The 230,260-nt window shown below is 41.8% G+C and overlaps 2 protein-coding genes, 1 long non-coding RNA gene and 1 pseudogene across 13 annotated transcripts; 1 reads left to right on the plus strand and 3 right to left on the minus strand.

Moving 5' to 3' along the window:
• On the plus strand, positions 19,236-188,652 carry NUMB (NUMB, endocytic adaptor protein). Of its 10 annotated transcripts, none has more exons than XM_018053999.1 (12): positions 19,236-19,330; positions 64,935-65,066; positions 128,137-128,277; positions 149,308-149,382; positions 153,749-153,781; positions 173,843-173,917; positions 175,807-175,947; positions 178,642-178,846; positions 180,773-181,066; positions 182,627-182,776; positions 185,618-185,764; positions 186,564-188,652. In XM_018053999.1, exons 3-12 carry the CDS (start codon positions 128,152-128,154, stop codon positions 187,277-187,279), a joined length of 1,962 nt encoding a protein of 653 aa, XP_017909488.1. In that variant the 5' UTR covers positions 19,236-19,330; positions 64,935-65,066; positions 128,137-128,151; the 3' UTR covers positions 187,280-188,652. The 10 variants fall into 10 exon arrangements, with proteins under 10 accessions (XP_017909488.1, XP_017909490.1, XP_017909493.1 ...); XM_018054001.1 differs by having other exon boundaries at positions 180,782-181,066; XM_018054000.1 differs by lacking the exon at positions 19,236-19,330 and adding an exon at positions 19,479-19,561.
• On the minus strand, positions 101,951-104,044 carry LOC102181691 (annotated as a pseudogene).
• On the minus strand, positions 184,238-186,569 carry LOC106502569. The gene is made up of 2 exons (XR_001296211.2): positions 186,200-186,569; positions 184,238-185,179 (listed from the first exon to the last, which is right to left on the minus strand). It is a non-coding gene; the product is annotated as an uncharacterized LOC106502569 (long non-coding RNA).
• On the minus strand, positions 187,855-223,804 carry PAPLN (papilin, proteoglycan like sulfated glycoprotein). 2 transcript variants are annotated; one of them, XM_018053997.1, is made up of 28 exons: positions 223,752-223,804; positions 221,942-222,006; positions 216,102-216,217; positions 215,129-215,189; positions 214,729-214,831; positions 212,703-212,833; positions 211,780-211,903; positions 211,247-211,327; positions 210,981-211,153; positions 210,758-210,881; positions 210,163-210,289; positions 209,735-209,800; positions 208,983-209,190; positions 208,304-208,486; positions 207,921-208,062; positions 200,710-200,790; positions 200,276-200,534; positions 199,190-199,310; positions 198,716-198,854; positions 197,297-197,759; positions 196,169-196,306; positions 195,899-196,023; positions 195,496-195,631; positions 194,777-194,914; positions 193,983-194,110; positions 193,767-193,875; positions 192,843-193,009; positions 187,855-190,414 (listed from the first exon to the last, which is right to left on the minus strand). In XM_018053997.1, the coding sequence occupies exons 2-28, from the start codon at positions 221,993-221,995 to the stop codon at positions 190,230-190,232; spliced, it is 3,882 nt and encodes a 1,293-aa protein (XP_017909486.1). In that variant the 5' UTR covers positions 221,996-222,006; positions 223,752-223,804; the 3' UTR covers positions 187,855-190,229. The 2 variants fall into 2 exon arrangements, with proteins under 2 accessions (XP_017909486.1, XP_017909487.1); XM_018053998.1 differs by lacking the exon at positions 209,735-209,800.

The raw sequence follows: 230,260 nt of genomic DNA on the forward strand, positions 1-230,260 counted from the left end.
GTTCACTTGTTACTTCACAGTTAAGAAGCTGGACATCCATCTCCTTACCCTTGTACTTTGTGTGTGTGTGTGTTAGTTGCTCAGTCGTGTCTGACTCTTTGCGACCCCTTGAGGACTGTAGCCCACCAGGCTCCTCTATCCATGGAATTCTCCAGGCAAGAATACTGGAGTGGGTTGCCATGCCCTTCTCCAGAGGATGTTTCTGACCCAGGGATCAAACCTGGGTCTCCTGTGTTGCAGGCAGATTCCTTACTGTCTGAGCCACCAGGGAAACTGAATCTATTCATATTAATAAAATGTTATAATGACAAAATAATCCAGAGGTCCCACAAATCCTTGCCTGTCCTTCCAGACTGAGGCTTTTGTAAGAGACTCTCTTCCCACCCAGAATGTCTTGGCTGTCTCCTTTACATTTCTCCTATTTTCATCTTTCCTCTCCTTTCATCTGCCACAGACATTCACTAACTCCACAGGTTGAATTAGACAAAGGACTGCTGCCGATCCTACTGTAAAAGGAAGCTTCTGCTTGGTCCAGCTTGTTCAAGAAACACCATGCTGACCTTCTCTTGGCCAAGATCTAGAGAAATTTTCCATTTTTCCATCAAAATTCATGTCTTTACTAGTTTACACATTCCATCTGTTAGCATGCCTAGAGAACTACATCAACAGAAATTTCCTGACCAGCGAAAAGGAGTTGGTGACTCAGAAAGAAAACACCTGTGTTAGACTTTATTCTCTCCCCTCCCACAGCCTCCCACTGGTTATCACTTAATCCTCCCACTCCACCCCATCATTTCTAGAAGAACTATACTGTCAGCAAATGGTTACCAAATGCATGTATTATTGAGGCATCATGGATATTCCAAGAAGTACAAGACAGTTTTTCTGACTCTGAGAAATTTGTTGTCTTGGTTGATAAAATGGCTCATTTGTTGGAGGCAGCATCAGAGCCTCTCAAAAGTCAAGAGTGAGCTGGATACTCCCACTTTTTTGAGACTTCAGCTATATTTTTAAAAATTAAGTACCAGAATGATATTTTTTAAAATATGGTAGGTTTTTTAAATGTACACTTAAATTATTAATTGATGCTTTTGAACTGTGGTGTTGGAGAAGACTCTTGAGAGTCCCTTGGACTGCAAGGAGATCCAAGCAGTCCATTCTGAAGGAGATCAACCCTGGGATTTCTTTGGAAGGAATGATGCTGAAGCTGAAACTCCAGTACTTTGGCCACCTCATGCGAAGAGCTGACTCATTGGAAAAGACTCTGATGCTGAGAGGGATTGAGGGCAAGAGGAGAAGGGGACGACAGAGGATGAGATGGCTGGATGGTATCACCGACTCAATGGACGTGAGTCTGAGTGAACTCTGGGAGTTGGTGCTGGACAGGGAGGCCTGGCGTGCTGTGATTCATGGGGTGGCAAAGAGTCGGACACGACTGAGCAACTGAACTGAACTGAACACAAAAATTTACAGTGACTAACTTTTGAAACAATGTCAAAAATCCAAATTGACATGAATGTTTTAGCAATACTATTCATAATAGCCAAGAAGTGGAAACAACCCAAATGTCCATCAGCTGACAGATGGATAAATAAACTTTGATTTATCCATACAATAAAATGTTACTTGTCAATAAAATGTAATAAAGTACTAGTGTGATGACAGATGAATGGATAAAGAAGATTGAGATATATATGTGTATGCACATACATATACATACAATGGAATATTACTCAGCCGTAGAAAGAATGAAGTGATCCATTTGCAGCAGTATGGATGGACCTAGAGATTATCACACTAAATGAAGTTAGGAAGACAAAGAAAACAAATATCGTGATATCACTTATATGTGGAACCTAAAAAAAGTTATACAAATGAACTTATTTATAAAACAGAAATAGACTCACCAGACATTGAAAACAAATTTATGGTAACCAAAGGGGAAAGGATGTGGAGAGGAATTAGTTAGGAATCTGGCATTAGCAGATATACACTACTATATATGTAATGATTCCCTGATAACTTGGTAAAGAATCTGCCTGCAATGCAGGAGTTCCTGGTTCAATTCTTGGGTCAGGAAGATCCTCTGGAGAAGGGATAGGCTACCCACTCCAGTATTCTGGCCTAGACTATTCATGGGCTATACAGTTGAAGGGGTCGCAAAGAGTCGGACACATCTGAGCAACTTTCACTCACTCATTCACATATATAAAATAGATAAACAATAAAAACTTATATAGCACAGGGAACTATATTCAATATCATTAATAAGAACTGAAAAAGAATATATGTATATATAATTGATTCACTTAGCTGTACACTTGAAACAAACGCAATATTATAAATCAATATACTTCAATTTTAAAAAAATGACTAAGCACTGATAAATACTATAACCTGGCTGAACCTTATGCTAAGTGAAAGAAGCCAGTTACAAAAGACCATATATTGTATGATTTCATTTATATGAAATTTTCAAAACAGACAAATTTGTGTGTGTGTGTGTATTCCTTCTTAAACCAGTTATCTGCTGAAGGGCACTTGGGTTATTTCCAAGTCCTGGCTATTGTAAATTGTGTTGCTATGGACATTGGGGTGCATGTATCTTTTTGAATCAGAGTTTTCAACTTTTCAGTTGCATGCCCAGAAGTGAAATTGCTGGATCATGTGGCTGCTTTATTTTGATCTTTTTGAGGAAACTCCATACTGTTTTCTCTTGCAGCTACACCAATTTACATTCCCACCAGTAGTGCAGGGGGGGTTCCCAGGTGGCGCTAGTGGCACTAATGGTAAATAACCTGGCTGCCAATGCTGGACGTGTAAGAGACTAAGGTTCTTAAGCCACAGGTTGGGAAGTCCCTGGGTTGGGAAGACCCCCTGGAGGAGGGCATGGCAACCCACTCCAGTATTCTTGCCTGGAGAATCCCACGGACAGAGGAGCCTGGTGAGTTACAGTCCGCAGGTTCCCACAGAGTCGGACATGACTGAAGTGACTTAGCACACACGCATGTACAATAGTGTAGGGAGAAATCCCCCTTCTCCAACTCTCTCCAGCATTTGTTTTTTTACAGACTTTTTGATGATAGCCATGCTGGCATATGCGGTTTTGATTTGTATTTCTCTCCATGGGGTAGCAAAGAGTCGGACACGACTGAGAGACTTTCAATAATTATCAGTGTTGAGCATCTTTTCATGTGCCTGTTGGCTATCTGTATTTCTTCTTTGGAGTAGTGTTTCTTTAGGTCTTCTGCCCATTTTTTGATTGGGTTGTGTGGGGTTTTTTTAATGCGTTATATAAGCTGTTTGTACATTTTGGATGTTAACCTCTTGTCAATTGCATCATTTGCAAATATTTTTTCCCAGTCCATAGGTTGCCTTGTCATTTCATTGACGGTTTCCTTTGCTATGCAAAAGCTTATAAGTTTGATTAGGAACCATTTGTTTATTTTTGCTTTTGTTTCCTTTGTCTTAGGAGACAGGTCCAAAAAATATTGCTATGATTTAAGTCAGAGAATGTTTTGCCTGTGTTCTCTTCTAGAAGTTTTATGGTATCATGTTTTATATTTAGGTATTTTAACCATTTGAGTTTATTTTTGTGTATGGTGAGGATGTATTCTAATTTCATTCTTTTACATGTAGCTGTCCAGCTTTCCTAGGACCACTTGCTAAGGAAACTATCTTTTCTCCATTGTATATTCTCCTCTCCTTTGTGGTAGATTACAGAATAAGCAGTTTATAGAATCAGAAAGTAGATTACAGATTATTTAGGGCTGAGAGCAGTGGAAATTAGGGAGGGAGAGTTGGAGAGGGGAACAGGAATTGACTGTTAATGGGTGTTTTTTAGGGAGAACAAATACTTTCTAAAAATACATTGGGGTGATGATTGTGCAACCTTCTGAATATATCAAAAAACATTGCATCATACTTTTTTTTTTTTTGACCACACCTCAAGGTCTGTGGGATCTTAGTTCCCTGACTACGGATCAAATCTGTGCCCCTTGCAGGGGAATCACATAGAGCCTTACCCACTGGACCACATCATACACTTTAAATGGGTAAATTGTAGTGTGTTAGTCGTATCTCAGTTAAGCTGTTTTTAAGAGCGTAAACTGAAATGGCTTCATGTGAAAGGCCCACCAATGTAGGATGCTGGGCAGTGTGGAGCAGTGACCAGAACATTGGTTTGAAAGTCGACATGCTTGAGTCCAAATATTTTGCTGCTTATCAACTATGTGACCTTAGGTGAATTACTTAATTCTCTGAGGTTTATTTTATTCCTTGTAAAATGGTTGACAATAACATTTTTAAAAATATTAAAGAGTCGTTCTGTTCCAGGCACTGTTCTAGATTCTGGGATAACAGTTGTGACCAGGGCAGTCAAGGCATGAAACTCCTCCAGCGTAAAATGTTGACAATTAACTTAAAAATATTAGAAACCCTGAAAGCTAATGCTGTGCCAAACACATTTATGAGCTAAATTTTGCCCTTGGGCTGGCAGTTTGTGATCCCTGGTATAGGCTTTTCAGATGGTGAGTTTCTAGACTATTGCCCACTTGGCTGAACCTCAGCACCCTTAGCCTGCTCCCATATGCTTCCAACACCAACCTTAGAAAATAATCCTCATGAAGTCCAGGGAAATCGTCCTAGCAAGTCATTGAGCCAGCTCTATAAGATGCTGCAGGCTTCCTCAATGAGCCCATTCATTTTCCAGGCTTGGACTGAGCTGGCACTTTCTGCAGGGTAGGTTTGGAAGGGATGTGTCCTTCCCATGCCTTTCAAAACCATCTGTCCTCTGAGAACCTCTTTGGGAGGCTAGTTCAGAACACCATCTCAGATGTTTGGATTTAACCCTCTCATTCTTCTTTACCTGCTGATGCCTAACACCTCGGCTGTTTTTGGCCAGACATGCTAGTGTGCGGTGGCTGCATAGGAGGCTGTTTCCTGGAACTCAGTAACAGATGATTAAACTGTTTCAGTTCTCTAACATATCCCAGACCTCAGAAAAGAAAGAAAGCATTAAATGTATCTTGTAGTTTTTCAATTAAGAATCAAGCAACCTCACATTGTTCATTTATCCATCAACAGAGAAGTAGAATTTAAAGCTCTTGGGAAGAGGAATTCTATAGAGAGTATTTGGGAAGTCAGGGGCTTCAGTGGGGTCATATTACCCCTTTAACACCAAATTGCTTTTTGGAGTGCTTCACCCCCATAGGGTCATGGAATTCCACAGGAACTCTATGTTTGAGTCTTTCATGGGCGGAAGCTAAGTGGAGCACACCAGACTTCCAAAAGCCTCTGCCAAGTTGATGTGGTGTAGAGAAAAATGGTAGACTCGTGTTCAAATTCCCTTCTGCTACACTAGTAACTATGTGACTCTGTGAAAATTACTTTATCATTTTGAATTTTACTTTCACATTTGTAAAATGGGAAGAATAATACGATCTCATGGGTCTTCTGCAGTGGTTCTCAACCCAGTTACATATTAACATTGCTTTTTAAAAATGTGACAGCCTGTCCTACAAATCAAGTCAGAATCTCTGAGGGTGAAATCAATAGCAATATATTATAAAAGGTCCACGGATTATTCTAGCATACAGTCAGGGTTGAAAAATCACTGGTGAGGATTAAATGTTACTTGTGTGTAAAAAAAAAAAAAAGTGACTTGTAAAGCAGTTCTTCGTTCCTGCTGCTGCTGCTGCTGCTGCTGCTGCTGCTGCTGCTGCGTCGCTTCAGTCATGTCCGACTCTGTGTGACCCCATAGATGGCAGCCCGCCAGGCTCCCCCGTCCCTGGGATTCTCCAGGCAAGAACACTGGAGTGGGTTGCCATTCCTTCTCCAATATTCGTTCCTAGTTACTTCTTAATTTAAGTGTCAAACAAGCAATTGACTATACTTTTGGTATAGGTTCTAAAACTGTACCACCAGGTGTCAGTCTGACCATACAAGTTGGTCCCTAGAAATTTTTATTTCCCTGTATTCTCAGTAATAGCCGTACCGTCCCCATGAGCATTTGTTGAGTACCTGCCTGTCTTCTGCCAGCTACACTGATAGTGACCATGTGATTTCGAATCATATGACAAGTAGTCAGGGCAGTTATTGCCTCAATTATGAGGAATCAGAGAGTCAGAAAGATTCCTTGCACAGGATGTACAATAAGCAGAACTGAGATTCAAGCTTCATTCACTCATTCACTCATTCACTCATTCAAAAACACTGAACCTTACTAGGCACAAGGTACTGTATGTAGTAATTCAGATCCAAAGGTGAACAAAACATAATTGTTATCTTCTGGAGGTTCATTTTATCCTTTCCTTGTAAGTACATTTGGAAAAAAGGGGGGCATTTTATTTTATAGTTGTTTTTAATCTCAGGTGAGCTATATCTAGAACTGAAATTCTCTATTCCTAACAGGGTAAAATTGCCCTCATAGAATTTCCTGGGATGGCTGTTTCACTGTGCTGCTGCTGCTGCTGCTAAAGTCGCTTCAGTCGTATCCAACTCTGTGTGACCCCATAGACGGCCTCCTACCAGGCTCCTCTCTCCCTGGGATTCCCCAGGCAAGAACAATGGAGTGGGTTGCCATTTCCTTCTCCAATGCATGAAAGTGAAAAGTGAAAGTGAAGTTGCTCAGTCGTGTCCGACTCTCAGCGACCTCATAGACTGCAGCCTACCAGGCTCCTCTGTCCATGGGATTTTCCAGGCAAGAGTACTGGAGTGGGGTGCCATTGCCTTCTCTGTGTTCCACTGTACCCAGCCAATATAATAAAATTTAAAAAGTTGAGAGCTTCTTAGTTACTAATGAAGCTAGAGACCACATTTGTTTTACTACTGTCTTGTTAGTTTATTTATATCCTCAGCTTCCCTGGTGGCTCAGATGGTAAAGAATCTGCCTGCAATGTGAGAGACCTGGGTTCTATCCCTGGGTTGGAAAGATCCCCTGGAAGAGGGTATGGCAACCCACTCCAGTATTCATGCCTGGAGAATCCCTACAGACAGAGGAGCCTGGCTGGCTACAGTCCATGGGGTTGCAAAGAGTCGGACACAACTGAGCTACTAAACACACATTAGCTTACTTATTACCCTCAGCAGCAAACTATTGGCATAGATTATATGTCTTAAGTTTTAGTAAATGGATATTTAGTGAATGAATGAATGCCTAGTATTCTAAGCACTGTGCATAAAAAACCACAAGGGAAATGTTTAAAGAAGTCTGCATTGTATAGTGGTAAGCAGATTTGAATATTTCCTTCCAAAGTTTGTTCTAAAAGTCTCCAGTTAATTCATTCCTGAGGTGGGAAATTCTTGAAAATCTTGGAAAAGTTTCTAAATGAGCCAGGGACTAGAGGACTATTATAAAACTACATTTGATCTGTGGCTCAAGTCTAACGGCTACTCTGAAGCTTGCTCCGTGTCACAAAGACACCAGCTGTTATCCGCCTCAGAGTTGTCATTCACTAACCCAGCAGTTTGACAGTTAGGACCATAAGGATTACCAGGTTGGGTCAGACCTTTAGTCCATTTAATAGTCTCTAACCTTGGATGAAAGCTTTCAAGTAGTGGTTCTTAACCTGGTTAGGAATCAGAAGCACTTGGTGGAGCTTTGCAGAAATAAAGCACACCTACTCCAGTCCAATGAGGTAGAGTCCCTGGCACTAGGAGGGGAACCTGGGGCATTGACACAGGACCCCCTGGTTCACTCACGCATGCTTCTGCACTTCATCAGTTTGCTCTAGTTGTTTCTGCATTCTGACTACATTCCTTCCTTGGATATTGAGTTCTATGCGCTTATGTCCTACACCTTGAAATGTTCTTTTTCTTATTATCAGTCCTCATCTTAACAGTACTGAAAGTTTGTCAGTTACATTGTAATCCTAGGATTTGGGGATTTGAGAGCAGAGTTCCTGTTGGTCTTACCCATGCTTCTTGTGATACTATAGACTTAGCTTACCCCCTAAAGCATGCCTAGCAGTCACATGCCCATTCTTGAGATTTTTTTGGTTTACAAGCAGCTCTAGCTTTATTAAGTAATCTTTCTGCATGAGTAAGACAACCTTTGTCCACATAGTGCAATAGCAGAAAAATAATATCTGTTTCTGTGATGATTGTGACCTGGGATTGTTGCTGCTTAGGTCATTCAGGGCAAGGAAAGCACTTGTTGAAGGTTTTGGGTTATGGGTTAAAGTCCTGTTATGAGTCTAGTCAGCCTGTTAGCGTTGGAGATGCCAGGAAGGAGAATATGCTTTCATTTAAGAACTCAATGACTAACATAACCCTTTGGAATGGAGGTAGGGGGGCAGGAGTATTTACAGTAAAGTATACAAGGGAATGAATAGAGAAGTAGAATACCAGGGTCACAGACCAGCCAAATAGAATGAAAAAGGGTCTGGTTTGACCACTTCCTTTAAAAAGTGTGTGGGGGGGTGCTAAATGGTAGGTGGAGAACCACAGTTGGTGTGTTCATTTTGGAATCTCTATAAATATTCTTTGATAAGTCAAAGTTTCCAAGTAGCCTTATGTACCTGTAAAAAAGAACAGGAGGAGAAAGAAACTTAGGAGAGTGACAGGGAGGGCAAAGAGTTACCACGTCATAGCCTATGCATGCCTCCAGGCAAGTTAGGTCTCGCCAGGATCTGTTTGCCCAGAAAACTTACTCCGGCTTGGCTGGAAATTTGTAACACTTCAATGATGAGATTTTTGGTTGGATTCCCTGTGGACCTCAGCAATGAACTTGCTCTCAATTGAAGTTCTTAGAAAACAGATCTCCAGGGACTGCTCCACTCAAGATGAAAATACTGTGGCCTCTGAGTCCAATACAGGAGCTCAAAGAGGAGCTGGCTCCTCTATGAATCGACACTCAAAATAATAATAGCTTTTCCTGCCATTTCTTTTCATCTAGAGGTTTCAAAGCATGTCATAAATAAGTGCCCCTTCCATGGTTAACTGATTAAGCCACATCTCTGACACTCATCTTTTGCGTGGGCTCCTTCCATCAGCTGATGGAGTGTGGGCCTCCTGATCCAAGGTCTCACACTCAGCACTCACTCCCTGTCTTCACTACCCAGGCTGCAGCTGTCTGTGGTGCTCCCTTGGGGCACAGTTCTTCGTAGGGGCTGGGGTGTTGGATCTGCTCGCTTCTTTGCTGTCATCACCACCTGCTGACTGCATTTCTGGTTCCCTGTGTCCGGGCAACTGGGCTGTGCCTCGGTTATTTGGAATGTGAGAATTGTTGAAGAATCTCTAGGGATTCTTCATGTCTTATAATCCTGCATCCCAATTCACAGCTCCCTGACAACCTCAGGCCCATCAGGGTGCTATGTCCTGTGGTATTCTTCTCTCTCTGTCTTCATCCTCACTTCCCCTCTGCAGAACAAGAGGAAGCCACAGACCAAGAGCTTTTGAGGTAGGAAGGAATGAGAAGGAAAAGTCTTGTCTTTCCTTTCAGCTTGTCCTCTTTGTTCCCAAGGAGGGGGCCAAGGCCATGAACCTTGACCCACAATGGCAAGATTAGCAGGATGTGTCCATGTTCCCATCACTCACCCTGAGGGAGCTGACTTTTTAATTTTTTTTTTATCTGGAGCAGGGATGACTCAGTGCAGACCTTTGATGGGGAAATCCATCTCAGAACCTGAGAGGGAAGTAGCAGAAGGCTACTACTGGCCCAGCATTTTCATTTAATTTTCATACCAGAATGGTTTCGCTCAATCAGAGGAAACTGAGTTCTCCCTCTCCCCACTGTTGGCAACTGAAGGAATGACCCTGTCTCTCTGTGGGGGTCCAACGGAGACAGGAAATGAGATTTCAGATTCATAATGCAGGGAAGGCCCTGTACACACTGGTGGAATGTTTTATTTAGTCATATACCACCACTGTGCTTTTACCTACGAATTACTACTAACGACTAGTGATCATTACATGATAATTAGCACATGCTTTTTCTTTTTTACAACTCCCATAGCACCACCCGAAAATAAATGATGGTGTAGGGAAGGAAGGCAGCTCCTAGAGACAACTCCTGACTCATTCATTCACTGAACATTTAGTGAACTACTTTGGCCCCGTGCTAGGAACTGTGAGCAGGATGGATGGGTTCCTGATATCACAGTGCTATAGGAGGATGTGCTCCATGCAAATTTACTCATGGGATGTGTGTATCCAAAACGGAAGTGCAATATATATAAGAACCCAACCCAGTGGTGCCTGGGAGAGGAGAGGTCAGCAGGCCCCGCTTCAGAAATCACTTCGAAAGCGACATCTGTAGAATGAGTAGGAGCCAGTAAAGGGAACCTAACTCAGGGTGCGTGCACGCTCAGTGTGCGTGCTCAGTCACACCCGACTCTTCATGACCCCATGGACTGCAGCACACCAGGCTTCCCTGTACATCATCATCTCCTGGAGCTTGCTCAAACTGATGTCCATCAAGCTGGTGATGCCATCCAGCCATCTCATCCTACTTAGAGTAAACCTATACGATTGGTATAATTTCCCCTCTACATAGTATTAACCCTCCAAAGTAAATCCCAGTTTCCCTCAAATACAGTGCCTCCGATTCTGCTTCTGTGATGCTTACCTTGGGAAAGTGTGAAATTCTACACAAGTGGAAGATGTAATTATTGTTACACTAGAGAGTATTTCAGGGAGGAGGATGGTATGAGGGAAACGGGTGTGAAAATCAGGTTCTTCTATTTCCACAGCCCAGGCTGCACTCTCTGGGCCCTGGGGATGATCTGGCTCTGACTCGGGAAATAGGCTTGTCTGCCTTCCCTTGAGCAATAACATCCTTTCCTATCAGCTGCTGCTCTAAGAAGACACTGATGTCCTTTTGCAGGAAACTAACAGGAAAAGAAAGAAAGCCTACTACTAAATACACTTCCTGAGGGCAAAATGAAATGGCTGCTGCTCTGGCTGCCTGAAGGAAAAGGCTGAATAAATAAACACACCATCCCTATTGTGTAGGCAGGTTTCCTGGGGGCCAGTCTTCATCTTCTCAGCCCTTCTTTCCTTTCTAAAATTGGCCATCCTGCAAAACAGCAGACAGAGATCTCTGGCTACTGAGAAGTGTTGAAACGTACAATTCTCCTCTTTCTCAAACCCAGAGGAAACACAGAGTTAGAAGAAGAGGAGACAAGTGACAGGAAGAGGAACTTGATGTTGCTACATACCTCTCCTTTAACCTCACAGATCTTTCCCCACAACTTCTGCTTTGAGCTCTTCTGTGCACAAATCTGGAAACACCTAGGAACATGCCCAGAGAAGCAGAGGCCAGGGTTGTGGCATCTCAGAAAACCAAGCTGCTACTGCTAAGTCGCTTCAGTCATGTCCGACTCTATGTGACCCCATAGACGGCAGCCCATCAGGCTCCCCCGTCCCTGGGGGGCCTGTTTAAATTCCAGCTGCACAGGTGTCTTGATTTGGAGGCAGAAGTGTAACTGTTATTATCTGTGAGTATTTATTGAGTGCTAAGAGATATTACATTGCCGACTAAGGTCCGTCTAGTCAAGGCTATGGTTTTTCCAGTAGTCATGTATGGATGTGAGAGTTGGATTGTGAAGAAGGCTGAGCGCTGAAGAATTGATGCTTTTGAACTGTGGTGTTGGAGAAGACTCTTGAGAGTCCCTTGGACTGCAAGGAGATCCAACCAGTCCATTCTGAAGGAGATCAACCCTGGGATTTCTTTGGAAGGAATGATGCTAAAGCTGAAACTCCAGTATGTTGGGCCACCTCATGCGAAGAGTTGACTCATTGGAAAATACTTTGATGCTGGGACGGATTGGGGGCAGGAGAAGAAGGGGACGACTGAGGATAAGATGGCTGGATGGCATCACTGACTTGATGGACGTGAGTCTGAGTGAACTCTGGGAGTTGGTGATGGAGAGAGAGGCCTGGCGTGCTGCGATTCATGGGGTCGCAAAGAGTCAGACACGACTGAGCGACTGAAACGAACTGAACCGAATGGTCTAGCACCACAGAAGAAATTGCTTAAGATGGTGACTTTGGATCAGAAAACAGCTCCAGCTGAAAAGATCCTAAGGCATTTCCTTGTGAGGATAGTTTTTTCTTCTGCCTGGAACACTGACAAAAGGAAAGAACCTGTACAAGTGTAAAGAGAGTGGAGGGAGGCAGGGGGAGAGAATATTTGAGTAGATACTCTGGGCCTGAAAAGAGGAGATGAGGTGAGCTATGCATTTGGACCTTTGTGTTTCTACAATGTTTTTGGTTTAAAGATCATTTATGCTTTAGGAGTTCTTACCCCGCCCCCACCCCTACCCCCTTCGCCACCACCACATTTTTCTTATAATATAATCATGTGTGAGCCCTGAGGAATGACTCAAAGCCAAAATAATGGGGTTTCCTTGATAATAGTTCCTCATTTTCTCTGGCTACAGGCCAGTCCTCAATATCCTCCTTCTTTATAAGGAAACCACTCAACCCAGCCCTGCTGGTCTCTCTAACCTCATAGTGATCATTCGTTCATGTTGTAAACTGGGCTTTCTACTTCCAGCTTTCTATTTGCAAACTTGCTCTCTTCAGCCTCTTGCTTCTGACTGCTCCCAGTCCAGGGATGCAGTCTGCCCTTGGGTGCCCTCATGCCATCCACAGAGCCTGGTAGGATCCCTCTTTCTCTCATCCTGTTAAGGATTGACAGCAGACTGCAAAGTGACCAGTGAAAGGGGCAAAGGTCACACAGCCATGTCCTTGCTCATCCTGGGTACACTCCCCCTCTTTGGAACTTTAATGGAGCCAGGTTCAGATTTCTGAAAATTGGAGGTGCTGCCATAATTACCCGATCTTGCTGGTTTTGAGCATGCCTTGCTTAATATAAGGCAGGCAGGAAATTAGACTGGATCATGGCTTTGTTGCTCATATTTTCTGAGCCCCAAATCTGAAATTGTGGTCTGGCAAGTATAGAGTACACGTGGATAAATGAGACAAAATATTTGAAAATAAGGCCATTCTGGACATTGCATATCTCTCTAGTAGCTTGGCAAGGGAACCAGATATCACACACTCATATAATGTTGATAAAAATTAACATTAATAATAATTAATGAGAATTTACCATGGATCAGGTCCTTCCTGAACTATGTAGATTATCTCATTTATTGCTCATAAAAGTTTCCTCCAAGTAGCTAGAAGGGAGAGAAAACCAATCATTATATACTCAATAATAAAATTAAAAGAATAGTATTGTATACACTAGGTACATAATATATGCCAGGCTCTGAATTGAACACATTCTCTGCTTTAATCTTTAAACAAAACCTGTAAGTAGGTATTATTATTATTATGATTATCATATGGTAGGCTGCTTCTAGAGAAGGCCATGGCAACCCACTCCAGTACTCTTGCCTGGAAAATCCCATGGATGGAGGAGCCTTATAGGCTGCAGTCCATGGGGTCATGAAGAGTCGGACACGACTGAGCAACTTCACTTTCACTTTTCACTTTCATGCACTGGAGAAGGCAATGGCAACCCACTCTAGTGTTCTTACCTGGAGAATCCCAGGGACAGAGGAGCCTGGTGGGCTGCCATCTATGGGGTTGCACAGAGTCAGAAACGACTGAAGCGAGTTAGCAGTAGCAGCAGCAGGCTGCTATTTGCACCCTTGTGCAATCCCCTTTCCTTGAATGTGGGTGGATCCAATGACTTGCTTTTGACTAACAGAATGTGGCAAGAATACTGGGATGTCACTTCTGTGATTAGATTGCAAAAGACTGACTTCTGTGTTTCTATCAGTCTCTCTCTCATTGGCCCTCTCTTTTTCCCTTGTGCTGGCTTGCTGTAATGAGGGAAACTGCTGTTTTGAGATGTTCTATGGACAGATTCACAAGTAAGGCACAGAGAGGTCCGGAGCCAATAGCTCATGAGGATCTAAGGCTTTAGGCTAAAGCTTGTGAGCTAAGGAATCCTGCCAACAATGATATGACTGAGCTAGGATGCAGGTTCATCCTAATTGAGCCTTGAGGTGACTACACCCTTGTGAGACACCCAGAGCCAGAGGACCCAGTTAAGTTATACCAGGAATTCTGACCCACAGAGATAGAGGTAATAAATGTTGTTTTACGCTACTAAATTTTGGGATAATTTGTTACCCAGCAAGAGATAGCTAATATATATTCCACTTTGTAGATGAAGAAACTGAAGTTTAGATAAATGAATCAACTTTCCCAGAGTCACACGGCTAGAAATAGCAGAGCCAGGATCTGAACACATTTAGTTCAGGGTCTGAGCTCAAATCTTTCTTATGACATTCCAAGTGATTAGGAAACTGGAGTTCTAAAAGGCATTCTACTCTCTGAAACCCTTGGAGTGTAGCCAGGCTTCCAGGAAACTCTTTGTGTGTGTGTGTAAAACTGGAATGGACAAAAGTTTAAATGATGCTAAGTGCTTTGAGTGGTCCACTCCCTGTTGCAGAAGAATGTCTGGTCCACCCATAGATCTGGTGATAGTAACCAGGGGCTCCATTCAACAGCACAATGGCAGAGCTAAGAGCTGCAACCTGTCCATTTTACAAGCATTCAAGACATCTTACCTATGCTATGCAGGGCGGGTAGAGGGGTATATACACTTTTCTTTAGGATGAAAATGCCTGCATTGAGTAATGAGACAGCATGGTGTGCTACTTAAAAATCACATGAGCCCTAGAATTGGAAATCAAATGGTTCTGCCTGAGAGGACACCCTTTTCCACTGCCTTTTTAAATTTGTTTGCTTCTTCCCATCCAAGGAACAGAGTCTTGAATTTTGAAACCACAGTGCTTTGTTCCAGCATGGAAAGCAACTTGGCACATCCCTTTGTTGGAAGCTCCCCAGTTTGGGATGGCAAAAACATCTTCTTCCAGAAAATTTCCCTTTGTTTACCCAGAGCTTCATGCCAGTGGTCACCTTTATGAAATCAAAAGAAGATTCGTTCACTGGTTGGCTGTAGGAATCTATCCTTCCTTGTCGGCTTTGCCCTGGTGCCAAAGCAGCAGGCTTTGAGCTCAGGGGTGTTTCCAGGTGGCAACAGAGCAATGATGCCATAGGGTAGAGTTCTGGCCCCATTCTCCTTTCAGCCAGTGGCAGAGGCTGCACTTTGTTGGTTCGATTGTGCAACCTGGTGTAAAGTCCATATCTGGGATGGTTGGGGGTAGGACTCTAAGCTATCTCAGCACTCTGATTATGGCCTCTTGACTCTCTCATGTTCATTACCCTCTTCTCCAAGGGCTTTCTTTCTGTCTCTCAGTTCTCATTCTCTCTGCCTCTGTCTCACTTTTTGTCTCTTTCCTCCCTTCTCTCTAATCTCTATATCCCTGTCAACCTCCACTTTCAGGAATCCTAAACTCAGGGAACCATCTCTTATCAAATGTTATGACTTTGCCCCTAACTGCTAGTAGCAAGCAGCTCTGGCCCTTGTCTGCTTATCTGACTGATTTTCTTTTCCACCGACTGTTTGCTTTACTAATCCTTTTGGATTGTGTGCAGAAACCAGGGAGGAAAAAAAAAAATCCCCAAAAAAACAAACAACAAAAAAACGCCAAATGGAGTTTTCATAGTGAGTGTGTCCTCCTGGACTGAAATAGAAATGTAAAGACATTCGGGCTGCTCCCTTGAAAAGTGGTATGATCAAAGAGAGGAGCAGCAAAGAAAAGAGAGCAAAACGCACCAGCACACGAGAGCCCAAGGCAAACCATACCACTCAGATATTGGGCCATCACTCTGAGTCCATCATTTCCCACTTAATCAGGATTTATAAAGGCTATTTTTGCCTTTAATACACCTGCCATGCTGGTTTTGCTCAAGTGGTTCCGCAGAGATACCATCTGCACCACCTCCACAACCAGCCACGCAACAGAGAGTTGCAGACTCCCTGACTCCAGTGTCCTTGCTTTTTAAGAGCGGGCCTTGACAGCGATGGAGAAGCACCTAACACAGGAAAGAAAAAAGAAGCTGGATGGAATAATTGCATTATAAGATTACTTTGTGGATACAAAATCAAAATGTAGGGTACAAGCAATAACTTTTCCAGTTACTGCATGGGCTTCAATAACAGAATAGCCTTCTGTTGCATCAACGAATGTTCCTTAAAACCTTCCTTCTTTAAGGTTTTCTCTCTTACTGGGTTGTATGTGTTTATATTACATTTTTCCTCTTAACTGATTTTCACAAGGAATGGGAGTGATAGAAGTGTATATGTATGTATGAGCAAAAACATTTATGAATGCCTTTTTTTTTTCAGTTCAGTTGCTCAGTCGTGTCCGACTCTCTGCAACCCCGGACTGCAGCATGCCAGACTTCCCTGTCCATCACCAACTCTTGGAGCTTACTCAAACTCATGTCCATCATGTTGGTGATGCCATCCAGCCATCTTATCCTCTGTCACCCGCTTCTCCTCCTGCCTTCAATCTTTCCCAGCATCAGGGTCTTTTCAAATGAGTCAGTTCTTCACATCAGGTGGCCAAAGTATTTGAGTTTCAGCTTCAGCTTCAGTCCTTCCAAAGAACATTCAGGACTGATTTCCTTTAGGATTGACTGGTTGGATCTCCTTGCAGTCCAATGGACTCTCAAGAGTCTTCTCTAACACCACAGATCAAAAGTGTCAATTCTTTGGTACTCAGCTTTCTTTATAGTCCAACTGTTACATCCACACATGACTACTAGAAAAACCATAGCTTTGACTAGACGGACGTTTGTTGGCAAAGTAATGTCTCTGCTTTTTAATATGCTGTCTAGGTTGGTCATAGCTTTTCTTTCAAGGAGCACGGGTCTTTCAATTTCAAGGTTGAATTCACCATTTGTAATTATTTTGGAGCCCAAGGAAATAAAGTCTGTCACTGTTTCCATTGTTTCCCCATCTATTTGCCATGAAGTGATGGGACCGGATGCCATGATCTTAATTTTCTGAATGCTGAGTTTTAAGCCAACTTTTTCACTCTAGTATATGAAATAGAAGAGTGACTTCCCTAGTGGTCCAGTGGTTAAGACCTCATGCCTCCACTGTAGTGGGTGCAGGTTCCATCCCTGGTGGAAGAATTAAAATCCCACATGCTGTATTGTGTGGTGAAAATAAATAAATAGATATAATGAAATAAAAGGAATAGCTGAACTTTGTGGCAAAATTCCTAGTTTTGTGATAGTAATTTTGTTGAGTTCCTGAACTTCCATGACAAGTCCTCTTAGTGAGGCTGGCCTAATTCTATGTTCTCGATGGCACATAGTAACTAAGACATACTATAACTATGACTGTGAAAGAGCCATTATTACCCAAAGTATCATAATAATGGTCATGGCCTCCTATGACGTTATTGTTTTCTATCTGCCAGGACATTAATTGCCTTCTAACTTGCTCTAAAATTGGTAGGTAGGACACCGCCAAGACTAGAGAGAAGAAAGCTGTTGGTAATATATTCAAAAGCTTCGGACATACTGCTGCCTCCTTCTCGCTGGAGCATCTTCACATTTACATGTTACTTCTTTTGTTATGGGATGTTAGTTAAGGCTTGCCTTATGTCTTGAATGCCATCTTATCATGGTCAATGTTTGATCTTTCCTTCAACTGAATGATTCAGACATTTCTGCGGTTATTTTGGCTTTTCCGCTTTCCTTTCACAGGCTTTTTATGAGTCATTGAATTGAAGGGGAGGTTATTTCTAAATTGGAAGGTGAGGATGAGAGAAGGGGGAGGAAAGTTCTGGGAAAAAGCGAGGAAAAGACACCTTACTGTTATGTAGAGTTACTGGAGGAATAATTTCCACTTAGTTTGATGATAGAGGTATATAGTTTATTTAAATGACTAAAAATATATGTTAGAAAATTGACATTGTTTTCTTTGGGGGGTGGATAATGAACCACACAGTTTTACACTCCTTGTAGCTTGCTGAAATAGGACAGAAGGGTAAATAGAAGAGATATGGAACAAAGAGTTAGCAGGAATAAGAAAGGGGCAAAGTCTAGTGTCGGTGCCACAGGAAGTCCCCAATCATAAAGAGGTGCTTAAGGGGGACTTTCCCAATCCATTCCTGAGTCGTATGTTTCATGACCCATGCCTTTATGTATGCTGGGTGGAGTTGTGAGGAAGGTACATTTATTTAAATCTGATTTAGAAATTGAAAGAGTAATTAGGCCAGCATTTTGCCATTCAGGGACAGGAACAGTGGGTGGAAATGAAAAAGAAAAGCAAAAAGCTGAAATGAAAAGAAAATGGATATACATTTCTAGGAGCACAGGTTTTTATAGCAACATCAAATTTCTCAAGAGTGCCTACTGTGATTTGTACCCAAGTGAATAAAAACGCAATCATTTATTCTTGTGCATTGCGCCAATATGAGAAAAGAACTGCAGTTCATTCAACGGTCCCAATTTAGACTGCTAGGAAGAGAGGTTTAGAAAAAAAGATAAATTGTTAAGTATCTGACACACATCTAGTTGGGTTATTTAAGAACTAACGAGCATAAAAATCAAGTTGCAGGGAGCCGAATTTTCTTTTCCAGAGCATCACAAGGGTAAACTGTGGCCCATTTAGTCCAAACTTGCTGTTGGCTGCCTGGTCACATCGCAGAAGCCAGCCATGAGTGAGTCTGAAAGGGGGAGGCCTCGCAACACGCCACTTCAATTTATTAACTGCAACCAAAGTGGATTGCCTACTGCTAAATAAACGGTTGTGCTTTCCTCTTTAGCATGGAGACTTCTGGAAAGAACGTCAAGGAAATTGGGCACCTTAGGACCTCAAGGGGAAATTTTAATTTATATAGAGCGTTTCTCTCACCGAGTTGTAATCGATTTATACACAACTTCTAATGTTGCTGTTTTGTGTAAGAGGGTAGGGTGTCCCTAACCTCTGGGTAAGCTGGCAGTGATAAGCTTCTGTTTATTGGGAGAAAGTTGGAGAAAGGCACGAGTTTACAGTCACCTCTAACCACAAAGAGTTAATCCTTCCCGTCGGATTTGAGCGTCAGTCCCTTCCTTGCTTTCTACTGCGCAACCAAACTGTGCCTAAGCTCGAACCAACCGGAGCCGACCGTCTTTTGCCAATTGACTTAACAGACACTTGCGGTAGCCTATCAGAACTTTGAGCTGTCTAACCATCAACCAATTACAACTAAAGCTTGGTAGGTCGCTCCAGGTCCGGGAAGGGGCAAATACCGGGTCAGGAAAAGGGGCGGTAAGGAAGCTTTGACGGACGGGTAAACTAAACCAATAAGAGCAGAGAGCTGCCGCCCCACTATCCAATCGCGAGGTAGGAAGTGTGAAATGGGGTGGGACTGTTGTCATGGGGGAGGTGGAGGCGCTAGGTGGCTACTGGCGCCCGAGGTAGAGAGGCAGGGGCGCTGGAGTTGGTTGGCGGCAGCTGCAGGTGAGTTCCGATAATGCGGGCCTGAGGTCTGGGAGCCGTCGCGGGGGGTGGGGGTGGAAACGCCATTTCGGCGCTCCCGAGGCGGAAGCCAGCGGGAGGGGGCCTTCGACTGCGGGTCCAGCCCGGCCCGAGCCGGGGCCAGGGCGGGGGCGGCGACGGCGGCGAGTTCGCACTGACTGGGCTGGTGGGAGAGCCGCCCGGCTCCTGCGGCGGAGTTCGTAGTGTGGCAAGGTAGGCTGCGGGGCCGGACCCAAGCGAGTCAGACCAGCAGGTCCCTCGGGACGCCTAGCTGGTCGGATCTGGGACACTGACCGGCGACCGGTGCGTGTGAGGGGTAGGTTCCTGGGGAGACGGGAGCGTCTGGGGTCCCGGAGAAGGGAGTGACCGGTTACGACCTGGTCTGAGGGACGAGGTGACGCCGGTATACTCCGGACACCTTTAGGTGTGAGGAAGAAGGTGGGAACCCGGGAAGTCCGGGAGCGGCCCGAGCGGAGAAAGCTGGGGGGCGGGGGGTGGCGGTGGTGTGGGGGACCGGGAGACTGGGAGTGGCCCAGGTCCGAGGGAGAAGGGAGGCCAAGGGCGGCAGGGGTCCCAGTGAGGATGTGGAGGAAAGAGGCAGGGAGGGAGCGGGGGATTCTCCTGAGAAAGGAGGCCATCCGCGAGAGCAGCGCCGTGGGAGCTCTGGCGGGGCTTCGGTTGCTCGGACCGCTGGAGACCTTGAACAGCTTGGGGAGGGACGGCAGCGCCCTGCCCCCCACCGCTGGTCTGAGATGGGAGATCCAAGACTGGACTGGGAACTGAGTGTGAGGATCCCCGGGAGAGCAGAGTTTTGAAGAAAAACAAACAAACAAACAAACAAACAAACCCCAACAAAACCTCGAGGGAGTAGCTCGGGTTTGAGAAGTGGTGAGAGGTTTAGCCGAGGAGTGAAGTCCTCTCTGTTGGGGATTAGTCAAGCAAAATGACTCGGGGGGTAGGCGGGAGAAGTAGTTTCCTTGTAGGAAGGGAGTAGGAGATAGAGCGTCGTAGGAGGGAGCGAGAAAGTTGCTCAGGAAGAGACTAGTGGTCTTGTGGAAACTGACCAGGACAGTAAGTAACGAGGAATAACATGGGGGCCTTTAGTAGGTTCTAATAGCTTCAGAAATAGAAGAAACTTCAGCTGCATAATAATACTGACATGCCATCTAGGGCCAGAGAAAGGGTTCTCAAAGCAAGGTTGTGACGTGCATTCCAGTGCTAGGAAAGAAATGTTTAGGACGAGAGCAATCATGTTAGAAAATAAGGACATGGACAAGATGGGGAATTTGAATGGGAAAAAGGGAGGAGTAGCTGAACTGAAGGAGAGGAGAGGCATGAAGAGGGGTAGGCTTACTTTCTCCAAATTAGAAATAAGTTTGAATTCTGGTTCCACCACCTAGCTTCCATAGCTTAACCTCTCTGTGAAGAAGTTTCATCTGTATAATAGGGATACGGATACTTCCTACTTCTTAGGTTTTTTTTTTTTTTTTCCCACGTGAATTAATATCTGTGGAATTTTGAGAATAGTAACTGGCACAGAATAAGTCCTATATACTGGATTTTTAAAAAATGTGTAGAGGATGAAGAAAGGCTTAGAATTTTCTTTAATGCGTCGTTCTGGAACTTTAACTTGAACCGGAATCACCTGGAGGGCTTGCTAAAATACAGACTGCTGGTTCTGTCTAGAATTTCTGATACTGTAGGTCTGGGGTGGGGCCTGGAGTTTGAGTTTCTCTCAGGTGATGCTTATGTTGGTCAGGGGAACATTTTAAGAACCACTTGCTTTATTGAAAGTAGTAGTAATGTAGCAGGGGATTCCTTGGTGGCTGAGTGATAAAGAATCCACCTGCCAGTTGACGAGATGCACGTTGGATCCCTGGGTCGGGAAGATCTCCTGGAGAAGGAAATGGCAACCCGTTCCGGTATTCTTTTCCTGGGAAATCCCATGGACAGAGGAGCCTGGCTGGCTACAGCCCTTGGGGTGGGAAAAGAATCAGACACGACTCAGTGAATAAAACAACAAAATAATGTAGCAGCCTTAAAATACTTGTCTACCTGCTAGACAGGTAGAAGCAAATTGCAAAAGAAACCAAAACAACCCTAATACTCTGTAAGGGATACCCCTTTTTTGTTGTTGTTTAGTTGCTAAGCCGAGTCCAACTCTTTTTGACCCCATGGACTGCATGCAGCAAGCCATACTCTTCTGTCCTCCACTATCTCCTAGAGTTTGCTCAAATTCATGTCCATTGAGTTGATGATGCTTGCTATCTAACCATCTCATCCTTTGCTCCCCCCTTCTCCTTTTGCTTACTCTATTTTAAGTCTGTGTTTTTCTAACAGGATGGTACTTTATTAGTAACTATAAAATCAATTTAGTGGGTTACCACCAGCATTACAAATAAATGAAATAGAACAGAATTGACTACTATGCACATGGCAAGGAAAAATATTGATTTGGGAAGTTTTGCTCATATGTGTGTGTTAGTCACTCAGTCGTGTCCGACTCTTTGTGGCCTCATGGACAGTAGCCCGCCAGGCTCCCCTGTCCATGAAATTCTCCAGGCACGAATACTGGAGTGGGTTGCCATTTCCTTCTCCAGGGTAGCTTCCCAACCCAGGGATCAAACCCCGGTCTCCTGCATTGCAGGTGGATTCTTTACCATCTTGAGCCACCAGGATGACGTACATGTGTGTACTAGGTTACAGTGTAAAATGTATTTCTTACATTAAAAAGAGTTTGTAAAACTGTTTTGAGCTATGGAGTGCAGTAAAAGTGATGTTTCAGTAGGGACGTCCAGGAACTGGGTTTATTATTTGTTTTTCTTTTTGTGGTATTTCTTTCTCAGGTGGTGATACATTCTGTTAAATTTCTTCAGTTGATGATTTGGTTTCTCCTGTGTTTGCCTTATCATACTGTGTTGTGCTTCTTTTTAGAAATTGAGACTGTTTGGCATGAGTACTGAAGGGTATTTGAGGCAGAGAGTTGAAATTGAATGGTGTTTCTCAGATGTGGTCCACTTTTGTTTCACTCATGCCCTCGTCTTTAGCTTTTCTTACCAGTATACTGTAAAGCACAGTCTGTAAAAAAAACCTAAGTATACACAGAGATATTGACAGTAAACAACTAATACTGAAAGAGACTGGTTTGAGAAAAGTTCATGTGTAGAAAGTAAGTAAAAACCAAATAAGACACATTTCAAAAGAGAAAAGCAAAAGGATGTTTCCTTTTTAGAGAGTAAAAGAATTTAAAATTTTTTCATGGACTTTCATACAAAATATATACTATAAAAGCATTTTTAAGAGAACCAAATATACTTGTATATTTTAGATTTCTAGGTTTTTGAAGAAAAATGGTGATAATACTGGACAATTAAATGCACCTGGGATAGGGTTTGAACTACAAAGTAGTTTATTAAGCAGGAGCTTTGTTCTGATGGTTTTCTCCCTTGAGAATGATCTTGATGTGGCATATGTTTTAAGTTTAACTTGTTCGAGGGACCTAAATGTAATCTACATACTTATTTAAAGCTATATTGAGAATATATATGTATATTTTTTGCTGTTCTTGATTTGATTTTTTTTCTATAAGACTAGATGGTTTATATTTAGAAAGAGTTAATTTATATCTGTTTTAATGGATGTAAGAACAGAGAAAGCAGTATTGAAAACAAAGAGATTCTTACAGCTCCCTTTAAGATCTTTACTCCAGGAGATTTATGTAACCCTTTCATTAATGTTTTATGAAATTGTGAATAAATTTTTGGAGTAGCTTTGCATCAGGAATTTTAGATTTTTCTCTCTCTGAAAAATAATTTTTATTTGTATTTCATTTGTCTTATATTTTATTAAAATTTCAATCTTTGAAAAAAATTTCAATCTTTGGAAGGCCACAAAATCGTTGCATATTTGAGTTGAAACACATAGGCAGTCTTTTCATGAAACAAATTTACTAAATTTTGTGACAAAGGTTGCAAGGATGAAAGCTTTTAAATTCCTTGCATAGAGTTAAATGAAGTATTCCTACCACCAGAATGGTTGTTCTTTAAGTTGTACAGTTGATAGGCACTTTTGTATAGATCATTTGGTTCTTTACTAACTGATGGAAGAATGTAAAATCTTTAATAGAGTGTGGGAAAAATATAAAATTCGTTCTTCATAATTGTGGACATTAGTTTGATTACTTGCTTTTTGATAAATGGACTTTATTCAGTTGACTTATTATTTACATTTAATCATACTTATCTACAAATAGCTCTCATTGCTCCACCCTTTTTACAGTGAGATTTGTTAATCTGTTGTTGAAAAAAATGGTGGTTTTTAAATCCCAACGAAACTGCTTTTGACTGTACAATTTAGTGAGGCTTTTTCCCATTTCAAAGAATATTCATGTAAATTATTTTTACAAGTGGAAGTTCAATTAAAACTAGTTAATTGAACTAGTTAGTTAACCTGATTTTCTATTTCAGTAAAGTTTTGTCTTTTATATGTAGCTTCTGATCTCTTTTCTCTGCTTTTTGCTCTCCAAATACTCATACAATAAATCCTAATGGAAATGTGCTACCTGAAAATCTGGAGTTCTGTGAAAGTGTAAAAGTCCCAGTGTCTGGTTTTTGGTTCGCTGGGAGAATTCCTTTTATCAGAAAAGTTCTCTAGGCAAACTTACTACCTTAAAAAGAGGTCTTTTAATAGAGTATTTGGAAAGCTACATTTTATTTTGGACTTGTCAAAATACATATGTTGTGTTTAATAAATTTTGATTTGTACGGAATGGATCTTAAATTCTGCCAATTTCTGAATTCTGATATATGTTTCCTTGTGGGGCTGCGGAGAAAGGATATAGTTGTACTCCTTAAATTAAAAAACACTTTTTTTTGCTATCATATTTCTTTATTTGATATAATGGTAAATCTCTTATTTACAAAGAAATATTATTTTTTGAAAATAAAGACTAATTTGCAAAGAAAATTTATCTTCAGTAATTTAACATATTAGAAATCTGATTAAAGGCAAATTGTGTATAAGGCATTTTAGGCTGTTCAACTATGAAATACAAGTACTGATAAATAGGTTGTCTTTATCTTATTGCCATATATTTTTGAGAATATAAAATATGCACTTGGAAATCTTAGGGCAAAAGGAGGTTTGAGACTAAGGGAGAATGAGGAGAATACTGACGTGTTTGAGGAGGAGTCTGGCGGATCTGCAGGAAGTATGTCTAGAGGAGTGAGCCATTCTTGGCAGTTTTCCTAGCGTGACATATGTAAAGGAGGTTGATCCTATTTGCAACATTCTCGAATGGACATATTTTTCGTCCTGCTTGTTAGAACTCTTCCTTTGTTGTGTTCCACTCAGGAAAGCATGTCAGAATACAAATGAACACCGTGAGAATTGCTAGTCCTAGGATGGGAACCTGGGCAGAACCATGTGGATTTAGAAGGCAGGATACATGACTCTGCTCTCTAGCTCTTGGGAATAGGTGCCCAACACTTGTTACTAGGCCATGCCTTCCCATTTGTCCTTTCTGATGGAGTCTGGGACTAGGTAGGAGGAAGACTCCAGTCACCTTAAATGTATGAACCGAGGAGTTGGTTAATAATTGACTTCATTGGCTTCCCTTTCTCTGCCTACCCAGACTTTCTCCTTACTTGCTTGTTGCTACCTTACATTCACAAGCAAAGTCTTGAGTTCTCTGATTAGGTAGCAAAATATTAATTATGGTAACCTGTTTATATTATATAGTTAATTAGAAAAATGATTATCATCAGATTTTTCCAGTTTAGTTAGGAAGGAAAAGGGATTTAAAGCTGTAGAACACTTGCTTGGCTCCTGAATAAAGACGAAGTCAGGGAAGTCAGGAACACAGAAAAAAAGCAAAATTTATATCTTTTAAGATCGACTGCCTTTGACTTTAGAAAAGTAAAAGTGATGCTTCTGACTTTTTAAATCAGGAATTTTAGCTCCCAGTATTAGTTAATAAATTTTTTTCAACCTAAAATCTCACAGACTCATAGAATAGCCTGATGATCACAGAAGTACGTTTGTAACTACCATATGGAGAAATTGAAAAGAGTATCATTTGTGTTCTGAGGAAGAATGATAGGATAGAAAAAACCCAAGTTCTGTGATTGTTTGACCATGCTTTTGAACCCTGGCTCTGTCATTTACTAATTGACTAGGCAGTAAGCAGTTTATGAAATCTTTCATAGCCTTAGTTTTGTCATCTATAAAATGGAGCTTGTAATATCCTCCTTAACTATCCTGATAGTGAGAATTAAACAAAATCATTTTTTGTAGTACCTTGCATATAGTGGGCACTCAATACACGATTATGTTAATAATTAGTAATTATAGCAGTCTTAGCCCTTTCTTGGCACCCCACTCCACTACTTTTGCCTGGAAAAAAAATCCCATGGGTGGAGGAACCTGGTAGGCTGCAGTCCATGGGGTCTCTTAAGAGTAAGACACGACTGAGCGACTTCACTTTGACTTTTCACTTTCATGCATTGGAGAAGGAAATGGCAACCCACTCCAGTATTCTTGCCTAGAGAATCCCAGGGATGGGGGAGCCTGGTGGGCTGCCGTCTGTGGGGTCACACAGAGTCAGACATGACTGAAGCGACTTAGCAGTAGCAACAGCAGCAGCCCTTTCTTAATATCGCAGATACTGGGATTATAAGCAATGTGGTAGTTAGAAAACCAGGAATTGACTTTACAATTTTACATGTATTTTAAGTATTTACAATCTTTGTTTTTGTGGTTGGTTTACATGGAGTAAAAGGTTGGTTTACATTGGTTTACATGGTTTACTAATATTTACATGGGGTAATGAGGCTGATATTTTTTTTATGTGGTCACAGGTTGTATCTCCAAGCATATCATCTGATCCTCTTCTGTCTGAGTTTTGCTAACATTGTTGTTCAGCTGCCCAGTCGGTCTGACTCTTTGCAGCCCCGTGGACTGCAGGATGCCAGGCCTCCCTGTCCCTCACCATCTCCCAGAGTTTGTCCAAGTTTATGTTCATTGCATCGGTTATGCAGTCCAGCCATCTCATCCGCTGATGCCCTCTTCCTCTTCTGCCCTCAGTCTTTCCCAGAATCGGATTTTTCCTAATAGTGGGTGCCATTAACCCTGCTACTGGAAAAAAAAAAATGTTACAGATTTAATGACTTAAAATTTGTTCTAAATGCTAGTTAGAAAGGATCAGTTTATCTTCCCTTATAATTAATACATTACTGTTCATGATTCAAGTTGAAGAAGATTTTCTTTTTCTTTTTTTTTTTCAGATTTTATTTCTTAAGCCCTGTACCTTCCTTAGTTAAGGATTTGGTCAAAGGTGAAAGAAAAATCTTTTTTCACACATAGAAAGCTGTTAAAAGCTATATTATCTCTTAAATTGTCCCTGATGAAAGCAGCTGTGTAATTTCTATAACATTCATGATATTATGGGCTTTATTTTAATTTCATCAGTGAACATAATTTTTAAATAGTTAACTATTTTAAAGAGTAGATTCATTCTTTTTTTCTTTTTTCATTTTTTTGGGAGGAGGGTTGCCTCTCGTGGCTTGTGGGATCTTAATTCCCTGGCTAGGGATTGAATCTAGGCCATGACAGTGAAAGCACTGAGTCCTAGCTCCTGGATAGTCAGGGAATTCCCAGATCCATTCTTATTTTTGAAAATTATTTATTATTCGTAGTATGAAGGGATGTTTTCCTATGATAGCAGAGTCTTTCTTACTCTTGCAGTGATTATAGTACTAAATACTGTATTGGGTATATTGGCAAGAAAATGAACTGTAAATATCTATTTATATGACTGGTGGGGCTTCCCTGGCAGTCCAGTGGTTAAGACTCTGGACTTCCAGTGCTGGGGGTGTGGGTTTGATGCCTGTTGGGGGAACTAACATGCTGCACATGCTGCACAGCATGGCCAAAAAAAATTTTTTTTTATGACTGGTCATCATTTCTAAAAATGTTAACATATTTTATCAAAAGCTGTTGATTTCTTAATGCTCCATTCCTTGATATTCCAGCTTAATTTTAGAAACCATACAGCTTGGTATGTTATCATATTGGTGAGGATTTTTTAAAAAAATTATTTTGTGATATTAGATTTAATCTTCATAAAGCTGTAAAGTTTTTGAAGTCACGACTTTATCATTTTTGGTATTCTCTGGGATACACATGTACTGAGTAAATGATGGGGAGACTGACTGCCAGTTGAATTTATAACATCAACTAAATTAACTTTGATTGGCTGAGTTCAAATCCAACTCTGCTTCCTTAGGCAAGTTAATTTAGTTTTCTCACCTGTAAAATAAATCGCTTTGAGAGTTATGAGATAATTTGTGTAAAGCATTTAATAGTACTTATAGTAATGGAGAAGGCAGTGGCAACCCACTCCAGTACTCTTGCCTGGAAAATCTCATGGGCAGAGGAGCCTGGGAGGCTACAGTCCATGGGGTCGCCAAGAGTTGGATGCGACTGAGTGACTTCACTTTCACTTTTCACTTTCATGCACTGGAGAAGGAAATGGCAACCCACTTCAGTGTTCTTGCCTGGAGAATCCCAGGGACGGCGGAGCCTGGTGGGCTGCTGTCTATGGGGTCGCACAGAGTTGAAGCGACTTAGCAGCGGCCGCAGCTCATAGTAAATACTTAGCAAACCTTGGCTACTGTTGTAAGGATACAGGATTGCAGGTAGGAGGTAAAGTGAACAAAGCAGATAGGAGGCAAAAGATTTTTCTGTTTTTTTTTTTTGCATGAACTATGAAAGAATCATATATTAAATTGAACTATGAAACTTAAACTTCATTTAGACATTAAAAGAAATCTTGAATAATTCTTGACTCTCATCTTATTTTTAGTTCAGTCAACCTGTGGAAAAATTTGAATCTTTATTTTAAATCAGCTGTATTTTTTGCCATTCAGTCATAGTAAATTCTTAATTATCTACACCCAGATTAGCATTGTTATAACTAATCCCTAAATTCCTTTCGATTATGAAGTGAAGCTAAGGAACCAATTAGACACATTTTTCATTAGACTTAAGTTTTATTTAAGATAATATTTAAATACTGTATCTCCTTGGCATTGAATAGCTTCATTAAGCAGTTCTTAATCTGTTGCCTGCATCTCTTTGGATTGAGGGGTAGATGTTTTCTGTAGTTAGTAAAGTGCTCTCAAATCCATTTGCTCATTAAATATTATCTGTAGACAAAAGTAATAAGTTCTAAATACCTATATGCATTATACTTACATGTGCTATGTACTGTGTACTAAGTCACTTCAGTCGTGTCTGACTATTTGCAACCCTATGGACTGTAGCCTACCATACTTCTCTGTCCTTGGGATTATCCCAGGCAGGAATACTGGAGTGGGTTACCACCTCCTCCAGGGGATCTTCGTGATCCAGGGATCGAACCCAAGTCTCTTATGTATCCTGCATTGGCAGGCAGGTTCTTTACCACTAGCGCCACCTGGGAAGCCTTACACTTACATATATGTTTAACATTTATTACTTTGTACATCTATACGTATGCATGCATATACATTTATATTTGAAGAATTGTTCTTCAGTAGCTAAATTGGACTCTTTGTGACCCTATGGACTGCAGCACACCAGGCTTCCCTGTCCTTCACTATCTCCTGGAGTTTGCTTAAACTGATGTCCATTGTGTCAGTGATGCCATCCAACCATCTCATCCTCTGTCGTCCCCTTCTCTTGCCCTCAATCTTTTCCAGCATCAGGGTCTTTTTCAATGAGTTGGCCCTTTGCATCAGGTGGCCAAAGGATTAGAACTTCAGCATCAGTCCTTCCAATGAATATTCAAGGTTGATTTCCTTTACAGTTGACTGATTTGATCTCCTTGCAGTCCAAGGGACTCTCAAGAGTCTTCTCCAGCACCACAATTTGAAAACATCAATTCTTCATCACTCAGCCTTCTTTATGGTTCAGCTCTTATATCCGTACATGACTACTGGAAAAAGCATAGCTTTGACTATATGAACCTTTGTGGGCAAAGTGATGTCTCTCTTTTTAATACACTGACTAGGTTTGTCATAGCTTTTCTTCCAAGGAGCAAGTGTCTTTCAATTTCATGGCTGCAGTCACCGTTAGCAGTGATTTGGGAGCCCAAGAAAATAAAATCTGTCACTCTTTCCACTTTTTCGCCTTCTATTTGCTATGAAGTGATGGAACTGGATGCCATAATGTTCGTATTTTAGATGTTGAGTTTTAAGCCAGCTTTTTCCCTCTTCCTTTATCACTCTCATTTAAGAGGCTCTTTAGTTCTTCTTCGCTGTTTTAGAGTGGTATCATCTGCATATCTGAGGTTGTTGATATTTCTCCTGCAATCTTGATTCCAGCTTGTGATTGATCCAGCCTGGCATTTTGTGTGATGCGGTCTGCATGTAAGTTAAATTAGCATGGTAACAATATACAGCCTTGGCAAACTCCTTTTTCAGTTTTGAAGCAGTCTGTTGTTCCATGTCCACTTCTGACCATTGCTTCTTGACCTTAATACAGGTTTTTCAGGAGATAGGTAAGGTGGTCTAGTGTTTGCGTCTCTTTAAGAATTTTCCACAGTTTGTTGTGATACACGTAGTGAAAGGCTGTAGCATAGTCAATGAAGCAGAAGTAGCTGTTTTTCTGGAAACCCCTTGCTTAATTTGTGATCCAGTGGATGTTGGCAGTTTGATCTGTGGTTCCTCTGCCTTTTCTAAATCCAGCTTGTATATCTGGACATTCTCGGTTCACATACTTTCAAAGCCTAGCTTGAAGGATTTTGAGCATTATCTTGCTAGCATGTGAAAATGAATGCAGTTGTACAATAATTTGAATATTCTTTGGCATTGGAATCAAAACTGACCTTTTCCAGTCTTGTGGCCACTGCTAAGTTTTCCAAATTTGTTTGACATACATATTGAGTGCAGCCCTTTACCAGCGTCATCTTTTAAGATTTTTAAATAGCTTAGCTGGAATTTTGTCACCTCCACTAGCTTTGTTTGTAATAATGCTTCTCAGGCCCGCTTCATTTCACACTCCAGGTTGTTGGCTTTAGGTGAGTGAACACACCATTGTTGTTATCTGGGTCATTAAGACCTTTTTTGTATTTTTTATGTTATTTTATATATTCTTATGTGTATTCTCGCCACCCCTTCTTAATCTCTTCTGCTTCTGTTAGGTTCTTGACATTCTGTCCTTTACTGTGCCAATCCTTGTGTGAAATGTTCCTTTGGTATCTCCAATTTTCTTGAAGAGCTCTCTAGTCGTTCCCATTCTACTGTTTTCCTCTATTTCTTTGCATTATTCACATAAAGAAGGCTTTCTTATCTCTCCTTGCTATTCTCTGTAACTCTGTATCAGTTGGGTATATCTTTCCCATCTTTCCCTTTCTCCTTTGCCTTTCACTTGTCTTCTACGCTATTTGTAATGCCTCCTCAGACAACCACTTAGCCTTCTTTCATTACTTTTTCTTGGTCACTGCCTCCTGTACAGTGGTACAAGCCTCCGTCCATAGTTCTTCAGGCACTTTGTCTACCAGATCTAATCCCTTGAATCTATTTGTCATTTCCACTATATAATCATAAGGGACTTGATTTAGGTCATACCTGAATGATCTAGTGGTTTTCCCTACTTTGTTCAATTTAAGTCTGAATTTTGCAATAAGGAGCTCATGATCCAGTCAGCTCCGGGTCTTGGTTTTGCTGATTGTATAAAGCTTTTCCATCTTTGGCTGCAGAAAATAAATCAGTCTGATTACAGTATTGACCATCTGCTGATGTCCATGTGTAGAGTCAGCTCTTGTGTTGTTGAAAGAAGATGTTTTCTATGACCAGTGGGTTCTCTTGGCAAAACTCTATTAGTCTTTGCCCTGCTTCGTTTTGGGCTTCCCTGGTAGCTCAGCTGGTAAAGAATCCACCTGCAATGTAGGAAAACCTGGTTCGATTCCTGGGTTGTGGGAAGATCCCCTGGAGAAGGGATAGGCTATCCTCTTCAGTATTCTTGGGCTTCCCTCGTGGCTCAGTTGGTAAAGAATCCGCCTGCAATGCGGGAGACCCCGGTTCTGTCCCTGGGTTGTGGGAAGATCCCCTGGAGGAAGGCATGGCAACCCACTCCAGTATTATTGCTTGGAGAATCCCCATGACAGAGGAGCCTGGTGGGCTACAGTCCATGGAGTTGCAAAGAATTGGACGTGACTTCAGTAACTAAGCACAGTGCAGCATTTTATACTCTGAGGCCAAACTTGCCAGTTACTCCAGGTATCTCTTTACTTCCTACTTTTACATTACGATCCCTTATGATGAAAAGGACTTCATTTTTGGTGTTAGTTCTAGAACGTCTTGTAGGTCTTCATAGAATTGGGGCATAGACTTGGATACTATGGTGTTGAATGATTTGCCTTGGAAATGAACCAAGATCATTCAGTCATTTTTGAGATTGCACCCAAGTGGTGTGTTTCAGACTGTTTTGTTGACTATAAGGACTACTCCATTCTATGGGATTCTTGCCCACAGGAGTAGATGTAATGGTCATCTGAATTCAGTTTCCCACTCCCATCCATTTTAGTTTACAGAGTCGTAAAATTACATCCAATTTGAAGAATAGTAGTGAAAGTAGTGTAGTGAAAGTGTTAGTCTCTCAGTCGTGTCTGAGAGTCATGTAACACCACGGACTGTATCCCATCAGGCTCCTCTGTCTGTGGAATTCTCCAGGCAGGAATACTGGAGTGGGTAGCCAGCCATTCCCTTGTCCAAGGGATCTTCCCAACCGAGGGGTTGAACTTGGGTCTCCTGCATTGCAGGCATATTCTTTATCGTCTGAGCCACCAGGGAAGCCCACTTTGAAGGATATGTATATTCAAATAAATGTTGAGATGAATTTTTAAAATTTTCACTTTATAAGGCTAGACTGAATTCATAGGTAGTCTTGGTTATTTTGACTCCTCCATTTTCTGGCTGAAAATTCAGGTATTACCATGTAGGGATTGGTTAATATTTTGACTTTTAAAAAGCTGCATCATACTAAAAGCTCTCGGCCTACTTTTTCTACCCTTTTCTTACCCAAATGTATCATTTCATAAACTTCTCTTCCTCCAAAATGGCATATACCATTTACAAAATTCAGGTGTAACTGACATATAATGAAATTGCATGTATTTAAAGTATACAGTTTCATGAGTTTTTATCTATTTACATACTACAATCAAGATAAGGAATATACGAGTTTAAAAGTTTCCTTATGCCCTTTGGGTAAGGTTTACCCTTCGGTAAACCATCTGTCCCTTTCCACACTCAGAATAACAATCTGCTGTCAGTATAGTTTGCATTTTCTAGAATTTTATGCAAAGAAAATTGCATAGTATATACTCTTTGAGAGGGAGGTCTGGTGTCTTTCACTTTGTCTAGTTAACTTGAGGTTTATCTATGTTATTTTGTGTATCAGTAATGCGTTCCTTTTTATTCCTGAGTAGCCCCACTCCAGTACTCTTGCCTGGAAAATCTCATGGACGGAGGAGCCTGGTGGGCTACAGTCCATGGGGTCTCTAAGAGTCAGACACGACTGAGCAACTTCACTTTCACTTTTCACTTTCATGCATTGGAGAAGGAAATGGCAACCCACTCCAGTGTTCCTGCCTGGAGAATCCCAGGGATGGGGGAGCCTGGTAGGCTGCCGTCTATGGGGTCGCACAGAGTCAGACATGACTGAGACGACTTAGCAGCAGCAGCAGTAGCAGCAGCAGTGTTCCAATATGTGTCACAATTTTTAAAATTATTCTGTTGATAAGACATGGGATTGTTTCCAGTTTTTGGCTATTCAAATTATACTATAAACATTCATGTACAGATTTTTGTTTTAGGAACATGTATTTTTGTTTCTTTTGGGTGTATACCTATTAGTGGAGCTGTTGGGTCATATGTTAAGTCAGTTTCCAAAGCTTCTATAATTTACATTCCCACTGGCAGTGGGAATGAGCATTCTGACTTCTTCACATCCTCACCAGCACTTGTTATTATCTGTCTTTTTTGTAGTCATTCTAGTAGATGTGAAGTAATAATTCATGGTGGTTTTGTTTTGCATTTTCCCGATGGCTATTGATACTGAGAATTTTTTTTGTGGGTTTATTGGACATTTGTATATCTTCTTTGAAATATTACCTATTTGGATCTCCTGCCCATATTAAAAAATGGAATTGTCTTTTGTTATTGTGTTTTTAGTTATGGAAAACTTTTATACATGTTCTGGATACAAGTCCCATGTTAGATACATGATTTGCAAATATTTTCTCCCAATATGGCTAGTATTTTCACTTTCTTAGTGGTGGCTATTGAAGCATAAACCTTTTTCATTTTGATATAGCCCTGTCTTTGTGCTTTTGGTATAATATCTAAGAAACAGTCACCTAATTCAGTTCAGTTCAGGTCATGCATATTTATGCCTGTATTTGCTTCTAAGAGTTGATGTAAATTTTAGCCCTTACATTTAGTTCCATTTTGAGTTAATTTTTGTGTACGGTATGGGGAAGGGGCCCAACTTAATTATTTTACTTATGGTTATCCAGTTGCCTCAGCACCCTTTGTTGAGACCATTACCTTTTGTTTATTGGCTTGTTAGAAAAGTTTAATAAAATTTTCTGCTTTGTTACTAATTCTTCAAAATAGCAATTTGTTGACCTTTTGGTCTAGTGGGGCAGAGGGAAGCAGCTTAGAGTTGTAAGAATGGGTTATAAATGAACCCACTGACTTAAATATATGATTGTCGATTTCATCCTTTCGTTACTTTGTACTTGAGTATTAAATGAAATTCAGCTGCCATTTTTCTGCTTACTGGGCAGTTTTGTGCACAAAGTTCTACAGAAGCTTCAGTGCTGGACCATTTAATGGAAATTGGGGTTAGGTTTCAAACATGTGACATAAAGGAAGAAAAGCTTCTGTTACATCTTTTCCTTCTTTAACTCTCCTATCCTGTTACCTTTTTTATCTTAAGAGGACTCTTTTGGATTATTAACGCATAGCCTTTTTCTGAGGGAAGATCAAGTACTAAGGCTTTTTTTTTTTTTAAGTTGGAGATTGAAGGAAATGTTCTATAATGACTGTTGAAAATATTATAGAGGAATTATAAGTATCTTTATTAGCCTTGGTAAATTTAAAATTCAGAATTAATATCAGAATCAAAGTTTCCATTTCCGCGTAATCCTAGTTGAAGGTTAGAAACAGCATGGGATTTTTCTTTCATTTAAAAAATCATGAAAATATAGTTATTTTACAACTTGTGACATTACTTAGCATTTTGAAAGAAGTTTATTCTTTATTTGTAGAACATTTGACTCTAAATTGGGTTTTTAAGTTTTTCCCTATGTTTTAAGAGGCATTAATTATTCTCTTTTGGAGGTCTTACAAGCAAAGGGAAAAGTATATATCTTTTACAGAGTGTTTAAATATTACGTGTCTCATCTCTATTTGTAGAGTTCTGTTTCTTTAGAATATGAGACCAGTACTTTGCCAAGTAGGAGCTAATTTCCTGGGAAATCTGGTTGCTGGCTTGACTTCTTGCTCTGCCTTTTCCCTTTTGTTGCTTTATAAAAGAGCAGAGCCCAGTCCTGTGGAAAATCACTAAATCATTAAATTATTTTCCCTAGCTCAAATTAAGCATGATTGATATATATTTGCATTGTATTGAATTCTGTAACTTTTTCTTGTTAGAGATTTGTTAGCATACCTTGAAGGACTTTGACTTCATTTAATGAGTTGGCTGCTCATAACTGAAATAACACTTATCAGTGTGTTCCCTTAACGAATGTTCTTATCCTTCTGTTGGTTTTTTTTTTTTCCTCTCTCTCCAGTAGATGTAGTTAGTGAGGGGAAACACTGGTGTTCTTACAATAAAATCCAGACAGTTATGAAATATAATAGTAGTTTCTATGATGTTGGCCTCTAATTATGATTTCTTACATTGTTTCTAATTTTTCCTCATGGCTTATTTTACTGTGTACATACATTTGTAAGCTGCTTTTATTAATATACATTTTATTAAAGTAATTTGAAACAGTTTAAAACAGCTGAAGAATATTTCAATAATGGATGCATTATTATTTATGCAGCCAGTTTCCATAGTGTTCACATTTAGCTTGCTTGTTGATTTCTAATTATTATAAACAAAACTTCAGTGAATATTGCTAAACCTAAATCTTTGTCCACATTTCTATATTTTTAAGATAAATACATTTGAATGGAATTATTAGGTCAAGTTATACATTTCTTAGAGCTTTCAGGAGAGCAGAACATTGCATTGTTGCCCTCCAGAAAGGTCGTGCTGATTTATATTCCCCTTAGCAGTATGAGACTGAGGTATGTGTTAATACCTTTGTCAGCAGTGTTATTATTTTAAAGTATTTAAAATGTTAATATAAGGAGAAAATAGTAACCGGTTTCTTAAATTTGTGTTTATTTGATCTCTAGTAGATTATTTTATTTATTTATTTATTTTTTTGATCTCTAGTAGGCTATTTTAAATGTGATCATTAACCTTTAAGTATCTCCTTCAAGTGAAGTTATATCACTGTTCTTTGTCATTATATTTTTTGTTTTCTGAGTGGGCTCCAGTTTTTACATGGAATCTAGGAATAATATTCAAAGCAGGATAATATTCAAAGCTGTGACTTAATTTATATAAATGATCAGTGAAAGTTGTTTAATGCCCTTTCAATTTAGTTTTACCCTGCAACTACTTTCTGATTTTTACCTGTTTTTGAATTTCATATAAATGGAATAATACCATATGTACTCTTTTTATCTGGCTTCTTTTGTTTAATGTGTTTTTGAGATTCATTTTGTTTGTACACTTTTATTGTTAAGAAAACTGTAACCAATAGAAAATTACAGCAGTGGTATATATACCCTTTTAAATAAAATGTCATTAAAACATTCTCTAAACCACAGTTTGTTAACTATTTAATTTGCCTCAAGTCCAGGTTGTATCTAAGACACCATTTCCATTACAGTAGCCATTTAAAGCCAGTCTTATTTCTCTATGTGGGTAATTTCTGGAGGAGCACTCTACTCAGGATGAACATGCACCAAGAATGCATAAGAAAAAAATTTTTATATGTGCAGCTACATTTAAGAGTTTCCATAGGAGTATCACTTAGTAAAACTCTGGGATTTATTTGCCTTTTAAAAGCAACCAATGAAAAAATTTCTCAAAAAAGTTTATATTGTGGCAAGAAAACTCATGTGAGTTATTAAACAAAAAAGTGAGGTTATTTTCAGAATAAAAATTATCTTCAACTAGGGATTGTTTAAAATGCAGTTTGAAATGAAACAGAATTTGAAGAAAATAAAAATAAGACATTCTCTATGCTATAGCTCCTTCAGTCATGTCTCACTCTTTGCAATCCCATGGACTGTATGTAGCCTGCCTCTGTCCATGGGACTTCCCAGCCAAGAATACTGGGGTGGGTTGCCATTTCCTACTTAAGGGAATCTTTCCAACCCAGGGAGTGAACCCTGGTCTCCTGCATTGGCAGGTGGATTCTTTACCGCTGACCCACCACATGCTTTACATGCACTAATTTAATCCTCATATTAATCCCTGCTAGAGTAGGTACTGTTATTATCCTTACTTTCCAGTTGAGGAATCTGAAGCACAGAAGTTAAGCAACTTGCCACAAATCATAGAGCAAGTGGGGAACTCGTATTCTACCCTCAGTGCTAAAGAAATTAAATCAAATGCAATGAATTTTGCATTATGGAATGTGTGGTAGTGGTGGTCAGAATTTAAACTGGGATTTCTAAGTTTGCAAATACACTCTTCACCAGTCTCTCTTTACTGTCAGTACTCTTGTCATGTATCCCAGGAGGGTGGTTTATGGAAGGAAAGTATTATCTGAATAAACAGATGGTGGACAACCCTAGTAACCTGGGATTGAGTGCTTTCCTAGAAAAGATGCCATTTCTCTCTGTACCTTAAATTGAGTCTTGGAATTGGAGCAGCTATTTTTGGACAGTTCTCAGCAGTGTTTGTTTAACTGGTCTTTGTGAAAATCTCCAAATGTAAATGTTTAACATCCTCTGGAAACAAACCAAGTAAGATATGAGGTTGATAGCACTTGGCTTGAAAAATGTTGGGCCTAATAACAGTACTATTTAAAATACTTGATATTCATAGATATTTATGATATGTTGACACCAGAATCGCAGTTCTTAAAATTGTTTTCTTTCTTTCTGAACCCCTTGCATACTGACCCATGTAACTTTTCTTTGAACTCATCTTTGTCATTTGTTTGGGTTTAGACAAGGTTAATCTTTGACTGGAGGGCTATATTTTTAGCCAGTTTACTTGAAAGGAGGTTTGGAGATAGAAGAAGATGAAAGAAGTATTGGCTTTTTCCTTCACTACATCTTTTGTGGCTTCTTCCACTTCTGACTTGTGTCTGTTGATATCATGGATAACTTGAAGTTGGGTTAGATGGGAAGCGTTTTGTGTGTATTAAATGAGAGAATGTAAATTCTTAAATGAATAAATCATTAGATACAAGTTTTAATTCCTGTGTTATCATACTCTGTGATTTGGCTGCGTTTTAATTTTTTTTAGGTCTTTGTTTTCTTCTTTAATAAAGTGAAGGCATTGAGGAATTCTCTGGTGGTCCAGTGGTTAAGACGCCACACTTCCAATGCAAGATTTAGTCCCTGGTCAGGGAACTAGAATCCCACTAGGATCCGACATACTGTATTCCACCCCCACCCCCCAGAAAAGTGAAGACACTGGACTAGATGCTTTGTAAAGTTTTTTATTGGGGGGGGGTGCCGAAATATTTAAATTATTCTAAAAATTACACCGAAGGACTTACCTGCTGTTCCAGTGGCTAGGACTCTCTGCTCCCAATGCATGGGATGCGGGTTTGATCTTTTATCAGGGGACTAGATCCCATGTGCCCCAACTAACACCTGGTACAGCCAAATAAATAAATAAATAATAAAATTATAGTGAATAATACAAAGAATATAATTCAGTTTTTCCATATAGAAAATAAGTAGTACCAACACCACTTACTGAGTAGCACCCATTCTTCATTGATCTGTAGTGAGGATCTTTTTATTTTTTGGCTGTGCCTGGCAACTTGTGGGATCTTAGTTCCCCAACCTGGGATTGAACCTTGTCCTTGGCAGTGAAAATGCCGAGTTCAAACCACTGGACTGCCAAGGAATTCCCTACAGTGAAGATCTTCGAGTCATATGTAATGTTCTGTATACACACATGGGCCTGTTTTTATACTCTCTCTCTCTGCCTATCCCTGAGCCAGTACTACTCTGTCTTTATTTACTGCAGTTTTGTAATAAATTTAGATATCTGGGATGGTGAGGCACCATAATTCTCCCACTTTATTATTCTTTAAAATTATTGTGATGATTCTTCTCTGTTAGTCTTTAAAATTCTTTGATTTTTTTTGTATAGTACTGTAATAGACTTCCCTGGTGGTAATTGGAAGGACTGATGCTGAGGCTGAAACTCCAATACTTTGGCCACCTCATGTGAAGAGTTGACTCATTGGAAAAGACCCTGATGCTGGGAGGGATTGGGGGCAGGAGGAGAAGAGGACAGCAGAGGATGAGATGGCTGGATGGCATCACTGACTCGATGCACATGAGTTTGGGTGAACTCCGAGAGTTGGTAATGGACAGGGAGGCCTGGCGTGCTGCGTTTCATGGGGTTGCAAAACTGAGCAACTGAACTGAACTGAATCAGTACCTTCATATTGAATGTGTAAAATGAACAACAGCCAGTTATGTGCTATAAAGCTTATGGGTAACGGTGTCACAAGTTAATGTCAGTAAAAATATGACTCTTGACTTTTGAGAATATAAATAAAATACTTGGCATTTCTTTGTAGAAATGTTTAATTAAATTACTTTGAAATTAAGCTGGGTCTAGTATTAAATATCTTGAATACTCCCCTCAACTCCCTGCCCCAGTCCGTGCTCCTTTTGATTACAGTTTGGAAAGAGTAAGCAAGATTTTTGAAAAATTGTTGTTTAGACAAATAGTTTAAAACCACTTTAAAAAAACCTGATAAATTTCACATGAAATTGATGAAATATGCTTTATGAGCACCTTTTACTATAAAACTAATTGTCTGTATAAGTGCCATCATTTTGAATTTAGACCTGGAAAGAACACTAGTTTTCATTTACTTGAAAATGCTTCATATTTTCATTTTATAGTGAACAAAGTTGAGTTTTGTATCACACACTGAAAATTTTGTTTCCGTTTCCTAACTGCCACTGTCAAACATTGCAGTAGAACTCTAGTTCCTCATGCTGTTGATCTCCTCTCTTTATATACTCTTTACTTTGTCCCTTTTTGTCTTTTCATTGAGGATGTTTGATCTGTTTTGAGTGCTTTTTCTCTGTTATCCTTCCAAGCCTAGTAGAGCCATCTCCTCACATGAGGCTTTCTTATGCATCACCTTCTCTACATTACATCTCTTTCTCTTTTGATTCTGTAGTACTTTGTACCAGTGTTGTATGGCATACTGTCTGCTTTGCGTTATAGTTACATATACCGTCCCTTCCTCCTACCCACAGTGATATTCTGTACATACTGGGAACAGGCTCCTGGTTACTTTGACTTGCTCTTTGTAAGCCCCACAGTTTCCTGTCATAGTTTCTTTTGTGTAGTGTGTCCTTAGTAGTGTTGGAATTGAATTAATTTAATAATCTCTGCTTTTATGGAGCTTACGGAGTAGTGGAAGGAGGTGCACAATAAGAAGATAGATAAATACATAGAAAAATTGCCATTTGAAAATAATGAATAGTATGTTATTATGAGAGAATAATAGGGGAACCAGTTTTGATCTTTTTGGTAAAGGCCACACTTAGGATTGACATTTAAGTTGATATGAAGAATTCAGAGGAGCCACCATGAGGAGAGTTGGAGGTAGCGCATTTTGTACATGTGGGAAGACTAAAGCAGGAAGGAACTTGAATTTTTGAGAAACTGAAGTGAGGCTGGAACTTAATGAATGTGAGGAAGAATAGTTTATAAGATGAAGTTAGACATAAAGAAGCCAGATTGCAGAGTGCCTTGTAGGTTGCTATAGGAAGGTTTTACTTTGTTCTAAATGAAATGGCATGCCATTGAAGGATTTTAAACAGAGGATAATATAAATATGCTTTACACATTAAAAAGATCCTTATGGCTACCATCTGATAATTGGATTGTAGAGGAAGGGAGCAAGAGGGAAAGCAGGAAGAGCAATTAGAATGGTGGTGGAGGTATAGATAGAAGTGGATGGATTTAAGATAACATTAGAATTTTTAAGATTTACCAATTGGTTACATGTGAAGAAGAAAAAGGAATACGACTCAGGGTTATTCCAGATTTCTGGCTTGGTATTTGAGATAGAAGAGGACTAGGAAAACAACTTTTTTTTTTTTTCTTAAGAGGATGAGAATCATTGTTATGGACCTGTAAAATTTCAAGAGACACCTAAATGATAACTTTGGGATATTGGAAACTGGAGTTTAAGGAGAGGCGGTAGTGGAAATTGTCATTGTATAGATGAAATTTAGAGCTGTGAGGAAAGGGTGAGATCAACTGTCTGGTTCTTAGCTTGAAGGAACTCCAAATATAGCTATCTGGTGAAGAAAAAGCGATTGTTACATAGGGGGAAACCAGGATTTGTCATGTCATGGAAACCAAGAGAGGAGAGATTTAGTGCTCATTGGAATTACCAGAATGGAAATGATTGGTGATCGTGTGTTTGTTGTTCCCTGTATGTCCCTCCAGATTCGCTCTTGCCCTTTTCTTCCCTGCTTGGTGCCTCAGAAGGCTGCCCTCTGTTAATTGCATTACCAAGGCTTCCTTGCTTTCTGATTGCAGGTTGCATTCAACCAGGAGATGACTGCGTTCAGTTTGGGGGGATGTTACAAATTTGATTGTGGAAAGAACAGGAAGCTTTCATCTGATAGCTTCTATTTTCTTAATAAAAGTGTCAAAAGAGTTGGGAGGAAATGGAGAGAAAGGGAGAAATGTTCAAGAACTGAGGAAAAAGTGTAAAGCAGCAACTCCAGCGAACTTTCAGAGCAAAATTGAAACTGGACAGGACCCTGTGGGGTCCTGTCAGGTGCAGAGGCCTGTCTGTGTCCCTGTTTCTGCTTTGTAGAAAAAAAGCTTTTAGCCTGCTCAACCTTTCCTGTGTTCCAAAGGGCAGATTCAAACAGTTGCTATTTAGGGGATGAAGAAATGGCAGAAAGAAGCCACAGTGCAGCAGTGGACAGGGTCCTGGTTCCTCCTCAGGAGATGTGCGTAGCATTTAGATCCATCTTTTGTCTGAGTTCTGCAGGAACTAAGGTCCTCCACCCAGTGGAGTGTGGTAACTTCAGTCAAAGCATAAGCACGTGGACCCCAGACTGATTGGAGCCAGAGGCTGATGACTGAGATTTGTGGAACACCACCCTGTTATGTCATCACCAACCAATCAGAAGAAGATCACACACGTTATAGCCTTTCCTTGTAAATTTTACTTATAAAAATTCTTCCCTGAAAACCATCAGGGAGTTCAGGCCTCTTGGGCGTGAGCCACCCCATTCTCCTTGTTCAGTCCTTGCAATAAACCTTTCTTCACTCCAGACTCTGATATTTTGGTTTGTTTGACTTTTCTGTTTGTCAGGCACACCAACTTGGTTGAGGTTGTTAAGTGTAAATTTATGACAGTAACCGTTTGGCCTGGATATATGATTTTCTTCAATATTCCATTGCTCTGCTGCAGTCATAGAGAAAGTTAGCTGGAGTTGTGCTAGGAGAGTGTGAAGGGGAGAGAGATCTGATGAACACTGAACTGAATTCGAGGAGTGATTATTATTTGATGGACTGTGAAATCTAAGCTAGATAAAAAAAAAAAAAAAGAGGGACTCCCTGGAGGTCTGGTGGTTAAGCCTCCAAGCTTGCACTCTAGAGGGCACGGCTTTGTTTCATGGTTGAGACGCTAAGACGCTGCATGCTGCACAGTGTGGCCACACAGAAAACAGCATGAAACCAGGAGATTGATAGGGAGGAAGTGGAGGGGGTATGAACAGGTTCTCTTCTTGAGAACTAAGAATTATTTACGATGGCCAGTTGAACAAGTGAATTGGGAAGATCAATTTTTTTGTCTTTCTCATTTACGTTCCAAATGACCAGAATCTGTGCAGACTTTACCACTTGGAACCTTCTATTCTCTTTTAAAATATTTACTTATTTATTTGGCTGCACCAGGTCGTAGTTATGGCACATAGGATCTTTGATCTCCATTGTGGCAGGTGGGATCTTTAGTTGTGGCATGCAAGATCTTTAGTTGTGGTATGCATGATCTAGTTCCCTAACCAGGGGTCGAACCCAGGCCCCCTGCATTGAGAGCGTCAGGTCTTAGTCACTGGACCATCAGGAAAATCCCTGGAACCTTTCGTTCTAAGTAGACAGTTTAAACCTGCGTTCTAACCAGATTGAAGTACGCGCGTGCACACACACGCACACAGAGTTAATGACGTATAGAGCTGAATGTGATTTCAAACATGATGTGTTTTAAAATATCTTTTTTGTCTATTTGTTAAGTACAGATATTTTTCAATATGAATAATACTTATCAAATTAACTTCCTTTGTTTACTTCTACTTTCTATAAATAGGACACAGGAAAACACTTTTCCTCTGGTAAATATCTGGATCTATTTAGAATCTTTCTATGAAGTTTGTGACATAAGATCTAAACTTAACTTTTCCTTAAAATCTTTAAAAAACATTTTCATTATTGGTATTTGTTTAGATGCTAAATTGTGACCAACTCTTTTGCGATCCCATGGACTGTAGCCTTCCAGGCTCCTCTGTCCGTGGAATTTCCCAGGCAAGAATACTGGAGTGGGTTTTCATTTCCTTCTCCAGGGGATCTTCTGACCCAGGGATTGAACCCACGTCTCCTGCATTAGCAGGCAGATTCTTTACCACTAAGCCACCTGGGAAGCCATTATTGACATAGATTTTTGAAAAATAATTTGTCAGGTTCTTGTTGTTCAGGCGCTAGGTCATGTCTGACTCTTTGCCACCTCATGGACTGCAGCACACCAGGCTTCCCTGTCCTTCACTATCTCCTGAAGTTTGCTCAGACTCATGTCCATTGAGTCAGTGATGCCATCTAACCATCTCATCCCCTGGCATCCCCTTTTCCTCCTGCCTTTAATCTTTCCCAGCATCAGGGTCTTTTCCACTGAGTCAGCTCTTCACATCAAGTGGCCAAAGTATTGGAGCTTCAGCTTCAATGTCTGTCCTTCCAATGAATATTTCCTTAAGGATTGACTGGTTTGATCTCCTTGCTGTCCAAGGGATTCTTAAGCATCTTCGCCAACACCACAATTCAAAAGCATCAATTCTTCGTCACTGAGTTTTCTTTATGATCCAGTTCTCGTATCCATACATGATTACTGGAGGTTCTTAATATATAGTTAAACAAACACTTAACATAATGATCCAATAGTTCCATTCCTAGGTATTTATTCAAGTGAAATAAAACCTTATAGTCATGGAAACCTATATGTGAATACCCCAAACTAGAAACAAACCCAAATATACCTCACCTGGTGAATTGATAAACTTTGGTACATTCATAAAATGAAATACAGTTTGGCAGCGCATACATCAGCATGAATGGGTATCAGATACGTTATGACATTATGCTAAATGAAAGAAGCCAGACTCAAAAAAGATACTGTATGATTCCATTTTAATGATATCTTAGAATAAACATAACTAAAGAGACATAAAACTGACTATTGGTTGCCAGTGTGTGGGGGTACAGTTTTACTGCAAAGGACAGGAGGGAGTTTTCTGTGGTGTTCTATATTGTCTATGTATCTTAGTCACTCAGTTTGTGTTTGACTCTTTGTGATCCCATGGACTGTAGCCCACCAGGCTCCTCTGTCCACTGAACTATCCAGGCAAGAATATTGGAGTGTGTTGCCATTTTCTCCTCCAGAGGATCTTTCAGACCCAGGAATCAGACCCAGAGCTCCTGCATTGCAGGTAGGTTCTTTACCATCTGAGCTACCAGGGAAGTCCGCATTGTCTATATCTGTTCTGTATCTTGTTTGTGGTGGTGGTTACATGCCTATGTGTTTTTCAAACTCAGAAGTGCACACTCAAAAGTGAATTTTAGTATATATAAATTCTACCTCAGTTAAACTTTTAGCATGTAAAATGTCACCATATTAAAAGATATTTTGGAAAATATCTCAAGAAAATGTAGTTTGTTTTTAAGAGTTTGCTTATGTAACTTTTTGGGAGTAGAGAGTGCTGGGCAGGCATCATTGGTATTTGTAAACTTACTTGAAGCTCTAAGAAACGTGTACATGCTGAATTTGCATATAGCAAACATTCTTATTGTAAGTGTAAAAGAATGAATGTTATAATTAGTAAAGCCTGAGAGACTTAGAGTGTCTTTGCTTTACAGATAAAGAACCTGAAGCCTTGTTTAGGTAGCTCAAGTCACACAGCTGCTTAGTGGCAGAGGCAGGTCTAGTAATTAAGTGGTGCATTACTAATTTGATGCTTGTTTTACTAAAACACTTTATATTCTGAGTTATTTTTTTCTAGAGACTATTTTAAATTCCCTTTCAGAACCTTTCAATTGTGTCATCTTTGAGCTGGAAACCACTCCCTTCCTAGTGGTAGGAAAATCCTGTCTGGTTGATAATAGGAAGGCTAAGTTTGAGAGATACTACATCACTTGAAAGTTTGTGTAGACATAGCAAACAAATTTAGTTATAAAGACACTTTACTTTAACTGTGGGAAACTGGATGCTAGGTTTTGGGGTTTCAGGGACTACTGTTTAGAAATTGACTTTTGTAACTTCATTACATAAAAAATAATCTTTTAAAATTATTATGATTATTGGTTTGTTGGGAAGTAAGAAAAGGTTTAATAGTGTTAGGCTCCTTCTTGTTACCTTAAGTGATGAAGATTTATAAATACTGAGATGTAGGTGGAAGCCCTGGAGATGGTCTTAATAGTTATACATTCAGGAAATGGATAATGGAATATCCTTCAGAATGTAACAGCAGGTTTAGTTGTTTTTTATTCTTGAGACTCAGCTAACTTTCATTGTCTGTCTTGTGTTTACCTCCCTCCTTGTATAGTAGTTTCACATTTGCCACTGGATCTTAGTTCTAGAACCAGGCTTAGAGTTCCTACCCCTCAGAGATATTGTTGACATTGTGGATATTACAGACTCAGTCACAGACCTAGCAGGTGATTTCTTTCTTGGTTTTGAAGCTGTGTCTGTATCCTGCAACCTTCCTAGGGATAATTTCCTGCCAGCCATAGCCCCAGGTGGAGTTGGCTGTTGTTTTCTTTACACGGGAGCCCTAACCAGCCTTAGCTCTGACCTAGCTCTGCTAAGTCCTCTTTTTGAACTGGAGTGCTTTTAGACCCTGATCTCCAGGGAAGCCAAACTCCCAGCTGCCTCTGCCTGTATAGATCAGGAACCCAGTGGGCCCCTGGCTTCAGCCTCATACCATTTTGCATCTGTGTTTCTTATCACTGCCTGAGACATATTGTTTTTTGAGCCAGCTATGTATTGTTTTTTATATATTTGATACATTCATATGTTATTTGGATGAATTTACTGTACCATTTTGACTAGAAGCCTTTTACTTGTTGTTCAGTGGCTAAGTTGTGTCTATTTGCCACCCCATGGATAGCAGTATATGAGGCTCCTCTGTCCTCCACTGTTTCCTGGAGTTTGCTCATATTCATGTCCATTGATCAATGATGCCATCCAACTATCTCATCCTCTGCTGCCCCTTTCTCCTGTTGCCTTCAATCTTTCCCAGCATCAAGGTCTTTTCCAATGAGTTGGCTCTTTGTATCAGGTGACCAAAGTATTGGAGCTTCAGCTTCAGCAACAGTCCTTCCAGTGAGTATTCAGAATTGATTTCCTTTAGGGTTGACTGGTTTGATCTCCTTGCAGTCCCAGGGACTCTCAAGAGTCTTCTCCATCACCACAGTTTGAAATTATTCATTGTTTGGTGCTCAGGCTTCTTTATGATCCACCTCTCACATCTGTACATAACTACTGGACAGACCATAGCTTTGACTCTATGGATTGTTGTTGACACAGTGATGTCTCTGCTTTTCAACACGCTGTTTAGATTTGTCATAGCTTTCCTTCCAAGGAGCAAGCGTCTTTTAATTTAATGGCTGCAGTCACCATCTGCAGTGATTTTGGAGCCCAAGGAAATAAAATCTGTCACTGATTCCACTTTTTCCCCTTCTGTTTGCCATGAAGTGATGGGACTGGATGCCATAGTCTTAGTTTTTTCAATATTGAGTTTCAAGCCAGCTTTTTCACTCTCCTCTTTCACCCTCATCAAGAGGCTCTTCAGTTCCTATTCATTTTCTGCCATCAGAGTGGTATCGCCTGTATATCTGAGGTTGTTGATATTTCTCCCAGCAGTCTTGATTCCAGCTTGTGATTGATCCAGCCTGGCATTTTGCTTGGTGTACTCTACATATAAATTAAACAAGCAGGGAGACAATATGTAGCCTTTTTGTACTCCTTTCCCAGTTTTGAACTAATCCATTGTTCAGTGGCCTATTCTAACAGTTGATTCTTGACCCATGTATAGGTTTCTATGTTTCTCAGGAGACAGGCAAGGTGGTCTGGTACTCTGATCTCTAAGAATTTTCCATAGTTTGTTGTGATCCACACAATCAAAGGCATGAGTATAGTCAGTGAAGCTGAAGTAGATGTTTTCTGGAACTCACTTGGTTTCTCCATGATCCAATGAATGTTGGCGTTTTGATCTCTGATTCCTCTGCCTTCTTTTTTTTAAGACATACATATTTTATTGAAGCATAGTTGACTTACAATGTTTCAGGTGCACAGCAAGGTGATTCAGTTATACAAATACACATATCATATTTTTGAAAGTATTTTCTAGTATAATAGAAATTTTGTTGCTTGTTGCATATATATTTTTTAATGAGAAATCAAGCATTTTATTCATACTGAGTAACACAAGTAGAATCAAAATGTCATAATATTTTTAGTTAGGCAAAAATTCATAAGTTATCTAACATACATATATTATACATATTTATATGTTGTATAGTTGCTAAGTCATGTTGACTCTTTGCAACCCATGGACTGTAGTCAACCAGGCTCCTCTGTCTGTGGGGTTTCCCAGGCAAGAATGCTAGAGTGGGTTGCCATTTCCTTCTTCAGGGTATCTTTTGTATACATATATATTTGTACTTTTCTACTTCTGTAGTTTTTGTACTACGCTTGATAAAGGCTTGAGAAAGAACATTGAAAAAAAGATGGAGAAATTGTGGAACATAAACTAAATGAATTCTGAGCACTGAATATGAAGTTAAAAAAGTGAAACAAGCTAGGTAAAAGTAAAAGATCATCATATAGCCCAGTTGTTTTTTAACATGAATGCTCATTAAGGAAACTTATTTGGAGCTCTGGAGAAAAAAAGCAATACCTGAGCATTTGTATTTTTCAAAAAGTTTCAAGGTAATTGTGATATGCATCTGAATTTTAAAAAGTGGTTACAGATTTTTCTATTAGATTCTAGTTTTGGTGATACAGAGTTCTCTTATCTTTCTGTTAACCAATCATGATATAGTGGTATTAAGTAATAGTTACGTAATCACAATAGTGAGAGTTGGACCATAAAGAAAGCTGAGTGCGGAAGAAGTGATGCTTTTAAACTGTGGTGTTGGAGAAGACTCTTGAGAGTCCCTTGGACAGCAAGGAGATGAAACTAGTCAGTCCTAAAGGAAATCAGTCCTGAATATTCATTGGAAGGACTGATGCTGAAGCTGAAACTCCAATACTTTGGCCACCTGATGCAAAGAACTGACTTATTTGAAAAGACCCTGATGCTGGGCAAGATTGAAGGCAGGAGAAGGGGATGACTGAGGATGGGATGGTTGGATGGCATCACTGACTCGATGGACATGAGTTTGAGCAAGCTCCGGGAGTTGGAGATGTATAGGGAAGTGTGGCATGCTGCAGTCCATGGGGTTGCCAAGAGTCAGACACGACTGAGCAAGTGAACTGAACTGAATCAAGATTGTGAAAAGATGTTTATCAGTTTTCACAATCAATAGCCAGACAGTGGGGTCAACCAGAATGATGTGGTAAGTGGAAGTGCATACATGCACATGTTTTCATCCACCTAGCCAGTCTGTGTCTTTGGTTGGTGCGTTTAATCCATTTACATTTAAGGTAATGATTGATATGTATGATCCTATTACCGTTTTCTTGTTTTGGGTTTATTTTCTGTAGGTCTTTTCTTTCTCTTCTGTTTACTGCATAGGGACATTTCTGTAGCATTTGTTGTAAAGCTGGTTTGGTGGTGCTGAATTCTCTTAACTTTGGTCTGTCTGGAAAACTTTTGACTTTTCCATCAAATCTAAGAGGGTCTTGCTGGGTAGAGTATTCTTGGTTTTAAGTTCTTCCCTTTCATCACTTTAAATATATCATGCCATTCCCTTCTGGCTTGTAGAGTTTCTGTTGAGAAATCAGCTGATAGCCTGATGGGAATTCCCTTGTATGTTATTTGTCATTTTTTCCTTGTTGCTTTTAATATTTTATCTCTGTCTTTAATTTTTGTCAGTTTGATTACTATGTGTCTCTGTGTGTTCCTCCTTGGGTTTATCCTGCCTGGGACTCTCTGTGCTTCCTGGACTTGGCTGACTATTTACTTTCCCATGTTAAGGAAGTTTTCAGCTGTTACCTCTTCAAATATTTTCTCAGGTCCTTTCTCTCTCTCTTCTCCTTCCAGGACCCCTATACTGCAAATGGTGTGTTTAATGTTGTCCCAGAGGTCTCTTAGGCTGACTTCATTTCTTTTCATTCTTTTTTCTGTATTCTGATCTGTGGCAATGATTTCCACCATTCTTCCAAGTTATTTATCTGTTCTTCTGCCTCAGTTATTCTGCTATTGATTCCTTCTAGTATATTATTCATCTCGTCTGTCTGTTCTTTAGTTCTTGTAGGTCTTTGGTAAACATTTCTTTCATCTCCTCAATCTTTACCTCCATTCTTTCCCCAAGATTCTGATCATTTTCACTATCATTATCCTGAACTCTTTTTCTGGAAGGTTGCCTGTCTCCATTTAGTTTTTTTTCTGAGGTTTTATCATGTCCCTTCATCTGGGACATAACTCTGCTTTTTCATCACGATTAACTTTCTGAAATAGGATTTTTGCGTTAGCCACTGTGAGACTGTTCTTCTGTCTGCCTTCTGATGGCTGAGGCTAAGAGGCTTGTGTAAGCTTCTTGATGGGAGGGACTGGCTATGGGAAAAACTGGGTCTTGCTTTGGTGGGCAGGGCTTTGTTCAGTAAGGCTTTAATCCAATTATCTGCTGATGGCTGGGATTGCACTCTCTCCCTGGTAGTTGTTTGGCCTGAGGGGACCCAGCCCTGGGGTCTAAGGGCTCTTTGTTAGGGTTAATGGTGAACTCCAGGAGGGTTTATGCCAAAGGGGAACTTCCAGTGCCCCTGCCCCTGTGGTGAGCCCCTGCCAACCCACACCTCCACAGGTGACCCTCCAGAACTAGCAGGTAGTTTTGAATCCATCTCCTGTGGGGTCACTGCTCCTCTCCTTTGGGTCTTGGTGCGTGCTAAATTTTGTTTGTGCACTCCAAGCCTGGAGTATCTGTTTCTCCCAGTCCTCTGGAAGTCCCTTAATCAAATCCCACAGGCCCTCAAGGCCAGATTCCCTGGAAATTCTTTGTCCATTTGTCAGATCCCCAGGCTGGGAAGCACAGCAGTGTGGGAACTTCTTTTGTAATACTGTTGTCCAGGCTGTGGGTCACCCACCTGGTGGATATGGGATTTGATTTTACTGTGAATGTGCCCCTCCTACCATCCTGCTGTGGCTTCTTCTTTCTTTGGATATGGATTATCTTTTTTTTTGGTGAGTTCCAGTGTCTTCCTGTCGATGGTTGTACAACAGTTAGGTGCAGTCTTGGTGCTCTCGCAGGATGAGATTCCTCTGCCTTTTCTAAATCCAGCTTGTACATCTGGAAGTTCTCAGTTCACATACTGCTGAAGGCTATCTTGAAGGATTTTGAGCATAACCTTGCTAGCATGTGAAATGAGCACAGTTGTATGGTAGTTTCAGCATTCTTTGGCATTGCCCTTTGGGATTGGAATGAAAACTGACGTGAGTTTTCCAAATTTACTGACATACTGAGTGCAGCACTTTAAAAGCATCATCTTTTAGGATATTAAATATCAACTAGAATTCCATCACCTCCGCTAGTTTTGTTTGTAGTAATCCTTCCTAAGGCCCACTTCAGGTCACACTGCAGGATTTCAGCTCTAGGTTAGTGACCACACTATTGTGGCTAAATTCTTAGAATGATACCTAGCATAAAGTCAGTTCTTTATATATGGCACCTGTTGTATTTTCAGTGAGTCCTAGAATTTCTTGTTGTTTTCTGTGTTTAGATAGTATGGATAGATAAATAGATGTATGTGCTTGTGCATGCTAAGTGACTTCAGTCGTTTCCCACTCTCTATGACTCTGTGGACTGCAGCCTGCCAGGCTGCTCTATCCATGGGATTCTCCATGCAAGAATACTGGAGTGGGTTGCCATGCTTTCCTCAAATAGATGTCTACTTGTGTGTGTGTGTGTGTGTGTGTGTGTGTGTATTTATATACATGTGCCACTCCAGTACTCTTGCCTGGAAAATCCCATGGGTGGAGGAGCCTGGTAGGCAGCAGTCCATGGGGTCGCGAAGAGTCAGACATGACTGAACGCCTTCACTTTCACTTTTCACTTTCATGCTTTGGAGAAGGAAATGGCAACCCACTCCAGTGTTCTGCCTGGAGAATCCCAGGGACGGTGGAGCCCGGTGGGCTGCTGTCTATGGGGTCGCACAGAGTCGAACACGACTGAAGCGACTTAGCAGCAGCAGCAGCACTATATATATCCACACTGTTTAGATAGATGTCTATTTATAGTGTGCATATATGTATTGTGTGTGTGTGTGTGTGTATATTTGTGTATCTATATAGTTATCCCAAAACACTTGTCAGTCATTATTTGAAATTTTAGCAAATGTGTCTGGGGGTTATGGCATATATGGAGGTTTTGAGGTGGGATTTGTTATTGTTGTTGTTTTCATTTTTTCTTTATTATTATTATTTTACAAACCCTTGTGTCGAGTTGGGTGGAGCATTTAAATTGAATTTCAATCTATGTCCTGGCAACCTTGAATTGGAAAATTTTCAGGAGAAATTGGAATTTTTTTTCAATATTGTAAAGTGCTGAGGTGCTGTATTCTTTGTGGTATTCCAGTAATTGATAATTCTTTTAAGCTCTATTGCATGTACTTTATATTAGCTGCTAATAAAAAAATCAGTACAGTTTGTGTGGATATCATAAGAAATTATGGACATTGTAATGGAGTGGACTTTAAGTCAGGAAAATGGAATGTTGAAAGTATACATGAGGGGCTCCCTGGTGTCTCAATGCGGAGGAGTCCACCTGCCAATGCAGGAGACATGGATTGTGGGACGATCTCTCATCCGCAGAGCAGCTGAGCCCACGTGCCGCAACTGTTGAGCCTGTTCTCTAGAGCCCTGGAGCCGCAACTAGTGAACCTGTGTGCCGCAGCTGCTTGAGGCTGGTGTGCCCTGGAACCCATGCCCTGCAACAAGGGCAGCCACCACAATAAGTCCTCGCACCGCAACTACAGAGTAGCCCCCCACTTGCTGCCACTAGAGAAAAGCCTGCACAGCGGCGAAGACCCAGCACAGCCAAAAATTAGTTAAATAAGTAAATATTTTTAAAAAGTGTACATGAGTGGGGAAGAAAGGTGGTTTTGAGGTAGAGGTTTTGGCTTCAACAACCATAGTTATGCTGAGGTAAAAATCTTCTTTGGGAAAGAGGCACGAAAAAGAGGGATAAAGTATTAATTAGACAAACTTCCAGTTTGTATTTTAGTTTTCATATGCTTGTGTATTGTAACCCCTAAAGACTTTAGTCTGTTAAAGTTTACCCATTAATTCAAAAGCGTAAATTAAAATTTTTTTCTTTTAAAATAGAAATGTCAACTATTCTTGGATGTTGGCTTTGAATTAGTGGAGGGGTGAGTCTGATAGCTTATCATCTATTACTGTTTTTAAGGGGATCCTGAATTGATTATTCTACTGTGTAGAGAGATTGTGCTTGGTAATAAGTGATTTTACTTTATTTCTTTGACTGAAATAATAAGACACACTACTTCCTTCTTGCTCTTACCTCAAGCCCTGAGTAAGCCTTTGTTTTTATTTTTATCTTATATTGTAAACTGCTGTGTGTGTCTAGGTGTTTGGAACCATGAAAGTGTATTACCAAGTAAGAAGCATGGCATAATGCCATTTAGAGTTTTAAAGTTAATCTACCAGTCATGAATAATAAGAACTAATTCAATATGTCATCCCATCAGGTTGTCATTTTCAGGTGAACTTTAGATGTTCAGAGAGTACTGATCCATCCATCTAATGACTGCATTTGTGCTACTTTACTTAAGTTGATAAAATCTTAATGGTTATGTATTTCTCCCCAAACTGAAAGGTTTTTTAAAAATACTTTGTTAACTCTTTAATTGTCAGAAGATCAGTCCTGGGTGTTCATTGGAAGGACTGATGCTAAAGCTGAAACTTCAATACTTTGGCCACCTGATGCGAAGAGTTGACTCGTTGGAAAAGACCCTGATGCTGGGAGGGATTGGGGGCAGGAGGAGAAGGGGATGACAGATGATGAGATGGCTGGATGGCATCACCAACTTGATGGACATGAGTTTGGGTGAACTCCGGGAGTTGGTGATGAACAGGGAGGCCTGGCGTGCTGCAGTTCATGGGGTTGCGGAGAGTCGGACACGACTGAGTGACTGAACTGAACTGTGTTGGAATTCTTAATTTAAGCAGAGGTTTCATTAGGATTCTGATCCAGAATCTTTCCGATATAAGGAAATAATTAGACACTATTTATCATGATAATTGCTAAAATTTTACTTTTTAATTATTTTTCTTTTTTCAGTGTGAGATGAGACTTTTAACATTTTAAAATTATTGAGAAATAACTGATATGTGTAGTATAAGTACAACTGTTTGTCATCTATCAAAATAGATGGAAGCTTTATATTGAGCCTTTGCCGTTGACATTTTTGTTGTACTGACTGACAAATTTCCTTTGATCTGTATTGCCCTTTTTTGGGCCTTTGTGAAGCAGATAGAGTTTGAGGGAAAGATCACAGTATTTGAAATCAGAGGATTTAAAGTCCTGTCTCATGTCAATTTACTTGCTCTGTGACTTTTCACCTGTTGAGATTATTCTTTTCAAATTACTTGTAAAGAAAACAATGATATCTGTCTCATAGCATTGTTGTCAATATTAAAATTAAATAAAATGCTTTGTGACCTATATCATAACTCTTAAGAATGTTACAGGGTATTTTTCAGTTGTGATGTTTGTTGTCTTTTAGCAAAATAGGAATGCTCTTTGCTTAGTCACTCAGTCGTGTCCGACTCTTTGCGACCCTATGGACTGTAGCCTGCCAGGCTCCTCTGTCCATGGGGATTCTCCAGGCAAGAAGACTGGAGTGGGTTGCCATGCCCTCCTCTGGGGGATCTTCCAACCCAGGGACTGAACGTACGTTTCCCTCATTACTGTCTGAGCCACCAGGGAAGCCCAGAACAGCAATACTGTCCTTAAAGATTTCCGTTGTATGGATGGCATACCAACTTTCGATTTGATGTATCAGTTTTATTTAGGGTGAATATCCTTTGGTTTTTGTCTGCGTTTATATTTTCCCTGATGGTAAATTTCTTCACTGTGTGAGGATTCTTCCTTTGCCAAAGGTAGAAAATGGTTAGACTTTATCATTACATTTAGCTTCATGATGTCATGAAAAATAAGGCCTGTCTAGAGTCTAAACTGGGAGCCAGCTTTTCTCGAAGTCACTGGTTCTCAGTGGGGTCAGTACCTGCCCATGTTGTGCTTGGATCTTTGAGGGTGCACTTTTGGTTGCCAGTGATTAAGGTGGGGTAGGTACAGCATTGGCATTCAGTGAGCAGGAATCACGAATGCCATACATCCCACAAGATACGAGACAGTTCTGCATGGATTTTGAACATTTCCCCATACCTTCTTATGGGTGAAAAACCTGTTTGTACTCATCTGATTCTAATTTGGTTTTACATTTAAACACAAAGTGTTTTTTTTGCCTGGCTTTAATAGATATTGAATTTTCCAGGAATGTAACTGCTGAGTAAACGGAGGGCAAATTGTACTTTGTTTTGTTCAGAAACAAGAGTTGTTTTTAACTGTTTTGGAAAATCTTATTATCAGTGGCATTGCTGCTTATGGTATTTGATTTCCCAACACAGATCATTTGTGCCAATCTTCATTTGTAACTGTCATGTTCATAGTATTTCTGTGTGTGGGAGCAAGTGTCTATTTCCTTATTAATATAAATTCTAGGATGGTTATATTGGAACATTAATTATTAAAATATTTTTAAAATTACTTTTTCTCCTTTTATTTTACATTAGGCATTATATTAATTTTTCAAAACCAAAGATAGATAAGTTACCTACTTGCATTACATTTCAGATTTATGCTTTCAAAATGAAAAACTTTTGTTTTAGTGGAGTTTCAGAATGGAACCTGTATTTAGTGGAAGGCTATGTGCCCTTTCCAGGGTGAGAGAGGAGGTCCATGTTGGTTTTCATTATTGATGTCTGTTCTTCTCTTTGCTTTTCTTCTTTCTCCCTTCCTTTTCTGTTTTCCTTTCCCCTTATGATCTACTTGATATATAGATAAGAATATGGTGCTGTATATGTAAATAATAAAGCATATAATAAAATTAATACCTGTGAACCCACCACCCAACTTAAGAGAAAGAACATTACCAGTGCCGTTGATATATTTCTCTTTGATTTCCGTCTACCTGTCTTTCTACCAGGGATGAAATCATTCAGGATTTTGTTTTGGATATATTTATTTATCATTCCCTTCCTTTTAATTTTACCACATTTGTATATATTTCACAGATTTTTCATTTAGTTTTATTTAACTCTCAAAATGGAACCATGCTGTATGTATATTCTTGTTTGCTTTGGCTAATCAACATTATGTTTTTAAAGATTCATTCATATAGATATATGTAATTGTGGTTAATTTTCTCAGATGTGTGTATGAATTGTATGACTGTTACCACAGTGTATCTCTTCTTCTCAAGACAGACATTTTTTCCCCCCATTTTGTTGGTATTACAGATCTGTTACTACTTATGTTTTCAGGTACAAGTATTTCTCTACAACAGTGAATTTTAAGCATTTTTGATGGTGATCAACCCCTGCCTACCTCCACCCACTATTCAGTTCAGTTGCTCAGTCGTGTCCGATTCTTTGCGACCCCATGAACCGCAGCATGCCAGGCTTCCCTGTCCGTCACTGACTCCCGGAGTTCACCCAAACTCATGTCCATCGAGTCAGTGATGCCATCCAGCCATCTTATCCTCTGTCGTCCCCTTCTCCTCCTGCCCTCAATCTTTACCAGCGTCAGGGTCTTTTCAAATGAGTCAACTCTTTGCATCAGGTGTTTCAGCTTCAACATCAGTCCTTCCAATAAACACCCAGGACTGATTTCCTTTAGGATGGACTGGTTGGATCTCCTTGCTGTCCAAGGGACTCTCAAGAGTCTTCTCCAACACCATAGTTCAAAAGCATCAATTCTTTGGCCCTTAGCTTTCTTTATAGTCCAACTCTCACATCCATACATGACTACTGGAAAAACCATAGCCTTGAGTAGACAGACCTTTGTTGACAAAGTAATGTCGCTTCTTTTTAATATGCTATCTAGGCTGGTTATAACTTTCCTTCCAAGGAGTAAGCGTCTTTTAATTTCATGGCTTCAGTCACCATCTGCAGTGATTTTGGAGCCCCCCAAAATAAAGTCTGCCACTGTTTCTACTATTTCCCCATCTATTTGCCATGAAGTGATCCACCCACTATTACACAGACAGAAAAATGAGAATCAGTATTCACCCATATTACATGTGATGCATTCTTGTTTTTCTCTTTTCTCTCTGTGCTGGCTGTACCCTAGATGACTTCACAGTTCAGGGTCTTTAACTTGGTTTCCTTTGGAGAACAGGTGTGTTGATCTGGCTTTCCTTTACTTATAGAGTGTTTCAGGGATAGCATTTCATGAAGTGAGAGTGCAGCTGGCTAAGCAGGAGGACTGTTCCACACCTGGAAACATCTGGCTCTTGAGCTCTATAAAGTTTCAGCTAGCACTAAATTTGGATTTAGCCCTTAAGTACCTGCTACTCCTTGATAAAATGAATTCCTTAGGAATGCCTTAACTAAATATTTTGAGTTATCCCAGTGTTACACCGTTCTCTGAGGATGCAAGGAGCCGGGTTGCTTCTGGCTTTCTATTCTTGATATTTACTGTGATGTCAGACTTGGCTTCCCCTATTGCTTATCTTAACCATAAACTGTATATTCTTTAAGGCTCAGATCTTAGTAGTTGATTCTTCAGTTTTCTCGTGGCTTGCTAGTACATATTCAGAAAATTCAGGTATTTCCTCTTTCTTAAAGTCTTCATTCTGTTTGCAGACTCAATAGCTAGAATGTTTTTTGCTGAAGAGGAAAAGAGTTGATTTACATGGGAATTTATTTATTTGACTTTAATCTTAAGTAATTATAAAGTTAAGCAGAGAACTACATGTTTTAACTCTGATTCAGTGTTTATAGTTATTTAGAATTATTAGAATTGTAACTTACAGAGCTATGCTTTGAATCTCAGAGGGAGAATATTTGTACTTGGTACTGTTCTTGATGACTCTTAACAGGAATAACCAAGTTACTGTTGTGTGTGTATATATATATATATAGTTTTAGCTAGCACTAAAACTGTGTGTATATATATAGTTTTAAATCTTGTTTTTATGACTGTAGGACTCAAAAATAATAAATAGGCATTGTATTCATTCCAGTCTAGAAGTTGTGTATGGTTTGCATTGTTGTTTTTTGTAGCAAAATATATGTAACATAAAATTTACTGTTTTAACCATTTTTAAGTATACAGCTCAGTGGCATTCAGTATATTCACATGATTGTGCAACCATCCCCACCATCCATCTCCAGAACTTTAACTTTCCAAAATGAAGCTGTGTACCTATTCAAGGTTAACTTTCTGTGCTGCTCTCCCCACAGCCCATAGCAACCTCCATTCTGCTCTCTGTCTCTAGGAATATGACTACTCTGAGTATCTACTGGCCACCTGGGTTGTTTCCATGTTTTGGCTGTTGTGACTAATGCTACTATGAACATTGGTGTGCAGATATCTGTATGAGTCCTGCTTTCAGTTCCTTTAGGTATACACTCAGTAATGGAATTGCTGGATCGCATGGTAATTCAGTGTTTTTTTGGGGGAGGGGGGGAATGGACATACATTTTACTGGTTTTCTTTTGCATCTGTATTATAGATATATTTTTAATAAATAATTACAGGTCTGTTTCTATAATTTTGCAGTGGCTGGCTGCATAGGGTTCCAGACTATGGATATATCCTAGTTTATTTGTAGATGTTTCTATCGTTAACAGTTCTTGCTGTAAGAAACACTATTATGGTTCACTTATTCATCAGATATTTACTGAACACCTGCATATGCTTGGCATGTGTAATGGCTCTTTTGTACAGACATATTTGCACACATCCATTTTCTTAGGATAAACTTTTTAGAAGTGAGACTGTTGGGTCAAAGGATGGGCATATTTTGAAATGTGATTATTTTCCTGAAAGTTTTTATACTTATAAACTATTTAAAAATATAGTCCCAAATAATGAATAGGAATGTTAGATTCCCCATGCTTTATGAAACACTGGGTATTATCGATCTTTTTAGTATTTGTTAATCTGAATGATAGTAATTTGCATCTCTTTGGTCACTACTAGTGAAGCTGAACATCTTATGCTTACAGTTTTGTTTCTTCTTTTGTCAGTTGTGTATTCATGTATTTCTGCTCCTATCTTTTTCTTACTAACTTGTTACTTATTAACTTTTTCTTATTAACTTATATACTAAGCATATTAAATATTTTAAATATAGTTTTATATTATAGGTACTTCCCCCAATTTGTCATTTTTGTCTCTTATTTTTCCTTCATAATCTCTTTTGCAGTGTAGCTGCTTTACTTTTTATAGCCAGTTTTATTAGTCCTTTACAGTTTCTGTTTGGTTTCTTTTTTCTGGTGGTCGTGGCCCACCCTGATTTAATGGTCTGTGTGTGTGTGTGTGTAAAGGAGTGATTTATAGAAAAACTTTCTTAGAAATGGAAACCTTTGCATGAACTGATCTGTTTTGAATTAAATCTGACATTGGAAGTAGTTTGGGAAAATGAAATGTAAACAGCAGGTGAAGAATAAAAAGTTTAACTTTTTTTTTTTTTAATGAAAATCTTCGTAAAGATTGATGAAAACGTTTCCAAACCAATACTTACTCGCCATAGAAAACAAGTACATATTGAACCTGATTTACTTTTTATTGATCTCTTAAGGATTCGGGAGATGTTTACTTGTTAATTTAGATATGTAGGCTATAGTAGGTTGGAGAAATGGTACATTAACTCCAGGAGATGTTCCACAGTTTTTTACTTGTTCTCAAAATTTCTTTCATTATGTGTCATTAGTTGGTGTTTTTCTTTGTCTTTGTAACTGCTTTTCCCTATATCTCATTCCTTGAAACCTTTGATTACTTTTAATCCTGATCTTTTCTGTATCTTATTGCTGTATCTGGTTCCCGATTCTTTTTAACCTTTTCAATACCTTTATTCTTTTGTTTCTATTCTTGATTTCAACGTGAGCTTTATAAGGATTGAAAGAACTTAATCATACCATGTAGTCTTTAATTTTTATATACAGATTCTTTCCAGCATTGTGTACATTTTAAGCTCCAAGTGCACAACTCTTTTGGACATTTGAGTTTGCTAACTACCTGGATGTTAGTGGAGGATGTATATGTAGAGCAAGTATTACAGTCATTTGATCTGGAATATAATAATTAAGAGTGAAAATATAATAATGGAGAGTGGAAAAGCTGGCTTAAAACTCAGCATTCACAAAACTAAATCATGGCATCCGGTCCCATCACTTCATGGCAAATGGAAGGGGAAAAAGTAGAATCGGTGACAGATTTTTCTCTTCTTGGGCTCCAAAATCACTGTGGATGGTGACTGCAGCCATGAAATGGAAGATGCTTGCTTCTTGGAGGAAAAGCAGTGACAAACCTAGACAGCATATTAAAAAGCAACGACCTCACTTTGCTGACAAAGGTCTGTATAGTCAAAGGTATGGCTTTTCCAGTAGTCATGTATGGATATGAGAGCTGGACCATAAAAAAGCCTGAGTGCTGAAGAATTGATGCTTTCAAATTGGCGCTAAAGAAGACTCTTGAGAGTCCCTTGGACTGCAAGGAGATCAAACCAGTCAGTCCTAAAGGAAATCAACCCTGAATATTCATTGGAAGGACTTAGACTATAGCTGAAGCTCTGATGGGAAGAGCCAGCTCATGGGAAAAGACCCTGATGCTGGGAAATATTGAAGGCCAAAGGAGAAGAGAGCGAAAGAGGATGAGATGGTTAGATAGCATCATCAACTCAATGGACATGAACTTGAGCAAGCTCCTGGTTATAGTGGAGGACAGGGATGTCTAGTTGCTGCAGTCCATGAGGTCACAAAGAGTTGAACACAACTTGGCCACTGAACAACAAACAATAATGATATAAAATCATACTTATAATGATTTGATGAAAGTTGAACCTTATGGGCTTAATCGTAAACCTGGCTTGTGACCTTGATCAAACCCTTTAAAGTGGTATAGTTTTCATTTTGCAAATTTAGATGGCTTCTTATTTTAGCTTTCTTTGCCTTAGAGTTTTGCTTGCATAGCAAATGCAAGAGCCAAAAAGTTAAGAGTTCGAGGACTTTAGGGAACATCTGCTGTCTAATTTGTTCTCGCTACAGATATTTGCCTGGCACTGTCTTGGTTTTGAGGATACAGTGAAGTCCCTGGGTTCATGGAGTTTATAATCTTTTATGAAACGAAGGTTATAAAGAACTCTGTGATCTAATTTAAAGAGTCCTCATTTCATTTTGGTAGGTTTTAATATGCTTAAAAGAAAAAGGATTTGGTCCCTTATATGCCAGATAGGACATGAGGAACTTGTAAAGCAGGAGGAAGAAACCCTAAAAGAGTGAGCAAGGACAGTGCCTCTCAAATTTTTCTGTATGTATGAATCACATGAGGGTCTTTTTAAATTGCAGATTCTGAACCAATAGGTCCAACGTCAGACCTGGGATTTTGCATTTCTGACAAACTTCTGGATGCTGCTTGTGGTACCAGTCTATGAACCACAGTTTGAGTAGCAAGGAATTAGTATTTCATTAAGAAAAAAGAAGAATAGCCTGTTAACCTTTTTGAGAGGAGGGATTTGGGGCCATGCAGCGTAGGCTTGAAGTTCTGAGCAACACATCACTCAGAACTTGACTTTGGTGAAATGGAATTATAAGAGCTATTAATTTCATATATAAAGAGGGAGTATTGAGGAGGTAGTCAACATCTGTTTGTTTTGGATGGCATCTAGAACTAAGGCTGGATGGTCTTAAAGGGTCTAAAACCTTTGAAAAGATACTAGGAGGTGAAAGACATGAGGATCTTCAGGTATGATAAAAATAGCTATCTAGTCAAAATTTATGAGTAAAGTATTAACTAGGAGGACTTAGTTTGTAATTGGGAAGATTTTCTCTCCTCTTTTACTTATTCTAACTGGGATAGTGATTCTAGTTTTTTTAAAAAAGTAAATGCTGGTTGTTGTTTTTTAATATGCATATGTATTTTTTCCTGTAGGCACATTCTGTGTGGAAAGTATGTCAAATTTCTGAATAAAGCTTAAGTGTGCTTAGGTTGCCCTTTTCTGATCTGTTCCTCTAGTATTAGCTCCTTGGAACATAAATAACGTAGGAGTTCATTTATCTTCATAGAGTTAGCAGAAGACTCTTAATCTTGGAGGTGGTGTAAAATGCCCAGTGGATATCAAACATTTACCCATAGGAAAAAATTTGGCAAGCCAAATCTTTGAACCAGCAGCCTTATATTTAGTTCTGTGAATTCACAATGCTAGTGTTTCCAATTATGTTTTTTACATTTCCTCCCCATTCTTTTACTATTTTAGAAGTAATATATATTCATATATCCTCTTTAATAAACACCTAATTTGTTACAGACTGAAGATGTTGGGAAATTACTGCTAACACCCGTAATTTATTATGGCTTCTGTCATATAATATTGTAATATTGGTTTCCTTTGAAAATAGGTATAATGTGGTTATTGTTTGTTATATAGGCAGAAAGATGTGAAATGTAATCATGGATTACATTGAGATAAATCTCAATGTTCCTTTAATTGTATTGGTTCATTATGATCAAATGAACTACATGTAATGTGTTTTTACTAGTTACGCACCCAGTCGATTTCTGGCATATTTAAAAAGCATTTGCTGCACCTATTGTTATTTTGGTATTTAGTTCTTTTTTAACATAATTGTTAAAACTGAAAGTAAAACATCAAAAGTATTATAGTCTGTTCTAGAATCAGGCTAAGGAAAAAATGAAGTAAAACATATTGTATGCTAAAAATATATTATGCAACTTACATCTGAAATTGTTTTGTTAGAGCATCTGTTGAAAATGAATTTCAACTTTCCTTATTCTGTAGGTTTTTTATAATGTAATTATCTGAACGTGGATGTCCATATAAAATAAGTTGCCAATGTCTTCCAGTTTTTAACTCAGTTTAACTTTAGAACCATACACTGCTGCTGCTGCTGCTGCTAAGTCGCTTCAGTCGTGTCCGACTCTGTGCGACCCCATAGACAGCAGCCCACCAGGCTCCCCCGTCCCTGGGATTCTCCAGGCAAGAACACTGGAGTGGGTTGCCATTTCCTTCTCCAGTGCATGAAAGTGAAAAGTGAAAGTGAATTCGCTCAGTCATGTCTGACTCTTTGTGACCCCACGGACTGCAGCCTACCAGGCTCCTCCATCCATGGGATTTTCCAGGCAAGAGTACTGAAGTAGGTTGCCATTGCCTTCTCCGTTAGAACCATATAAGCCTTTCCTATATATTCTGAAAACTCAATGTAGTAATACCTGGAAATGTAATTGAAATATAAAATAAATGAAAAAGTAATGTAAATGTAAAGTAAGTGAGAAAGAAATTACAGATAAGCTTAACATTGAAATAATTAAATTTAAAAGAATAAAAGGACATGTCTTGTTAATTTATACTACTGCACTGGTGTGTGGGGCTTTTGAGGGCAGGGACTGTGTTATATGTGTTCGTGTTTAGCACACATAGTAAAGGACTCTTTAGTGTTTTTTTTTTGTTTCGTTTGTTTTTTTAAGAGTCATTAGAGCAAATGTTCCTAGTTCTGGTAAAATCTGTTTTGTTTTTTCTTTATTTAGTTGAAGAAAAATATAGAAGAGTAGTCTGGGGTCATGCAGCCTGTTTTTTTTTTTTTTCATATCAATCCTGCTTAGTAGTTTTGTGATGTTGAAAGTAACTTCTTTATACCTTAGTTTTTCTAGTTATAAAATTATAATATTAATAGTCCATTTCATAAGCATTGTTATTGGGATTAAGTGAGATAATTCATGGAAAATGTTTTGAAGAGTTTTTGGTAAATAAGTACTTTCAAGAATATTTTTTAAAAAAAGAATATTAATTGCTGCTAGTCTTTTTATTCAGGAACACGACTATTGGCATTGTTGATGGTGAATTTATTTTGCTTTTCAAAACAGGCATACATATCCAGGTTCCAATATCATAGGTTTAGGTGATTAATATATACACTTAAAATTAGTTTAGAATAAAAAAATCTTAAGAATTTTTACTTTCAAGCTACTTTAATTCCTATGTGGAAAAAAGAGAGAATTCATTCATTTAATAAGTCATTTTTTCTTTATAAACTATTTGATACCTGTTCTTTACAAGACATTGTACTATGTGCTAGAAATGTAAAATGGAGCAAACTTGATATGTCCTTCTATTGTCTAGAGGCTGGTAGAGAAAGGTACCACTGAGCGTAAATTGGTGTTGAAATAATTCCTTTTGTGCCAGATCATTTTATTAAGCCAAACTTTTGGGTGGATTGACTCTTTGCCTTTAATATCTTATCTGTTTATCATAACTCAGTGGTAGCTGTATCATTCCTGTTTTGCAAATATGGAAATTGAGGATCACAGAGGTAATTTCTTACACAACTACAAAACTCAGTCCAAAATCCTGCTTATTTAAAAACTCATTCATTCTGCTATTCTACCTCCTATATATTTGTCATAGGTGCAAAACATCTATTTGAAGACTTAATTCATTAAATTGTATCTGAAGTTTATGTGTTGATTTCCCTGTTACATTGGGAGTTTTTTTAGGGCAGAGATTAGTCTAAAATATTTCTAGGGCTCCTCAGCCACTGGTAGAGTACTTGTCACATATTAGGTATATAATATTAGTTGAGTAATGAATGAATATTTAGAATGTTAGAAGTAAAAGGAATTTGATTCATGTAAATAATACTAGACAGTAGAACTTCTAAAAATTTTAGATCATTTATGTAGGGTTATAACTTTTGATTTTGACTCTTTAGGGTATTTAAAACACAACTAGTACTGTCTATCACATCATCTTATAAAAGAAACCATTTTAACACCAAAATAGTAGGAAGGACGGTTTCATAGTAAGCACAGTTTGGTAACTTTAAACCCATATTTTAGTCATGGCTGGCACCTGTTCAAGAAATGCAATCTTCTCCTTTTAGAGTTGATGTATCTTAGAGAAGTATCTTAAGTTCTTACAGCAAGGCAGGATGATCATTGAACTTAAAATCCAGGTCTTCTGACTCTCAGCCCCAAATTTTGATCCCGTCCCCTCAATCTTCATCACATGATGAGATTCAGTTCAGTTCAGTCACTCAGTCGTGTCTGACTCTTTGCGACCCCATGGACTGCAGCGCGCCAGGCTTCCCTGTTAATCACCAACTCCCGGAGCTTGCTCAAACTCACGTCCATTAAGTCAGTGATGCCATCGAACCATCTCAACCTCTGATGCCATTGAACCATTTCATCCTCTGTCACCCCCTTCTCCTCCTGCCTTCAACCTTTCCCAGGATCAGGTCTTTTCCAATGAATCAGTTCTTTGCATCAGGTGGCCAAAGTATTGGATCTTCAGCTTCTACATCAGTCCTTCCAATGGATATTCAGGACTGGCACAGACAATTTGTGCCTTCACTAAAATCCTGTAATTGTTAAGAAGCAGAGCTGGATTAAATCTGTATTACCCAAATCCATTTTAGTGAAACCTGTGGATTCACTTCTGTGTAATCTTACCCTCCTCTAACAGCCCCTATTCAGTTGTAGAGATGGAATTATAAGTGATTTTAAAAAGACATCTATATTTAGCATTTACTTTCTTTGAAAATTTCAGATTTGGGGCTAAAGCAACTTCTTCCAAGGAAGAAGGCCAGTGCAGCTGCTGTTAAAACCCGAGATCTTGATCCGCATCCATAGATTGGAATATTGGTGGGCCAGCAATCCTCAGACACCTCACTCAGGACAGGTAAGTGAAAGAGAGAATCAGGATAAGGAAAGTAGGATGAATGCTAATAGTTTTCCTTCCTGTTTCTTATTAGATGCAAGCAGTTGACTGCCTTTAAGAATTTAACCCTTTAAGCTGATTAAAAACAAAGCATTTGGAATCTTATTTGGTTGGGGCAAAAGATTTTCTTGCTTGTAAAATATGTGTCAAATGTTAACTGTGGTGAAATTTAGGATAATTAAAGTTTTTTTCTTTCTTGTTTTATACATTTTCCAGATTGTATTTATGAACTTGTATTATTTATTTATTGTTGTGTAACAAAACACTCAAGACTTAGTGGTTTTAGACCTATCAGTCATTTATTTTGCTTGTGTATCTGTAATTTGGATAAGGCTCGCTTGGTGGAGACAGCTTGTCTGTTAACAAGTGGAATGAGGTGGGGTTGCTGGAGAAAAGGGGGTAGCTCATTCCCCTGAGCTGTAATCATTTGAAGGCTTGCTCACTCTTGTGTCTGGTGGTTGATGCCAGGCCGTTGGTAGGGGCCTGGGCTGTGGGCCAGAACACCTATATATGACCTGTTTTTTACTTCTTGGTTTCCTCGCAGCATGTTGGCTGGGTTCCAAGAGAGAGCATCCCAAAAGAGCAAGGTGAAGTTGTATGGCATATTTGACTTAGTTTTTGGAAGTCACATACTGTTACTTTGCTCTCTTCTATTGGTTGAGGTAGTCATGAAGGTCTCCCCAGGTTCAGAGGAGTAGCTGGACATCGAACCCTACCACTTGAAGGGAAGAGTATCAACAGAAGATTATAAGAACATATGGCATGGAATCTGCCATTGTAGCCATTTTTGAACTATGTGATTTGCCATGATTTGCATTACTTTTAAGATAAAGAATATAAACATGGGTGTAATAAATGAAAAAGGTGAATATTTGTAGGAAATGATGGTGTATGAGTCCAATAAGAATTTTGTGTGCTCTTATTTACTGAAATATACTGAAAATAAGATGCCTAAACAGGAAGAAGTAAAATCAATTTTGAGTTTTATTTCATATCAACAAAGCATGCTGCTATAATCAAAAGTAGAGACAAAACTTTATAAACAAGATGAAAAATAAGATTTGTAGTTAGGTTTTTTTGTTTCTAGAAAATGCTAATCATTTCTGTTCAAAGTCTGTGTGGGTGTTTTTTTTTCTTGTTTATTTTAATAATTTGAGAATTATTTGGGAAGGTGGTTTCTAATATAGTAGATGTGAAATGTTTAACAAAAGTATTTAGAATTTGTGGCAGGGAAGTGATTGTCATAGCATAGAATTGACCATATTAATCTTTTTTCTTTTTTTGGTTGCATGTAGCATATGGGATCTTAGTTCCTTGACCAAGGCTTGAACCCTTGCCCTTTTCATTGAAAATATGGAGACTTAACCACTGGACTGCCACAGAAGTCCCCATATTAATCATTCTTTAAGTGTACAGTTCAGTGGTACTAAATATGTTCACACTATTTTGCCACCAATCTCCTAAATCTTGCAGAACTCTAAATCTTGCAAAATTGAAATTCTACCCAATAAACACCTCCGTATTCCCCTCTCCCTTTAGCCCCTGGCAACCAACATTCTATATTCTGTGTATAAATTTGATCACTCTAGGTACCTCATGTAAATGGAATTGTATACTCTTTATACTATTGTTGACTGGCTTATTTCACTTAGCATGGTGTCCTTGAGGATCGTACATGCTGTAGCATGTATCAGTTTCTTTCATTTTAAGGCTGAATAACATTCCATTGTTTGTGTATAGTACATTTTATTTATCCATTCATCCTTTGTTGGACCCTTGGATTGCTTTAGGCTATTGTGAATAATGCTGTTATGAGTATTGGTATACAAATCTCTCTTTGTGCCCATGCTTTCAGTTCTTCTGTGTGTATACCCAAAAGTGGAATTGTGGTACTTTGTTTAAATTTTGAGGAGCTGCCATACTGCTTCCATAGCTGCTGCACCATTTTACATTTTCACTAACAATACAGAAAGGTTCCAATTTCTCCACATCCTCACCAACTCTTGTTTGTTTTTTAGTAATGGCCTTTCTGAAGCCATCTGAGCATCTTTTCACGTGCTTGTTGGCTTTTATACAAATAGAGTTTCTTTGGAGAATATCTGTTCAAGTCCTTCACCTTTTTTCTAATCAGATTGTTTGGTTTTTTGTTTTTGTTGAATTGTTGAAGCTCTAGATTTGCATTCTCACTATCACTGTCTTGCATTTAGGTCTTAGTGGTGTCTTTCAACTATCGGATAGGCCCCCAACCAGCCTTTTTTCTTCCAACTTTCTTTCCTGGTCTGTTACAAAGTTACTTTGCATAGATACCTGCATTACTTTTTACATTACAGTAGATGCTTACCTCATTTTACTGTGCTCTGCAGATACTGCATTTTTTACAAATTTAAAGTTTGTGGCAACCCTGCATGGAACAAGTCTGTTTACGCCATTTTTCCAACAGCATTTCCTCACCTCATGTCTCTGTGTCACATTCTGGTAATTCTCACACTATTTTAGACATTTTCATTTTCATTATATTTGTTATGGTGTTCTGTGATCAGTGATCTTTGGTGTTATTGTTGCAAAAGATTATGACTCTGAAGGCTCAGATGGTGATGAACATTATTCCTAAATTAAGGTATGTACATTGTTTTCTTAGACATAATGCTCTAAATATTTAGACTACAGTGAAAGCATAACTTGGCCCCAATCATTTAAGTGCTGTGTTGTGCTTAGTCGCTCAGTCATGTCCGACTCTTTGCGACCCCATGGACTGTAGCCCACTAGGCTCCTCTGTCCATGGGGATTTTCCAGGCAAGAATACTGGAGTGGGTTGCCATGCACTCCTCCAGGGGATCTTCCCAGCCCAGGGATGGAACTCAGGTCTCCTACCTTGCAGGAGGATTCTTTACCATCTGAGCCACCAGGAAGTACAGCAGTGTATAAGTTTAAGGTATACAGCGTAATGATTTGACTCTTATACATCATGAAGTGATTATCACAGTAAATTTGTTGTTGTTCAATCACTAAGTCATATCCGACTCTTTTCCATCCCATGAACTGCAGCACACCAGGCTTCCCTGCCCTTCACTATCTCATAGAGTTGCTCAAACTTATTTCCATTAAGTCAGTGATGCCATCTGACCATTTCATCCTCTGTCTTCCCCTTCTCTTCTCAGTGGATGGTGGCTCAGACGGTAAAGCGTCTGCCTACAATGTGGGAGACCCGGGTTCGATCCCTGGGTCGGAAAGATCTCCTGGAGAAGGAAATGGCAACCCACTTCAGTATTCTTGCCTGGAAAATCCCATGAACAGAGGAACCTGGTAGGCTACAGTCCATGGGGTCACAAAGAGTTGGACATGACTGAGCGACTTCACTTTCTTTCTTCTCTCAGTGAAACTTATCTGTCATCTCATAGTATAACAAGGAAAAGCTGCAGTCCTCCAGGCTCCTCTGTCCATGGGGATTTTCCAGGCAAGAATACTGGAGTGGGTTGCTATGCCCTCCTCCAGGGGATCTTCCCAGCCCAGGGATCAAACCCAGGCCTCCTGCATTGCAGGTGGATTCTTTACCAACTGAACCACCAGGGAAGCCCATAGTAAAATTAAAAGGAAAAAATTTTTCCTTGTGACGAGAACTCTTAGGATTTACTCTCTTAACTTTCATTTATGACATACAGCAGTATTCATTATATTTATCATGTTGTACATTATATCCCTAGTACATACGTATAACTGGAAGTTTGTACCTTTTGATTGCCTTCATGTAATTCTCCCCTTCTCCACTCTCCTCCCTCTGGTAACCACAAATTTTATCTTTTTTTCTGTGTTTTGTTTTTGATATGTAGTTTACCTACAGTCTCCAAAATTCAGTTTTAGAATATCTTCATTTCCATCCCCCTCACCCCCCGCCAAATTCCTTGTATGCATTTGCAATTAATTCTTGTACCTATGTCCAGCCTCAGGTAGTCAGTAATATACTTTGCATTTAAAAAATTTGCTTTTTCTGGAGATTTCACATAGTTGGAATCATACAATATGTGATCTCGTGTCTGGCCTTTTTCACTTGGCTTAATTTTTTTTTTAAACATTTTTTTGGATGTGGACCATTTTTAAAGTCTTTATTGAATTTGTTACAGTTTTGTTTTTGTTGTTTATGTTCTGGTTTTTTGGCTGTGGTGAGGTATATGGACTTTAGCTCCTTAATCAGGGATCGAGCTCATACCCCTTGCGTTGGAGGATGAAGTCTTAAGCACTGGACTGCCAGGGATGTCCCTAGCTTAATGTTTTTGAGGTTCATATTGTAGCGTGTATCAAGCAGCATTGTTCCTTTTTATTATTGAATAGTATTCCATTGTATGGCAGAACCACATTAAAAAAATTCATTCATTGGTTGATAGACTTTTGGATTGTTTCTCCTTTTTGACTGTTATTATATTTGTGTTACTATATTTATCATCTCATGCTTTAAACCTTTTCTACTTATGTGATTAATATGTGACTATAGTATTATCCAGATATGTATAAATGCACACACATTGAAGGATACGCTAAAAATATTTTAGTAATGGGGTACAGAATCAAAAAAATTTGGAGGTCACTGTTCTAGTCCAGAACAGTCAGAAAACAAAGTAACCAGAATTATCCTAAGTCATAGGTCTGATTTACCACTCATAATTATACCCTACTGCTTGTGAAATAAATTTCTAAATGTGGTGTTTAAGGAGCCCTACCTTATGGGCCTAAACTCTTAACTGTTTTCTAGCTACCACTTCAGTTTTATAGCTCACTGCTTCCTTTTAGATTATTTTCACCAAATTCCTCGTAGTTCCTTCAATAGATTCTGCCTTTGAGCTTTAGCCAGCTATTCCCTTTGCCTAGAATGCTGTTTCCTGCCCACCTTAGCCTCTTGGGAGTACTATGATAAATTATTTAAACTCCAGATAAATTGCCTCTTTGAATTGCTCCGTGGCTCACCCAAGCCAGTTAAACCACTTCATCTTCTGGGATACCTCTGTAGGTAGTATCTACCTTTATTATAGCAACTCTCAAACTAAATTGCAATTATGTATTAATATATCTGCATCCTTCACTGGACTGCTATGTCCTTGAGGACAAGGAATAGGCCTGTTCATCCAATATGTGTTGAATAAATGAATAAGTAGTAGCCTCATGGGGGAGTCCCTTGCATGATCCTGAGAGAAAGTACCTTGTTAAATTCTGTGCTAGGGTACCTCACTTGCCTCATCCTAGTTTAGACCCTGTGGTGGTGGTTTAGTCACAACGTTGTGTCTGACTTTTGTGACTTCCATGGACTATAGCCTGCCCCCCCAGGCTCCTCTCTTCATGGGATTTCCCAGGCAAGAAAACTAGAGTGGGTTGTCATTTCCTTCTCCCGGGGATCTCTTCCTGACCAAGGATCAAACCCAGGTCTCCTGAATTGCAGGCAGATTCTTTACCATCTAAGTCACCAGGGAAGACCTGTTAAGTAGGTTAGGTTAAATTTTTTCTTTTTAAAAATGTGTATTTGGGTACTTTCTTCCACCCCCTTGATACAATTGTCCTAAATCCAGAGACTATCAAGATTTGGATAATTACTTGTTAGATGCAGAATTTTTTTCTCTCTCTTTTTTTGGTGGCCCCCTGAGGCTTGTGGAATCTTAGTTCCCTGACCAGGGGTTGAACCTATGCCATGCTGTGTCAGTGCCAAATCCTAACCACTGGACTGCCAGGGAATTCCCAGAATTTTCTAATTTTATCATCTTTGGAATCTTTTAGAAATCCAGCTTGCCCCAAATTTTCTAAATTAAGGCTTGTCTTTTTCAAAAAAGAAAAAAAAAGTAATGCCACACTATCTAGTGGAGATGCAGAGTTTCACGTTTTCAAAGGGGTCATTAATTTAGTTGGAAAGGATAGTAGCAGTTGTTAATGAAAAGGTTTCAGGACAATCAAGGTGATATGTTGAGACTTCTGTCATAAGTACTGTTTATTTCTTCAAAAGGCCTTCAGATAGTTTGATCTCAGGTACAGAGAAAGAAGGCTCTTCTTGATACTGAATCATTTTAGGAATTAGAGACTTTCATTAGTAAGCAGAGTGAATGATATCAGAATTCCTATGTAGAGCAGGACCAACTGTGGTTTGGAGAAGCTGAAAAAGAACTTTTTCTCAGTGGTTGTGCCAATGGTGAAATGATAACAATACCAACTGCTGTTTACCAGATGCTATGTTAAACCATGTATATATTTTCTCCTTTAATCTGGATGAGATAGATGGTTTTACAGTTGAGGAGGCTGAAGCCTAGACTGATAAAATGACTTTGAAAGGCAGAAGTAAAGTCGTTCAGTCGTGTTCAACTCTTTGCGACCCCATGGATTATAGCCTATCAGGCTCCTCCATCCATGGGATTTTCCAGGCAAGAGTGCTGGAGTGGATTGCCATTTCCTTCTCCAGGGGATCTTCCCGACCCAGGAATCGAACCCGGGTCTTCCGCGTTGCAGGCAGATTCTTTACCGTCTGAGCCACCAGGGAAGCCAGAAGGAGAATTTAAATCCAGGATTAATTCCAAAGAGTGGATGCTCTTTCCACTGCACATAGTACTGATTTCTGTGTCTTTCACTTGTAGTGAACTATCTTATTTTTTAGGCCAAAAGATAGACGTTAAATTGGATTCTGGGAAGGTAGAGTGGAAAGTTGATTTTATAATCACCTTCTATTTTTATTTTATAGTATGGCATTGTTGTATATACTTAAGAAATTTGAGGGCCAGCCCACTCCAGTATTCTTGCCTGGAGAATCCCATGGATGGAGGAGCCTGGTGGGCTGCAGTCCATGGGGTCACAAAGAGTCGGACACGACTGAGCGACTTTACTTTCACTTTGGGCTTCCCGTGTAGCTGTCGGTAAAGGATCTGCCTGCAGTACGGGAGACCCGGGTTCGATCCCTGGGTTGGGAAGATCCCCTGGAGAAGGAAATGGCTACCCACTCCAGTATCCTTGCCTGGAAAATCTCATGGACTGAGGAGGCTGGTGGGCTGCAGTCCATGGGGTTGCAAAGAGTTGGGCACTACTGAGCTACTAACACTTACTTACAGTAACTGATAGCATTACAGCTGTTTGTTTGAAGTTGAATGTGGTTATTATAATTTTAAGTTAATCCTATTTTAAAAAAACAGTTTTAATTGTTTTATCCTTACAAGTTATAGCTAAATTCCTTTGTGTTCTATTTGCCTGTCTTTGGGGGAACTAAATTTTAATATTTCTTTTAAAAGAAACTTTTATAAGAAAAGGATTAAGGAAGTGTCTCTTTCCATGTTACATGTTTCTTCGTTTTAAAAAAAATATAAAGGGTAGTTGATTTACAATACTGTGTTAGTATAGGCAAAGTGATTCAGTTATATACATATATATGTATTTTTTCAAATTATCTTCTGTTATAGGTTATTACAAGATACTGAATATAGTTTCCTGTGATATACAGTAAATGCTTATTTCTTCATTTTTTTGCATGCAAAAAATTATTTGTCATTCTGTAGATTTTGATTCATAAACTAAACTAAAACACAGAAGCTGAAAGTTTTGATGTAGCTCAAAGTTCTCTCATACATTTTGTTTGAAAGCTCTTTTAATAATTGAAGTTCAGTTCAACAAATTTGTACTAATCAGTTCATTGAAGATGTTGAGGTAGGTAAGAAATGGGAGCCAAAACTTCATGGTCTTAAAGAATTTTAAATGTATTAGAAGAGATCTATTAGGTTATTTATAATAACCATAAAAAAGAAATTATGTGTAAATAACCATAAAAAAGAAATTATGTAGATGCCAAACTTCAGTGTGCAACTTATAGTAGTTCTTGAGTTTATAGGTGAGAAATATTCTTACTTGCTTTCTTACTTGCTTCATGGATATGGCATTTGATCTGTGCCCTGAAGATAGAGTAGTATTTTACCTAAGTTGGAGTCTGGAAAAAGGTCAGTTTACATTGAGGGGTTACTTAAGGACAAGGAAGAAGAGTGGAGGGAGGTGCCCCCCTGGTTCATTAAGTGAGGTGTATGGTTTCTGAATCTTTTCATTCCAGTTTGTTGTTTTTTTTTTAGACTGGACATATTTCAGTAGTTTGAGATTTTGGAAAACATTAAATTGGGAGAGAAAGAAAAAGTGTATTTTAATTCAAAGGACATTGAACTCTTATTCACAAGTTCTAAAATTTCTATTTGTTCTTTATCTTCTGTTTTTTTTTTTTTTTGCTGGTGATTTCTAATTTAACACTTATTTCAAGAGTGTTTGATATTTATTTGAGCATTTTTACAATAGCTGCTTTAAAGTCCTTCTGGGATAATTCCAATATCTAAGTTCATCTCTTCATCAATGTTGTATTTTCCCATGTGAGCTGAGATTTTTGTGGTTCTCAGGCTGAGTAATTTTGCTTTGTATCTGGACATTCAATCTGAGTTTTATATAATGAGATTCTAGGTTTTGTTTACTTTCTGTGGAAAATGTTGATATTTTTGTTTTAGCATTCTATGGGTTGTGATTCCAATGTCAATTCAGTTTTCACAGCTCTGTCAGTGCTTTTCAGATCTGTCCCATGTGTGTTCCTTTCACTGGTCAGTCAGGGATTCGGTTGGAGGTCTGCTCAATTTCTCTGTTTTCAAAGGTTATATTATGTTAATTGGCATCAGATTCATACCTTCACAGGTTGAGAGGGAGCTCAGAGCTCATAAACAACTTTGTGGAGATATTTTCTCGAGAACAGGGAGAGAAAAGGAAAAAACAATGGAGTGTGGCCTGTCCACTTGGAAGCAGGGTTCTGTTGAACAGAGAGGAATAGTCCCCTCAAGAGTTTTTGCTCCTGGAGGCTTCCACTCCTAATTGATTTTTCTGTTGTTGCTTTGCATCCCCCACAGAAGGCCTAGGGACTGCGACATGGGAGTATGGAGAGAAAGGAGAATGAAAAAATACCCTAGTGATTTCCCTGCTTTCTTTGCACTTGAGGAGTTCCCTTTAGAGGAGCCATGGGCTACAAAGTTGGACATGACCAAATGATTGAACATTCCCATTTTCTGTCCTTGGGCCAGAGCTAGAGGGTTTCTCCGGTATCTCTCTGCCTCCACCATTGTGTTCACTTCTGGGTTTTGGGCTGTGCTGAGTTCAGGCTGGGGGATACTAGAGGAGGAAAAATGCTAAACATACAGCAAGTGCGTTGATAAACAGCAAGTTCTGTTGCTTTTCTCAGATCTACCTGTAATGTTTACATTTCAGAGTCATCACATAGCTGTTCATGCATTCTATCCAGGTTTTATAGTGTTTGTTACTAAACTGTTGGAAATTCTTCCAACATTTTTGTTTTACCATTTTGTTTTTATGTAATTTTAAATTAATGGGACGTTGTGAAAAGATGACAGGAAGGTTCTGTGCTCTTTACCCAGTGGTTACATCTTATATAGCTAAAACGCAATACTCAAATGAGGAAATTAATATTAACACCTACTTTTTATCATGGAACTTTAAAATCCATAAGAATGTTGAAAGAATAGTACCATACCTAATACCATTATCATACCTAGGAATATTAACAGTATGAGTTTTTTTGGACAGTAGTCTTAATGTTCCAGGTGTCTGCTTTGACGCTTGAAGGCCTGAGTTATTGTTCACAGAGATGACTGTCCTAATGAATACTCTCTTATTGATTAATTTGAGTGTCTGGGCTCTTCCAATGTGTGCAGTTCAGAGCTAGAGAACTTCTTGATTCTATATATATATATATATATTTTTTTTTACTTTACAATACTGTATTGGCTTTGCCATACATCAACATGAATCCGCCACGGATGTACATAAGTTCCCATTCCTGAACCCCCCTTCCACCTCCCTCCCCATACCATCCCTCTGGGTCATCCCAGTGCACCAGCCCCAAGCATCCTGTATCCTGCATCGAACCTAGACTGGTGATTCATTTCTTATATGATATTATACGTTTCAATCCCATTTTCCCAAATCATCCCACCCTCTCCCTCTCCACAGAGTCCAAAAGTCTGTTCTGTATATCTGCGTCTCTTTTGCTGTCTCGCATACAGGGTTATCATTACCATCTGTCTAAATTCCATATATATGTGTTAGTATACTGTATTGGTGTTTTTCTTTCTGGCTTACTTCACTCTGTATAATCGGCTCCAGTTTCATTGACCTCATTAGAACTGATTCAAATGTATTCTTTTTAATGGCTGAGTAATACTCCATTGTGTATATGTACCACAGCTTTCTTATCCATTCATCTGCTGATGGACATCTAGGTTGTTTCCATGTCCTGGCTATTATAAACAGTGCTGCGATGAACATTGGGGTACACGTGTCTCTTTCAATTCTAGTTTCCTCGGTGTGTATGCCCAGCAGTGGGATTGCTGGGTCATAAGGCAGTTCTATTTCCAGTTTTTTAATGAATCTCCACACTGTTCTCCATAGTGGCTGTACTAATTTGCATTCCTGCCAACAGTGTAAGAGGGTTCCCTTTTCTCCACACCCTCTCCAGCATTTATTGCTTGTAGACTTTCGGATTGCAGCCATTCTGACTGGTGTGAAATGGTACCTCACTGTGGTCTTGATTTGCATTTCTCTGATAATGAGTGATGTTGAGCATCTTTTCATGTGTTAGCCATCTGTATGTCTTCTTTGGAGAAATGTCTATTTAGTTCTTTGGCCCATTTTTTGATTGGGTCGTTTATTTTTCTGGAATTGAGCTGCATGAGTTGCTTGTATATTTTTGAGATGAGTTGTTTGTCAGTTGCTTCATTTGCTATTATTTTCTCCCATTCCGAAGGCTGTCTTTTCACCTTGCTTATAGTTTCCTTTGTTGTGCAGAAGCTTTTAAGTTTCATTAGATCCCATTTGTTTATTTTTGCTTTTATTTCCAGTATTCTGGGAGGTGGATCATAGAGGATCCTGCTGTGATTTATGTCGGAGAGTGTTTTTGCCTATGTTCTCGTCTAGGAGTTTTATAGTTTCTGGTCTTACGTTTAGATCTTTAATCCATTTTGAGTTTATTTTTGTGTATGATGTTAGAAAGTGTTCTAGTTTCATTCTTTTACAAGTGGTTGACCAGTTTTCCCAGCACCACTTGTTAAAGAGACTGTCTTTAATCCATTGTATATTTTTGCCTCCTTTGTCGAAGATAAGGTGTCCGTAGGTGTGTGGATTTCTCTCTGGGCTTTCTATTTTGTTCCATTGATCTATATTTCTGTCTTTGTGCCAGTACCATACTGTCTTGATGTTGCTTCTATATTCTTATTTTGTCTCATTCCTCCCTCAGCTCAGACTTCTTGCAGTACTCTAAGCGGATACTCATTATGGTAGTCCTACAGAAGGTTAGAACTTTGTCAGGCTGATTTATTACTTATATAGAGTTTCTGATATGGTGAAATAAAAGGATTGTATAAAGTGTAAGTAATTGAAAATCTGTCTACAAGGCTTAAACAAAGAGAAGTTTGTTTTCCTTACATAAGCCTGGAAAGGCGGTTGCTCATGTTGCTTCAGTGACTCAACAGTGTTGGGGCCCATATCTTTGTAATTTGCTTTGCCTTCATGGTCCTAAGATAACTGCCACAGTTCCCCCACCCACAGTTACAGAGGACAGCAAAAGATCCAGGCCAAGAAAAAGCTTTCCTGGACGTGACTTGTTCATAAGTGCTGCTAATGTCTCATGGGCCAAAATGGGTTTTATGGACACCTCTAACTGGCCTCTATAGTGAGAGGCAAGAAGGAAGGAAGGATTGGGAGTGGCTTGTTGGGTAGTCAATAAATAGTATCTGTCCCTGTTGTATAATAACATTCATTTTACTTTAGAAATGCATTCATGTTGTTTCAGTATGATGTTCAACACATAGGTGCTTTATAATTACATAATAACATCTTTCTGGGTACTGTGGGAAACACGGAAACAAAATGAATTTTAAATTTAGTTGTGAGATTTTGGTTATGCAAGGTGAAACTGGCTTGAATTCTGGGACTTGGTATAATGGTTTTGTGCTGGAAATTTCAGTTACTCTTTTTTGCTCAACATTATTTTAAGATTTAAAGAGAATGTGTAAATCTGGTTAATATCTACTGACTGTTGTATAATATTGAATTTTATGTGCATTTCTACATTTTACTTATTTATCTGATAACAGATTTCTAGATGTGGCTTAAAAATTACTAATATAGTAGAATTGCTGTGAACTTCCTTATACATATCCCCTGTTGACTTGTACAAAGGCTTCTCTGTAGTCTACACTGAAGAAAGGAATTCCTGATTTATGATCCATACACATACTTAATTTCACTAAATACTGCCAATTGTTTTCCAGAATGGTTGCCCAGTTTATGCTCCCACCAGCAGTGTATTGGGGTTCCCATTTCCTTAAATTCTCACCAGCGTTTGGTTTTATCCATCTGTTTAGTCTCTTCAGTCTGATTGTAATAAAGTAGTATTTTATTTTAATTTACATTTCTGTGATTGTGAGGTTGAGCATCTCTTTATGTAGACATCGTTTGTCTCCCTTGCGTATTGACTAAAAAAATTACCGAAATAATACTTGTTAGTTGTATTTATTTTTGAAACTACAAATAGGCAAATATAAAAAGGTTATCTCTAATACTCTAATACAGAGGTAATTGCTATTAATATGGCTATATCGTTCTGATCTTTAAATGATGCATACACGTACAAATTCATATATACATACACAAGTGTGTATTTTTATTAATAGGATCATATATACAATTTCATAACTTAAATTTTCACTTGCCAATAATTTATGACCATTATGTTTTTCTAAATTATCGACTCACCAGAACCAGTAATTAAAGAATTATGGAAGCCCATATTATTGGTAACTTGGTGTTAAGTATGGTGGAAGTAGTTAAACTAAAGAAACTGGCAAATGGTACAAATCAGGGCTTCCCCTTCCCTGCTCATTTCCATCCAGAGCCATTTTATCAGCACATTGCTGCTTATATACATTATATCAGTATAGATATACTTCATTTTCAGTGGCTTCATAGAAGTCCATTTCTATGTATCAGTGGTTCTCAGTATGGTTCTTGGGCCAGCGGTATCAGTGTTAACTGGGAATTTGTTAGAAATGCAAAATTCTTGGCCTCTACCCAGGCTTATAAAATCAAAAACTCTTCTGTTGGGTCCCAGCTATGTCTTACAAGCTCTTTAGGTGATTGTGATGCACACTAAAACTTGAGAGGCACTGTGTGTGCAGATGCACCTGATTGAGGTGATGATATCTATATGGTAAATTCCTAGATAAATGTTCATTTAAAAGTCTTAGATGTGTATTGCCAGATTGAATTCTAGAAAGGCTATATTGGTTTCTGTTCCCACCTGAAGTCTACATCAACTTCATTTTCGATTCTATTCCATGTAGAGAAAAGTAGCTGTATTAAAGATCTTACTTCTTTTTTTAGCTGTGTTTGTGTCCTTTTATACATCCTAAAACTCAGCTCGCCTGCATTATTGTCAGCAATAAAATACCTTTTGTTATTTATACTTTTAAAAAGAGAACGATTGAGACAGAAAAAACAAAAACTAGGCCTTTCCTGCTGCAGAACACATCTAGCATCACATATGGCTATGTTGGTGAGTACCTACCTTTAATCCCTGTTGCAAATGGTTAGTTGAGGCTTCTTTCCTTACCTCTGGTACGTTACATCATTCTGAAACACCACTTTAAAATATATGAAGACTTGCTTGATGTGAACGTTGCTACTAATGGTGCTAAGCTGTTAAAATGGGGGAAAGATCCCAGCAAGAACTTGTGACTCTTCTTGGCCCACATAGACAATGAGCTGCAAGTACTTTATTTTGAAGGCTTTTATTAGATTTGGAGCCAGTATTGGGAATTTTTTTCTATATAGCCATTGTATATTTTGAGATTCAAATTCTAAAATTTTACTCATTTACTATAAATTTGATTTTATCTACTTTTAACATCTGAAATTGGGGAAGAGAATGGCTAGCTTCTTGACTGAAACTACTTTAAGAAAATAAAAAGTCTAGCAGTACATTTATTTCAATTCTTAAGATGAATGTGAGTGAATTTCTGGCTTTTTTCTGGAATTTATATCTGGAATGTTGTATATTTCTAAATTTTGTTTCTAACAGTGAGTGAAATATGATAAAGTGAATGTAAATATATTTTATAGCAATGTAAATATATTTTAGAGCAACATGAATGTTGGCCACAATGCATTATTTTTTCATGTAATGTATTCCTAGTGAGCTTAAATGTATTCTGTAGTTATCAATGTGATCTAGCTTGCAGGATTTCCACTTTTTTCTTTTAGAATTTGTCAAAATTCTTGAAACTTTCTGGAAAACAAATTCAGTAAATAGTTTTTTTTGACCTTTCTTTCATTTGAACCACTGTTGTTGTTTTTATTTTTATTTTTTGGCACTGTGGCTTGTGGGATCCCAGTTTCCTGACCAGGGGCTGAACCCAAGCCATAGTTGAGAAAGCCCAAAATCTAACCACTAGGCTACCAGGGAACTCCCTGAACCACTGTCCATAACAGGGAATAGTAATCTTGCTTCTGCAGGAACTTTTAGTCTGATACGAAATAAATCAGTTGACTGAATGTTTATCTGTCAGTTTTCGTCTTTAATATTTGATTTACAGATGATTAAAAATGAGTTTTCAGACCCACAATAGACAATATTGATTTTTAAAAAGAAATAATAACTTAATTATGTATAAATCATTTATTCTAATAAGCTTCTACCAAATTTGCTTTCCTAATAGAATCATTAAAATGTTTTAAGTCATTTCTCGCTTGAAAAAAAGTCCTCACAGGAACTATGTCTTACAAGGGAGAGGTTTTCCATAATTTCCATTTTAGTGATAAGATTTTTTCCGTCCAGTTCACTCAGTCGTGTCCAGCTCTTTGCAGCCCCATGGACTGCAGCATGCCAGGCTTCCCTGTCCATCACCAACTCCTGGAGTTTACTCAAACTCATGTCCATAGGGTCAGTGATGCCATCCAACCATCTCATCCTCTGTCACTCCCTTGTCCTCCTGCCTTCAGTCTTTCCCAGCATCTGGGTCTTTTCCAATGAGTCAGATCTTCGCATCAGGTGGCCAAAATATTGGAGTTTCAGCTTCAACATCAGTCCTTCCAATGAATATTCAGGACTGATTTCCTTTGGGACTGACTGGTTTGATCTCCTTGCTGTCCAGAAGACTCTGAAGAGTCTTCTCAAACACCACAGTTCAAAAGCATCAATTCTTCAGTGCTCAGCTTTCTTTGTAGTCCAACTCTCACATCCATACATGACTACTGGAAAAACTATAGCTTTGACTAGACGGACCTTTGTCAGCAAAGTAATGAATGTCTCTGCTTTTTAATATGCTATCTAGGTTGGTCATAGCTTTTCTTTCAAGGAGCAAGGGTCTTTTGATTTCATGGCTGCAGTCACCATCTGCAGTGATTTTGGAGCCCCCCAAAATAAAGTCTCTCACTGTTTCCATTGTTTTCCCATCTGTTTACCATAAAGTGATGGGACTGGATGCCATGATCTTAGCTTTTTGAATGTTGAGTTTAAGCCGGCTTTTTCACTCTCCTCTTTCACTTTAATCAAGAGGCTCTTTAGTTCTTCTTCACTTTCTGCCATAAGGGTGGTGTCATCTGTGTATCTGAGGTTATTGATATTTCTCCTGGCAATCTTAATTCCAGCTTGTGTTTCTTCCAGCCCAGCGTTTCTCATGATGTACTCTGCATTCAAGTTAAATAAGCAGGGTGACTATACACAGCCTTGACATACTCCTTTCCCAATTTGGAGCTAGTCGATTGTTCCATGTCTAGTTCTAACTGTTGCTTCTTGACCTGCATACAGATTTCTCAAGAGGCAGGTCAGATGCTCTGGTATTCCCGTCTCTTGGAGAATTTTCCACAGTTTGTTGTGATCAACACAGTCAAAGGCTTTGGCACAATCAATAAAGCAGAAATAGATGTTTTTCTGTTAGACTTAACAAAACATCTGCTAGATTATCATTTATTACTTTTCCTTTGATTTATAATCTCAGTAATTAGAATTGGGCTGATAATATATGTTGTTATTCAGTCACTAAGTCGCGTCTGACTCTGCGACCCCATGGACTGCAGCATGCCAGCCTTCCCTGTCCTTCACCATCTCCCGAAACTTGCTCAAACTCAACGTTCAGTGAGTCGGTGATGCCATCTGACCGTCTCGTCCTTTGTTGTCTTCTTTGCCTCATGTCCTCAATCTTGCCCAGCATCAGGGTCTTTTCTAATGAGTCAGCTCTTCTCATGAGGTGGCCAAAGTATTGGAGTTTCAGCTTCTGCATCAGTCCTTCCAGTGAATATTTAGGATTGATTTCCTTTAAAATTGACTGGTTTAATCTTGCAGTCCAAGTGACTCTCAAGAGTCTTCTCCAACACCACAGTTCATATGAGTCTCAGCAGAATCTTTGTGGATTGCTAGATACTAAGGGCTTTTAAAGTATTTAGACTTCATTTTATAGAACAAATTTTGAATTGAGATTTTCTTTACTTCTCTTTTGTTTTGTTGTCAGAATTTCCTGGTAGTATTCAGTTAAGACTCAGGGATTTTCTTCTAGAGATTAGGCAGCTTTTCTTAGGAGAGTTATTCAAAGTCTTTTTTTCTTTGTGGTATGTGCTTACCAGGCAGAGTAGCCACTGTATTCTGGTAAGAAAACCTTTTGCCAAAATACCCAATAGAGCAGAAAACTGACCTACTTAATGCTGACAAGTTTAAAAAAATCTGTGGAATTGTACCAGTGTTGAATCAACTTCTTCCTTCTCTTGTGGTGGATAGGGTGGGGTAGAGAAGAGGGTGAAAAAAGAGACTGAACTGCTTTAGGGGAGTAAATGAATTTTTAATTACCTGAAATGATTTGATGAAAAGCTGTTCATTTTGTACCATTTGAAGCCGTCTAAAATGTAGCAGTTCTTTATAGATCTCTTTAAACCTTAAAAAAAAAAAAAAAAAGAGGCCTAGGAAATTCCTAGGGCATTCATGCTAATAATCTAGAAAAGCCCTGTAGTTAAAGTTGTCAGTCAGCATTTCCTGAATAATTGTTTGTTTGTTTGTTTTGCAGGATATGGTAAATTTATTTTTAAATTTCAGGTATAGTTTTATCAGTGTAATACATTTCAGAATTTATAGATACTGAAGGAACAAAAAAAGAATGTTCAGAGTATTTATTTGTAGCAAGTGACTATGGGCATTAACTTTATCATACTCGTTTCAACTGTTATCCAATCTAATTTTAAGTACTCTCAGTATCACTAGCTTTAAATTTTAGAGCTGTGCTGTTTAGTAGAGAAGCCACTAGCTGATGTAGATATTTAAATGTAAAGTAAATGAATTAAAGCCAAATACAATTTAAAAGTAATTTCTCCATCAAAGTAGCCATATTTCAAGTGCCTACTGGCAAATGTGTCTAGTGGCTACTATATTGGGTAGCACACATTTTCATCATGTAGAAAGTTCTTCTAGATAGGAATTGTTCTAAAGGCTGCCTCATTCCATCATTCTTTACTTTTTTGCTTCCCAGTCTGGGCACTGTTGACTTTTTAGGGAGGATAATTTTTTGTTGTGGAGACCTTATATGATTTTTATCAGCATCCCTGGTCTTACTATTAATAGATGCCAGTAGCACCCACTCAGTTGTGACAGTCAGAAATGTCTGCAGACATTGCCACATGTCCCCTGGGTGCAAAATCAGCCTTGTTTGAGAACCACTGATGTACTTACATGTATTAGCTCTATATCAGTTAGTTATCATTTCATACAAGGCTTAGTAGCTTAAATAGTTTAATAGCTCATGGATTGGCAGTTTGGCTTGGCCTGTGTTGGTCTCTATAGTCTGGTGCTGGTTTGGCTGGAGCCAAATGACATTATAGAATAGCCTCACTTAAGTGTATGTTGGTTGGCAAGCTTTGGGCCAGGGTAGGGTTGGGGAGTTTGTTCTTTCTGTGGTCTTTTTTAGCAGGCACATTCATTCACTTGATGGCTCAAAGTTCTAAGAGAGGCAGAGATTGAAATGTTCAAGCACTTTTCAAGTCTTTGCTGTATCACATTTTTTAATGTCCCATTGGCCAAAGCTCAAATTCAGGAGGCAAAGAAAACAAATTCCTCTTGATGGAAAGAGTGGCATCTTGATAGGAAGAGTAGCAAAGTCACATTGTAAAGGAGTGTGTATAAGGAATGGGAGAAATAACTGGCCATTTTTGTAGACAGTCTACTGCTGTTATTTTCTGGATAATACAGGTACCTTACAGCTCTTTATTTGATTTATCATTCTCCTGTTTTTTGTTTCTTTGAGTTTTTTACTTTTGTTTTTATTTTATTATTGTTTTAAATAATTAAGTTATTTAATTTTACTCACATTTTCTCTTTCTGGTATTCTTGAGTCTTTCCTGTGTTACTGTGCTTTCGTCTGAGATTATTTTCTTTCTTCACAGATAATTCTTTTTTTAATTCTTTAATTGAAGCATAGTTGATTTACAATATTGTATTAGTTTCAGGTAGTGAATATTCACTTTTTGTCTGAAAGCACTTTTTATTTTGTCTTCACTTCTAAAGGACATTTTTGTTGGGCACAGAATTGCAGGTTCGTAGTTATTTTCTTTTGAGCATTTTGAATATATCATCCCATTACCTTTTGACTCCATTGTTTTTGTTAGAGAGGTAATGTCTTTATTAAGGCTTTCAAGTGGTTTTCTTTGTATCTAAGGTGGTTTTCTTTGTATATAAGGTGGTTGAGTTTCATTTGTACTCTTGAGTCTGTCGCTTGATGTCTTTTGTCAGGTTTGGCATATTTCTTCTGATACTGCTTCTGCCCCACTCTTGTACTCACTTTCTTCTGGGGGTCTAAGTATGTATATATTAGATCTTTTATAGTTTTTCTTGCCAAGAGAATTGGTCTAACACAATCTACTCTATAATAATTTGTAATGGATGCTAGATCTTTTTTTGCATCCTAAATATCTGTCATATGCTGTTCAGTATTTTTCATCTTTTTTTTCCCCATCTGTTTTTCATCTATATATTTTCTGTTGACCTGTTTTCTATTTCATTTAGTGTCCAATCTGCTATAAGAATGTGTTTTATTATTAATTTTATATTATGTATTTTTTAGTTCTAGAATTTTAATTAGTTACTTTTATCTTGTTGTAGATTCCATTTCTGTGGTGAAATTCTCATCTACTTTGCTGAACATATTAAACACAGTTATTTTAAAGTCTGTGTCTAATAATTTCTAGATCCCCTTTTGATCTTTTTCTCTTGTCTTCTTTTTCTTGTGGCTTTCAGTCATTTGGTCTTGTCTCCTAGGATTGCTAGTGATTTAAAAAATGAATGTCAAACATTAAGTATGAGAAATGATAGAGGCTCTTAATGGTGATATTGTTCACTGGAGAGGATTTAATTTTCTTCTGGTAATAGTTAAAAGTAGGAGCAGATGACCTTGATTAATACAGGCTTGAGATGACTTGAGGCTCTGTTTTAGGCTTCTTAAGCATTGGTTTAAATCCAGTTTCCCTTTAGTCCTGTCCTTCAGAGGTATCAAATAGAATTCTGCAATGTTTGCCAGGGCCTCTCCATCTTGGCAGGCTCTGAACTATAATTTTTCTTTTCCTTGTATTGTGAGACTACCAAAAGTTCTACTTACCTTTTTTGCTTTAAAATAGGCACTTTGCTTGGTTTTTGGCCTCTTGCCCCCACACAGGTTAGGATTCAGTAAATACCCTGAGGGCAAAAACGGTACCCCATGTTCAGACTCGCTTTTCTGTGATTGCCTTTCCTCTAAATCTTAGCCCCTCAAATCCTGCTTGTCTTGATAAGCCCTGAACTCTGATTTCTGTCTCTGCAGGTCTGTGAGACTGCTAAACATCCTAGCTTGCAGCTAGTTGCCTCAAGAGGAAAAATTAGTGGAGCATGTTAGGCTTAACTCTACGTTTTGTTTTTTTGCCTGTATTTTGTCTTCTCACATCCTAACTGTCTTCCTTGTTTGTTTTTAAATTCAATTTTTAGTTTTTCTTGCCAAGAGAATTGATCTGATACAATCTACTCTATAATTATTTATAATGGATGTCTCTACTTATTAAATCATTTATCAAATAATATTATTAATTTATAATAATAAGGCATTATTATAAACAATTTAAAGCATGTATAAATCATTGCAGTCAACTTGGTGTATGAGTATCCTGCCTTTATGTACCTTATATTCTTTAGGGAGGAGAGCTACCAAAAACACATTTATTTATATTGTGATAAACAGTAGAGGTATAGACAAATAAGGTATTATGAGTTTATTGTAGAGTTTTGGTTCTATAGAGTTTATTATAGAGGTTTAGTTCAGATGATATGGATGATCAAAGATAGCTACTTTGAGAAAGTGATATTTGAGCAGAGCTCTGAAGTGTGAATAATATCTCTGAACCAGAATTTTCTTATGTGTTAAATACCAATAATAGAAGAATTACATGAGCTCAATAAAGGAATGATAAATTCATAAATGAATGATAAATGAGCTCAATAAATGATGAATGTGCTCAATAAATGATGGGCCTTTTTTACTATTATGGGCTTCCCTGATGGCTCAGATGGTGAAGAATCTGCCTGCAATGCAGTTGACCTGGGTTTGAGCCCTGGGTCAGGAAGATACCCTTGAAGGGAATGGCTACCCAGTCAGTGGCTACTCCAGTATTCTTGCCCGGAGAATTCCATGAACAGAGGGGCCTGGCTAGCTACAGTCCATGGAGTTTCAAAGAGTCAGACTGAGCAACTAACGCTTTCACTTTTTATTATTTTACAACTATAAACCATGAACTTTGCTCTCAAGGTATCTGAACTCTATGGGACATGATGTACACCAATAATTACAATACATAAACGGTAATAAAGGCCTTAAGTAGTGAAAAAAAGTGGTGATCAGAGGGAGCAGATGTTACATTCAGTTTTGGAGATTAGGACTGTTTAATGATGAATGTAATATATGTACTAGACTTGAAGCTTGCCATTTTCAAAAGCGAATTTAACATATAGCTATCTCATTTGTAAACTTTTACATTTTATCAGGCATAGCAACCAAATTTCTGATTTGTTCCCTTCAACCTACTCCACCTTGTATCTTTCTGTGTCTCAGTAAACAGCAACTCTGTCCTTGTAGTTGCTCACCCCAGCAACCTTAAGGTCATTTTTCATTCTTCACTTTCTCACAATGTTCAATTCATCAGCAAAATCCTGTCACCTCCATTCTTAAGATAACATGTCCTGGAAAATGACTGTTGTGTATTGTGAATTTATTCATTTGGTGAAAGTGTTGCAATAGCTTCTCCAGGTGCGGTCTCTTCTAGAGCTAGGGGCACAGATACTGGATCACATAGCTCTCTGACCTATCTTATCTCCAGTTCTATCAGTCTGGTCCAAGCCACTATCACCTCTCACCTGGTTTAGTTTCAGTTCAGTTCAGTCGCTCAGTTGTGTCTGACTCTTTGCAATCCCATTAACTGCAGTACACCAGGCTTCCCTGTCAATCACCAATTCCCAGAGTTTACTCAAACTCATGTCCATTGAGTTGGTGATGCCATCCAACCATCTCATCCTCTGTCGTCCCCTTCTTCCGCCTTTAATCTTTGCCAGAATCTTTCCCTTCAGTCTTTTCCCAGGGTCTTCTCAAATGAGTCAGTTCTTCGCATCAGGTGACCAAAGTATTGGAGTTTCAGCTTCAGCTTCAGTCCTTCCAATGAATATTCAGGATTGATATCTTTTAGGATGGACTGGTTGGATCTTCTTGCTGTCCAGGGGACTCTGAAGAGTCTTATCAAACACCACATTTCAAAAGCATCAATTCTTCAGTGCTCATCTTTCTCTAGAGTCCAACTCTCACATCCATACATGGCTACTGGAAAAACCGTAGCTTTTACTAGATGGACCTTTGTTGGTAGAGTAATGTCTCTGCTTTTTAATATGCTATCTATAGTTTTATGAATGTTGAGTTTTAAGCCAACTTTTCCACTCTTCTCTTTCACTTTCATCAAGAGGCTCTTTAGTTCTTCTTCACTTTCTGCCATAAGGGTGGTATCATCTGCATATCTGAGGTGATTGATATTTCTCCTGGCAATCTTGATTCCAGCTTGTGCTTCTTCCAGTCCAGTGTTTCTCATGATGTACTCTGCATATAAGTTAAATAAGCAGGGTGACAATATACAGCCTTTATGTACTCCTTTTCCTATTTGGAACCAGTCTGTTGTTGTGTGTCCAGTTCTAACTGTTGACCTGCATACATATTTCTCAAGAGGCACACCAAGGTGGTCTGGTATTCCCGTCTCTTGAATTTTCCACAGTTTGTTGTGATCCACACAGTCAAAGGCTTTGGTGTAGTCAGTAAAGCAGAAGTAGATATTTTTCTGGAACTCTCTTGCTTTTTCAATGATCCAGCGGATGTTGGCAGTTTGATCTCTGGTTCGTCTGCCTTTTCTAAAACTAGCTTGAACATCTGAAAGTTCACAATTCACGAACTGTTGAAGCCTGGCTTGGAGAATTTTGAGCATTACTTTACTAGTGTGTGAGATGAGTGCAATTGTGTGGTAGTTTGAGCATTCTTTGGCGTTGCCTTTCTTTGGGATTGGAATGGAAACTGACCTTTTCCAGTCCTGTGGCCACTGCTGAGTTTTCCAAATTTGCTGGCATATTGAGTGCAGTACTTTCACAGCATCATCTTTTAGGATATGAAAGAGCTCAACTGGAATTCCATCACCTCTACTTGCTTTGTTCGTAGTGATGCTTCCTAAGGCCCACTTGACTTCACATTCCAGGATGTCTGGTTCTAGGTAAGTGATCATACCATCATGATTATCTGGGTTGTGAAGATCTTTTTTGTATTGTTCTTCTGTGTATTCTTGCCACCTCTTAATATCTTCTGCTTCTGTTGGGTCCACACCATTTCTGTCCTTTTTCAAGCCCATCTTTGCATGAAATGTTGCCTTGGTATCTCTCATTTTCTTGAAGAGATCTCTAGTCTTTCCCATTCTGTTGTCTTCCTCTATTTCTTTGCATTGCTCACTGAAGAAGGCTTTCTTATCTCTCCTTGCTATTATTTGGAACTCTGCATTCAAATGTGTATATCTTTGCTTTCTCCTTTGCCTTCAGTGCCTTTTTGCGTTTCTTTTTCTTGGGGATGGTTTTGATCCCTGTCTCCTGTACAATGTCATGAACCTCCGTCCATAGTTCTTGAGGCAGTCTGAAATTTAATAGACCTAACTAATTTCAACTTTATGATCTGTTTACCTACAGTAGCCAAAATGATCCTTTAAAAATATAAATCCCATTATTCCTTTGGTCAGAAACTTCTAGTGGTGCTGATCTTGTTACGAATAGAAGAATAGATTTACCGTGACCAACTATCCTATGAAACTCTTTGAAGCACTTGACTTCCTTTCTGACTGCAGTTTCTACCCTCCCTTCATTGGGGGAGCTGTAGCCACATCATCTTGCTGTTCCTCCTGCACAGTGAATATAGTCCTGCCTCCATACTTGTGCACTTGTTCTTTTGACCTGGAATGTTCTGTCCCACCTCTCTATTTGGACTTGTCCTTTCACTAAATACCTTGAGATCTTTCTGTTCAAATGTAGCCTAATGAGTAAAGCCTTGCTTTACTACTTAATTTAAAAGAGAGTCCTCCTTTCTACCTACCTTCCAATCTCAACACTTAACTTTCCTCTCATCCTGCATGATTTTTCTTCATTATATATTTGTTTCCTTATTACTTTTATAGTCTCCTCAAATAGAATACACCAGAAGGATAGGGGCTTTGTTTCATTCTCTGCCTTATTCCATAGTCTGGAAAAGTGTGTGTCCTATAATTGGTCCTCAATCCATAATTTGTTGAATGAAAGAAGATAAGTTTTCTGGTTCAAACTACAACAGTTTTTTTCACAAAGTGCATTAAAAAAATTCCAGAATTAAAAAGAAAAGAAGCAACATATAGATGTTTTTGTCTAATATAAGAAGAGGAACTATAACTCTTTTGAGACATGTTTTTGGATAAGATTTAGAAACATGGATTTCTTTTTTTACCAAAATATAGTAGACATACAATATTACATTAGCTTCAGGTGTATTATGTAGCCATTTTATATTTGCATACATTATGAAATGATCATCACAATGAGTCTAGTCCCTATACACAGTTATTATGTTATTGACAAAGTTCCTTATGTCATCCCTGCAACTTATATATTTTCTCACTAGAGGTTTGTACTGCTTCATCCCTTTCACTTTTTTCTTCCCCTCCATGCGTAATGTGGGTCTCCCGATAGTTCAGATAGGTGAGTTAACAACTGGATAAAATTCTGTACACAAAGGGCAAACATGTATGTTTTCGTAACCCACTTGATTCTGGAGAGAAGTCTTTTTGGCCTGTTCCCAATGTCTTTTTATGGCTTGAAAAGCTCACTTCTTTTTAGTGCTGAATATTATTCCATTCTTTCGATGTATCACAGTTTACAGTAATACGAACCTTCAAGTTGCAGACTTGCAAAGATGCAAATGTGTATTTGCATGTCCAGTCACATAAGTTAGCTCACGTGTTTAGTGTACATTGCCACGTGTGTGCATCCTCTATAAGTGGTTGTGCTTTTATGTACCTTACTCTACAGTACTGTTGCTGTGTAACAGGAGGAGCTTACTAATGAAGACCGGATGGAATTGGAGGCATGGAGAAAGGACAGTTTGAAACAAGAGGAAGAAGTAACTGAAGAACCGAAGAGATTGACAGTGCAGGAAATGGCAAGAGGATTTTCTGCGTTTGAGGAGGCATCGTCAGTTTTTAGGCACAGGACCTGAATGTAGAGCAGTCCACAAAGCAGTCCAGTGCTACTGTGTGTGTCATCTGTGATGAGAAAAGATGACACTGGGTTGTTTTTTAAAGAGGGTAGATAGAATTGGTGGCGCTAGTGGTAAAGAACCTGCCTGCCAGTGCAGGAAACATAGAAGATGCCAGTTCAATCCCTGGGTCGGGAAGATCCCCTGGAGGAGGGCATGACAGCCCACACCAGTATTCTTGCCTGGAGAATGCCATGAACAGAGGAGCCTGGTGGGCTACAGACCATAGGGGTGCAAAGAGGTGGACATGACTGAAGCTACTTAGCACGGCACAGATAGAATTGGATCCAGCAAGGAACCAGAACCGGCAAGTTGCCATTATTGTCAAAATTGCGGCTTGCCCTCCATCTCCTATAGCTGAGGATCCTTCAGCTCTGTCATCTCCCACCTCCTCTCCCTCCTCCAGTCAACAACTCTTCTTGCCTGGTCACCCAATGCCAGCCCCTGTATGCCAGTTGTTGTCCTATACTACTATACTTTTTAGGGTGTACTGTACTGTAAGATTTCAAATATTTATTTTCTTGTGTTTATTTTTTATGTATTATTTGTGTGAAAAGTAGTATAAACCTATTATTGCAGTACTGTATAGCTGATTGTGTTAGTTGGGTACTTAGGCTGACTTTGTTGGACTTAATGAACAAATTGGACCTAGGAAAACGCTTTTAGAACTGAACTCATTTGTGTGTGGGGGATTTAACTGTATTTATTCATTGATCTACTGAAGGACATCTTGGTTGTTTCCAAGTTTTGGCAGTTATGTAGTAAGTTTTTATAAATAATCGTGCAGGATTTTGTGTGGAGTTTTTCAGATTCTTTGGGTAAATACCTAGGATTGTAAGGTAATAGTATGTTCAGTTTTGTAAGAAACTGCCAAACTCTTCCAAAATGGCTGTACCATTTTACATTCCCAGTAACAATGAGTGAAAGTTACATATCCTTGCCAGAATGTGGTGTTGTCAGTGTTCTGGATTTTAGTCATTCCAGTAGGTGTGCAGTGGTATTTCATTGTCATTTTAGTTTGTGGTTCCCCAGTAATGTATGATTTTGAACACCTTATCATGATCTTTTTTTGCCATCTCTATATCTTCTTTGTTGAGATTCAGGTCTTTTGCCCATTTTTAAATAGAGCTGTTAGGTTCAAGAGTTCTTTGTGTATTTTGGATAACAGTCCCTTTTCTGATGTGCCTTTTGGAAATATTTTCTCCCATTCTGTGGATTGTAATCTCTTCTCTTGACAGTCTTATGCAGAGCAGAAGTTTTTAATTTTAATAAAGTCTTAACTCATCAGTTATTTCCTTCATGGATCATGCCTTTGGTCTATTTTTAAAGTTTTTACCACACCTAAAGTTATCTAGATTTTTTTTGCCCCATGTTATCTTCTATAAGTTTTATAGTTTAGCATTTTACATCCCATTCTGTGGCCTATTTTGAACTAGTTTTTGTGAAGGGTGTAAAGTCTGTGCCTAAATTAATTTTATTTTGCATGTGGCTGTCCACTTGTTCTAGTGTCATTTATTGAAAAGACTGGCTTTTCTCCATTATAGTGCTTTTATTCTTTTGTGAAAGATCAGTTAACAATATTCACATGAGTCCATTTGGGGCTTTAAATTTTAGAATGAGTTTGTCAGTATCCCCAAATAACTTGCTAGAATTTTGATTGCAATTGTGTTGAATCTGTATATCAAGTAGGGAAGAATTGATACCTTGATAATTTTGAGTCTTCCTATCCATGAACGTAGATTATCTCTCCATTTATTTAGTTCATCTTTGATTTTGTTCATCAGAGTTTTGTAGATTTCAAGACCTTTTATGTATTTTGTTAGATTTGCCATAAATTTTACCCAAGTATTTAATTTTATGGGTGCTAATGTAAAATACGTCGTTTTTAATTTTAAATTCTTCTTTACTGATGATATATTGACTTTTGTACCTTGTATCTTGCAACTTTGCTATAGTTAATTGCTTATTAGTTCCAGGAGTTTTTTGGCTGATTCTTTTTGAATTTTCTACATAGATTATCGTATCATCTGTGAAAAGACACTTTTATTTTGTTTTTATATAAAATACAGTTTTATATAGAATATATTTACTCTCTTTATCTTTTATCTCCTCTTACTCCATTAACTAGCATAATGGATGCTGTTATGATATGTTAACTAAGGGTGGTGTTTTAAAAAGCAGTGGTGAAAGGAGACATCTTTCCTTGTTCTTTTTAAAAAAAAAATATTTATTTTTAATTAGAGGATAATTGCTTTACAATATTGTGTTAGTGTCTGCCATATACGAACATGAACCTCCCTTCTACCTCCCACCGCATCCCACCCCTCTAGGTTGTCACAGAGCATCAGATTTAAGCTCCCTTAAATCTTAATCTTACTAGGAAGTTTTCCAGTTGCTCACAATTAAGTAAAATGTCAGCTATCAGTTTTTATAGATGTTCTTTGTTAAGCTGAGGAAATTCCTCTCTATTCCTAGTTTGCTGAGAGTTGTTATAAGGAATGAGTGTTGGGTTTGTGAAATGCCTTTTCTGTATCTCTTGATATGATCATGTGACTTTTCTTTTTAACCTCTTAATGTGATGGATTGCATGGAATAGTTTTCAAATGTTGAATCAGCCTTAACTAACCTGAGATTAATCCCACTTGGTTGGTGTGTATAATTCTTATTATACATTGTTGGATTTCATTTGCTACTATTCCTGGTCGCATTTTTATTAATAGTTTCATTAGACCCCTTCATGGCATACTGATCAAGTACTCAATTGAAGCTTTGAAAAACAGCCATATATATTAGATGATAGCATTGAGATCAGATTTTTTTTTCCCTCCATAGACTGAATTGGTTAAATTTAACAGGATGGAATTTAGAACACATTATGAAAGGTTTTTTGAGAATCAGTTTAATATGCACAGTTAATGGCACAAACTGTCTGTTTTTTAATTCTGGCTCTGTCACTTAGATGCTGTGAAACCTTGAGCAGGTTATTTCATCTCTCCATTTCTCAGTTTCTTCATCTATAAAAGGAGGGTACTGATGGTACTTATCACGTAGTGTTTGTAATGTTCCTTTGAAATATAAAGTAATATACATTAATTATTTAAGACAATAGCTGGGACATAGTAAGTGCTGATTAACTGTTGCCTGTGGTTATTATAAAGTTCTTCAATTAGGTTCAAACTCAGTTGTTTAGGATTTGAGTGGTATGATTTAACACAACTGAGACAGATTAGATATCTTAGTCTTTTATTGACTGTAAACATAGGGGAGTGATAGTGTATTTGGATATGATAAAAATTAATGTACTTTAAAGTTCTAAAAGAGTGGTTAACAGCCCTGATTTTATCTCAGTCAATTTCCCACTAAAATTGTTTAAAAGAAAAGGAAAAACAAAAAAGCCCTTTGCCAAAATCTAGGAGACATTACTTTGCCAACAAAGGTCCGTCTAGTCAAGGCTGTGGTTTTTCCAATGGTCACGTATGGATGTGAGAGTTGGACTGTGAAGAAAGCTGAGCGCCGAAGAATTGATGCTTTTGAACTGTGGTGTTGGAGAAGACTCTTGAGAGTCCCTTGGACTGCAAGGAGATCCAACCAGTCCATTCTGAAGAAGATCAGTCCTGAGTGTTCATTGAAAGTGAAAGTGGAAAGGACTGATGCTGAAGCTGAAACTCTAGTACTTTGGCCACTTCATGAAAAGAACTGACTCATTGGAAAAGACCCTGATGCTGGGAGGGATCGGGGACAGGAGGAGAAGGGGGCGACTTAGGATGAGATGGCGGGGTGGCATCACCAACTCGATGGACATGAGTTTAAGTGAACTCTGGGAGTTGGTGATGGACAGGGAGGCCTGGCGTGCTGCAGTCCATGGGGTCGCAAAGAGTTGGACACGACTGAGTGAGTAAACTGAACTGAACTGAAGAGAAATATGTAGTTACTTACAAAGTAGAGGATCTAGATTGAAAAAAAAAAACAATCTAAATATTGGCTAAGATTCAATGAAAGAAGGAAGGAAAATGTTTCATGACTTTTTTCTCATGTTCTGATCTGAAGGCATAATTAAGCACCAACTGAAAAATTGATCTGCTCTTCTCTCTTCATGATTTTCAAGCTTAAAAAATTATTCATATAAAAGTAACCTTTCCTTTCTCAGTGAGACCTAAACTGAACATGCTATCTAATATTGCAAAGTATTTTGTTGAATTTTTTTTATAACTTTTATTTTTTAAGTGACTATACAGTTTCCTTAGGTTTATAGTTTATCTCTCCCACAACTAGAATTCTAAGTCTCATGAAGTCTTTTTTTCACTGAAGCACCTAGAACAGTGTGTGGGACAACATAATTACTCAGTAAATGTTTGCTGAATTAGTTAGATGAACAAAATCTCAGACTGATGCTCAGTATATTACTAGTAAAAGCAATAGCAACTTTAATTCAAGTCCGGGCAGGGGCCTGGAGTTCTGCCTCCAGGTCCTGCCCTTTTCTACCCTGTGGCATCTAAGTAGCATGGTTTGAAAACTGTTTTGCAAGCAATGATCTATGAAGTTGCTGGAGTTGCCCATTTCGTTTTATCCTTCTTTCTGTATCTTGAAATAGTAATTCCCAGAAAACATCTGGCCTCAGTGGAATGGTGGTAGATACATGTGATTGGCTACAGAATGGCTCATTTCCTATGGGAAATATACTTTCTAAACTGTAAAGCTCTATTCCAACCACTGGTTGAGAGAACTCCTGGTAACACTGCATATGACATCAATTCAGAATATCAGAGAACATTATCATGCTAACCTTTTAGATACTAAACAAAAGACAAAAAATCAGCAAAGAAAATCAATAAAGTTGGAATAAAACCCTAAAATATAAATAGAAACAAATCTAAAGTGTTTCAGATTATAGCATAAACACACTGAAGGGGGGAAAAATCAGTAACCCAAGTAACTTTTGAGCATCCTGTACTTTGAAACTCAAAAAGAGCTGTAAACAAATAACAAACCCTAATTTGTAGGCTATTTTTTGTAATGGTATGAATTGGCAACTTTGAAACTATTTTCTATCTATATTAGGATTCAACAAATGAATAAATATATTGAGGATAATGGGAGCCAGGTTTTTCAGTAGTTGGAGAAAGTAGTTTTATGTATATAGAAGAAAAGACTCCAGTAAATCTGTAATGTTGGATTTGAATTGGAAATTATGAACTCATGATTTTTAACATTTATTTATATAAAGACAAAATTATACATATATATATATATGTATACACTTTGGAGAAGGAAATGGCAACCCACTCCAGTACTCTTGCCTGGAAAATTCCATGGACAGAGGAGCCTGGTAGGCTACAGTCCATGGGGTTGCAAAGAGTCGGACACAACTGAGCAACTTCATTCGTGTATACGCTTGTATCTTCCTCTTAGGGATGTGTATAATTGTATGTATAGGTATATGTGTATGCATGTATATGCATATGTGTACATGCATACACATATATGTGTGTCTATATTCCAGTTTTGTTTGCTAAGAGGCCTTGAAGCAATTGCACATACCTAACTCTTATATGCTGATTTCTAAACCATTCTCCACTTAAAGGAAACCAGAGCTCTTTGGAGAAATGGCTGATTCCAGGAAGAACTGGGTCAGGGAAAGTACAAGAGGAGTCTGGAACATACTGTTGTTTCAGAAAGAAAGGAGGTAGTCAGAGAATGATGGGGATGTGTCAGAAGGAGCAAGAACCAGTGTGGAGAAGCATCCACAGGCCAAATGAATGAAGATACTGTTATAGATTATAACCTATTGAAAAAATAACCATACACATGTAAGTAAGTGAATGAATAAATGACTTAAGTTGGGGAGAAGGGAAAGTTCTTCATTAAAATGGCTAATAAGTATAGAAATGTTGGAATTAGAAAATGGCCGTTTGGGAACAATTAAAATAGTACTTTCACACAAGAATCCTCTGCAGGTACCGAAACTGTGGAGTAAAGTTTGATGAGGAATATGATATTTACATAGTTCCTAACAAGACAGTTAGGAACAAGACAGTTCCTAACAATGTATTTGCTTATTACAAAGAGAAGAGCAGTAACTTCACAGTGCAGAATCTTGGCAGATACTCATTAACCAAGTGATCAAAGTTAGCATCACTGGTAATAGAACCCGTAACCTCTTGTGGCTTCTGATGTGATGTAGTGAGAAGCACCCAACATTACTCGTGACATTCCTACAAAAAATGCATAGCCTAAATTTAAACATGAGAGACCATCAGACAAACCTAAATTGAGGAACATTATACAAAATAAGTGGTCTGTGTTCTTTAAAAATATCAGTCTTATAAGACACAGACTGAGAAACTGTTCCAGTTGGTAGGATTCTAAAAGAGGCATTACCACTATATGCAGTGCATGATTCTGAATTGAATTCTGGACTGGGGAAATAGGTAGCTTTAAAAGACATTTTTTGAAGCAGTTAATGATATTTGAATATGGGCTGTAATTGTATAGTAGAAATTTTAACATTGACAATACTGATTTGGTTAGGTATACTGTAGTTATCTTAGTAAATGTCTGTGTTCCTGGGAAACTATATGAAAAAAAAATATTGAGGGCTAAAATGCTAAGTGTCTGCAACTCTCACGTGGTTCAGAAAAAAAATGTGTGAGGAAGAAAGAGACTGACAAAGCAAATGGGGTGAAATGTAAATAGTGATATTTGCAAATTTTCTTTATATAAAAAATTTACCTACTTGAGTAGTGATTGAACTGACTTGATCTTATTAATGATTTGTAGAATTCATGAAAAGGACAAAAAGTTATTCTCATCATTTAGAGAAAGTAGCAAAGCAAATGCTGATCAAATAGAAAAACTCCAAATTATTAGGATATAGAACAGAAGGATTATTTTGTTTGGATTTTTGTCATGGCTTAGTAACCTCGGGCATCTCACGTCTTATGTTCATTTCCTTAAACTTTTATGAAATAGGTAGTTTAAGGACTTCTTAAACATTTCCTGTTTAGCTAATTTTTTTAAGTGCTTTGTAAAAATTAAATGACCTTTGTTCCAGACAGATCATTTTATAATTTTATTAAGAAAAATTGAAGGCCATTTTTGCCATTATTTGTTAAAAGGGGGTATTTTGGGGGATAGAAGTTCTTTCTTTATTAAATCTTTGAACTACAATGAATGCAGTCATTTTAATAATTATCTTTATGTAATGTACTGTTTTAATAATATAATTTACATTTTAAACTAATAACATTCCTAAAAATGCACCTTGGTGATAGTATTGATGAACTGTTTTAACAAAATTATCCTATAAGATTTTTGTATAATTTCTATTTTTCCTATTTTAAATTGATTTTTATATTGTATTACTAAAATCACCCCTTCAAAGAAACACCTAACCTTATAACAGATAGATGTATTATTGGCAAATGCAGGTGTTGATAGAAATCTCATTATTCATTGTAAAATTATTTTGTTGAGATTCTAAAGACAGCAGTAGTGACAGTTTCAGTTGTTTTGACTAGTGTAAAATACCAGGTGTAAACAGACACAATTATTCTCCAGTGGTTAATGATAGTTCTGACCTATTTGGATGATGTGTCTGCTTCTGTTTTTCTCTTATAAAAATTCCTTTCTACTATTGGTGGAAATCACTCCTTCTTGACACCCCCCTTCCTGTTTTGGGCCCCTTGAATACTACTGGTCTTAAAAAGTGTATGCCTAGAATGGGATTCATGGGAGTTGTCAACAGACAACAATGTCTTTTCTGTTTGGCTCTTTCTCTGTGTATATATGGTATTTTATATTTCAGAGATTCAGTAGTTTACCTGTAGGCATTTGACTGCTATTCAAATAATGATTTATTATTAATTAGAGGAGGTTATGGTTCTGTTTGTGTGTGGACCTTACAGTTGCTGTGATGACTTGAAGTGGTCATCTTCGTTATATCATCATAATAAAGCTCTGATTCCTGGAGGAAGTTGTGAGTCTTCTCATTTTATTTTGTGTATCTGTGTTTTGTTTTGATTTATCATATCCATGTAATGTAGCAATAATTATGTTACTAATAACAATTTTGTGAGATGTTTATTATTCTCATTTTACAGATGAGGAAACTGAGGCTTGGTGAAGTTACGAAAATTGTCCAAAGTCACACAGCTTGTAAAGGGCACATTCAAGATTCAGAGCCAGGTCTGTCCAATTTCAAAACTCTTAATCATGGCCATGAAACTTTGCAAGAGCTGTGAAATATCAACCTGTGATAAGTTATATTAATATTGCTTAAGTGTCGTTTAACTCTTATTGATAATTTTTGATGGTTTTTTTCATCTGTAATAATGTTGTGTATGTTTTAACTATCGTGAAAAGAAATATGACATAGTAATGTGGGTCTGGGCTCTGGAGACAGCTACCTGGGTATGAATCACTAAGCTGCTCCACTTAACTTGTGTGACACTGAGAAAGTTACTTAACTTTTCTGTACCTCAGTTTTCCTATCTGTAAAATGGTGGTAGTAATATAATCTGCCTGATGTGGGTTGTTGTGAAGATTAAATGATTTAAAGTATGCAAAGCACTTGGGCTTACCTTGTGACTCATCTGGTAAAGAATCCGCCTGCCATGTGGGAGACCTGGGTTCGATCCCTGGGTTGGAAAGATCCCCTGGAGAAGGGAAAGGCTACCCACTTCAGTATTCTGGCCTGGAGAATTCCATGGACTATAGAGTCCATGGGGTCGCAAAGAGTCGGACACTACTGAGTGACTTTCACTTTCACTTTTCATACAAAGCACTTGTAATGGTGCCTGGTACAGTAAGCATTCAGTAAATGTTAACTATAGTATTATCATCTCCTAGCAACCAGTAAAACAGATGATCATTATTTCTAATTCTCTGTTAGGAAATTTGGATAAAGCAAAGTTTAAGAAGCACATGAAACCTACATAAACCAAAATTAAATTGAATAAGTAGACCTAAAGAATACCATTCATTTAATCAAATTCAGATCCATTGTAAAGCCGACTTGGAAACTGCTTCTAGGTCTTACATGTATAAGGACCACATACAGGTCCATAGGAACTCAATATGACCATTGTATCATGAATGTTTTGTCTGTTTTCCTCTTGTAAGTGGAATTTGTATTCAAAATGTTAATGATTTTAGGTGACTTAAGGAGATTGTGTTTTGGCAGTGTTCACAGATAATTATCAAGAATGAAAACTTTACATGTTGTGTAAAATGCTGGCAATGTTTCATCACTTGCAGGAGTGGTTATTAGAACTTACATTGTGGACACTGTGCACACTGATTGAGCTTTGAACCAGTGGGACCACAGCACATTCAACCAGAACTGAGCCATGTACTGATCACGTGCTCTTCACTCTTATTCCTTGTAGCTGTCAGAATTCTGAAGTGTAATATCAACTCTTGCTACAATTTAGTAAAGTAAAATACCTATAATTAGTGCCTAGTAAGTTTATACCAATTCCAAAAATATCTATCAAAGGGAGTAATTTGAGTTAAGTGATGTAAAAGTTCAAAAGCTCTTATTAAAAATAGGACTTGCTTTGTATACGAGCCCAATGCATTTAACTTATTCTTTTTATTATATTGAGCCTTCCTCTCCTCAAACATAGTGTCTCTTTCTAGCTATTTAGATATGTATTATGTATTTATGTCTGTGCTGGTTCTTCATTGCTGCTCACACTTTCTCTAGTTGCAGTGAACGGGAGCTACTCTAGTTGCGGTGCACAGACTTCCCACTGTGATGGCTTCTCTTGTTGCAGAGCATGAGCTCTAGGGTGCAAGGGCTTCAGCAGTTGTGGCGTGTGGGCTCAGTATCTGCAGTCCCCAGGCTCTAGAGCACAGGCTTAATAGTTGTGGAGCACGGGCTTAGTTGCTCCAGGGCATGTGGATCATCTTGGAACAGGGCTAGAACCTGTGTCTCCTGCATTGGCAGGTGGGTTCTTTACCATTGATCCATTAGGAAAGCCCCTTAGATATTTTAAAATATCTCTAAATAGTTTCTTTTTCTCATAAGTCTCTCAAATCTTCTCTTAAATTTAATTATTATTGTTGTTAAAATTTTAAATAGTTTTTTTCTCTTTTTTTTTTTTACATTTTCAATTTACTGATTGAAACTTTTTTGGTATATAGATCTCCGTTCAGCCACCCTAGCTGAAGTATGATGATTGCGATTGTGTCTTTCTTCCCAGTGCTTACATAGTTTCTTTCTCTTGCCTTGCTATGCTAGTTAGGACTTTGAGTACAGTGTTCAATACAAGTGTTAAAGAGTGGGCATTCTTACATTGCACTTAGCTTTTAAAAAGAAGTGGTCCATTAATAATAATGCAACAAAGATCCTGCATACTGCAACTAAGACCTGAGTCAGCCAAATAAGTAAATAAACATCTCTAAAAAATAAAAGTACTTGTATTTTTAAAAAAAGAAAAGGAATAAGTGAAGATATACAAGGCAAATGGAAATGAAACAATCACAAAAGAAAGTGTTGCTGTGTGACCACTCCTTTCAGTGACTGTTTTTTCTCCGTTTCCTGATAGCAAACTTTAGTAAAGAACTGATATTCCATATCATTGAGGTGTTTTGAGGAAGTCTCAAAAAGGGACTTTTGTGTTAATTATAGAATAGTCATTTTCTTTTTTTTTTTCCTTCTCTCTCTCCTTTTTCTTTTCCTTCTTTTCTTCTCCCTTCTCTTTCTTTTTCTTCATTCTTGAATTGGGCTGTATCTGTCATTTTGGGGTGCATGTTACTTTTGATATTTCACAATTCAGTTAAGTCGCTCAGTTGTGTCCGACTCTTTGTGACCCCATGAATTGCAGCACGCCAGGCCTCCCTGTCCATTACCAACTCTCGGAGTTCACTCAGACTCACATCCATCGAGTCGGTGATGCCATCCAGCCATCTCATCCTCTGTCGTCCCCTTTTCCTCCTGCCCCCAATCCCTCCCAGCTAATGAACAATTATTAACAATTTTGGCAGCATTTCTGTTTTGGAACATAAAATAATGATATATCTTGCCATCAGTTGATGGCATCTTAGCTGTGATGAAATATACATTTTTGCATACATACCATGACTCTGTCCTATCCCATCCTCTACCTGAAATGCTTTGAAATGTTTTGTTTTTTGTCTCTCTTATCCTGTGCGTATATTATTCAAGATCTTAATGGAAGAAATAATCCTTGTCATCCTGGCTCCTCTTCCTGCAGCACTTAGCACAATACTTTGTTGGGCACAGGGTTGTATTTAACAATTATGGGAAGTATGTAGATATACTGAATTACAGCACAGACTGTGACACATTTATATTAGTGACCAGTTTTTTAGCTTCTTGGTGAGAAGAGATTAATACCTACATTAGTTAAGATTATTTTAAATATAAAGAACAGAGCCTAGTGCTTCCTACATTAAGCAAGTTAGAGAATTTATTGGGTGGATGTTTAGTCATCTAATGACGTTCAAGAAAATTTAACCGATGAAACCAAAAAAAGTGATTAAAAGAAATTCCCTGGTGGTCCAGTGGTTAGGACTCCACACTTCCACTGTAGGGGCATGGGTTCGATCCTTGTTGAGGAACTAAGATCCTTACAAGCCACACAGGGCACAGCAGGAGAAAGAAAGAAAGAAAGACAGTTTTAACATAGAAAGCACTGTGAAGGAAAATGAAGAGTAGTAACAGTAAAGAATTACAGGGACTTCCCTGGTGGCCCAGTGGCTAAGACTCCAAGCTCCCAATGCAGGGGGTGATCCCTGTTTGGGGAAATAGATTCCACATGCCATGACCAAAGAGTTCATGTGCCACAACTAAAGATCCCCCATGCTTCATCTAAGACCTGACACAGCCAAATAAATAAAAATTAAAAAATAATAAACTATACTGAGATTTTTTTTTTAATGTAGAAAAGCAATTTATTCCATTATAAGCACTTACACAATTAGTCAAGGAGAGTAACAGGCCTGCTGGTGAAACAGGTCACTCAAATAGAGATGGTATCAAACTAGTGGTCAAGGACTAACTCCTTAAAAAAAAAAAAAAGCAACTCTTATCCAGGATTAATTTAATTTTAAAAACAGATACAAGCTATTGATTCACTCTTCTCAACTTAACTGGACAGTCTACCTGTGGTATAACTGTCAGGTAAAAACATACATCTTTATAACTTGGTGGTCCCAAGTTTTTTAAAAAAACCATTTCACGGAAAGGAAAGAAATAATATGAAAACAAGAAATACACTAACAAGCAAAAATATATGGGGAAGGAGGAACACACTGTTTTGACTTAACTGAAGAAACTGAGGAGACTGGTCTATGTAAGGAAATGTGCATCCTGGAAAATTTGGCGAGTAGTAATTTGTATGACTTGAATCGCCCCTATTTCCTGAATAAAACATCTTGTAGTATTTATACTTCATAACTCAGACACCTACCTCACTTAGCTCTATTTCTTACTCACTCTAGCCTTTACTTAAATGAGGCTGAAAAACTTGGGGATATAGCATAAGAAGAAAAATAACCACACACAATATTCCCCCTTTTTGTGGCTACTTTTAGACCTCTGTTACTAGAAAATTCCTAAAGAAAATTTAAATATAAGTCTGTGGCTTTGCTGAATCAAGAAGCCCCCAGTTAATATTTAGAAAATATCTTCTGTTTGGACTAATAACATTGTTGATAGAACTTATTATAGAGGGATAACCAAACAAAGGCTGTGTCTCAACACCAGTGTTAAATCAATCTCAGAGTTCAGAGGAAGAAAAGGGGAGTCGAAAAATCACAAGTGCAGACATGATCTAAGATCCTTGTCCTTCTGGATCCACACTTCCTTCAGGGTCTTCATCATTATAAATGTTCTCAGCCATTTGCCACACTCGTGTGATATAGTCTTCTGATACAGAACAAATCACCCAAGGTTCGTTGGGATTCCAGGAGAAATCAGGTATCTTGGCAGTGTGACCACCATGAATAAACAGCAACTCTGGTGGCCCATCGTCTGCATCTTCTGGGGATTGTTCCTCTCCAATTTTACTTAAATCCCAGACATTCAGTCTACGATCAGTACCCCTGGAAGCCAAAATAGTCTCATTGTGAGGCGACCACTGAACCTGGAATATTTCATCCTTATGTGATTCAAAGGAATGCAACTTAAGTTTCAGATTTCTCAGATCCCACAGGGCAACAGTCTTGTTAGCTGATCCTGTGGCAAGAATGAACTCACTATAAGGACTGAAAGAAAGGCAGTTCACTTCAGCAGTGTGAGCATCAACTGAGTGGCTTGGTTTGGAAGTATTGTTTGAACGAGTATCCCAGATCATGAGTTTCTGGTCATCAGCAACCGTCCCAAAGAGGGACTCATGGAGCAGATGCCAGGAGACATCCTCTACTACTGCCGTGTGCCCTGTGAAGATGATCTTCGCATCCAAAACTTTCCCTTCCTTTGGAACAGCACTTATGTCCCACAGGCAGATGGTGTGGTCATCTGAAGCACTCAGTAAGTGCCCACTGAGATTTGGGTTCCAAGAAAGCCCATAGCCTTCCTTCTGATGTCCAGGAGACACAAGTCTGGGTTGCACTCTCCAGAAGGGTCTGGTTTAGAAGGATGTTTTGTATAGTCAAAAAGGAGAACATCACTGGATGGAGTCTTTGTTGCAATGATGCAAGGGTTCTGGGGCATATAGTGTGCCCTGTTTACCTCTCCTTCATGGTTGATCTTGATTTCTATTTCAATTTTTCCACTAACCGAGCCAAAACCACCAAATTCACCTTTTTCACTGTCGTAGTGTGAAGCATCAAACTGAGCATCATCGTTAGGGAGCTGCACGCTGGCTATCACAAGGTGGTTTTGTTCATCCCACGTGTGTGTCCCCAGGGCAAGTCGATGAATACTGAAATCTTTCCCTTCTGGTCTGGTTACATCTGGAAGCCACTGTGCAGTTAGGCTAGGCCGCTCCAGAGCATGGGTCATCACCAAATCGTAAAGAAAAGGGGTGTTCTTTTTCCATATTTTGTATTCTTCGTTGGTCACGCGTTCTTCTACTGCGTCATCAAAGGCTGCTTCCTTGTTGGCCTTGGCGGGTAGGCAAGCTGGTGGGGATCCCGGGGTTGAGCCTTGCGGGAGGGGCGGGGAGCCTGCGGGCGCTCTCTCTGCGTGCGCGGCCTCTATTGTTTCCTCTGAGATATTTTTTAAAAAGAATTATAGAGGATGGTATTTAGAAAGAGAAGAAAAGAAAGCTTCAGGAATGAGGTAACATTTAGGTTGAGACTTGAAGTGTGAATGGAAGACAGGTGTTCTTGAAGTTTTTGAGAGAAAAGCGTTTTAGACAGAGGGAAACGGCAGGCCCAGAGAGAGAAAGAGCTTGCAGTTAACTGGAAGAGAATGCTGGTTGGTTGAGGGGAGTGTCACTTTGAGGTAGAGGCAGGCGAGGGCTGTACCATAACATGTTAGTGTCTGCTCTGCATTTGTGAAGTGCTGGCCACTGTTCGGAGTTGCGAAGATGCATTGGGAAGCTATGGAACTATTATTCAGTGCCCTGATCCATTTTTAAAGATTACACTGAATGCTTTGTTCACAGTTGATCAGAGGGGGACAGCAGAGGAAATTGAAATAAATACTAGTCGATGGTTTATACTAGTTCAGGTAGGAGATGCAGTAATCTTGGACCATGGTCCTTTATGTTAGAGGTGGAGAGCAGTGGACAGATTTAAGATACATTTACAAGTCTTGTTGATGGCTTGGATAAAGGGAGAGGGTTGTGAGGGGAAGGAAGGAGTCAGATTGGAGAAGGTTAAAGAGTTGAAGAGATGATGTTTGTAGATAATTTGTAGTTATTTGTCAGAAAAGGAGAGCAGAACTGTTTTTAACCTTCTTATTTCCATCATTTTTCCAGTGCCATTTCTGTCTCTCTTTTTTTAATTCTTGGAACCAAATATATTTTTATTCTAGTCTGCCTCTCCAGATTGCAGCACCTTTTTCTCATCCCACACTTGACAGATGCTTAGAGGAGGAAAGTCAGTTAAAAAGTAGGCTAGCATTCTCAGCAGTTCTGCCCTTTTTCATCAAGATGTTCCTTGCTAAATCAGTCCTTGCTATATCAGAGCAAAACCATTTTGTTCTATAAGTAAAGGTTTAATTTTTGAAGGAACAGCATCTTAGGAAGTCAGTCTCTGTATATGTGTGTTATGGGATTAGAGGTGATGGTCATATATATTTTTATCTGTGAAGTCTCAACATACCTTAAAAGATAAAGTTAAGAATAGCTGAATTACCAATTCAGTTCACCAATTGTTTTCTCAATTGAAAGGCAAGTGATAAACTAAAAGATGAAATTGGGTATGTAACTGAAAAAAACTCTCAGAAGAGATAGCCTTTTTTTTTTTTAATGTTTCTTATATATATATAAGTTCAGCTTTTGAAACCACCTTTGACTGCAATTTTAGTAGACGGTCTTTCCTTATTTTTTGAAGCTCTAGTTTTCCATTATTTTTAAGGAGTGAATAAAGAAGCCATGTATCAAAACAAAAGAATTTTGTGGATAAGATGAAAATTAATAAGGCAGAAATCTGAAATTAAAGTCAGGTAATAGATAAGGATCATAGAATACTGTTTAAATAAATGTTTCTTAAGTTTTTAGGATGGATAGTTACAGAATCCTTTGAGATTCCAAAGAAAGTTGAAGAATCTGGCCTCAGAAAATGCACAGAAGCATGAGCATTCATATTTGAACATTATCTTAGGGCATTTCTAAATCTGAAGAGCCTATGGGGATACAGGCTGCCCTGGTCAAGAACATGTGGTCTGAATCAGGGCTGGGGAGTAGTGGCTAGAGAGTGTCAACACTCAAACTGTGACAGTAATCTCTTCTCAAATACCAGCCTTTCACGCAGCCCTGACTCAATTTGTTGTTGTTTTTTTAAACTTTTGGTCTGACAGCTGATGAAATAATTTTTAGTTTTAGCTGTTGAAAATTAATCTGTTCTTAAATTTTTTACTTTGAAAATGCTGTAGAAAAGCAGTTACTGTATATGTGTAATCTAGAAAAATGATATAGATGAACTTGTCTGCAAAGCAGAAATAGATAACACAGACATAGAGAACAAACATGATACCATACGCGGTGGCGGGGGTGGAGGTGGGATGAACTGGAGGATTGGAATTGGCATGTATACACTGCTATGTGTAAATACATAACTAATGAGAACCGATGGTATTGCACAGGGAGCTCTACCCAGGGTTCTGTGGTGACCTAAATGGGAAGGAAATCCAACAAAGAGGGGGTATATCTGTATCTGTATATACTTATATATAGCTGATCCACTTTGCTGTACAGCAGAAGCTAACAAAACATTGTAAAGCAACTATACTTGAATAAAAATTAATTTTAAAAAATGTTATAGATGGCAGGGTTTTCTGAAATAAGGCAATACAGTATTCAGGATACCCTAAGAAATGAGACTTACTAATAAAGTCAAGGTGAAATACAAACAAATTTCAAATGTACTGACACCTAAGATTATACAGAAACTGAATAAATATTTCCTTTTAGAACTAGATTTAAAAAGCAAACAAACCAACTCTTTGTTCTGTCTCCATCTGTTTATAACATTAGTTTCTCACAAAACTGACCATGAACTTTTAAAGTGAACTTTATTAGCCCTATAGGTTAAGTATTGGACCTATTTCCTTCACTGTTGGTGATGAAGCTGTACTTTGTTACTTTTCGTTTGACTCAGGGCCTCAGTGGAACACTAAGCTAGTGATACAACTTAATAAGTTATAAATTATTTCCTGTTAGGCACATTATGCCAGTTAGACCAATATTTCATGAAATCCAAAATTCTTAGGATTCATTGATTGAGTAGGGGATTGACTAGATGACCTACCTCTAAGTCTTTAGGCTGTGCTAAGAGTCTAGGATTCCTTACATTTTTTCACTTGATCAAATAAAAGGGTTTTTTCCATCACTAAATCTTGAAAGCAAGTTCTACATCATAAGAAAAAGTAGAAATCAAGGAAAGAAAATGCAAAACCAAAATACTTTGTCTGGGGTATAGTTGTAGTTGTTTAGTTGCTAAGTTGTGTCTGACTCTTGCGACCCCATGGACTGTAGCCAGCCAGGCTCCCCTGTGCATGGGATTTCCCAGGCAACAATAGTGGAGTGGGGTTACCATTTCCTTCTCCAGGGGATCTTCCCGACTCAAGAATTGAACCTGTATCTCCTGCATTGGCAGGCGAATTCTTTTCCACTGTTCAGTCCAATGACTCAGTCGTGTCCGACTCTTTGCAACCCCATGGACTGCAGCACGCCAGGCTTCCCTGTCCATCACCAACTCCCGGAGCTCACTCAAACTCCTGTCCATCAAGTTGGTGATGCCATCCAACCATCTCATCCTCTGTCGTCCCCTTCTCCTCCTGCTTTCAATCTTTCCGAGCATCAGGGTCTTTTCACATGAGTCAGTTCTTCCCATCAGGTGGCCAAAGTATTGGAGTTTCAGCTTCAGCTTCAGTCCTTCCAATGAATATTCAGGACTGATTTCCTTTAGAAGTGACTGGTTGGATCTCCTTGTAGTCCAAAAGACTCTCAAGAGTCTTCTTCAACACCACAGTTCAAAAGCATCAATTCTTCAGCACTCAGCTTTCTTTATAGTCCAACTCTCACATCCATACATGACTACTAGAAAAACCATAGCTTTGACTGGACAGACTTTTGTTGGCAAAATACTCTCTGCTTTTTAATATGCTGTCTAGGTTGGTCATAGCTTTTCTTCAAGGAGCAAGCATCTTTTAATTTCATGGCTGCAGTCACCATCTGCAGTGATTTTGGAGTCCCCCAAAAAATAAAGTCTCTCACTGTTTCCATCTGTTTGCCATGAAGTGATGGGACATGATGCCATGATCTTAGTTTTCTGAATGTTGAGTTTTTTAAGCCAACTTTACCACTGAGCCATATAATGTTATACTTTAAATGATCACTTGATATATGGCATTTTTAGCTTAGATTTTTAGTGATGGAACAAATTATTATTATGAAGATTATTGTTAGCAGGCGTAAAGTCTGAACATTTTTTTCTTGTCCCTGATAGCTCAGTTGGTAAAGAATCTGCCTGCAATGCAGGAGACCCTGGTTCAATTCCTGGGTTGGGAAGATCTGCTGGAAAAGGGATAAGCTACCCACTACAGTATTCTTGGGCTTCCCTTGTAGCCCAGCTGTTAAAGAATCCACCTGCAATGTGGGAGACCTGGGTTCAGTCCCTGGGTTGGAAAGATCTCTGGAGAAGGGAACAGCTACCCACTCCAGTATTCTGGCCTGAAGAATCCCATGGACTGTATAGGCCATGGGGTTGCAAAGAGTCAGACACGACTAAGTGACTTTCACTTTCCTTATAGAATTCTGGAATAGGTGTGTGATGAAAAATACGGTGGAATTGTATATATTCGCATTCAACCATGTTTGTTCAGAGGACAGTAAAATGAAAGCGTTAGAAACAGTATAATTAAACCTAGGTTTAGATTCTCTTTGCTTGTTCTATCAATGAGTTTTTGCAGTACAGTGTTTTTGTGCCTCCCATACAGTGTATGAAGAAGGAAATGGCACCCCACTCCAGTATTCTTGCCTAGAGAATCCCATGGAAGAGGAGCCTGCTGGGCTGCTGTCCATAGGGTTGCACAGAGTCGGACATGACTGAAGTGACTTAGCATGCATACGTGCATTGGAGAAGGAAATGGCAACCCACTCCAGTATTCTTGCCTGGAGAATCCCAGGGACAGAGGAGCCTGGTGTGCTGCCGTCTATGGGGTCACAAAGAGTCAGACACAACTGAAGCGACTTAGCAGCAGCAGCATACACAGTATGAGCTTACTGTGTAGTTCTAGTTCTGGGTATTAGTACTAACAACAATGAACACTCAGGAAACACCACCTGTGTACCAGGCACTGTACACCATGCAGTTTGCATATAATGATTCATTTCATTCTCACAATAGCCCTATCACATAGATTGTTTTTTTAATCTGTGTTTCTTGGGTAAGGAAACAGGCACTGAAAAGTTAAATAATTTGTCCCAATTACACGGTTAGTAAGTGGCAGATTTATTTGCCTGGTGCTAGAATCTGTGCACTTAGTCCCCTCACATTACCTCTCAAAACTATGCCACACTAAGCATAATAACATTTAGGCATATGCATATAATTAGCAGCTTCCCTGGTGACTCAGATGGTAAGGAATCTGCCTGCAATGCAGGAGACCCAGGTTTGATCCTTGGGTCAGGAAGATCCCCTGGATAAGGGCATGGCAACCCCAGACACGAAAGAAAGCCAAGAGAATGATAAACATAATTAAGGTTAGTATTACTTCTGGGGGAAAAGAAAGGAGGACATAATCAGCAAAGGTTCGTGTGGGGACTTGAAAAGGTTTAGTAATGCTCTAATTCTTAAGCTGAGTAGAAGATATACAAGTTTTAATTTCATTATGTTCTATAACCTACATATGAATGTGTATATTCTTTTGTATACATCAGCTACTTTATAATTTAATTATGTGGAAAGCAAGTCACCTAAAATCCTCCTGAGGGTAGAGATGGGAACTGTAGAAATATAAATACGTACACGTATAATTATGAGACATCTAAGGGATAAGAAAAATAAGTTACATTTAATTATAAAATTTACATCTCACTTTTTGGTCAACACCAGATGGTCAACACCGAAATCAGATTGATTATATTCTTTGCAGCCAAAGATGGAGACGCTCTATACAGTCAGCAGAAACAAGCCTGGGAGCTGACCAGATCATGAACTCCTTATTGCCAAATTCAGACTTTAGTTGAAGAAGGTAGAGAAAACCACTAGATCATTCAAGTATGACCTAAATCAGATCTCTTATGATTATACAATGGAAGAGACAAACAGATTCAAGGGATTACATCTGATAGACTGCCTGAAGAAGTATGAACAGAGGTTCATCACATTGTGCAGAAGGTAGATATCAAGACCATCCCCAAGAAAAGAGTGCAGAAAGGCAAACTGGTTGTCTGAGGAGCCTTACAAATAGTTGAGAAAAGAAAGAAGCTAAAGGCAAAGGAGAAAAGGAAAGATATACCCATCTGAATGCAAAGTTCCAAAGAATAGCAAGGAGAGATTAGAAAGCCTTCTTCAGTGATGAATGTGAAGAAATAGAGGAAAACAATAGAATGGGAAAGACTAGAGATCTCTTCAAGAAAATCAGAGATACCAAGGGAACATTTCATGCAAAGATAGGCACAATAAAGGACGGAAATGGTATGAACCTAAGAGAAGCAGAAGATATTAAGAAGAGGTGGCAGGAATACAGAGAAGAACTATACAAAAAAGATCTTCATAACCCAAGTAACCATGACGGTGGGATTACTCGCCTAGAGTCAGACATCCTGGAGTCCAAAGTCACGGGGGCCCTAGGAAGCATCACTGCGAACAAAGCTAGGGGAGGTGATGGAATTCCAGTTGAACTATTTCAAATCCTAAAAGATGATGCTATGAAAGTGCTGCACTCAATATGCCAGCAAATTTGGAAAACTCAGCAGTGGCCACAGGACTGGAAAAGGTCAGTTTTCATTCCAATCCCAAAGCAAGGCAATGCCAAAGAACGTTCAAACTACTGCACAATTGTACTCATCTCACATGCTAGTAAAGTAATGCTCAAAATTCTCCACGTCAGTTTTCAGCAGTACCTGAACCGAGAATTTCCAGATGTTTAAGCTGGTTTTAGAAAAGTCAGAGGAACCAGAGATCAAATTGCCAACATCTGCTGGATCATTGAAAAAGCAAGAGAGTTCCAGAAAAACATCTATTTCTGCTTTATTGACTATGACAAAGCCTTTGACTGTATGGATCACAACAAACTGTGGAAAATTCTGAAAGAGATGGAAATACCAGGCCACCTTACCTGCCTCCGAAGAAATTTGTATGCAGGTCAAGAAGCAACAGTTAGAACTGAACATCGAACAACTGATTGGTTCCAAATTGGAAATGGAGTATGTCAAGGCTGTATATTGTCACCCTGCTTATTTTACTTATGTGCAGAGTACGTCATGAGAAACACTGGGCTGGATGAAGCACAAGCTGGAATCAAGGTTGCCAGGAGAAATATCAATAACCTCAGATAGGCAGATGACACCTTAAGCAGAAAGCAAAGAGGAACTACAGAGCCACTTGATGAAAGTGCAAGAGGAGTGAAAAAGCTGGCTTAAAATTCAGCCTTTAGAAAACAAAGATCATGGCATCTGGTCCCATCACTTCATGGCAAATAGATGGGGAAACAGTGGAAACAGCATCAGACTTTATTTTTTTGGGCTCCAAAATCACTGCAGATGGTGACCGCAGCCATGAAATTAAAAGACGCTTGCTCCTTGGAAGAAAAGCTATGACCAACTTAGACAGCATATTAAAAAGCAGAGACATTATTTTGCCAGCAAAGGTCCATCTAGTCAAAGCTATGGTTTTTCCATTAGTCTTGTATGGATGTGAGAGTTGGACTATTAGGAAAGCTGAACACCAGAGAATTGATGATTTTGAACTGTAGTGTTGGAGAAGACTCATGAGAGTCCCTTGGACTGCAAGGAGATCAAAGTCAATCCTAAAGGACATTAGTCCTGAATATTCATTGGAAGGGCTGATGCTGAAGATGAAACTCCAATACTTTGGCCACCGATGCAAAGAACTGACTCTTTGGAAGAGACCCTGATGCTGGGAGAGATCGAAGACAGGAGGAAAAGGGGATGACAGAGGATGAGATGGCTGGATGGCATCACCGACTCAATGGACATGAGTTTGAGCAAGCTCAGGGATTTGGTGTTGGACAGGGAAGCCTGGCATGCTGCAGTCCATGGCATTGCAAAGAGTCAGACAAGACTGATCAACTGAACTATGTCTCACTTTTACTGAAAAGAATAAAGTTATTGAAATTTAATTTGTCCAACCCGATCCAGAATGAACCACATATGAATTCCCTGGCATCCATTGGTTAGGACTCCACACTTTCACTGCTGAGGGTACAGGTTCAGTCCTTCATTGGGAAACTAAGATTCTGCAAGCCGCGCAGCACAGCCAAAAAGTAAAATGGACCAAGAAAGAAAGAGAAGGAAAGGAAGGAAAAAAAGAAAGGGAGGAAGAAAAGCAAAAGAAAATAATTTTAAAAAAGGGAAATTTTAAATGAACCAGAGGCTTTTGTAAGGACATTAGAGAGCTACAACTCTTAGGAAAGTGGGGACTTGTCTCTGCAGAGTTTTTTTCATTTCTCAATTATGCTTATTTGCTTTTCTTTTTTATCTTGTCACAGTTGCACATCTCACTTAGGCCCCTCTTGTATGTAAATTATAAGGAAGATTGGAGAAGACAATGCTTTAGAAAACTCACTGTGAGGAAAAAAAATTCACTATATAGCACATACATGATATACATAGGTTATAGACACATTCAGAAAACTTGACCTTTACACTTAATTATGAGTTTCCCCTTAAGAAAGAAAAAGAAATATCAAAATAATCAAAAATGGTAAAATTACTGTTAAAACAGTATTAGTTGATTCTGAATGTAGTAATATATAAACTAAAATCTGAAAACATGGGTACCATTCTGCATAGCTGAAAAAAATTAATAAACTCACAGATTTCCTTAGTTTAGCTAAAGAGTCTTTTTCCAAGAGACTCTAATCTAAAGAAATCATAATTTGCTTCCCTCCTCCCTCAGCATTACAAAATTCATCCGTGTTGATTGTTACAACTGTAGATGATTCACTTTTATGTTTTCTCTTGATTATTTTTTTATTTTTAAAAGTGTTTAAATTGAGGTATTATTTTTATTTCTGCATGGTATTCTAATGTGTGAATATTCTGTATTTATTGTGTTGATGGATAGTTAGATTCTAGTGTTTGCCATTTTATTGTTACAAATTCTAAACAATGCTGCACTGACACTATCTTGTATACCTTTTTGTAACTTTTCCTAGACAGTGGAAAATTATTTATTAAAATGGTTGCACCAGTTTATGCTCCTATAAGGGTATGAATGCTTGATGCCCCATATTTTATTGTCTGATTCTTTAATATTTGCTAAACTGACAGATGTAAACTGGTGTATAATGTCTTGATTTGCATTTTCCTGATTTCTGATGGGTTGAGCATTTTCTTCACATTGTTGGCTGTTTCTGTTCCTTTGTAAAGTATTTGCTCTGTTTTGCCTGTTTTCTGTTGATATTTTATTTTAAACTAATGTTTGTTTTGCTTCTTGATTTTTAGAAATTCTTTAGGGTAATAATATTTTGTTTCTGGTACATAGCATATATCCTCCTCAGTTCAGTTCAGCTCAGTTGCTCAGTTGTGTGCGCCTCTTTGCGACCCCATGAATTGCAGCACGCCAGGCCTCCCTGTCCATCACCAACTCCCGGAGTTCGCTCAAACTCAGGTCGATCGAGTTGGTGATGCCATCCAGCCATCTCATCCTCTGTCGTCCCCTTCTCCTCCTGCCCCCAGTCTCTCCCAGCATCAGGGTCTCTTCCAATGAGTCAACTCTTCACATGAGGTGGCCAAAGTATTGGAGTTTCAGCTTCAACATCAGTCCCTCCAATGAACACCCAGGACTGATCTCCTTTAGGATGGACTGGTTGGATCTCCGTGCAGTCCAAGGGACTCTTCACAGTCCAACTCTCACATCCATACATGACCACTGGAAAAACCATAGCCTTGACTAGACGGACCTTTGTTGGCAAAGTAATATCTCTGCTTTTGAATATGCTATCTAGGTTGGTCATAACTTTGCTTCCAGGGAGTAAGTGTCTTTTAATTTCATGGCTACAGTCACCATCTGCATTGATTTGGGAGCCCCCAAAAATAAAGTCTGACAATGTTTCCACTGTTTCCCCATCTATCTGCCATGAAGTGATGGGACCAGGTGCCATAATCTTCTTTTTCTGAATGTTGAGCTTTAAGCCAGCTTTGTCACTCTCCTCTTTCACTTTCATCAAGAGACTTTTTAGTTCCTCTTCATGTTCTGCCATAAGGGTGGTGTCATCTGCATATCTGAGGTTATTGATATTTCTCCTGGCAATCTTGATTCCAGCTTGTGCTTCTTCCAGTCCAGCATTTCTCATGATGTACTCTGCATATAAGTAAAATAAGCAGGGTGACATAATACAGCCTTGACGTACTCCTTTTCCTATTTGAAACCAGTCTGTTGTTCCATGTCCAGTTCTAACTGTTGCTTCCTGACCTGTATACAGGTTTCTCAGAGGCAGGTCAGGTGGTCTGGAATTCCCATCTCTTTCAGAATTTTCCACAGTTCATAGTAGATAAAATGTAATTTCCAGAATCCTTAAACTATACTTTAAAAAATTGAGATTTTTATAGTCTTTCTAAATAATCCATTCCAGTGTAAATAACCACTATGAAGAAAAAGTTCTGTACTATAGAGTTACTGACCAAAAACTCTTCAGTTCAGTTCAGTCGCTCAGTCATGTCTGTCTCTTTGCGACCCCATGAATTGAAGCACGCCAGGCCTCCCTGTTCATCACCAACTCCCGGAGTTCACCCAAACTCATGTCCATAGAGTTGGTGATGCCATCCAGCCATCTCATCCTCTGTCATCCCCTTCTCCTCCTGCCCCCAATCCGTCCCAACATCAGAATCTTTTCCAATGAGTCAACTCTTTGCATTAGGTGGCCTAAGTATTAGTAAAGGTTTAATATTAAAATAATCCAATATTATAACCATAAACCTGACCACATGGGCTACATTGATAAGCCATTTTTAGAAATGGTACTTTTTTGTCCCACTGATTCTTGGTCTTTTTAGTTTTATTATGTTTTTCCAACAAGAAAGACCATTTTCAGTTTGTAGCTTACCGTACAAAACATATTTATTGTTTTTACTTTTTACTAGAGAATTTTTGTTTGTTTCAAGGTATGGTAGTAGTATACCCTACAATGACTGAATAGGCCATACATAGGAGATTCTTTTAGAAACTTTAACCTTCTTGGTGAATGTAACAAATCAGATGATACTTTCTGGACAGAATTCATTTAGAAAGCTTTGCTTTATTTGGAGTTGTATTTTGCCATTTTTTGTAGTATATGTGTGTGTCTGTGTGTCTGTGTGTGTATATATATATATGTAGCATTTAGGAACTGATCCTACAATTAGTTGTCTCTTCCCATAGATGTGGGCTTCCTATGGCTGGGAGCGGTTATTTCTTACAAGTCTATAGACTCCTGTTAAAGTACCATTCATGGTAAATGCTTAATACTTATTATTCTTGTTCTTTTTTTGTTCTTTCCTCAGTAGAGCAAATTACCATGTGTGCTTGTAATCCTTCTTACACTCATATACTTAGGCAGTGTTCAATAAATCTATGTCTTGTCAAGAATGAGTTTAATTACCATGAAAGTATGATAATTTAGCTGACCTTTTGATTAATATTATAGATAAGATTTTCTATTTGAAACAGTTGAGCCAAATACTTTGTTTAAAAATTGTCTTTAATTCCAGCAGTGGAATTTAATACACTTTTCTCCCATTTAAATACTCTAAATCTGATTTCAACAGATATTATGTCAGCAAGTAGTGTATTTTCTAGAGCAGGTATGAAAAGATTCAGGAGCATTTCCAGTATTAAGTGGATCCAGTTTACTGTCATTTGCTAGATTATTATAATAGTCTCCTAATTGTCTCCCTGCTTCATTCTTGTTCCCTTTAATCCTTTCTTAAACCAGCTGCCAAATGTAAAATTAAGTGTTTCCTTTTAGAATCCTCCAGTGATTCCCCATTTCTCTCAGAGGAAAATTGAAGTGTTTGGCCTACAAGGTTCTCTGTTAACTTGCTGTGTGTTACCCATGTGGTCTCCTCGCTCCTATTCTCTTGTCTTCGTTTTGCAGTGAACGCACTGACCTCCTTTCTGTTTGTCAGACACTCTAGGCAAGACCTTTAGGACCTTTGCATTGATTATTTTCTTTTTCTGGAACATTTATCCTACTGCATGACTCACTTTTTTACCTACTTCAATTCTTTACTCAAATAATACTTAATTTAAAATTTTATCCCTACCTCAGTACTTCTAATCCCCCTCTTAACCCTATTCATGTTTTTCTCTATAGCTTTTACCATTTTCTGATATACCACAGAGCTGGTGGTGGTCAGGTAAATGTTTTACAACTAATTTTCCAGATATAGTTCCTACATGAATGATGGTTGATAGTTTGCTTGTGTAGTGAGTAAGATGAAAGTGAAGCAATGAAGTTGTGTGTTAGAATTTCACTCATTTGTCTATGACATGAGAGGCTTCTTTGCTGAATTGGATAATAGTTTTCAAATAGTAGAATATTTCCTCATAATTTTTGTGCTATTCATAAGGTAGTGCTTTAGATACCACACACTTAAGTTCAGTCTGCATTGTAACATTTTCTCCATCAGTTTCTTAGATCTGAACAAGCACAAAACAATAAATCAAGCAGTAATTGATAGTTTTTGCAAAATTTCACAGTGTAAATATTTCCACTGTGGCCAATTTCAGGTTACCAACATGAAGTCACTGAATACGATATTTGGAAGAGATGTACAGTAGCCTAGCATTAGGCAGTATTTCTACCATACAGATACAAAATCATCAATAGCACCAAGAGCATAGATGATAGTAAAATGTAGTGTAAAAATAGGAAGTAAGATTTTAGTATTTATCTTTGTTTTAAAATAACTATGTTTATATAATTTAATTTATAACAAAGGTTATGTTTAACACCAAGTTCATAAACTTGCTGAAAATTTAACAGTTGGATCTTGTTAGTCAGCACATCGCTGTGAATAACCTGGCTAGTTATTTTCTGTCTCTCTCTTTCATAGAGGCAGAGGTTTGGCTCTGTATTGTTTACTGCAGGCTGGAATGGTAGGCAGTCAATGAATACTTGCTAAGTGAATTTTAATTAAATGTATTAGATGCTGAGCGAAAAATAAATTTTGTCTTCAAATAAATTGAAACCTTTTTTGTCTTTTAATATGAAATTTTGATTATAACAATAGCATAATATTCTTACCTCTCTGAATTGTTGACCTAGATTATAAATAAAAGCATGTTACTCTGAAAGGGATAGAAGATGTAAAAATTTTCCTTGCTGAAAGAAAGATAATCGTGATCTCTCTTTTATAAAAAGAAAAATATGAAGCATATATGCATAGGAAAAAACAAAGGAAAAGACTCTGAACTGTTGATGGAGGTTATTTCTGTTTGGGATTACAGGTCATTTGTATTTCATTCTTCAGATTTTTCTGTTTTTCCTGTTCTTTACAAGTCACATCTATTATATGATAAAATTAGTTTTAAATCAGCTTCTTTATCATACCTTGGTATATAGTATTTTAGTTGAAAGAGGAGGAAAGTAAAATATTACAAGCAGAATATGCAGGGTAAAGAAAGAGAAAGAAGTGAGAAAGCCATTGTATATTTGAAAGGCCTGCTCTTATTATGCAAGGAAGTACTGGGAGATAAGGCTGGACAATGTTGGGTTCAAATTGTAGAGGCTTCTGAATGCCAGACGGACATCAAACTTTAGAATCTTCAACGGGTTTTGAAGATAGTCAAGGAAGAATTCTAGGAATTTAATCTGGCACAACTCTGTAGGAAGATTAGAAGGAAGAGGGCTTGGAGTCCAGGGGTTGTTGCAGAGGTCATGGATGAAGTGATTTTTCTACCAGGGCAGTTAGGAATAGAAGTGCTGAATGGCTGAATACCAGAGATAACTGATACCTGTTCCCATCCAGTAGCATCTATTGATGAACTTTGTCCGGAAGAATTATGGGAAAGTGTCAGAGATGAACTTTAAAGTATGCTGTTGGCATTTTAAAGCTTTGATGGGTGTAAAGGTGTTGTGTATAAATACAAAAGTCAGGAAGAAGAGTTTGTTTGAAAGGAAGAAGATAAATGGATTTGGAGATATTTGAATTGGAGTTGGAAATAGAAGACTAGAATTCACAAAGAAGTCAGGACTAGATACGAGCTCTTTATGGGAGATAGAGAAAGAAGAAATATATGTTTATAATTAGTTGAGTTTTAACCCATTAAAAAAAAAACTGAGTTCAGTATGTAATCTGTTCATGAATTCAAAGAAGGAGAAGTACAGTTCGTCATGAAGCTATAAACTTACATATTGACAGGGACATTTTTAGTTTACTAATAAGGTGACTTAATGATTCATTTTAAAATGTTAGCTAACCCTGCATTTATTAGAAAAGCTCCATATGATCATGATATATTTTTAATAAATTGTTTGGTTTGATTTGCAAAATTTTTGCTTAGAATTTATGTATGTATGTTCATGAGAGATATTGGTCTATCTATTTAAAAACCATAAATAGTGTCTTTGGTTTAAATAATGTCTATCAGGTAATATTAGCCTGATAGAATGCTTTAGGAAATGTTCCCTCCTCTTCAGTTTTTTGGGAAGAGTTTGTAGAATTGTTATGATTTCTTCCTTAAATGTTAGGCAGAATTCACCAGTGAATCCGTTTATTCCAGGAGTTGTATTTGTGGAACGATTTTAAACTATAAATTGAATTTCATTAATAGATATAGAACTATTGTGCTGTGCTGTCCTTAGTCGTTCAGTCGTGTCCGACTCTTTGCAACCCCATGAACTGGAGCCTGCCACGCTCCTTTGTCCATGGGGATTCTCCAAGCAAGAATACTGGAGTGGGTTGCCGTGCCCTCCTCTAGGGGATCTTCCCAACCCAGGGATCAAACCCAGGTCTCCTACATTGCCGGCAAATTCTTTACCAACTGAGCCACCAGGAAAGCCCAGGAATACTGAAGTGGGTAGCCCATCTCTTCTCCAGAGGATCTTCCTGACCCAGGAATTGAACCAGGGTCTCCTGCATTGCAGGCAGATTCTTTACTAGCTGAGCTACCAGAGAAGCCCATAGGACTGTTCAGTTCAGTTCAGTCCCTCAGTTGTGTGCGACTCTTTGCGACCCCCTGAACCACAGCACGCCAGGCCTCCCTGTCCATCACCAACACCCGGAGTCCACCCAGACCCATGTCCATTGAGTCAGTGATGCCATCCAACTATCTCATCCTCTGTCATCCCCTTCTCCTCCTGCCCTCAGTCTTTCCCAGCATCAGGGTCATTTCACATGAGTCAGTTCTTCGCATCAGGTGGCTAAAGTATTGGAGTTGCAGCTTCAAAGGGTTATCTATTTCTTCTTGCAGCTTCAAAGGGTTATCTATTTCTTCTTGAATAAGCTATGAAAGTTTGTACCTTGAAAGGACTTTTTCCATTTCATCTGAGTTGAATTTATTGCCATAAACTTGTTCATAATATGCCCTTATTATTTTGAATATCTATAGACTCTTATAGAGATAACACCTCTGTCATTCTTTTTATTTTTATTTTTGGCTGCACTGAGTCTTCATTGCTGCCCTTGGGCTTTGTCTAGTTGCATCGAGTGGGGGCTCCTCTCTAGTTGTGGCACATGGGCTTCTCACTGCAGTGGTGTTACAGAGCATGGGGCTAGAGTTCATGGGCTCTGTAGATAAGGCACCCAGTTTTAGTTGCCGCTCAGCATGTGGAATCTTCCAGGATCATGGATTGAACTTCCGTCCTCTGCATTGGCAGGAGGATTCTTAACCACTGGACTATCAGAGAAATCCTCTCATTCTTGACATTGGTAATTTGTATCATTTTTTTCCCCCGAATAGTCTGGCTATAGATTTATCAGTTTTTCTTCAATCTTCTCCAAGAGCTAGCTTTTAGTTTCCTTTTTTCTATATTTATATTTTCCTACTTGACTGCTTTCTGCTTTGATTCCTGCTGTTTCCTTTTTCTCTGCTTGCTTTGTTTGTTTGTCCTTTAGTTTCTATAGGTAGAAGCTAAGGTCATTGTTTTAAGTTAAGACCTTTCTTATTTTCTAATATAGATGTTTAGTGCAGGGTCTCTCAATAGTGCACTATTGGCGTTCTAAGCTGGACAATTCTTTCTTTTCAGGGGCTTGCCTATGTGTTATAGGATGCTTAGCAGTATCTCTGGCCACTATGCATGAGATGCCAGTAGCATCTCCTCTAGTGACAACCAAAAATGTCTTCTCTAGGTATTGCCAGATGCACAGGATTCCTCCCCATGCCTGGTTGAGAACCACTGGTTTAGTGCTGTCAGTTTCTAAGTTCTGCTTTTGTGACATCCCATAAATTTTGATATGTTTTCATTCAGTTCAAAATACTTTCTGAATTCCTTTTTGATTTCTACTTTGACCCATGGGCTATTTTGAAATGCATTATCTGGTTTCCAAATATTTGGTGATTTAATTCCTTTGTGGTCAGAGATCATACTTTGCATGACTTGAAACCTTCTAAATTTGAGACTTGTTCTATGGCCCAGAATATGGTCTATATTGGTAAATGTTCCATATGCACTTGGGAAGAATGTGTACTCTGTTGTCATTGGGTAGAATGTTCTATAAATGTTAATCAGGTCTTGTTGATTGATACTGTTGCTCAAGTCTTGCTGTACATCTCCTTTTTTATTTTCTTCCTACTTATTCTGTTAATTATTGTGATGGGAGTATATAGCCACTCCAACTTTCTTTTGATTTGTATTAATATGGTATATTGTTTTCTGTCATTATACTTTTTACCTGTTTGTGTCTTTATATTTTAAGTACGTTTATTACAGGCAACATATTGTTGGGTCTTGCTTTTTTATCCAGTCTAATGAGCTAGTTAGTCTCTTTGACTACTGGGGCAGCTAGTGTCACTGATAAAGATGCTGTTTCCCCTAACAAGTCTATTCCAGATCTCACTGGGGGAACATTGTGGCAATGGAGCCAGCCTGCAGGACCCTGGTGGACAGGGTAGAGGGCTGGTGAGTATGGTTATACCATCCTTCCTGTGCCTATCTAGGACCAGGCAGAGGCGCATGAAGGCAGATCAACCCTCTGGGGACCCTGGAGGAAGCCAACAGCTGTGCCAGAGAGATGGAACTTTTGGAATCTGACTTGCATTGTTACTGACCAATCAGAATGTTCTCTAGCCTTCAGTTCAGTTCAGTTGCTGAGTTGTGTCCAACTCTTTCTGACCCCATGGACTGCAGCACGCCAGGCCTCCCTCTCCATCACCGACTCCCAGAGTTTACTCAAACTCATCTCCATTGAGTCGGTGATGCCATCCAACCATCTCATCCTCTGTCTTCCCCTTCTCTTCCTGCCTTCAATCTTTCCCAGCATCAGGGTCTTTTCGCATCAGGTACCCAAAGTATTGGAGTTTCAGCTTCAGCATCAGTCCTTCCAGTGAATATTCAGGACTGATTTCCTTTAGGATTGACTAGTTGGATCTCCTTGCAGTCCAAGGGACTCTCCTGAGTCTTCTCCAGCACCACAGTTCAAAAGCATCAATTCTTTGGCACTCAGCTTTCTTCACAGTCCAACTCTCACATCCATATAAGACTGCTGAAAAAAACCATAGCCTTGACTAGACGGACCTTTGTTGGCAAAGTAATGTCTCTGCATTTTAATATGCTGTCTCGGTTGATCATAACTTTTCTTCCAGGGAGCAAGAGTCTTTTGATTTCATGGCTGCAATCACCATCTGCAGTGATTTTGGAGCCCCCCAAAAATTAAGTCTGCTACTGTTTCCACTCTTTATCCATCTATTTGCCATCAAGTGTTGGGACCGGATGCCATAATCTTTGTTTTCTGAATGTTGAGCTTTAAGCCAACTTTTTCACTCTCCTCTTTCACTTTCAAGTGAAGTTCCTCTTCACTTTCTGCCGTAAGGGTGGTGTCATCTGCGTATCTGAGGTTATTGCTATTTCTCCCGGCAGTCTTGATTCCAGCTTGTGCTTCCTCCAGCCCAGCATTTCTCATGATGTACGCCGCATATAAGTTAAATAAGCAGGGTGACAATAAAGCCTTGACGTATTCCATTTCCTATTTGGAACCAGTCTGTTGTTTCATGTCCAGTTCTAACTGTTGCTTCCTGACCTGCATACATATTTCTCAAGAGGCAGGTCAGGTGGTCTGGTATTCCCATCTCTTTACGAATTTTCCACATTTTGTTGTGATCCACACAAAGGCTTTGACATAGTCAATAAGGCAGAAATAGGTTTTTCTGGAACTCTCTTGCTTTTTCCATGATCCAGCGGATGTTGGCAATTTGATCTCTGGTTCCTCTGCCTTTTCTAAAACCAGCTTAAACATCTGGAAATTCTCGGTTCAGGTACTGTTGAAAACTGATGTGGAGAATTTTGAGCATTACTTTACTAACATGTGAGATGAGTACAATTGCGCAGTAGTTTGAGCATTCTTTGGCATTGGAATGAAAACTGACCTTTTCCAGTCCTGTGGCCACTGCTGAGTTTTCCAAATTTGCTGGCATATTGAGTGCAGCACTTTCATAGCATCATCTTTTAGGATTTGAAATAGCTCAATTGGAATTCCATCACCTCCCCTAGCTTTGTTGGCAGTCATGCTTCCTAGGGCCCTCATGACTTTGTACTCCAGGATGTCTGGCTCTAGGTGGCTGATCATGCCATCATGATTATCTGGGTCGTGAAGATCTTTTTTGTACAGTTCTCTGTGTATTCTTGCCACTTCTTAGTATCTTCTGCTTCTGTTAGGTCCATACCATTTCTGTCCTTTATCATGCCCATCTTTGCATGAAATGTTCCCATGGTATCTCTGATTTTCTTGAAGAGATCTCTAGTCTTTCCCATTCTATTGTTTTCCCTTGTTTCTTTGCACTGATCACTGGCCTTACTACTTTGTTAAACCAGTTGTTGGGTTGTGGAAGGTCACGGAATGGATCCTAAGCAAGGGACTCAGCACAGTGAATGTTTACTATCTAGAATATAAGCATTGCAAAAACTTATCACTGGTATGGCTATATCAAGTCATACTGGCCAGTTATATGGTGTGTATTTCTCTATTCACATTTGAGTGTGCTAGGTTTAATTCTGTTTATTATATACTAACACCTATTAGATAAAATTAGGAAAATAATGAGATCATCACAAGAAAAGTTTCACCTATCCAACTGCTTATGGTTGCCCTGGTCTTTTCCCTGATCTTCAGGCTTATATACATCTCCACCTGGCAGCCTGATAAATAGACCTCTCAAATTCAACCATTCGGTTCGCTGTATTCTTCTATCCAGCTTACTGAGGCCTAAAACTTAGGAGTCATATTTTGATTTCTTTCTCTTCCCCACCTTTTATAATTAATTCCTGCTCTTGACTTTCTCCACAAAGAGAATTCTGTTGATCAACCAAAACTGAGATTATTAAACTTACTGCAGCAAGGGAGAGCACCACTATGATAGAGTCTTGGTAGTTAGGAGAAGTTAGAAAGGTTATTTCTGGGGTTTTGAGATCTGGACTCAGATGGTTTAAGGCAGGTCCTTCAAGGTGGGGAACTAGTTCAGATGGGCAAAGTTTATGACACAATATTTAAAATTAATGGACATAGCAAGAAGAGCAGTCTGTTATCATGTGAGGAGAACTGTTTGCCCTGATGCACAAATTGTTTGCCCAGATACATTAGTTTGTTAAACTTTCCTGACAAAGTGTAGCTAATTCTTGGCTTACAGTCTTATCATCTTAGGCAGAATGCTTTCCTGAAGCACAATTATATCATGTTGACTCAGTTAATTCATAGATTTCCTGAATCTATGTTTTGTTGATGTTGTTGCCTCTACCTGAAATAATCTTTTCCCTCCTACTTCCCACAGTATGTCACTGTTTTCTGTTGTTTTAAAACTTAACTCAGGCATTGTCTCCTATAGGAAATGTTTCCTGAACCTAGACTGCTTCTAGGTGATACTGTATATAGTGCTATTATTTCATTCTCCATGTTGTGCAGAAATGAACCTTTTATAAAGGGAGAGAGCCATCTAAAGGCCGGTTGTCTTATTAATTTCTGTATCCACTAGCATTCATAACAGGGCCCAGCACATGATAAGTTTTCAGTTTTTACTAACCCAAACAAACTGGGTCAGAGGAGGAAGACCAGAGGAATAGGAGATAAGAGGTGATGATTTAACTTTAAATTAATGAGACTGAGGCAGTATCAGTGCACCCAAATACAGAAATTTAAGAGAAGAAGAGTTAAGAGTACAATTAGGAAATGCTCCTAATTGGGGTAATAGTTTGTGTTGATTATTTCTCCAGGAGTGATAATGCAAAGAGAACACCAATGGAGGATTAATATTTGAGGAATATCTACAGTGGGTGGGAGAAAGTAGAGGAAGCCCTCAAAGGCATCGGTAGAAACAGAGAGGAGGAGGATAAACCAGAGGATTTCCTGATGTGGGCAGTTAAGTGTACGCAGTAACCTCTGAAAATCTAGCAGAATGGGGATATCATTTTTTTAAAAATTTAGTTTGTAGGACAAAATAAGTTTGTTCTCAGGTTTTATACTTAGAAATATATATTCTTTACCTATATTCAACCAGGACTTCCACAGGGGGTATGATTTTCTTTATTTGGGAGTCAAGTTTAACCTTATTGAGAACCAGTAGTAAACATTACTTTGAATTAACATTTTCTTTTTTTTTTTGGTAAGCAAAATCATTATACATAGATTACCTGAAAATAGAATGTTTGGTTTCTCCCTTGTATTAATTATTATCTTAATTGCTAGATTATTTTGTAGGCCAGTGGTAGTTACACATTAAGAAGTAGCAAGTAAGATATTATGATTATGTATTTTCTTTTTACCAAGTTCATTTAAGAACAGTTACAGATATATCACTGATTTTCAAAAAATTTCCAGCTCTGAAACTCTTTCCTTAAGCTTTAACATGGAGCCCCAACATGTAAGTCAGAGAAAGAGAAGCTTGTCTGAACCTGTGACAGGGATTGAAAGCCCTCCTGAGAGTTATATCAGTCTTCTAACCTCCTCCTCTTTCCTTCCAAACACGTTTGGTACCAGAGACTCCTCTGTGGAAATTCTAGAGCCACCTAAAGGGTAGTTCAAAAATCACTGATATATAATTCTTTTTGTAGAAACACTGATGTCAAGCCATATTAATACTGAAAGTGACATGATATTTAGACCCTCAAATCAGATGATACTTCCAGTCTGTTATCTTTATTGGTCAGTAGAATGGTACAACAACAAAGAGGAAATAAATTTGTACTGGTGCTATTTAGACAGAGGTTGGATATCAGGGCTTCCCTGATAGCTTAGTTGGTAGAGAATGTACCTGCAGTGCAGGAGACCCTGGTCCGATTCCTGGCTTGGGAAGATGCGCTGGAGAAGGAATAGGCTACCCACTCCAGTATTCTTGGGCTTCCCTTGTGGCTCAGCTGGTAAAGAATCTGCTTGCAATGTGGGAGACCTGGGTTCAGTTCCTGGGTTGGGAAGATCTCCTGGAGAAGGGAAGGATTACCCACTCCAGTATTCTGGCCTGGAGAATTCCATGGAATGTATAGTCCATGGTCTCACAAAGAGTCGAACATGACTGAGTGACTTTCACTTCATTTCACTGGATGTCTTCCTTTCAGGGAAGTTGTCCAAGTAGTTCCTTTGTCAGTGGGAGGTTGGCCTACTATTAAATGCAGTCTCTTCCAACATCGATGATTCTCTGGTCTTACTGTCTACATTTATCCTACCTTGTAAATACCATCTAATAGGATGGGATCTATTGTATCTTTCATTTCTTCAACTTTATAGTGTGCTGTATATATGACAGGCACTGTATTAGGATGCAAGGATACTATTTAAACAAGTAAGTGTAAAGAAACAAGATACTACCTTCCATAACGGAAATAGAAAATTGCTATAAGGTTTGAGGAGTACAGTTATAGAGGTAAGCAGAGGGTATTCATGGGACTCATATGAAATGAAAGGACCCAGACCAGATAGGGGCTTTTCAGAAAAAAAGCTAGCTTCTATGAAGACTGAGCTGACTCTTTGAAAATGAGTAAACTTGAACCAGAAGCAAATAGAGAAAGGTCTTTCTAAGCAGAGGAAGGAGCATGTACAGAGGCTCTGAAACATAGCCTGCCTTGTTTAAAGTAGTTTGGGTAGTTGAGTATGCCTGGAGCTTAGCATGTGAATGGAGCTGGTGGGTGAAGCCAGATGAAAAAAGACTGCACCATGCTTGGGAATTTGGACTTTACCTTAAAAGTGATGTGAAGCTATTGAAGGATTTTAAGCAGAGTAATTAATGGTCAGATTTGTGTTTTAGAAAGTGCTCTGGCATTAGGAGAACAGATCGGAGTAGACCTCTCTTGGAAGCAGAGAGACTATTAAGTTATTAAGCTTTTGCAATGATATAAGCAAAAATGAGGATAGTAGAACTTACGTGGTGGGTGGGGAAATTAATTCAGGATATACTAAGTAAATAAAATCCATAGTTAATGGTCAGAGAAAGAATAAAAGTAGAGGTGACTTTTAGCTGTTTGACTTGGCCAGCTGGGTAAGTGTATAGTCTTTTTTTGCTAAGAGAAAGAAAAAGAAAGGCATCATACAGACTTTTGTCTCAAGATTCTTGGAGTGCCACCTTGAGCAAAGATGTGGATGTTTTTTATTTTCTTATATTTGTATTTGTATATATTCTTGAAATGTGATATCAAAGTATATATTATCAAGGAAGGTTAAGGAATTCTTTTTGGAAGTCTATTAGATTAAGATAGACTCTCATTTAAAGTAGTTTAGGAATAAGAGATCTACTTAAAAGCAAAGGAATGGATTACCTTTTGTCCATCCAGTCCTTTGATTATTTAATATCCACCTAACCTACTCAGGGCTTCCATGGTGGCTCAGAGGTTAAAGCGTCTGCCTCCAATGCGGCAGACCCGGGTTCGATCCCTGGGTCGGGAAGATCCCCTGGAGAAGGAGATGGTAACCCATTCCAGTATTCTTGCCTGGAGAATCCCATGGACGGAGAAGCCTGGTAGGCTATAGGCCATGGGGTCACAAAGAGTTGGACATGACTGAGCGACTTCACTTTCACTTTCACTTTACCTACTCTATAAATCAACTTTGAATTGAGAAATAATAAATTCATTTTTAGAAAATCCAGAGATTTTATCATTCATCTCTCCGAATTTTTACCTTTTAAGAAAATGTGTGGTAAGATTAGCCTCTCTGTGTGAATTAGCTAATTTGGTAATAGTTCTGCTGTGGCATTATGCACTTTAAAATACAAAATGATTTTCCTCTGAATGCAGGCCTTGATTTTCAAGTCTTTCACGGTGTTCTGTGGGAGTTAATGTTCCCTCCCTTGTTGTTTAACATTCCTGGCAGAGACGTTTCCTCTATATAGCTTTGTCACATCATTTTCTCAAGTTAGGTCTCCTTTTAGGCTGGTTGAGGTGCTTAAATCCCTTACGGAAAGAATGAAACAGAAAACTGAAGGTATTGGTTTCAGATTTTGAGATTTGCTCTATAAAGGGATACATTCATTATGTTTATTCATTGACTCTTAAATGTGCCTTTGTTTCTTATTAGATAAGTCTTCCTTCTCTGTAGTTTTGTGATTTCTTCTGTACCTTTGAAAGCATGAGAGAAGTGCCTCTTCCAGTAACAAAACAAAAACACTGTAGTTTAAACCAAAAAAATTCCCAGATGTCAGTGTTTCAGAATGATTTTTTCCTGATAAGGATCAAAGTTTTCAGAATATTTTCAGAAATTGTTAGCAGTTTATAATTTGGCCTCCATGTACAAATTTCCTTATTCGGTAGTTAAAATGGATTTGAGAGGTAGATTAGTAGGAATATTCATTGGTTTATTACAATTACAGTGCTTGAAAGTTCTTAGAATAACAACTCCAGATCCTACAAGACGTTATTGTTGTTTTCCTAGAACTAGTACTATAATTGTCTTTGCAAAAAGTGAAATGATTTGTTTGTTTGAACTTAGGGTTACTCTAAAAGGAAGTATGTTAATTGCTCATTTCCCCCTAAAACAAAACCTTTGATTTGAGATAATAGTTTTTTTATTAATATTGTAATGTGAACTTTAAATGTGTGAGAAGGTTCAGTTCAGTTCAGTTGCTCAGTCATGTCCGACTCTGTGACCCCATGAATCCCAGCACACCAGACCTCCCTGTCCATCACCAACTCCCAGAGTTCATCCAGACTCGTGTGAGAAGATAGTAACTTCCTTTTCATATTTCTTTTACAGCTTGTAAAAATTAAAATGAATAAACTACGGCAAAGTTTTAGGAGAAAGAAAGATGTTTATGTTCCAGAGGCCAGTCGTCCACATCAGTGGCAGACAGATGAAGAAGGAGTTCGTACTGGAAAATGTAGCTTCCCAGTCAAGGTAAGACCTCACGTTTCTATAAATTCCATTAATTAGGACAGTTAGAAGAAAACACTTCAAAAGCTAATCTCTTTATATTCTGCTTCAATGACAGAATTAGTAAGAAGAAAAATAGATTATAATTAATGATTTTTCTCCGTTTGTTTATTTATTTTTAAATATATATGTTTTATTGACTTGCATTGTTTCAGGTGCACAGCAAGGTGGTTCAGTTATACAAATACACATATATTTTTGAAACTATTTTCCACCATAAGTTACTACAAGATACTGACTATAGTTCCCTATGATATACAGTAAACCTTTGTTGCTTGTTGCATATCTATTTCTTTATTAGAAATCTAGCATTCTGTTTATACTAAGTCAAACAAGTGGAATCAAAAATGTCATAATTTTTTAGTTAGGCAAAAATTCGTAAGTTTTCTAAAATATATATATTATACATATTTATATATATGTATACAAAAGCTTTTCTGCTACTCTTGATAAAAGCTTGGGAAAGAACAATCAACGAGAAGAGATGAAAAAATTGGAGAACATAAACTAAATGAAATGCGAGCACTGAATATGAAATAGAAAAAGTGAAACAAACTAGATAAAAGATCATCATATAGTCCAGTTGTTTTTAAACATGTCTGCTCATTAGAAACATATCTGAAGCTCTGGAGAAAAAAAGCAATACCTGAGCATTTGTAGTTTTCAAAAAATTTCAAGATACTTCTGATATGCATCTCGGTTTTAAAAAGTAATTTTAAAAGGTTTCTCTAATAGATCCTAGTTTTGGTGATACAGAATTGTTATTTTTCTCTTGACGAATCATGATACAGTGGTATTGAGTAATAGTGACATAATCACAATAGTAAAAGATTTGTTATCAGTTTTCACAATCAGTTCAGTTCAGTTGCTGAGTCGTGTCCGACCCTTTACTACCCCATAGACTGCAGCACGCCAGGCCTTCCTGTCCATCACCAACTCCTGGAGCTTGTTCAAACTCACCTCATTGAGTCGGTGATGCCATCCAACCATCTCATCCTCTGCCATCCTCTTCTCCTCCTGCCCTCAATCTTTCCCAGCATCAGGATCTTTTCAAATGAGTCAGCTCTTCGCACAGGTGGCCAAAATATTGGAGTTTCAGCTTCAACATCAGTCCTTCCAATGAACACTCAGGACTGATCTCCTTTAGGATGGACTGGTTGGATCTCCTTGCTGTCCAAGGGACTCTCAAGAGTCTTTTCCAACACCATAGTTCAAAAGCATCAATTCTTTGGCCCTTAGCTTTCTTTATAGTCCAATTCTCACATCCATACATGACAACTGGAAAAACCATAGCTTTGACTAGATGGATCTGTGTCAACAAAGTAATGTCTCTGCTTTTTAATATGCTGTCTCGGTTGGTCATAACTTTCCTTCCAAGGAGTAAGCATCTTAATTTCATGGTTACAGTCACCACCTTCAGTGATTCTGTGAGTCCAAAAAGATTAAAGTCTCTCACTGTTCCCATTGTTTCCCTCATCTGTTTGTCATGAAGTGATGGGACCAGATGCCATGATCTTTGTATTTTTAATGTTGAGTTTTAAGCCAGCTGTTTCACTCTCCTTTTTCACTTTCATTAAGAGGCTCTTCTGCCATAATGGTGGTATCATCTGCGTATCTGAGATTATTGATATTTCTCCCAGCAGTCTTGATTTCAGCTTGTGCTTCATCCAGCCCGGCATTTCTCATGATGTACTCTGCATATAAGTTAAATAAGCAGGGTGACAATATACAGCCTTGACGTACTCCTTTCCCAATTTGGAACCAGTCAGTTGTTCTTTTGAACTGCATTCAAATGGGTATATCTTTGCTTTTCTCCATTGGCTTTAGCTTCTCTTCTTTTCTCAGCTCTTTGTAAGGCCTTCTCGGACAACCATTTTGCCTTTTTGCATTTCTTTTTCTTGGGAATGGTCTTGATCACTGCCTTCTGTACAGTGTCATGAACCTCAGTCCATAGTTCTTCAGTCAGTCTGTCTATCAGATCTAGTCCCTTGAATTTATAGGTCATACCTGAATGGTCTAATGGTTTTCCCTACTTTCCTCAATATAAGTCTGAATTTTGCAAGAAGGAGTTCATGATTTGAGCCACAGTTAGCTTCCAATCTTGTTTTTGTTGACTGTAAAAATAAATCCTGTAATCAAGGAAATCTATAATCAAATCCAGTTGCCCTCAAGACCAGGTTACCTGGGGATTCCCAGTCCCCTTGTCAGATTCCCCAGGCTGTAAAGCCTTAAGTGGGGTTTACAACCTTCACAGTGGTGGGAGAATTTCTTTGGAATTATTGTTCTGTAGTCCGTGGGTCACCCACCCATAGGGTGTGGGATTTGATTTTATTGTGATTGTACCCCTCCTAACATCTTTCTGTGGCTTCTTCTTTGTCTTTGGGTGTAGATTATCGTTTTTTAGTATCTTTTTCCAGTGTCCTCCTGTTGATGGTTATTCAACAGCTAGTTGCAATTTTGGTGCTCTCGCAGGAGAAGATGAGCACACGTCCTTCTATTCTGCCATCTTGCACTGGAAGCCTTCTCATTATATTTAAATAAGAATTTCTGGTATATAATCTGAAATCACTACAAATAAGACCACTTCTGATGAAAATACTAATCCTGAAATACCTAAAAATTCTGAATTAGCAAGAATCAAGTTTTTTTCAACAGAACATGCTTGCTGATGGTGGAACAAAGGAAGTGGGTATCTGCTTTCTTAAATACAGGCCTGGTATGTTCTATAAAATCTTAAATCAGAAGAGTTAAATCAAAAGAGATTTTATCCTTAATCTTTTTTTTCTATTTGAATAGATGTTTTTATTTATTTTTTAAATTGGAGGCTAATTATAGTATTGTAGTGGTATCCTTAATCTTGTAACTTTTAATTGAGTTCATTTAAACTAATGCCTTCATTTGTCACATCAAAAAATGGAAGCTTTAAAGGTTAAGAACATAGTGAAGATCTAGAGAAGGGGGTGCCGTGTAGGTGCTTTTTGTTACTGCTACTTGAGACTAAAGAAGAATCATCTGTATTTAAGGTCATAGAAGAAATAAATGAGCGTGCTACACCGTTTAGTGAGAAGAAGCTTAAGGGGTCGCAAAGAGTCGGACATGACTGAGCGACTGACCTGAACTGAACTGATGCTATGAGATGTGTGAGGAGGAAAAAATAGAAGGAACTACACCAAAATGTTAATATCTTGAAGAAGAAACTTTAATTTGAAGTGTTAGCATTTTTCTCTATTTTTTGTATATTCTTATGTGTGAGTATTTTTACTGTTATTTTTCTCCTTTTTTACTGCCTTGGTACTATGCATGAAACATGGACTAAAGCCTCAGAAAGAAAATAGTCAATATGATTGGAAAAGTGATTTTGAGAATCTCTGGGAACTTAATACATGACTCTTAAAATACACAAATTTTCCACAGTCTCAATGATGAAACATTTTCCTAATCACCTAGCTTTGTCTATGCAATTTACTTGCTGAAACTGCTTTTATAGGAATAATAAACTTAATGTTTAATTTTAAGTGGTTAGTGTGATATTAAGATTTAAAAAAACAAACAACCCCACCTCTCTTACATAAAATCTAACACTCTTCTCTAGTGCCCCACACCCAGCCAAACAGTAGATTCATTTTGATTATACAAATCAAGTATTAAGTATTGGGGTCCTTAATGTCTTACAGAAAAAACTAAATGAACTTTTTGGCCAACCTGATATGTTGAAGTCAGTCCTCTTACACATTGCTGATTGCTTGGAGGATACTTTGCAACCTCATGGGAGGGCAATTTGGAAAATATCAGTTAAAAGTTTCAATGTACTTTTCATTTGACTAGCAATTTTACATTTGAGAATTACATCTATAGATATATACTGGTGTGAGTGATCATTCTAGCAATTTGTTTATAATAGTAAAAATCTGGAAACTCAGTTCAACATCATTCTGAGACTAGATAAAGAAATTATGACATCTGTTGAGGGGAATTCTTTGACACTTAAAAAAAGAATGAGGTAGATCTATCATCACATATTTATAAATTTTTTGAACTCCTGCTGTGTGCCAGACGGATGTTAAGTGGTAAGCAAGTAAGACATAGTTCTCACTCTGTGGAGTTTATAGTCTCCTTATGGGGGAGAGACTTTTATTTGATATCTGTGTTACTAATACATGATTACAGACTGAGATAAGTGCTTTTTATTTACTTTATTTCTCTTTTCAAAAAGTCTTTTTTTTAAATATAGCTGATACACAGTGTTATGTTGGTTTCAAGTGTACATCTAAGCAATTCAGCTATACATTCTTTGTTTACATTCTATTCTATTATAGGTTATTATAAGATGCTGAATATAGTTCGTTGTGCTATATATACAGTAGGTCCTTGTTGTTATCTATTTTATATGTAGTAGTGTACATATTTTGATCCCAAACTCCTCACTTTCCCCCCCTCCCCTTTCCCCTTTGGTAATGCTAAGTTATGGCTGAGTAATATTCCATATTGTGTGTATATCACATCTTCTTTATCCATTCATCTATCAATGGACACTTGGGTTATTTCCATGTCTTGGCTATTGTAAATAGTGCTGCTATGAACATTAAGATGTGTGTATCTTTTTGAATTATAGTTTTCTCCTTATATATGCCTAGGAGTGGAATTGCAGGATCACGTGGTAGCTCTGATTCTAGTTTTTTAAGAAACCTCCATACTGTTCTCCATAATGGCTGCACCAGTTTACATTCCCACTAACAGTGTAGGGTGGCTCCTTTTTCTTGGTGCCCTTTCCAGCATTTATTATTTGTAGACTTTTTGACATGGCTATTAACCAGATTTAGAAAAGGCAGAGGAACCAGAGATCAAATTGCCAACATCCAGTGGATCATCGAAAAAGCAGGAGAGTTCCAGAAAAACATGTTTTATTGATTACGCCAAAGCCTTTGTGTGAATCACAACAAACTGGAAAATTCTTCAACCAATGGGAATATCAGACCACCTTACCTGCCTCCTGAGAAATCTGTATGCAAGTCAAGAAGCAACAGTTAGAACTGGATGTGGAACAACAGACTGGTTCCAAATCAGAAAAGGAGTACATCAAGGATGTATATTGTCACCCTGTTCATTTAACTTATATGCAGAATACATCATGCAAAATGCAGGGCTGGATGAAGCACATGCTGGAATCAAGATTGCCGGGAAAAATATCAATAACCTCACATAGGCAGATGATACCACCCTTATGGCATAAAGTGAAGAAGAACTAAAGAGCCTCTTGATGAAAGTGAAAGAGGAGAGTGAAAAAGTTGGCTTAAAGCTCAACATTCAGAAAACAAAAATCATGGCATCCTATCACTTCATGGCAAATAGATGGGGAAACAATGAGAGACTTTATTTTGGGGTCTCCAAAATCACTGCAGATGGTGACTGCAGCCATGAAATTTTTAAAAGATGCCTGCTCCTTGGAAGAAAAGCTATGACCAACCTAGACAGCATGTTAAAAAGCAGTCATTACTTTGCCAACAAAGGTCCATCTAGTCAAAGCTATGGTTTTTCCAGTAGTCATATGTGGATGTGAGAGTTGGACTGTAAAGAAAGTTGAGTGCCAAAGAATTGATCCTTTTGAACTGTGGTGTTGGAAAAGACTCTTGAGAGTTCTTTGGACTGCAAGGAGATCCAAGCAGTCCATCCTAAAGGAAATCAGTCCTGAATGTTCATTGGGAAGACTGATGGTGAAGCTGAAATGCCAATACTTTGGCCACCTGATGCGAAGAACTGACTCATTGGAAAAGATCCTTGATGCTGGGAAAGATTGAAGGCAGGAGGAGAAGGGAATGATAGAGGATGAGATGGTTGGATGGTATCACCCACTCTATGGACATGAGTTTGAGTAAGCTCTGGGAGTTGGTGATGGACAGGGAAGCCTGGTGTGCTGCAGTCCATGGGGTTGGAAAGAGTCAGACACAACTGAGCAACTGAACTGAACTGAATTGAGTCTAACCAGTCTGATGTAATACTTCATTGTAGTTTTGATTTGCATTTCTCTAATAGCTAGCAATGTTGAGCATCTTTTCATGTGGCTGTTGGACATCTGTATGTCTTCTTTGGAGAAATGTCTATTTAGGTCATCTGCTCATTTTTTGATTGGGTTGTTTGATTTTTTATATTGAGCTGTACAAGCCATTTGTATATTTTGGAGATTAGCCCCCTTGTTGGTCATTCTGTTCGCAAATATTTTCTCCCATTCTGTAGGTTGTCTTTTTTTGTTGTTATTTGTGGTTTTCTTTTCTGTGCAGAAGTTTTTTAGTTTAACTAGGTCACATTTGTTTGAGATAAGTGCTTTTTAAAAAGGGAATCTGGTTCTCTAATAACATGTAACAAACAACATGACCCAGACTATAGGATCAGGGAAGGCTTCCTTGAGAAAGTAAAGTTTGACCTGATATCTAAAGGTTTAGTAGGAATGAATTAGGTGCAAAGAGTATATGTACATAGACATTGGTGGTGGGAGGAAAGAATGATATCAAGGAACTAAAGGAAAGCTATAGTATCGGAAGTTTAGATGAACCAGGAAAGAAGTAGGGCAAAGATTTGTAGGCCATGTTAAGGATTTGGGACTTCTAGAGTAATGGAATTTAAAAAAAATTAAAAGATGCTTGTTCCTTGAAAGAAACGCCATGACAGACCTAGACAGTGTATTAAAAAACAGAGACATCACTTTGCCGACAAAAGGTCCTTATAGTCAAAGCTGTGGTTTTTCTGGTAGTCTGGAAACTGTGGTTTTCCAGCAGTATATGGATATGAGAGTTGGACCATAAAGAAGACTGTGTGCCAAAGAATTGATGTTTTTGAACTATGGTGGTAAAGGAAATCAATCCTGAATATTTACTGGAAAGACTGATGCTGAAGCTGAAGCTCCAGTACTTTGGCCACCTGATGCGAAGAGCCAACTCATTGGAAAAGACCCTGATGCTGGGGATGACCGAAGACAGGAGGGGAAGGGGACGACAGAGGATGTGATGGTTGGATGGCATCACCAATTGATGAATGGACATGAGTTTAAGCAAACTCTTGGAGATGGTGAAGGACAAGGAAGGCTGGCGTTCTGCAGTCCATGGGGGTCACAAAGAGTCAGACATGACTGAGCCATTGAACAATAACATAGTGGTTACGAAGAGTCTGGTGAAAGATTACTAATCCAGAGGATAGATAATGGTAGGCTGGACTAGAGTGGTGACTGCTGAGATGAAAAGAAAAGTAAATTGAAAAATAAATTGAAAGATAATTGAGGCAGTAGGAATTGGAGACAGATTGCATCTAGGAAATGAAAAGGGGTAGTATTAAAGAGAATACCTAGTATCTTGTCCCAGACTGATAGAGGTGGTGATCGTTGATACAGGAAATACTGAAAGAATGTTCTCTGCATGTGCTTATGCAGAATATTGTTGTCTATCATTAAGTGATAAAGGCAAGGTACAGAACAGTTTATATGGAATGATTCTTTTTATAGTTAAATAAAAAAAAATTAAAACTTCCTGGTGGTCCAGTGGTTAAGAATCCACCTTCCAATGCGGGGGATGTGGATTGGATCACGGGTTGAGTAACAAGGATCCCACGTGCCATGGGGTAACTAAGCCCACTTGCCACAACTAGAGAACCCATGTGCTGCAACTGAAACCCAGTGCAGCCAAAAATAAATAATTTTAAGAAAAGAAAATATGTATAGAAGGGCTTCCCTGGTGGCTCAGAGGTTAAAGCGTCTGCCTCCAATGCGGGAGACCCGGGTTCGATCCCTGGGTCGGGAAGAGCCCCTGGAGAAGGGAATGGCAGTCCACTCCAGTATTCTTGCCTGGAGAATCCCATGGCAGAGAAGCCTAGTAGGGGTCCTAGTAGAAGTCCACGGGGTCGCAAAGAGTCGGACACGACTGAGCAACTTCACCTCACATATATGTAAGAAATATCTGTAAGAAGACACAGGTAATTCAGACCTCTGGTGGTAAAGAATTGGTGATTTGTTCACTTTTGAATATATGTCCTTTGGAATTAGTGGTATTTTTTTTTACCGTGAACATGTATCATATTTATAATTAGTACATATATATTTTAAACCTTATCCATAGGATTCTGAGAGGTTAAAATAATTATAGTAAAGTTAATTGAAGCACTTTTAATTGGCTACAAAATACATAGCTTTAAAGTATTTTATGTAAGATAAATAAGGCTCAGTATCTTTTTTTTTTTTCCAATTTATTTTACTTTACATTACTGTGTTGGTTTTGCCATACATTGACATGAATCCGCCACTGGTATACATGAGTTCGCAATCCTGAACCCCTCCCTCCCCATATCATCTCTCTGGGTCATCCCAGTGCACCAGCCCCAAGCATCCTGTATCGAACCTAGACTGGCGATTCGTTTCTTACGTGATAGTATACATGTTTCGATGCCATTCTCCCAAATCATCCCACCCTCTCCCTCTCCCACAGAGTCCAAAAGTCTGTTCTATACATCTGTGTTTCTTTTGCTGTCTCGCATACAGGGTTATCATTACCATCTGTCTAAATTCCATATATATGTGTTAGTATACTGTATTGGTGTTTTTCTTTCTGGCTTACTTCACTCTGTATAATCGGCTCCAGTTTCATTGACCTCATTAGAACTGATTCAAATGTATTCTTTTTGATGGCTGAGTAATACTCCATTGTGTATATGTACCACAGCTTTCTTATCCATTCATCTGCTGATGGACATCTAGGTTGCTTCCATGTCCTGGCTATTATAAACAGTGCTGCAATGAACATTGGGGTACACATGTCTCTTTCAATTCTAGTTTCCTTGGTGTGTATGCCCAGCAGTGGGATTGCTGGGTCATAAGGCAGTTCTATTTCCAGTTTTTTAATGAATCTCCACACTGTTCTCCATAGTGGCTGTACTAATTTGCATTCCTGCCAACAGTGTAAGAGGGTTCCCTTTTCTCCACACCCTCTCCAGCATTTATTGCTTGTAGACTTTCGGATTGCAGCCATTCTGACTGGTGTGAAATGGTACCTCACTGTGGTCTTGATTTGCATTTCTCTGATAATGAGTGATGTTGAGCATCTTTTCATGTGTTTGTTAGCCATCTGTATGTCTTCTTTGGAGAAATGTCTATTTAGTTCTTTGGCCCGTTTTTTGATTGGGTCATTTATTTTTCTGGAATTGAGCTGCAGGAGTTGCTTGTATATTTTTGAGATGAGTTGTTTGTCAGTTGCTTCATTTGCTATTATTTTCTCCCATTCCGAAGGCTGTCTTTTCACCTTGCTTATAGTTTCCTTTGTTGTGCAGAAGCTTTTAAGTTTCATTAGATCCCATTTGTTTATTTTTGCTTTTATTTCCAGTATTCTGGGAGGTGGGTCATAGAGGATCCTGCTGTAATTTATGTTGGAGAGTGTTTTGCCTATGTTCTCGTCTAGGAGTTTTATAGTTTCTGGTCTTACGTTTAGATCTTTAATCCATTTTGAGTTTATTTTTGTGTGGTATTAGAAAGTGTTCTAGTTTCATTCTTTTACAAGTAGTTGACCACTTTTCCCAGCACCACTTGTTAAAGAGACTGTCTTTAATCCATTGTATATTCTTGGCCTCTTTTATCGAAGATAAGGTGTCCATAGGTGTGTGGATTTCTCTCTGGGCTTTCTATTTTGTTCCATTGCTCTATATTTCTGTCTTTGTAAGGCTCAGTATCTTTCTGTGCAGTTCTCATTTGTGGTAAGAAATTGCTGGTTGGGATGTATTTTAGAGGTAAGCACAGAAGATATAAAATTTATATCTTAGAAGGACTTCCCAAGCGGCGCTAGTGGTAAATAACCTGACTGCCAGTGCAGGAGGTGTAAGAGACGTGGGTTCAGTCCTTGTGTCGGGAAGACCCCCTGGAGGATGATATGGCAACCGTCTCCAGTATTCTTGCCTGGGAAATCCCACGGACAGAGGAGCCTGCCAGGTCACAGAGAGTCTTACATGACTGAAGCAACTTAACATGCACACACAATATCTTACACAGGTAGGGCGGCTTATTTAGTGTTTTTGTTTGGTCTTTTCCAAACGGTCTTTTGAAATCCTTTCAAGATGTTCAGCTCCTCTACTGTGTGTGCCTCCCTTACCTGCCTTCCTTCCAACCCATCCCGTCCCACCCTGTCCCACACACTTACATGCAGGTGACCTAGGGTAGAATGGGAGAATCAAAGCCTGAAATGTTTCCCCTATAACCTAGAGATAGATGCATTTTCTCAGTCAAACTGGACAAATGATATCTGGGCTTGCCTTAGAAACCATGAATTCTAAACTATGATTGGTAAGAAACGTTTCCCATGTAGGCAGCTAGTAGGGTGGTGGGCATGTTTGCTGAAGGAGAACATATTTGCGGGTAGAGATGAGTTCCTTTTGAGGTACATATGAGAGTTGCACATGCAGATCCCCACTGACCAAAAGCACCATGAGCTTTGATTTTGAGGATACAAATTTTAGTGAGTAGGTGAGTTTGCGAATATGGAATCCTCAAATAATATATATAGCTATATATAAATCATCATTAGAATCATGTATCATTGAGATTGCCTGAGTGAGAAAAGAGGGCAGCCTGGGACAAATATAGAAAGGACAGGCAGCATAAACGAGTGTCTTCAAAGGAAAATAAGAAAGAGTAGCCAGAGAGACGAGAAACCAGGATAACGTAGTCTCAGACACCAAGATTTTCAAAGAAGAAAAAAGTGGTCAAATGCTATAAAGAAATCAAGTAAGAAATGAAACTTCATTAGATTAAATATTTGAAGGTCTTGGTGGTTTAGATTGGAGTCATGGGGATGGGATCTATGTTGAGTGGACGGATGCAAAATAAGGAGATAACAAATTTAGGCATTACTAATCCCAGAAGTTTGTCAGACAAGGTTATGTGATGGGAGAAGGGTTCAAGTGGGGGGGAAGTATAGCAAGAGGTAGAAGAAAACTTTTGGTGGTAATGGCTGATTGTGATGATGGTTTCTCAGTTATATATATGATTAAAAAACTCAGCAGATTATATACTTTAAATGTGTATATTTTGTTGTATGTCAGTTATACCTCAGTAAGGCAGTTAAATTTTGTTTTTCAGGAAATTTGTCTTCAAAGGAGACTAGAAAGGCAGAGTAACAAAAGGAGTGTGAAGTTGAAAAACTATGTGTGTGTATTTTGTTAAAACAGATTTATTAGATATAATTTGCATAAAGTGAAGTTTACTGATTTCAAGTGGGTAAATCACCAGTGGCTTGATTTTGTGTTGAATTTTGTTTTAAAAATGGTAGAGACATGAGCATAAAGATCTCCACAAAGAAGCATGAAGAGAGTGGATTAGTTCTAGGGTGGAGGAAGGATGCTGGTTCTATTTTAATAGTAGCAAAACAGGGCAAGTACACTTAAATTTATGGTGTTGGTGGCCTGAAATTGATGAGATTCTATTCTAAAGATATATTTTCTCAAAGAAATAAGAAGTGAAGGCATCTGTAGAAGAGTGGAGAGATTATACAATTAAATTTTGAAGACTGGCATAGCTATTCTAGAGAACAAGCAATACAGACTATGCAATTACTCGAAATAGAATTGCAGTTACTAGACATCAGTCCGGAGAAGGCGATGGCACCACACTCCAGTACTCTTGCGTGGCAAATTCCATGGACAGAGGAGCCTGGTGGGCTGCAATCCATCGGGTCGCTAGGAGTCGGACATGACTGAGTGACTTCACTTTCACTTTTCGCTTTCATGCATTGGAGAAGGAAATGGCAACCCACTCCAGTGTTCTTGCCTGGAGAGCCCCAGGGACGGGGGAGCCTGGTGGGCTGCCGTCTATGGGGTCGCACAGAGTTGGACATGACTGAAGTGACTTAGCAGCAGACATCAGTCAAATGAAGCTCCAGCTGGTTTGATCTCTGCCATGTGTTTTTAAATATACTAGTGCCTATAAAAGTGTAATAATATTAGTGATTAAAGTAGGTTTCAAAGCTTGTCTTACAATTCTATCTGCTAATTTAAAAAAAATACTATTAATAAACAGAATTATGTCCTCACTCATTATTATCAAACGGTAAAGACCGAGGGAACAAATGCATTTTGTGTCAGAATGGGACGGCTCTTTACAGACAGATACATGGAGACTTCCCATTACTTTCCATTGGCTAAGATGGAATCAAGTCAAATCTATAGTTGAAAGTCAAGAAAACATTTATTTGGTATTTTCAGCCTGTGCCAAGGAGGCAAGCTCTTCTTGCAGGGAAACCAGTTGAAAGGATGACTGTCATGTAGGCAACTAACAATGTCAGCCACAGTCACTATATCGTATATGATCTTCACTATCCTCTCATTTTGTGTTATTTTTTCCTGCTGCCACTGCTTTAATCAAGTCCTCATCTTTGTTTTCTCCCTCAAACCATTATAAGAGCTCTTGACTTTTTTCTTTTTTTTGCCTTTGATCTTGTTTCCCTTCCAGACTATTGTCTTAGTGCATAGTAGTGATCTTTCTAAATTGTAAATATAGTTATGTCAACTTTCCTGCTTCCTGTGCTTTAGTAGCTCTGTAATAAAATTCTGGAGAGGCATCTAGACTTTTGTAAAAGCGTGCATTTTTAAGCCAAACTACCTGACTTTGTGTTTGATCTATGCCAGTTACTATTAAATGTGATCTCTCTTAAAAATTACTTACCCTCTGATGAATGGATAAAGAAGGTGTGGTATATATATACAATGGAATATTAGCTATAAAAAAGAATGAAATAGGGACTTCCTTGGTTGGCCCAGTGGCTAAGACTCCATGTTCCCAATGCAAGGGGCCTAGGTTTGATCCCTTGTCAAGGAACTAGATTCCACGTGCCACAAATAAAGTTCATGTGCTGCAAGTAAGACCTGGTGCAGCCAAATTGAAAAGAAAGAAAGAAAGAGAAATTACCTGTTGACACAATGGATAAGAATCCGCCTGCCAGTGTAGGAGGCACAGGTTCGATCCCTGATCCAGGAAGATCCCAGATGCCTCGGAGCAACTCAGCCTGTATGCCACAACTTCTGAAGTCTGTGTGCTGTAACATCTGAAGCCTGCGAGCATAGAGCCTGTGTTCCGCAGCAAGAGAAGCCACTGTGATGAGAAGCCCTTGCATATCAATGAAGAGTAGCCCCCTCTCACTGCAACTGGAGAAAACCTGTGCACAACAATGAAGACCCAGCACAGCCATAAATAAATAAAGAATGAAATAAAACCCTTGGCAGCAGCACGGATGGACCTGGAGATAATCACACTAAGTGAAGTAAGCCAGAAAGAAAAAGACAAATAACATTATATTACTTATATATGGAATCTTAAGAAAAAAATTTTTTTAATGAACTTATGTATCAAACAGAAGTAGAAGCAGAGATATAGGTAACAAATTTACAGTTACCAAAGGGGAAAGTGGGTGCAGGATAAATTAGGAGTTTGGGATTGACATATATATATACTACTATTTATTAATATAAAAAAGATAACCAACAAGGACGTGCTGTATAGCACAGAGAACTATACTAAGTATTTTATAATAACCTATGAGGGAGAAGATTCTGAAAAACAGTCTGTGTGTGTGTGATGTGTGTGCATGCACTAAGTCACTTCACTTGTGTCTGACTCTGTGCGACCCCATGGACTGCAGCCCACCAGGCACTATGGGCTTCTCCAGGCAAGAATACTGGAGTGGGTTGCCATGCCCTCTTCCAGGGGATCTTGTTGACCTGGGGATCAAACCGGCATCTCTTACATCTAACCTGCATTGGCAGGCAGGTTCGTTACCACTAGTGCCACCTGGGAAGCTGGGAGGCCAGAAAGCCTCTGTGTGTGTGTGTGTGTGTGTGTGTGTGTGTGTGTGTAAATTGAATCACTTTGTACTGCACTTGAAACAGTTTAAATCAACTGTATGTCAATAAAAAATTTTAAAAAGAAATTACTTAACCTCTCTGTGCCTCAGTTTTTTCATCTATAAAATGAGAACTGGAATTAGTATAGGTTATGAAAATTGTTAGGGCTTCCCAGGTAGTGCTAGTAGTAAAGAACCCACCCACCAGTGCAGGAAATGTAAGAGACGTGGGTTCGATCCCTGGGTCAGGAAGATCCCCTGAAGGAGGTCACAGCAATCCACTCCAGTATTCTTGCCTAGAGAATCCCATGGACAGAGGAGCCTGATGGGGTACAGTCCATGGGGTCATAAAGAGTCGGACAGGACTGAAGCAACTTAGCACACGTGAAAATTAAATGAGTAGATACATTATATTGAAAACACACCACTAACAGATAGTGCTGCTGCTGCTACTAAGTCATTTCAGTCGTGTCTGACTCTCTGCAACCCCATAGACAGCAGCCCACCAGGCTTCCCCCTCTCGAGGATTCTCCAGGCAAGAACACTGGAGTTGGTTGCCATTTCCTTCTCTAATGTGTGAAAGTGAAGTCGCTCAGTTGTGTCCGACTGTTCGCAACCCCATGGACTGCAGCCTACCAGGCTCCTCTGTCCATGAGATTTTTCAGGCAAGAGTACTGGAGTGGGGTGCCATTGCCTTCTCTGAGCACATAGTGAGTAACAGTAAATATTTGCTGCTGCTCTTGTTGTTATTGGTTAGATTAACAACTGAATGTTGAAGTTTTTAATCTGCATTTCTTGGGTGTTTTCCTCAATTGATTTTTCATCCCAGGAGATGAGATATTTTCTGTTGCTTACAATTTTACAGCTTGAGTGTGACAGTCTTCTACATACTCAATGTTTCATTTCAAAGCTGCTTCACACTGTAAAACTTAATGTTCAGTCATGTATGATACCAATGAAATAAATCAACTGAAGTGACAGTTGGTTGAACAGATACATTATAGTCACATATAAGCTTGCTAGGATGCTGACAGTGGCTAGTATGTCATAATTTGCTCTTCTTTCTGAAACATTAGAAATTTGAAAAAAATGTGTCTTTGCATTGGAGCAATGAGATATTTCAGATAAGGTTTTAACATAAATTGTAACATGTTCTCCTACCTTCAAACTTATGTCAGCTATGCTTTTCTTTTTAACCTTATATAGCTTGTAACATTTGCATTCTGTCCTATGCCATTGATTGTCTCTCTGTCTTGAGTTTATTGTAAAAGTTTTCATTATTATGACTTATTATTGTTTAAGATGGCACTAAGTAATGTGTTACATTTCCTTCTCTGTGAGTCCAGTAGCCCGTTGACATAGTCAAAAGATACTGACTGAGTGCTTGCTGTGTTGCAGACATCTGGGCACTGTGAACACAAGGGAACAAAACGGACAAAATCTTTGCACAGTGCATACATTCTAGTGTATATTAACAATGAACAAATAATATATACACAGTACCTAATATATAAAAAGAGAATGAGGTGTTAAGGAAGTGCAATGGAGGGTGAGATTTAAAATAGGATCGTCAGGGAAGCCCTCATGAAGAGTGATTTTTTTTTTTTTTTTTTAACCAAAGACCCAAAAAAAGAAAGCAAATTCTCAAGTGTCTAAGGAAGCAGATTGTAGACAGCAGGGCAGCGAGTACAGAGGCTCTGGGGCAGGAGAAAACCTGGTATGTTGGAGACACAGCAAGGAGTCCAGTGTGTTTAGAGCAGATGGCACAAGTGGAGGTGAAATCAGGTGAGTAGCAGGGTACCCTGACTATGCGTGTAGTTTAGTACTTTTCAGTACTATTAGACTTATCACCTGTTAATTTACCAGTTATATGGCTTTGTCTAAAGCACTTAACTTTTTTGACATCTAGTGTCTCATTTGGAAGGGGAAGTTTTTTTAGTCTCTTTATTTTAAGCTTTAAATTTAAGTAATTAGATTTAACCCATATGCTTAGTTTAGTTTTTTTTTTCTTTTGGCTGTGCTGAGTGACTTGTGGGATCTTAGTTCTGCGACCAGGGATTGAACCCCAGCTCTCAGCAGTGAAAGCATGGAGTCCTAACCACTGGACTGCTGGGGAATTCCCATATATACTTAGTTTAGATCAGTTGTTAAAATGTAATTGTGCTCCAGATTTATACATAAAAAATAGTCCATTTTAATTTAGCTACTTCTTTTTGATTAAAGCCCCTAAACAAAGGTTGATGTATGTTGTGCACATCTGCATCCTGTATTTGCCTATAACATAGGCTATGTGTATGTGATAATGTGCCTTATAGCTTCTTATAAATTAATGACTGTCACTTTTTGTTAATGTTGAGAACTGCTGACTATGTAGTCTCTCACATCAGAGCTCTGCAATTCTTCTCATGGATAACAGTATGAAAGCAGAGAGATAATCTACTTTAAAAAAATTTTTTTTTTTTTTTTTTTTTCAAGAAAACGAAAAATGATGTAATTCATCCAAGAATGAAATTCTACATGCTAGTTTTTCTAAGCTACATTTTTGGGAATAAAAGTCCCTGACTCAGAGGGAGTTTGGAAAAGGCATACAGACAGAAGAAGTCGCAGTGTCAAATATTTTAGCCATTAAAGCATAAATCAGCTGCAGTTCTTCAGTGAGGTAGTGTCTCAGAGAGGAAAAGAGACCTTTTTAATAATGTTTTTTTCAATTGGCATGTTTTTCTCATAGACACAAGGCTGATTTCCATCTCCACATTTCTAAAATAGATTATGTGACTGAGTCAGTCCATGTGAGATACTTTTATTTTCTCCTTTTTACCAAGTCTTTTCATCAAGTCTTCCCTCCTTTCCCCCCTCCCCCCCATCATAAATACCTGTATGTGACCAGTTGAGTTGATCAAGATGATAGAATAAAATCCTTTGGAAACACTTCGAAATCTCTATTCATTTCTCCAAATTGGAAGGGAATAGGTTAATAGTCATCATATGCAGATGACATGATGCTTTATATAGAAAACCCTAAAAACTCCACACAGAAACTTTTAGAACTGATAAATGAGTTCAGCAAGCTACAGGATGCAGTATTAACATACAGAAATCTGTTCCATTTCTTTACACTAACAATGAAATAGCAGAAAGAACAAGTTGTTTTTAAAAAAATCCTGCTTAAAATTGCATCAAAAAAGTTAAAATACCTCGGAGTAAACCTGACCAAAGAGGTGAAAGACTTACATGCTGAGAACTGTAAAACATTGATAAAGGAAATTGAAGACAGTTTCAAGAAATAAAATGATATCCCACGCTCTTGGGTTGGAAGAATTAATATTGTTAAAATGGTCATACTACCCAAAGCAATCTACAAATTTTGATGCAATTCCTATCAAATTACCTGTGACATTTTTAACAGAAGTAGAACACATACTAAAACTTATGTGGAACCAGAGAAGACCCAGAATTGCCAAGGCAATCCTGAGGAAAAAGAACAAAGTCGGAGGCATTAACCATGACCCCCCTCCCAACTTCAGTCAGTACTACAAAGGTACAGTAATAGTAGTTGTTTAACAGTAGTTAAAACAACATGGTATTGGCGTAAAATCAGACATATGGATCAGTGGAACAGAATAGAGAACCCAGAAATAAATGCGTACACCTGTGGTCAATTAATCTTTGACAAAGGAGGCAAGAATATACATTGGAGAAAAGACAGTCTCTTCAGGAAGTGGTGTTAGGAAAGCTGGACAGCCACATATAAATCAGTGAAGTTAAAACACTCCCTCACACCACACACAAAAATAACTCAAACTCAAAGTGTCCTAAAGACTTAAATATTAGACATGACAACCATAAAACTCCTAGAAGAGAACATAGGCAAAACATTCTCTGATGTAAATCCTAGCAATATTCTCTTAGATCAGTCTCCCAATGCAAAAGAAATAAAAACAAAAGTAAACAAATGGGACTTAATCAAACTTAGAAAACTTTTGTACAGCTAAGGAGGCCACAGACAAAAGACAACCTGTGGACTGACAGAAAATACTTGCAAATGATATGACCCATGGGGGCTTAATTTCCAAAATATATAAGCATGTCATACAGTATAATATCAACAAACAAACAACCCAGTCAAAGGGTGAATAGAAGACCTAAATAGACATTACTTCAAAGAAGACATACAGATGGCCAACAGGCACATTAAAAGATGCTCAACATTGCTGATTATTAGAGAAATGCAAATCAGAATTACAAAGAGGTATCATCTCACAGCAGTCAGAAGGGCCATTATCAAAAAGCCTACAAATAATAAATGCTGACAAGGGTTTGGAGAAAAGGGAACCCTCCTACACTGTTGGTGGGAATATAAATTGGTACAGCCACAATGGAAACAGTATGGAGTTTCCTTAACAAAAAAAAACACTAAAAATGGAATCAGCATATGATCCAGCAATCACACTCCTGGACATATATCTGAGGAAAATTATACTTCCAAAAGATACATGCAGGTTCTTCCATGGCAGTCCCGTAGTTAAGACTGCACGCTTCCACTTAGTGCCATCCCTGGTTGAGGAAGGAAGATCCCACAAGCTGTGTGGTGCAGCTAAAACATAAGCATGCACGCACATACACAAAAGATACATGCACCAGTGTTCATAGCAGCTCTGTTTACAGTGGTCAAGACATGGAAGCAACCTAAGTATTCATCAGCAGATGAGTGGATAAAGGAGATGTGGTGTATATACACACACACAATGGAATATCACTCAGCCATAAGAGAGAATGAAATGATGTCATTTGCAGCAACATGAGTGGACCTAGAGATTATCATACTAAGTGAAGGAGTCAGACAGGGAAAGACAAATGTATGATGTCTCTTATACGTGGAACCTAAAAAAGATGATACAAATGAACTTGCGAAACAGAAACAAACTCAACAGACGTAAAAAATGTACTTACAGTTACTAAATGGGAAAGGGGAGGGAAGGGATAAATCAGGAGTTGGACTAACAGATGCACACTGCTGTATATAAAATAGATAACCAATAAGAACCTACTTACAGCACAGAGAGCTATATTCAATATCTTGTAATAACCTATAATAAAAAAGAATCTGAAGATGAATATATAAAATATATATAACTGAATATATTATTTGATTCACTTAAAAGTGAATCTTGCTGTTTTATGTTTATTCAAAATTACAGCAGTTACAGTTTTTTAGTCATTAAATTATTTTGCCCTTAGTTTATGATCTTTATGATTGATACCTCAGGTATTTTGTTACCTAAAGTCTAGCAGTTTCCTAAACTGATTTTAATTATGTAGGTTTTATGCATTCAGTCAGTATTGGAAAGATAGGAGTAAAAATGAAAAATTCAGTATGTGAGCATTGTAAGACTATTGTGGGTCAGGCTGCTTGGGGTTGAGCATTCCTGGCTGAATGGTTTTGAACAAGTTACTTAAACTCTCTATGCCTGTGTTTCCTAGGGCTCTAGTTATTGTGCCCATGAATTCCACTGTTTCACCTTCATCCAGGGCCAGATGGTGGGAGGTTCAGGGAGAGGGTGAGAAAGCAGAAGTGGGGACTGGGCGGGTGTTGATGCCACCTTTCTGGAATCACAGTCTGTGAGAGGTGCGTGGCTCTTGGAGGCTTCCCTTGCTGCTCCCGCTGACACCACCACAGGGTTTCCTGGGGGTTGGGGTGTAAAAGAACAAAAATAAATAAATAAAGGGATGGGGATTCCTGTACTCTTTGAGGATAAGGTATTCACATACCTGGTCCTTGAACCAGAGAGAAAGTGCTTTTTCCAGAGTTCTGACTATGCCATAGCACTCCCTTTTGGATATCTGGCTGTGTTAAGTTCAAGCTGAAGGGACCAAAGGAGGGAGGAGGGGCATGGAAGGTAAACTCCCTGCCAGTTCAGAAATACCTTGAATTCTGATGTTCTCTGATTTATCTTAGACTCTTTACAGAGATCTCAGATAGGTGCTCCATGCATTCTGTTCTGGTTTTATGATTTCATTCAGAGCGTGGGACAGGATGCCATGCTATGCTAAGTCACTTCAGTCGTGTCCAACTCTGTGCGGCCCTGTGGATTGTAGCCCACCAGGCTCCTCTATCCATGGGATTCTCCAGGCAAGAATACTGGAGTGGGCTTCCATTTCCTTCTCCAGGGGATCTTCCCAACCCAGGGATCGACAATGAAGTCTCTTCTTCATTGACAGTGGGTTCTTTACCACTAGTGCCACCGGGGAAGCCAGGACAGGGTAAGGCATATCTTTTCCCGTCTTACCAGAACCAGACTCTAAATTTCCTTTTAGAAGAGCACTTGTGATATTGCCATCATCCCTTGTACTTTTTAACCCAAGACTATTCCCGTACTAAGATACAATTTGAATAATATTACTACTTTGCAAAAAAAAAAAAACCAAAAAACTTTTTAGCTCTCCATTGTCTCTGGGGTTCAGTACAGACTCATTTCAGTATTCAAGTTTCATAGCTGCATATACCTCATATTCTTGCCGGAGGAGGAATACTTGCTGATGTATTGTTATTCTGTTCCACACCTATAGCTTTTGTTAAATTCTCCCTGCCTAAAATAGTTTTCCAGCCTTTCCCTTATGGCTTCTTCAAGTTCTATACAAATTTTAAAGCTCAAATGTACTGTCTTAAAATTTTAGTTTTCAGCCCTCTTATGTGCTTCCCGTAAAAAGAGTATGTGATCTCTACAGGCCTTGAATAGCTGTTGTTTTTCTTTGTACCTTTTCAGTATATACACACACACATGTTTTGTTTTAGGATTATTTTTTATGTCTAGAGATACAGTGTCTAGCACAGACTTTTATGCCTCAGATTCACTAGATTCAGGTAACATTTACCTGAATGTTAACCTGACATTTACCTTTCCTTATCGTGTTCTTTTTCACCTACTCCCCTTTAACAACTCTTTGAGACCTTTATTCTAAATCTCATTCATATGAGGACACCGAGGATAAGTCAAGTTATATTATCGTAACTGTTCTGTAATGCTATGAGTTTCTTGAGTGGAATTTTAGTATTCAATTTTCTACCACATAATGTCTATCATACAGTAGCTACTCAATAAACACACCAATATCCCTAACTCTTCTCTTCTTTCTACAGTACCTTGGGCATGTAGAAGTTGATGAATCAAGAGGAATGCACATCTGTGAAGATGCTGTAAAAAGACTGAAAGCTGTATGTATTTGATGGTTGCCAGTGTTGATCTATATGCTATAAACACTTTCTCAAAAGATTTTGTTCAGTAAATTACAGTGATCCACTGTCCAGTAAGAACAGTGTTTCTTTTAAGGCAAAAGATGTGCACTTGTTAAATAAAGAGCATTTCATGTTGTCCATCCAAAGATGTAAGTTTTAATGACCAGCTGCTTCAGTGTAGGCCAGACATTATCTAAAAGATAGTTTTAATTCAGAACCCATGTTAAACTAGAGGTATGAACTCTTATAGATGAATAATATTCTAAAACCCGGGTAAAACTATTTCAGTCACTTAACCTAACTGTGATAACTGGGTTATAAATTAGTAATTTAAATCTGTAGGAAACAGCTTTCCAGGAAAAAAAAGTATAAAATAGAGTTATCTGTTAATGGCCGGTGAGGTTTATTTTGGGGATACTTCCTATCATTACTGCTACTCCCCAGTTTCCTTCTTTGTACTCCTCTAACATTAAGTATTTCCCTGCCTTTTGCACAAACTTGAAGTGGAGAGTCCTTTTCAAGGATCAATAATGTCTATTTTGCCTATTACGCCATAGAATATATCCCAGGCATATGCCTGTGTATTTAATAAAAGGAGTTTAGAGTTCACAAAGGTTCAGCTTAAGGTGTTAATTTCATGGTTTGGACAGGTTTGAAGAGTGTTTCTTAGATTCTGACAGCCCTTTTCACAACCTTCCTTTTCTCCAATGTGTGGCCTTTCCTGCCTTTGCTGTGAAAGCTTTAAGCATTATTTCTGCATGCCCTTGCCCCAGACAGCATTAAATACTTGTTGCTTTGGGTTTGCTGGTATGCTAGGCTGCCACAAGTTTGGCTACTAATGAATGAGTGCTTTTTTTTTTTCCCCTCAATTTGCTTAATCAAAACTTTTCTGCTTTTTGGTATATTTTATATGACCTCTTATATATAATTCCTCAGTATAAAAGATATAAAATCGAGGAAGCAACCAATTTGTCGAAGTGGATTGTGTTTGCCAACAAATGTCTGAATCTGTTATAGAAAGGAAAGGAGAAGAAAAATAACTGATTATGGTATGCAAAAAACTTAAAAAAAAAAAAAAGGACAACCCAGAACAATATAGAGATACACATACATACCCTTTACCTCAGATTTTGGTTATTTAAATTCTTAAATGTTTGAATACCTTCTTAGTCTTATCTGTGCTCTTTATTTAATCATCATTAATGTTAAAGGAACTTCATAGTTGTGTAGACTTGCCATGTCCACCTAAATATGTTCCCGAGTTAAATGCAGCTGCAGATAATACAGTTTTCCAAGAAACTTAAATTCAATCTCTTATTTAACAAAATAATTCTAAGTTCACTAAGAGAATAAGATTAAGAACACTTATAAAGCTTTTTAATTGAAGGATGATTGCTTTACAAAGTTGTGTTGGTTTCTGCTGTATAGGAATGTAAATCAGCCATAAATATATATATATATATATCCCCTCCTCCTTGAACCCTCTAGGTTGTCACAGAGCACCAGGCTGAGCTCTCTGTGTCAGTTTCCCATTTGTTAATACCCAATGAAACTTCCCCTTCTACTAATACCCTTTCTAACACTGTATGGAAATGGTTGCAGAAAGTTGGAAGTCTTCAGATGTTGTTCATCCTCGGATCATATCATGTTAGTCTGCCAAAATACATGATTTTTGTCTTTTCATATTTTTACTACATAGAAATTTCTGGATACCTTTTTTCCTCCTTTGACCAAACGTTTATCTAACAAACATCTGTAATCTACTGTGCCAGATGCTTATATTGTGCCAAAAGCTGTGTCTGGAGATGTGTTTATTTTCATAGATGATAAGTACTCCTCTTAGAGTTTCAAATAAATGGAAGCAAACATAAAAATGTACAAACCTACAAGCTAAAGAAATAGCATGTCTGGAACAAGTTTGAATGCCAAAAAGTTTTAAAATTTAAAGAATTATGTAGCTCAAATGTACCGGTTAAATAGGAAAACAAACATCTTAAACCTATCACTCAAATGATTGTTGAACTAAAAACGTAATGTTCTAGTGCTTTTTAAATTTGTGGGAGATTGAAGAAGCAGGATAATTTGCAAGTACAGTTTTTTAATTTTCTTTCCAAGTGATTCATTAAAATTTAGGATTAACTTCAATGAGAAGTTATCAACATACTTAATATTCTCAAATCAAAAGATATTGTAATTAAACAACATATACTTCTCAGAGCATAGATATGTTTAAATTTAATTTTTTTTGCATTATATTCATAAAGTTAGGTACAGTATTTTCAATTCATTTACTTTGTGGCATAATTTACTTAGCCACTTAGGGGTGTAGATTGTATAAGATAAATGACAAAAACGACTGTTGCCCATTTTCAGTGCCTTTATGACATAGTTGCAGAGTGAGGAGTACCAGTTTTATAAAAAGTGTTTTGGGCCTTTGGTTATCTTGCTTGATACTGATGCAAGATGACCTTTTAAAATGTCTTTTCTTCCCATTGTCTCTATAAATGTCTTCCGCACTCTGTCTTGGTTTTAGACTAGTTTCATTACACTACCAGTTCCTAATATGTTGATTTTTTATTCACTATTTGATATATTTGTTTTAATATATGTTCTTGTTTTAGCAGGTAAAAGAATCATAATTGTTTTTTAAATTAGTTTTATTCTCTAATCTAATAACTGTCTTTTGATGCATTTTGCACGTCATCTTTTTTCATTAACATCTGAGGTCTTTTATAAAAAGAAGGCAAACTCCATGTTTAACAGGAGCTTTTCTGGGAGCTAAATTAAATATTAATGAATCTTCTTCTGGTACCTTCCTGTCCCTAAAGAATGGTGAATCTTTTAACATGGCCTGCACCTTTTAAAAGCTGGTGGTTACCTAAAAGTCTAACAAAACTAGAGTCACCAAACTTGGCAGCAGAAATAAGTTTAGTCTTACTGTGTAACTACCCACTTCCCTTTTTATATTTCTAGCTTAAATTGAAAACATTTTGTGGAAATATTTGATGCTGTTTGTGATTTTTCAAAACCTAGAGAAAAAACAAACTATTTAGTGTTTGAGAATATTGAATGAATTTATAAATTATCTGTTGTTGTTCAGTCGCGTGCGACTCTTTGTGACCCTGTGGACTGCAGCATGCCAGGCACCTCTGTCTTCCACTATCTCCCGAGTTTGCTCAGATTCATGTCCATTGAGTTGGTGATGCTATCTAGCCATGCCATCGTCTTAGATAAATTACCTAAGAGAGTCAAATTTCTGTATAGTTGTCTTTTTCTAGGCATTTGTTCACTGTTAATAACAGTTTATAAAAGGCAAAGGCTTAAAGTATAGTTCAGCCAAAACTAAGAAATGTTAACATTAAGCTAGTTTGGGTGAATTAGAACTCATCTACTTTGCACAAATTCTTCAGACTTTACATGGCGGCCAGTTTTCAAAATTTGTATATGCTTAAAAATTTGTGCTGGGATCTCAGACACTTGTCTCTTTTTTACCTACATACAGTTACAACTGTCACTGCAAATTTCTTTATTCTAAAATAGAATTTTTAAAGAAAATAGGACCATATTCCTCAAATTTCAGCTGTGGCTCATAGATTTGGTTTGGTTCTCAAATATGTTAGTTTTCTCAACTCCAATGAAAGCATCGGCCTTGTGTTCTTTATAGATTATTTATTCCGCGTTTGAAATCGAAAATATCTGTTAATTCTCAATGATTGCTGTGGAATTGATCAGCACATACATACATATAAATCAGTCCTAATGCATTAGTAAGAATTCTCTAAGTGACATCTTTAACTCAATAAGCAAAAGTCTGACAAGGATCCTCGCTGCACACTTATAATTTAAGTGTAGCATTTTTTAATGTTACTGTGTGATCATTTGAGTGTGGACTGGTTTTTTAATTGGTGACTTCCACATATTTGACCACTGGTTTTAAATTGAAAAATGTATATCTGCCAATATATTTACCACTTACTATTATGAAAATTTAAATGCAAATCTCACCAAATCAGTATATCATAATCTTTTTCTCTGCTGCCAAATTTGAATAATCTGTTTTAAATGTCAAAAGAGAATGCTAAAGTAACTAGTTGCTCTGCATGAATACAGGTTCTGATCTCTTCTCTTTCTGTGGATTCTTAGGCCGTACAGTATGTTTCCCTGCATTTTCATGCACCCTTCCTTTTTCCCTGTCACTCCTGGTATGGATAACTCTTTAAAACTCTCACTTCCTCCCCTTCTACTTTGCCCTTCACCTACCCTCTGTGTGTGCTTATTGCTGTGAAACCCTGGGACATGTAGCCCATACAATAATAGCGCTCGACTTGTCCCCCTGTTCCTCCAGGAAAGGAAGTTCTTCAAAGGCTTCTTTGGAAAAGTAAGTTTGATGCCACATTCGTGCCTTGCTTTATAAGGAGTTACACCCCTAGTATAGCATTGATGTATTTTTTAAAAAGAAGTACAGCTTTGGTTTCTTTATAATACAGGAATTGATTTGATGGAGTATGGAAATTAATGAATCTGAAAGCTGCTATCTATGATATTACCTGTGTGTTTGTTGATACTAAAACTGATAATTCCTAGGAAAGTCCAATAAATAAATCAAGTAGGTTAAAAATGAATTGCTTCCTCAAAACTAGGTATTAAATTTAATTTGATTTAGCAAAATTGTTCATATTAGAATATTTTTGAACAAGTAGGCTTTACTTAGTGCTCAATATTGACAGAGAAGTAGGAAGAAATACTAAAGTCAAGTGAAAATTAAAATGTATCCCAAATTTTACATTCATTGCTATTGCTTTTTCTCAATTTAAGTTAAATTTCAGGTGAAGTAAGTAAAGTATGTGAACTTATCTTTGGGGATCCTGTAGTTTTCAACCTGGGATGGTAACTTAAGAAAAACTATCTTAATTAGTAGTCTATCAAATGAATGTCATATGTGTAATGTTCTTTATGTAGGTGCTTTTTAAAGAATGATGTTCAGTGTTCAGATTTCCTTATGTAGGGTGACAGTACAAAAATAGATAAATACATTTCTAACATTTTTGTGTCTAAGCTTATTGTTTAGTTTTGAGTAAGTGCCACAAAATAAGACTCAGACGGTATAAGAGAAAACTACTGTCATTTTTATAACTCAGTGTACATTACTAAAAGTTTATATGTTTATGTGAATATAAAATATAAAAATCCCATCACAGTTAATTTTTCACTGGGTGGTTTTGTTACTTTAAAGAATTTTTTTTTTTCTTTTTGGCCACACCGCATGGCTTCCGCATCCTAGTTCCCTGACCAGGGATCAAACCTGTGCCCCCTACAGTGGAAGCTCAGAGTCTTAACTGCTGGCCTGCCAGGGAAGTCCCTAAGAAGACCAGTTTTTAAAAATGATTAGTTTCCATTTCCTTCTCAGTTAAGTATTTCAGTTGTAGCTCTTTTTTCCCTCCACATGTTCTGGTTTAAATTGGGCTTCCCTGGTGGCTCAGATGGTAAAGAATCTGCCTCCAGTGCAGGAGACCTGGGTTAGATCCCTGGGTCAGGCAGATCCCTGGAAAAGGGAATGGCTAACCACACCAGTATTCTTGCCTGGAGAATTCCATGGACAGAGGAACCTGGCATGCTCCATGAGGTCACCAAAAGTTGGACACAACTGAGCAACTAACACTTCCACTTCACTTCTGGTTTAAGCTACCATTATACTAAATAAAGTAAACAAGTTTGAAGGATTTTAGATTGAATGGTTTATTCAGGACCTGCTATCAGTCTGAAATATAAACTCATTGCCTGGAGAATCCCATGGAAGGAGGAGCCTGGTAGGCTACAGTCCATGGGGTTGCAAAGAGTCGGACACGACTGAGCAACTTCACTTTCACTTTCAATGTATCCACACATGTCACAGTAAAACTTTTAGTAGGTATTTTGAGCCTGAATCAGATGAACAGGTCCATAGAATGTGAGTCACATTAACAGGTCCATAGACTGTGGGATCTATATCTAGAAAGAATTAATCCTATAGACACTTGCATACTTATAAATAGGCATCCTGATTGTTAAGCGGATTTTTTGGTGGAGCATTTTTTCTTTTCCAAATATAATTTCTCAAAGCAATTTCACATGAACCCAATTAAAGTATAATTTTAAGTATTTTCTAAGTGATCAGTTTTTAATGTATCTACTTTGGTAAAGCAGTCTTATCTATGAATGCTAGGATGTAGAAAATATTAATATGGTTTATAAAAAATTATATTAAAGTGTGTTTTTTTAAAGGTTATAGCATCATGTTAAAGAACAAAAATAGCTATCACGTGAGAATCAGTTCCCAGGTGACAATATTCATTGCTGTGTATAATGAGGTCATTGTACATCTAATGTCACAACTGGGTCACACCATGCTTCTTAGCTATTTTCACTGCATTTTGCTACATCACAAATTTATATGGTATGAGAAAGAAAACTATGAATTATCTCACTTAACCCTTACAGCAAGCCTGAAATTATTATTTTCTCCTGTCTTACAGTGAGAAAACTGAAGTTTACAGAGGGTTAAGTGACCTGCCTGAATTCACAGATACCATAAGTGGTAGAGTCTAGGATTTGAACCCAGATAATCTGATTTCAAAGTCTACATTGGTAAATCACTTTGCTATACAATCACTCTATTTCCAAATTATTTACAAGCAAAGTGTAAGAGATTTAACCTTATAAAGATGTTAGTAAGTAAAGAGCTTCCTAAAACTCATTTTTGTTTTCTACCTTTCTTCTTTAAAGGTAGCAATTTAATTTTGGATTTTTGTCTCTGGTCAATTTACTTTATTATTAAAGCTTTAAAGAATCTTTTCCAGTGGTTCAAATAACATTTTATTTATCTAGAGATGTTTAAATCATACTAGTGAGATTTTCTTAAAAGATACTAATCTGTCCCATAATGTGAACAAATATGACACTTAGAATTCTTTTTTTTTAATTTACTTATTTTTTAATTGAAAGATAACTGCTTTACAGAATTTTGTTGTTTTCTGTCAAACTGACCCTTAGAATTATTGAGATATAATTGATATACACCAATGTATGTTTAAGGTGTACAGCATAATGATTCCAGTTCATATGTCATGAAATAATTACTAGGATAAGTTTAGTGATCCTCTCCATCTCATAGAGATATAATACAGAAATTTTACATTATTGTGGGGAGAATTATTTTTATGGCCAGGCAGTTTATTCTTATGTACAGTTTTTTTTTTTTTTTTTAATTACAGTTAACTCATTCAAAGAGTTTGGAAACCAAGGTGGGGGAAAGCATCACCCATAATCTTTCCAGAAATTTACTTATAAATGAAAACTTTTCTTGAATTTGGAGCCTTTTATACTTTTCAAGTTGCCATCATTTAACTCACTTTCAACACTAATCTACAAGAAGTCGTCTGGTGAAAGAGGTTTGGTTTGTTGAGTTTGCTCAGTCATTTGTGTTTTGATGAAAGCTAAAAATGAAGAATCTCATAGAACAGTATGTTAGGGAGTTTTTATCTAGTGCAGCTCCTCATAAATTTTGACACTTTCTTAGCCTTCGTGTTATGTATGTTTTAATGGTCCAACAGTTATCAAGAGTTTCCACCAAACATATTTGCATAACAGTAGATGGGTGAAAGAATTATTAGCCCTGATGACCAGGAGAACTGCTGCTGCTTTTCCCTTAGTTGTCCTGGACCTGAATACTCTGTCCTGTTCCTGTCGGGGGCCTGACCTCCCTGTTCCTCCATCTAATGGAAGCAGTACTTTCAGAAGCTTTATTAATGAGGAACAGATAAACCTGGGTGTCTTACAGGTCTGTGTTATTAACCCATTGTAAGATTACATACATCTTAGAAGGGGGGAAAAAACCTAAGACTCTGAAATATCTTTTTCTAAACTTAGCTACATTAAATTGCTCATTATTTTAAGAAAGCCAAGAATATTCTCAACCCTTTAGAAAGTACTATATACAGCTCCTAGTGTATTTGGCTGTACTCGACAAATGTTTTATTAATATTAGCAAGCAATTACATGGCCCTTAACATTTGAAAAGGATTTTAAATTTTAATGTATTTGAGGAAACTCATGAGCTAAGTAAATCTGTATTACCATTTTATGAGGAACTCGCTGAACATAAAGATATAAAATGTTTTTAGGCCACCCTGGTAGGTCTCTTTTCCAAGCCGTTGTATTAGAAAAACTCAGTTCAATCTGCCTCCTGTTAGTCTTTCTCCTGTGTCTCTCTTTACTGCTGACACAAAACACTTTACTTTTAGTCACCGAATGTATAGAGATTTTTTTTCCCCTACACCAAGCAATTATCTGTGACACCAGCTGAGGCACTACAGTTTAACTCAGTTCTTACCCTGTCTACTTGGAGATAGTGTCAGACCGCACAGATTTAAGAATTCAATCTCATAAGACTGGTCCCACCTACTTCAGATGCCAATTGCAGGTAGTTGGTCCCCAGGTTACTCGTAATACCTTCTGTCTCTGACTACAAATTGGAGATTCCCATGACCTCCTCCTCAGGCTTCATTAATTTGCTAGAACAGCTCACAGAACTCAAGGAAACAGTTACATTTACCAGTTTATTAAAGGACATGATAAAGGATACCGATGAAGAGCCAAATGAAGACATACCTACAGCAAAGTCTGGGAGTGCCCCAAGGGCAAGAGCTTCTGTCCCTGTGAAACTGGAGTATGTCACCTTCTCCATGTGCATGTGTTTGCCAACCTGGAAGCTCTCGGAACCTTGTACTATGAGGATTTTGTGGTGGCTTCCTCGTGTAGACATGATAGATTATTAATTCCAATTCCATCTCCTCTTCCTTTTTTAGAGGATGGAGGAATAAAGACTGAAAATCCTAGGCTTCTCATCATGGCTTGGTGGTTCTGGTGACAAGTTCTTATCCAGGAGCCCACCCAGGATTGTATCATTGAACAAAAGATGCTCCTAGTGTTCTTATCACTTAGGAATTTACAAGGGTTTTAGGAGCCTTGTGTCAGGATGGGATCAGAGAACAAATATCAGGACAAGAGATGCTCTTTGTGTTCTTGCTTGGGGAATTTCAAGGATTTCAGGAGCTCTGTGCCAGGAACCAGGGGCAAATACCAGTATATATTTTCTAGTATCTCACAGCCATCCACTTTATAGAGCTTTATACTTAGGGATGTGTTTTGACCTACTTTCTAACTTGCTACTCAAAACAGTTCAGTGAATTAGACATGATAGTTGATGAAACTACATTTTACAAATGAATAAACAAGCTCAAAGAGGTCACCCAGCTAGTAGTAAATGGTAGTGCCTACCCTGAAACCAAGGTTTTCTGAAACATAGTGCTGCATGCCTTCTCCTGCCCAGTGTTGGTCTCGGCTTTCCTCAAGAGGCTTTCATTACAGTGAATGGAACAATGTCAGATGCAGGGGACACTAGACTGCTCAAGTGCCTGAATGCTTCCCACAAACATACATTGTATGGCCTGCTCACAGTTCATAAATTTAAATTAGTTGCCAGTATTTCAAACATTGAAAATGTTCAGATTGAAACTATTATATCTATTTTAGGAATGGCAGATCTGGCAAAACGGCTAACTTTGTATGCGGAGCTGAGTAGCTGTTATGCCCTTTGGTTGCCTGTTGCCACATCCCTGTAGCTCCCTGTTGTCCTCACCGTCTGCTTCACTCATTTTGTTACCTGCTTTTAACCCTGTGGGGATTTGAGTTTGTGAACTCCTCCCTGGGCTATTTAATTTGGGGGAGGGGGTTAACCACTTCTAACTGTATAAAAATCACCAAAACTGTTGTAATATCTGTTATAACAGATACTGTTAACGTACTGCCACGTATATATTTTTTCAAGTTTTTATGCTGTTACAGTTGTTAAATGGCATCATTAGAAATAGTTGTTTTAGAGAATACATAGTTGAAAAGTAGCACATGGTTATATTGGTTGCAACTAATTCTCAAGAGTAAAACATTTAAATGCTATTCATGACCACGTTAAGTCAGTGTGCTCACATCTACATTCTATTTAGATTTCCTGTGTTTTCTCCTTAATGGCAGATTGTACTTAGACCACTCTGGGTCCTTTCCTCTACAAGTGAGGGAGTATCTGCTGCCTCTTTCCTTTTCTTCCTTTCTGCCTTTTAAATTCCCACGCCCTTTCTTCTATAAAATTTACCTTCTCTCATATCTTATTAGATGCACATTTTAGGGTTTGTTTCTGAAGTATAATATAACAGATTTCTAAAGAAGGAAAAATAAAAAAGACAATCCCAGGAGTCATTAGAATATTTCCATTGATCCTTGGTTTCAGTATTTCCTGTAACATGATCAACATGTAACATGTCAAATGCCCTGGCCACTGATCTTTTCTAGACTAAAAAAAAAAAAAAAACAACTCATTAACCTTTGAAGTTGTTTTTTTTAATTTGTATTCATAAAGAGTCAGTGGTTCTCAAGCTTCAAGTCACAGTTAGTATCTAAAACATACTAGGAACTGTACTAGGCTATCCAGATCAATGATGAGCAAGATGGTCTCCATTTATTTAGTCCAGCTTATTCTCACTTTCAGATGACTATTTGGCTATCCCTTCCTTTTCCTTAAATCTCCAGAATTTCTTACTCTGTTCTCTCTTTCAGTTGGTGACCTTGCTTCCTACTTCACTGAACAAATAGAATCAGCTGGAAGAGAACTCTCAGACACAATACCGCATCTTCTTACCTACATGCATCTGTGCATACATATTCCATTTTCCCTCCTATTCAAGGGATAAGCTGTCTGTGTTCCTAGCTGAGGGCAGCTCCTCCACAAAATTCTTATTCCAGCCTTTACTTACTTCAGTATCGCTATCCCTCATCCTCCATAATCAGTTTTCTTTCTCTAGTGGATTGTCCACTAGCATGAAAAGAAACCTTCTTTTTAAACGGAGGTTTCTTCTTGGTGCCTTCAGTTTCTGCTCTCCTTTCCTCTCTTGAACACTCTATCAGACTTTTACCCTCATCACTTGTCCAGTCATCTGTATTATTATTCCAGTGGTTCTATTTACTCAACCTATCAACAGCATTTGACATAGCCCATCCCTCCCACTCCTTGAAAACACTATTTGTTTGGAGTTAAGGGGTCATGCTGTCTTCATTTTCCATTATATTGCTGCCTGCTTCTCAGTCTGTGGATTCTTCTCTACCTATGCTTGTCCCTTGGTGAGCTCATCCAGTGTCGTGGATGGTATTTAAATACCATCTCTATGCTTATGATTTTGAAGTTTCTATCTCCGGACATCTCCCATAAATTCCAGAGTGATATTTCCATCTTAGAAACAGTATAGGATAGGGGTTAAGGACAGACTGGGGATCTGGATTCAGTTCAGTTCAGTTCAGTACCTCAGTTGTGTCCGACTCTTTGCGACCCCATGAATCACAGCACGCCAGGAGTCCATCGCCAACTCCCGGAGTCCACTCAAACTCATGTCCATCAAGTTGGTGATGCCGTTCAGCCATCTCATCCTCTGTCGTCCCCTTCTCCTCCTGCCCCCAATCTCTCCCACCATTAGGGTCTCTTCCAGTGAGTCAGCTCTTCACATGAGGTGGCGAAAGTATTAGAGTTTCAGCTTTAGCATCAGTCCTTCCAATGAACACCCAGGACTAATCTCCTTTAGGATGGACTGGTTGGGTCTCCTTGCAGTCCAAGGGACTCTCAAGAGTCTTCTCCAACACCACAGTTAAAAAGCATCAATTCTTTGTCACTCAGCTTTCTTCACAGTCCAACTCTCACATCCATACATGACCACTGGAAAAACCATAGCCTTGACTAGACGGACCTTTGTTGGCAAAGCTGTCTAGGTGGTCATAACTTTCCTTCCAAGAAGTAAGCATCTTTTAATTTCATGGCTGCAGTCACCATCTGCAGTGATTTTGGAGTCCCCCCAAAATAAAGTCTGTCACTGTTTCCACTGCTTCCCCATCTATTTCCCATGAAGTGATGGGACCAGATGCCATGATCTTAGTTTTCTGAATCTTGAGCCTTAATCTAACTTTTTCACTCTCCTCTTTCACTTTCATCAAGAGGCTTTTTAGTTCCTCTTCACTTTCTGCCATAAGAGTGGTGTCATCTGCATATCTGAGGTTATTGATATTTCTCCTGGCAATCTTGATTCCAGCTTGTGCTTCCTCCAGCCCAGCATTTCTCATGATGTACGCTGCATGTAAGTTAAATAAGCAAGGTGACAATATACAGCCTTGATGTACTCCTTTTCCTGTTTGGAACCAGTCTGTTGTTCCATGTCCAGTTCTAACTGTTGCTTCCTGACCTGCATACAGATTTCTCAAGAGGCAGGTCAGGTGGTCTGGTATTCCCATCTCTTTCAGAATTTTCCACAGTTTCTTGTGATCCACACCATCAAAGGCTTTGGCATAGTCAATAAAGCAGAAATAGATGTTTTTCTGGAACTCTCTTGCTTTTTCCACGATCCAGTGGATGTTGGCAATTTGATCTCTGGTTTCTCTGCCTTTTCTAAAGCCAGCTTGAACATCAGGAAGTTCATGGTTCACGTATTGCTGAAGCCTGGCTTGGAGAATTTTGAGCATTACTTTACTAGCATGTGAGATGAGTGCAATTGTTCGGTAGTTTGAGCATTCTTTGGCATTGCCTTTCTTTGGGATTGGAATGAAAACTGACCTTTTCCAGTCCTGTGGCCACTGCTGAGTTTTTCAAATTTCCTGGCATATTAAGTGTAGCACTTTCACAGCATCATCTTTCAGAATTTGAAATAGCTCAGCTGGAATGCCATTACCTCTACTAGCTTTGTTCGTAGTGATGCTTTCTAAGGCCCACTTGACTTCACATTCCAGGATGTCTGGCTCTAGGTGAGTGATCACACCATCGTGATTATCTGGGTTGTGAAGATCTTTTTTGTACAGTTCTTCTGTGTATTCTTGCCACCTCTTCTTAATATCTTCTGCTTCTGTTAGGTCCATATCATTTCTGGCCTTTATCGAGCCCATCTTTGCATGAAATGTTCCCTTGGTATCTCTCATTTTCTTGAAGAGATCTCTAGTCTTTCCCATTCTGTTGTTTTCCTCTATTTCTTTGCATTGATCGCTGAGGAAGGCTTTCTTGTCTCTCCTGGCTATTCTTTAGAACTCTGCATTCAGATGCTTATATCTTTCCTTTTCTCCTTTGCTTTTCACTTCTCTTCTTTTCATAGCTATTTGTAAGGCCTCCCCAGACAACCATTTTGCTTTTTTACATTCCTTTTCCATGGGGATGGTCTTGATCCCTGTCTCCTGTACAGTGTCATGAACCTCTGTCCATAGTTCATAAGGCACTCTATCTATCAGATCTAGTCCCTTAAATCTATTTCTCACTTCCACTGTATAATCATAAGGGATTTTATTTAGGTTACACCTGAATGGTCTAGTGTTTTTCCCTACTGTCTTCAGTGTAAGTCTGAATTTGGCACTAAGGAGTTCATGATCTGAGCTACAGACAGCTCCTGGTCTTGTTTTTGCTGACTGTATAGAGCTTCTCCATCTTTGGCTACAAAGAATATAATCAATCTGATTTTGGTGTTGGCCATCTGGTGCTGTACATGTGTTTATTTAATCCTGGCTCAGCTGCTTATTAGTTTTGTGACCTTGGGAGATGTTTTTAACCATTTTGTACCTCAGCTTCCCCATCTATTACAAAAAAAATAAAGGGATAATACTAATTCCAACTTCATGTGATTGTTCTGAAGATTAACTTAGGAAACGCAAGCAAAGGGTACAGAATAGCTTGCTGTATGAACAAGTGTCAGTATCATTAGCATCAAACATTTCACCCTAAGGCATTTCACATTAATGTGTCACAAACCAAATTCTAAAACTCTCCCCCAGACTACTCTTCCCTAGTCTTTCCCATCCCGGTCCCTGTGCTTTAGCCACAAATCCTGGATCTGATCTTGACTTCTTTTTCTTTTGCCTTATATCATCCTGTCAGCAGTTCCTGTCTGACTACCTCTACCACTAACTACCCTGGTCCATGCCAGCTCCTCTACTCACCTGAATCATTGCATTAATGTTCTACTCAGTCTGCTTTCATCATTATCCCTCTATCATCTGTTCTCAAGATATCAGTCTGAGTGATCTTTTTAAGATAGATCTGATTGTTCCCCTACGGTGCTTGGTCCTCCAGTAGCTTCCTGACCTACCCAGAGTAAAAACCGAAGTCTTCTGGGCCTAGTGGGCCATTGTTCATGAATCCCCTCTGTCCCTTTTCCTGTCTTCTTCTATTCTTGCTCCCTATATTTCAGCCATACTAGCCTCCCTGCTCTTCCTTGAGCATACCAGGTATACTTCCACTTCAGGACCTTTGCACTTGCTGTAACCTCTAATCTGGAACACTCATCATCCAGATATGTGTGTGGCTCACTTCCTCATCTCTTCCCATTCTTTGCTTAAAAGCCCCATTTTCATTGAGGCAGTCACTGAGAGAACCTTATTTTAAATTTCAAATACCACCTTCTTCCATATATAAATACTCACTGTCCCCCTTCCTAGTTTTATTTTCCTCTGATAGAAGTTATCACCATCTGTCGTAGCATCAGTTCAGCTCAGTCGCTTAGTCGTGCCGACTCTTTGCGACCCCATGGACTACAGCACACCAGCCTTCCCTGTCCATCACCAGCTCCCAGAGCTTACTCAGACTCATGCATTTTACTAATTTGGTTTTTTAGTCCTTCCTCACTAAAACATAAGCTTTCTGTGGACAGACCTCTTTTGTTCACTGCTGAATCTTTAATGCCTAGAATAGTATGTGGTCCATAATGGCTACTCCAAAATGTCTGACTTAGTGAATGAAAGATGCACTGCTTGCAAGTTCACCTGTAGTAAAACCAGACAGGTTAAAAAAAAAGTTAGCGAACTGTGTAACAATAACAAGTACTGCTGGAGCAGAGAGGGGGAATGAATGCAAGCGACTGTGTTTAAGGCTTCTGAGAGGAGATGATACTTAAGGTTGAGACTGAAGACTATGAGTTCCAGTTAAACTAAGAGGAGAAAGGCGTAGAAGAAGCAGCATTAACAGAGCCACTGGGCTGAAGAGAACCTGCTCCAAATCATTCATTCATTCACCCTAGGTATATACGAAAGGAGACAGAAAGTAAGACCTAAGTTTATGGTAAAGACGACCACGGTGGTGGGGGGTCTTTCACTGTGAGAAGAGGTGTAATGAATTTGGTTTCAGACAGGTTGAATTTTAGGTCCCTGTGGAATTTCCACTTTTTCTATTATATATGTTTGAAATATGAACTTAATATTAGAATAATTTCTGTTCTAGGTTCCTTCTTCCCCTCAAAAAATGATTTGGCATACTGGAAGAGCTCAGTTGCCTCAAAAAATCTCAGTTTTGTTGTTTGGTTCATGACATGTTATCATCCTTATTTTTTCCTGAAAGCCTTTAAAGGCCCTTCTCACTTAGAAAAGTACAAGATAAAAGTTACTGTATTTTTAATAAAGCAGCCATTGGAGATACTACCAGTCTCAAATTCTATAGAAAGTTGTGTTTTTCTTTACTGCTCTTTCCTTTGAAGATACATACTGTATCTTGGAATTTTAAGACAAAATTTGTTCATTACACAGTCTGTTCAGAAATTAAAATGTCATCTAATAGATTTGAAGGCCCTTCTCAGATTTTTTCTAAAAAGAAGTCGTCTTGTTCACTCATTACAAGGCACTCTGTGCCATGGTTGCCTGGTAATATGTTATTACACCATAATGACTGGGTTATCTCTGTGTGTAGGTGTGGCAGAAAGACTGACCAGAGACTCTTTACATACTGGGTACCCTTGAAGACCTCTTTGGTGTGTAGCAGAAAGAGCTCTGCACAGTAGAATGGCAAATCACTGTTGCTCAGAAAGAGTGACTTGTTCTAATCTTCCTGCCCAAATTGGTCTTGTTTGCTGCTGTTGCTTCTTAACATTTCATAGCTAAGCCAAATTACGCTTCTGTGTGTCTTTATAGCATTCCTTTGCTTTGGCTTACATTAGAACACCTTTTGTTCTTATCGTATTCCCAGCACAACTGTTTTGCCCCCAATATTACTTCTGTTTATGTTGATTAATTGCATGTTCTTATCTCATTGTTGGCTTTGGGAATCACAGAACTTTAGAGTTGGACTGCACCTGAGTTCAGGTCTCAGTTAATATAATAATTTATATATATAATATTAATATTATACTACAATAAACTAGTGGGATATAAGGGCATTTGTTTTAAAAAATGGAAAAGAAAGAGAATTCAGGGGCAATTCTAAACAGATCTAATATTTCAATATAATGAATTATCCTTCCAAAACCCTTTTATAAAATTGTATTGTTGCAAATCCGTGCCCATTTGTTTACATATTGTCTGGCTGCTTTTGTGAGGCAAGGCAGACTTGAGTAGTTGACACAGACTATATGGCCTGCAAAGCCATAGTTATTTGGTATCTGGTCCTTCACAGAAAGTTTCCTAATCTGTGATTTAAACAGTTTAGAAACTTAATTCTTCAACTGGAGATCTGAGGTACTTCCCCAAATAACAACAATATGTATAACAAAAGAGTGACTGTAAGGATCTGTCAACATCCTGAGAACCCTACCAACTTATGATCTCTATCCTTGAAAAAAACTTTCTGAAGTGGTATTGACTTAAAAAAAACAACAGGCAGCTGGACATAAGTAGGTAGATGGGCAGTTCTTTATTGTAATTAGTTATTTCATTGCTTTTTATTATGAGTAGTTTTGATATTTAGGAGAAAAGGATCTTATAGTGTACTGAGCTTATTTAGTTACTGTTTCCATGTCATTTGTGCAACCAGTTTGTTTCTTCACTAGTATTTTCATGTTAAGATTACTTGTGCATTTCTCTTACTTGCAAGTACAAGTTTCCTGACTTAGCAATTTGTAATCAACTGATTTTTTGCTGTCCTTTTCTCCAGTGTCAGAGTCTGCTTAATTTCTGTACTGGTTTGTATCTACCCATAATAAAAGGTGTTTAAGGGAAAAGACTTTGATGCTGGGAGGGATTGGGGGCAGGAGGAGAAGGGGACGACAAAGAATGAGATGGCTGGATGGCATTACTGACTCGATGGACGTGAGTCTGAGTGAACTCTGGGAGTTGGTGATGGACAGGGAGGCCTGGCGTGCTGTGCTTCATGGGGTTGCAAAGAGTCAGACGTGACTGAGTGACTGAACTGAAGGGAAATGTTAGTTTTAAAATTCTAAATTGGATATTTAGAGAGTTGAGTGGTTACTTGAAAATTATACTTAATTTGACATTTTTCACTTATAGGATAGCCTGATCCTTCTTAGATTCCACCAATTTAAATTCTCAGTTACTGAAGTTTTGTTCATATTAGACCCATTTTCTTTCCTTGAATAATAAACAGTTTTCTCTTTGTTATAAAATTGTCTTTTTTTATGCACTGACGCTAGTCAGTGTGAATTCTACCTATTATCTTGAAAGTATCATTAAAATAGAAAGCACTGGAACCATGTTGATAGAATAATTCTTAATTCTCATATATACATTACCCCTGTCACATTTTTACTAGTGTCTGAAGTATTATGTAGTCTTTTTACGGGTTGTGTATGTAACTAAGATTATGTGTATTCTACATTTCGTACTTATTCTGGGTTATCTCTTTTTTTAGTCCCGTGGTTAGCTAACTTTAACCTTATCTCCTAAGATAATTTGTTTAAGTAGACAGTTTCAGGGCAAACAAAAGGAAAACTTCCATCTCTCTGTGACTTTCATCGTTTTCTAAAAAGTGATTAGGAATCTTAGTTTATGTTACCAGAATGAAAAACTCTAAAAAGCTGATGGATAGTTTAGAAGCACTGCTCCTATAGAGTTTGTGAGAGGAAGTTTTGACTTAATTTCAGCTGCAGGTGTGTCTTTGATTGTTAATATCTCAGTCCCTTATTGATGTAATCGTAATGTGACAAACTCTACTGGCATCCAAGAACTGGCACTCAGATGTATGAACAAGTGGAAAAATTCACATTATCTGTTTTCATCCCCTGTTTAGAGTAGTCAGAAACTGTGAAATATGACAGATACAATGCTTCACTGATACGCTTAGTACACCACCATAAAGATTAAAGACACACCTCAAAAAGCAGAGATATTTCCATAAAGTCTAATTGGGCCAAAAAAATATTTCCTTGTGTATGATAAGGAGACTAAATAGGGAGCAGTCCCATTCTAAAATGATCTTTTAGTTTTCCCACTTTCAGTCTCCCAGCCTTGAAGTAGTTCTGTCTGTTGCATCAGATGCTGTGCTGTAGGTACTGTTGCACAGTGAACGTAGTGATAAAATTGCAGGTTCAGATTTCTGACACAGGATTCTCAGTACCATTTGGCAGCCTATATGTCACTGATTTAACTGTGTCCTCTTCCTATAGCAGATATTTAGCAAATTTATTCCTTCAACAAATATTTCTTAAACTCCTGCTCCGTACCAGGCATTGTTCTAAGTTCTAAAGATACAGCAGGGAACAATAAGTATGAAAGAAAACCTTGCCTTCATGGAGCTTACCTTCCAGCAAAATACTAAATACTACCTAGTTCAGTTCAGTCGCTCAGTCGTGTCCAACTCTTTGCGACCCCATGAATCGCAGCGTGCCAGGCCTGCCTGTCCATCGCCAACTCCCAGAGTCCAAAACTCAAACTCAAAGCTCAAACTCACGTCCATCGAGTCAGTGATGCCATCCAGCCATCTCATCATCTGTCATCCCCTTCTCTTCCTGCCCCCAATCCCTCCCAGCATCAGAGTCTTTTCCAATGAGTCAACTCTTCACATGAGGTGGCCACAGTACTGGAGTTTCAGCTTTAGCATCATTCCTTCCAAAGAACACCCGGGGCTGATCTCCTTCAGAATGGACTGGTTGGATCTCCTTGCAGTCCAAGGGACTCTCAAGAGTCTTCTCCAACTCCACAGTTCAAAAGCATCAATTCTTTGGCACTCAGCTTTCTTCACAGTCCAACTCTCACATCCATACATGACCACAGGTAAAACCATAGCCTTGACTAGACAGACCTTTGTTGGCAAAGTAATATCTGCTTTCTAATATGCTATCTAGGTTGGTTATAACTTTCCTTCCAAGAAGTAAGCATCTTTTAATTTCATGGCTGCAGTCACCATCTGCAGTGATTTTGGAGCCCCCCAAAATAGTGTCTGACACTGTTTCCACTCTTTCCGCATCTATTTGCCATGAAGTGATGGGACCAGATGCCATGATCTTCATTTTCTGAATGTTGAGCTTTAAGCCAGCTTTTTCACTCTCCTCTTTCACTTTCATCAAGAGGCTTTTTAGTTCCTCTTCACTTTCTGCCATAATGGTGGTGTCATCTGCATATCTGAGGTTATTGATATTTCTCCCAGCAATCTTGATTCCAGCTTGTGCTTCCTCCAGCCCAGCATTTCTCATGATGTACTCTGCATATAAGTTAAATAAGCAGGGTGACAATATACAGCCTTGATGTACTTTTCCTATTTGGAACCAGTCTGTTGTTCCATGTCCAGTTCTAACTGTTGCTTCCTGACCTGCATACAGATTTCTCAAGAGGCAGGTCAGGTGGTCTGGTATTCCCTTCTCTTTCAGAATTTTCCACAGTTTCTTGTGATCCACACCGTCAAAGGCTTTGGCATAGTCAATAAAGCAGAAATAGATGTTTTTCTGGAACTCTCTTGCTTTTTCCATGATCCAGTGGATGTTGGCAATTTGATCTCTGGTTTCTCTGCCTTTTCTAAAAGCAGCTTGAACATCAGGAAGTTCACGGTTCACGTATTGCTGAAGCCTGGCTTGGAGAATTTTGAGCATTACTTTACTAGCATGTGAGATGAGTGCAATTGTTCAGTAGTTTGAGCATTCTTTGGCGTTGCCTTTCTTTGGGATTGGAATGAAAACTGGCCTTTTCCAGTCCTGTGGCCACTGCTGAGTTTTCCAAATTTGCTGGCATATTAAGTGTAGCACTTTCACAGCATCATCTTTCAGAATTTGAAATAGCTCAGCTGGAATGCCATCACCTCCACTAGCTTTGTTCGTAGTGATGCTTTCTAAGGCCCACTTGACTTCACATTCCAGGATGTCTGGCTCTAGGTGAGTGATCATACCATCGTGATTATCTGGGTCGTGAAGATCTTTTTTGTACAGTTCTTCTGTGTATTCTTGCCACCTCTTCTTAATATCTTCTGCTTCTGTTAGGTCCATACCATTTCTGGGCTTTATCGAGCCCATCTTTGCATGAAATGTTCCCTTGGTATCTCTCATTTTCTTGAAGAGATCTCTAGTCTTTCCCATTCTGTTGTTTTCCTCTATTTCTTTGCATTGATCGCTGAGGAAAGCTTTCTTATCTCTCCTTGCTATTCTACCTAAGCATTGGTTACATATGGGCAGTTATAGTTGTTGATGGGTATATCTGTTTGTTTATTGAATCCTCATCATAATCCCATGAGGTATGTGACATTATTAACATTGTTATGCAGATGTGGAATCTGAAGCATAGAAAGGTCAAGTAATTTGCCTTTGGTCATAGTAATAAGTGGCAGAACCAGAATTCACACTCAGACAACAGCCTGGTTCCAGAGTTTGTGCAGTCGCTGTACTATACTGCCCCAATACTGCTGTTTAAGTCTTTACACTCTTAAATCTGCCTACCTTTTTCTCCCTAGCAAAGTAGATCTTCTCATCTCCTGATCAGATGAATTTGTGGCTCTTTGAAGTAAACTTCCTCAACTTGTCACTCACTCCTTTACTAATCTGTCTTCATTTCTACTCGGCTTCACTCCATCCCTCTGTTTCAAGGAAGGGACATTTCCCTTCCCATCTAAAATTTGTATTCTGGCTTCCTCCTATTTCGCCTCCTTGACGACTTTGTTCTCTGCATTACTTTTTTGGGGGGCTTTAATCTCCATCTTTCCACTGCCTTTTGTCATTCAGCAAATGTTGAAACTGTGTCTTACTCTTTCAAGAAGCTTTGTTGTTGGGAGAAATTTTTAAGTTTATTAACGTAACGATAAACAAACACTAATTGTTTATTGCCCTCTTTAAATTCCAGGTGCTTTATATAACTCTGGTCCTTTTACCAACCCCGCAGATCCTTTACAGATGTGGAAGTAGAAACTCAGAGGACTCTGTAACTTCCTTAGCTTATGAATAGTGGCATTGAATTCAGACTTGTATCTGTCTTACTCCAAAATCCATTCTATTTCTAGTAAGGCATGTTAGTTTACCACAATTTTTAAAGGACCTCCCTTGATACTCTACCTGTCCTCCGTTGCTGTACAGCTCTTTTTTGTAGGAAAGCTTTTTTAAAGAAAGTATTTAATATATGTAGACTCTTCTTGCCTTTCATTTACTTCTCAACCCATTCTAGTCTGACTTCCTCTTTATTAGATCCTCCAGAGAAACAGAACCACCAGCTGTTTCTCTCCCTCCCTCCCTCCTCTGTCTGTCTGTCTGTCTTTGTGTGTACACACACAGACCAGTAGGCTGGAAATTCAGGCAGAATTTCTTCTCAGGGAAACCTCAGTTTTTACCCTTAAGGGCTTCAGCTGGCTGAATGAGGCCCACCCATATTATCAAGGGTAGGGTTATTGCCTTTACCTAAAGTTGCTGCTGTTCTTCAGTCACTAGGGAAAGGAAAAGTGGTCGCTCAGTCATGTCTGACTCTTTGCGACCCCATGGACTATAGCCTACCAGGCTCCTCTGTCCATGGAATTTTCCAGGCAAGAATCCTGGAGTGGATTGCCATTTCCTTCTCCAGTGGATCTTCCTGACCCAGGGGTCAAACCTTAACCACTGAGCCACCTGGGAAGTCCTTACCTAAAGGTAGTTGATTGTAAATGTTAATCACATCTGCAAAATACCTCTGTAGCAACATGTAGGCTAGTGTTTGATCAAACAACTGGGCGACCATAACCTAGCCAATCTGACACATAAAGATAACCAGCCGCCTCAACCTCTGTCGGTCCATGGTGTCTTACTCATTGCTACATCCAATAGGTGTTTTTTCACATCTTTCCCTACTTGGTCATTTTACAACATTTGACATTTTGGACCACATATTACTTCTTGAAACTCCTCTCCGTTGGTTTCAGTGATGCTAATCTCTCTTCATTCTCCTCACTGTTCCTTTTCTGATATTTCATTACTTGTCTCCCAATTCCTTAATTATTGATATTCTCTCCTGTCCTTGGCCCTCATATTGCTCCCACGATTGATGTTTCCCAAAACTAAAATTCCATCTTAAGAGTTCTCTACTGAATTTAGATCTGTATATCCAATTGCCTGGATGTTGCACACACATCTCAAACATTGCTTGTCTAAAACTGGAATCCTAGTCTCCCCCTCTCAAACTTGCTTCTGCATCTCTTTCTGTTTTCTTAGTTTGTGGTACCCTCTGCACCCAGTTAACCAAGCCAGGAACCAGAGAGGGGTCTTCAACATTTCTCTTAGATTCACCATTTCAGACTTCTCATCTCCAGCCCTGTATCTCACCCAAGAGAGCTCAACCCTCATTTTCTCTCACCTGGAATCTTGTTGTGGTATTTCTGCCTCCTATCAGTCTGTTTCCAAGTCCTCTACAGTGCTGCCAAAGTGATATTTTAAAAATGCAAATCTGTTTAATCATGTTCAAAATTCTTTTAGAAGCTCCTAATTGCTCATAGAATTAAGATAGAATTCTTTAGCAGGCATACACAGTCCTCCATGTCTAGGTCTTTCCTGCTCTTTATATCCCACTGTGCCTCCCCACTTTCAGGCCCCACTGAAATATTTTTAGGGCCCAGATTTGCTCTGTTGTTTGCTTCCATATCCTGTACTGCTGTTTCTTCTGCCTGGGATATCTACTACCTCTATTACTTCCCTGCATTCCCACCCCTACCTGGGGCATCTAGAAAAATTATTTTAGTACCCAATTCAGTCTTCAATTTTAAAAAGCCTTCCCCTAATTCCACAAATAGATTTGACCATGCCTTGTTTCTGACATTGTTACAAACTGTTTTCAGCTCTACTAGCACTTGAAAGCATTAATCACTTAGTAGTGTCTGACTCTTTGTGGCCTCATGGACTATAGCCCACCAGGCTCCTTTGTCCTTGAGATTTCCCATGCAAGAATACTGGAGTGGGTAGCCATTCCCTTCTCCAGGGCATCTTTCCAACCCAAGGACTGAGCCCAGGTCTTCTGCATTGCAGGCAGATTTTCTACTGTCTGAGCCACCAGGGAAGCTTACTACTGTATTATTTATTTTTTATCTGAGTGTCACCTTTCAATGGACTGTGAACTCAAGTATTTCTATTGCCTGGTATGTAATAGGCTCTCATCAGATTTGAGGTGATGGTGGAGATGGAGCCCAGAGTGGATTACACATTTCACTTAAATGAAGCTGTGCTTTATTGAGGAGTACTGGGCTTGGACATGTAAAGTGGAGAATGGTAGACATTTCTTTATCCTCCTTTGTCCCTCCCACAGTAGTACCAGATTTCTTTTGATCTATACTTTCTTATGATGTTTTGATACCTATTCTGAGCCTTCTCTTTGCTTTTATTTTGTTTGTATCCTTAGAGCAGGTGAAAAGAAAGGAAGCTGCTAAATTGCTATTACAAACTCCCCTGTCCCATTTTCATTCCATCACAGGAGAAATCATTCATCAGCTTGTTCTCATGTGACATGTGCCAAAGCCTTTTCTCAGCCAGCAAAAGGAATTTATGTTATAATGACAATATTTTTCCAGGTTTTTTAATCCTTCTATGTCCCCAAAATGTCTGTCTGCATTTAATGTCAAATTAAAAACTAAAGCAGTTCTGTGTTAATCCTGGGAGAATAAGTAATGCTTTTAAAAGATTGCTAAAGGAATCATGAAGATTTCTTGGGTTTTTAATATGAAAATTTCAGGTGACCAAGGACACTGCCATACACATTGGGGTCAAAGTATAGTAGAATGGTCAGCATCTCAATTTAGACTTACCTGTTACTTTCTACTCTGAATATACTCGTAGAAGCTACTTGTGGTGTAACTCCTTATGTATTTAATATTTATCTAACTCTTGATTTTCGTGGTTGAGTTTTGAAATGGGTGAAGAATCTACTTATTCTTTGCCCTTTATGGAATGTGATATCTTGGTTTTTATTCCGTTTGTCCTCCTGACCCTTTACTTAATTTTACCTTATTGTTTTGCTTTGTGTTTCTAAAATAATGGCTTTGGCTTGTTTTTTCTTGAATGTTTCTGCAGTTTGATTTGAGTATCTGGCTTTGGGCACCCCTCCTGAACCTTGGACTCCATCTGTACTTGTGACTTATGGAAGGCAGAAGTCAGTGTTTTCTATGGAATATGACCTTTTTTTTTTTAATATTATATATGTGTGTGTCTCTCCCCCCACCCCCTTCTTTTTTGGTTTCTCTTAAAAGACTGGAAAGAAAGCTGTTAAGGCAGTCCTGTGGGTATCGGCAGATGGACTCAGAGTTGTGGATGAAAAAACTAAGGTAAAACTTTCATAAGCTTAAATGTTACTGTTCATATGTTTTTTTATATCCGTGATCAAACATAATGCCATTAAGATGTTGTAGTCACTCTGTATCCTTCCACTTTGTCCAAAGTACGATCTTCTGAGAGACTGGTTAATGTTCAGAAAACCAATTTAGTTACTCATTTACCTTATGAAGAATAGAATTCTCTGAGCATTTTGTTCTACATGATACAGCATGTTTAGCTTACAGTATATTTGCATTTAATGTTAAGATCTGAGTTCTGTTTTTGTTCTGACACATTAAAAAAAAGTTTAACCCCACAAATTTGATGTAAAATATTATAGGCCTTTTGCCACTGTTTAAAAAAAAAAATAGACCACATCTAAATTTTCTTCTTTTTCCTTAATAAAACACTATTTTTAGTAAGTTATATTTGAACTCATTAACCTACTATTTAACTGAAGACTCAATTTAAGTGAAATCTTAAGGACTAGTAAATTGCTCATATGAGTTAACATTTATTTAAGGGTCCACACAATATCTTAAATATACATAGCATTTTGCATTAGAAAAAAATGATCCCAAGTACCTAGATAAGAATAGACATAGACTCTGCCCTTAGGGAGCATAAGGTGTTACTTATACACATACATTTAATCATTAATTAAAGCTTTCTGAGAGACCTAATATCTGGAAAAATTTTAACAGAAGGAAGTTTAAAAAAAACAAAAACTCAGATGTCACCTGAAGGAGAAGAAAGCCTAGCAGGCAAAGAACAGTTTTCATGGGTAGCTTACCTGATATACTTTAAGTGATATAATTTAGCTACATTTTAATTCTTTTGACTGTTTTTTTTTTTTTTAGAGAGAACTGGTGGTCTTAAATGTACATTTCAGTTGGAAACAACTATTATTTTAATTAGCTTATTTTTAAGAACTTGTGTAGTTTTCATTCATGCTTTGGATGAAATTTGTTGTATATGGAGGCTATATCTTTAATTGCTGTACACAATAGTTATTACTAGAAAGTGATGTTGCCCCCTGGTGGTTACTTGTAGCACTGGAATGAATTAATTCTCCCCACAGTGAATAATAGGAATGGATGACTTGTTACCGTGGTACCCATCATGGGCAGAGAAGAATTGTTGCAAAAATGCAAATGATTGATAAAGGGCTCCTGATTAAACTGTATCCGTAACTGCTGCATAGCAGGAGATACTGAAGAGGAAATGCATAGTAATCAAGGTTATGCAAAATAAAATTAGAATGAGCCAACAGAATTGCAGAACTTTTAAACGATTGGCAAGTTTGTTTGTGGAGCAACAGGAATTCTCATGCTTTATAAAAGTCATTTTGTTTGTATGCTTTAGCACTTCCAGCTACCACCTCAGCATCTAGGGATTTTAGGCCATTGGAATATCACACAGAAGCACCAAAGAGCCTCAGTATTTTAAAAAAACATTTTCTGTGATGTTTACATTATATATATACTGTGCCATTTAGTGGTATTCAAAATTAAATGATAAGTTAATAAATACATAGAATTGTTCTGGAAATTATGTTATTGAGTGTAAGTTATATGGGGATTGGATTAAATTTATTGTTTGACATATACTGTAAAATTGAACATGGAATTTACCATCATAAAACTAGAATCAGCAAGCATGTGTATTATAGAACATGAAGATGAGGTGAGGGAAAGAAACATCTGCGGAGAGTGCCTCTGGGGATCTCTTCTAGGTCAGATCCTTAGTTTTCCAACTTCTGGCTCAGATTAAGCTTTTCCGCAGGCCTGATGCATTAGATGTAGGGATTCTGTGTTATGAAATGAACATCCTGTGTTTCTTCTGAGAAACTTGATTGACCGCTTAGGTCCACTGTTCCTTTGTGTTTCCCTTTTTCTAGGACCTCATAGTTGACCAGACAATAGAAAAAGTTTCTTTCTGTGCCCCAGATCGGAACTTTGACAGGGCCTTCTCTTACATATGTCGCGACGGCACAACTCGGCGCTGGATCTGTCACTGCTTCATGGCCGTCAAGGACACGGTGAGTCCAGCAGCCTGAATTGCATCATGACCTGCCACAGTCACCAAGCTTCTTCCGGGTTGGCTCAGCCAGTTTCCACTACATTTTTAACAAGTATATGCTGTTACAGAACTTGTAAGTGCCTGAACGAGCCTGCTTTCACTCCTTTTATTCAAGTAGTTCACACTCTTGGTGTAACCCTACCACTCACAGAACAAGATGATTGGCTGAGATCCAAGATCATTAAAGGAAAGTGCTCTGGTGATGGTGGCTGCTAAACTTTATAGAAAACTTTTCATTATTAGAGCTGTTTTCAAGATCCTCACATGTATTTGCTAATTTGTCTGGGTAGAAGATCCTGGTATTTGAAAAGTGCTTACGAATTCATTTGCAAAAAGACTCTACCACAAGAACTGAGTTTGGAGTATATTTTTAATTTAAAAAAATAGAAATACTAAATTATGGTACAGTGAGCTGTGCTAGAAGTTGTTACATAGTAGAAATTTTTGGTTTTGTTTAAAAGTAGAGAATAATCAAGTTTGTCATCTTTCATCTAAATTACCCAAAATTCTGATAAAAAAAAGAGTGTCTTAGGTGATGATGATCTTAATTATAGTATAGCATTGAGTATGTAATTTCTGAGTTTTTGAAAGTCCAGACAGAATAAGGCAGGGTAGCTATTCATTAAGGCTACAACTCAGTGAACTCTTGCCAAGGTTTAACCTGGAAGGGAAGTTGTGGTCATATTCTAATATAAACCAAAAGCTTTTTAAAAAGCAGTTGTAAAAACAAGTATTAGAAACTCAGGCTCTGAATCAGATATAGGTTCCAGTCCTGTTTCTGGTTCTTACTAGCCGTGGGATTTGAGCAGGTTATTTAACATTTTCTAAGTCTTGGTATCCGCTTCTATAAGATGGAGATAACAGCTGTGAAGACTAAATTAGGTAACAAGTGTAAGCACTTTTAGCATAGGACCTGGCTCGTGCTAACTGCTCCAAAATGGTGGCTGATACTGTTAAAGCTGCTCCTCCTCGATTTGACACAAGTGCTTCGAAAATGGGTTGAAGTAACTAAACTACACTTTCTCCCTTTCTCTCAGACCGTAAGTCACAAAGCAGTGTATTTTGCTATCACTACACTTGAAAAATCCAAAGAGTTTTGCTATATTCTAAAACCATTCTGTTGTCAAATCATAGCCCTCAGGCTGTTTTACTCTGGTATAAAACAGTGGCTCTTCTGTATCAGAATCCCCTGGAGAGCTCATTAAATTAGATGGCTGGGCCCCACCCCAGAGTTTTTTACTCAGTGAGTCTGGGATGGAGCTTGAGGGCAAGTCTGTCTTCAGGAACTTCTGCCATAAGGCCTAGCAGAAACAGTAAGCTTCTTTGGCCTATAGCTCTGTCCTTGTACTAGAGCTGTGCTCAAATGCAGATGGGTTCTAAAATTCTTTCTGCTCTCTCTCCTATTTCATGCTTCCATGCCTACCCATTTATCATCCTACTAAGTAGTTACATGGAAACTCATGTGGATTCACAAAGAATGAGTCTGTCAGTCTATAAATGAGACTTTACAGTTTACCATCATGTGAAATCCTAGGGACAAAAGTGTCTCAGACATTTACCTCTCCTTGTGGTTTCTGATATTGGCATATAAAATGCAGTGAAATTACTTACTCAGAGCCATATGTAGGAGCAGCTGCTTACACGGTATGATCTTGGAAATTCCACAAAAGGCCCCCTGTTCTCAGATATCTCTCCTCACTGTTACAAGATGCCGGCAGTTATTGTATCACCTGTAACCCTTTTATTCCACAATTAGGGATAGTGTTTAAAATACAGATAACCCTGATTTAAAAAAAAAAAAAGAATCCATTGAATTTATTAAATTTACTCTAGATAATCCAGTGCATCTTTAAAACAATATTTAGTTTACATAAACCTTCCTCTCCTCCCACACACAAAAAATTCAGGTTTATCTGTTTAATTCCTTTACAAGTTGAAAATGTGGCTGAAAACATGGTTTTATTTTTGCCTGTGTGTGGTTGGGAAGTAGAGTTGGGGTTTGAGAGAGTTGGAAAAAAAAATAGGGGCGGTATGGGAGAGAGCCTGTAAGCACTGAAGGCCCAACAGGGCAGAAGAAGAGCATTCAGAAAGGGAGACTGAGAAGGCTCAGCTTTCCTGGGCCTGATTCCTTCTCGTCGCTGGAGATGTATTTATCTGAAGTTTTAAGTCTGTGCCTTTTGTTCCTAGACATGTTGGCAGTAAATTTAAGCTCTGAAATTTGCCCTGTCTTTCCAGTTGTTGCTTAGAAATGCGTGGTAAATATTCCTATTATTCCCCTACATAGCAAGTAGAGGTTTGGGTGTCAAGACTTAGGGCCTGGAACTTTGACCAGTGTCTTCTCAGCTGGTGGCCAGAGCCAACACAAGTGACAGAGGGACCTGACTATGACTAATAAGAAAATGTCAGTGGCTGCTGACAGGGCCCAGGTTACTGATAGCCACTTTACCCAGTGCCTGCTGCAGTAGAGGGTCATAGCATTACGTAAGGTATTATTCATTTAGATTAATTTGGCGTATTAATCCACTAAAATCTAATAAGCTGGAGTTTCTAACATTTTGTCTGTGTGAAAACAGACTTGTTTGTGGTCCAGCTAAGGTGTAGTTGTTGACACCATAACTCTGGAAACGTTTTTTAAACCTTCTGTTATGTACAGGGTGAAAGACTGAGCCACGCTGTAGGCTGTGCCTTTGCAGCCTGTTTAGAACGTAAGCAGAAGCGGGAGAAGGAATGTGGAGTGACTGCTACTTTCGACGCCAGTCGGACCACTTTCACGAGAGAAGGATCATTCCGTGTCACCACAGCCACTGAGCAAGCAGAAAGAGAGGAGATTATGAAACAAATCCAAGATGCCAAGAAAGGTACAATTTGTCCTACTACAATGTGTGTTTATTTAAAACAGCTTTTCCCAACCGGTTAATATTTGGAAGCTGTCAGGGGCATAGAGAACTCTTAGCAATATATGAAGACCTTAAGAACAAAGCTGAAAATGTAAACAGAGTGGCTTGTTTAGTGGCCTCAAAGTATTTACTGTGTCCATTAATTTTAACTACCTGGGGAAGCTGAGAGTGCAGTTGAAGAAGTTGCAAAGACATTTAAAAGCAAAATTGGGAAAACCTGTATCTTTTTTCTTTTTTAATTCTGATGCATCTGATCTCTGTGAAAACCAAATGCTATCGAGGACCTACATCTTGAAGGAAGTGCAAGTCCCAGGTTTAAGCTGCAAAGGACCTGCAGATGGTGATGCCAGGTGGAAATGCAGGCAGAGACATCTCAGTGATGCTCTATTAGATTATGACTATTTAGTGCTTTCATGAAAAAAGGCCACAGATTTTTGAGAAGCTGGCCCCTCAATATTTTTTGCATAGCCCCATTAATTTTAGTGTGTGGTTTTGCAGAATGTGAGTTTTTTTTAAGGTACACTTGGCAGCATAGCAAAAATGCCTGTCCAGACATTCAGGTTACTCAGGAGGCTGTTGTCTGAAGTTGAGTCCAGTGTATTTTAGAACTGAGTGCTAGGGCTTAGGGAAAAAATGCTTTGCATTCTTGTGTATAACTTGGGCTGAAACCCAAAACAAGGAGTATTTTTAAATTAAAAAGTTTGGTTTAAATATACATTAATATAATTTTGCCAATTTTTTACTATATTCTTTTAATTCTAAACCTGCCATTTTAGGTAACATCAGCTTCCCAGGTAGCACTAGTGGTAAAGAACCCGCCTCCCAGTGTAGGAGCTTTAAGAGACATGGGTTCAATCCCTGGATCAGGAAGATCCCCTGGAGGAGGGCATGGCAACCCACTCCAGTATTCTTGCCTGGAGAATCCCATGGACAGAGAAGCTTGGCGGGCTACAGTCCATGGGGTCACAAAGAATTGGACACGACTGAAGCAACTTAGCATGCATTCATTAGTCTAATACCCAAACAGCTTTTAATTTTTAAGCCAAAAAAAGAATATATGTTTTTATTTGAAATTAAAGTAATGATTATGATTTTTTCATTTCTTATCGACATTTCTGCCAGGATACCAAAGAACAAAAAAAAACACAGTGCTATTTTAACTAGACAAATGAATGTGTATAGGCTGTTATTTAATGTGCCTCAGTGATTTTCAGACCGGAAGCATATTCTTTGATACCACCAAATAATACTTTTTGCTACATATAGCAGCTGCCCAAATGCTTGAGTCCTAGCATCTACAGAGGATTATGGGGAGTTGGGGGGAAGTAGAGACTGACCACAATGAGAGTGTGATACAGCAGGTATTCACATGGAAACAGTCTTGTATTTGTTTACTCCAGTTTAAAATTTGACTTCTGTATGCTTTTCTTCAAGAAAGCCTGTTGTCCAGGCCTGCTTTATGACTTAACATCTAGTCAAACTTAAGTTTGTTTAGACCCTTCTGACTCTGCCACTCCTAAAGTCCTCTTTCCCCGCCCCACCAGCCAGAAAGCAAACAAACATTGAAAACAGTGCACCATTGTTCCTTAAAAGACCTCACATTAAGAGTTCATAGGTACTGGGGGGTTTTGTTTTGTTTAGTTTTGTTCAGTGTTTTAGTTACTACATGGGAATAGTAGATATACCATGTGACAAGTAGTAGATTATTAAACCCTTTATTTATCTGAAAAACAGGAGATCTGAGCCCTGCTTCTAACCTGTCTTTTGAGATACATAGGGAAGTAGATGGGTAAAATGACCCAGGAGGTTTTTGGGGTTCCTTAGTGGTGTGAGCTCAAATTATTTGAAGACATTGCCCTAAGGTCCTCATTCTCCTGTTTTCTTGAGCTGATACAGATAAGACAGCTGATGGTTCGTCAGTGGCCCCTGGCAACATTGCCACCTCCCCATCCTCTCCCACCTCTCCCACTCTGGATGCCACTGCCTCTCTGGAGATGAACAATCCTCACGCCATCCCACGCCGGCATGCACCAATTGAACAACTTGCTCGCCAAGGCTCTTTCCGAGGATTTCCTGCTCTTAGCCAGAAGATGTCACCCTTTAAACGCCAACTGTCCCTGCGCATCAATGAGTTGCCTTCCACTATGCAGAGGAAGACTGATTTCCCCATAAAACACACAGGTAACACGGCATCCCCAACTCCCCGGGGCTCAGTCACTGAAGCATCACATCACCTCCAGTGGAGTCCCTGATCCCATCAAACTATCCACCCCTCTTCTGAAGCTGTTTGGTGGCTGTGCATAGCTTGTATCATTTCCCATTGGCAGAAAATGGAGGTTCACAGAGAGAGATGGGAGTCGTTCATTTATTTTCAGCAATAGGTTAACAGAGCCATGATGGGAATTCCTAGTCCAAGTTACACGGTTTGTGATTTGCCCTGATGAAAGTGTACCTGCTTTCAGACATCAAGGGTCTCAAGTTTCCCTTCTTCTTCTGCCATTTGGGACCCAGCAGGGAGTTAATTTAAAAGGCTTTGGAAACACATCCAGTTAAATAGCACCACTGTCAGATGTACCAGAAGAAATGGATAAGTTCTCTTTGTCCTTGTGGCTGGTTGGCTCCATAGGGAGGAAACTCTAAATGGGTCTCCTGTATAAATCTAAGATCTGTTGTTCATCAGAGACAGTGGGATTGCTCACACATATTCATTACCTTTCAGAGCTGTCACACAGGCCTTTGTGTGGCCTTTGTACAGCTGAGCCAACCCCAGTAGCTCTATCCTCATCATAAGATCCGGAGCTTAAGTGTCAGATCCGGTCAGTGCTTTTATTGGGCCCTATTTTACTTTGCTCTCAGACATGTTGAGCCAGTGCTATAACAGAATCTGAGGAAGCCGTGTCTCAATAGGGCACTCTTACTGCTGGTGGCACAAAAGCACAGAGATTTAGGTTCTTTGATGGATAAAACTCAGCCTAAAGAACAGTTAAACTAGATCATTACTGAGGGTCTTGCCCCCCTCTCAACTCCTATAAAAACCAAAACTCCAGATGCTTCAAGTACCTCATTTTCAATCTCCCTCTGGAGCAGGCGGGTAACAAAACCATTATTCTCTTTTCACAGTTGAGCAGACAGAGCTTCAACACATATAATTAGCTTCCTCCGTGACATAGAAGTATTCCAGAGTCAATATTAAGAACAAAGCCTCTAGAGTCCTGGACTTCAGTTCACTTTTTCATGTTAACACTTTGGAGAAAAATGACAGTGATGACACTGTCATAGTTTATGACAGAGAAAAGGACTGAGTGCCCACTGGTGCCCCTGACTTTAACCCATTTTTCTCAAAAGAGTCACTGGGGGCCTCTCAAACTTAACTCACATCACCGGCTTGGGACCTGGTTGGAAGACAAACAGGTTGCATGTGTCTTCTAGAAAAATCTCACTGGCACAAAAAGAGAACAGCATGTTTTCAACAGTGTCACACAGGAGAGGAAATACAGAAATCTGGGGATTTGCAAGGGAGGAAGGTAGGCCTTAGTACAGGAATTGTTAGCATTCTGTACCTTCTCATGTAAAAAGCTAGTGAATAGTGGTAAGTTTTTTGAAGTTGCTTTTATAGCCCCACCTGAGTCTTTTTCTTCCACAAATAACAGAGGCAGAGTAAAATGCCACCTCACGTGACACTGTTCTGTTCCAGACTTGTTCCGTTTTTCTGTCTGGAGCCATCTTCTGTCTGTCTTGCAGTGCCAGAGGTAGACGGCGAAGCAGAGAGCATCAGCTCGCTGTGCTCACAGATCACCAATGCCTTCAGCACACCCTCTGAGGATCCCTTCTCATCCGCCCCAATGACCAAACCAGTGACAGTGGTGGCACCACAGTCTCCTGCCTTTCAAGGTTGGTGCTCACTTAGCCTGCGATTCTCTTTGAAACTAATAGTTGTATGACACTGATCACTAGTGTAAGTTGGCATCCTGAGCTTCCCAAGATCTGGTCAGACCCCCTGCGTTTCCCTGTTTGATACTGTCTCAGGCTCGTTACATTTCCCTGTGTGACAGTGTCTTTGTTCCCTTCCTGTTGCCTGAGATTGTCTGCATTTTGCATGTGCCTGCCCTCCTTTCACTCCATCCTGTCAGGAGCATCAGTAGTCCCAACCCACTGCTTTGCTACTTAACTGTTAAGAGACAAAGCACCCAACCAGTTCTCCAGAAACAGCAGTCATCAGAGTTGGTTCTAGCTTCATGCTTTCTTTACCACAGTAAAGAAAGCTGGGGTGATTTTGCCCCCTTGGGGAAAAATTTAGCATCCATTGTCTGGATATGTTTTGGGTTTTGTGGTGTGGCAGAGGGTGGTTATTACTGACATCCCAGTGGAGGCCAGGGAGTCCCATAAACATCCTTCCATGTACACAGTAGCCACCTCACAACAGAGAACAATCAGGCCCAAAATATCTATGGTGCCAAGACTGGACTCACCTAGTCTTTGCCCTTTCATAAGAGTCCCGTAAAGAAAAAGGCACTTCTCTTGGCTCTTCACTTCATTTCATCTTCTATAGCAAGTATCCTAAAACTAGTCTTTATGGCATTGAAGAATTAGTAAAAGTTGTTTTCAGAGATACTGAATTAACTCAATTGACTCAAATTAACTGAATTGACTCAAAAATCACTGCAGATGGTGATTGCAGCCATAAAATTAAAAGACCCTTACTCCTTGGAAGGAAAGTTATAACCAACCTAGACAGCATATTGAAAAGCTGAGATATTACTTTGCCAACAAAGGTCCGTCTAGTCAAGGCTATGGTTTTTCCAGTGGTCATTTATGGATGTGAGAGTTGGACTGTGAAGAAAGCTGAGCTCCCAAGAATTGATGCTTTTGAACTGTGGTGTTGGAGAAGACTCTTGAGAGTCCCTTGGACTGCACGGAGATCCAACCAGTCCATCCTAAAGGAGATCAGTCCTGGGTGTTCATTGGAGGGACTGATGTTGAAGCTGAAACTCCAATACTTTGGCCACCTCATGCATAGAGTTGACTCATTGGAAAAGATTCTGATGCTGGGAGGGACTGATGGCAGGACGAGAAGGGGACGACAGAGGATGAGATGGCTGGATGGCATCACTGACTCAATGGACGTGAGTCTGAGTGAACTCCGGGAGTTGGTGAACTCAGGGAGGCCTGGCGTGCTGCGATTCATGGGGTCGCAGAGAGTCAGACACGACTGAGCGACTGAACTGAACTGATTGACTCAAAGGTCCACAAAGAGCCTGTATAACTTAAATTACAGATGTTAGAATTTGAGCTCATATAATTGATCTTTCTTCATTTCTTTTGGGAGAGAGCTCAGAAGTTTTACTGTGCAGGTGTTTTTTTGCCTGCACCTGTTGAAAAGCTGCAACATGCTTTTCCTCCAGGAGGGAGTCTCTTTAAAAACAAAACAAAACCTTAATATTCATATGCATCAGGTGGCATTTCATCTAACAGATATTTATACTGCCAACAATAATAGGTACTATTTATTGGGCACTTAGCATCATGTCTGCCACGGACATCATGGTAAGGACTCTTGCATTTTCCTCATCTCATTTAATCCTCACCATAGTCCTTTGAGATAGGCATCACAGATAAGGAAAATTAGGCTCAGAAAGGTTAAGTGAACTGCCCAAATCACACAGCCAAGATGTAAACCCAAGTCTTTCTGAATATAGTTCCTGTTACATTCAGCTGACTTTGTGCCTATTTACAGGGTAGTGGGTATACAAAACTATAAATAGAATATAGTCCTTTTCCTGCCTTTAGAGGACTTGCAGTTTTTGGATAAGCTAGTCTTTTAGGCAAGCCCTGGGTCAATAGCACCAATGCCATAAGCATAGTTGCCAAGTCCTAAAGAGAGAATGATTATGGTGTAAGGCAGGAGAAGGTGCCTGCTTGTCTGCTCTATACCAAGTATAGAGAGCTGGGCAAAGGAGTAGAAACTGATGGGCTAGCCATCTGGGGTAAAGGAGCAAGGACTGGATTTTATTAAAGGGAGACAGGAAACAACAGTGAGTGCCTTAAGACATTACAAACATTACTGAAGGGGAAAAAGTCTTAAAAAGATGAAATTAATTCTGTAGCAAATTATAAATTAAGCAAATGAAAACACGTACCAAGTTTGATTTCTCAACTGTAATATGGGGTTTTTGAGAGAATTTATTGAGATGATTAGAGAAGGCAATGGCAACCCACTCCAGTACTCTTGCCTGGAAAATCCCGTGGATGGAGGAGCTTGAGATGATGCACGCTAAAGCACTGTTAGAGTGGAGCCTAGCACAGAGTAAAGAGGACTGTGTCAACCACTACTGGCATAATCTGATCTTTTGAAATAGTGATAGATGACACTTTATCATTATGCCAAAGGCTAAGCTATGTCTAGAATAGATTTTTGCTGCTTGTAATACAAAGCAGTTCTTTTTAACTTAATTTGAAATTGTTTTTCGAGTCTTCATTACCTCTTTCCCCATAAACATGTTTTTCTAAAAGAGTCATTTAACTTTATCAGTACACCCATTTTAATTACAGCCTCTGATTCTCTTTGCCAAAAGGTTTGTGTATTCATTGCAGATGGCATGGTTATCCCACACCAACTTTTCTGTCTTATCTTTCCACCAGTATTGCATATTGGCCTGACTGACCCGGCTCCGAGGGGTCACCTGTACACCTTGCATGAATTAACTCCATCAATGTTGTCTGCTCCCATTGTAGCTAATGGCACTGACTCAGCCTTCCATGTGCTTGCTGCTAAGCCAGCCCCTACTGCTCTAGCACCCGTAGCAATGCCTGTGCGCGAAACCAACCCTTGGGCCTATGCCCCTGATGCTGCTAACAAGGGAATTGCAGCCACACATTCGGGTAAGGTGACCACAGATGGTGGTGAGGATTCTGGGATCAGATAAGTGACCTTGGTTTGAAAATCAGCCATTTACCTTAGTGGGAACCAGGAAGGAGTCCTTTTAGGAAAAGTGGAATCCCTTTTGGAAATAAACTACTATTAAGGAAGGATGGTGTCAGAGGGGAGCTCTTAGAGGTGAGATTGATAATTCTTAGGACCCTAGAGCCACCCACAGAGCTTTCATAAGACACAGATTCCTGGGCCCTCCCTTGCAAGAGCCTGTGTGTGGGTCTAGATCAGTGGACATGCCTGTAGGAAGAGAAAACTCTGCCTCCTACAATAGCAGGCCTACAAAAAAGGCTACAGAAAGGCAGTTCACCAGGAAGACATGTGTCTGGAAGGCAGGCAGCAAGTCCCTGGTTATTCTCATTCTGTTAGAGCAGAAAGTGAATCACCTCAGCTCTTTAGAGTATGTGCAAGCTGGTTTCTGGACCATAGATGAGCCACACCAGTGGGGGCAGGGTTCTGATGCCAGCCAGCAGCTTCAGTTTTGTGCAGTTGAGCCATCTCTGGCACCTTCCAGACACAGCTGAGGTAAACGACAGACACACGGCTGAGGTCTCCTGGGTTCTCCCTGTCCTCCCACAAAACCTCCTCAGCTGGTAATAGAGACTTTCTTCCCACCTACCAAAACCACAGACCATCCTCCTGGGGGGGCTTGTTCCACGTTAGGATTATTCAAATAATGGAGATTATCAGGTGAAGAAAAAAGCCCCTGAAGATCCTGATTCTTCCCTGTCTTCCTCTTGTTGCTTCCAGGGACCGAGTGGGGCCAGTCTTCCGGTGCTGTCTCTCCAGGTCTCTTCCAGGCTGGTCACAGACGCACTCCCTCCGAGGCCGACCGCTGGTTGGAGGAGGTGTCCAAGAGCGTCCGGGCTCAGCAGCCCCAGGCCTCAGCTGCCCCTCTGCAGCCGGTCCTACAGCCGCCCCCACCCACTGCCATCGCCCAGCCAGTGCCACCTTTCCAAGGAAATACATTCCTCACCTCTCAGCCCGTGCCAGTGGGCATGGTCCCACCCCTGCAGCCAGCCTTTGTCGCTGCCCAGTCCTATCCTGTGGCTAACGGGATGACCTATCCAGCCCCTAACGTGCCTGTGGTGGGCATCACTCCCTCCCAGATGGTCGCCAACGTGTTTGGCACCGCAGGCCACCCACAGGCTGCCCAGCCCCATCAGTCTCCCAGCCTGGTCAAGCAGCAGACATTCCCACAGTATGAGACAAGCAGTGCTGCTGCCAGTCCCTTCTTTAAGCCTCCTGCTCAGCACCTCAACGGTTCTGCAGCTCTCAATGGCGTAGACGACAGCAGGTTGGCCTCGGGAGACAAGCAGACTGAGGCTCCTGCAGGCACCTGCACGGTGGATCCCTTTGAGGCCCAGTGGGCGGCCTTGGAAAGCAAGTCCAAGCAGCGTACTAACCCCTCCCCCACCAACCCCTTCTCCAGTGATTTACAGAAGACTTTTGAAATTGAACTTTAAGCAGTCCTTATGGCTTATGTATTTTGTCTGTACTTAGGCCCGGGTGGGGGGGTGGAGGTCAGAGGAGCAAAGGGGACTTTGCGTTCCCAACCAGTAAGCTTTTCACTAATCCCAAAGGTCCCCAAGGGCATGTCCAGGCATAGCATGTGGATGGGGGTGATTGAAAAAAGTGGAGAGACCCATTCCTAGGGAAGAGCTGTTTTGCAGTTAGACTAAGAAAGTCAAGGACCAGTCCTCTGTCCCGCCTCCCTCAGCCCCTTACCAGTCTCTGGCAGCAGAGAGGCAGAAGTATCTGAACAGGAATCTGTATTCAAAGCACATTTACTGGAATATAAAACACAACGGGAAGCCAGACGATCTCCCTTCGTTTTTCAGGCCTTTGACCTACCTGCTCTCTCAGCACTAGCCTTCTTAAAGATCAAGAACAGGGTGGCCTGTGCTGGGACTGGGGAAGAGAGGCAGGCTGTGCTGCTGGAACTCCCAGCAGGGCCTGTCAGGAGCTGCCCAGCAGAGCTGTGTTTTAGGGGTAAAGTTGAGCTTCCATTTTGAGTAAGAATAAATATTATAAATATATATCAAAAAGCCAAAATCTTTATTTTTATGCATTTAGAATATTTTAAATAGTTCTCACTATTAAAAAGTTGTATGAGTTGTAAGTAATCTTGCCAAAGGTAAAAAGGTTAGCTGTAAGAAATTGTACATAAGATTGGTTTATCATCATTGATGCCTATTGAAGTAAAAAAAGAGGAAGGGCTGGAAGTGGCAGGTGGGATCCCTAGCTCACTTGGTATCACTTACTGTAAGTAGCACACTGCAACAACAATCATGCTTATGACCAGTATGGTCAGCTAGGTAGTAGTTTTAAATAAAGAGCAAGCAGTATTGTCTTGGTTTTACACCTGTAATGTCATTATTTTAATGGGTTCAATCTAAATAGAGAATGTCTTGTCTTTTCTATACTGCTGCAGTTTCCTTATGTTAATCCTTTAACACTAAGGTGACAATGATGTAATCATATCCATGAGACGGGAACGCAGGTTACCGTGTTGGTTTGTCATGTAGGTCTTGGTGGGTTTTGTTTTGTCCTTTTAAGTTTTGTTCCCACGAGTTTTGTGGGGATGGAGGTCCTAGTCTTGTTAGCACTGCGTGTGTGTGCGTGCGTGCGTGTGTGTGCGTGCGTGCATCCATCCCTCTTCTTGTGAGCTGAACATTCTGTTGCCAGTTGTAGCCACTTGACCTCTGGTAACAACGTAAGATCCCATCTCATTTTTACTTTCGAACGTTGGCCTTACAATCAAATGTATGTTATATATATATTTGTACTGATGAGAATTTATAATCTGCTTTAACAAAAATAAACGTTCGTGGTAGAAGCTTTTGCCATGAAGAGCTGTTCTTTGCCCTTTGCTCTATTAGCGAATGAGTCTCATCCTTGTGGTCTCGTCCTCTCTGCATTCCGCTGCTGCCGCAGATCTCTAGTGTGATGGCTAGAAAATCTTTCATTGGGGCTAGTATACTCTTAAAGTGCCTATCTGTATTCATACTTGAGCCTCCGGTCGTTCCTGAGCACATCTCTGAGGTCAGGTTCTCGGTGCTCCGAGTACAGGCTTGAACCTGGCGGCTGTGTAGACAGACAGCCTCCACCCCAGCCCAGACCTAGTCGTCAGAATTTGCATTTTAACAAGACTCACATTCTGAGAAGTTGGGCTGCAGCAGTGACTCTGAACCATGGATATGTATGAGAGTCATCTGGGAGCTTTTAAAAATCCTCATATCCAGCCCATACTCCTGACCAATTTAAATTTCCGGGGAGTAGACCCCCAGCCTCAGTTCTTGAAAAAGCTCCCAGTGTGAGAACCACTGGTCTAGACTGAGTTTTACTCTCACCATATCCCACCACTCTGACTAGTTCCAGGAGCTAGCTGAGGTCTGGAGTATGCCACCAATCTGACAAATAGTGATTTAACTAGAGAACAGTGGAGTCCAACAAAGTAGCCCTTACCTTCCAATTTCTATAGCCAAACCAGCCATGGTACATGGAAGGGGATGCACCTCAATGGTTTTTAAAACTGGAAAGAAAAAAAGACCTCTGTCCCCGCCCATGTTTCTGTTGCTGAATGAGAGGTAGACCAAGAAGTATCACTCACCCATGAAGCAATTGTTTCTTTTCCAGCTAGAGTGTTGGTAATAGAAATCACCTGTCCCGGTAATGCTGGTTTTTCCTGTGTCCCAGAAAGACCTCTGTTACTAGGCCCAGCCCGTCCTCTGGGGGATTGGGAGAAGGTTAAAGTGGAAAGGAACTCGGAAGCTCATTGAAACCAGGCCTCGTGTCTTCATCAAGGCCTTAAGAGGCTGAAAGAGGAAGAATGACCTCTCCTAACTCTGAAACCACTTCCCTCTTCCCTTTCTTAACGTCACCGTCTGTTCCACTGGTCCCTCTATCCTGTTGGTACTGTGCCTGGTTTTTAGTTTTCATTATCTCCCACTTTGCTGAGGGCTTTCACCAACTTTGTGCTATTAACCATACGGATGGGAGCTAAAGCTGGTCACTAGACTCCCTAGGAAGGGCTAGAGAGACTGGAGCGATGAACCACATCTGGACCCCAGATGGGACCTAGGTCTAGCAAAGAATGTTTCCCTTACACACCAGGAGTTACCTTCCCCAATCAGACAGGACACCTCCCCACCTAGCCTTCAGCAAAGGGAGAACCCTGGTAGCTGGTTTTAAAGACACAGTGAGCTGATCCTGCATAACAAATCAGAGAGAGAAATTGTCAAGTGAAAAGTGTCCTTATTGCAAACAAGAGGCCGCTGGGTCAGAGCCACGGACACCGCTGGGACCGCTGCTGCTGGCCCTCCACGGTCGGGGGCGGCTCTGACCAGGCCAGTGTCTGTGGAGAACTCCCTCCTCAGCCAGAGAGGGGAGACCAAGAGCCGCCTCCTCCCAGCACTACGAGCTGTGTCCCTGCTGCCAGACGGGCTGCACGGGCGGCTGGACACGGGAGCAGCTGGCGCAGCAGAAGCTGGAGTAGTACTCGTTGCCGCAGAGCCGGGCCTGCAGGACCAGGTCACAGTTGGCCAGCTCCGGCTGGTCGACACAGTCCCTGCTGGGGTCCCGGGGCTGGGCGGCCAGCACTGCGAGACACCGGGGCAGGGGGCGGGGGAGAGAGGGTGGTGAGAAAGCTCCGTGTGGCTGGAAACACCTGCCATGTCGTTTCCCTAAAGGAGAGCAGCTCTGTAACCGCCGGGCTCCCAAAGATGCCAGTCACTGTATCCCGGTAACACCTGTGTGTCCAGCTGAGGGCACACGGTCTTCACTGCCCTGGGCCCCGCTTCGGCGTGCAGTGGGCCTCCTGTTATCCTTTTGTAGCTCTCCCCCACCCCCACCGCTTGCCCCAGTGCACAGCCCATCGCAGACCCCCAGATATTGACTCTCCAGCTGATTAAACATCTCTGGAAGTTAACCCCCTGCTCTGACTACTGAGACCTGAATGAATATATGGCCGCAGCCTCTGGACAAGGAGAGCGGGGTCAGCCCCAAGCACAGTTTTGAGTTGGCAAGAGCGGTCTTCTCTCTCTCACTGCTGGTTTCCTCCCACTTAAGCGTTTGTGCCTTCAGTAGCCCCAGCTCAGTCACTTAGCTCCCTAGCTTTCAGCTGTTCCCACTTCCCCCAGAGACAGCAGAGCCCGTCAGGCCAGTGACGGAGGACAGGCTGGGAGCAGTGGCGCTGAGGCAACACTGCGCGCAAAGCACCGGGTGCCTCCCCTCGGAATCCGCTCGGCACGTCCATAACTTATAAATCACCGTGGGACTTGCATTCCACTGCTTCGTCTTTGGACTGAAGTCGCTTTGCCTAGTTAACCTCCCTTTTCTTTCTGGGAGGGGCTCTCAGGGCTCAGCTTGGCTTAGGCCTGACAGCAGCTCCCCAGTCACCTCACGGGGCTGCAGAAGGGCCCCCTCCACGCCCTCCCCCCAGATACAACGAGTAGACAACACCTGAGCAGCCAATGGCTTTGTGAGAAGGCTTGGCTCATCAGTGTAACAAGAGTACGAACTACCTACATTTACATAAAGAACAAGCCATTTATGCTTATTTTTTACAATCGTCACTTTGGTTATCAACTTTATCTCAGCCATCGTAGCTCCTGGGCTCATCACAGCCAGAGGTAAGCAGGTGCCGGGCGTGATGGTGCAGGCTGGGCACCATTCTGGCTCTGCCCCTTCCAGCCAGGGGACTTAATGGTTACATAAGCTCTCCGTGTCTGCTGTCTCATTTGGAGTTAATGATAGCAACTGAAGCACATAGTAACCATGGCTAAAATAACCAGCACGTAACTGGGGCATTCCCATTCTGAAAAGTGTGAGTGACCCCCACTCCCCACGTTTTAACCTTATAGTATTTTCTGTTTCTCACCGTAGACCTTTAGGTAAAAAGCTTGAGAGCACTTTGTTGTACAGCAGAAACTAACACAACATTGCAAAGCAACTACCAATAAAAGAGAAAGCAAGCCCGCACGCTGTCCCCAAAGTGGGACCAGCTCAAGGCCCCTCCCCTTACTAACACTGCAGTTCCAGCATGCCGCCAAACCATGAGCAGGGCAGTGAGGCAGCCTCAAGCAGTGAAAGGCCACAAGAAGCTTAAATGGGTGACGGCAGCTACATACAGCTCAACTGATGGAACCAACACAGCTGAAGGAGAGGAAGATGGCTTCTCCTTAAGAGGTGCCCTCCTCCCCCGAAGAAAGTGTCTCAGGTTACCAACACTCATCGAACAGGGGGCAGAAGAAAGACGGCCGGACTGAGGCCGTAAGTGTGCCGTCTCGGAGGCAGTCCCATCACACCGTTTCACCTTGGTGACCACGCATCATTAGGAGGCCTACCAAACTCCAGCGTCAGTTGAGTTTCTGGTTCTAGTTTGGCTTCCCATGCAGACACGCCTCTACCTAATCACAGACGTGTCCATGTGGGGGCCCCCTGACAGCGATCTTTCTCACTTAAACCTGCACTCTAGCCTATTTCAAGTCTTGTAAGTTTGGTAAGTATGTGGACAAGAGATCTATCTGCTGGGCACGATTGAGGTGAAAAGTGGCTTCTACGGGATGGTGCCTTCACCAAAGCACCACCTTCATACACACATGCACGCAGCCTGAGCACCTGGTGATGCCGGGCCCTGCGCTGGGCCCTGGCTGGGTCCCAGTCCCTGTCTTCATAAACTGGAAGCCCACCGTCAGGCTCGCTCACTAAGCAACATTTCTACCAGACTGCAGCCTCTAACCTGGTCAGTTCCGCGCTCAGCCTGGCAGACAGGAGGCGGCCAGGCACGATGCCCTGCGTGGTCCTGGTGAGGTGCTACAGCCATGACCGTCCAGGCCCACCAGCACAGCTGGGCCCTGGCAGTTCCCTCCTAGGGCTGATTCGGGCCACGTGACGACTGGCTTGCCCCAAGTCACACAACCAGGAGCTGGCAGAGCCCCTCCGACTGCAGAGCCCGTGCCCTCCACGTCCGGCCGCACACGGCCAGCTCCCGAAGACAAGCAGCTGCCTGGGGTGGGCCTTCCTTACCCGGCGGGAGCACCTTCACCTCGGTGCTGCGGCTGACGGCCTGGCTTCCACGGTAGGCGCTGCACGTGTAGGAGCCCTCATCCCTGGCCCGCAGGTTGTGGATCAGCAGCGTGCCGTCTGGGGACTGGTGCACGCGGTGGCCATCAGCCCGCACCGGCAGCCCGTTCCTGGAGGAGAGAGGATGCTGGGAGACCCTGCAAGCCCTGGCGGGTGCTGAGCTGGTTCTCCCAGGGCCGGGGAGGGGGCCGTCTAAGGCCTCCTCCGGAGCCACCCACTGACACAGACACACTCAGGGCAAACCTCCTCCGAGCCTGGGGGACACTGGGCCATTTCCCGCCTGGAGTGTTGGGGGGCTCAGATTACCCCAGGATCCCCAGTGCCTAGCCTCGTCCTGATGAAATGCAAGGAGGAAGGGGGCATCAAACTGTATACTGAATGAAAAAAAGCCCAGCAGACTTGGGGTAAAAGACCACCCAAAGCCCCCAGAGCTGAGTGGAGCCCAGTGTTTCTCAGCCTAGCAGAGTATCCGCCACCCAGGAGACATCTGGCAACACCTGGAGACTTTCTGTGGCCATGACGTGGGAGGGAGTGCCACAGGCACCCCGAGGCTGGATGCAGCTAAACGTCCCCCAACGCACCCTGACAACTAAAACCGTCAGCCCAAGACGTCGACGGTGCCGAGCCTGAGAAGCTCTGGTGTGTAGCCCGACCAGCAGAGAAGACAGCGGTCCTGGCAGGGCTTCCCCATAAAGGGAGGAGGGCGCTGTAGCCCCTTCCCCTGGCACCAGGCCAGGAGGCGGGAGCAGACGTGAGGTGGAGGGGTGCAGGTGGCAGCAACGTTCTGCACAAAGGTGGACCCCCCGCCCCCGGTTTGGGCTGTAGAGCTCAGGTGTGAGGGCCTGAGGGCCAGGAACAGAGCCTCACCTGGACCATCGGATGTTCACGCTTTCTCCTGGCACCACACACAGCAGCCTAGCTGTGTCCCCTTCCGGCACCGCCATCGTGGAGGGCAGCCCTGTGATGGTCAGCTCCCCTGGGCCCAAGGAGGGGGGCACTGTCAGCCACGGCAGGCCTGTGGTGCCCCTCCTGACCCCAGAGGCCACTGGCCACACGCACCCGCCCACTCAAGCTGCGCCTCACCCAGCACTCGGAGCTGGACCCAGCGCTGGTCCCGGTCGTGCCCATTGAACGCGACACACGTGTAGAAGCCTCCATCCTCCACAGCTACGCGGCTGATGACCAGGGAGCCGTCGGACTGCAGCTGGTGTCTGGGGGGGCCAAGCACAGTCAGGTGGCTCCATCCCAAGGCTCCCGGTGGGTGGGAGGGGGGTCAGGGTCTCCCATCCCCTGGTGAGAGGCTGAGTGGGCCCTGCCGGTCAGCGGGGTCTGACCACCTTCCAGCTGCTGGCACTCTCCTTTACTTAATGACGCCTGACTTCAAAACCTGGCAACAAGCAGATCATTGCAAGTTTTTGGATACAAAATAATTCTGGTTTGGGTTTCCAGGTTTTTTTTCTACACTCGTTTATTAGGCTCGGTCCTGGTTTGGTCACTTAGGAGCTGGGTGGTGTTAAGCTTCTGTGCGTCACATGCGGATAAAACAGCACTCTTTAGCTCTTCTGCACGTCACGTGAAAGAGATTAAGCCTCAGCACGGGCCCCATATATGTTAGCTCTTATGATTACAGCCAGAAGGGTATCTGCCTCCACTTCCTCCCAACAGGCCGTCACCTGTTGGCTGGCTTCTTACGATTGTCCACTAGCCACACTCTGGAAAGGTCCAGAGATCCCAGCGTGGTCTGCCCAAGGAGCCCTCCGCCTAGCAACCCCGTCTCTCTAGAGGCCCTGGGGTCCCGCTCAGGTCTGACCAGGGGACGGCATCTGCCCAGACAGGGCGGGACTGGAGGCAGGACAGGGGAGGGGAGCTGAACAAACCTAGGGGAGGAGAGAGGCTGCCCGTCTCTCTGCCACTCGATAGTCGGGGGTGGGAAGCCCTCAGCACGACAGGTCAGCCGGACCCGCTGGCCTGGCTGGGCGTCCAGCACTCCGGGCTGGCTCCTGTCCAGACGCACCCTGCAGAGCAAGCGTCACTCAGCTGGGAGGGGGCTCCTCGCCGCTGCCTCCCCCTGACCACCCTCCTGCCTGGGGACGGCACCCCTACCCGGCCTCATGGGCCCCTTCTCCCCACAACCCTGAGAAGATTCCGCTCTCCAGCCTCAGCCCTTTGTTCTGGTTGGGAGACATCGACAAATATCTGGGACCCAGGCTCAAAGCCAGCTCTGGCTTTCTCACCTCTGCCACCAGAATTTCTGCGTCCTGCCCACCCTGCACCAGGTCCCTGACGTGGGCCCCTCCAGCCCTCTCCACCCGCTCTGTAAACTCCCTTCTTCAAGGCCAGCTCAGCCCTCTAGCTCCTAAGGCTAGGGCCAGGATGGGCTCCGCTCCCCAGTGCTCACGGTGGTGGGCAGGACTCCCCATCCCTGCTTCAGAGGCCGGGCTCCAGGAGCCACGTTCACCCTCCCCTCCCAGAGCCCTGAGCAGGCGGCCGGCAAGCCCGGTCACAGCACACGCCGGCCTGGGGACTGTCCACTTGCCCTCCCCGACCCCGGCCCGTGGTGGGCCAGGTGGCCGGCAGACAGTGCTGAGCACCACACCTGGTCAGGGGCCACGGGTGTGAGGCGGCGGCAGGGCCCTCGCGGCTGGGGTCCCCAGGGCTGTAGTCCTGGGCTGGGTCCCTGGTCTCGGGGAAGTGCCTTGGTTCAGCCTCAGAAGGCACGGCCACGTCACCCCCTATTGTGAAGCCAGAAGCAAGGGGTGAGCTGTGGGGAGAAGCGGATGGAAGGAACGGTGCCCATGAGGCTGGCGGGGGACCAACAAGAAGCAAAGGCCACACAGGGCAAGATGTCTGCCCCAGGCGACCTGCAGCACGGGAACCCAGCCGCCAGGATGCCGCGGCCTGCTTCCCGCCCTAGTCCTCCAGTGTAGGGGCGCCCCGGCCGGTACCCCCACCCTGGGGCCCAGAAGAACCGAAGGGAGGTGGTGGGGTGGGGACGAGACCTGTGATGCGGAGCTGGACCTGCTGAGAGTGATGGTCTGGCCCGGGGCCACCACAGCTGTAGGTGCCCGCATCCTCTGCCCTCAGGGGTCTGATGACCAGGGAGCCGTCAGACTGCAGCTGGTGCCTGAGGACGGGGAGGTGGCTTGAGCGCTGTGTCCTGAGGCAACAGCAAGCCTGGCTCCCACCAGAGGAGCCTGCCCCGTGCTCTCTCACCCTCCCATCCCCAGGAATCGGAGGGGCTGGGTGGGGAGCCGGCTGGCTGTACCCACCTGTCAGAGGAGATGGGCCACCCATCTTTCTGCCACCTGGAGTCGGGGTCCGGGGAGCCACTCTCTGGGCAGAAGAGCCGCACCAACTGCCCCAGAGCCGCCTGCACTACGGAGGGCTCCGAGCCTGCCAGAGTGATCCTGGGAAGGTGGGACAGAGAGTCACATGAGGGCCAGCATCGGGGACTATCCCTTCATCAGTGCGTCCCCACAGAAAGCCTGGTACCTCATCATGGGTACCAGAGGTACCCCCTTGGTACTCATGGAACTACCAGAGGTACTTCTCATAGAAGCCACACTCCAGAAGTCTGTGGAGTCAAGAATCCCCCCTCCCCACCCTACCCCCAAAATACTCACAGGCATTGTACCCTCAGCTTGTTCCCGCAAGAGCACAGAACATGGACCTCCCTGGTGGCCCCGTGGCTAAGAAGCGCCTCCCAGTGCAGGAGACACAGGCTCAATCCCTGATCTGAGAAACCCACATGCCAAAGGGGAACTAAGTTCATGAGCCACAGCTACTGAAGCCCGCACACCCAGAGCCCGCGACCCAGAACCAGAGGGGAGACCCTGCTCGCTGCAGGGAGAAAACCCCGCACAAAAGACCCAGCACAGCCCAAACTAATGAGCACAGAACAGGCCCAGGGCCCAGGATGGAGAGCCTGGGAGAGGAGCAGCCGGGCAACCGCACACATGCCTGATCCATCAGGAATTCAAAGTTCTGTTTTTAATCTTCCCAGCTTTCATTAATATGACCCAAAGAGTGACAACAAACGGGATCCACACTAAACCTATGAGATCATATCACCATTTTACAGGTCGAGAAACTGAGGCTTCGGGAAACTGGATAACTTGCCAAAGGTCATGAAGCTCTTAAGCTTCAACTAGACAGGCCCTGGACCATCCCAGCAAGATGTGCTGGAGAATTCAGGCACCACCATCCACCCGACCCTGGGCAAGCCTCATGTCTCCAAAGCCTGAGGTTTCCCACCTGTGGAATGATGGTAGCAAAGCCCTCCAGGTGAGAGGTGGAGGGAGGCCCAGCTGATCTCAGGGTTTTAGCCCTAAAAGGCTCAGCCCCCGGCCTGCCTGGGTCCCTATCCCCATCCCACCTGGGGAAAGGGGGGGCCTCACCTGTAGGAGGAGCCACGAGAAGGAGGCGCTGGTCGTCCGGCATCTCCACTCAGTCCAGGGGCACTGGGTCCAGTCTCCTGGCCCCAGGGCCCCTCTCCAAAGGCTGGTCTGTGGTCCATCACCCCCGGCCCAGGCTCTTGGTCTTGCCAGCGGAGGCCACCGGAAGGCAAGGGTCCTCTCTGGACCATGGGCCCTGGCCCATGCCGGCTGGCAGCCTGCTGGCCCCCAGGACTGCTGCCGCCACCATCTCCGTGGGTGCTCTGGCCAGAGGCCCCGGCCCCGGGCTGGGGTCCCCGGCAGGCACTCACACACTCCTCTTCTGAGGCGAAGTTGTTGGCGTTGCCGTGGCAGCCACCGTACCAGAAGCGGTTACACTGGCCCACAGAGGGGATGAAGTACCAGCGGGCAGCCCAGTCAGTGCAGGAGCCGTGGGCACTGGGCAGCAGGCACCGCACGGGGTACGCTGAGGGGGGCAGGAAGCACACAGGTCACTGCGACCCAGTAGGGAAGCTGCAAGAGCGGCCCAGAACTCAGGAGCGAGGCCCTCCCCAGCTTCAGCTTCAGTGCACATCCGCAGTACTGCTGGGGCCCTTGACGGGCTCTGGGGACAGACTCTGCTCACCGCCCTGGGACCCCAGCAGAACCAGCCTGCTCCGCACCCCCAGAGCTGGAGCCCTGCAGAGGATCAGGGCTGTGACCTCCCTGGACGGGCTCCCTCATGCTCCTCCCCACCCGACCCAGGCCGCCCAGCGAACACAGAGCAGCCCCAGGGCCAACCCTTGATGTGCTTCACGCAAAAGGAATACCCAGCCCTGAGCCCCCTCAGGCTGCCAAGATGCCCAGGGCGGGGGCCCACCCTTGTTCCTGGGGCCCCTTACCAGCTCAGAACCTTCTCCAGCCCCCAGCCTAGCCATCCTTCTCCACACTCAGATGTGACCCTCCAGGCCCCGCACTTAAAGCCCCCCCGACCCAGGTGCCCAGCTCCCTGCAGACTCTGCCCCCTGGCTTCCAGCATCCCCGGGACGGTCCTTGGCAGCTCTACGTGGGCACCGTGCTCCCACCTCATGGTCCTTCCTCCAGGATGCATCCCAGGCAGGGTGGGCACCCCATCCATCCCAGCCCTGGCCTCTGCCTCTGGAGGGGGCTGAGCCCCTTGGGTCTTCCTTCTCTATGGACTCCCCACTGACCATGCTCCCAGCTCCCACAGGCAGCCAGGCGGCCACGAGTGCAAACTCAGGGGTGAGGATGACCTGTCTAGCAGGATAATCCAGCACCGTTCCCCAGTCCGGCGCCTGGCAGGTGCCAGGAAGCATTGGTGGAAGAAATGAGTGATAAGCCAGCCAGGAGGTAGGCAGGGCGGTGAGCAGAGTGGGACGAGAGGCTTTCCACTAGTAAGGACGCGGAGGATCGGCCACTCACCAGAGCTGGGCTGGCCCACACAGCCTTCCCCCAGGGGGCCCAGTGCGGAGGCCACGTGGTCATAGCAGCAGCCAAACTGGGAGCCCCGGCACTCGCTGGGCTCCTTCTGCTGGGCCTGGGGCCAGTGGGCACTGGGGACCTGGGGAGAGAGCCCAGGATTGGGAAGTTAGATGGAGGTCTAGCTCTTGGTAGGAGGACTCCAGGCTGCTGGGGTAGGATGGCAGGAAGAGAGAGGGACAGAACTATGACCCCACTGAGCAAAATCCCAGCCCTGGAGATCATATCCAGGAGAAGGTCAGACGAACCCCCAGCCCGGGCCTGTCACGGAAGCCTGTGCCTTCGAGAGGACAAGCCAGGCCAGCAAGCTTCAGGGACCTCCCTCCGCAAGGTCAAAGCTGCCACGAGCCTGCGTCACAGCAGCACTGAGCAGGCCTGCAGGCTGGACTCGTGGCCCTGGGGTAAGCAGATACTCACTGCGGAGGCCGCTGCTCTCAATCCTGGCCTGCCCCCGGAGTTGTCACGTCCATAAGAGCTCATGCAGCCTGCCTGATGGGGCCCCTCGGCCACAGTCACGCCGTCAGGGCAGCACCCGAACCTGGAAAGACATTACAGCCCTAACCCCTGCTCCACCAGGGAACCTGAGTTCCAGCACCCCAGGATCCAAGCTCTGAGGCTCCCTGAGCCAGGGGGCTTGACCAGGGCTGAGTGGGGAGATAGGGGGCCCTTGCGTGCAGGGCGAACCATGTGGCGAACCACAGGCTCCGCCACGTCCACTCACCATATAGGGGTTCTCAGGGAGGGCAACAGGAAGACAATAAGCAGAGCTAAGCCCTTAATAATCAACAGATCCTTGACTCACACATCCCACCACAAAACCAAGAAGGTGGAAAGTCACCTGAGCTCCCCAGACACCATGTTCCCAGGGAGGTTTTACAGAATGGAGGCAGCTGGGAGGTGGGGCAGCAGAAGGGTCAAAGGAGCCCAGGGCTTACTTCCCCTCCACCAACCAGGAGATGGGAAGGAAGGCGAAGGAACGAATGTATCGAAGCACCTGTGGGCCAGGCACCACGTGATCTGGTCCATCCTCACAGTGGCCCCAGTCAGTGGCTGTCACTGTTCCCAATTCTCAGCAGAGAAGGCCAGAATCAGAGAGGTTAAGTAACTTGCCCCAGGTCACACAGCTGGGTCGCTGGCTGAGCTGAGACTCACCCCCCCCCAAGCTGCTGACTCCAGAATCGTGGCCCTTAGCACCTCAGCCCAAGAGAGCAGGAGCCTCATTTGGATCACAGAGCTAGAATCCATACCCTACTTGCCTCCCCCGAGCCTCAGGCTACATCTCAACAGGCTGACCTCTGCAGAGAGAGCGGGGGGCTTTTTTTCCTAACCCAGCAGGTTAGGGAGCTCAGCGGGAGGAAGCCAAGTCCCATTCTGCCCACACTGGGCAGCTCAGACACAACAGCCCTGGAGTCCTGCTCCGGAGCTCTGCTAACCCACCCTACCCACCCGGAGCAGAGACCTGCCCTGCCCTCTCTGATTTGGGGAGCGGGGAAAGGCACCCACCTGCTCTGCTGACATGAGGAGGCCCCAGGGCAGCCTTGCCACTGTGGCCCAAGGGACGCGGTGTGGCCGTCAGGGCAGCACCCGTGGGAGCTCTGTCTGCAGTCGCGGGGCCCAGAGCCCGGTCGCAGAGGCTGCCGGTATGAAGAGAGCTGTAGAGACGGGGCAGGGCCCGGGGCTGACAGGGGTGGGCTCTGGTCTCCTCTGGGGTTACCCCGTGCCGAGGGCTGCTCCTGGGGTGCCCACCACTGGTCTCTGAAATCTGGAAAGAGGAGGAAACAAAAGATCCGTGATGTCTCTGTTTGACTCCTCACCCTCCGTCTTTGTCCATGTCAAACCCTCCTCTCCACATCCCTTCCCCCCACAACCACTTGTCCCCACCCTCAACGTCCATCCCAAGGGCCCCCGGGGTTGGGAGCTTCCACCAAGCTTCTCACCTGAGGCAGAGGCCTCCCGTGGGCCCAAAGACATCCGGGGGTCCCTGGGGCTGGTGTGTACTTCCGGCATGCTGGGGACCTCTGCAGGGAGCCGGGGCGTCAGGGAGCAGGGGGAAGGCCACCGCCCCAACATCTGCTCCCACCCCACTACTCAGGCAGGACCCGGGAAACCCGGGAGAGCAGAAGTGAAGAGCAGCAGGCCTGTGTTTTTGTCAACACCCTTCCCAGGTTTCAAAAGAGTCTCTCGTCACATAGAAAACGCCCATGTTTAGCAAAGAGAAAAGCCGCATGCAAAGACAGCATTTATGTTTGATCCCAACAACATAAAAAATGGTGGCACAAAAATTTTTAATTGGATTGAAGAAAACATAAAACAATTTTTAAATGGGCAAAGAACTTGAACATAAGACTTTTCCAAAGAAGACACAGGGATGGCCGATAAGCACGTGAAAAGATGCTCAACACTATCGGCCATTAAGGAAATGCAAACTGGAGCCACAAGGAGACGCCCCTTCATAGGTACTAGCATGGTTCTAGACAGGTACTAGCGTAGTTCTAATCAGAAAGACCGCGATAACAAGGGTCAGCGAGGATGAGGATGGAACCCTCATGCAACTGCTGGTGGGAATAAAGAATGGTGGAGACTGTGGAAATAGCCTGGCAGTCCCTCAGAACAGTTACATGGTTACCATACAGCCCAGAAACTCCACTTCTAAGTATAAACCCAGAGAACTGAACACAGACAGCCACACAGAAACTTCTACATGAATATTCATAGCATCAGTATTCACTGAAGCCAAAAGGTGGAAATCCAAATATCCATCCACAGACACGCGGATAAACAAACTGGGTACATTCATGACTGACTGCAATTTAGCCATAAAAAGCAATGAAGTCCTGATGTATGCCACAACTTAGACGAACCTCAGAAGCATTCTGCTCAGTGAAAGAAGCCAGATGCAAAAGGCATGCTATTCCTCGACCTGATGTAGCTAGCACTGGCAAATCCACGGAGACACAGCGATCTGGCCACCCGCCAAGAGGACCAGCGTTAATGGGGAGTGATCAACTGACGGGTACAGAGTACTTTTATGGGGTGGTGAGAATTTTTGAAACTACAAAGATTGAGGGCAGGTGGAGAAGGGGACGACAGAGGATGAGATGGTTGGATGGCATCACCCACTCAATGGACATGAGTTTGAGGAAGCTCCAGGAGTTGGTGATGGACAGGAGGGCCTGGCGTGCTGCAGTCCATGGGGTCGCAAAGAGTCGGATACGACTGAGCGACTGAACTCAACTGAGAGAGCTGGTGGTCATACAACCTTGAGAACAAATAAGAGCACATTGTATATATTAAAGTGGTTAACTGTATTTGAATTTCACCTCAATAAAAAATTCCATATTAAAACAACTGAATTGATAAATGAGATAGAGAGTAGATGATGAAAATGTAATTACAACAAAATATTAATTGTAGAACTTGATGGCGGGCACACACAGCTCTGCATCTTTCCTGCGTGATTAACGTTTCTCCTCGTCTCTTGTCCAACTTGGCAAACTTAATATCACGAACTGTACCGTTAGAATAGGTGCATTTTATGGTGTATGATAATTAACCTCAATAAAGTTTTTTAAAAGATTTTTCATCACAAAATGTTATAGAAAAAAATGCAAAAGGCTGTAGATAAAAAGAGGACAACAGGAGTTTTTAAAAATGATGCCCAAAATAATACTAGCAAGATATGGCCAAAGCTCACTACAAAACAGACCCACTGGCACAGAGAACAGAGCTGTGGTTGCCAAGGGGGAGGCTGGAGTGCGGGGCTGGCAGATGTCAACTATCACATAGAGAAGGGATAAACAACACGGCCCTCCTGTATAGCACAGGGAACTATATGCAACATCCCGCGATAGACCATGGGTGCTAAGTCGCTTCAGTCATGTCCAACTCTCTGTGACCCCATGGGATTCTTCAGGCAAGAATACTGGAGCGGGATGCCATGCCCTTCTCCAGGGGATTTTCCTCACCCCGGGGATTGAACCTGTGTCTCCTGCAACTCTTGTATTGCAGGCGGTTCTTTACCGCTGAGCCACCACAGAAGCAAAAGAGAAAAGAATACAAAAAAGGATGTGTGTGTATACATACATATATCTTAAAAAACTGAATCACTTCTCTGTACAGCAGAAACTAGCACTGTATCGTAAATCAACTCTACTTGAATAAAATAAATTAAAAAACCCGAAATGCTCACAGTGAAAGGCTCTGCATGCTCTGTGTGTGTGTTTTGCCGGGGGCTGGGTGAGGGGGGGTGCTTCCTTCTATTTGTTAAGTGTTTTTCAAATTTTCCACAATAAACATATCACTACATAGTGGAACAAAGTTACAAAAAAAAAAAAAGTGAAAAGTCCATCTCCATGGGAACTACATCTCGCCAGTCCCAGGGAACTTTTAAAAATAATAATTTGGAGTTGGAAGATTCCAGTAGATATGTGCTCAAATCTTTGTTTTCCATGTATTGCCCGTCCCACCTCGGCCACAAGCTCAGACAAGGTTGATTCATATTCTCTGCCTGGTTCTGGTCTCCTGTCTACACTTGGCCGTGGGTTCACGGTCCCCAGCCAGCCCGGGAATTCCGGCTGTCAAACTCTGAGCCTGCACGCCTGCAGCCTGCTCCCACTCTCTCCTCTTCAGCCTGACCCTCAGGCAGGCACCAAATGTCCTTCCCATCTTTCACGGTGTCACTTCGAGCCCCCAAACTTTCAACGGCTCCCCTGAGCCTATCAGACAAATGTAAGCCATAGCCAGAGGCCTGAGGCCTTCAGCATCCTCCCAGCCTTAAGGGCAGCCCCCTGAACAGACCTGTCACAACCCCTTACCCCACCCTGGGCCAGTGCCAGTCCTGGCTCCGGACTGGTCTCACAGTTACTGAGCACTGGAGATGGGGCCAGAGTGACCGAGAAAATGAGTTTCAAATTTTGTTGAATCAGAGTTAAATTTACAATTTAAACACTAACACTTGATTCATTTATTGGAAGATGCTTCAGTATGTCTGGGACAAGTTGGGTAGGTGAGTCTGCTTTTTCAACTTAAACTGAGACCAACTACACCAGTGGGATTCCAGCATCTGAACTGAGATGTGCCATAAGTGTAACCTATACAGTGGACTTCAAAGCTTAAAATCTTGTGAAAAAAAGAATATAAAATATCCTACAATTTTTATATTGATTCCAGGCTAAAAAATATTTTATTGGGTTAAATAAAACATATTATTAAATGCAGATTCACTTGTTTCTTTTTATTTTCTAAAATGTGGCTCTTAGAAAATTTTTAATGACATGTGGGCTTGTTTATTTCTACTATGTACTGCTCTAGAAAGAGGGGGAAGCAGAACTGTCCAGTGTATCAGCTCTTAGACGTCCACGGCTCAAGGGGAGCCCTCTTTGGACACTCAGCCCCTCCTCCAGGGCACTCGCCAGTAAGTATCCAAAACAGTAGGAACCACACAAATTCTAAATTCTCACCCACAAGTGGACTTCTGTGGAGCCCCTAGAAATCACAAGATGAAAATGTTCACACACCAAATGTCACTGAGGGGGAAAAGCAGATACAGAAATCACAGATACATTACAAGGAAACACACTAAGGATTTATCCAGTAACAGCTGGGATCAAGGCCAATTTAAGTTTCTCTATACATACTACGTTTCTAATTTCTCGAAACGTTCCACAATGAACACACATTAATTATTTCTATAATTATGAAAATAGCAATGCAGGTTTCTTCCTTTCACAACTCATCCTGGCCTGAAGTGCTCCTCCCGTTTCCTTTCTTTCTGAGTGAATGCCTCTTTGAGGCAGGCTTCGGCCACCTTCCAAGAAGGTGTCCAGGACCCCAGGACACCAAGTGGCTCGAGGGAGCTGGACTTGTAAGGGCTGAGGAACCTCCTGCGCATGTAGCCAGAAGGCCAGGCCCAGGAGCCCAGCCCAGGGCCCCACAGGGCCTTACCACTACTGCTACCCTCCCTCCATACGGATGTGAGAGCTGGACCATAAAGAAAGCTGAGCACCGAAGAATTGACGCTTTTGAACTGTGGTGTCGCAGAAGACTCTTGAGAGTCCCTTGGACAGCAAGGAGAGCCAACCAGTCCATCCCAAAGGAAACCAACCCTGAATATTCACTGGAAGGACTGATGCTGAAGCTGAATACTTTGGCCACCTGATGCAAAGAGCCGACTCACTGGAAAAGACCCTGATGCTGAGAAAGACCGAAGGCAGGAGGAGAAGGGGACAACAGAGGACGAGATGGCTGGATAACATCACCAACTCAATGGACATGAACTTGAGCAGACTATGGGAGATGGTGAAGGACAAGGAAGCCTGGTGTGCTGCAGTCCATGAGGTCGCAGATAGCAGTCCACCACTGAGCAGCTGAGCAACAGCTTCGTTTATGGAGCATCGTGTGTGCGGGTGCTAGGCCAAGAGACCACCACAAGCCTGGAAAGTCAGTCTCCTTAGCCCCCCTGCACAGCTGGGCCAGCAGAGGGTCAGAGAGGAGAGACCCCTGCCCAGGGTCACACGGCTGGTCAGCAATGGAGGGGAGATTTGAACCCAGTTAGCCGTTGACTCTGGGCCACCAGTTCTTGGCCACCTTGCCACGTGCCTCCACTGGCATCCTACCATTTCCCCGTCATTGGCACATCAGGGCCAAACACACCTCTCTGCGGTCTCAGAAGGCCACACCCCTGGCCACCCCTGCGCAGCCCCAGCCCACACCTTCCCCCAATAACACTTCCTCAAATCAAGTAACCTGATGGCCTGTGTTGTGTGCCCCCTATCCTACAGCTCCTCAAGACTGGGACACCTTCTTTCCCAGTGAGGATGGAGCTCCTCAAGACTGGGACACCTTCTTTCCCAGTGAGGATGGTGGGTGAAGGGGGTTGGGAAGGCAGAGGCAATGTGAAGGACATCTCTCCTGGACTGCCTCCCTCTCTGCACTCAGTCCTTCAATAAACATTTACTGAGGACCAACCACGTGCCAGCTAGGTTCCCTGGGGATATAAACAGGAAGAAAGAACAGCAAGAATAGTTCCAAAGAATAGCAAGGAGAAAGAAGACTTCTCAGTGATCAATGCAAAGAAATAGAGGAAAACAACAGAATGGGAAAGACTAGAGATCTCCTCAAGAAAACTAGAGATACCAAGGGAACATTTCATGCAAAGATGGGCACAATAAAGGACAGAAATGGTATGGACCTAACAGAAGCAGAAAATATTAAGAAGAGGTGGCAAGAATACAAAGAACTATACAAACAAAAAGATCTTCACGACCCAGATAACCACGATGGTGTGATCACTCACCCTGGGCCAGACAGCCTGGAGTGCAAGATCAAGTGGGCCCTAGGAAGCATCACTGCGGACAAAGCTGGTGGAGGTGATGGGATTCCAGCTGAGCTCTTTCAAATCCTAAAAGACACTGCTGTGAAAGTGCTGCACTCAATATGCCAGCAAATTTGGAAAACTCAGCAGTGGCCACAGGACTGGAAAAGGTCAGTTTTCATTCCAATCCCAAAGAAAGGCTATGCCAGAAAAATGTTTAAATTACTGCACAATTGCACTCATTTCACAGGCTAGCAAGGTAACACTCAAAATCCAAGGTAGGCTTCAACAGTACATGAATCAAGAACTTCCAGATGTACAAGCTGGATTTAGAAAAGACAGAGGAACCAGAGATTAAAATGCCAACATCTGTTGGATCACAGAGAAAGCAAGAGGATTCCAGAAAAACATCTATTTCTGCTTCATTGACTATGCTAACGCTTCTGACTGTGTGGATCACAACAAACTGTGGAAAACTCTTCAAGAGATGGGAATATCAGGCCACTTTCCCTCACTCCTGAGAAACCTGTATACAGGTCAAGAAGCAACAGTTAGAACCAGACATGGAACAACAGACTGGCTCAAAATCGGGAAAGGAGCACATCAAGGCTGTATATCGTCACACTGCTTATTTAACTTACATGCAGAGTACATCATGCAAAATGCCGGGGTGGATGAAGCACAAGCTGGAATCAAGATTGCCAGGAGAAATATCAATAACCTCAGATATGCAGATGACACCACCCTAATAGCAGAAAGCAAAGAGGAACTAAAGAGCCTCTTGATAAAGGTGAAAGAGGAGAGTGAAAAAATTGGCTTAAACTTCAACATTCAAAAAACAAAGATCATGGCATCCAGTCCCATCACTTCATGGTAAATAGACATGGAAACAATGGAAATTGTAACAGACTTTATTTTCTTGGGCTCCTAAATCACTGTGGACAGTGACTATACCCATGAAATTAAAAGACACTTGCTCCTTGGAAGAAAAGTTATGACCAACCTAGACAGCATATTAAAAAGCAAAAACATCACTTTGCTGACAAAAGTCTGTATAGTCAAAGCTATGGTTTTTCCAGCAGTTGCGAACAGATGTGACAGTTGGACCATAAAGAAGGCTGAGTGCTGAAGAATTGATGCTTTAGAACTGTGGTATTGGAAAAGACTCTTGAAAGTCCCTTGGACTGCAAGGAGATTAAACCAGTCAGTCCTAAAGGAAATCAGTCCTGAATACTCATTAGGGGGACTGATGCCGAGACTGAAGCTCCAATACTTTGCCCACCTGATGGGAAGAGCTGACTCATTGAAAAGACTCTGATGCTGGGAAAGATTGAAGGCAGGAGGAGAAGGGGACGACAGAGGATGAGATGGTTGGATGGCATCACCGACTCAATGGAGATGAGTTTGAGCAAGCTCCGGGAGATAGTGAAGAACAGGGAAGACTGGTGTGCCGCAGTCCATGGGGTAACAAAGAGTCGGACCCGACTGAGGAAATGAACAACAAAACAGGAAGAAGGAAGCGGACCTGGCCCTCAGGAAGCTTATAGCTAGTAGGCCTAACAAGCCACCAACAACCACTGCAGCACCTGTGTGCCAGCAGAGAGCTCAAGGGTGTGAGGGGGAGGTACTGCCACCTGGGGGGGCCACACAGCTGCCTGATGAGGCTGCCGAGAGCTGGCCTTTGTGGGCGGCAAAGGCCTCACACATGGAGACCTGAGAGGAGGGTGGTCCAGGGGGCTGAGGGCACAGGCAAAGGAGCAGGGGCAGGAGGTGCTGGCCAGGTTGCTGGCAGGGCTAGAGGCCATGCCAGGCTCCAGGTGCCCCTCCCGTCCTCACCTGGAGGGAGATCGCAGGGCTGCATGTTGCAGGCCTCCACGGCTGCGGGCTTGGACGGCTGCAGGCTCCCACAGCGGCTGGGGGCCCCAAGGGCACAGACCACCTGGCGCCTCCGAGTGCCCGAGCTGCAGCTCTTGGAGCACTGAGGACCCCCAGGAGGGAGTGCAAGAGAGAACATACCGCATGGGGGGAGAGACCCTCAGGTTGAGGGGTACCCATAAGGCAGGGGGAAGGGGAGGATGCTTGAGTCCTACAGTCAGACCCAGGGACCAGGACTGGACAGTGGGGAAGGGGAGGGAGGGGAGGAGGGAGGGGAGGAGGGAGGGAGGAGGGAGGGGAGGAGGGAGGGGAGGAGGGAGGGGAGGAGGGAGGGGAGTACTCACTAGACCCCAGGCACCCACGTGCCAGGCCTGGTCACTGAGGGGTGGACAGTCATCGCGCACACAGGGCTCAGTGAGCAGGGGACGGTCCTCCAAGGAGCAGGCCGTGGCATGGAGCAGAGACCCCTCGTCACCCCGGCAGGTGACACTCCGCCTCCGGACCCCCACACCGCAGCTGACAGAGCACTGTGAGGACCGGGCTGTCAGCGTGAGCTGGTCCTCGCCCAGCTGGGGGCCCACCAGCCTGGCATGGAGGGCAGACAGCGCTCCGGGGCCCCAGGCCCAGAGAGGCCAAGTCACCCTCCTGAGGTCACACAGCCTGAACTACAGTGGCAGACACCGGGTTGAAGTGCATTTTCCTTTATTTGCAACTGCTACACACGTAGCTGGCCGGAGGCAGTGACCAGCAGCCCCGGCCCCTCCCTCACCCCCCAAACGACGTGCCCGGCTCCTTCCCCACCCGCCCTGGACCCTCGGGAAGGAGGAATAGCACTGGAGCAGGGATCCAAGCCCCTGCTCCTAGCCCCAGCCTTGACCACAGCCTCCGGGACCACCTGGCAGGTCCCTTCTCTCCCAGAGGCGCTTCCCATGAGGATGACAAGACGTTCAGAGTTGCCAGTGGCCGCCCAGGCCCACCACCCAGCTCCTGATGGCCCCCCCATCCCAGAGGGGCTGGGCTCACCTCGCTCCAGGGCTCCACGCTCCAGCCTGCGCAGCGCTGCAGGTTGCAAGCCCGCGTGCCCGGGGGCTTCTCAGGCAGACCCTCACACTCAGCGTCCTCGGCAGCCTCCTGGGCACTGGCCCCATCAGACGAGACGCAGTAGACAGAGCGGGACTGGGAGCCGCCCCCACAGGAGGCTGAGCAGAGCGTCCAGGGCCCCGTCTTCCAGCTGGTGGGGAGCAGGAGCACAGTGAGGTGGGCCCTGCAGCTGGGTCTGAGGTCCAGGCCCAGGGGGGCGGTGCCCAGGAGCAGAGTGGGGACCCCCCCCCGCCCCGGCCCATCCTCTGAGCACCAGGCCGTCCAGGTGAGGAGCAGAGAGCCCTGCCCGAAGGCCTAGGTCCAGCCCTGCTCAGCTTTCCCACCACTGAGCCCGGGTCCCTACAAACACGGAGCCTGGCTGCCTCCCTCCCAGGGCTCCTGTCCTCACATGGACCCCTTTTCTCCTTCTCACCGGGTCACCATCACCCCAGCCAGACTCCACTCCCTCCAGGTCTGACCTTAGCAGAGGGGGGCATCTCCCTGAGGGGCCATGCTCACCCACATGTGCAGCGGCCCTTCCCGGCCCTGGGCCCCAGGACCTGGATGATAGGACCACCCCCACCGCACATGCAAAGCCAAGCCTACCACCATCCCAAGAGACCAGCTGCCTGCCACCAAGGCCACCGGGTGGAAGATGGCACAGCCCTGCAGGGAGCCAGTGGCCCGAGGATTACCTGCTCCTGCACACACGCTGGGCCCCAGCAAGGTGCCACGATCTGGGCCGGTGCAGGTAAGAGGTCCTTGGTGCACAAACAAAGGCATCGCCAATGCCCTCAGGCCCCTGGGTCTGAGCCCTGGTCCACTCCTTGGCATCTGCCAATTCCCTGCCAGCTCACACCAATGGGGCCTCTGGTGCCCACACCACCACCACCCCCGCCATTAGCCTGGACATTCTGGGCACTGTGTGAGCTCACAAGGGTGGACAGAGCCACCCGGGGTCTCACGGTCAAGCCCCCCACTGCCTCCTCCCCACCCATCTGCAGCTATCAAGAGCCCCCCAGCCTCCTGCTTTTCCCAACACCTAAAGCAGCTGAGGGCCTCCACCCCCTTCCCACCGAAGAGCTTGGGCCCTGCCTGGGAAGAGGGGCAGGCAGGGCCTCACCGCTTGGTTTGCGGGCAGGGCTGCAGGCTGCAGGGGCGGCGGTCAGTCGGCCGCGGCTGGGGCTGGCACAGGTGCTCGGGATAGACCTCGTCATCCATGGTGCAGAACACCTGGCGGGTCTGCTGACCTGCAGAGGCCAGGCCACGGCAGGCAGGCGGTGAGTCCACATTCGCCCAGTGCATTCTCTGGGCCAGGCTCCCTTCTGGACACATCCCGAGTGTCACCTTGCTCGAGCCTCAGTGACCCCCCTGGGTAGGTAGCCATCACCACATCTGAGCTCAGAGAGCTTTATCTGTGGGTGACGGGGCCCCTCTCTGACACCTGGTCACTGGCTCCAGGCCCACTCTCCACCGCCAAAGGAATACCACGTCCTAGGAGATGCCACTGCCTCCAGGAAGCCCTCTGGTTCACTTAGCTAAGGTAGGGGCCCTTTGTCGAGTCCCCCCACTCCTGGGTTTCCCCGAGGTGGCCCCCTGTGACATGCAGATGTTGTATCTACTTGTCCACCTCCTTCCCACAGCTGGAGTGCCTGCAGGAGAGAGCCGAGCCCTGCACACTGCCACGCACTGCCCCCCACCCAGGCCACTGCCCTCACCTCCACCACATTCAGCGCTGCAGTCACCCCACGAGCTGTGGCTCCAGCTGAAGCCAGGCCGGGGGGCATCCAGGGGCAGGTGGTACTCGAAGTGCACGCCTGGGTTGGGCTCCTGGCTGATGAGCTGTGCAGGAGGGTCCCCATTGAGGCTGGAAGCCAGGGGGCCACCCTGCTCACCCTCCTGCTAGCCTCTTGGGGGCCAGGTGCCCGCCTCCCCCTTCACCTCAATGACCAGGGGCTCCGAGGTGGGGCCACGGGCATGGAGCCGCTCAGGCGCCAGGTCCCCTTCAGCTCCCCGCTCATAGTGCAGGAGGGTGCTGGCCACAGGCAGGGCGCGGGCACCCTCGATGGTCCAGTGTCCATTGAGGTAGTATTCACCACGGATGCTCTTCACCGCTGTGCCGGGGGAGCACCCCAGTCAGCTGCCAAGGAAGACCCACCTCCCTGCCATGGCGACTGCCCCGCCTTGGACCCCAAAACTGTCCTCACCCAGGAAATTCCTGCTGGTGGCTGCCTCCTCGATGCGGATGCTGGTGGCCCCCATTGGGACGATGAGGATCTGGTTGTAGCCTGAGGGGCAGAGACACTCTGGGACTACCAGCCACAAGGAGGAGTTGGCCCTGAAGCTGCCCGATGCCCAGCTGCACAGGTGGGCTCGCCAAGTAGGACACAGCAGGGCCGGGGGCTTGGGAAAGAGTGTTTCTAAAGGAGGAAATGGCTGCACAGGGGATGGACGGGTCCAGCACCCAAACTGATGGGAGAGGAGGGGAATGGAGGGGACAGATAGGGACGATAGGGGCAAGGGGAGGACATGCCCAGGCATCACTGGACAAGTGGGCGGAGATCCTAGCACAGGCTCCCGGGCAAGGGTTTGGCCTCCACCCTGAGGCGTGACCTCAGGCCTTTCATGACCTGAGCACCAGATCACACCATCTTGGTGCTGCATCAGCGAGCAAGATGCCAGGAAGGGGCAGGTGACAGACCCCGGTCTGAACCGTCTGCAGACCCCACGAGGACCCCACCTCTGCTGAGGTCATTGGCTTCAAAGACGCCCGTGATGGGGTAGCAGGTTGTGCCGTCACCCCCGCACCGCAGACACTTGTCCTCCTCCTTCGACGAGTCCAGGTGGTTGTCACAGCCGACGACCTGCCAGGCGGAGGTGAGAGGAGACGCAAGAGACCCGGGAGAGTCACGGTCACAGCCGGACTGGAACCCTGGCCGCCCGGCCAGTCCAGGAGGCGCGGTAACCATTCACTGGCCAGGGGCGCCGAGTAAGCCTTGAACCTGGCCGGTAGCTGATCATCCACCTCTCCTGCCTGCGTGGTACCCGCGTCCCCTTCTCCGGCAACAGCACCTCGTTTTTCTTCGAAAGCCACCTCTCTCCCACAGCGTGTGGACTCGGCTTCCGGGCAGTAGTGTCGGGCTGGTCAGCAGGCTGTACGCTCTGCTCAAGGCGTTCGGGGGAGCCCCGGGTGAGGGCAAGCCAGGGGCAACCCCTGGTCGCCGGCACTCCTGGGAACAGTGCCCCCGCCCCAAGGGGCGGCCAGGCTGGGACGACCGAAGCCTGGGGCTGCTGGGCCATCTTCACAGCTCACCAGAAGAACTCGCCAACCCTCAGCGGACCCAGAGAAGAAAGCCAAGCGAGGAGAGACTTTCCAGAGCATCAGCCAGGCCCCTGCAGCCAGCCAGCCCCTCCCTCAATGGCTTTTTTCCCCCTTAAGTCACTTTAAGTTGAGCTTCTCTAACTTGCCACCCAGAGGCTTCCTCTTATTGTTGAGTTTTCAAAGGGCAAAGGTAAGAGGGCCTCAGGACATTGGCGATGCAAGGCACCTTAGAAGTTAGTCTTGAGAAGGCATCATGGTCAGGAGAGCCTCTGGTGGGGGGGCAGGTGGACATCCTGCAATAAGCCCCAAACCAGCTGGTGGGGGTAGTGGGGACAACTCACCCTGCAGCTGCCATCCACACAGATGTCCCGTTTGCCAGGTTCACAGGGTGTCCCGTCTACAACGGCCTCCTTGTGCTTATAGTAGAAGCTCTCCCCCTTGGGGATGCAGTTCAGCTCACATTTATTGGGGGCTGCGGTAAGCAAGAGGGGGAAGTTGAGAGGCTGAGCAAGGTTCAAGGCCTGTGAGAGCAACAGTGAAGTCGGGCAGGGGCCAGAAACAGGCACACACGTGTGTGCACACACACACACAGGGAGATGGTGTGTGCACCATCACACCCCCGGTGGCTCAAAATCCCACCACCATCACAGGGGGAAAGGATCTTCTCTATGAAGTGGATACTCCTCAGGGAATCAAGTCGAGGAAAAATCCTAGAATTAGGAAAAAGCTAGACACTTGAAGAGGTCTATCTCAGCATTACTATTTATAATAGTCTGAGTATCAGCTACTCTTTAATTACTATCACTAGATTATTACACCTGTGGACTATGCTATTAAGAACTGTGATTATGAATACCAATCAGTACCATGGGGAGATGTTTACAATAGAATGCAAAGTGATACCATGTAACAATCACTAATACATAAACAGAGAGAGAAAGTAATGTGAAAGGAGCTAAAGAGAAACGCAAGCATCACTCCTATGAAAAAGGTGGGTTAAGGTACTTTTCTTGTTTCAGTTTTTATATTTATCTATTTGAATAGCCCAGGAGTGCTAACAGGATTGTAATCACCTCCACCACAAAGATGCCATCCCTTAGCAATCCTTTTTAAACTTTCCTCTGTTCTAATTTTTTTGTAATATTTTGTCGTTGTTCAGTTGCTAAGTTGTGTCCAACTCTGCCATGCCACAGACTGCAACACTCCAGGCTTCCCAGTCCTTCACCATCTCCTGAAGTTTGCCCAAACTCATGTCCATTGGGTCGGTGATGCCATCCAACCATTTCATCCTCTGTCGCCCCCTTCTCCTGCCCTCAATCTTTCCCAGCATCAGAGTCTTCCAATGAGTCAATTCTTAGCAAATTATCTTCCACATACCTTCACCTCAGGACCCAGGAGGAGCAATGAATGCAAGCTACCCCACTGGGGCCTCCACCTCTAGCCAAGACCCCTCCCCCAGCCCACAGCACACACAAGACATAAGATGTTCACTGATTCGGAATCCAGAGTGCCAGAGAGTTTCCAGGAGTCATCTACAGTGAGCAGCGAAAACTCATCCTGGGAAGGATTAGCCTAGAGCATATCTGATTCATCGAAAATGTTTTAATTACACCATGTTAGTGATTCTTGTTTTTGTTTTGTTTTTCTTGAACTGTATTGCTCTAAAAAATTAATGACCTACACCCTCCTCAAAGTTACCCAGAGCATGGCTTCCAGCCCCAGAGATTCTGAGTAAATGAGCTCTTGCCACACCAAGCCCCCAGGGCAGCCCAGCCTGCAGTTTGCCCAAACTTGGGCACAGGTCTGAACCCCACCCCACCCCCACCCCCCTCAGCCCACCCCTGCACCCCACCCCGGGACTCCCGCCAGTGAGGATGGCTTCAGGGAGCAGGCCAAACAAAAGAAGGCTCAAAACTGCACAGAACTGGCCAAGGCTTGGCCTGAAAACATTGTATACCCAGGGGGAAAGGATGGAAAAACCTCAAAACGGTCACCACTGTTGTGCTCTGTCGGGAGTACTGGAGGTTTTTCTTTAAATGTATTTGAAAACGCGTCTAGAATATGATGAGGGCTTCCCAGGTGGCTCAGCAGTAAACAATCCGCCTGCCATGCAGAAGACGCCAGAGATATCGGTTGGATCCCTGGGTCGGGAAGATCCCCTGGAATAGGAGGAAATGGCAGCCCACTCGTGGGCAGAGCAGTCCATGGGGCCGCAAAGAATGGGACAGAACTAGACGATTGAGCACCATAATTTGGTAGTGAGAATTGCGAAATGCAGTCAACGTAGCAAAGAGATTCCCCAAAGAAGGGGCCCAGCGTAGGACAGCGCAGGGTGGGGCAGCAGCGCCCGAAGAACGGTGCACTCACCCCCGTAGTAGGGCAACCACTTGTAGCGCCGCCCCTGGAACTCGCGGCTGTCAAACTCCGCGCACTGCTCCGCCCTGAAGTCGCGGGAGCCGTCAGGGCAGCTCTGTGGGGAGGAGGGGGCAAGGGAGGGGGCTTGTGGGCCCACCACTGGGGTCCGCCGTCCGGCTGGGCCCCGGGGAGGCCAGGCCCTGTTCCCCCAACACCTGCTGCAGCTTCGGGGAGGTGGGATCAGTCCCGCCCCGGGAGGGGACTTGGGGTAAGGAGACGAAGGTATCATTTTAGGCGGCGGGGTGAGGAAGCGACTGCCATGCACCCACGTGCGGGGGTGGGGGGCTTCCCAAAGCCAGCATGTCAGCCGCGGAGGGGGTCCGGGGAGCTGTCCGCCGGGGCTGTGCCTTACCTCCGTGCGGCAAGAGCGGTGGCTCCGGGTGGGACCCACGCAGCTGGAGCCCCCATCTCTCCTGCAGGGCGAGAGCACTGGGAAGAGCCAAAGCCCCACGACCCAGCAACCGCCCCCTCCTGGGTCTCTCCCAAAGCGCCGCCCCCCCCCTCCCCCCCGCCCCGTCAGTTGCAGTGGAGCTACCGGATGGGCACTGCTGGGCCAGAGGGGTGGCAGGAGAGGAGGGGGCTCCCAAATCCCCTTAGGCAGGTATAATGAGCCCTGTGTTCAGACCTGGGAGAAGCCCGACCCAGAAGGCTAACTAGCCTAGAGCTTGGCTAACTCGAGGCCACTCTACCTCTTAAAGCATATTCCCAGAGAAGACTCAAATTCTGTCCTTGGAGATGAATTAAGATGCAATATATACCCACTTGGTAAGGTTATTCTGCCATTTAAGAGGAGTAAATGTGGATAAGACACTTAGAATAGTATCTTCTCTCTGCCTCTTCAGGCAAAGTTTTCAGGAACCATTAAATCCCTGACAGGCGGAGCGTCATCGCGCCTTCTTTTGAGCCCTATGGTACTCGTCAGAGTGCAGGGCACACAGCAGGAGCTTAATAAGTCACTTAGAGTGAGAAACATCTGTACTTGAAGAAGGGGCTGACGGCAGAGAAACCGCACACGTTAGGAATTTTTGAGGATTATTCGTTAATTCAAGAATCCATTATGCCTGCCGGCACTGCTGGAGAAGCTAGAGACTCAGGGGTGGATGAAGCAGGAATGGCACCAGCTCCCTGAAATAAGGCTGTCGTTGCAATCAGAGTGTCAGGATGCGGAAATGACTCGATTTCAAGTTCTCCACTGATGCTGCTCCCAGAACAAATCTGTCGTGTAGTAGGTTTTGCCCTTGTGGCCCTGGCACTGGCCCAGGACACCCAGCAGCTCACCCGCACCTGCTCTCTTTTAACAAGCTGGCCCATCCCCGCCTTCCTACCTCTGGGTGTAGCAGGGGCGCTCCCGGAAGCTGACGCCCCCTCCACACGTCCGGCTGCAGGGGCTCCAATTACCCCAGGAGCCCCAGGTGTCACTCTGCCGCCTCACCTGGGGAGCCTGGAGGAGGACATGCTCAGCAGTGGGAGCCAGCGCTTGGAGCGCCCACAGGAGTGCTCAGGGCTGCCCTGACACCCCCAGCCCTGGAGCATCGCCCTTCCCTGCAAGGAGCCTCAGATGGTGTCTCCTAGAGCAGAGCCTTCAGGACTGCAGCTCCCCCAGGCACCCCAACATCCTCATTTGTGGAATAAGCCAGCTTGCACCATAAGGAGCTGAGAGCCAACCCAGCCTTCCTATCTGTCAATGACGCTTCCACCAGCAGCCCCTATGTGCCCAGTACAGTGGGCAAGCCGCGGGCAGAGAGCTCTTCCCTGATCGTGTCTGACCGTGACATCCCCTGGCTGGGCAGAGTCTGGTCTGAGAACCAAGATGTCTACAAGCATGCCCTTGAATGGAACCCCTGGACCAGCAGAGCATGCCCTCCCAGGAGGGAGATCTAAAAGCGCAGGAGGAACGGCGTGTCATCAGGTAGGATGGGCTCCACGTGTGCGGGGAATGCTGCGCCCCCCCCCACCCCTCCTCAGCAGCGCCATGTTTTTGTAGCTCTGGCTTAGTAAGAACTTAATCTAATCGTGTGCGCGTGTGCATGTGCATGTGCGTGTGTGTTAGGATGGGGTGGTGATTTCTTCCTGCCAAGCTGGGGCAGGGACCCCCAGGAGTCCCCCAGTATCCATCCTCCCTTTCTCCCATTAAGAGAACCCTTGACTCCTAGCTGGACAGCTGGCTGCCCTCCCACCCAAGTTCGTTTCCCAGGTTTCCCGCAGCCAGCCATAGCTATGTCACTAAATTCTTGTCAGTGAGATGTACATGAAAGATGCTGGGTGGCAGCCTTCCTAGTGGCTCAGCTAGTAACGAATCTGCCCGCAATGCGGGAGACCTGGGTTCAATCCCTGGGTTGGGAAGATCTTCTGGAGAAGGGAAAGGCTACTCACTCCGTTATTCTGGTCTGGAGAATTCCATGCATTGTATATACAGTCCATGGGGTCACAAAGAGTCGGACATGACTGAGTGAGATTTTCTTTCCTAGCAGTCTCCAGTACAGGCATATTGCAGAGATATTGTAGGCTTGGTTCCACCAAAATAGAGCAAATATTGTGACAAAGCAGATCACACAGCTTTGGGAATTTCCCAGTACATGTGAAAGTTGTTTGTACTATACTAGAATCTATTAAGTGTGCAATAGCATTAAAAATAATATATGTACTTCAATTAAAAAGTACTTTATTGCTAAACAAATGCTAGCCATCACCCAAACTTTCAGCAAGTCGTCATCTTTTTGCAATGGTAGCATCAGAGATCATTAATCAAACATCACCATAACAAACACCATAATGATCGAAAAGTTTACATATTTTGAGAATTTCAAAAATGTGACAAAGTGAGCAAATGCTATTGGAAAAATGACATTGATAGACTTTCTCCACACAGCATTACCACAAACCTTCAATTTGTGGGGAAAAAAAAAAAAAGCACTAGCTACAAAGCACAATAAAGCGTAATAAAACAGAGTGCCTGTCATCTCCTTAAGAGATAACTTGCGTGTTCATTTGTCCTTTCTCTTAGTCCTCCTATACTCCTTCCTGCTGGTTGGAAATCAGATGTGATGGCTGGAATTGGAGCAGCCTTCGAAACTATGTGGTAATTTAGGAACAGAAGTTTCGAACACTGAAGCAAAGGTACAAGAATCCTGGAGCACTTGGTGAGACAGAACATCCCCAGATTTCTGACCGTGCGTGTTTATGAGAGAGAGAGGAATCAGGCCTTTTTTTGTTGAAGGACTGTCATTTGGGACTCTAACAGGAAAATAATCCTAGTGGATACAGGTTCCCACCAGAAGGATCTGGTACCCTGCAGCTGACTTCAGAAGTCCACATGCTACACACATATTCTCTCATTTACTCCCCAGAACCACCTGACCATCCCGGTGCATGGAAAAGAGGCGCAGAGAGAGAGGGACCCACTAGGAACAAGTGCACACCACAGCAGGTTGGCTACACTCCAGGCCTCTGCTCTTGTACCAGGTTCCCACCAACCTCTCCTGGGGAACCAAGGGGAACACTGGATGAGGCCTGAGGAGCTGGACGGGTGTTAGACTTGCTTTCTCGCTGGGAGGCAAAATGTGGATTGAAAGTATGTCCTGTTTGTTTGAAGGGGACTTTATTTTAGGGCATCACAACATAATAATCTCTAGAGGAAAAAATCCCTGCCATTTTCCCTAGAAAGAACTCAAGTTCTCATGCGGAAAAGCAAGCTGTTCCTCACGTAGTGAGCCTCCCGCCCCATCCCATGGTCTCAGGTGAGAATGGAGGTCTGTGCATGCACAGATTACGCCCAGCGCTCTTCTAGCGCCCTGGTGCCAAACATCTAGTTATCCTTGGTTTATAATGAACCCTGAATCAGAACAACTCACACACGTTTGCTGAACCACATACAAAACCAAGAATGAAGAGCCAACTAGATCAAAGTCTGAGCTTTCACTCTTCAAATCATTTACCCTTCACTTCTAAGCTGGCCAGATCTCCGAGCTTCTAAAAACCAGGATATAAAAGTGTTCCGTGAAATTTACTTGATCAGTTCCTATTTTAAAGGGGAAGGTATTGAGTGTTGGGGGTAGAGGGTGACTTTCCAGGGATGACAAGCACCTCCCCCAAGACTCATCACTGTGAAAAGCCAAAGTGTTGGTCGCTCAGTCCTGTCCGGCTCAGTGCGATCCCATAGACTGTAGCCCACCAGGCTCCCCTGTCCATGGGATTCTCCAGGCAAGAATACTGGAGTGGAAAGCCATTCCCTTCTCCAGGGGATCCAACCCAAGTCTTATGCATTGGAGGCAGATTCTTTACCATCTGAGCCAACAGGGAAGACTCATCACTACAATGTAAGAATTCTGGAAGCGGTCCATGAGAACTGCTGCTTTCTTATCCTGCCGGCCTCGTCCTGGCTACTAATTACTTCTGGCCAAGGCCTGTTTGGATGGCAGTCTCACTCCTGAAGCATGAGGCCTGAGCCTCCCCAATCCACCCTCCTTGCCACCGGGCTGAGCTTACTGGTGTGCGCAAGGCAACAAGGGGCACCCTGCCACCCAGCCACCTTGTGCGGTCAGGATGGGGTGGGGCAGGCATCCTGGAGCCAGCCCTGTCCTGTAGTCTGACAAAGGGAAGCACGTTCAGCCAGGAGCAGCACAGACGCATCTCGTTTCTCTGTAATTACCCAAACCTCGAGCGGCATGATGGTGTGAAGCCAGAATGAGCTGGTCCGGTCCACCCTCACCTGGGCCTGTCCTCACCTGCCTCCTGCCGCCCTCCGCACCCACCAACTCAGGGTCCTCCTCCAACCCCCACCTCGGCAACTCAGGAAGCCCCCTTTCCTGCCGCACTGTTCCCCTGGGATCACCTGCCCAACCTGCCGGGGTGGGAGTGGGAACAGAGCAGAAGCAAGGAGACTGGAAGACCCCTGTGAAGCCTCCCCTGACCACCCCGGGGCAGGGGGCAGTGAGAGGTGTGATGTGTTGCTCCTCCTTAATCAACCATTCATTCTGCTCAAGCTGACCCCTGTCTGCACTGAGGATGATCCTGTGAAAGGTTGGGGAAGGTGGGGAGGGGGTCCTGCCACAGCTAGAATCAGCCTGGGTCATCGGGGGGGGGGTCCTGCCCCCAGTTACAACCAGTCTGGGCTATGGAGGGGGGGTGGGTCTCACCCCTAGCTACAACCAGCCTGGGCTATCGGGGGGGAGGGAGTCCCACCCCCAGTTATGACCAGGCTGGGCTATAGGGGAGTAAGTATTGCACTCAGCGAGAACCAGCCTGGGCCATAGGGCAGTCCCACCCCCAGGTAGAACCAGCCTGGGCCATGGAGGGATATTGCACTCAGCTAGAACCAGCATGGGTTACATCCTCCCCCAGACAGTGGAGCGGGTAAGGGGAGGTCCCAGCCCCACTACCCAGGTGTTTCTAAGGGAGAAAGCGCCTAACAGGCCCCAGGTTACTTTGGATCCCTCATTTCACCTGCATGCAACCTGTGCGTGGGCGGCATTACTCTCCAGTTTAAAGGGGTCTAAGATCTGATGATCTGCTTTGCGTCACACAGCTGCTAGGAGGTGGCTCTGAGTTTCACCCCGGTGTCCCGACACTGTCACCACGCCCCCCCCCAGCCGCCACCTGAGCTGGGACCTCAGCGCTGCCTGCGGCGAGGCCCTCAGGGTGTGGCACTGAGGAGGCAAGGGCCATGGGGTAGCAGAGGTGAGCTGGGGACGCCGGAAGGTGGTGGAGAGGACGTGAGGAAGGGGGCTCTAGCCCACTCTCTGCTCTGACTGAGGCCCACGCTAAACCCGCTGCCCACTGCTGACTCCCATCCCTGCCTGCCCCCTGGCTGGAGGACTTCTCAGCTTTCACTCACATTTCCACAGAGACGGCATCACCCTGCCCCTCTCCCAAAGCAGTGAACAGTGTGGGTCCATTCTCAGGGTCCTCCTGCGGGGCTCAGGAGGCAGGGCTGTGAGCCTCCCCCGTGGAGCCCTCTTCCAGGGGTCGATGGAATCTGTGCCCTTCATCCCGTCAACGCGGCAGAAGCCCTGCAGGAGCAGCTCCAGGAACAAGCCCCGCTTGGCACACAGTCCCCTCCCCCAAGGTGGGGCCTGTGATCTAGAAGTTTCCCTGTACCTCCTTGGAACCCAAGTAGGTTCTCCAGGAAGCCTTGTCCCTCAGGCCCCTGGTAATGAAGCAGTTACTGTGATCACCGGTTGTCTTCCTATATCCACTCTCTGAATTTTCACTAATACAGTTGCCAGTAACCACATGAGGCTGTTTAAGTTCATGTTCATTAAAATCAAATAAGGGCTTCCCTGGTGGTCTAGTAGTTAAGGATCTGCCTGCACAATCCAGGGGACACTGTCTCGATCCCGGGTCTGGGAAGATTCCACGTGCCGCAGCTGAGCCTGAGTGCCACAGCTACCAAAGCCTGTGCACCCTGGAGCCTGCGCTCAGCAACGAGAGAAGCCGCCACAATGAGAAGCTCGTGCATGGCAAGTGGAGAGTAGCATGCACGTAGCAACAAAGACTCAGCCCAGCTAAAAATAATTTTAAAAATCAAGTAAGATTCAGTTCCTCAGTTGCACTGACCACATGTCATGTGCTCAGTAACCACATGAACCCAGTGGCTATCTTACTGGACAGCACAGATGCAGAGCATTTCCATCATCTCAGAAGGTTCTATTGGACAGCCCTGCTCTAGATGCTAGCCCCAGGGGCCCTTGAAAATGGGCCTGGCAGCCCAAACCTCTAGGTCCAAGTAGCCCCCATTGAGAGGCAGAGAAGTTTGGTCAATAGGCAGGTGGCAGACGTCTGGTAGGATGGCCATTTGGCCCTGCTCCTTGGCTGGTGCCAGCAAGGACCCCTCTTCCTTCCACCGTGATAGACCACCCCTCCGGACCTCCCCAGCATTAGCAGTGCGCCCAGAACATTCTGAAGGAGGCGTGGGGCTGCTGGGAAATTGCCAAATCTGCGAACTGTGCCCCAAAGCCAGACGGGAAGTTCTGGGCACCAGAGGTTGCAAGGTCCTACCCGTCTTTGAAGGCGCTCAGGCTGAGGGTTCGCCTCTTCCCGCCCCACCATCCAGACAGTGGCCTTCTCTTGGGGATGGCGCCGCGGCCACTGTCTCCAGCCGTCGTCGGGGGCTCCGACCCGCGCCGACCCTGGGCGGGGGTGGGGGGGAAGGAAGGGTCGCACTCACCGAGGACCCGGGCGCGGGGGCCAGCAGCAGGGGTAGCAGCAGCAGCAGCCGCATCTCCGCCGGGCCTGCGGGAGAGGCGGGGATTGGAGCGGGCGGGGCTGGGACGAGGCGCCGCCCCACCCACCCGAGCCCCGCGCTCCCAGCCAGCTCCCGGGCCAGCAGGGATGTGGCGGCCCATCCCTCCCCCGCACGTGCCCACAGGTGACCCGGACACCCGCAGACGGCGGAGGGGATGCCCGGAGGCTCTTATACAGTGAGGGAGGGCAGGCCCGTGTACAACTGGCTTCTAAAAGTTCAAGAGTAACTTCTTTCAGGGTTTCAGAGGGAAGAAAGATTAAAAACACTGAGAGTTCAGATTCAAAGCAATCAGACTCACTGTTTTCATTCACCAAGAGATCCTTATTTAAAAGCCATTGCATCACTTGTTTTAAAACTCGTAAATAAAGACTTTTTTTTAAAAGTCTCTGCACGAAAAAGAAAAAAAAAAAAAAGAAAAAAAAAAATAAAAGTCTCTGCAGGTACTTTAAAAACTTGAATGCTTTGAAAATGTTGATTGTATCTTACTTTAAACCCAAGGCAGCATTTCTCTCCTCCGGAGAAGCTCCACAAGCAGCCTTCCTGAGCCGGTGCGTGGGTGTGTGGGTGTGTGTAAAGTGAGTGCAGAGTGTGTGCATGTGCGCAGTGTCCTGTTTGTGTGTACAAAATGCCTGTGTGGTTTGGCGTGTGCGAATGCAGTATGCAGAGAGAGTGCAGTCTGGTGCGTGTGCGCAGTACGTGTGCAAGTGTGTACATGTCACCGTGCTGGAGAATGACATACACAGTGCCCCTTTCAGTAGCGAACATTAAGCAAGTACTGACTTGTATGCTTAAATTTTAAAATCTGTAACTCCACCATGGTTCTCTTTAATTTTTCCTAAGCATAAAATGACTTCAGTTTACAAGAATAAAATAGAGCGTACTAAGCCAAGTTCAGCCAAATATAAACTGGCACATCTATGCTGCGTTAATTTAGTACTAAGAGTGATTCACGCAGGCATCATTTTCACTGCAAACCAGGGGTTCCCGGGGCTGGCGGGGTGAGGGGTGGCGGCCCGGCCTGGGCTCTGCGACTCCTCGTGGAAAAGCCGCGCGCACGAGGGGAAGCCGGGGTGCCTGGGGAGCCTCGTACTAGGGCTAACGACGGAGATGCTGCTTCTCTGAAGTAGAGACTGCCTTCGCGGGGCGGGGACGAACGCAGCTAAAGGAGAGACAGCAGGGAGGACAGGAGAAAAGAACTTAAAGAGTTGCTACTGGGAGCGGCGGACGCGCGCCGGACGTCCAGGGTTCCCACGCGCCCTTCCCGGTCCCCACGGGAGGATGTCCGCAGCCCCCGAGGCGGAGAGGGGTGGCTTCCGACGTGAGGAGCCGGGCCGGCACCCGGCTCGGGCGCTCCAGGGCCACAGCCTAGGCAGCACCAAGGAAGAGGGGCGCGCGGTCTCCAGGACGCCGTGCTCCGGAACGGCAACCGAAGGAGGGAAGGGCAGAGGAGGCGGGAGGGTTGGCGTGGGCCGCCCGGGGTTGCGGCTGTTTCAGCCCGGCCCTCTGCCCTCTGAGGCTCCGAGGTTTCCTTTTCGCTTGCGACCTCCCCCATCCCGGCCCGAGGGCCCGCGGCGCGGAGCCGGGCCCCAGCGAAGAGCGGGAGGCAGGTCTCCTGCCAGGACCCCCACTTCCTCCGACACTGCTCTCCCCGGGAGCCGGGGCGGGCAAATTCCTGCTGCAGCCCAGAGGTGAGCCGCCCCGGCCCCTCGGGTCCTGTTCCTCCGCCTCCTACCTGTCTCCAGGAGCCTCAGCGCGAAGGGCCCGCGGGACCGCTCCGTCGGTGCCCGCCCCGCCCAGTCTGGGAGGTCTGTCCGGTAGCCTGGAACGCCGGCGGAGGCTGGGCTTCCTCCCCGCCCATCTCCCCCTCATCCAGCTCAGCTGTCATCCGTACCCGGTGACCTGCGATGCCCAGGGCCTCTGTCCTTTTGGGTCTGCGCCAAGGCTTGGTTTGCCCTTCATATTTGGTGCTGGCACCAGTCCCATTTCCTCTGCACCCAAGTCTTCCGGTCTGTGCCATCCTTCCTCCGCACCCACCTTAAACAACACAGCCCTCTGTGCAGCCGCCTACTTGTCTTCTACCCCTGAATTCTATGCTTCCGCTCGACTCAGTTTCTCCACACACAAGCTGCTGCTTCCTACCTCTCAGCCACCACTTCCCATTGCCTACAATGCCAAACCCCCTCTGACCCGGCAAACTCCTACTCATCCCTCAAGATCCGCCCAACATTATCCTCTCTAGAAGCTTCCCCACACCACCTCAGGCAGCTGGTGGCCCCCTGCTTCCTCAAGCTCCACCTCTGTCTGCTGCAGTTCTCTGGTGCAACACCCTGCGGGCTCGGAGTCTCCCTAAGTCAGCTCTGAGGTCCCTGACGTAGAGCGTGCTTGCATCCCTGTCACCTGCATCCACAGCACCAGTTGGGATCAAGGTAGGAGCTAATTTTCCTTCCCGGTTGTCTTTCTTAACCAAGGCACTCTGTCTTGTCCGCCGTCTCTGTCTCGGAAAGTGGAAATCACCTATCCTCAGAAAACTAGCCCTGATCCTGGGACACATCGGAGGTGGGCGATCAAGAGGTTGGCTCCTTTTTCCTCATCCTCTTCTGCCTGCAGCCCCTTTCCTAGCCCAGCTGTTGGTCATTTCCCTCCCTGGCCTCCTGAAGAGCAGGGAAAATTCACCAGTGGGGAGCTTACCCCCTCTTCAGACCTGCAGCTCTAGCAACTCATCTCCCTGTACCATCATGGATGCTCAGACAAAATGCTTTTAAAACACAAGCATGTTAAATTTGGCCCATTACTTACCTATCCCTGAAGAAAGGAGACGCAGCAGCTGTGCAGCTGGGCCCCCCTGGGGACTTGTGTGAATTCCTACACAAAGCTTGGTAGAGAAAAGGAAGTGGGAGTACCCCAAACCTCTCTAGAAAAGGAAAAATCGTTTCTCCCATTCAAAAGCCCCACTCCCTGCCTGCCTCAGCCAGGAATTTTCTGAGCTTGGTCAAAGGTCCCTGTCAAGTGGGAGGCAGCTGCTTCTCTTCCTGTGGGGGGTGGGCAGTCAAAGCACCTTCCTGATCTGTTTCTGGTTTTCCTCTCTGATCCCTTCTTCTCAGACGCCCAGGTTTCTTACCCCACACCTCAGCTGCAAAGGAGACCCAGAGGCTGGGGAGGTAGGTCCCTGGACCCACCAGCCGTGGTCTGGCTGTTCCTGGTTCGGGCAAGCACTTGCCTTTAAGCCTCACATTCTACCACCTCAGAGGGACTTGGTGACCACAGGGCCCAGCACACACAGTCCTTGTTCAATAAAAAGAACGGTGTGCACAAAAACATGGTGGTTTAGAAAGAAGATTCCAGAAAAAAAAGTGTAAGGCCTCTCCCCTAGTAAACCCCCTCTCTGCCCTGGTCCTGTGTCACCCCATGGGTTGCAGCCTGGGGTGGCAGAAGGAGGTCTGCCTCTCACTGTGTGTGAACTCAGGCAAGTCATGTCACCTCCTTAAGTCTCAATTGCTCACTTGAGCCTCACATGGAGGGTGGCGGAGAAGGGAAGTAACTGGCTTCTATAAAGCCGCTACTCGGTGCTCAATAAGAGTGGGTTCATTCTGTCCCCTGTTCCCTCCACCTCTATCCTGGATTCCCTACATCTTGGTCATCCTTGTAGATTGCAGATCCAGGGACACAACCAAGTAATGAATGGCCAGACCTCTCTGTGAGGCTGGGTTGGGATCGCAAGCAGGAGAGGAGGGAGATGGCAAAACCCCAAGAGCTCCCAGGATGCACCTCCCCCAGGAAGCTTCCTTCCACCCACCTGCACTCCCAGGATGCAGGGTTCGCCTTAGCACTGTGAACTATTGCAGTGACATATTTGTCTCTCCTCCTCCCTCTAAGCTGCGAACTTTGCAAGGCAGGGGTCTGTGTTTTTCATCTTTGGACCCTGCACCAGGGCTCCGTCGTGCTCCTCCAGAGAGTGGTGCAGGAAACACGGTTGACTGACGACCCCCTGCTGCCATACCTCAGGTCTACACCACTCTCTGAAGGCTCTCTCTGCCCCGATCCCTTCTGTTGATCTTTGCTGCATTTTCCCCTAGTAGATCTCTTGTGCGTCTAACCTGACCTGACACACAGGGCTCTTGGTTACAAACCACAGAAAAGGACATAGCTAACTGAGAAAAGTTCTTCAGAGGAAAGACACTGGGCGCTCATAGACTTGACAAGAAGCTGGAGAATCAGCACAGAAATGGGCTGGAATCACAGAAGTGGTCACAGATCATGGCCCAGGACCAGTGCTGGTTAGGACATCCCACTGGACACTTGATTGCTGCTACCATGCTACCACCACTTTTAGGCAACGCAGACCCCCGTTGCCCCCAGAAAAAGCCCCGAATGGTCCTTGCAGACTCTAGCCCCAACAGGAGCATGCTGGCAACCTGACCTCCAGGACCTGGAAAAGAAGACTTGGCAGGTCCCCCAGCCGGAGGACAAATGTGGCACCAGCACTCGGTTGGCCTGAACTTGACCCCATCCAGGCCAGAATACTGGAGTGAGCAGCCTTTCCCTTCTCTAGGGGATCTTCCCAACCCAGGGATCAAACCCAAGTCTCCCGCATTGCGGGAGGATTCTTTACCAGCTGAGCCACAAGGGAAGCCCTACCTTCTAGTAGGGCGCTGCCTTCTACCCTTGTGTGTTACCTTAGAATAAAACAAATCTTACAACCTGAATATTCAAATATTTCCACTATAAAAGTCACAACCAGACTTCCCTGGTGGTCCAGTGGTTAAAAATCTGACTGCCAATGCAAGAAACATGGGTTTGATCCTTGGTCCAGGAAGATCCCAGATGCCACAGGGCAACTAAGCCTGTGCACCACAACTCCTAAAGCCCGAGCCCTCTACAGCCCACAAGCCACAATGAGAGAAGCCACCACAATGAGAGAAGCTGCCACAATGAGAGAAGCCGCCACAACGAGAAGCCTGTGCACCGCAACTACAGCAGCCACTACTCACCACGGCTGGAGAAAGCCCACACTCAGCAATGAAGACCCATCACAGCCAAACAAAACGCAGCCTATGCTACAGCCCACCCGGAATCCAAAAGGAGAAAAGAACACTTAACATTTGAGGACTTTTCTGTCTCTACTCCCCACCCTCCAACACATGTATCCATTTCCCTTGCTAGAGTCATTCAAAGTTGGGGGGTGGGAAGCAGAATGTTCCAGCCCTCAAGTGCTAGTCTGCACCCACTCCACCCCCCAACCCCACCCCACCCTGGTCCGTGGGAGTGAGACGTGAGATGGGCAACGCTTACTGTGGCTGATGGGGCTGTCATACACCGCCTGAGCTTGGAAGGGAGTTGTATCCTCAGAGCAGGGACAGAGTTACTGGTTCCCGGACCCTTCCACTGACACAAGGGCCATCCAGAGACAAAGAACTGAATTCCTGGGATGTCCTTCCGTGCCCTGGGGCCTGAATCCAGGTCCTAGGACAGGGACCCGGAGGGAGGTTGAGGCCTTGTGAAGACCCTGGTGTGTGGGCAGGATAATGCCTGGGGTGGAAGAGCCCCGAGAGCAACAAAAAGGAGGAAGAGTTTTCCAGAAAATTTGTCCTGATTGGCTCCCACACAGCCACTCCGTTCTCAAGATCTCATCCTCTTCCTTCCACATGGACACACACACACACACACTCTGCAAGAATCTGGGCTACAGTCTCCTCCAGAGAAGCCACTTGCCTGAACTTCCAAAGTGCAGGGAGCTGGTGTGAGGAGACCACCTCACCCACCGTCTGCTTCCTGAGGGCGAGGGGCTCTGTCCCAGGCCCCTAAAAAGCCAATGTGGGCTGCAGTGTGGGCCAGCCCCCAGGGCACAGGCCTGGAGGGTCCCTCCAGCCTCTTATGGGTGGCCCGGCCTCTGGAGCACAGCTGCTGTCTCGTGGCTGAGCAGGGTGGCCTCGGTGCCTCAGTCATTGCAGAGAGTGGGCGAGGGGTATCATTCTCTGGGTGTGGTCCTGATGTGGGCTGGGCCTTCCCTGCTCTGTGCCTGCTGTCCCTGTGGGCTGCCAGGGAGGGGTCCTGGATTGGGACCCCCAGAGGCCAGCAGCTAAGACTCCTGAAATCCTCTCCCCTTGGTCACTCTCCACTTCTCTCCCAGGGCACTTCTCACCTCCTCTGCTGCTTCAGCTGCTGTATCTGGATGATTCTCACCCGGAAACTGAGTGATGTCTGTGCTTTGTGCCAAAGTCAGAGAAGCAGCGCCCTGCAATTCAGAAACAGCCTTTCCAACACTCAACTTATCGAGGGGAAAGTAATAACTTTTATCTTCTTGCTGTGCTTCTCTAACCAGCACATTTCAGACCCGTTACCCTGGACTCCTCTTTCAGAGTATAATGCTATTTAAAGAGAAGGGGTGGTGTGGTTACTTCTGTATTAAAATAGGCACACAGACATACAATGTGGATTAAGCTTGAGAATATGATGCTACGTGAAATAAGCCAGAAACAAAAAGATAAACATCGTGTGATTCCACTTCTATGAGTTACCTAGAGAAGGCAACTTCCCAGGTGGCGCTAGTGGTAAAGAAGCAGCCTACCAATGCAGGAGACTTCAGAGACACGGGTTCCATCCCTGAGTCGGGAAGATTTACCTGGAGGAGGGCATGACGACCCACTCCAGTATTCTTGCCTGGAGAATCCAATGGACAGAGGAGCTTGGTGGGCTACAGTCCGTGGGGGTTGCAGAGAGTCAGACCCAACTGAAGCAACTGAGCATGCACACAGAGAAGGCGACTCATGGAGACAGGAAGTAGAATCGTGGTCACCAGAGGCTGGGGTCAGGAGTAGGGGAGGAATAGGGAGTTAGTGTTAACAGATACAGTTTCTGTTTAGCAAGATGAAGAGTCCTGGAGATGGATGGTGGTGGTGACGGTTGCACAACATTTTGAATGTAAATACCCCTGAACTATACATTAATGAATGATGAAGGGACTTGCAGGGGGCTTGGGTTCAACTCCTGGGCAGAGAACTAGATCCCACATACTGCAACGAAGAGTTCGACTGTCGCAACTAACACCCAGCACAGCCAAACAAACAAATATTTTTTTTTAAGAAAAGATGAAAGGAGTTCCCTGGTTGCCTAGTGGTTAGAGGATTCTGGGCTTTCATTGCTGTGAGCCAGGTTCAATCTCTGGTTAGGGAACTGAGATCCTATAAGCCATGCAGCTCGGCCAAAAAAAAAAAAAAAATTAAGATGGTAAATTTTATGTCATGGGTGTTTTACCAGAATAAAACAACAAAATGCATTGTGAAATAAAACTAACACTTCGATTTTCTTAAAACTCTGGAGACATTGCTGCCTGTGGCTGCCACTCTGGACTGTGCCCTAGACCTGCAGGGCCCTCATGATCCTCTGTTGCTTGAGCAACTTCAGTTAGAAAATTTGAGACAACTTGCCTGCATTTTACAGGAGAGAAACCAGAGGCGCAGAGCAGTGCTCCAAGTTACAGTGCCCTCGTTCTGGAGGGAAGCAGCACAGGCCTTGGCGCCAGACATGCCAGGGGAGGGGCAGCCTCTCCCACTTTCTGGCCGTGTGTCTGTGACCGTTACCCATCTTCTCAACGTTTCCATTCTCTCACCTGTGAAATGGGGATAACCCTACTCACCGGTGAGATGAGGAGGCCCGAGACAATGCTTGTGATGGGCCCTGCGGAGGGTATGGGCACGTCAATAGTAAATGCTCCATGGACACTGGTTTCAGGGGCAAGTGTGTTTCTCTGGGGCTTTTTTTTGTGTTAAATGAGGGGTAAGAAGACGTACCAAGAACCACACTGTGCTTTGTTCCTCCAGCATTCAATGTGGTGACACTGACCGAGGACAAACCCATACGTTTCTCAAGATGTCACAAAAGTGCCCTGGGAGAGGAATCCTGTTTGGATTCAACCCTGACCACCTATTTGTAAATACTGGGTCTTTTAAGCAGATAAGGCCAACTGACCTCAGGCTTCAGAATCTCCAGCACAGCCTTATAAGCAAGGGCAAAAGTGGTTCATGTTTGTTCTTACTTAAAACACATTCCCACACATGTGCCTTGTTTATGTATCATTCTGCATGGAATTTCCCTCCTGTGGACCCCTAATCCACCCACTACTTCACTTATTCAGCAAACATTTGTTGAGTCATTTCTAGGAGCCCCAGATGGGTGGGTGAACGCATGCACTCAGCTCCCTCTTACCACCTTGGCCAGCTAGTCCCCTTCCCTGGGGCGTGGAAG

Source organism: Capra hircus, chromosome 10 (genome assembly GCF_001704415.2).
Source record: "Capra hircus breed San Clemente chromosome 10, ASM170441v1, whole genome shotgun sequence".
Taxonomy (NCBI): domain Eukaryota; kingdom Metazoa; phylum Chordata; class Mammalia; order Artiodactyla; family Bovidae; genus Capra; species Capra hircus.

Coding starts and splice junctions, on each gene's coding strand:
- NUMB (XM_018053999.1), top strand. CDS start 128,152: ATGAATAAACTACGGCAAAGTTTTAGGAGAAAGAAAGATGTTTATGTT. Junction 149,383..153,748: donor CTGTAAAAAGACTGAAAGCT/GTATGTATTTGA, acceptor CTGTTCCTCCAG/GAAAGGAAGTTCTTCAAAGG. Junction 181,067..182,626: donor TTTCCCCATAAAACACACAG/GTAACACGGCAT, acceptor TCTGTCTTGCAG/TGCCAGAGGTAGACGGCGAA.
- PAPLN (XM_018053997.1), bottom strand. CDS start 221,995: ATGCGGCTGCTGCTGCTGCTACCCCTGCTGCTGGCCCCCGCGCCCGGG. Junction 210,290..210,757: donor CAGCGCTGAATGTGGTGGAG/GTGAGGGCAGTG, acceptor TGGCCTCTGCAG/GTCAGCAGACCCGCCAGGTG. Junction 197,760..198,715: donor TGTGGGCCAGCCCAGCTCTG/GTGAGTGGCCGA, acceptor TGCCCCCCTCAG/CGTACCCCGTGCGGTGCCTG.